The 288,358-nt window shown below is 47.2% G+C and overlaps 1 protein-coding gene across 5 annotated transcripts; it reads left to right on the forward strand.

Annotated features, from left to right (window-relative positions):
* Nucleotides 1-82,029: 82,029 nt before the first annotated feature.
* On the forward strand, nt 82,030-186,641 carry LOC144828279 (GTPase IMAP family member 9-like). Of its 5 annotated transcripts, XM_078686358.1 has the most exons (5): nt 82,067-82,102; nt 149,233-149,416; nt 158,156-158,237; nt 161,181-161,216; nt 183,662-186,641. In XM_078686358.1, exons 4-5 carry the CDS (start codon nt 161,207-161,209, stop codon nt 184,756-184,758), a joined length of 1,107 nt encoding a protein of 368 aa, XP_078542484.1. In that variant the 5' UTR covers nt 82,067-82,102; nt 149,233-149,416; nt 158,156-158,237; nt 161,181-161,206; the 3' UTR covers nt 184,759-186,641. The 5 variants fall into 5 exon arrangements, with proteins under 5 accessions (XP_078542486.1, XP_078542488.1, XP_078542485.1 ...); XM_078686362.1 differs by lacking the exon at nt 158,156-158,237 and having other exon boundaries at nt 82,060-82,102; XM_078686359.1 differs by lacking the exon at nt 149,233-149,416 and having other exon boundaries at nt 82,064-82,102.
* Nucleotides 186,642-288,358: the final 101,717 nt, after the last annotated feature.

Raw genomic sequence — 288,358 nt, forward strand, 5'->3', positions numbered from 1 at the left:
CGTACCAAGATCTACGTCACCACAGGAGACAGCAGGAGGCTCATAAGCTGACGAAGGGCGGAGCGCCTTTAGCTCATCGCTTTTGCCCTCAACATACACCAAGAAAGTGTGGATGACTTGATGGCTCAGTTCACACCATTGTTTGAAGGCATAGGCTGTCTTAAAAACCGTTTAATACGTCTGCATATCGACGACTCAATCCAACCTGTGGCCTTGAAGCATTGACGCTTAACGTTCCACCTAAGAACAAAGGTGGAAGAGGAATTCCTAAAACTGGAAAAGGTGGATATAATCGAAAAGGTGAGTGGCCCAACTCCATGGGTGTTCCCAATTGTTATGGCATGTAAGCCTTAGCAATCTGGGGAAGTTTGAATGTGTGGACATGCGCCTACCCAGCCTGGCTATCAAACGTGAATGGCACCTGACACCCACAGTCGGTGATATTGTAGCAGAAGTGGGTAGCTCCAGATGTTTTTCAAAAATGGACCAGCAAGCTGGCTATCACCAGCTGCTAATGGACCCCGAGTCCTGGGCCATCACTACCTTCTCCGCCCATGTGGGTCTGAGGAGGTATAAGCCGCTCAGCTTTGGCATCTCAAGCGCAGCCAAAGTGTTTCTGGACACCATCAGGAGTGTCCTTGATGGACTAAAGGGTGTCCTCAATGTTAGTGATGATATTCTGGTCCACACCCTCATGCTAGAAGACCATTTTGATCAGCTGAGGGCTGTGTTCTAACGCCTCCAAGAGAATGGACTGACACTTCACAGAGAAAAGTGTGCTGTTCTGCAAAAGGAGATAGCATTTTTTGGATATCTGTTTTCTCAAGAATGAGTTTCACTCAATCCTGTCAAGGTTCAAGACATCCAGGCTGCTTCTGCCCCCAACACAGTGTCTGGAGTGAGAAGCTTTCTTGGGATGGGGACCAAGTATGGCTGTTTCATCTGATATCCTACTGACCTTACTGCTCCCTCAGGGAGTTGACCAAAACCAACACTGATTGGAACTGGGGACCTGCCCAAGTGAAAGCTTTCCGAGCCACCAAACTGGCTTTGACGGCGGACACAACTTTGGTGTACTTTGATTCTGCAGAGGAATGAGAACTATCTGCTGATGCCAGCCCTACTGTTCTAGAGGCGGTGTTGTCTCAGAAACAGTGTAATGGTGAGTGGGCTCCAGTGGCTCACGCCAGCCATGCGCTGACAGAAATGGAGCAACGTTATTCCGACATTGAAAAGGAAGCCATTGCGGTGGATTGGGTGTACCAACATTTTCATCTCTATCTTTACAGTCAACCATTTGTGGCCCACACAGACCATAAGCCTATATCTTATTATTGGGGTCCTCCTCCAAGCGTTCACCCACATCGAAAGATGGATCCTCCAATTACAGGAATATCACGTTTCAGTGGTCTTCTGTCCAGGGACCCAGAATCCTGCTGACTATCTATCGAGGCATGCCCCCTGTTGGAAATGGCCCTTTTTGCAGGGTTATCCTCAAACCTTTTGCTTCTTCTTCCTATTTTATCCTGACTTGTTTGTGTTGGTTTAAGGACTCTGGGCACTTTACCACTGCTAATCAGTGCTAAAGTGCATATGCTCTCTGTGTAAATTGTGCTATGGATTGGTGTTTCAATGGTTGGATATTTGATTTACTTGTTAGTCCCTAGTAAAGTGCACTGAGTGTGCCAGGGCCTGTGAATCAAATGCTACTCATGGGCCTGCAGCAGAGATTGTGCCACCTACGTGAGTAACACGGAAAAGGTACCTCAGACCTGCCATTGCAAAGTCTTAGTGCAGTTTGTAACTGCCATGTCGACTCGGCCAGTGCAAACACTGGCCAGTCCCTAACCTTCCCTTTTGTTACATGCCAGGCACCCCTACGGTAGGCCCAAAGTACCCCTGTGGGCAGGGTGCAGTGTATGTGAAAGGTAGGACATGCCCTGGTGTGTGTGGCATTTCCTGATAGTGAATTACAGCCCATTTTGTTTTTCACTATTGCAAGGCTACCTGTTCCCCATAGGACAGAATGAGAAGTTTGTTTATAACATCTTATAAACATAACTGTCCCTGGGAACTAGGTGGGAAAATATAATGTAGTATGCCTGAACTCCAAATCTAACGATGCATCTTTTAAAAAAAGGTGGTGTTTACATTCTGTGTTTGAAAATACCACTTTTAGGAAGTAGGTATTTTCTTGCTCAGTCATCCCGTGTGCCTCTGGTGAAATGTGGATTGCCTGTCTGGGTTTTGGACGACAGATGGCTAGGAAGCAAGGGTGGCTCCCGATAGTCTAGGTAGGTCTGGAAAGGGCTGAATGGACCTGGGCTGTGATGGGGGAAGAGGGAGCAGACTTCCTTGCACCTCAAAGGGCCTGGTCTGCCTCTGACAATGCCGTCTCCAGCCCCTGCCGGGAAATCATACCAGAGACGGCAACACTGTTTCTGGCTGGGCACAGACACCCTCTGCCTAGAGGATCAAAATATTTTTGTGTACAAATATTGGGGCCCAGACCCCTAAACTTTAGAACTCTTTTGGATCAAGAAGACTGCCAAGAAGAAGAGCTGGAGAAGCTGTGAGGAGGGACTACCACTCTACTGTGTGCTTTGCTGTGTTGGGCTGGAGTGGCTGCTTCTGTCTTAGGCCGTGAAAGGACTGGACTGAACTTTCTGCAATCTACTTTTGTGAGTTTCTCCAAGGGCTTGCGGTAGAGCTTGACCCCTGTTCAAGAAGTCTCAGGAACAGCAAAGACTTCGAGCTCCTCTGTCCTCAGCACAGGGAACTGTGTGTTTGATGCTGCGACAGAAGAAAAGCAACTCAATGACATATATAACGCTGCTGTTGACTCTGTGTCCTGCAGGCACCGCAGAGGGCACTGCCGGAATGCCGCAACGCTACCCTGGTCTCATTGACAACACCTGCTGATGCCGCCACTGAGCCGCTGCTCGCACCGCGACCTGTTGGCACTGCACTCTGCACAGCCTCACTTTATGCCGAAGCCTGGGCACCGCAGAGAGCACCACTGCAGCGCCGCACCACGACCCTGGTCTCACAGACGAAGCCTGCTGACGCCGCCACCGAGCCGTTGCTCGCACCGCGACCTGTGGGCACTGCACTCTGCACCGCCTCGCTTCACAATGATGCTTTGGCCTCCCCGAGGCTGTCGCTCCACACCAAAATTGATGCCCCTGCTAGCACCATGGTTCGAGGGCACTGCTTGTAAAGTTACATGATGCATCACCCTCATCCCGCACCGCTGCCATGGCTACAGACGCCGGCACCATTGACTCCCATTTGTCAGCTGACAACAGCACTTCAGCAACACGACGCCACTGCTTACACAGTGACCTGCCAGCACCGTAACGAACACAGCATTCACCTCGCACCACAACCCTGGTCTCCCCGATGACGCTATCTGATGCCGCCACCAAGCTGTTGCTCACACCATGACCTGAGGGCACCGCACGCCGCACCTCTGCACTTTGCACCGCAGCACATGACGTCTGCCGACGCCAGCGCTCCTGACTCCAACAGAGAGGAGATCGACCTGCAACGCGTGTGACTTACAGGGCCCCGATGACTCCTGCAATGACCTCCGGAACCGACGCCTGCGGACGCCGTATTTTTGGAAGCTCAACGAGAGGTCGCCGATGCCCTGCATTCCAAAAGGTACTGTTAGCGAGTCTTCCTGACACCGTAGCTGGCCCGAATGCTGTGGCCTGCCAGAACTGATTGGATTTGTTTGCTCACGACGCCGTGATAGCCCGAGACAGAGCTATCGACATCAAGGAACTGTTTTTAAAGCATATTTTGATAACTGTGGATTTTTAAGTACTGTATTGTGGATTTATTTTTTATCATTTTTGTCTTAAGTATATAAAAATATTGGATATTTTTCTAAACTGGTGTTGTGTCCTTTTGTAGTGCTTACACTGTATTACTGTTGGTTATGTGGAAATGCTTTACACAATGCCTCTGAGATAAGCCTGACTGCTCGTGCCAAGCTACCAAGGGGTGAGCAAGGGTTATGTTAGGAATGCAACTCCCTTATACTGATGAGATTGGGGGTTTCTGCCTGGCTTTGGCACATGTCCTAGCCTGCCAAAAATCCAATTTCTAACACCCGTCCTGCCACAAAGGGCGAGGAGCTTGACGCAGAAAAAGTAGAGGAATATGTTTGATTAGTTGTTGAACGCTCCCGGCCACTCCCTATCTCGCTCGACGAGATCGTCGAAGCAACCGCCACGGATGAGTGCCTCCAGTTGAGCATCTCGGCTGTGTTGTCTGAAAAGTGGTGTAACCTGCTTGGCAAAGCCTCATATCACACAGACGATGCAGGCTGATGTTGGCTTCCCTGCACAATGCTTGTGATGAACTTGCTGTCTCCCCTGAAGGTTGTCTCCTGAGAGGATCACATCTGGTTGTTCCAGGAGTGTTGACGCTTGTTACAGCTGGTGGTTGATGTTGCCCATCTTGCTCATTTAGGGGTTGTCAAGACGAAGTCTCGATTGAGGTGCAAGGTATGGTTTACCCGTCTGGACACACTGGTAGAGCAGGCAGCTTGTCAAACAAAAAAGGTTTCTGTTTCCAGATACCCAAGAGCCTAGCTCAAAGAAGTAGTACAGTCAGCACACACTGGGGTTGACCGTGAGACATATGTTTTGTGCATGAAATCAACCACGGTCAATATGTCCGTTCTCTAGATCACAGAAAATCACCATATTTTCTGCCTGCCAACTATGTGTGACGACTTTTGGGGGGTACTCACCCCATGATTTTTTAAGATGTTTTTTATTTTACAGGAACCACGTGTTTTTCTGGAAACAAAATACGTAGGTATTGTTTGCATGAACTTAATATAGTTTGCTGCATTTAAAAAGTAATTCTGATAAATTCTAATTGGAGAGTTAAGGAGTGGCGAACACAGGGCTGGTCCCTGTGTAGTCCCGAAGAAGTGCTTGGGGTATGCACGAAACATGTCGACTAGGAGTTGATAGGAACATCTGAACACATTGAGTTTAGGGTAGCCTATCCCCCCACCCCGTTTTTAATATTACCACCTAGAGGCCAGAATAAAGTTTATTGAAAACCTACTGGGCAGGTATTTTTATCTTACAACACATAGTCCACTCCCCACAATAACACATGCACCACACAGTCCTTAAAAGTGCTCCTACGTAACTCCGCAAGTCGTAGCACGCCCCAGCCCGTAGAGGACTGGGATGGCCCCAATGATGAAGCATGTCACCGTGGGGCAACCCCGGTGAGTGAGGGGACACCTAAAAAAGGAGCATTTCTCCCTTTTTACACACATTAACATATGTCTCACGGTCAACCCCAGTGTGTGCTGACTGTACTACTTCTTTGAGCTAGGCTCTTGGGTATCTGGAAACAGAAACCTTTTTTGTTTGACTTACTGTTTGGAGGACGAACCTAGCTGACTATCCTCTAACTCCCCTTTCTATATGTAGAGCAGGCAGCTTGTCAGTGCTCCCTAGGTCAAGCTACCAGGCCTGCGGGTCCGGCTTCACCCATCATCCCTGAAGACATGCCGCCATTCCCTTGGCAGCGAGCCATTGCAGACTTTTGTAACCTCCAAGATGGCCAACACATGCTGGTGGTCATAGATGTGTTTGTGAAATCTATTGTTTTTAATATAAAGTTAAAATGGGCTTTACACCCTGCCCCCTCGCTTTCATGGCTTTTCATTGGCTCCAGTGCTTGCCACTTACTTTTTAATTTGTATTGACTGCACATATGTTCCTGCATTTACCAATGATTTTCTTCGTCTGCTTTTCTTATCAAGTAGAAGTAGCGTATTTGTCCATTTATGTTATGTCGTGAAGTGGGAATTATCAGCGAGTTCAGTTTTTCAGCCAGCACCGCTAAGCATGCTGGGACTTGTAGTTTTGAATATTTTGCTTCTATAACTAAAGGCTAACGAATCCAAGCATGCTTAAAAAACACAAACGTGACTGAATGTAAAAGAACAACCTACATAAATACTACGAAATGTGGCACTTCCTTCGGAACGTGTAATCTGTGTCCCGCCTCAGGAGCTGACACTAACTTTAAATGCTGTTAAAGGTTTGTGTGCCAATAAAGATACATATGGTGGAATTAATATACATATGGTTTAGTCAGGCCTGGTTCTAGAGCGGTGGGCCTTCCACAAATAGACGAGTGCCCATTTGTGTTATTTTTGCATGTTCATGTGCGTCAGTGTTTTCTCTCTAATCGCCTCACTTGCAGACACAGCAGTCACTTGGCACACTTTGTGCGGTTGGGTCTGTTATCTGTTGGAGCAGCTGCTGGTGTCACCCTGGCAGGCGACACTCAGGGCTTTCATTTGGACGGGCCCTGCCTGTGCTCAGACCGGCCAGTAATTATGGGTCCCTGCAGGGTCCAATATTCATGTCCTTCACTTAACACGCAAAATACAGCGCGGAGTCAGAGCGCTTTAATTGCACAGATATTGTACGAGTGCAGTGACTCACACAAGTTGTGTGTCAATGTGCAGGGAATGCTAAGTATGACGAGGAGGGTCAGAGGTGTAGCAGTCCAATCGCATTAGGCCCATTGGATTGATGAGAGTTTGCAGCAGGGACCTTTCCCTTCTTAATAAAGGATTTGCCACATTTGCCTCATAATTCAGCACCTGCTACATATCCTGCAGGTTTTACAAAAAAAAAAAGAAAATGTGCCTCTAGCTCATACCCATCAAAAGTACAAAAAATGCAGCAACACGAGCTGCTGGCAGTGGAAGAACCTTTGCAGGTTCGATGGTCTCCTTCCTGTTGCTTATTACTGTACTTTGGTGTTAAACTGGTACTAATGATGTGAAACCTTTAGTCAGACAGTGTTAAGCTGTGTTAAAATGGCATAATAAGGTTCTGGTGTTACCCTGGGCTTCTATAGGAATTCACAAGGGAGTATTATCAAGCCCATTATCGCCGCTTTAGCGGCAGTTTCCTGCCGATAAAAATGCGGATAATGTATCGCCCTTTCTTGATAATATGGCCCAGGGTTTGGGATTATCTTTGCTAGTATGCATTCATCACTGCCCAAAGAAGCCTTATAACAAAGAAATGATTGAAGAAAACAAGAATGTACTTATTCCAGTTTGCGTGCAGCTGTTTGAATCTGGGTTATGCCTCACTGTGCCGCTGTACAAGGATTGTACATTATCACCTGCGGGTAACACAAGCACCTCTGCGACAAAAGCCGTAACCCACTGAGCTACCTGGATAAAGCAGGAGTCATTGAGCTGCGCTTTAGGTGTGCTTTACAGCAGGGACATGAACCCTCTCTGCTGTTTTATGGTGACTCAGACCCGTGACGTGGCCTCCACCCAGATCTCTACAGCAAGTGCATTAAGCACCGGAAGGGCTTTAAGTGGAATGAAAAAACTATGGCGTCTTTCCCAGGGGGAGGGCTGCAATAATTAAGGGCGTGGCTTCAAACAAATACACAAAAAACAACAAGAGTGTGTCCCGTCATACACAAACCCCCACACCTCCCCCCCCTTATCAGGAGCTGCCAACCCGGCACTCCCGTGCTATCAGGAACGCACAGTCACCCAACACAGGGAAGCAATAGCATCGGAACCAAGAGCAGCTCCTTTCTTGTTTAAGGTTGACTCTGGTCTCCTTGGCTCCCCTACGCACAAAAAAGCACATGCAATGTCACAGCACCCCTTGAAAACCGCCTCATGCGCACAGCAGAAATACAGGCTCGGTTTATTGGCGCTCACTCATACCCTAGTATTATATAGTGCTAGGGCACAAGTCGTAAAAAAAGAAGTGGGGGGACACTGTCACCGGAAGTGATGTCACGACAGGCAGTGACGTCACAGAAAGGTGCCGAGCTACTCGTCCCAGAGAGGCCAAAGAGTGAAGTTAAGCTGTTTGGCAGGGGGGACGACGTCCCCTGGTAAAATAAGTGGAGGGACGCTGTCCACCCGCGGGGTACCCCGACTCCAGCCCTGTATAGTGCACTTATCCTGTTGTGAACCAACACCCCTCGGTACCACAGCCTAGGATTACAGGGTGACTTACCTGCCTTGTTTTTTTGTGTCGAGGTCATTGGTGGGGAGGACTCGAGAGCCATGAACCCAAAGGAATGAAATAAAGACTTTGAATACAGGTATGACTTATCTTTAGTTCCCACAAATAAACCACTGTAGATTACAAGCAAGTGCCAAGTTACCAAGGGCCAGATGTACCACCATTTGATTTTTCAGGTCTCTATTTGCGCTTTTTTACAACTCAAATGAGTCGCAAATGCACCCGCCTCATCAAAAGTCATGAGGCAGGTCACAGATTTACGACCCATTGTGATTGGCTACAGTCACAGGGATGGTGGCCTGCTTAGGTCAGGAGAACACCATGTCTCTTACTGCTTTTCAAATAAAGCAATTTTTTTTTTTTTTGTAAAGCAGTCCATTTTCCATAAAGTGCCTTCTAGTGCATAAGAGCATAAAGTACCAACTGGGGACATCTAGTCGCGCTTAACCAGCACCAACTAAAAGTGTAAGGCCGACCGCAATGGTCCACAGGTCAGATACACAAAAATAAAATTGAAAAGTTTTCTTTTCATTTATTAAGAACAGGCAGTACTCACCCACATTCACAAAGAAGAAGGGTCCCTTGGAAATGGGTTACCACCTCCTCTACGGAGTCGGTAAATTATGACTGTTTCGCAACAAATTCTAGTTGCAAAACATTCATACATACGAGTACAATTCGGTATTAGGAAGCAGTGCCATAAACGCACCTTCGTAATATTGAATTGCAAATGCAAAATTTGATTCGGTAACTCTTATATATTAATCTTTAACGCTTTAATGCGGGTGATTTATGGCGTGGGCGTGGTTCGGACGGCCCCCAGCCGTCCTCTGCACACGCCCACCGTGACGTCGGACGGCCACCGCCGTCCGACGCACGCAAGGGGTTAAGAGATCATATCTCTGGTTTCTTACTTTCGATTTTTTTTGTTTTGGTGTCATTGTAATCATAAAAATATTTTCTATTGTTCTGAATTAGTGTTGGATTTTTATTATGTGTTCTGTCTTACTTATTTACTGACTTTCATGTTTTTATATGCTTTACACACTTGACGCATAAGTTAAGCCTGACTGCTTGTGAGCCAGGCTGCCAAGGGTTAAGCAAGAATTAATTTATGGAGACTTGACTGAAATGTATTTGTTTGTTTAGGGTATTACTAAGTGTAGGCAGCTACCTGCCCTTACTAATAAACCACCTTCCAACAAGCTGCTCTTTGTTTCTTTATAAATCAAGATGGACTACATCTGAATTTCAATCTTCCGCAATCCGTAACCGCTAAAGTCCCAGAAAAAAACAGCCTTTGAGAGCCATTAAGTGCGAGAAAGCAAAAGACACCCAATTGATGGACGGAATGCAGCAGAAATCAAAACATGCCACCCCAGTTTAGACCTGGCCATATGCAAATCAGTCTTGACCCTGTGCCTCATGGGAAGAGTCCAGACAGAACTGCCAAGCCAGGTCCTTCCCGGACCGGAAACAAGCTTCCTTGGGACCGGTTTCATCCCTTATCAGCCGGGATGCTTGATTCCAGTTGCACAGTGAGCCCAAGACCCACGTCTAGGCATACCCGGCGCACTTAGGGCGAGAAAGCAAAAGACACACAATTGATGGACGGAATGCAGAACAAATCAAAACATTCACCCCCAGTCAAGAGATCTGGGGTTAATCCATCATTCTTTTGCTCACCATGCCACCCCAGTTTAGACCTGGCGATATGCAAATCAGTCTTGACCCTGTGCCTCATGGGAAGAGTCCAGACCAAACTGCCAAGCCAGGTCCTCAGAGCCATTCTTCATTAATGATTTATGATCTATTTTTTGTAAATTAAATAATTGTGGAGGTGCTGCCGCGCTGATCGTCGGGTGTCCCTGGCGCCGATGCTGATTGCAGCCCACCGGTGAGACCGGAGACCGGAGACCGAGGCCGGCCGAGGAGCGGAGAGAGAGCACTGCCAACGCGGCTGGGGGCTGAGGCGAGGAGCGGGAGCGGAGGAAGAACGACGACGAGATTAGGATACTGCGAGGACCCGCGGGTGAGAGTCATAGCGGGGTGGATCATGAAGGAAATGAATATAATTGAAATAAAGCTATCGAGGCAGCATTCGAAGCGGCGCGCCTGACTCTAAAATGGCGGCCGCTTGAGACACTTAGTCCATCTTCTACTGCCTGCAGAAAGTAAACAACTAAGAGGCAGGAAATGGAAAGGGGACAAACAGGTACTAAACAGAGAGAAAGGAGCCAACAACAGATTCTAATCTGAGGCAAGAAAGGGAAAATGGACTAATCGAATGAGTGGAAAGAGAGAAAGTCCTCTGTCCATAATATGATTACCAAAACGGCGGACATCTTGTAATATCCAGTTTTTAAACCATAAGAGCACAACAAGGGCCAGTATAATTACTGCTATCTGAAACCACAACTAACAAGGTCCAAAGAAATCAATTGGAAGAGAAACTGACATCTATCACTATCATAGAAGGAGATTACTTAACAGAGAAACTTGGATATATCACTACCATAGAAGAAAAAACTTAAAAAGATATCTATGCCTATCACTATTCAACTTTAATCCTTGGAACAATTAAGAGACAAACAGAGAAGAGTCTCCATAAGACCTATAATGCGAAGCAAACATGGGCGAAAGATACCTAGAGGCGGATGGCTCAAACGCCCAGGTCATAAAATATCCATCTAAGTTATCTAAAAACTGAGCCAAAAAGTTTAAACATAATACCGTGAAGAAAAACGCGGACACACTGTTCGCCGACCCATACTTTAATTCAGATAAAGGCACTATAACTAATGACCTGATATTTTATACTAATGAAACGGCTAAATGGCGCAATGCCTTCACAAGAATGCTAAACATAAAAGTTATGAAAAACATCCCACATGGCACAAAAATAATGACCACACCATCAAGAAGATGCAGAGCAGAATTATGCATCACCATATATAAAACTGGAATAGTGTTGATACAGGCAGCGAACAGTGAACTAATGAAGTTCGACAAGATATTCCCTACCATAAAAGAATCACTAGAGGGCTTAAGACACCAACTACACCTGACCCCACCAGAATTCACTCCTGAGAATATTACTATCAGAGACGCCAATCGAACTGGAGGCTGCCTGGAGCCAGCTACTAAATCCGGAGAGAAAACTGAAACAGGAACGACTATATCGGAAAATGAGACAGAATGGATAGAGAGGTCTACGAGTCATGAGAATAAAGAACAAGACCAGCTCCAAAGGGAAGAGTCGACACCGCTTCCAAACACCGAGCCTTCCCACGCAGAACGTACAGTGACGCCGAGTGAATCACTCAATGTAAATCAAGAAACAGATACGATAGGAGATATCAACCGTGCTCTACCTACCTCTAATACTATGCTAAAGCCAGGTAGAACCTCACCCACAAAAACACTCCTAGCTTCACAAAACTCAGATAACTCACACAACATCTCAAGAAGGAATGGAACAGACAACTAAACAGAGGATATAAAGAAAATGACTGAGGCACTAAGAAAAGATCAAAAACAGAGAAAAGCAATATACAACCCCCGGACACACAGGCTAACCATCCCTAAGAAATCACCCAGGAACCAGAAGGTTATTAACGATCTTCTGTCTCAGCGTCGGTTGAATAAGTACCCCTGGGGAGGGGTCAAGGGGCGTGTCTCGCTCTCTCCCCGGTCCGCCCTCCACTTAAGCAGCCCTGGGCTGTGGTGGAACGGGGTCGGAATGGGAGGCGTGCGGCGGAGGGGCTTGGTTCTGGGAGGTAAAGAGTTTTCTTTTAAAAGAGATCAAAGTGCAAAGTGCAATTTAAAAATGCGGAAAAGCACACACATGTCCGACACCAGGGTACAGCCACACGCTCAGCGCTCAAGTAATCTGTAGCGCGGCGCGAGGCTATGAGCCTTATGTGGGACAGCTGCGTCAGGGGGCGTGTCTCGCTCTTTCCCCGGTCTGCCCTCCACTCAAGCAGCCCTCGGCTGTGGTGGAACGGGGTCGGAACTGGAGGCGTGCGGCGGAGGGGTTTGGTTCTGGGAGGTAAAGAGTTTTCTTTTAAAAGAGATCAAAGTGCAAAGTGCAATTTAAAAATGCGGAAAAGCACACACATGTCCGACACCAGGGTACAGCCACACGCTCAGCGCTCAAGTAATCTGTAGCGCGGCGCGAGGCTATGAGCCTTATGTGGGACAGCTGCGTCAGGGGGCGTGTCTCGCTCTCTCCCCGGTCCGCCCTCCACTCAAGCAGCCCTCGGCTGTGGTGGAACGGGGTCGGAACTGGAGGCGTGCGGCGGAGGGGCTTGGTTCTGGGAGGTAAAGAGTTTTCTTTTAAAAGAGATCAAAGTGCAAAGTGCAATTTAAAAATGCAGAAAAGCACACACACGTCCGACACCAGGGTAAGGCCACACGCTCAGCGCTCAAGTAATCTGTAGCGCGGCGCGAGGGTATGAGCCTTATGTGGGACAGCTGCATCAGGGGGCTTGTCTCGCTCTCTCCCTGGTCCGCCCTCCACTCAAGCAGCCCTGGGCTGTAGTGGAACGGGGTCGGAACGGGAGGCGTGCGGCGGAGGGGCTTGGTTCTGGGAGGTAACGTTTTTTTTCTTTTAAAAGAGATCAAAGTGCAAAGTGCAATTTAAATATGCGGAAAAGCACACACACGTCTGACACCAGGGTATGGCCACACGCTCAGCGCTCAAGTAATCTGTAGCGCGGCGCGAGGCTATGAGCCTTATGTGGGACAGCTGCATCAGGGAGCGTGTCTCGCTCTCTCCCTGGTCCGCCCTCCACTCAAGCAGCCCTGGGCTGTGGTGGAACGGGGTCAGAACTGGAGGCGTGCGGCGGAGGGGCTTGGTTCTGGGAGGTAAAGAGTTTTCTTTTAAAAGAGATCAAAGTGCAAAGTGCAATTTAAAAATGCGGAAAAGCACACACACGTCCGACACCAGGGTACGGCCACACGCTCAGCGCTCAAGTAATCTGGGGTGTCCTTTCAGCCAGTGGAGTGCAGGGAGCTCAGAGTGAATTTCCCTAAATATCAATCTGGGTAGGGGATGATATGTGTTTTGTAATGCATATAGAAATTGGGCCGGAGAAATCATTTTATACTTGGCTCCACGTCCCAATATGGTAAGCGGTAGGACTCCCCACCAGTCGGCGTCTTGCTTAAAATTTGATAGTACCCGCTGTTTATTGTGTGTGGGACAGCTTGTGGGATTAGGGGTGATAAAGGTCCCAAGGTACAGGAATCCCTCTGTAGCAATTTGCAAGTCTCCGGGAAATGGAGGCCAGTCCATGTTTTGCATTGGGCTGTAAGTTTTGCCACCTTTGGTTTTTACCAACTTAACATAACTGTTTGTTGGTTGTTGTATATGATGTCTAGTTATTGGTTTTAGTAATGTATATGTACGCATTTTATGTATTGTTATATTGATTGTGTTGTCATTGTATTGTTTCGTCATCATGAATGATATCATCGAAACCTTTTTATTTAAAATAAATTTAGTATGAATAAAATTAATTTAGTAGTCCCATGGTAGTGCACTGAGCCTGTATCTATCATTGAGTATCTACAAGATCTGACTGTCGCCAGATCCTTAGTTGCCTAGGAATGTTACTAATATTAGACCTCTGTACCCTGAAACATTATAAAAGGTGTGGTATTTTGGAGATGAGCGAGTTGTTTTGGTCATTTAAGTGCTCAGACTATGTGTTAGTCTGTTTATTGATTTATACTTATATATTTAACACAGCCTTTTGTCCTCTCTTATGGAACAGACGCTATTACCCTCTGTTTACTGATTGTGTAATTAGTTGTTTCTTGGGTATTCGTCAAAGGCAGACTTTAAGTCATTCTTCGATTATGCTAATTTCCTATTTGACCAATTACTCTTTGCTTTCTGTAACTATCATTTTTCTTAATAAACACATGAGGTTTCAACCTGGAATCGTGTTCAGTGCAAGTTAGTTTCTTAGTCTGGGACTAAGTCTTCTAAAGACTCAGGGCTCTAATCACAGAACTAACTTAAAACAAAATCCTAAACGTACTACCATTTTGGTATTCACAGAAGGCACTTACTCATTTCGGTATTCACAGAAGTTAGTGAAGGAATTTTCTCAGTTTTGGAGTCCTAAAGTTAGGAGTCCTAACTTTACTACTCCTAAATTGAGAAAAATCCAATTTGTAAGACTTTCGGTATTCACAGAAGGCATTTAGGATTCCTAAAGTTAGGAGTCCTTGAGGGATAAAAATTAGGTTTTCTCATATGTACCGGAGTGTCAGAACATGTATATTGTGTTAGCATGATGTATCTATATCCTCTGTGCCTCATATGTATATAACATAACCCACATTTGATTTAGTTGGTAGGAAAAGGGTTATCCTTCTTCAATTTGTCCCATTAATGGAGTAGGCCGGGAACTAGACAGATGCCTTCTTGCTGTGATCACATGTTACTCTCCAGCAGCTGTCAGTTCCCAGTTCATCTGAGTTATAGAAAGCAGCTGAATGCACACTATTCTTTCCCTGTCCTTGGACCCAAGGTCGCCTCTGGCTTCAGAGATGATGAGCACATTCCTGAAGGCGCCGTGCCTGCACTCCCGGGTACCGAGACGAAAGGGAGTCACCCTTCCTTCCCTCCCCAGTAAGAGATAGCTATGTCCTTGTTCCTATCCAAGCTGTGCCATATATGGTCCTTTCCTGGAGCTAAGGGGCCAACTGGTGTTTTTCCATTTACGGTGACTTCATGTGTTGATCGGAAAGTATATCTGTTCTGTTGTGACTGTAAGTCTTCAGTCTTCTCCGCGCACCTGATGGGTGAGGACAGAGAGGCTCCTCTATAGAGTATTTTGCTTAATAAATGATTGAACTTTCTTCACTGCCAACTGACTGATTATTTAGAAATGGGATTTGGGCTGTTGGTAGGTAAAGCCCTTTATGTTCTTTTTGCAGTACTTCGGTCCTAACTTTACTACTCTTAAACTGAAAAAAATCCTAACTTTAAGACTTTCGGTATTCACAGAAGACATTTAGTAGTCCCAAAGTTAGGAGTCCTAACTTTTGTGAATACCGAAATCAGTAAGTGCCTTCTGTGAATACCAAATTGGTAGTAAGTTTAGCAATTTGTCTTAAGTTTGTTCTGTGAATCGGGCCCTCAGAGAGCCCCTCTCTTGGGCACTGACCCTCTTAAACTGCAATGTTCTAACTTGGTGTGACACACACACACACTGGTGCACTTGGGATGTTGATAAAGAACCCCAGCACTGCCTTTGCCGCTACTGCGTCTCAAATTCATGGCCTGGCTCAGCTTTAGGATGAAGAGTCCTCTTGCCCTGGAGCTGCCATGGTCAGCGTGAGCCATCGAGGGGACAGAGAGGTTTGTGTGCCTTTCCTCCTGGGAAAGACCATAAAGTGGATCAATATTGACGCTAATGTTATTTGAGGCCTTATACATGGAGGAAGTGGTTTGAAGGATTACTGGGGACTCGGAAGGGAGGGTGTGAGGTGAGCGAGGATTCACAGGGCATTAAACACAACTAAGATGGAGCAGAAAGGGATAGGGTTTGTGGTCCCAATGAGAAGGTCTGGAGAGGGTGGAATATGTTCGGTGAGGAGGAAGAAAGAGTCTCTGGCTTTGAGAGGTGGAGCCATGGGGAAGTCAGTTCTGCCAGCAGATTACTCCAAGGTTAGGAGTTACGAGGAAATGTTTGAAGATCAGGGGAAGGAAGTGGAGTGAGGTTGGAATGCGTTCCTTGAGAATAGGGCCAGCAAGAGGGGGAATGTGACTGGGTTCAAGTAAAGAGCTGCAGAGTAAGATGGGAGAGGGGCTCCATGTGGGGCAGTGTGAGGTACGCGTGTACCTGGTAGTAGACAGACTTAACAATAGAAAGAAACGCATTTAAAAATGAAAACAATCTGGTTATTCTGTTGTAAAATGGAATGTAAACCATGCAAGAAGACAGTACTTTGGACAGCAAGTGAGAATGGGTTTGGAGCAAGTGGTGGTATGTTGGTTTCACCCGGGTGGCATGTGTTGGGGTCAACTGACGCTCATATTATGGAAAATGAAGTTGAGGTTGACATGGCTGGAGGTGGTCGTGTTACATCCAGGGGAAAATTACCCTGTGCATGCAACAGGATTATAGTCAATCAGATTATATTAGATACATTAGATTAGAATTAATAAACATTATTCAAGATTTAGGACTTGGTTCTTAGTTTGGCCATGCGATGCTCTGTCAGAAACGTGAAAGATACCCCGTCCCACTTACAGCACGCGCTATAGCATATAATGCACCTGTAGTGCTGCAGAACGGATATCATGTTTGTGAGGGGGAATCCCACTGCCAAATCCTACATCAGGCCCTTAGATACTACAGCAGAGAGGTGGCAACTATATATTGGATGCCGCTCCAGCCACAGAGAGGGTGGGCGCGCCAGGGAGCCAGAGGGATAGATAGGGAATGAAAAGAGGTGAAGAGAGAGAGGTCAGGGTGCTGGAAATCAAAATTGATAAAACACAGAGACTGGGCATGCATGCCTAGTGCTTGGGTGTGACGGTGTGCACTTCTCAGTGCTGGACAACAGGGTGCACTTAGAGAAGTTGTTGACATGTGTGCAGGAATGGGACTGTTTGTAATGTGGGGGGACAAAAAGAACACCTTGGAGGTGTTTTCTGGTGGCAGAGTTAGGGTCACAAGAATGGGGAAATGGATCAGTGGGGGAAAACATCACAGAAGCAGTAGGGGTAGAGAGGGGCAGGGTGGTAGAGAGTGGTAGGAAGGACTATGGAGCGGTAGGGAGGGGTAGAGAAGAGTAGGGAGGGGTAGAGAGGTGAAGAGAGGGGCAGCTAAATGTAGAGAGAGGTAGGAAAGGGTATTGAGGGGCAGAGAGAGGTAGAGAGGGGTAGAATGGACAACCAAGAGCTAGGCCTACTCTAGGGGGGAGGAGGCTGGACAATCAAGTGTTGTGTCAAAGGACAGAAGTGAGAGCTCATGAGGTGGTGGGAAGTTACCATTTGGTCAGCTTTAGTTCTTGATGGGACTAAAGGGGGGGTGGAATGGGAAATAGTTAAGGCTGAGGGAAGGGTGAGAAGTGTTGGTGAGCGGGTTGTTTCGTTGATGGTTTCTTGTGTGTTTAGAAAGCTTTATTAAAATAGATAAAGAAAACATGGTACAGAAATATAATAGAGAACACGAAGTACAAATCCATATGATAACAAGAATAAAAAGTGAAAATCAGATGGTAAAAAAAAACCTAACATATCGTTCAATTGCGAGAATAAAAACCAATATTAAGAGGAAAATAAAAGTACCATAGCTAAAATAGCAGAACAAAATAGGAGAAGAGAAGGGGGAAGAAAGGAGGAAAGAAGAGAGAAAAGGGAGAGAAAAAGATAAGGAGATAAAAGAGAGAAGTATCAGCAAATATATCATATAAACAGGTAAAACTTTCCTATGACTAATAGTACAAGAACACAATTATTATCAAACAATTTTAGGCTATGAACATTATAAAAAGTAAAAAAAAGGAATAAGCGCAGCACTCACGGCAGCTGAAAAACAAAGTTACTGTCTTTGGCATGCAATGCAGAGGAAGAAATATAATTAGTGAGAGGAGGCCAAAAGGCCTCTTCACGAATAACCTGTTGAGAGGTGGTTACGAAAGCTCTATCTAGCCTGTGATGAGGACATAAAAGATTCCACCAGGTGGAAAAGGAGACTTTGGAGGCATCCTCCCAATTCGAAGTTTCCAACCTGAAAGGCAATTACGAGTTTACGAGCACCCAACCAGAGTGTTGAATTACTACCCAAAAATATTGAGTGAATATCAAAAGGGAAGTTAGTGGAGCAGATAGAGGCAAGTGACTTGCATACTTTCGTCTCAAAAATGGAAATGTTGGGGCAGAGAAAAAAGGAATGAAGATATGTGCCTGGAGTATTTGTACGGGACCAACAATTAGGAGATAGGGCAGGGCTGAATTTAGAAACAGCTATTGGGGTTCAAAATAGTCTCTGATCAAAAAAGTAAAGTGTTTGAGTGGTACTAGCATTGCATGCAGTCTGGTGTATCCAAGCCCAAATGGAGTTCCATGTGTGTATAGAAAAGTTATGTTGCAAGTCTGTTTCCCATAAAAGTTCAATCTTACTTTTTGGATTAATAGGTAGAGAAAAAAAGAGGTATTTGTAAATATGAGAGGCCCGGACAGAAAGGGAAGTAGGTAACGATTGAATAGAAGAGTCAAGTGAAGAGGAGGAGATATCAGAGAAAAGAGAAAGCTGTTGAGTTACGATCCATCTCAAAGAGTCAAAATTAGAAAGAGACGTGGCAGATAAATTATATTTAGATTGAACTTCCTGAAAAGATAAAAGCTGTGTCTTATGCATTAAGTGTTCAACCTGTGTAATCTCTTTGATAATCCAATCCTTCCAGAAGATAGTACATTTAGACATTTTAATAGATTTAATATGCCAAATAGAGGAATCTAAAAATAGCTGAAGTGGAGAACGTGATCTAGTAAGAATCGAGTAAAGAGTAGATATAAGATATGGGATAGTAGGAGATTTGAACGAGGGAGGAGGGTGAGCGAGGAGAAGGGGAATAGATGAATAACAGATTCTTCCAATTTATGCCATACTGATAAGGGAGGGTTTTATCAATGGTTTGACACAAGTGATTCTCCGCTTTCCAACTTTTTAGGTTGCGCCTAGCGAAGGCGGCATTGCGCAGTCTTGCTGGGAGAAAACGGATGTTTCAGAGAGTGGGGCTTGAACCCGCCCCTGTTCTCCATTGGCTGGCTCTCTAAAAGGAGGCCAGCCATTGGAGGAGAGGGGCTTCACTCCGTTCAAGCCCCGACTTTTTGAGATTCGGGGGTGCGTTTTTAACTTTCTTTCTCTTTTCTTTCTCTCCTCTTCCCATTGGCTGGAATTTTACCTTCCAGCCAATGGGAAGAGGAGAGAACGAAAAACACGCCCCTGAATCCCAAAATGACGCAGCCTTCCTCTGAGGCATTTATGCTTCACCTCGGAGGAAGATGGCAGTGATCAGCCGGAGCTCGCTTGTTTAGCATTACAGTTACTAGAGTGTCCTGTTGTTACAAGGTGCCGTCTTTTACAAACGTGCTATGCCAGTCTGTTTGTTTTACGATAGAACAGTTTATTTAGTCGCTGTTGCACAGTGGGTGGGAGAGGTAATTTGGTGGTGAGATGGAGGTGAGACGATCAAACAATGTAATTACTTCAAGGTGCTGGTTTGGAACTTAAAAGTAAGTCCCCAGAACTGTCAAGTGAAGGTCTGCATGCAGAGCGGTACCGGCTGCCTCGGTATTCATTGTAGCCGTCCTGCCAAGCCGAGAGGCATCATCCGCTGGGTGCCTTATGAAGCCGGGGCCTGACGGTAATGAGGAGACCTCCGCTTCCGGCCGGCTGAACTGGAGTTACCCCTCTCCCTCGGATGTAGGTGGGGGGGGGGTGTTGACGTAGTACTCCCTCGCTGATGCTGTGTCGCGAGCTCTCCGTCCGCGTCCCGAGCCCCCGGCCGGCATGTTGCAGTGCTGGGAGCAGTGCGGGCTTCTCATTGGACAGTGTGCCACGTACTTGATTGAGAATAGAATGAGGACGGGGCGGCGATGGGGTGGGATTAGAGCGCCCTCAAGGGGAGAGTGATGGTAATGCAGGCCCTGCCGTCAGAGGGCAGTGAACAGCGAGGGTGGTCCTTTCTGCTGCAGAGGGATGCATGCAGGCTCTGGTGTCGGAGGGAGGAGGATGCTACGGGCATATCATGCCTGTCCACGTGCCACACTGAGGACACCGACAACCCAGGAGGCTCCAGGGGTGCCCACACTGGCCACTGCCCCACAGATTGACTGCCCGGAAATGCCACCTCAGCTGGGTAAGCGACTGGAAGAACTCTCTCTGTCCTGCTTTTCTGACTTGTTTAATTAACTGTTAATGCTTTTTTTATTTCCCTAGCTTTTAAGTTGAGCCCTACGGTTACACAGATAGATTTTAAGTCCCAAAATCAAAAGCACGAGCTCTGACACCTGCCTCGTGCAGCAGGGGACTCCCACTCATTCTTCCGGCCTTAACACTTACACCCACCTTGCTGTGCAATGTGTTCAGTTCCCTGCCGTTCTGATACCATGGTGTGAGGGAGGGCATGGAAACCCCTGTAAACCGTGATACGAAGTTGTGAGTGACAAAGCAATCAAAGAGTGTATTTTAATATTTAACATGCGTGTGTGTTTATACTTTAACATGACTAGGGAGAATTGCAATCAAGCAAGCAAGCTGTATTGCGCACAGCAGGCCATAGCAATACATTTAAAAAATATAATTGTATTAGTGTATCGAGATTAAAAGAAAAACTTTAGACTCGCATTTTGTAGCCAGCACGTAAATGTGTAACGCGAATATTGTATGCCCTGGGAGACTCTAAAGATGCCAAAAGATTGTCCTAAAATACAAATGCAAGCTGTATACACTCATCCTAATCTCTATCGCCACAGAGTGGCCACTTTAGTACAAGAATGCCAGAATCACGAGGGCCCTGTACCTCTCTTGGCTGAATACGCCAGGCAGGCCATATTTCAATGAGCATCTGTTTTAATAAAAGGTTATAGCTTCAGTGTGAGTTTGTAAACAGAGAAAGGTAAATAACGGTATGAGATAATTAGCAGGAAGTGTCTGTAATCTCGTGAACGCATAAAGTGCAATATCGCATCTCTGCCTCCAACATCATAATGAGATACCTGTCCTATTTTGCCTGGTGAGCTCCAGATGGGAGGGCACTACACCTAAACTTTATATATCAGTGTACCGTGCTGGTTGTTGTATCCAATCACAATATGGCTTTTTTCTGGCCTCTGTTACCTGTGTGTGGCTCTGTGTTCTGTGTGTGTGGGGGGGGCTCTGTGTGTTTGTGGGGGGCTCTCTGTGTGTGTGTGGGGCTCTGTGTGTGGTGTGTGTGGGGAGCTCTGTGTGTGGGGGGCTCTGTGTGTGTGTGTGTGTGGAGGAGCTCTCTGTGTGTGTGTGGGGGGCTCTCTCTCTCTGTGTGGGGGGCTCTGTGTGTGTATTTGGGGCTCTGTGTGTGTGTGTGGGGCTCTGCGTGTGTGTGGGGGGCTCTCTGTGTGTGTGGGGGGCTCTTTGTGTGTGGGGGGGCTCTGTGTGTGTGGGGGGGGGCTCTGTGTGTGTGTGGGGGGCTCTGTGTGTGTATGTGGGGGGCTCTGTGTGTGGGGGGGCTCTGTGTGTGTGGGGGGCTGTGTGTGTGTGTGTGTGGATCTCTGTGTGTGTGTGTAGGAGGGCTCTCTGTGTGTGTGTGTGTGGATCTCTGTGTGTGTGTGTCGATCTCTGTGTGTTTGTGTAGGAGGGCTCTCTGTGTGTGTGGGGGGCTCTCTCTCTCTGTGTGGGGGGCTCTGTGTGTGTGTGGGGGGGGCTCTGTGTGTGTGTGGGGGGCTCTGTGTGTGTATGTGGGGGGCTCTGTGTGGGGGGGGGCTCTGTGTGTGTGGGGGGCTGTGTGTGTGTGTGTGGATCTCTGTGTGTGTGTGTAGGAGGGCTCTCTGTGTGTGTGTGTGTGTGGATCTCTGTGTGTGTGTGTAGGAGGGCTCTGTGTGTGTGTGTGTGTGGATCTCTGTGTGTGTGTGTCGATCTCTGTGTGTTTGTGTAGGAGGGCTCTCTGTGTGTGTGGGGGGCTCTCTCTCTCTGTGTGGGGGGCTCTGTGTGTGTGTGGGGGGGGGGCTCTGTGTGTGTGTGTGGGGGGCTCTGTGTGTGTATGTGGGGGGCTCTGTGTGTGGGGGGGCTCTGTGTGTGGGGGGGGCTGTGTGTGTGTGTGTGGATCTCTGTGTGTGTGTGTTGGAGGGCTCTCTGTGTGTGTGGGGGGCTCTCTCTCTCTGTGTGGGGGGCTCTCTGTGTGTGTGGGGGGGGCTCTGTGTGTGTGTGGGGAACTCTGTGTGTGTATGTGGGGGGCTCTGTGTGTGGGGGGCTCTGTGTGTGTGGGGGGCTGTGTGTGTGTGTGTAGGAGGGCTCTGTGTGTGTGTGTGTGGATCTCTGTGTGTGTGTGTAGGAGGGCTCTCTGTGTGTGTGTGTGGATCTCTGTGTGTGTGTGTGTGTTGGAGGGCTCTCTGTGTGTGTGGGGGCTCTCTCTCTCTGTGTGTGTGTGTAGGAGGGCTCTCTGTGTGTGTGGGGGGCTCTCTCTCTCTGTGTGGGGGGCTCTGTGTGTGTGTGGGGGGGCTCTGTGTGTGTGTGGGGAACTCTGTGTGTGTATGTGGGGGGCTCTGTGTGTGGGGGGCTCTGTGTGTGTGGGGGTCTGTGTGTGTGTGTGTAGGAGGGCTCTCTGTGTGTGTGTGTGTGGATCTCTGTGTGTGTGTGTGGGGGGCTCTGTGTGTGTGTGTGTGGATCTCTGTGTGTGTGTGTAGGAGGGCTCTCTGTGTGTGTGGGGGGCTCTGTGTGTGTGTGGGGGGGGCTCTGTGTGTGTGTGGGGGGCTCTGTGTGTGTATGTGGGGGGCTCTGTGTGTGGGGGGGCTCTGTGTGTGTGGGGGGCTGTGTGTGTGTGTGTGTGGATCTCTGTGTGTGTGTGTTGGAGGGCTCTCTGTGTGTGTGGGGGGCTCTCTCTCTCTGTGTGGGGGGCTCTCTCTCTCTGTGTGGGGGGCTCTGTGTGTGTGTGGGGAACTCTGTGTGTGTATGTGGGGGGCTCTGTGTGTGGGGGGCTCTGTGTGTGTGGGGGCTGTGTGTGTGTGTGTAGGAGGGCTCTGTGTGTGTGTGTGTGTGGATCTCTGTGTGTGTGTGTAGGAGGGCTCTCTGTGTGTGTGTGTAGGAGGGCTCTGTGTGTGTGTGTGTGGATCTCTGTGTGTGTGTGTAGGAGGGCTCTGTGTGTGTGTAGGAGGGCTCTGTGTGTGTGTGTGTGGATCTCTGTGTGTGTGTGTAGGAGGGCTCTGTGTGTGTGTGTGTGGATCTCTGTGTGTGTGTGTAGGAGGGCTCTCTGTGTGTGTGGGGGGCTCTCTCTCTGTGTGGGGGGCTCTGTGTGTGTGTGTGTGGCTGTGTGTGTGTCTGTAGCTCTCTGTGTGTGTGGGGGGGGGGCTCTCTGTGTGTGTGTGGGGGCTGCAAATGCAATAGGTCTCGCATTTGCTAGAGATTAAGCTATTGACATTGTAAATGACAATGCCATTTATTTATGTTTTCAAAGCCAAACACATAAATAAAAATGTTGTCATTTGCAATGCCAATAGCTCTAACTTTGGCAAAGGCGAGACCGTTGCATTGCAAATACTTGTTACTCTGTGTCTCGGTGCCCCAGGGGAGCAGAGACCTGTTCCAGGCAATGCAGTGAAAGGGTAAAGGAGTGTGTGCACAACCCAGCCTCAAACGGAGAGGTCACAGCTCTCCCCGCCTGAAAGCACACACAGAATGGAGACAAGAAACGAAACTCGAGAAAAGAAACGAAACTCCTGACCTCCAGCAGACAAAGAAGGAGAGTTATTTCAACAGCTCGGTGTCACACACCCTTTGTGATAAATGTTACGTTCACAGGTGGGGAACTGGATTATCCTGTTTCGTTTATAGGTTTAAAAGCACACACGTCAGTCCTCCACGCCCAGCCTCGAGTCCGTCCGCTCCTGGACGGCCTCTGCAGCTTTCGCATTCACCCACTGAGCCCTTTTATTGAGTATCTTAAAGGATCCCCCCTTTGTGACCTGCAGTTTGCGCACTCGTCTGCAGCAGTCACCCAACCCACGGAGCTAGCCTGCTGGCGTTGGGGGCAGGCAGACAAGCCTCTGCAGCTGTACAGCCTCGATCTCTCTCCCTCACAGGCACCCAACCCACGGAGCTGGCCTGCTGGCATTGGGGGCAGGCACCCAACCCACGGAGCTGGCCTGCTGGCATTGGGTGCAGGCTGAGCCTCTGCAGCTGTAAAGCCTGCAGCTCTCTCCCTCACAGGCGCCCCCTCCTGCTGCAGGTCAGTGGTGCCCACCAAAGGTCTATGAGCCTCAGTGTGTCCTGGTGCAGCCTCTGCAGCCTCAGGTTCATGATCAGAAGAACAAAAGAACCAGAAATCAAGGACAGCGGTGGGCAGATTTACAAGCATTCTACACTGGGGGCTTATTTACAAGGCCCTTGCGCCACCGGTGCGCCACTTTTCACAAATTAAGGGGCAGATTTACAAGAAAGAGAGTCAGCGCGTGCCCGCAGGCCCTTCGGCTGCGCAGCACTGCGTCACTTTCAGAGCACAGGGATGCGACATATTTACAGCAAATTGTCGCATCTCTGTGCTTCCCCCTGCGCTGGCGCACAAACTGCTACCGTGCACGGCGCAGGCGCCCTTGCACCGTGGAGCAAGGATGCCTGCTTCGTGGGAGATTGTTTTCTTCCGGTAGGGGCACCTTCCTGCACCAAAAAAATCCGGAAAATGTCTTTTTTCAACTTCTATGTGTGCTGCATTCGCGCACACAAAAGTTGAAAAACGGCATTCTTTCAATGATTGTTTATGTGCAGGAAGGGAACCCTTCCTGCACAAAAACAATCATTAGAGGTGATTTCAGAATGCAGCACGCATAGAAAGAAGAAAAGAAAACGAGGATAAATAAATACATTTCTCCTCGTTGCGCCTCCGTACGCTTCCCCTGGAGGCGCAGCCTTCACACGCATTTCTGTAGTGTAGTTCCTATTATCCCCATAGGCTCTGCGCATTGGAATAATATCTTCAATAGTATAGATCTAGGGCAGAGGTTAACTAGGTCTTCTACTGACGATATTAGACTTAAAGTTTTTGGTTTTGCCAGCTAGCTCAGAGGTCACTAGAAACTTTCTCGAATAGACAAGGAGGAGTTTAACTTCCCTGGATAGACAAGAAGGGATTTAGTTTCTGACAACCATAGAACATGACAACTTTGCTCTCCCCAATCAAGAGTGTATCTCTAGAGTCGTGTGAAAACAAAAGACAACTTATTTTACTCAGTCAGTACGTGCATTCTTAGTTTCACCAGTTTGTAGAGAAAAGGAAGAGACGGGCGTGTTCAATAAAAGATGTTATTTATTGATCAGTCTCTTTTCTCATACAAGAGAAATGAATCGATATTATTGTTATACTTATGGTTAAGTAAAGTGCATACAATAAAAGCAGAAGTATAAAATAATACTGCAGAAGCATTGATATGGTTTCTAAGCCATATGATATTTAAAATTGATAAAATAGATACATACATATATACATTTGACTAATCGTACTCAACTGGTGCTTCTAACCACGCCTACCCCAGTGTACCTGACCTAAGCCTAATACGTGGGCGGGAGTAGATAAGTAGCAGTTTAAGTTAAGTTTGTTTTGCCAAGTGACTGACTCAAGAATTCTCTGCAAGGGGTTGTTCAGTTCTGTACCTGAGATCTAGAATGGTTGAGGGCTGGTATCTCTCGTCTCTGGTCTTGATATTCCAGCTGCCTGCGAGGGCTGCTTGGAAGCGCCGGAGCTGGATTTCTCGGCAGGAGAAAACAGCGTCTCGTTCTCAGCGCGTCAGGAAGGCGGGGCAGCGCGTGTGGGCTTCGCTCTCTGCTGGGCTCCTCAGCACGTCTCGCTGCTCCGATCTCGTCACCACCGCGTGTGTTTGCTTAAGGCAATGTCGGTAATATTTATACCTGTAAGGTGTCGAGATTGACGTAAGGATGGACATGGATACGTCAATAAGGATGTCATACGAACGGGCTTGTTCGCACATTCTTTTGCTGAAGTTCTCGGTGAAATCAAAACAATGGCCGCAGGGATTTTCCCAGGTTGTCATAGATTTGATTTGTTTTGAGAACTCCGTATGCCTTATCAGGGGCTGGAGGAATAGTGCTTGTCTAATTAGATGGCATGCGTTATTACCTAATCAGATAACACGTTTCTGTGCCGTGGTGTGGCTTAATCAGATAACGGTTTTTTGCACCGTGGGTCGGCTGCTAGTTAAGTATTAACCAGAACAGGGCCGGGAATAGGGGAATCGATACAGAACCTATAGGAATACATCACACCCACTCCACGCTGACTATGTCCATATTTACAAGATCTAGGCATAGTAAATATACTAGTAGAGCATGTGTATACCGTACCACCCCAAAATACATCCATATGCATTTTGAAACATGAAATATACGAAAAGATATATATATACATTATATGCACTTAAGCAGTATATTAATGCTAAATAAATCACGCATATTCATACATCACTATTAATAAAATATGAAAATTAACACATGAAATGGCTCTTAATACAGAAGAAAAAAAATGCGAGACCATTTCATCACAAAATAAAATATTTATGAACAGGCCAGAGGGCAGCTAATGACTCTAAAGTTCCTAAAATAGAAATATAGTTCTCTAAGAATAGTTTCTACTTTAAGCAGAAGATAAGTGTCCCGAAAAATTGTAAAATATTTTTGGGGCCGCTGAAAAATTATGTTCCGCTGTCCGTAAACTGGAGAAAAATTTGTTCATTATACTTTATCATCAAAATTGAAGGCCAAATTCAGGGTGTTGGGAACGCCTTGTGCTAGCTTGTTCAAAAGTCATTATTTCTGCTCTGGTGAGAACATCATATCATTTAGACTCTCGAAAAAGCTGTCAACAGCTTCCTGTGAAAGTTCCATTAACTCGGAAAAAGATGTTACCATGCATTCGTGAGCATGATTGCCTTCATTGATGTTTGGATCAGCATAGCTGACAGAAGGTCGTACCTGATCGATGCTGCTTTCATCTTGAACCTCACTACCCCTTAATCGTAGTGGTGAAGTCTCCACGAATGCCGTCATCAGGATTGGTAGCCGCTGGGGACAGCACAATGCATGAGCCGTAACCGGACCCAACAAAGTTTCTGCATCCATTGGCGCATCCGATTGTAGCGTCAGACAGGTGTCTAACACGCATTCTTCTCCGCATAGCAAGCACCTTAATACAGGTAAAACACAGCTTTGCCACATAGGTCTAAATGAAAGAAACCAAGTCATGTTTAGGTCTCTAAGCCGGGACAGTCTAAGGATTTTAGATATCTGGTCCCGGTATCCAATGGCTAGGATTGTTTCTTCCCTTGTCGCAGGTGTTTTGTCTGTGACACGGTTTGCCATAGCGAAATAACAGGATCAAAAATAGGATTCCTGCCACTAGTCCCAAAAGGAGAGGAAGTCCACCAAAGACGGAATGGACAAAGTCTGGAAAAATACCCAGAATGGCTTTAAATGGTGTTAGAGCCCCTGAAAACACTGTCTTAAATACATTTGAGACTCCACTGGTATCAGAAATATTTAAGATTTCGTTCAGGATTTCTGCGAAATGTATGGGGGAATTAGTTGATAACAATGAATGAATCTCTGCCGTTGTCCTTGCAACTTGGAGATCATGCGTTTCTTTTGATGACGTGAGCCTGGTAGGCGTCTGAAGGAGCACAGTTTTCATTCTGCTTAAAGTATCAACTCTAATGGAAGAAATTTTCAAATTCGGCCATAACCTTGCCTCCCTGTCTGGCATTGCGCTGGGGAACAATACTCGTTAACAGCACATGACCTTCGCAGTCGTAGTTATGAGATAAGCTATTCCGGGCACCAAGCTACAACATCTGCGGTCTACGATTATAATGTAACTCCCGTTCGATAGTCTCCTAAAGAATGGTTCTATTTGTGTCGCAGGTGTGCCTAGCTGGTGACATGAAAGGTTATTTGAGGACCCTTCACAGGCTCCGTGTAAACTAATACCATTACACAGAAGTGTACCGCTTAGTGACATTGCACAATTATTGCCACTAAGAAACACTTTCCGGCCTTTATTACTGACACACGCGTGTGAATAGGGCAAGTTCCATGTTGACTTAATGTACCCTTTACCCAATTTTTCGTACATGCCAGCCTGTATATATTTTTGGCAGTATTGAAACCTGAAAGTAGATATTGGAATATTAATTATTCCATGTATTATCCACTCACTGACAGGTCATTCTGACATTGTCAATGGTAATCTCTCGAGTTTCTCAATGCTCAGGATTGTATAATCAGCACCCTTCTGTGCCATACTGATTTGTTTATCAGTAAGGTTAAAGATATTGAACAGTGACGTTGTGTTGATTAAACACCAAGGCACATAGCCTGAACGCAGATTTTGTAACGTCCAGCCAAGTTGTACAATAGAACGCAATTGGGACTGACCGTGTTGTAATAACAGTAAGTCTTGCGATATTATGTCGATTGCTGAAGACACAATGCTGTCCAAAGAGTATATTCTGGAGGACAGAGTCATTAACCCATTGTCCACCACAGAAAGTGATTTTTCCAAATGAATACGGTCAATTTCCCGTATTTTCTCTGATGTTTCAATCTGAGTTATTTTCCAGGCTTCGTTATAAGCTGCATATACAGAGGCTGCTATGAAGCGTTTTTGACGCTGTTTGCGTGGTCCCATAATGAAATCACGCAAGTCAGCACCATCAGTAAGTAAAGTTAGGTGTTGCTTAATTTCAGACAGTGTGGATGTTTGTAGCCATTGAAGGCAGAGTTTGCCCACACTGTACGTGGTAATTATCCCTGGGTGTTGTCTTTGGGAATATCTAGGGTCTGGCCTGGTCAATTTGAACCCCTGGATTTTGTTCAGGAATCTGTCTTGACAATTATTAGTATCTGTGGGCCAGATCAACCACTTTTTCCAATCTGGATGTGTTCTGTTTTGGCTTAATATATGGTTTACGTCTATCTCCTCATCTGTAGAGCTATTACTGTTCATTGTTGGCTTTGGAATAGACGGTTTGTTCAAATCTTTGATTTTGGCTAGGCCAAGACAGGTAGTTTGTTGAATAGTGTCATTCAAAAATATCATTTGTTCTGGGATCATGCAGGCTCTAAACAATGATTCTATACCTTGTACTTGCCATTCCTTTGTACCCCAAACACTTTTTACTTCAACATTTTTGTCCCAGTAATCAAAACCAAATGCACTCATTTGTTCAAAAAACGAGTCTGAATATATCAATTTAGTGTTTGTAAGCATGGTCTTTGTACCTGTCTTATTTGATAATTTGAAATAAAATGTTTCTGCATTACTTGTGTTGAACCCTGAAAAATATGAATATTTGTCATAAAAAGTTCTTGAGCTACCTTTTGGAGGGGTTGCACAGTGTTCCCATTGATTATAATTTAAAACATTTCTAGGTTGTGCAGATTTATGCAGATACTGATTACTATAGTGATTATAGCAGAACATTTTATCATAATTAGACGAACCCTGCAAATAATCATGTTTTGTAAATTTAGCAGATATCACTAGGTCAGACATCATATTATTAATGCTTTCAAAGTCCCAATCATCAGCAACTGAGCTTGGTTTTACAAAGTCACTCAATGAGATCTTGATTTGATGTGGATATTTCAGGATTTCAACCGGACCATAGATTTCATAATCAGTATTGTCCCATGCTACCCCACCGGGTATAGGATTGGCTGTGAAGTTGACTGAAGAAAGTTCCCTTTTCTCGATGTGTGAAGACGTGTGTGGTTTGAGGACCAAGTTGATTTTCTGGCTTGCTGTGTCCATTTTAGCATATTTTCCCTCAATGAAGTGTCCCAAACATAGTACCATGATGAGCCAAAGTATGAGGATAAGTGCACCTAAGGCCACCCAGAATTCAATCCATGGAGAAATCAGATAGGTTTCTTTCAGATGTTGAAAAAGTTCCTTAGCTTTATTTTTAAAGGTTTTTGTTGATTTTTGTTCCTTTGATTCACTCAGGTTTTCAGATGAATCGCTGAAGTTGATGAAGTAACCGGATGCCGTTCTGTCTATTGTTCCAATTGCTTCAGGATTGATATTTGCTTTATCAGTGTGTTTTGTTGCAGCAGCATAGTCATTTATTACTTCATTGTAGATTGGTGTGTCTCTGCTAAATGTTTTTATTTGGGTTTTTAGAGGTTTAAGTTCCATAGCATTGTTGCATAGTCCTTGTTGTTGTTCTTTTGGCATTTCAAATGTGAGTAGCCTCTTAGATTGAACCTCTGTGTTTGTAGCAAACCTTGGTGTTCTACTACTTATCGGGAGTCCACTTGGCCTACTGTTTGTTATCGGCCACATGATTGTGGTTTTATTAGGTCGATTGATACAACCCTATTCTCCTTTTTACCAGCAAGGGGCGGTAGTACTACTGATCTTGTCCCGTTGATAGACAAGACAGGAACTGCTTTTCTGTAAGAAGGCCCAAATTCCTCCTTTACCGCGATCTTTTCTCTGACTAGATCCCCGACTTTTGGAATCCAGACAGGTCTTGCTGGGACAGGTGGTTTTTCTTCAGTGGTCGTTGGCTGTTGTTTCAACTTTATGTTGCTCAGGTCTTTCCTTGTTTCGTTTAAGTCCTGTAAAATAGCCAAACGATCTTTGATATCAAAGCTTTTTTCTTTAACCACTGAAGTCTGACTGTCAAGATCTAAGACCATCATTCTAGTTCCAAACAATAGTTCGTACGGACTGAATCCCCTCAGAGAATTTCTTGGCAGGTTATTTAGACTACGTTGGACACTTATTAGATGTTTGACCCACCCAGCACCCGAACCTAATACCTTCGCTGTTATAGATTGCTTTATGTCACGGTTTTTTCTTTCTACGATTCCGTTTCCCTCGGGATGAAATGGACAAGAATACCGCAATGCAATGCCCATGCTGATCATGGCCTCCTTATAAGCTCGAGAGCTAAAAGCAGGACCCTGGTCAGAATGCAGCATGCCAATTGCGTATGTGCCGATAAAGACTCGCAAATCTTTTATAACAGTTCTGGCGTCAGCCGATCGCTGGGGCCACATCCAAATGAATCTCGTGCAGGAATCCACTGCGACCATGATATATTTATAGTTACCATCCCTTTGTAAGGGACCACAGTGGTCCAGGTAAACACAAGCTAATGGTTTATCCGAGATTAGAAGGGGCGTCTGAGCTGGTCGTCTCACTGTTGATACTTTCATTTTTTTACATATTTCACATTCTAGAACATAGTTCCGTGTTTGTCTTCTCATTTGTGGCCACCAGTATCTCTGTTTTAATAACGATACTGTGGCTGAGACGCCAGCATGTACAGAAGCAAGTCCTTCGTGTGCCGCTATGATAAGTCCTAACCTATGTTCCATGTTTGGAATTGCCCTATCCCCCACTCCAGGGATTCGAGCAAACGGAACATTGTTTGTATCAGTCATGTATGAGTATTTCACTGGAAAGCCTTTCGGGAGTGTTTCTATCGAATCTTTTCCTGTAGCGCTGACAGCTTGTAATATATCGCTGTTTATTTTTGGTTTTGACCGTGTGATGGCGGCTACGGAAGCCGTTTGCACCGCTGCCTTCGCTGCCCATCAGCCAATGAATTCCCTGCAACGTGAACGCCATCACGTTGATGACTCAGTGTATGTATCACGTGAGTCTTTGGTAATTCTTTTTGCAAATGAACTACTTGTTCCCAAAGCATTTTATGCTTGATTGTGCCTCCTTTTGCATCCTTAAAACCATTCTGAAGCCAGATCTGCAAGTATTCATTGTAAGACTGAACGCAATAATACGAATCGCACACTATGAGTGTGGGGAATTCTTGATCGGTATTTTCAAGCGCCATCTTGAATGCTAGTAGTTCAGCTCGCTGAGCTGTACAATCTCCTAGAGATTGTGTTTTAGTGACCGCTGGTTTAAATTTCCCTTCGTGCCAGCGACCTTTAACAATCGCGCACGCAGCACTGTAAGCTTGTTTACCCCCTACTGCGGGTTGTGCTGACCCGTCTGTATATATTATACAGCCGTAGTGTTCTAGAGGCAGAATTTCGATTGGCGGAGGACATTCAAATTCGTATTGGAGAAATTCTTGTGTTTTTAAGTTGGGATCAAATTCGTATACCACGTCTGTTGCAGCAAGAGAATTAGCCCACTGTATCCACCTTCGATGGAGTGCTTTAGCATTCAGAATGCTTGCTTTTGTTACCGCCTCCAGGGCTGGTATTGGTGTCACGATGATTATTCGTTTACCTTGTGCTAGGGCCCTTTCCTTTGCTACAGCAGTCTGTACCGCGGTCAGAATTTTTTCCGTTGGACTAAATTTCATTTCAGCCTTTGTGTACAAGTGTGATTTGTATGCAATTGGTACCTTTTCTCCCTCATTAGAGGTCAGGTATGTGAATCCGCATCTTCCTGGGATGACTCGAATCACAAGATTACGTGAGTTATCACGTGTTTCTAATTTTGTTTTAATTAGCATGTCTGTTTGTAAAGATCTCAAAATTTCTGTGTGTTTTTGAGTCCAATTGATTCTTTTAAAATCTGGTTTTATTAGATCATAAAGGGGTTTGACCCTTTCTGCATAATTTGCAATGTATGTTCTTCCGAAATTTAGGAAGCCTAGAATTGATTGTAAGTTTTTTAGTGTTCTAGGAGCTTGGAGTACAGCACATTTCTCTAGGAAATTGTCAGCCAGGCTTTTGCCTTCACTTGATAATTCATATCCTAAAAACAGGACTGTTAGATGGGCAATTCTTGATTTTTTAAAGTTGAATTTGTAACCCTCTGCTGCGAACCCAAGTATTATGGTGTTCACTCTCTTCAAGTGAGTATCCAAGTCATCATCTGTTAGGTAAATGTCGTCGACATATGATAATGCCTCGTCATCGTATGTTTGTAGTAATTCTGTTACTCTCTTTGAGAATAATCCTGGGCTATTCTTGTGCCCCTGGGGTAAACGGCAGAAACTTTTTTGCGAGCCATTTACCGAAAATGCAGTCAAATATCTGCTCTCTTGTGCTATATTTTGACAAAAGAAGCCATTAGAGATGTCTAATGTTGTTTTGTATTTTTTCCGTACTATGTTATTCATTAGTGCAGCACTATGTGAGTTTTGTACTGCAAAGGTTTTGCAACATGAGTTAAGATGTCTGTAATCCAAAACTAGACGATATGAGTTATCTGGTTTGGAGACAGGAAATAAAGGATTGTTCATTTGTGAGGTGCAAGTTTCATTCACCCCCTGGTATTCAAGTTGATCTAGGATCTCTTTTACCTGTTTTTTAGCTTCTTGCTTAATTGGGTACTGCCTCTGTGCAGTAGGTTGTGATTTTAACTGGATTTTGTGAGGAGGAGAGTCCTCATCCCATCCTACATGATTTTTATATAAAGCAGGAGCTTGAGCTACTGCCCACTTTCTAGCAAGTGTATATTTTTTATGAATTGGAATATGATTTGAGAAGGCAGGCATAATTATTTCTTCGCCATGAGGGCATTCTCTGACAAACTCGGGTGGCCAGTCTTGTTCAGCTAGAAGGATGTCATAGCCCTGGGAGAGATTATCCCAAAAAAGACCCCTTATTTTTCTAGTCTTATCCCCCTCTATACGTAATGTTATTTCATATATTTTGTGAGGTTTGCTAACTCTGGTGTCTGCAGTTTCCACTTGAATATATTCATTCGTGTCCACTGTCTCCAGATGATTCATAAGGACTTTGCGAGCTATGCTCACTTCTGCTGCACTGTCTAGCATTGTCTGAGCCCATTCTCCGTTTTCAGCTGTGTCCTCAGTATTCTCGGCATCTTTGACTACTTTAATACTGGCTACCTTCTTTTTTGGAAATTGTAACTTTTTATTTGGATGAGCAGGTTCCTTGTCTTTGGACTTGACGTGCTCTTCCCTGTGTTCTGATCGTCCTCTTCTTTCCGATTTCTGCGAGGAAGTCTGAAAAGATTGAGAGGGACGTGTATCATTATCTTGATATCTATCAGGTTTCTTTATATTATCCCTATTTCTAAGGTTGTATTTTTTCCCAGAGGGCTCACTTTGGGGAGACCTGCGTCCTTGGTTCAGAGATCTTTCTCTCCGCCGAGGAGACCTTCCTCTGGACTGGAATCTTTTTTCTTTAGGATTGGATTGTTTGTTTCCATCCCAGCTCTTTTTTTGAGTGTTTAAATTATTTTTAATAAATATCTTTTCAGGACTTTCAATCAGTTGAGGTTTTACCGGTATTCCACCCAGACTATCCCTTCCTAGTTCTTCATAGGATTTCTCTATGATTCTGGCAATTTCAGTTGGTTGGTCCGCTATGTCTGTCTCTTTTAACCTTTGGCGGATCGCCACGTTTGCTGCTTCTCCCTTTATGTTGGCTAATAATATAGCCGAGACCTGCTTGAAGTCTTTCAGTAATTTCATACCAAGAGTTAAAGCGGGTTCTGGACCATATTCATCTTGAATTTGTTTTAGCACATCTGGTATTACTGACATGGATGGTACAGCATGTGTTTTCGTGTATATGGAAGAAAAGACTGTACCCCAAGTGTCACAGTCCTCCACGTGTGGTGCGATTCCCATTGGAAGACAGATAGTCAGAATCCTGTGTTTATCTTCAGGGGTGGTGTCTGGAAACACCGCCTCTATTTGAGTGATTTTTTGTGCTAGCCAGAAAGGTATTTGTTCCCGTTTTGCGGGTACTTTACCTAGACAGGACTGTATGTTCTGTGGTGTAATTTTATTTGTGTTACCCTGATGAGGGGTCAGCTGTGGAATTTTACTTGCTGGTTGGATTGTTGAAGTCCGCATTACATATTGGACTAATTGTCTATGTATTTTGATTAGTTGTTTTAGCTGTATTCGAAGCTCTGCTGCAGACATTTCTTCAATGTCTGGATGTGGTGTATATCCGGCTTGGACCGGACACGTTGCTCCTGGTCTACCTAGTGGACCGAGCCTGGTGATGTGATTATTATGTTTTAGGGCGCCATCAAACAAGAGCAGGTGCTCTTGGAATTTGAGTGGTACTTCTACCTCCTCGAAAGGAGTGTAGGTATCCGGTGGTTCCTCTATTTTATAATAGTGGAACTCTTTTGTTACAGCGTTCGCTGCTGGAAAGTTCATCCATGAATAGAATACCTCTGTCTGCCGATATTCATGTGCCTCAATTACGAATATGACTGTACCACCTCTCGATGTCAGTCCATTTTCTATAAGTTTTAAAGTTATAGATTTTCTTATGTTGACCGGGATGAGTTTTGCATTTGGGTCATTTTGTAGCAGAGTATTATCAGCTGCTACGAGTTCAGCTGCTAGTCTAGCTGTCTCCCTTTCATCATCACTGTCTACCATTTTACTGACAGGGATGTTATTCTGTTTTGTTTGCAGATCAGGTTTCTATGGAAACAAAGATTAGATGCACAATATTTTGGAACAGTGTATCCTTCAACGTTGACTAAACCAAGAACCATACATAGGAGTCTCCTCCTGCGAGGTTTGGCGGATATGACCTTTCACCCACTCCAGACGTCTTTGGAGTATTATGGGAAAAAAGGGGTTCTGTGTGAAAAAGCACGACTGAGTTACTCTAATGTCTTGCGTTAGTTTTATCGCCTATCCAAACGATTGGGCGCCATGTAGTGTAGTTCCTATTATCCCAATAGGCTCTGCGCATTGGAATAATATCTTCAATAGTATAGATCTAGGGCAGAGGTTAACTAGGTCTTCTACTGACGATATTAGACTTAAAGTTTTTGGTTTTGCCAGCTAGCTCAGAGTTCACTAGAAACTTTCTCGAATAGACAAGGAGGAGTTTAACTTCCCTGGATAGACAAGAAGGGATTTAGTTTCTGACAACCATAGAACATGACAACTTTGCTCTCCCCCAATCAAGAGTGTATCTCTAGAGTCGTGTGAAAACAAAAGACAACTTATTTTACTCAGTCAGTACGTGCATTCTTAGTTTCACCAGTTTGTAGAGAAAAGGAAGAGACGGGCGTGTTCAATAAAAGATGGTATTTATTGATCAGTCTCTTTTCTCGTACAAGAGAAATGAATCGATATTATTGCGATACTTATGGTTAAGTAAAGTGCATACAATAAAAGCAGAAGTATAAAATAATACTGCAGAAGCATTGATATGGTTTCTAAGCCATATGATATTTAAAATTGATAAAATAGATACATACATATATACATTTGACTAATCGTACTCAACTGGTGCTTCTAACCACGCCTACCCCAGTGTACCTGAGCTAAGCCTAATACGTGGGCGGGAGTAGATAAGTAGCAGTTTAAGTTAAGTTTGTTTTGCCAAGTGACTGACTCAAGAATTCTCTGCAAGGGGTTGTTCAGTTCTGTACCTGAGGTCTAGAATGGTTGAGGGCTGGTATCTCTCGTCTCTGGTCTTGATATTCCAGCTGCCTGCGAGGGCTGCTTGGAAGTGCCGGAGCTGGATTTCTCGGCAGGAGAAAACAGCGTCTCGTTCTCAGCGCGTCAGGAAGGCGGGGCAGCGCGTGTGGGCTTCGCTCTCTGCTGGGCTCCTCAGCACGTCTCGCTGCTCCGATCTCGTCACCACCGCGTGTGTTTGCTTAAGGCAATGTCGGTAATATTTATACCTGTAAGGTGTCGAGATTGACGTAAGGATGGACATGGATACGTCAATAAGGATGTCATACGAACGGGCTTGTTCGCACATTCTTTTGCTGAAGTTCTCGGTGAAATCAAAACAATGGCCGCAGGGATTTTCCCAGGTTGTCATAGGTTTGATTTGTTTTGAGAACTCCGTATGCCTTATCAGGGGCTGGAGGAATAGTGCTTGTCTAATTAGATGGCATGCGTTATTACCTAATCAGATAACACGTTTCTGTGCCGTGGTGTGGCTTAATCAGATAACGGTTTTTTGCACCGTGGGTCGGCTGCTAGTTAAGTATTAACCAGAACAGGGCCGGGAATAGGGGAATCGATACAGAACCTATAGGAATACATCACATTTCCAGATTCATGATTCCTTGTAAATCTGGAAATGTGTCTGGTTCCACGTGTGTTCCGTGGGAACTCCCACAGCAACACCCATGGAATGCCCTTTTCACGCAAAGTGCTGGGTGTAAAGATCCATATTTACAAGGACAGGAAGAGTCAAGCAGGGTGGCTTTTCCTGTCCTTGTAAATATGGAGCAGTTAAATGCGTCATCGGTATGACACAAAAAGTGACGCAGCGGTTGTGCAAGGGGCTTGTAAATGAGCCACTGCGTTTGCATCATAAAAGTAATGCAAATTGTCACAAATTAGCATTTCAAGGCAGATAGTGATGAAATATAGGTAAAAACTGCACCTCATAGGGATAGATTTAAGGGGGCATATTTACAAGCCCCCATCGCCACAGGAACGTCACTTCTATCGAAGTTCCTGGGGTGACAGGGGTCTTGCCTTAATCACAAGGATGTGTTGGGTGTGTCGGTGTGCGTTCCGCCTCAACACCCATTGATTTTGACACTGCCCCCTATTTGTAAGGGCCGCGGCAACGCCAAAACTAAGACCACGGAAAACTGGTCCTATCAAGGGAAAACAGTTATATTTCATATTGGTACCCTAATATAGGTCCAGAGAACATCGTACTCTTTCCCTACATCATCTCCCCTTTATTTCATGTGACCGAGCCTTATAAGGTCATAACTACAAATAAGGACAGAATGCCCTACAGGGTCTGAACGCCTTATAAGGACTGACACCTTTTAAGGACTAAACCTTTCACCTAGTTCCATGCCGAGGATGGGTTTTTCCCAATCGATATTTCCAAGACGTAATCCTTAGCACATATGAATACGTCATGATAACACTCTCCAGGAGGTACACTTCACCTCTCCCATCGACGCACAAGGTTTAATCCCCAACGTCATCCTCATGCTGAGCAATGGGTAACACACGCACATGGACTGTATGAATAAAGCAGGAGGGAACCGAAACTTCAAGGCAGACCCACTGACCAGAGACGCTGCGGCCCGACATGCAATCGCTCCAGCTGACAGTGGTCTAACCATCCCTAGCGGGGTGTCCAGCTAAATTTCTGTACGAAGTCTCACACTCTCACTATTCAGGTAATGGCGTTCGACTAAATCCTAGCGGGATTCTTGGCTCTTAGGCTTAGGCTCTTTTGCACCTACTCACATGCTAGGTACACTTAGGTACATCTAGACAGGCATCGTAGGAGTATGCGCTTTATTTTATAAATGCATTTTGTATTCATGTATATGTTCATGACATTTGAAAAATGGTAGAACTGTACTATTCCTTTTTAATCTCTGTACTGTTGATCCTATATCTCTGCTACTGTGTCACAGTTGTAGCCGCGCATATGTTCTACATGAGAAGAACAACAGTGCAATAAATTCTTATTGTAAACACGCCCAACTGTTTCTTCTGTGTATCTCTCTGAGATAAATCGAGCAAGCATGAGTGGCTGGGTGAAAAGTAGCATATTGTTTCCACAAGTCTGAGGAATCAAGGTTTGTTGTGCTCTGATGTTGCCAAAAACGAATCTCTCTGATAAAAGGAGATTCTAGTGACATTGTGAGCTAGCTAATGCACAAATAGTCTTACATACTTGACGGGGATGTACAGAGTCAGTCTGCCACCAGACCCACAGTATATATTATCCACAAACAGCGCAGGTCCTGCATGAAGGGTACTATAGGAACGACACTACATGGTGCCCAATATTGTTTACTTATTTAACAATAGAATCTGAGTAGCTCAGTCGTGTTTATTCTCAGAGACCCTACTTACAAAACCCAGAGACGTCTGGAGTGGGTAGGCACAAAAAACTCTGCCACAGCTGAGTAGGCGAGACATCCTATTTATTGGCGGTTGGTTATTCAAGCTTGAAGGAATGATTCTCAAAGTTGTGCATAAAACCTTTTTCATAATTTCCTTGGACAAATAGTCTGTATCCTATTCACAATGGCTGACAAAGAGGAAGTCTTAAACCTAATAGACCATCTGGCCCAGGGACATAATCAGTCTGGTGAAGAAGATGACAACGCAATACAAATTGCAACCGAAGTAAGACACCAACTGGCAGTTATATTTGTCAAACATGGGCTATCACCCAGAGGAGGTGAAGTAATATTCGTGATAGAGAAGATTTCAAAACAGAGGTATTCTATTCCTGGGTTATATTCCCAGCAGCAGTTGCTGTAACAAAAACATCTCATTATTACACTCATGAAGAAGTTCCAACGGCAATGCATGGGGAAACCTATCCCTAAGGCACTGCGTCAGCCTTATGCCTGCCATGAGGCAGGCATAAGGTTTTGACACCGTGCAGTCCTAGAATTGACGCATTGAAATCTGATCTGATAGAGTTCACTGCACCACTCCTGCAATGCTTAATTGTGTGGGAACGTCCCCCCTGCGTAACTTTATAAATAAGGAGCAATGTGGTGCAAAATTCATGCTGCAAGTACGTCAAGTAAGTGATGCACCAGATGTGTTAAACTGTGGCAAGGAACACATGAATAAGCACCCTAGTCATTTTCCCCTACGTTGGTGGACAATGGCTGCCATGCACCAAGGTAGGCACCTTTGCACTATGGCGCAAGGGTAACTGTGTTGCAGAGTTGATTGATGTTGTGCAGGAAGGGACACCTACCTGCACAGGGTATTTCCTCTTTCTCTGTGTTCTGCAAAATGCTGCACACATGCAAAAAGTGAAAGTGAAAAAAAGAGGAGAAATAAAAACATTTATCTTCGCGGCGCCTCCTAAACTCCACCATTGGAGTGGTGTTAGATTCTATCTCATCCCAAAGATTTACGGTTTCTTGTGAACCTGGAAATGCTTTGGTTAATGCATGAAAGGGGCACATATTTTCAAGACCATGAAATGCTACGTAAAGTGGCTTCATGTGGCCTTGTAAACATGCTGTAGCACAATCCGCCACTGGAACATCAAACTAGTGATCTCACAGTGTTGCAAGAGTACCACTAGGATAATAGAAGAACTCCCACCGTTCATTCTTGGCAAGGTCAAGGACACCATGCACCTCCTACCATTGCAGCTAGGAGCACCAAGGAGAGCACCACCACCATCCCTGACATGCATCGCTCACCTGAACAACTACTCTGTTCCTTTTGGGTGATGACTGGACCTGATCCCCTCTAAGTGATGACCTCAGTAGACTGGAACTTCAGCAACAGGAAGCCAGAGACTCTACAGGTCTGTCTGTAACCGTGGAAGGAGAGACACACAACCAGTCAAAATTAAATTAGGATATCTGCCGTCTGAGTAGTCACATCAGGGGGCTGGACCGACTCTGCACTGGACGACCACATCGCAGTGGAGCCCACAACACTGGGGGAGCATTCAGGGGAAGTGCTGGGATCCTGTCTCTCAGTGCGATTGTGCATCGTCGCCACCTTATGCAGCGCCTTGCGCCTCGCTCGTATAGACTGCTGCAGATTGGGGGTTGCTTGTAGTTGTGGTGGGGATATCTGTTCCTTCTATGCCTCTCAGTATGACTGGCTTGAGGAAACACAGCTTGTTGCACAGACCTTCACTCCCTGTCCGCAGCACATGGCGACCAGTAGTATGCAGCCAGGTCCAGACCTGTTCAGCGACATCAAAGAATCATATGTCACTATCTGAGACCACTAGCAGCCTTGCTGGGAAGAGGAAGGAGTATTTGATGGCCAACTCTTGTAGGCATCACTTAACCACTAGACAAAAGCCCCTCTGCCTCTGCACCCCTGTGGCAAAGGTATGGTAGAAAAGGACTGTGGCGTTATTCACTTTCACCTTCCCCAGCTTGCGTATCTCCCTCAAAAAAGTGTCACGATCCCTGTAGGAGGCGGAAGAGAAAGGGTCTAGGACTAGTCCACAACAGCAGACGACTCACCAGCACTCAATGGGCCTGCTCCACAATAAATAATGTGGAGACTGCACCTTCTGGCAGTAGGTCACGCAACCATGTCTCTGTATATGACACTGCATCAGCCCCTTCAGATCCCTCAGGAAGACCCAACACCCTCACGTTATTTCGCTGGGAGTGGCCTCTGCTGTCCTTTCCAGTGACTTCACATGTGCCATTAGCCGCTGCATCACCAGTCCTGCTCTCAGGGTAATCGGGGGCACTTTGGCCAGTTCTTGCTCAATGTTGTGTACCTTATCAGTTAGCTTGCGATGATCAGAGTGCTCCAAGGTGAAGTTGACTGTGAGTTTGTCTATGTGGCCCTCAAAGGAAGTGCGTGTTTGTTTGAGGGAGGTACCCTCTGCGAGGACATAGTGTAGTTTTGAGTCCAGGGTGTCCTCTGTCACCTACCCCAATGGACAGCGAACCTCAGCCTCTCAGATCACTGTCACGGAGGAGCGGCCAGGTGTCAGTGCCGCCCCATCTGCAGGTGAGACATCGTTGTTCCAGATGCCCAGGCATTATGTATGACATAAGGTGCAGTGCAGTGTGGCCAGCCAGCCCATCTCCTCCAGTCAGGTGTATGCTAGCCAGGAATCTTCATTCAGGCGGCACCGTTGGAAAGCCCCCATACACCAAAAATCTCACTACCAGGGCGGCGAGGAAAGGCAGCACCACCCGATTGCCTCTTCCGAGCTAACAGTGGAAACTGGAATCCATGTTCACCAGTGCCCTAGTGAGTGAGGGCAGAGCAGGCAGAGTGCCCAAGAGCCTATGCCTGAATGACGCCTGTGGCACCCACCAGCGCCAATGTCCAATATCAGTGACTAGAGCCAGTTAGTGTAATCCCCCAGCAGTCTTGTGCGGTGCCCTTGGTGATGTTGGTCCGCCACATCCCAGGGATTGCTCAGGGCACATTGTGCACCACCCACAGGCGTTAGGCCTAATTACAAGTCGACCTCCTGGCTGCCTTCGCTCCCCATCACACCTTCTACTCACCTGGACATGGACACCATAGATCAATCTGCTGCACTCTCTTAAAAACTGTGACTCAGCCAGCAGAAGCCTCCGCCAGGCTGGATTTTACAATCCTGAGAACAGCAGTTGCCACCCGGTCCGCTGGGGAACCTCACAATGCAGGTGATGCAACAGGGTCCCCTTAGGCGTGAAGTTGCGGCTCTCCCGCCACACAAGTTTAGCATAGCTCAGGGGCCTCGCCCTCCACAGTGTCCTGCCAGTGCAACATCATCTGACCTGTGATGTAGAGAGGTGCCGCCCACCATTGCATTCTCCTCCTTGCATCCTGGTGTAGTGGTGGCACGTGTTATGCAATGCAGACCTCCCTACGTCAGTGCGCAGGCATACTGTACTGGCCACAGCTCTAAGGGGCACCAGCTGGTCTTTTCACACAGGTCAGCAATGTGCCTCGACACTAACTTCCAGACTACACCACTGGGTAAGGGTGATTGCCGATGCCTCAATATCTACTCCCACGGCCCCCAGGCTCACACCCAATGCTGACCGCCTCCACCGTAAGGCTGCAGAAACTACAGAGCACCAGCGCCTCCCACTCTGGGTCTCAGACATATCCAAAGCGGGGCCTTCAGCCATGGGGACTGTCTGTGCTGCCAGTCATCAACCGCCATTGAGTCACAAGGATGGTGCTATGAAAAGTGTTGCATCACTGTTTTTCCCCAGCGATGCACCAATTTTCAAATACGAGGTCCTTTTTCTGCATTTCCTCCTCCCTTGGAACTCGGGTTGGGCATCCTTGCTTTTGGGTGGGGCTTGTTGACCTGTGCTGTACTTGACCCTGGCTGCTTCATTCTGCATTCCATTGTTTTTCATTAGAGGCTGAAAAGTGGCGTTGGGCTGACTAACATAAAATCTTTTGCTGCTAATTAGCCTTTCGTCACTTTTCCCTCACTAACGTCAAATTCTTTATCACCTTGTCACTAGTGTGATCAGCAATTTTTGCTGCAGCTAGCTGATACTATTGTAAATACGTCCCTTACATAGTGATGAATTTTGGCGATAGTAAGTGGTAAAGAAATTGCCGCTGAGCAACGTCAAATTTGGTTAGCAGCAGTTCTTGTAAATATACGCCTTAGTCTTCGGGGTAATAATAGAGTACATATGTTGGGGTGTGAAGCAGATATTTTAGTCTCAGGGGCAGAAGGGGCCACTGTGAGTTGGTTTGTTCCAGTCTCCAGGACTAGCCTAGGAATTAATTGTTGTAAGGTGCAATCTTTCAAGTTATAGTCTGGCTGGCATGAATCTTTTATGGTTTCTGGGAGTTATTTACATTTCTATCTTCATCATCATTGTAATTATTTGTGTTTCGCAATCTTATTTTGCTACCTTATTTTAACACAATTTAAATGCATTTGTGATTTATTTCATTCTGTTACTTTCAAGTGAAATTTTAGATCTGGCTGTTGAGCACACAAGTGTAACCAACAAGGTATGTAGTTTCTAATGAGAAATGCAGGTAGAGGTCAGTGATTTTGCAAGTGCACCCTAGTGTGTGGGTATTCTCAAGGCCAGGAACCGGGATTACTCCTTGTTGGAAAGAGACCCTCACACACCCAACAAGCAGGTGTCTTGCTTCATCATTGGGTCTGCTCCGACTCGGGTTGGCGCTGCAATACCCGGTCAGGCGCCCGTAATGGGAACTACTTGGCGGAGATCTTTATTTCTCAAGCCGTTGGGTGCAGTGCGTGTGAGGGCCCTAATGTGTAATATGAGAGTAGGTGGTGACATAGTGTATGGTTGAATTAGAACAGGGAATAGTGGTCCACTCAGAACAATTTTAATCAGATGAATTCACTACCCTGGTTAAAACTGAAAAACGCACCCTCCCACTCTAAGGTATGTGGGAATGTGTGTTGGTGTAATCGGTCAACATGTTTCTTGCCTGTTATCTATTGATGGCAATTCTTCAGGACCAAACAAAGGGATCTACCTACACTTTTTGGTAGTGGTCAGGACTTTGTTAAAGTATAAGTATGACCATCTGTACAGCACCCTAAAAACTGTCACTGGTAGATCTGACCCCAACCTGCAAAAGAAAACATAATATGACAACGGTTAGATATCATATACGCTGCATAGTTGGATGTGATGTGCACCATCCAATGTATGCAGTGCAAAACACATGTGTAGAACACAGGTGAGCTGTGGTATGCGTCATCTGTGACCCGTGTGTATTCCTCTTCACATGGACAGCAATTAAAAACAATTTAAAAAGTAGAAGAGACTTGTCGTCTGTGGGGTAGCATCAGTAGTGCTACTCACTTAAACTCACCCTAGTTGAGTCAAGAGATTATGGCATCCTGTGCTAGTAGAGGCAGACACTAGTTGCAGTGTCCTATTAGATGGAAATAAAATAAACAACATGACATAACAACTCCGTGTGGCTAGAAATCTCGAGATGATACTCAGATGGTGTTGTAGTCGACACTACGTACCATTGGTGCCCAGGGACTCCCCCAGATGAGGGATCAAGTAGGTGTATACACAGCCTTTCACATTCAAAACAGAGCGTGGTCACATGTCGCAAGGATGGGGCGTCTGCCGCCTCAGTGTGGCGCTAGTGTGGGAAGGCACTGACCCAACTATGAAAGTACAAAGCCTCACTCTGATAAATGACTGAACGCGATGTTCACAACCAAAGCCAATACCAAAACAACCTGAACCGTCACATTATACTGAAGCAGCGACTCTGCATTAATGCAAAGTTATTTGGATGCCTGGGAAGTAGACACCGTCGGCTAAAATGCTCCCAGCGCTGCCCGTGTGATGGTAGTGATTGCCGGTAAAGTGCTACGGTCATGGGGACTCCATACCAGTCGTGGACTACCAAGAGACGTACTGCCAAGAAATACAGATACAAGTGCGTCATCCCCATACCCTGATCATAGGAGGGAATCCAGCAAGCAGATAGAGTCACGTGGGCCCTTCCTCCGCTCCAGAGAAACTTAGTGATTAGACTGTCCAGTTCCCAGAACCAAGTCCTGGGAAAACAGAAAGGGGTATTCTGTAGAACGTAAAGGAATCGGGCGAGGAACATCATTTTAAACAGGGCCATCCACCCCAGGTCATTCAAAGGCAGCGTTTTCCATTTATGTAGGTCTTTCTTAGCCTTCTTGACCAATGGGGCCATGTTGAGGGGCCAGCCCAGCTCAGAAAGGAGGGTAATCCATATCCTCAAGGATTTAAAGGAGTGTTGCCGAAGTGGTATGGTGGACTGCCAATCAAAGCACTTCCTAGAAAGATTATTAGAAAGATGCAGGGGACCAGAACTGATTTCCCGGGGTTTAGCCTTAGCCCTGAGGCCTTCTCGAAAGAGTGCAAGACCTGGAGGCAGTGTGGCCCGGAGGAGGCTGGGTCAGCCAGGCAGATCAGAACGTCGTCCGCGTATTGTGTGATCTTATCCATTTCAGTATTAGGCCAATCCCCCCTGCGGAGGCGATCCTCAGCCCACACCAGGGAAGCCGAGGGCTCCATCACCAGGGCAAATAGCAAAGGAGAAAGGGGACGCCTCTGCCTAATGCCCCTGGCAATGGGGAAGGCCTCTGACAGTACCCCGTTAACCAGCACTTGTGCTCTCGGGTGAGCGTACAGTACACGAACTAAGGAACGGAAGTGGGGCCCGAACTCCATCTCGGCCAGCACATCCTGTAGGTATGTCAAGTCCACCGAGTCAAACGCTTTTTTGAAATCTATGGGCAGGAGTGCTAAGTATGGGGTAAGCAGGTGCTGGTGGGCTAGAGCCAGCTGAAGCCTCCAGAGGCAGTGGCGGGTCTTTCGTTGAAGCATGGACCCACATTGGTCTGGGTGTACCAGTAAGGTTAAGTAGGGTTTCAATCATTGAGCCAGAATGGTGGCATATAGCTTTATTTCGGTATTGAGGAGGGAGATGGGATGATAATCTGTGCATCTACGGGAGGAAATCTAGGATTTCGAGAGAACCACGATTGTGGCGATGTCCTTTTCTGGCAAAAAGGAACCTCTCTCCACAGCTTCATGAAATAAGCCGGCCAGGTGGGGTGCTATGGTGTCTCGGCATGCCACATAGTATTCCTGAGAAAGGCCATCTGGGCCCGGGATCCTACCCGGGGAGGCCAGGGTGATCGCCTCTTCAATTTCTTTCAGTGAGATGGGGTGTTCTAGGTCTTTCTGAGCGGCCATTTCCAGCCTAGGGAGACGCACCCTACCCCGGTCAAGGAGAGCTCAGATGGACAGGTCAGGGTGAGCGCTGTGTACAGCCTCCGGTAGTAGGCAGCGAAGGTATTGGCCATTCGCATGGGTGCACGCTGCACCGCTCCAGCCTCCTCAACAACCTCTGGGAAAATACGATTCACCCTGGGATATGTGGCCAGCCTGTGCAGGATCGTGCCATTCTTGTCCCCCCAACCATAAACTCTTGCCACCGAGGACCTCCAGAGAAGCTTAGGCGCATCCAGGGATAGTTGTCCAAAGTCATCCCGAACGTGGGCAAGTTGTCGCGCCTGGGCGGCATCCTCTGATGAGGATAATAGCTGTTCCAAGTGGAACGCCTCTCGCCTCCTTGGAAGAGATCTCGCGCACTGTGATTTCCTCTGGACGTTAAGCTGCCCTTTAGTGACACCCCATATGGTCACCTTCCCCGCCTCCCATAGGGTGCCCGGGGAGGCTACAAAACCTTCGTTAGTAGCAAAGTATTGTTTAAGTTCTTTCCTCACCACCTTCTTAAATTCTTTATCTTGGAGAAACCAAGCGTTCATCCTCCATGTTTGGTGGGTCGAAGGAAGGGGCGCCCCTGTGCTAAGGAGTATTGGAGAGTGGTCGGAAATGCCTCTGAGAAAAATACAGACGTCTGGAATCACGGTACAGTCAGATGCAGGGCCAAAGATTGCATCTATGCACGCTTGGATGTGGTGAGCCGCAGAGGTGTGTGTGAATTGGGAGCTGCGGGGGTGCCATGTGCACCATGCACCTCCAAGTCCCAGGGATTCAGACCAGTTCGTCAGCTGTTTCACACTCTAATTCTAATTTAATTTCTAATTTAAAATATTTCTAGAGCGCAACGTACACCTTGCGGTTTCTTGGCGCTGGGGGGATTGGCTACTGCAGAAAAAAAAGACCAAAAGGAAGGATAAAGGAGGTATTAGAAGAATTTAAGAGGAAAAAGCCTGGCTGAAGAGGAATGTTTTGAGATCTCTACGAAAGGGAAGGTACTGAGTAGCAGAGCGGAGGTGATCAGGGAGTGAGTTCCAAAAGGTTGGAGCCAGGGTGGAAAAGCTGGCCCCGCCCCACTTTTTCCGTGTGAAGCGAGGAGTCTGAAGAAGGGACATGGAGGAAGACCGGAGTTCTCTTGCAGGTACATAGGGATGGATAAGTGAAGTGATAAACACGGGGGCAGTGCCCTGGCGGGCCTGAAAGGCCATGCAGCCGATCTTAAAAAGGGAACGTTCTTTTACAGGGAGCCAGTGAAGCTCCCTGAGAAGGGGGGTGGAATGGTGATAACGAGGAAGGCCGTACACCAGTCGCGCTGCCTGGTTTTGGATAATCTGGAGTCTACGCAAGCTGTATGCGGGAATACCATGATAGAGGGCGTTTGCGTAGTCCAGTCGCGATATCACAAGTGCAGCCACGATGATCTTAAGTGCCTGGGGGGAAAAGAAACGGGAAATAGAGCGGATAGTACGAAGAGTGAGAAAGCAAGAGGAAACCACAGAACTGATATGTGAATGGAGAGTGAGCTGATTATTTATTTTTACACCAAGAGTTTTGACTGTGGTGGAAGGGGTGGGTGAGGGACCGAGAGAGGGGGGCCAGAAAAAAGAGTTCCAGGGGCTGGATGAACCACCCGTGAGAACCAGCTCGGTTTTATCCGGGTTCAACTTAAGGTGGTTGTGGTTCATCCAGTCCCTGATGAAAGTCATAGTTGACTGGAAGTTAGAGACAGAGAGAGGAGAAGAGGATAGATCAAAGATGAGCTGGAGGTCATCCGCGTAGTTATAGACGGTGACCTCCAGCTGCTGAAGTGCGAAAATGAGAGGAAAGATATAGAGATTGAAAAGCAAGGGGGAAAGAGAGGAGCCCTGGGGAACACCGCACGTGACGGGGAGAGGAGTGGCCGTGAAGTTACCTAACCGAACCGCCTGAGTGCGGTCCCTCAGAAAGGAGGAGAGCTGATCCCCCCGATACCGGCCGCCTTGACACGGGTAAGTAAGATGGTGTGGTCCACCGTGTCAAAGGCGGCGGAGAGATCGAGGAGGACCCGTGCCTGGTGCTTGTTCTCATCCATGCCCTTTCTGAGATTGTCTAAGACTGCGACCACGACTGATTCGGTCGAGTGCCTAGGACGGAACCCGGCTTGGCAGGATGCCAATCCTCCGCTTGCCTCAACATGGGCGCTAAGTGCCGCAGTGACGTGGCGTTCCATCACCTTGCCCAGAAAGGGTAACAAGGAGATGGGGCGATAGTTGGCCGAGATGGAAGGTTCCGCGCCAGGTTTTTTCAATATGGGCACTATTGTTGCAGCCTTTAGCGCAGAGGGCACAACACCCTGTGCCAAGGAGCTGTTGAGGAAAGCGATGGGGAGGTCAGGGCAGCTGGAGTAAATTTGCTGCAGGACTCGCGCCGGGCAAACGTCCACAGGAGACCCTGACTTCACTTTGGGAAGTATCTCCAGAAAGGAGTCCTGGGTGAGAGGGGGAAAGGATGTAAATGGGACTAGAACGGACGGAGGGGAGGAATCGACGAAGGCAGACGAGGGTGGTGGAATGTTGGTCTTAATGGTGACAATTTTCTCTACGAAATAGGTGTTCAGTTGGTCACAGAGGAGCTGGGAAGGAGGAATTTGGGACGAGGTTCGGTCTGAGAATGCCAGGTCATTCACTATGCTGAAGATTTCCCTGGTTTTATTTTCTGCAGAGGTTATTTTTAAAGAAAAATAGGAAGTTTTTGCATCCAGGATTGCAGATTTATATTTGGCCAGTGCTGATAGAAAATGGATTTTTAATGAGGGGCTGTAATTTCTCCTCCATTGCCTCTCCGCCCGTCGGGCACTCAGTTTGAGATCCTTTAGGTGGTCATTAAACCATCTATTGGAGTCCTTGGGACGGCGGATGGAGATGCGGCGTAAAGGCGCCACTGAGTCGCAACCTCCAGCCAGCCAGACGTTGATGGCCTTAGCTTGAGAGGCAGATGATAAGCCCTCAATAATAGGAATGGAGTTGCGAAGTGAGGAGGTCAAGGAGGGATAATCCAGTCTGTTCCAGTTCCGCGCCCAGGTGTTTTTGGTATGCGGAGTTTTAGGCATCAGGTTTCGGAGAATGGAAAAGGAAATGAGGGTGTGGTCGGACGATGGGCACAGCGAAACTGCAGCCGAGGCCACAGGGAGGTTAAGGGACCAGACCTGGTCCAGTGTGTGCCCATGGGAGTGAATGGGAACGGATATGTGTGACACAAAGTTGAGGGATGAAAGATAGTCCGTGAATTCTTTAGAGGCTAAGCACTCATGTGGGTCTGAGGGCCAGTAATTGAAGTCCCCTAGGACCAAGACCGAGGCAAAGTTGACCACCAGGTTAGCCAACAGATCTTGAAATGCCGGCAAAAATGAGGGTAAGGACTGAGGTGGGCGGTACATAAGGAGACAAGTGATGGGGGGAGAAAATGAAAGAGAGCGAACTACCAGGAAATCAGCAGGGGGAAAAAGGGGAAAAGGAAGTTGTTGAAAGTTAAGCTCCGACCGAGCAATTAGGGCGACCCCACCACCAGCCTTGCCTGTCGGCCGACTCGCCTTTCGGACTGCAGATGGAGGACCCATTGTATCGAGTGGCAGGGCTAAAACTGCATTAAAGTTACCCGCATTAACCATGTTGCCAGTGGGCGTATTATTCAACAGGGCAGCAGTGTGTGCAAGTGTAGACACAACCATTGGGGGGGCATATACACACGTGAGAGTGAGGGGGGAGCCAGCCAGCGATCCTCAAACTGTCAAAGATGAACCCAGAGGATCATGAATCACTTGGGAGAGGACGAAGGGCAGGATGCACCTCAGGAGGAAGGCCACCCCTCATGAGCCCCTGGAGAAGCCACGGTGCCATGCTCTATCATAACCATAGTGGGCAAAGAAGGCCAGCATTTACCTAAGAGGTGCGTTTCCTGGAGCATGAGGATATCTATGTGGAGGCGCTGAAAATACCTTAGGACCGCCTTGCGTTTGTGCCGGTCCAACACTTCAGGAACAGATGCATCTGTCGACCCCCCATTAGAACAATACCCAAATTCACAAGTTGAACAACCAAACTAAAAAGCTTGGGAATGGGGAAATGTGGAGGACCCCTCCTCATGTTTGGATGCATGTTTATGAAACCATCTTGAAATTAGAAACTGTTCTGAGCTAGGGCGCTGTCTCCAGCGGCGGAGCAAGGCCCGTTTGGCAGAGACTGGCTCTGGCAGGGTCGTTTAAGAGCATTGGGCTACGTGAGGGGTCCGTATCTGGGAGGTGAATCACGGAAGACTGGGGTGAAGCGCCTCCGCCGTTCAGTCGGCCTGAGGAACCAGAGCGCCTCCTGGTAGATGCTCCCTCTTCAATCAAGATTGGCTGCTGTGAGTGGCCCGGCGGGGAATTCGAGCTGGCCCACCTCCGGTCACGGGCACCTGCGGGATCGATTACGTGGAGGCTGAAGAGCAGTGGGAGTGGGATGGCCAAGTCCGCCCTCTGCTCCCCGCGGTCCAGGGTGCTCCTCAGCCGGCAGAGGGCGTTCCTCCATTGCTCAGGTCCAAGCCTCCGTCGGGCTGTCGAAAAACAATGTCTTGTTTGCGAACACCACTCGCAGGTGAGCCAGGAAGAGGAGCCGATACTGAATGTTAAGTGCCCTCAATGTTTGCTTAACCTCTCTGTTGGACTTGGCCCTTTTCCAGGATTTTTTTTGCTTTTCGCTTCCCCTAATTCAGGATATCCCCCCATTGTAATAAAGTTGTATAGGCTCTGTGAGGTTGAAATGCCCTGTGTATTATTAAAATCAATGCTAGGTGCAGGTGCTCTCTACCTTCAACATGGCTGCCACAGACCCCTAGCTGCTGCAGCGTGGTCTTGTTAAGGCGCATTCTAGTTGCCAGGAGCTGCTGAGACCCCATACATTGTTGCCATTCCAGCCTGCCTTGACTGCCCACAGTTAGAGCAGGGAAGCTCCTGGCACCTTCTAGAATGGCGGCGGAGCCTAGTTTTGCCGCCTTAGAGGGTGGTTACCTGACCTGGGCCTATAAAAGGAAAGGGAGGGAAACTTTCCAGTCAGTTGGGGCATCACTGACCTGGGGAACCTATGCAGGAGATTTAGGCGGTAGGGCCTAGTCAGGGGCCTATGCCACTGGGAGTGACAGGGCTTAGGTGCTGCCTTCCAAGTAGCGTGAGGTACCCTGAACTACCCACTGATCTGGCCCGGCAGGAGGGGAACCCAGGGACCATCTGCAGTGACCAGCTGAGGAATCCTGACAGCAGCCCTCAATTCAACCCCCCTTCAAGTAACAAGAAACTGCTATCCACAAGGGCGCCAAATTCATCAAGCGCCAAGAAGAAGTCTAACTGTGCTAACCAGGACCACTGGGGATCCACCAGGTATCGGACCGTCCTGCCAAGCTCCCCCTGACTAAACTGCCTGTACTGCTAAGCGCTCCTCCTTCCTAGTGCTGGCATCCTGAACTGCCATCTGCTTGTCCTGCCTAATCTCCAGTGACAAGTGGCCTGGACTGGCTGAGTGGCCTGACCTGAGGAAAGTGCCCCCACTGAAGTGACTGCTAAGCGCTATCACTGGGCAGCGCTAGCCTCCAGAACTGTCTAAATTACCCCCGCTGTTTGGACTGCCTCAGGTGACTAAACTGCCTTTCTAGCGCTCTCCTATTGTGGCCCCTGAGGAGCACTACATCCCTCAGGTGCCAAGAACTGCTATGGTGCCTTCAGCGCTGTGCCCTGCGACCCCTGTGCCTGGAGGGTTTGTAATTCTTCAGCGCCCCCCCTGTCTGCTGACGTGCTGTGTGAGGGCCCTGAAGCACTGTCTCACGAGGCGCTACCTTAATCCCCACTCACCGCCACAGCCCTTGAGAAGCGCCGTTGTGGAGAGCTGTAATTTGCCCCCGGCGGCCCTCGGTGCCGCCTCCGCATTGCTGAGGGTCGTAATCACCGCCACGACCCGGAAGCCTTCTGAGGGCCTGCCAGCTCCGTCGCGGTCAGGCGCCGAGCTGCTGAGGCCCACACTGCTGCCCACATTGTCCCGGTGGCCCTCACAGCCCAGAGAGGGCCGCCGCATCCCGCATTAGGCCGCACTAGGCCCTAGGAGGCCTTGAAGCTGGCCTCTCAACCACGTGACAGAGGAGTGAGAGCCCCCTCCGCCCATCTACCCTCCTCGGGGCCAGCCCCACCATCGCTGTGGAGCCCCGTAGCCGGCCCCCAGCAGAGCGAGATACAGCGCAGGACCCTCCCCTCCTGACCAGGAATCTCCGGAAGGGCTCCCCGAGGAGCCGAAGACCACCGGAGGGTTCAAGAAGGAGAATAGGAGCCCTCCCCCTACCGAAAACCTCCACAAGGGCCCTGGAAATGCCGAAGAGAGAAGGTAACCCCGGGGAGGAGGGCGGAAGGCCCTGAGGAGGCCCTGAGTTCACCCCTTCCCTGGGGGTAACACTGTTGTTGGGCCCCGTTGGCCTGGAATGACGCTGAAGTCCCTCTGAACTGGGCAAGAGCCCTGTTAGCCATTTGGGGGCCCGAATTCTACGAAAGTTAACCCCACGTTGGGGGACTGGTTGTGCTAACCTGCCCCTAGGCAGGTCCTTGAAGAGTACCGCTGTTGTGCTGGTTTATTGGTCCCCTGGCCCAAAGTTTTACATGCTTAATGTGGCTAATGGAATAGTTACCCCCGCTGAATAAGCCAGGTAAGGCACTGTCTACACCTGATTAAGGAAATGTGCTTATTTCTGTCTGATTTTCTCTTTTAATGGCCTGTTTATTCTTGGGGGATGGAATGTTGGTTTACCCCTAATGAGATGGTTATCTTTGCATAAGGAAATGGTTTTCAGGTGCCCTGGAAGATTTTACTAAGGCTCAATGGAATTATCCAATCCTGTTTAAAGCAGTGTCTTCCAGAACGCCCACAGGTATATGATGAAATGTTACTGCTGAGCGATGAAGCCTTTATCCCCCAGGGGCAATGGTTATTAACAGTTATTGCTAGGCCCTGATCGATAACAAGTTTGTTCTGGCCTGATGAAAGGGTTATCCCTATTCATTGAAATAGTTATTCCAGACTAAGGAAATGTTAACTAACTGCCTACAGGTTTATAATGACGGGGTGCTTTACCTAATGTGATGTTGCCTGACCTCTAAGATCTTGAGTATTCCTGAGTGAATATAAAAAGGTTTATTCCTATGTAAGGAAGTGTTCACCTTACCCGGTGACAGGCTTAACCCCGTCTAATGACCTGGTTCTAGGACAGGGTTGTTTATCCCTGCCTAATGCCATGATTAGTGTGGTCTGATGTCATGTTTTCTTCGGCATAAAATGCTTAGTCCGGCTTAATGAAACGTTACACCTCCAATGAAATGTTTTACTCTTGTGTAGGGTAGGGGTTCCCGAATGCCTACAGTGGTATAAGGAAATGTTTTATTCCTGCTAACTGGACGGATAATTGAATGTCTTTGTAATAAATTCCTTGCAGGGGCGGGCTTCATGAAATGTTTATTCTGTTTAAGGAACTGTTGCCCAAATGCCTAAAGTGCTATACTGCATGGGTTGTTTATTAATGAAATATTTTACCCATGCTGGAGGCAATGTGTAAACTTACCTGATGACATGCTGGTTTATACCTAACAAAATGGTTATTCTTCCATAGGAACATGTGGAGTAATTACCTACCCGTAGAGGATAAAATGTTTATTCTTATGTGAGGAAATGTTGACTCTTAGCAGATGAAAGGTTTTATTCCTACTGGATGTAATGTTTATCTTTACCTCAGGAAATGTTTTGCTCCTGGTTATTAACGTGCTGATTCCTGACACGATGAAATGTTTAATCTTTTAATGAAATGCTCTCTTTCCTCCCTTAATGAAATGTGTTATTGAGATATGCTATTCTGACTCTTGGATTGCTCCCTTTACTCCCCTCTGATGAAATGCTGTGATGAAATGCTTTGAGTAACTGATACCGTGATTTTTGACTACCCTGACCCTTGATCTTATATAAAAGCATATTGTTTTAAATCAAACTCACGGGTGTGGTGTCAGTCATTGCGTGCGTTTTATCGTCTCAGTGGATGTGTGTGCTGTGTAGTCACTTAACACCTAAGCTTTCGGGTGCCTACCTGCTCGTGCCAGGCTACCCCCGGGGAACTGGTGACCCCAGTTCCTACATTGGTGGCAGCGGTGGGATTCAGGACCTGTGACTATACAGCACCCTCCAGTGAGACGGAGTGGGCCGCAATTAGACTGGCCACCAATCGTGCCAGAAAGCATAATTAATTGCCCCCATGGTCTAGTCTGTGTGTATAGAGACCTGTGTTGACCCAGTATTGTTACCTACGTCCTAGTGCTTTCCCTTTATTTTATCTGGGTCCCCACCTGGCAAAATGGAGTTCCAGCTGGCCAACCTGGAAGAGTACACAGGGGCACAGCCATGGGAATTTTGTTGGGGGATGGGAGTTCCGGTTGGGCGGAGAGCCGCAAAGGAGGAGCTCCGTACCGCTTTGAGGGCATGGGTAAGGGCCCACCCAGAGGGGAGAGGGGATGGGGAGATAGGGAACAGGAGGGGCAGGTCACACCAGGGGAGGCGGGCACTCCAGAAGGACTAGACCTACTGAACGCTGTGATGAGTGGAAATGTGTTGCCGGAAAGACGTTCCGGGACAGGCAGTAGTGTATCTAGGAGGAGTGCGTCGTCAAAGGTGTATGAGGACAGGAGGGAGGAGAGGCGATTGAGATTGGAGCTTGCTAAGTTAGAGCACGAGAGGGAGAGAGAAAGGGAAGATAGAGAGTTTGCAATGGAAAAAGAGAGATTAGCATTGGAAGGCAAGAAGTTGGCGCACGAGCTTCAACTTAAGGAGTTGGAGCTGAGGGCCTTACAATTAGGTGCACCAAGTAGTTCTAATGGTGGCAGCGTACCTGAGGTTCGAAGGAGTGATCCTGAAGGGAGTGGTGCAGGGATCTTCCGACCCAGTGAGGCAGGAGAGGTGAGGAGTAGCCCAGCTAGGTCTCAGGATAGTGAGAGGGTTGTAGGGCCTCACATCCCATCTATATGAGGGAGTGAGACGGGGAGGTGTCCCGAGGTGCCCCAACTGCAGTCACAGGGCCTGGAAAGTTCCATAAGGGGACCCCAGGTTGGGAGCCTAGGCTGTCCTGTTGTGCCTTCCAGTAAAAGGGATCCCCTCGTGTCAGGAGAACCTGGAGCTTCAGTAATCGGAGCTCCAGTGGTTCGGGGTTCTGACCAGTCGCAGGGTTTAGATCTTGGACTGGGGTTTCAGGTTCAGGAGTTGCCTGACCTGGAGGGTGGGGTACCTGTAACCCAGGTCCCTACCAGTTTGACTTCCAGGGGTACTTCTCCCGGTGGGAGGGTGCGGAACTCTGGGAGGGGCTGTGGAGGAAGGAAGGACTCTCCTCTGTCACCGGCTCAGCCACAGGGCGTAGATCCCGGGTTGGGTGGCCAGGTTGAGGGTTTGCCGGACCTGACAGGTGGGACATCTGTAATCAGAGTTCCCCCGTGTAGGAAGGGGGAGTCTCTAGTTGGCGCAGTGCAGCACTGGCGACAAGCAGGGACTCTCTCTTCCCCGTCAGGGCTGAGGGTTACCTTCAAGACAACCTCTGCTTACCCTCTAGGTAGTGTGGCTTAAGCAGTCTTAGGCTAATCTCTGGGGCACATAGGGTTAAACATTTGCAATATTACACCATCACCACCAACCCACCACACAATGACACCAAACTGTATTTTGTAAAAATATATTCTCTTTAAATAAATTTCAAGCAGGCTTGTAAATACAGTCTTGGTTCACTTTAAAACGGTTCCAGTGTACTTTAGATTAGGTTACCACAGTTCTTTCTAGCAATAAGCAATCCTTGTTCACTGTTTTCAAAAACAGTTCTTATTCGGCTTATTTCCCCCAAAAACGGGGATTCCAGGCTCCTCACGGTACTTTTCTCTGTCCTGATAGTCAACCAGGATTCCCCCAGCTGTCCGCGGCCTCTCTGTGCCCCTAGGTTACCCCGCGTTAGAAAAACGGTCCCGGTCTGCCCCCTCTCACGCTTCTGGCCGGAGCGGCGGCCGGGGAATCAGCGCCTGCCTCTCCGGGCGGGCTGCGCGGTTGTGCACGGCTGACAGGGGGAGAGAGCGGGGGCCCTGGGAGCGCTCCACACGCAGCTCCGAGGGCTGGGCGGGACAGAGGGAAAGGAACAGTACCTTGCTGGGGAGTTGGCTGGGCGCAGGTCAGCGCTGTAGTCCGCGTCGAGTTGTCTTCCGTCCGATGTCAGGAGCGAGCGGCGGCTCGGCTCTGGCTCGGGGTTGGCGGTGCGGCGCGGGCCGAGTTGCACTGGGCAAGCGCCTCGGGATTTCCTGACGGGAGAGCACACACAGAGGGCAGTGATCCTCGGCGCAGGCCTCTTTTGATCCAGGCGACGATCAGGCGCCCCACCCAACAGCTGTTTCAGCGGCGGCGCGTTCAGGGGCACAAGATTCGAAGGGGTGCAAGCAGGCACCGGGCGCCACCTTCTCTTCACGATGCGAGCTGCAGCTCGGGGCCAGTCACGGTGTTGGGATCAGCTGGGCTGGTCTTCACGTTGCTTCTGGGCCAGGCAGGCGGCAGTCACTTTGTTTAGAGCGAGGGCAGTTCCCAGAGTGGTGCTAGAAAGCGCGATTGTCAGAGCGCGCTCTGCTTTTCCTGGAGAGGCTCGCAAAAGGAAAACAGCGTCTTGCAGTGGTTCCTCTGTCAGGGGGTAGCGCCCACTGTTCCTGGGGCGCTGGTCAGGGGGCAAGTTCACAGGCAAGCCCTTGGAGATCTTTCAGCAGAGTTTGGCACAAAGTTCAAAATAAAAGCAAAAGTCTCTTGTAGTCTTTTCTCTTCCTCTCCTTTGGCAGCAAGGCACCAGACACAGGCCAGAGTCAGCACTCCTCCTTGTAGTCCTTCCAGGTCCTTCTCTTCGGGCAGAGTTTCTTCTGTAGCACAAACAGGATCTAATTTACAAGGAGCAGGGCTCCTTCTTTTATACCCAGTTTCTTTTGTTCTAGCAAGCCAGGGGGGCCTCTGCATAACTGCTCCAGTCTCTGAGCACTTGTTGTGGGTACTTCTGGCTTCTGCATTCAGTGTGAGGGCAGGCACATCAGCCGCCCCCCAGGGGGGCGTAGCCGGCATTGTGAAGACAGGGGCAGCTTGAGCACTTTGTTGACAAGCTTCGGTCTTTCCTGGGCCAGGTGCAGGCTGAGTCATCAGTCGCTCCCCAGGAGGGCGGAGCCAGCATTGTGGGGGCAGGGGCACAGCCTGATGCATCATTCAGGGGAAACTCCCACCACCCACTAAGGGGTCATCCTGCTAATCACTACCTGTCAACTCCCAGCCCTGTCACTCACACACACCAGACAGTCAGATCCACATCCAGGCAGAGGCGGGCTGAAATGGTTAGGCCAGCAAATGCTAACTTTCTAAAAGTAGCATTTGCAAACCCAGGATATTAAAATAAACTTTACTAAAAGAAGTATTTTATTATTCTGAGTTCAGGCATACTAAACATGAATTTCTACCATGTTCCCTGAGCCTGCAGGGATTATAGAGTGTAATAATTCCAGCAGCCCATCTGGCCTAGAAGGGAACTGGTAGCCTTACAATAGTGAAAAACGAATTTGGCAGTGATTTACTATTAGAACATGCCACACACATCAGGGCATGTTCTACCTTACACTTACAATGCACCCTGCCCTCAGGCCTACTATAGGGGTGACTAATATGAAGTTAAGGGAAGGTTTAGGGGCTGGCAAGTGTGTGCACTTGCCCAGCCAGCATGACAGTACCAGACTGCACGCAGGTTCTGCAGTGGCAGACCCTAGACACATTTTAAGGCTGCTTCTGTGGGTGGCGCAACCAGCGCTGCAGGCCCACTAGCAGTATTGGCATTCACAAGCCCTGGCACTCCTGGTGCACTTTACTAGGGACTAACAGTAAATCCAATGAACCAATCATGGACATCAATCACATGTACACTTTACAGTAGGGAGCACTTGCACTGCGGCACGGGTTGGCCGTGGCGCAGTGCCCTGAGTAGCAGACACCAGCAAAACATTTGAGGCACAACAGCAAAAAGTGGAAGGGAAACTCACGCCAAGGTGCCAGGTCTAACACCCCGGATTTGACTCTCAGGGGTACTTCTCCAGTTAGGAGGGTGCGGAACTCCGGGAGGAGGTGCAGGGGGAGGGAGGTCTCGCCCCTGTCATCAGTTCAACCTAAGGGTTTAGACTCTAGGTTGGGAAGAGAGTGGTGTTCTGAGGGTGTCCCGCTTAGGAGGAAAGGGCAGAACCCCAGAAGGAGAGGTAGGGGGAGGAGAGCCTCGCCCCTGGTGGCTGGTCAGCCTGAGGGTTCGGACTCCAGGTGGGAGGACCAGTGGCCGTTTGGAGCTGCAAGGAGGAGAAAAAAGGAGAGTGGTCAAATGGTACAACAGGCCTGGGGCTACTGCCCCCCACTCTGTGCAAGAGCTAGGGCCAGAGACTTTGGACTGTCTAGAGGCCAGTCCTAGCCACATCCCGCTAGGAAACACCAGTGGGGTGATTTGAATGGTGAAAAACTGGCAGATGCCATTGAAGTTACAGGCCTGCGTCCACCTTTTTCCGCCCCAAGCAGGGAAGCCCATCAAGGCGATGATTGGTCTACCCTGGCTCTTGGCTGGGGGGAAGTTGTGTTGGACTTGGCCCTTTTCCCGGAAATGTTTTGCTTTTCGCTTCCCCTAATTCAGGATGTCCCCCATTGTAATAAATGTGTATAGGCCCTGTGAGATTTAAATGCCCTGTGTATTATTAAAATCAATGCTAGGTGCAGGTGCTCTCTACCTTCAACATGGCTGCCATAGGCCCCTGCTACTGCAGCATGGTCTTGTTAAGGCACATTCTAGTTGCCAGGAGCTGGCTGAGACCCCATACATTGTTGCCATTCCAGCCTGCCTTGCCTGCCCACAGTTAGAGCAGGGAAGCTCCTGGCACCTTCTAGAATAGGGGCGGAGCCTAGTTTTGCCGCCTTAGAGGGTGGTCACCTGACCTGGGCCTAGAAAAGGAAAGGGAGGGAAACTTTCCAGTCAGTTGGGGCATCACTGACCTGGGGAACCTACGCAGGAGATTTAGGCGGTAGGGCCTAGTCAGGGGCCTATGCCACTGGGAGTGACAGGGCTTAGGTGCTGCCTTCCAAGTAGAGTGAGGTACCCAGATCTAGCCCACTGATTTGGCCCGGCGGGAGTGGAACCCAGAGACCATCTGCAGTGACCTGCTGAGGAATCCTGACAGCAGCCCTCAACTCAACCCCCCTTCAAGAAACAAGAAACTGCTATCCACAAGGGCGCCAAATTCATCAAGCGCCAAGAAGAAGTCTAACTGTGCTAACCAGGACCACTGGGGATCCACCAGGTATCGGACTGTCCTGCCAAGCTCCCCCTGACTAAACTGCCTGTACTGCTAAGCGCTCCTCCTTCCTAGTGCTGGCATCCTGAACTGCCATCTGCTTGTCCTGCCTCATCTTCAGTGACAAGTGGCCTGGACTGGCTGGGTGGCCTGACCTGAGGAAAGTGCCCCCACTGAAGTGACTGCTAAGCGCTATCACTGGGCAGCGCTAGCATCCAGAACTGTCTAAATTATCCCCGCTGTTTGGACTGCCTCAGGTGACTAAACTGCCTTTCTAGCGCTCTCCTATTGTGGCCCCTGAGGAGCACTACATCCCTCAGGTGCCAAGAACTGCTATGGTGCCTTCAGCGCTGTGCCCTGCGACCCCTGTGCCTGGAGGGTCTGTAATTCTTCAGCGCCCCCCCTGCCTGCTGACGCGCTCTATGAGGGCCCTGAAGCGCTGTCTCATATGGCGCTACCTTAATCCCCACTCACCGCCGCAGCCCTTGAGAAGAACCGTTGTGGAGAGCTGTAATTTGCCCCCGGCGGCCCTCGGTCTAGCCCCCCTGGAGCAATGCGGCGGCGGCCTGGAGAGGGCCGCCACCGCATTGCTGAGGGTTGTAATCACCGCCGCGACCCGGAAGCCTTCTGAGGGCCTGCCAGCTCCGTCGCGGTCATGCGCCGAGCTGCTGAGGCCCACACTGCTGCCCATATTGTCCCGGCGGCCCTCAGAGCCCAAAGAGGGCCGCCGCATTCCGCATTAGGCCGCACTAGGCTCTATGAGGCCTCGAAGCCGGCCTCTCAACCACGTGATGGGGGCGCCGTGTCATCGGCCGCGCTCCCCGCCCGTGCCACACAGCTATTGGCCATCTTGGCCGCACCCCCCTTGCCGGACGTGCTGTGATTGGCGGCCGGCTCTACCTTACTGCGGAGCCTCCCGGGGAAGTCTGAACTGGCGCGAGTATCTACCCGGAGGGGGCCCGGAGGAGTGAGAGCCCCTTCCGCCCATCTACCCCCCTCGGGGCTGGCCCCACCATCGCTGTGGAGCTCCGAAGCTGGCCCCCAGCAGAGCGGGATACAGCGGAGGGCCCTCCCCTCCAGACCAGGAATCTCCGCAAGGGCTCCCCGAGGAGCCGAAGACCACCGGAGGGTTCAAGAAGGAGAATAGGAGCCCTTCCCCTACCGAAAACCTCCGCAAGGGCCCTCGAAAGGCCGAAGAGAGAAGGTAACCCCAGGGAGGAGGGTGGAAGGCCCCGAGGAGGTCCTGAGTTCACCCCTTCCCTGGGGGGAACACTGTTGTTGGGCCCCGTTGGCCTGGAATGACGCTGAAGTCCCTCTGAACTGGGCAAGAGCCCTGTAAGCCATTTGGGGGCCCGAAGTCTACTAAAGTTAACCCCACGTTGGGGGACTGGTTGTGTTAACCTGCCCCTAGGCAGGTCCTCAGAGAGTACCGCTGTTGTGCTGGTTTATTGGTCCCCTGGCCCAAAGTTTTACATGCTTAATGTGGCTAATGGAATAGTTACCCCCGCTGAATAAGCCAGCTTAAGGCCCTGTCTACTCCTGATTAAGGAAATGTGCTTATTCCTGTCTGATTTTCTCTTTTAATGGCCTGTTTATTCTTGGGGGATGGAATGTTGGTTTACCCCTAATGAGATGTTTATCTTTGCATAAGGAAATGGTTTTCAGGTGCCCTGGAAGATTTTACTACGGCTCAATGGAATTATCCAATCCTGTTTAAAGCAGTGTCTTCCAGAACGCCCACAGCTATATGATGAAATGTTACTGCTGAGCGATGAAGCCTTTATCCCCCAGGGGCAATGGTTATTAACAGTTATTGCTAGGCCCTGATCGATAACAAGTTTGTTCTGGCCTGATGAAAGGGTTATCCCTATTCATTGAAATAGTTATTCCAGACTAAGGAATTGTTAACTAACTGCCTACAGGTTTATAATGACGGGGTGCTTTACCTAATGTGATGTTGCCTGACCTCTAAGGTCTTGAGTATTCCTGAGTGAATATCAAAAGGTTTATTCCTATGTAAGGAAGTGTTCACCTTACCCGGTGACAGGCTTAACCCCGCCTAATGACCTGGTTCTAGGACAGGGTTGTTTATCCCTGCCTAATGCCATGATTAGTGTGGCCTGATGTCATGTTTTCTTCGGCATAAAATGCTTAGTCCGGCTTAATGAAACGTTACACCTCCAATGAAATGTTTTACTCTTGTGTAGGGTAGGGGTTCCTGAATGCCTACAGTGGTATAAGGAAATGTTTTATTCCTGCTAACTGGACGGATAATTGAATGTCTTTGTAATGAATTCCTTGCAGGGGCGGGCTTCATGAAATGTTTATTCTATTTAAGGAACTGTTGCCCAAATGCCTAAAGTGCTATACTGCATGGGTTGTTTATTAATGAAATATTTTACCCATGCTGGAGGCAATGTGTAAACTTACCTGATGACATGCTGGTTTATACCTAATGAAATGGTTATTCTTCCATAGGAAAATGTGGAGTAATTACCTACCCGTAGAGGATGAAATGTTTATTCTTATGTGAGGAAATGTTGGCTCTTAGCAGATGAAAGGTTTTATTCCTACTGGATATAATGTTTATCTATACCTCAGGAAATGTTTTGCTCCTGGTTATTAACGTGCTGATTCCTGACACGATGAAATGTTTAATCTTTTAATGAAATGCTCTCTTTCCTCCCTTAATGAAATGTGTTAATGAGATATGTTATTCTGACTCTTGGATTACTCCCTTTACTCCCCTCTGATGAAATTCTGTGATGAAGTTCTTTGAGTAACTGATACCGTGATTTTTGACTACCCTGACACTTGATCTTATATAAAAGCATATTGTTTTAAATCAAGCTCACGGGTGTGGTGTCAGTCATTGCGTGCGTTTTATTGTCTCAGTGGATGTGTGTGCTGTGTAGCCACTTAACACCTAAGGTTTCGGGTGCCTACCTGCTCGTGCCAGGCTACCCCCGGGGAACTGGTGACCCCAGTTCCTACACTCTCCAAAAGAGCGACGCTGGCCCTGGACCTCACGGGTGTAGTCTGGGCAGATCATGATTTCACAATTTTCTTTACATAATACCTCAGTGTCTGCCGCTATGAGCAAATCATCAACGTACTGAAGTAATGCGGTGCCTTGGGATAGGGTCAGGGAATCAAGTTGGCCCTTGAGGGCCTGACTGTAAATCCAGAGGCTCTCTGTAATTCCTTGTGGAGCTCTGCAGAACCGAAAACTTCGTCCTGCCAATGAGAATCCAAAAAGATCTCTACTCTGTTCATCGACTGGTATACTGATAAAGGCGTTCTTTAGGGCAATGACAGAGAAGAAACATGCAGACGGGGGAACCATAGTAAGTAGGGTGGTGATATCTGGGACCACCGGGAACTGGGGAACTACTATTTTGTTTATCTCCCCTAAGTCGATGACGAAGCGATAAACAGGGGGCTTGGAAGGGTCTGAGCGTTTCAGGACAGGCAGAATTGGGCTATTGCATACATATCCTCTTGTTTCTTTGACCACAGCCTTGTTGACAAGCTCGGAAATGATCTGGAGCAATACCCTTTCTCCTTCTTTGGGTATTTTGTACTGGGGAAGTCGGGGAATGCGAGCATTTTCTTTCAGGGTAACTGAAAATGGGGGTATTGACAAAAGGCCAACATCAGTATCATCTTGGGCCCAAAGACTGGGAGGGACATGTTGGAGCTCTCGGCTATTTGATTCGGGGTGGCTAGATATGCTGGATGAGTGGACGGGGGACCCATAGTCATGTAAACCCCATCAGGAGAACAGTATATTGCCACATGCAATCTTTTTAGTAGATCTAAACCCAATACATTTTCACCACATGTGGAAGTCAAGACTAAAGGGGAATCAACTGTGTAGGGTCCTATTGTTAGTTCCAGTGGCTGTGAAACGGGGCTGAATACTGGGGTACCACAGAATCCCACAGAAATTTTATTTGTGCCAGACAAGGGGGCCCCAGGGACTTTAGACCTAGCAATAGAACTTTTTGTTGCACCAGTGTCGACCAAAAATTTCTCAGTGGAGCCCAATGTTGTAACATGGACATACAGTCCCTTCTGGTCAGCAGAAAGAGGCAACGGGTCCCTTCTCTTGTCTTTGGCAATCCTAGCGGGACAGAAATCCCGTTCCCTTTTCAGGCTCGTAATCCTCAGTAAAGTAATTACGGCTTCCATTGTTAGCGGTATCAAATCTATTCTCTCACATAAGGGTTTGCCTGTCTTGCATCTGTGGCCTAGGTCCGCCTCGCTCTCCACCTCTCTGGGGACTTTTGTCTGTGAAACGCTCTGCAGAGGCAGAGTTGTTTCGGGCCAACGAGGGACACTCATTGCACCAATGACCCTCCTGGCAACAATAAGCACACTGGTTAGGTCCCAGCGGAGGGCGAGGAGTCACATGGGCAGGTCTCTGAACTATTTGCTGAAGCTTGGGGTTATCTCGGTTTTGGGTCGGGGTCCGGGTCGGGTATGCTTGTTGTAGTAAAACCTTTGTTTTTAAGTCTTTAATCTTCTTATGTGTTCTGTCTCACTCTTCATTTCCCCTTTTCTCATAGTACTGAGTCATTGTCAAAATGCCGTACGGGGTGGAGATGGGCCATGCACTTTCTGACATTTTGAGTTTAGTCCCAAGTTCCGGTAACAGATTAGACACAAATTTATCTACAAACAGTCGCTGTCCCCCCTCCGAAGTCATGTCCAGTCCACTATAGTCTGTGAAGGTGCTCTCAAATCGTGTGAAAAAGTCAGATACACTTTTGTCTTTCTTTTGTTTGTAAGCTGCTAATCGGTCCCATTTAATATGGTGAGGTGTCAATATCTTTTTCATGGCAGTAAGTATCTGGACTGGAAGGGCTAGAATCATGGGGTCGGGCTTCCCCCCACCAGTACGAGCTCTGTCCGCTTCCTCAAGATCTTTCCATGTATGGCCAAATTCTGCCTGATCATTATGGCGTATTTTTGACCATACCTCAGTCGGTACTACTTGTCCCATTAACATGTCTATGTCTGCTAAGGTCATTACCCAAGATTGGAGTGTCTGAGTTAATTCTTTTTAGTAACCTGCGGGATTTTTACATGGCTCAGGCAATTGGCTTTTAGGTTGGAGGACGTCATATCTTTTCCAAGGGACATGGACCCACATTTGTCTAAAACCTGCCAGTATTTCAGGTTGGCAATCCGTTCCAACGCGGTCCCTCCAAACGGGCTGTACCCCCCCTCATGGGAAAACCTTTATTTAGCGCAACACCAGACAAGGAGTCTCCATAGGCCACCAGTGTGATTAGGTCACATAATAGTGCTGGGCCCTGTATGTCCCCCTTCTTAACCCTCTGGCGAAGCTCAGAAAGACCCAGGGGTGGACCTGACTCTACAAAATCTTCCCACATTTGGATTAGTATGTTACACATTTCACAAAAGTTATCAATCTGTTGGATGCGTGTCCACTGATCCATCGTCATCCATATATCCTGGGCAGTGTACATAGCATTATTCTCCATCCACCTATGGGCCTGTTGGCTCATAGCTAGTTGTTCTGGAGTATCCCCTTCCAGTCTGCGCAGAGTGCGTCGTCTGGGAGTGGGTGACCTAGGCGGAGTTACATAAGGGATATATTTTCAAAAAGGGGGGTGGTGATGGACAGAGTATCTGAGTTAATCAGAACACTCCTACCCAGTCAACAGATCAGGGCTTGATCCATCACCGTTTTTTAGCTCACTGCACCATCCCAGTTCAGAACCTGGCTATATGCAAATTAGTCTGTCCCTGGCCCAGTGCATCATGGGAACAGGGCAGACCAAACTACCAAGCCAATTCTTCACTGGAAAGGAAACAAGCTTCCGGGGACCGGTTTCTGGCATTACAGCCGTCTTCGGCCCGGCTTGCTTGAATCCTGATGGTGCAGTGAGCAAGGGACTCATGTCTGAGCATACCCTTCCACACTTGTGGTGGCCAAAATATTTTCAAAAAGGGGGGTGGTGATGGACAGAGTATCTGAGTTAATCAGAACACTCCTACCCAGTCAACAGATCAGGGCTTGATCCATCACCGTTTTTTAGCTCACTGCACCATCCCAGTTGAGAACCTGGCTATATGCAAATTAGTCTGTCCCTGGCCCAGTGCATCATGGGAACAGGGCAGACCAAACTACCAAGCCAATTCTGCACTGGAAAGGAAACAAGCTTCCGGGTAACGGTTTCTGGCATTACAGCCGTCTTCGGCCCGGCTTGCTTGAATCCTGATGGTGAAGTGAGCAAGGGACTCATGTCTGAGCATACCCTTCCACACTTGTGGTGGCCAAAATATTTTCAAAAAGGGGGGTGGTGATGGACAGAGTATCTGAGTTAATCAGAACACTCCTACCCAGTCAACAGATCAGGGCTTGATCCATACGGGATATAATCACGGACTACTGACCATGCATTCGCTAGCATCCCTGCACTAGGGGAAGGTGCCAGATGATTGCCAACAGGGAGAGGGTTAGTCGTGGCGGGAGTTGAAGGGGCAGACACGGAATTGGTGGAAGGTGCAACAGGGAGAAAGGAAGGGTGTACTTGCATAGATACAGTGTCTTGGATAGTCGGGGTGTCGGGAAAAGATAGCTGGGGATTCGGGCAAACCAGGGCATGGGCAGGGGCAACAACTGGAGCAGTGGCAGGAGGCAATTGTACAGGGTCAATGGCCGGGTATATGGCGGGCGGTATAGGGCGGAGGGATGTTCAACATAGAAGACATGAGAGGGTCATCTTCCTTGTCCCAGGCCTTTTCGGGAACCTTCTTTGTAATGTAACATCCATCTATCTGCATTCGGTGCAATCTGTCACGTATTACTATATCTTCTCCTATTTTCTGATAATCATGAGTCTGGGCTTTCTGGATCACATTCATACGCATTATTTTAACTTCATTCTTTTTGAGTTTGATTTCTTTCTGTTTGGACTCCTTCCGCCAAACCCGAAAAGAAACAAACATTGCAGGTCTAGCTTTTCTACAATTTTTCTTCTAAATTATCCAGCACAGAGGTTTCAAAACTACTGTATATGGGCCATTGTAACTCGGCATTACCCTTTTGTGAGCAAAAGTGAGCAAACCATAATCGGGCCTACACCATGTTTAGCATAAACTTCATGATTAGGGGTCCCCAAAGGAGGAATCGGACAAGATTCCTCCAATGCTGAGTCCTGCTAACAATAAAAACAACACAATTTCCGGGAACTTACTAAACCCAGGCATCTCTAGACGTGTATCCTGGTTTCAAAAGTCAAAGGGCGAAATCTAATTGTTACAGCCTAGAACTGTACTTACCCTTCGGCTTCGGCTTTTGCAAAAGTCGAATCAAAATACCAAAAACAAAGATACCAATTCACCAAAGAAGTGGGACACTCCCACTCTTACCTGACCATCAATCTTCCGTCGTATGGCAGTTGTCACAAGGATTGCGATCTCCAAAGACTAGGAACCAGAACTGGGGCGTCAGTCGGGGCCGCAGTCGGGTAGCCCACTGGAGGGAGGAATCACGCAATCGGAGACCTTGGGCCCACAGTGACAATTTTCAGCCAATGCAGTGGCGCGCCTCCCTTAGCGTTCGATCAAGGACTCCTCGCGACCACCAGGCTCGATGACGACCACCGAAGTTGCCTAACGTTGGGCGCCAAATTGTAGAACCGGCTCTTGGAGACCCCTCCACACTAGGAGAGTCAAAGCCAGTGGCGCAGGGAAACGCCTTGAATCTACGGGTCCTTCTTACATCAATCATACATTACCAAAGAGAACAGGACAACCAGCCGTGGAGGGAAGCAAGTAATTTATTAGCTCGAGCTAAGGACAGGGTCCCAGAATGGTACAAAGACAATTCTATGGAGACTGCTGTTTTACTCCACAGCATTACACATATTTATAGCGCTAGCCACGCCCATTTACACAAGACAAGTTCTGCTTTATTGTTTAAGTTCCTCTTTTGACAAATTCTTCGTCAGCCTCGCGTGGTGTGATCGGGCCGGGGAACATCTGTCCCTGTTTGCACAATGTCCCAGTCTCATGCTACCTTGCTTCATCCGGCGTGATCATGTGGCACGGCCTCATGCTACCTTGCTTCATCCGGCGTGATCATGTGGCACGGCCTCCTGCTACCTTACTTCATCCGGCGTGATCACGATGCATCGCTTCATGTTTCCCCTTTATCGTTGTGGTCACGGGGCAGTTGGTTCGTGACTGACCGGATTTACCAACAATGGTCAAGAAGCAGCCGAGTCTGTGGCACAGCTGGGGCGAGGCACACGGGTGATTTCTCGGAATCGGCCCGGCCACAAGGAGCAGGGGGTTCATGTAATTTCTTAGCAGAGACATGGCACTAGGTTGCCGAGAGCATGGCAACACAAAATGGAGTCATGTAGGTACTACGAAAATTCAGTTCAACAAGAGGGAGGGGAGGCAGAATAGGATCGACAGAGGGTAGGAGAGGATCCAGAAGGAGCATCTTAGAAGGAGCATCTTAGAACGAGCTCTGTAGCTTCGGCTACTTACCTATTCAAAGTGAGTGTACTTTTTAGAAAGTCTTCACTGCTGACACGTTTTCTCTGGCCTGGAAATGATGCTAAGTAGGGATACCACTTTAGTGTTAGTGTAGGGATAAATTATTAATCTTTATTTCTGTTGGTCTAATGGAGTCACCTCTTCAAGTAGGGACTGTAATCATTTGCCTGATGCTTTTAGAATTAACGCTCGTCATCATCTTGAGTCGGATAAGACTCCAGCGTAGGATTATGTTTGTATTAGTGCCAGTTTATTTTCATAACCGCTTGCTGAGGTGCTTGTACATTCAGTTGTTTTTGGTTTTGTAATAAACCTTTAAACTTTAATTGGTATTCCATAGTTACCTTGAAACAAATCGATTTGATTATTGATAAAATTGTGATTGACATAGTGTTTCTACCCTTTACAATTCTTTGCAGACAAAAAGATCGAGAACGGACGGAGAATTCTTAGGGTTGGTAGGATGAATTAAAATTTAGAAACCAGAATACGGCGGTAGCATCACCCAATACTCCGCAGGGAGTCTATATGGGCCCGGGGTTTTTTGAGTGGCAAGCACGGAGATTGCTTTGCCTACTTCTTCGGCAGTGATAGGTTTATCCATGGTTTCCTGCTCAATCTCTGATTGCTTTGGGAGAGGGAGATTTTGGAGGAAGGCTCAACCATCCATTGGTGTGTGCTTGGGATCTGAGTTCTGAGTCCCCACTCCCTGAGAAGCCCCTGGCAGCACTCATTCAGGTATGCACTGAGATGAGAATGAATGATTGAGTCTGTGGTTTGAGTGAGGTCTGAGTCCCCCCCTGACAGCACTCATCCAGGTAAGCACTGAGCTGAGAATGAATGATTGAGTCTGTGGTTTGACTGAGTTCTGAGTCCCTCCCCCCTGACAGCACTCATCCAGGTAAGCACTGAGGTGAGAATGAATGATTGAGTCTGTGGTTTGAGTGAGGTCTGAGTCCCCCCCTGACACCACTCATCCAGGTAAGCGCTGAGCATAGAATGAATGATTGAGTCTGTGGTTTGAGTGAGTACAGAGTCCCTCCCCTCCCCTGACAGCACTCATCCAGGTAAGCACTGAGCTGAGAATGAATGATTGAGTCTGTGGTTTGACTGAGTTCAGAGCCCCCCCTCCCCTATCCCTCACTCCGGCACCCACCCCACAGCTTTGCTCCCTGGTGCCAGGGAGTGTGCGTGAGTCTAGCACAGGTTTTGTACATAATACTATGCATTGACTAACTTCACATCTATTCCCACTTGTATGTGTGCTGAGCAGTGCAGCCCACATGCAAACCTGAAACTTTGTTGTTTGTGTGCTGTCCGAGGAGCCAACTCACCGCCTGTTCCCGAGTTGAGGGGAAAGACGCTGTAACTTGCCGGACCCGCTCTGCGGGTCCCGCTGCGCCAGGAGCACCCGAGGGAGTAGAGGAGAAGACCAATTGACCCCTCCCGCACCGGCAGGGCTGCGAGCAGCCTAGCAGGGACTCCGTTGACCAGGAGTCCCTGCGCGGATCACCTGTGGCCGCTCTCCCTGCCGGACACGCCCCTGACAGCTTAAAAACTGTTCTGTGCTCCAAGTCTGCGGGAAACCTTGTTGTTTGTGTGCTGTCCGAGGAGCCAACTCACCGCCTGTTCCCGAGTTGAGGGGAAAGACGCTGTAACTTGCCGGACCCGCTCCGCGGGTCCCGCTGCGCCAGGAGCACCCGAGGGAGTAGAGGAGAAGACCAATTGACCCCTCCCGCACCAGCAGGGCTGCGAGCAGCCTAGCAGGGACTCCGTTGACCAGGAGTCCCTGCGCGGATCACCTGTGGCCGCTCTCCCTGCCGGACACGCCCCCTGCCCTGTCAACATCTTACATAACTGGGCGGGGCCGCCGCTGCGCGGGAGCGCGCGGGAGCGACCGGGGCGAAGACCGGGCAAAGAGCGGGTCGTTTGAGGCCGTTCGAGTACGGCAGAGTCCGGCCTAGGCCCACCCCCCCTGGTCGATCGGAAGGCCATAAGGTAGGCGGCGGATTCCGCACTAAAATCTTCTGTTCCTTGGTGTTGCTAATACAGCCTGACATTATTGTAAAACTCTGCCATCTGTATCTACTGCAATGCCGCTACGGTCAGGCAAAGAACAATCTGTGCAAATCCACACTACCAAGGGAGTCGTATCCGGCCCCATTGATGCTTTTATTTCACGGGCTACTGGAATCTAATCCGGCTGAAACCTCCAACCACCCTGTACCAAATCCTGGTCCCAACATTAAAAAGAGAAAGTTGGACTCTAGATTGTCGGGGGAGAGAGATTTAAAAATTCCTAAAGTAAATGAAGCCCAAGACGATAAGAGACAGGGGTCTGAGCTTCCCCCAGACCCTCTAATCCCCTCTCTATTTACCAATATGCTATGCCCTTCCCTCTCGGCCTTGGGCTCCTCAAGTACCTGCCCCATGTGCCTTAATAGTGACGAAGTCTTGTTAGCAAAAATGGAGGCCATGTTTAAAACTTTACTTCTACCTGTCCTGGAGCGGACAAGGCTCATGACCTCAAAAATTGATAGTATGGAGGCTTTGATTAATTCAAACCATGCGATGCTACAAACATTAATTGGCACAAATCACACGGGTGCCAGCAAAACACTAACAGCTACTAAGGCCCCTGGTAACAACAATATGGCAAGAGGTAAACCACTTTGTAATAAAACTTCAGGGCCGAATACTACCTCGTTTAAAGGGGGTGAAAAATCTAACATTACACCTTCTAAACCAGGCACTAGCACCCATGTCCAGGTACCAAAGCCATATTCAAAAATAGTGGATAAACAAAATACTGGTGGGTGTCAAACTATGGGACCTCTCCCACAACCTACCCCAAACTCTGCCCCCCCTAGCACGCAAAGAGACCAACGCACTGCCCTCACCAACTATAGGGAGGGGGGACGCAAAAGACCAACTACTCCTTGTGTTGATTTACCACCTGAAGCTGCTCAACACACGATTGTCCTGACAGGTGTAGTACCGCTAAAACCAGGTACCAGGGAGTCTTATGGGGACCTTCGTAACAAAGTCATTTTCTGGCTAAATAAAAACCGCCCGCTACCTCCCTCCACTCCTACGGAGATATTATTCGTGAGGAGAGTAGATTGGGTGGGACATGGGACAAAAGACTTGGAGGGAGATTGTATTTTAATCTCGTTCAAAGATATGTGGGTGGTAGATGCCATCCGACGAGAACCGAGGTTTGCAAGACAGGGGGATGTACAAACCTTATCCTTATCGTATTTTTACCCACGTAGGCAAATACCACCCCAACCCTACCCCTTATTTCGCCAGGCCCCAGCCGTAAGACACCCTCTGGCATTAACCCCAATCGACTGTCAGCGTCCCTTTCTTTTTAATCACTTTGGTCCCCTCTCTGGCCTTGAGGCTATTGATTGACTCAATGATCCATCTAGTGAGCCTTTCCATGTTAAAGTAGCAGCCCTAGAGCCTATTGAGTACAGTGGGGGTCCAGTTTCTTTGCTACTTAATCCACCACCCAATATGGTTGTTCAAGAGATCCCGATTAAGGATAACTCCATAGTTCCAATAGACCATGTTAGGCACTTAGAGGTTAAAGATGATAAAGGGCGTCCACAGGGAGTTACACAGCCCTTACTCTTGCAACCTCCCTCCATGGTCCACTTGAATGACAATTTGAAAATCTTGTCTTGGAACATAGCGGGTATTAAGGCCCGCCTTGCCTCTACTGATTGGTCGAACTTTGTGGACAACTATGACATCATTCTGCTGCAGGAAACTTGGGCAACTGAGCCTGTCTTCAAGTTGGGTTACATTAACTTTTTTAAACCTGCAATTAAAGGGGGCAAAGGGCGGGCTTCAGGTGGCCTGACGATCTGGGTGAAACAGTCTCTGGGTTTTTATCCAACTGAACTCCCTGTTGAGCATCCGGATCTCCTCCTAATTAAACTAAGTAAAGGGAATCAGCATAATGTGAACATTCTTAATATCTATGCTAGAGGTCTGCCGGGTGGTCGAAGTCCGCCCTTGTTGAACATTATCGACCATATAATTTCGGAAATGGACAGCGGAAATGTCACTATCCTTGCTGGTGACTTAAATTGCACCATAGAACCACTGTTTGATATGGAAGACACTTGGAGCATGGCTGAGGACTCTGTTTGGGGCATCCCCGACTTAAAAGTGGCAAAGAGGGCAAAAGCAACAGAGGCGGCAGTGTCTTGGATGGCATTCTGCCTACAAAAGGGCTTTCGTGCATGTAATGGCCGCTCTACTTCGGACATTAAAGCAAATTGTACTTTTGACAACGGGCAGAGGCAGAGCCGCATAGACTACATCTTGTTGAATATGGAACATTGGCAGTTATTAATCGACATGGCAGTACTACAGCGCCCGGAAAGTGACCACAACCCGCTGTCATTGTCATTAAAGATACCAGGTCTAAAGAGACAGGAGGAGTCCACCGCCACTTACACAGGGGATGCCCAACTTACTAACGATAGGAGGAGATTGAAATGGTCCCGAGTCATGGAGGATAAGTGTCTATGGGACAATATTAATACTGTGGCAAAAAGTGCGTTTAATGAAATGTCGCAAATTGACTTGTTGGGGGCGGATTCTGGTTTGGCTAATAATGTGATGGGATTACATACTAAATGCTTTGATCAGTTAAAATCCCTTCTCTCCCTCCCGTGCCGAAACGCTCCTACTAAAACAAATCCCTTGCCCCAGAAATGGTACAATAGGAAATGTAGGGAGGCACATACAGCTCTCATTTCAGCCATCAAATCACGGGACATGGTCGCAGTGAAGGCTGCAAGGCTCATTTACAGGAAAACTCTTAGAGAAGCTAAGCGGGAGTGGGAAGATAAGTTCTGGTCAGATCTCCTGGAGGCATCTTCCTCAAACGACCAAAAAAGGTTTTGGGACTTAGTTAAATGGGGGAAAAACTCGGACTCTTCTACCCCGGGAAATAATGTGCCCCTTGAGGATTGGGTATCATTTTACTCTGCCCAATTCAGAGCCGATGACCCCGAAGCCATGAATCCTTCGGGCAATACACTTTCGATGACCCCCCATGGGGGAAAATTAACCTTCACAATTGCTGAGGCCGAGCTGGCCCTGGCCTTGACTCTCCGAGGGAAAGCTCCTGGCATGGATCTGATCCCGGTGGATTTATTTAAATCTAACCCCGCCTTTTGGCTCCCGTATATATCTATGATAGCCAACACCCTAGCCTATGGAGCCACAGTCCCGAAATCGTGGAAGGGAGCTGAAATAGTCCCGATCTACAAAAAGGGCGATAAGTCCATCCCAGGAAATTACCGCCCTATCAGTTTGATCGATTCGATTCAAAAGATAATAGCACGTATGGTCTTGGGACGGGTCCAGGGATGGATTGAAGCAGAGGGCATCCTTTCTCCTATGCAGGCGGGCTTCAGATCAGGAATGAGCACCATAGATCAGGTGTTTAGACTCTGCCTGATCTATTGGAAGGTGGTTTGGCTCGGCGGCGGTACCATCTTTGCTGCTTTCATTGATCTGAAGTCCGCCTTCGATCTGGTGCCAAGGGATAAACTGTGGGGTGTGCTGAAAAACTTGGGGTGCCCATCAGAACTGCTAGACCTCATTGTTAGACTCCATGAGGACAACTACGCTAGGGTAAGGTGGGGTGGCCAGGGACAAGTGACGGAGACATTTCCCGTAACTCGAGGTGTCCGCCAGGGGTGTGTCCTGGCCCCAACACTCTTCCTCCTTTTTATTGATCAAGTTGTCAAATTCTTCATGGACACCCCCACTGATGCCCCAATGCTGGCTGGGATGAGATTTCCACTTCTCATCTTCGCAGATGACACTTTAATTCTCTCAAAAACACGTAGCGGACTCCAGCGGGCTCTGGAACGCTTTGAGGAGTACTGTGCCATCAACAACTTGGTGGTAAACGTGGAGAAAACGAAGTTCATGGTTTTTACTAAAAATTATCCAGTTCGGAGTTCCGTGAGGTTGAATGGAGTAAACCTCGAGCAGGTCGATACCATGACCTACTTAGGGGTAACCCTTGATAGCCGTTTGAGATGGAAGGATCAAATTAACATTCAACATCTCAAACTTGCAAGGCTGACTATCCAGAGCACGGAGGCACTTTATTTGTTTATCTGACCTGAAGCGGCATTCTCAGGACACCAGCCCACACCTCGCCGCACCCGCTCTGCGGGTGCCGCCTCGAATCACCAGGCACCGGGGCATTGTTGACGGGCTGCAACCAGGGCACCGGGTGAGTGTGGTCAGCGGGGCTGCGAGCGTGCAGGGGACTCCAGTACCCAGGAGTCCCTGCAAGACCATTTTCGACCATCCGGTCCGCTCTCCCTGCTGCCACGCCCCCCGTCCCTTACGACTTCCTATTTACAGTCCTAGCTTTCCCGCAGGGCGGGACGCAGCCCGGGGCAAAGACCGGGCTAAGAGCGGGCCGTTTGAGGCCGTTCGAGGTCTGAGCGGTTTGGTCTGGGCCCTATCTCTTTCGTCCCTCCCTTGCTCCTTTGTATCCGTGTCTGCTCATTTCTGTTGTTCTGGCTGATAGCTTCTGTTTGCCTGTATGTGTACTCGTGTAACTCACAATAGGGCGGCCAAGGGGGGGCTGGTACACAATGGGCCTATGGACGATTTTATCACTCGCACGAATATCGCCATAGACCATGAAATTACAAAACTCCAAACCAGAGTGTCCCTTGACCTGGAAGCCGCCAGGAAGTTGTCACTCGAATTCGCTGCTTCTAAGAAATCCTCCCTTGGGCACATGCTATCACCCCAAAACGCGCACATACCCCACAGGGAGTATCAACGTTAGTTGATGTCCATGACATCCCAGTTTTGTTTATCCCCGCCACACCTCCGTGTTCATTAGCTTTGCATGAGGGTCCGACCATCCCTGTGGCTAGCCCTCCCCATCTCCTTATTTCTACTTCATATTCCTCAGACATTTCTGCTGCATCCACTTCTTATGGTGGATTAGATAGTATCCCGGCCAATCCGAATAAGAGAAAACGCTCCCTCAGCACAACTTCTCCACAGAAAAAGATTAAAAACCAGGGGGTTAACTTGTCTACTGCAGGTAACACATCAGCCGACGACAGTCCTAGAACGCTCCATACCTCCCCGCAGACTCCTTGTGGCAATAATAACGTGGGGTTAGCTCCAGTGGCACCGGAAAGAATACTATTAACTGAGAGAGCAGACCTTGCACTAACTGACCAGGAGGGGGGGATAGGGAATTTATAGGAGTGGTTTGGGACACCTTGAAAAGTCTCTTATCCCCCCTGGATTTAAGGCTTTCCCGAATTGAGAATAACCTCCTAGAGATGGACAAAAGTATCATTGCTCTGGCCACCCTTGGCCTGAGAGGTCTTGAACACCAGGGTCTGATAGATAATAGTATGGCTTCCCAGATCCCTACCCCTCCCTCCACAGCTTTGCTTGGCCCGCTACCCAACTCTATTGCGCCTTGTCCCACCCAGCCCGTCCCTAAACCTCGCACTAAGAGAGTTGTTTCCACAAACCCGGTACCCCAGCCTAGGGCTAACACCCTCCAACCACACACTCGCACTAAGTTGGCTGTCCCGAGGTTACAGAATTCCATTAGTCCTAGTCTTCGTCCCACCCAGGCCTCTCAGAATAAAACCTTTACTCGTTCTGCTGGGGGTCCCCACACTAAGAGTAACTTCCGAGGGGGATATATTGATCTCCCTCCTGAAGCTAATGATTATGTGGTGGTTTTGACGGGTGTTCCGGAAATTGAGAACGGCCATTATGAACATCAGCACTCCTTACATAATAAGGTCATGCATTGGCTCAACACCTACAGACCGATCCCTAGTGGTAGGAGGAGTAGAGTTACAATGGTACGCAGAGTACCGTGGGTGGGCACAACAAGGAAACATATCCCCGGCGACTGCATAGTTGTGACGTTTGACGATCTCTTCACGGCTAATCATATCTGCTCCTGGGTGAGCCAAGATGGGGGCTCCACCATTGCCCCGAGACCTCTGGCATTCTTTTACCCACCACGTGCTGTATATCCGCAGGGGGGCAATTGGTCTATGGTTCCCCAACAATCCAGCTGGGGGTACTCCTCTAGGGAACATAACCCAACTAGAGGCTGGCTCGGCATTACAACTTCTAACAGGTTTGGCAGCCTTGAGGATGTTGACTGACTCCCAATGTCTTCCCCTCCGGTACCTTCACTTCAACCTAATGCCTCTCCGCTGGCAGCCAAGACCTGCCCCTTGACGACTACCCTGGCTGTGATTAGTACTACCCCTTCGACCCAATTCATGTCCCAGGCTTCCTCCACACAGGGCCTGTTGCACCCTTCCAACTCTGACTGTATCACTAGCACTACCGTAGTCGAGAGCAAGATACCCCTTGACCCGTCGCCACCTATAGCTCCCTCCCAGTCCTCCTGGCCTGGCGGCCTCCATGCTGCTCCCCTAGCTCCTGCCCACTTGACCTGCAAAAGATCTGCAGGCAACTTCCAGCTCAAGATCTTAAGCTGGAATGTGGCAGGGCTTGCACGAAATTTTGACAAGCCAGACTGGAACTCCCTTGTGGAGCCTTTTGGGATTTGCCTCCTCCAAGAAACCTGGTGCCTGGAGCCCTTGCACAGGGTGGGTTTCACGACGTACTCTGTTCCAGCTTTTAGGTCTAAGGGCAACAAAGGCCGCCCATCGGGTGGCCTTCTTATCTGGGTCAGTATCTCTCTGGGGTTTACCATAAGACATATAAATACCCAATCCCCAGATCTTATGAGACTTACTATACAGTGCCCGGGGGGCAGGATCCTAGAAGTGTTCAACCTGTATCTCAGGGGGGCTAGGGGAGGGAACTCCTCCTCCCTAGCTTCTACCGGAGTCGAAGAGGAGCTTAGTGGTTGTAACATTGACTCCCTTATTGTCCTGGCAGGGGATTTCAATTGCTGTTTTGAACCGCTGGCCAGCGAAGACATTTTGGACACCTGGGAGGACGATGTTAAGAGAGGCATCCCTTTGCTCGCACTTGACCCCATCAAAAAATGGACTCAGAATGCCATTGAGATCAATTCTCTCTGCTTAGAATATGCCCTCAGAGCCGCAAATGGCCGTTCTAAATCAGATATTAGGGGTGCGCACACCTTTAATAGGGTGGGCCACACCTCGAGAATAGATTATATACTGTTAAGCCATAACCTCTGGGAGTACTTTGAGGACATGGACGTCCAACAAACATCGGACAGCGACCATAACCCGCTGGTCCTTTCACTCGCCCTCCCGTGGGAGACAGGGGACCTAGTATTGCCCGGGTTTAACTGGAAATCGTCCCACGATGTTGTTCCATCCAATTGTGGGAGGCGTTTAAAATGGGCTAGGGTCGCCTTGGACGAAACGAGAATGGCTCAAGTAGGGACCATAATGACGGATGCTAAGCGTCTCTTGGGGGCATTGGATTCCGACAATGCCGTTCTCACGACATTTACGGAGACCATTGCATCACTTAGTAATTTGTTCTTGGTTCCTCAGGGTGGGGCCAGGGCAAAGCGGAGAGCTGTGACCAGGGGTAGAGACCAATGGTACTCCCCCGCCTGCCGCATAGCTAAAAGCGAACTTATCCGGGCGGTGGGCAAGAAAGACCCCGCTCTGATTTCATTCGCTAGGAAAAACTATAAAAAAGCCCAAGCAGTGGTAAAGGAGACCCATGAAACAAACTTCTGGAGAGATCTAATGGACGCCTGCTCCAGCAAGGATTCAAGGGCCTTCTGGGCCCTGCTTAGAGGCAGGGACAGGCCGGTCGACTCCCTGCTGACATGTAACATCACAGGGGAGGCCTGGTTGGCCCATTTTTCCAAACTCTATTCTAATCCACTAGGGGCTTCGGCCCTGAATAGAGGTCCCAGCTACAGAGTGCCGGTCATTAGTCCACATCTAGACCCCATTTTCACATGTAAGGAGGTCGAGGTAGCGATCAAGTGTATTGTGCCCAATAAGGCGGCAGGCCCAGATGGCGTACCTGGTGATTTGCTCCGGATTAACATGGAGGTGTGGTGCTTATTCATCGCAAAACTCCTGAACGAGGCTATGAAGGGTGGAGGCTTCCCAGATTCATGGAGGGGGGCGGAAGTTGTTCCCATATTTAAAAAAGGGTGTAGGGAAGACCCTGCTAACTACCGACCTATAAGTCTGCTTGATTCCACCCAGAAGGTAGCAGGGAAGGTAGTTTTAGGGAGGATTTTGCAGTGGGCTGAGGAAATGCAGGTCTTGTCTGACTTTCAGGCTGGTTTCAGAACAGGAACTGGCACGATTGAGCAGACATTTCGCTTCCTAATGCTCTATTGGAAAGTGGTAAAACTGGGCAAAGGCAGTCTGTACCTCGCTTTTATAGATCTGCGGACTGCCTTTGACCTAGTTCCACGTAGCCAATTGTGGGCTGTCCTTGAGGGTTTGGGCATGCCCCCGTATCTGTTGGCATTGACCATTAAATTCCATGAAAGCAATTTTGCCCAAGTCAGATGGGGTGCGCAGGGACAAAAAACATCTCGTATCTCTGTAGACAGGGGTGTCCGCCAGGGGTGTGTGCTAGCCCCCACTCTGTTTTCATTATATCTAAACGGAGTGGTGGAGCATCTTCTCCAATTACCAGCAGACGCACCCTCCCTGGCGGGCAGGAAGATACCAACTCTCCTGTTTGCCGATGATACCCTGTTGATCTCGAAATCCCCGATGGGCCTCCAAACGCTGTTATCAGGGTTCCAGGGCTTTTGCGATGCCAGGGGCTTGGCTATTAACATCAGTAAAACCAAATTCCTGGTGTTGAATCCCCCGAGGAAGACAGTGCACCCCCCATCCCTTGATTCAGTTCCATTAGAAAGGGTAAGGGAATTCGACTATCTGGGCATTCGACTCTGTGACTCTATGAGTTGGAAGGCGCATCACCAAAAAATTATCCTGACTCATAGGAGGGTCACGGGCGCTTTATTAAAAGAACATCGTGCCTCTCCCCTTAAACCTATCGGGGCGATATTAGACATTTATAGGGCAAAAGCTGTAAGCGCGGCGCTGTACGGGGCAGAGTTGTGGGGTACCCAGAAATTTGACACTCTGTCCCACCTTGAGAACAAATTTCACAAAGATTTAATGATGCTCCCTCATAGCTCGCCCACCCTTCCTCTCCTACTTGACACAGGCACACGGTCCATAGCTGAGCAGGCTAAGTTACGCCCCCTTCTTCTATGGGCCCGTATGTGGAATGTCCCTGAACTCGCAAGCTATGCGGAAGCACTACGCGAACTCCTCTCAATCCCGGGTTGGTGTAAGATCGGTTGGCTCTCAGAAGTTAAGCGCCTCCTTTGTGAACTGGGCCTGGGAGACGCATGGGCCAATAGATCTTCACCACCTAAACAGTTGTTAAAGAAAATATTCTGGGCGTGGGTGGAAAATGAGAGAGTGAGACATGCTAATCTATGCAGATCTGCTGCTGAGTTCTTGGTTATTAAAGACCTCCCTTTTAGAGAACCCTACTTGGACGCGATCTCCAACCCAACTGATAGGGCATTGTATTTTAAATTTAGGGTTGGAGTTCTGCCTCTTGGCACATGGACAGCAAATTGGAAACCACCCTGGCAAACTATAGTAACCTGCCCTTTCTGTACTAATAGGGTCGAATCTATTTCCCATCTAATGTTTGAGTGTCCAGCATATGCTGCTCCTCGCCGTAGATGGCTGAAACCGCTCTGTTTGAGGCTGGGCACTCGGTCATACTTGGAGGCCATACGGCTGCTAAGATCAGATCCCCACCCCTTGTTTGCTTGTGGGTTGGCCAAATTCTTGGGGTGGGCTTGGAGGATAAGATCTGCGAGGAATATGATCCTCCAGTAAGGTTACCTATCCAGATTCCACTGGCCCCAGCCATCCATTGCTGTGTCCCTTTTCTTCTTTTAAGGATGATTTAATATGTGTGTATAAATGTATTTTAGACGGCTGATTCCCACAATTGTTGTATATTTTTACTGTCTTTTTTGATCTGCCTGTTTTGATGGTCAAACTGCACAATTGTTTCCATTTTTATATTTGTTTTTAAATTGTAATGCTTTTATGAAATGACAAATATTTCGAAATAAAGCTATACAAGCAAGGTACAAGCAAGGCTGACTGGTTGCCTTATCAAAGAGCAAAAGGAATCAACTACAAAGCGGGTCCTCCCGGCCCTCAAGATCTATGATGTTAAAATCTCTACCGCCATTTTATATGGCGCGGATCTTTGGGGCCATATGGACTTACTTAACTTGTTTAAAACCCAATGTAGATTCCTTCGTAACTTAGTAGGCCTCCCACAGTCGACCCCTTCGATCCCCCTCTGCTTGGATCTTGGTTCCCTTCCGATCAACGAGATGGCTAGATTTAGGCTGGTGGCTTTGTGGAGACGAATATGGACGTCCCCAGATCTATCTCTATTTGCAAGAGAACTTGCCGAAGTTAGGTCTATCACTGGTTCGGGGAAAATCCCATGGCTCTCTGCTGTCAAAACTATTCTTATTGAAATGGGCTTAGAACACCTTTGGTCATCCCCTCAATCCAACGTTTTCCCCTCTAAAGATGAGTTTAAATCCCTGTACTGGGCCACGATTCGCCTACAAAGAGTTTTACTCTCTAATAAAAATAGCCTCACAGGCAGGTTCCTAACATTCAAACTTGACCTATCGCGTGAGCCCTACTGGGACATAATAACTAGATCGCTAGACAAAAAGCTGTAGCATCAGTTTAGAGTGGGTTCTTTGCCTCTGAACCCTTTCTCAAACAAATGGTCTACAGGGTCATCGTCTAACTGTACATGTTGTCCAGGTCATATTGAATCTGTGGGACATTTTCTTTTTGCTTGCCCTAGATATGCTGCATCCCGGAAAAAATGGTTAAAACCCCTGTTCCAAAATGTACCTTTCAAAACATCGATGGAAGCAATTTGGGTGCTTAGGACCAATACCTCCGAACTTTTTGTCGTGAGTTTGGCAAAGTATCTGGGTTGGGCTTGGCTCCTAAGGCAAAAAAAAACATGCCATCGTTCCCAGGCCGATTAAAATGGCTCGTAACCTGTCATAACCTGTCTGATTATGTATGAGTTAAACGCTCTGTGATTATAATTAGCTTTTCCATCTGCATTCCTTGTAATTCGGCCAAGAAAGGGCCCATTGATAATGAATACGAATTGTAAGGTCTCTTTTTAATATATTTTATTATTTCAAAAATTATTCAGGTTCTTCATTAATTGACATTTAATATTTTTTTTTTTCTTTTTCTATCTATTTGTTTTAAATGCCTTTTTGTGCTTGCTTTTCGATGGTTGTTTATTTTTATATCTCTGAACAGTCTTCTTTTTTTTGTATTTTAATGTGTCTTTTATGATTTGTTAAAAATCGAAATAAAGACTTAAAAACCTGAAACCTGAAATACAATGACCTCTCCTCGTATTGTGTGCTTCGAAATTGCATCCAATGTTGGCGCAAAACCCTTTTGCGTCATAAAACATGGGTGTTAGCGCAGGAAGGTCAAAGTACCACCCACGTGAAGCCCCTTTGACGCTAAGTAGCAAAAAGCTGCACTTTGCGCTACTTTTCCTCACAAACCAAACTAAATAATGATTTGCGTTGGTTTTTAAATCCTGAAAAGCATCCTGTGTCAAACTCGAGGCAAAACCTTTGTAAATCTGGAACCCCCGTGTCTTCAACCAGCTCGGGAAGACATTAAGGGGCTTATTTACAAGCCCCTTGCGCCACCCGCATGTCACTTTTCCCATGTTAAAAATGACAAAAAAGTGGTGCAAGCGGCTTGTAAGTCTGCCCCACTGTCCCTTCTTTAAAGCACCACAAAGCCAAACATCAAATCATATGCATAACGTGCATAGTGTCTTGTTTCGGTGTGATGAAAGCGCTTCTCTTTTTATGAAAGGCACTGAGCTGGATATTGAATGACTGAGTTCAGAGTCCCCCCCCCCCCCGCTGCACTCGCCCAGGAGCGCACGGTGCTTCAGTCACCCCCAGGGCGGCGCCGGGATTGAGCCTCTCTGGGTCTGTGGCGCCCTCCTGTGGGCGTCATCAGCACTTCACACGCATTCTTAACATGAAGGAGGGGGGGGCGGGGTTACAAAGCCCGTCTCTGAAGGTTGCTCTCTCAGTCCTAAAGCGCCGAGAGGCAGAGACGGAGCCGCGGCCGAGGAGGTGAGTGTCCGTCCACGGATGTTTTATCTTTTAGATTTCTTCCGTGGGGGGTTTGATTTGTAAACTCCTGCATAGCAATGATGCCCATACATTGGGTGGCCTCTCGCGCTGCGATCGTTTGCCTGGATGTCCGTGAGCGAAGCTGCGGTGAGTGACCGCCCCCTCCCCCCCGGGGGGATCCGAGGGGGGGTCAGTATAGTCAGACGAGGGCTCAACATGGAGGCAGATGACCGTGGCCCCCAAGGACGGACCCGAGATCTAAAACTCCTGCCCAGATGTGCGCAAGGTTTGGGAGACCCCGTGCGGGCGAGCTTGCTGCGGGCAGCCGTCGGGCAGAAACATCAGGGATTGAACATTAAAACCCGGCTCCCCAGACCATAAAGCAGCCCCCAAGCGGTCCAAAAAGGCCCACGATCAAACCACCCTCTTTCTTTGTACGAATTATCAAATAGAAAGACATATGTGACGAGAGACGTATTTAAAACATCAGTGATTATTGGTTATTTAAATTAAGACTAAAAAATGCAGTTTCATTTGCTTGGCTCGAAAGGGGCATTTGAAGACAAACGTCTGGCCAGAGAGCGGTCCTTCTGCCAATAGTAACAGTGATAGTAACAGAGTGTAGGGGATACTTTCGTGAACGTCGATGAGGCTTCAATGTAAGGGCCATGGTGAGTTTTTTATTCACATTCATTTCACTGGTAGGAATGTTTTTTATTTTGTATTCACATTAATTTCATTCCATCAAGACGTCGCCCTCCACTGGGGCCCGGTGCATGCTGGGAGCTGTGCTGGGTTTGCACCTGCCAGAGCTGGAAAGCAGATAGTCTGAGGCCCTGAATAGCAGAATCCCAGCCAAATTAAGTCAAAAACCATCAAAACACCAGGAAAAAAAGTGGGGGAAACCATGCAGTGAGATTCTACCTTCCTACAATAGTCTCATTTTTAAAACTGGTCTGAATTTTTACCACAGATTGCATGTTTTACTAGAGGACAGCACATGTCATTATCTGTGCCACAGAGTGACAATTCAACCCTTAGTTAGCAGTTGGATGCTTAAAGGTGAGGTTTGTCACTTATATATTATTTACATGATGCTTTCATCCAAACCGTTTTACATCGAAAAACACCTACAAGTGTTATTTAAAAATGGGACTCCGCCCTCTTTACCGACCTCGGATGAATGAGAGGCCGAGCTGATCCTGGCAGGGTTTGGCCCTGCCAGGGCTCGATGGCACAGAGTTTACTAACGCGCGCTCAGATCGCTGGCACAGGGGCACGAGCGCGGTGTCAGATCAGACATTTTGCCTCACAGCAATGGTGGTTGGAGACGGGACTTAAGCCACACCTGGCCGCCACTCAGGGCCTCTCTGGGACCCTCCATTTCTATCTGCGCCGCCCATCTGATTTTGTTCTATATATTTGCTCCTGTATGTAATGTAGGGGGGGCAGAATTGGCGTAGTTGCGCTATGCAAAGCTCCGCAAAACAGTAAAAAATCTCTGCGAGCGCGCAAAAGTTCAGCGAACACGTGGAATTGCTTGTTCCGCCCGTTCACGATGCTTTTTTCCTGTTCGCGAACGCTGTTTGAGGGCTTGCGGAGAAATATCTTGCGAACACACATTTTGAAAATGTAAAGAAGCAAAAAATTGAACAAAGCCGCGGATCACGGAATTTTTGACAATTCCACGTTCTCCATGGAACATGAAATTACTCGCAACTAGAGTGAAATTTCGGGGGGAGGGATGGGGAAAATAAAAATTTCAGGGAGGGGGGGAGCTGATTCTTCCTGAAATCGGCAGAGTGAAGATGCAGAGCCTCTAAGAAGGGGTTAAAGAACAACAAAGCCAGAATTAACAAGTGCATGATCTTTTAAAGACCTGTGTAGCACTCAAGTGCGGCTGAGTGCGCCCGGGCTGACACACACAATGCGGGGTGGGGCGGGGGGGTTGAAGCCCTTTCAGCCCAATGGGCGTTGCGCACCTGATACTTACCACAGACAAGATCAAGACGAGTTGGTGTAGCGCATCGGAGTAGGTGAGCGCCCCCTCTCCTCCGCATCTTCTTTTCGTGCATCAGACACACAGAGGTGTCTGAGAGGGAGCAGCTGCTGTAAAGAGTTTAGGGCATTCTGGGCAAAACATCCAGCAGGTACTGCTCTAGGTCTGGCGGTGCCACGGCGTGCGCACATAAGAGCTGCATCTGAACATGTTGGCACCCTTAGGACCACCCCCAGCCCCTCGACAGACAGGACGTGGTTGTTTCCATCACAAGGCATCTGCCCAGGAAGGTGATTCAAATCAAATCAGGTGTTTGTTAAGCGCGACTACTCACCCGTAAGGGCCTCAAGGCGCTGAGGATTTGGGGGGTTCACAGGTTCGGGTCCATCAAGGAGGGGGTCTGTCGAAGAGCCAGGTTTTGAGGTTTCTTGCGAAGATGGGGAGCGATGTTATCTGTCGGAGGTGGAGCGTGAGGGCGTTCCGGGCACTGGCCGCCAGGAAGGAGAAGGAGCGGCCTCCCAATCTGGTCTTTCTGGGGCGGGGGACCGCGGCGTAGGAGAGCTGGGCTGATCGTAGGGTCCTGTGGGATGCAGGGAATTTGAGTCGGCTGTTCAGGTATGCTGGTCCGGTGTCGTAGGGGGCCTTGTGAGCGTGGGTGAGCATCTTGAAGGTTACTCTGGCTTTGAACAGGGAGCCAGTGGAGTCTGCACAGGTGCTGGGGGATGTGGCAGTGGCTTGGCAGGTTGAGGAACAGTCTTGAAGCTGCGTTTTGGAAGTTCTGTAGCTTGCATCTGAGGTTTTTGTTTATTCCGGCGTAGAGTGCGTTGCTGTAGTCGAGTCTGCTGGTGACCAGGGCGTGAGTGATGGTCTTTATGTGTTCGAGGGGATCCATTTGAAGGTCTTATGTAGGAGGCTGAGGGTGTGGAAGCAGGAGGACGAGATAGAGTTGATCTTGCAGTCCATTGTGAGCTCGGAGTCCAGGATGATTCCCAGGCTGCGTGCGTGGTCCGTGGGAGTGGACGGGCAACAGAGGGCGGGGGTCACCAGGTGTCATTCCAGGCATGTGGGTTTGGGCCCATGATGAGTACAGCCAGGCAACCAGGGGCTTGCGTGTAAAGCAGCTACTCAACACACGCATCCACTGAGACAATAAGTGGCGCAATAATGGAGACCACACCAGCACTTTGGATTAAAAATCAATATCTTTTATATAGGATCAAAATCATGGCAATTAATTCCTCAGCATTTCCTAGAGCATTTCATGGAAGCATTTTCAGTAAAACATTTAATTAAACTGATAACCAGCTCATTCAGGCCCTTCTTTACTTAAAGGCAATTCTTTTCATTAGGACCAATAACTCCCTTGTACAGGGTTAAACCACTTCGGGCCAATGCAAAAGGTTTCCAGGCCTAAACAGGCAACCAGGCCCTGGTCCACTTTAGGGACACGGCACAAACAGTTAGTGGGGCCTCGCAGTCTCTAGAGGCACATTAGGGGGGCCAGCAGGGCCCAGTCTCACTTTCCCAGGGGGAGGGGCGAACTCGGGGCCTCCTCCGGCCTTCCGCCCTCCTCCCCTGGGGTTACCTTGTGACTTCGGTCCTCCGGGGCCCTTGCGGTGGTTCGCTGCGGGATGGGGAGGGCTTCGGCCCCCTGGCAGGCTTAGCGTGCAAAGGGGGCACTCGCTGACACAAGGGAAGGCTCCCTCGACCCGCGGAGTCCTCCGGCGGTGTTCACAAGCCCCAGGGGGGTGGTAGGCCATAGGGGGAGACCCGCGCCACTCTTGCGCTCTTCCCGGGTCTCCCTCCGGCCCCCAGGGCAGTCCCGGCTTCCTTCCCGGTGATGACGAGGGCCCGGGACCAATCCGGTCGCGTTCTCGGGGGGCGGGAGAGTCAACCGCCAATCGTGGCACGGCCAGGGACCAGGGCGGGCCACAGGCTCAATAGCGGCCCTGGAAAGGCGGGGCAAAGATGTTCCCCCGTCACGTGGGGTGGAAGCCGGCTTCACTGCCTGGGAGGCCCAGCGCCCCCTCACAGGAATCCCGGCGCGGCCTGGCCGATAATCGCGGCGGCCTGCCCCCCAAGGCTCCTGGAGAACCGCACACAGTCGGGACGGTCGCGGCCCTCAGGGAACACAGCGGCGGCCCTCTCCTGGCATCGAGGGCCACCGGGGGCCAACAGCAGCGCCTCAAGGCCAGCGCTTACCACAGGTGGCGGTGGTGAGTACTTCAGTGAGCGCTGCGAAGGTGCAGCAGCGCTCCGGGGGCACAGCGCTTCACAGCAGTGGTGGGCAACAGCGCGACGATCATATAGCGCCTCGGGACAGCGCGTGGCAATAGCGCTCCAAGGCAGGTTACAGCGCTCAGGTGAGACGTGATGGGGGGCCCACCCAGCAGTTCTGACAGGAAAGACTGTCTAAGCCAGAGCGCGTATTAGACCAGCAGGTTACAGCGCTGATGAGGGGAGCAGGACAAGTATTTGATCAGTTCAGTCAGGGGGAGGCAGGGGGTGCGCAGGGCAGCACAGTCCAGTACCTGGTCGATCCCCCAGTAGTCTCTGGTTAAGGGCAAGTAGTCTACTCGGCGCTTGGAGGGTTCTGCGCCCTTTGATGATGGTTTCTTGAAGTGGGGGGGGGGGTGAGTTGGAGGCTGGCTGAGTTCTCTGAGGTCACTGCAGATGGACCCTGGGGTTCCCTACCGCTGGGCCAGATCAGGGGGCTTGCCTAGGATACCTCACTCAATTTAAGAGGCAGCACCTAAATCCTGTCACTCCCAGTGGCATAAGTTTCTGACTAGGCCCTCCCGCCTAAATCTCCTGGGTGGGTTCCCCAGGTCAGTGATGCCCCAACTGACTAGAAGTTTCCCTCCCTTTCCTTTTATAGCGACAGTTGGCAGAAGGCAGTGGCAGTTGGTGTCACCTCCCCTATTCTAGAAGGTTCCAGGAGCTTCCCTCATTCTAGCTATGGGCAGGCTGGCAGGCTGGCATTGCTACATTGTTTAAGGATTCCAGCCAGCTCCTGGCTACTAGAGTGCGCCTACAAAGACCACGCTGCAGTTGCAGGGGTCAGTGGCAGCCATGTTTGGGGTAGAGAGCACCTGCACCTTAACATGGATTGGCCATGGAAAGGTGCCCAGAGACCTACGGGCCAACAAAAAGAAGGTGGGAAAAATGAGGCAAGGGTGAAAAAAAACAGGGAAAGACACCGTAGGGCTGACAGGTCTAACATGCGTCCCCCCCAGCCGAAAGAGGGGAGAGCTACCCAACCTCTAGGGAGTTCTCATCACTAAGGCGGAAAAACCGGGAGAGACCGTCAGCATTGGCATGGTCAACTCCGAGCCGATGTTCCCCCCGAAAGTCCATCCCCTGTAGGGAAATGGACCACCTTAGCAACTTGGGATTTTCGCCTCTCATCTGCATGAGCCAGCGAAGGGGTCGGTGGTCGGTTTGAATTAGGAAGTGAGAGCCAAAAAGGTATGGCCTAAGCTTCTTCAAGGCCCAGACCACAGCGAAGGCTTCTCGCTCGATGGTACTCCATCGCCGTTCCCGAGGGAGGAGTCTTCTGGAGATGAAGGCCACAGGTTGGTCTTGGCCATCATCGTTGAGTTGCGATAGCACGGCACCTACGCCATGCTCTGAGGCATCTGCCTGCACGATGAATTCTTTTTGGAAGTCCGGAGTCGCCAACACCGGAGAGTGGCCAACACCGGAGCGGTGCACATCTCGCGCTTCAGTTTTTCAAATGCCTCCTGGCAAGCAGCTGTCCAGATCACCTTGCGTGGCTGCTTTTTGGACGCCAACTCGGTCAAGGGGGCCACGATGGTGCCATAACCCTTGAAGAACCTGCGGTAGTAGCCAGTGAGGCCGAGGAAAGCTCGGACCTCAGTCTGAGTTTTGGGGGCTCCCAGGCCATGATGGTCTCAATTTTGGCCTGGAGGGGTTGCACCTTACCTCCGCCCACCAGGTGTCCCAGGTACTCCACAGATCCCTGTCCAATCTGGCACTTGCTAGCCTTGATGGTCAGGCCAGCACGCTTTAAAGCCTGCAGCACCTTCTGGAGATGCTGCAGATGGTCCTCCCAGGTGCTACTGAAGGCAGCTATGTCATCCAGGTACGCCGCTGAGAAGGACTCCAGGCCAGATAGCACCTGGTTCACCAACCGCTGGAAGGTGGCCGGAGCATTCTTGAGCCCGAAGGGCATCACTCGAAATTGGAAGTGGCCCTCGGGGGTGGAGAACGCTGTTTTCTCATTTGCTCCATCGGCCAGGGCAATCTGCCAGTACCCTAATGTCAAGTCGATGGTGCTGAGGTACTTGGCTGCTCCCAGCCGGTGAATCAGCTCGTCTGCCCGTGGAATCGGGTGAGCATCTGTCTTGGTGACAGAGTTCAATCCCCGATAGTCCACACAGAACCGAAGTTCGGGTGTGGTGCCCGGTGGGGCCGCTTTTGGTACCAACACAACCGGACTGGCCCACGGGCTGCTGGAAGGTTCTATCACCCCCAGCTCCAACATTTTGGTCACCTCACCCTGGATGCTGTTCTTCACTTTATCGGACAGCCGGTAAGACTTGGTTTCTACTGGCGGACTGTCCCCTCTGTCCACATCATGGGTACACAGATGTGTAATTCCAGGCGTGAGGGAGAACAACGAGGCGTGCTGCGCCAATACCTGGCGGCAGTCCCTCTGTTGCTCTTGGGTCAAGGATGTGGAGAGGGCCACTCCCTCCACTGAACCATCCTAAAAGGTCAGGAAGAGGCTCACTCTCCTCCTCCTCGCTCCCATCCGTCACCATAAGGAGAGCAAGCTCTGATCGCTCATGGTGAGGCTTCAGGCGGTTGACGTGGAGCACCCGATGGGGCTGACGGGGGGTTTTAAAGTCAATGACATAGGTGGTCTGGCCTCGACGCTCCACAATCTTGTACGGACCAGTCCACCGGTCCTGGAGGGCGGTAAGCTCCCCAGGCTCCATGACCCACACCTTCTGTCCAGTGTCCAACTCCACCGTCCGAGCGTTGCGGTCATACCATTCCTTCATGACGGCTTGGCTAGCCTCTAAGTTGTTTGAGGCTTCTTTCCACAGCTTGGCCATCTGGCTGCGGAACGCCAGCATATAGCTGACAACATCACGGGGAAGCTTCTTTGAAGTCTTCTCCCATCCCTCTTTGACAAGGCTGAGGGGTCCCCTAACGGTATGGCCATAGAGCAATTCGAAGGGGCTGAACCCGACTCCCTTCTGGGGTACCTCGCGGTACGAGAACAGCAAGCAAGGGAGGAGGATGTCCCATTTCCGCCTCAAGTCTTCTGGCAGGCTCCGGATCATCCCCTTCAAGGTCTTATTGAAGCGCTCTACGAGCCCGTTAGTCTGGGGGTGGTAAGGAGTGGAGAACCGATAGGTCACTCCGCACTCCTTCCACATGGCCTGCATGAAGGCCAACATGAAATTTGTGCCCCTGTCCGACACCATGACCTTGGGGAATCCCACTCGGGTAAATATCCCCATCAGGGCCTGCGCCACCACAGGTGCAGTAACGGTCCTCAGAGGAATAGCCTCCGGGTACCGAGTGGCGTGGTCCACTAACACCAAGATGAACCGGTGTCCCGCAGAGGTCGGAGGGTCCAACGGCCCAACGATGTCGATTCCGACCCGCTCGAAAGGGGTCCCGACCACCGGGAGTGGTTCCAATGGGGCCTTCATTTTGGTCCCCGTCTTGCCACTGGCCTGGCAAGTCTTGCAGGTCTTGCAGTAGGTGTCAGAGGCAACCCTCATCCTGGGCCAATAAAAATGTGGGACTAGCCTTGCAAAGGTCTTGTCCTGGCCCAGGTGTCCGGCTAAGGGTATCTCATGCGCCAGGTTCAACAAAAAGGCCCGGTAGCACTGGGGGACCACTAAGGCCCTCGAGGATCCATGCACCGGAACCTTTGGCTCACTGTACAGGAGGCCATCCTCCCAATACACGTGATAACTGCCGGTCTCTTGGTTGACCGCTTGGGCTTCGGCCTGTCGCCGCATGCCTTCAAGCGTGGGGCACTCCTTCTGCGCCCGACAGAATTCCTCCCTGGTAGGCCCTCCTTCCACATGCTACTCGGCAAGGGTCGGCAAGTCCCCCACGGGAACGACATCCACCTCCACGGACTCCGGGGATGCCTCCGCAGGCTCCCCATCCATCACACGGGGTGTGTCCTCCACTCCACTCTCCTCTGGAACGGCATTGGGTTGGGCCGTTGTCTCAGGCTCCAACCCGGGTTGAGCTTCTTGCCAGGCAGTCATGGACCGCGTGACTACGCAAGTCCACCCTGGTAACCCCAGCATCTCAGTGTGGGCCTTAAACTCTACTTCCTTCCAGGCGATATGTTCCAGGTCATTATCGAGCAGACAGTCCACAGGCAAGGCAGGGCTTATCGCAACTCTCAACGGGCCTGACACTCCTCCCCACTCAAAGGGAACTTGAGCCATAGGATAGTAGCTCATACTGCCGTCAGCCAACACGGCCGGATGGAACACATCAGGTACTACCTGCTCAGGGGACACCAGCCGCCTCACTACGGTGGTCATGCTTGCTCCTGTGTCCCTCAGAGCATCCACCTCCTCCCCATTGACCTTCACCCTCTGCTGGTACTTAGCAGTATTCGATGGTAATGGCGTCACTGGGACCATCTCTCTATCCCCAAGGGAAACCAGGGTCAGGCCTGTCCACTCCCCTTCCCTATCTAGGGGCAGCTCCAACCCAAGCGCTACACTAGCTACCCCGGGACTCTTGCCACCAGTGGGGGCTGGGGGTCGTTTGCGACACTGGGCATCTCCCTTGTAGTGTCCGACCTCTCCGCACTCATAGCACCGGACCACCTTTGGCTGCTGACTCTTGTCAGGGTAAGTGGGTTTCGGGGAACGGGACTGAGGTGGGATACCTACTCCTCTCCCAAACTGTCTAGTTTGTGGGCCTCGTGAGAACTCCGTTCTTTTATCTCCACCCTCTTTCTTCTGGGGGGCGCCCTGTCCGCCTTTCGGGCCATCTCCCTCTGGGCCCTTGTGTGACACCCGGGTGCTAACCCAAGTATCCGCCTCCTCCGCAAGCTCACGGGGATCAGTAAGCTTGCGGTCCACCAGATGTTGGCGCAGTTCCGGAAAACACTTCTCCAGAAGGTGCTCTCTCAAAAAAAGGTTATACAGGCCCTCATAATCACGCACCTCGCTGCCACGCACCCAACCATCCAGAGCCTTACGGGCATACTCAAAAAAATTCACCCAATTCTGCGTGGACAGCTTATGGCTGCCACGGAACATATGGCGATACCTTTCGAGGTTGAGGCCAAAATGTTTAATGAGCGCCTCCTTCATGGGGGAATAACTGAACTGGTCTGCCTTATCCAAATACAGGAGGGTATCCCTGACGTAAGGGGGTATATACCGGTACAAACCACCTCCCCAGTGTTTCTCGGGCACCCCATGGGCAGTCAAGGCCACTTCATACGCCTCCAACCACCTCGCAATGTCATCCCCCTTGGTGTAGATCGCTATCACCTCCTTAGGTAACCAGAATCTGGGCTCCTGGTGAGCCCCTGGTACGCTGCCACCATTAGGACTTCCTGGCGCACCCAACCGCAATGCTTGCAGCTCCATTTCTTTCAGCTGGAGCTCGTGCGCCAATCTTTCTCTCTCCAAAGCAAACTGCCTATCTTCCCTCTCTCTCTCCCTCTCGTGCTCTAACTTGGCAAGCTCCCACTTCAATCGCCTCTCCTCCCTCCTGTCCTCGTATTCCTGCGACGATGTACTCCCCCTAGATACACTACTCCCTTCCCCGGAACGTCTTCCTGGCAATACATTGTCAGTCAGATCAATGCTGAGCAGGCCTGGGGGTTCTGGAGTGCCCGCATCACTTGGTGTGCCCTGTCCCTCCTGTTCCCCATCCTCTTCCTCCTCTGGGTGGGCCCTTACCCATGCCCTCAAGGCGGTGCGGAGCTCTTCTTTTACAGCTCTCTGCCCCACCGGCACCCCCATTCCCTGACAAAACTCCCTTAACTGCACTACCAAGTACTTATCAAGGTCAGCCAGCTGGAACTCCATTTTGTCAGGTGGGGACCCAGGTAACCTAGAAGAAAGATACTAGGACGTAGGCAACAATGCTGGGTCAACACAGGTCCCTACACACTTTGCAGGCTAGACAGTGGTGGGCAATTGAGTTAGCTTGTAGGCACAATAGGTGTACAATTAATTGCAGCGCACTCTGTCCCACTGGAGGGTGTTAGGTAGCTACAGGTCCTGAATTCCACCGCTCGCCAACAATGTAAGAACTGGGACCACCAGTTCTCCAGGGGGGTAGCTTGGCTTGAGCAGCCAGGCAACCAGGGGCTTACATGTAAAGCAGCTACTCAACACACGCATCCACTGAGACAATAAGTGGCGCAATAATGGAGACCACACCAGCACTTTGGATTAAAAATCAATATCTTTTATATAGGATCAAAATCATGGCAATTAATTCCTCAGCATTTCCTAGAGCATTTCAATAAAGCATTTTCAGTAAAACATTTCATTAAAGCCTCTTCAGTAAAACATTTCATTAAAGCCTCTTCAGTAAAACATTTAATTAAACTGATAACCAGCTCATTCAGGCCCTTCTTTACTTAAAGGCAATTCTTTTCATTAGGACCAATAACTCCCTTGTACAGGGTTAAACCACTTCGCGCCAATGCAAAAGGTTTCCAGGCCTAAACAGGCAACCAGGGCCTGTTCCACTTTAGGGACACGGCACAAACAGTTACTGGGGCCTCGCAGTCTCTAGAGGCACATTAGGGGGGCCAACAGGGCCCAGTCTCACTTTCCCCGGGGGAGGGGCGAACTCGGGGCCTCCTCCGGCCTTCCGCCCTCCTCCCCTGGGGTTACCTTGTGACTTCGGTCCTCCGGGGCCCTTGCGGTGGTTCGCTGCGGGATTGGGAGGGCTTCGGCCCCCTGACAGGCCTAGCGTGCGAAGGGGGCACTCGCTGACACAAGGGAAGGCTCCCTCGACCCACGGAGCCCTCCAGCGGTGTTCACAAGCCCCAGGGGGGTGGTAGGCCATAGGGGGAGACCCGCGCCACTCTTGCGCTCTTCCCGGGTCTCCCTCCGGCCCCCAGGGCAGTCCCGGCTTCCTTTCCGGTGATGACGAGGGCCCGGGACCAATCCGGTCGCGTTCTCGGGGGGCGGGAGAGTCAACCGCCAATCGCGGCGCGGCCAGGGACCAGGCCGGGCCACGGGCTCAATCGCGGCCCTTGAAAGGCGGGGCATAGATGTTCCCCCGTCACGTTGGGTGGAAGCCGGCTTCACGGCCTGGCAGGCCCAGCGCCGCCTGACAGGAATCCCGGCGCGGCCTGGCCGATAATCGCGGTGGCCTCCCCCCAAGGCTCTGGGAGCCGCCGCGGGGGACAGTCGGGACGGTCGCGGCCCTCAGGGAACACAGCGGCGGCCCTTTCCTGGCATCGAGGGCCGCCGGGGGCAAACAGCAGCGCCTCAAGGCCAGCGCTTACCACAGGTGGCGGTGGTGAGTACTTCAGTGAGCGCTGCGAAGGTGCAGCAGCGCTCCAGGGGCACAGCGCTTCACAGCAGTGGTGGGCAACAGTGCGACGATCATATAGCGCCTCGGGACAGCGCGTGGCAATAGCGCTCCAAGGCAGGTTACATCGCTCAGGTAACCCGCTATCGGGGGCCCACCCAGCAGTTCTGACAGGAAAGGCGCAGTTCTGACAGGGAAGACAGTCTAAGCCAGAGCGCTTATCAGATCAGCAGGTTACAGCGCTGATGAGGGGAGCAGGACAAGTATTTGATCAGTTCAGTCAGGGGGAGGCAGGGGGTGCGAAGGGCAGCACAGTCCAATACCTGGTCTATCCCCCAGTAGTCTCTGGTTAAGGGCAAGTAGTCTTCTCGGCGCTTGGATGGTTCTGCGCCCTTTGATGATGGTTTCTTGAAGTGGGGGGGGTTGAGTTGGAGGCTGGCTGAGTTCTCTCAGGTCACTGCAGATGGACCCTGGGGTTCCCTACCGCTGGGCCAGATCAGGGGCCTTGCCTAGGATACCTCACTCAAATTAAGAGGCAGCATCTAAATCCTGTCACTCCCAGTGGCATAAGTTCCTGACTAGGCCCTCCCGCCTAAATCTCCTGGGTGGGTTCCCCAGGTCAGTGATTCCCAACTGACTAGAAGTTTCCCCTCCCTTTCCTTTTATAGCGACAGTTGTCAGAAGGCAGTGGCAGTTGGTGTCACCTCCCCTATTCTAGAAGGTTCCAGGAGCTTCCCTCATTCTAGCTATGGGCAGGCTGGCAGGCTGGCATTGCTACATTGTTTAAGGGTTCCAGCCAGCTCCTGGCTACTAGAGTGCGCCTAAAAAGACCACGCTGCAGTAGCAGGGGTCAGTGGCAGGCATGTTTGGGGTAGAGAGCACCTGCACCTTAACATTGATTGGCCATGGAAAGGTGCCCAGAGACCTAAGGGCCAACAAAAAGAAGGTGGGAAAAATGAGGCAAAGGCGAAAAAAAACAGGGAAAGACCACCGTAGGGCTGACAGGTTTAACAGTGTTTAGTTGTAGGCAGCTGTTTTTCATCAATTTGACAATGTCTTCCATGCCTTCTGGAAAGTTGTGTCTGGCGGTATTGGGTTTGTTGAATAGGGAGAGGATGAGTTGGGTGTCGTCTGCGTATGACAGTATGTTGAGCCCTTAGGTTCTGATGATGGCGGCAAGCGGAGCCAACTAGATGCTGAGGGAGGACCCCTAGGGGATTCCGCAGGTGGTAGGTATAGGGTCTGAGAGGAAAGGGTGAGTCTGACCCGAAGGGTTCTGCCAGAGAGGAAGGAGTGGATCCAGTTGAGGGCCCTGTCTTGTATCCCTGCGTTGTGGAGTCTGCGTATTGGTACAGAGCGGGAATATCGTCGTAAAAATATCGACTAACATTAATATCGTCACAGAAATATCGACAAGAAGAAATATCGATGACAAAAATATAGTTTGACAAGAATATCGACATACAGGTAAGTAATATCGTTAACATTAATATAGTTGTAATAAATATCGTTAACAAAAACATTGTTTACAAAAATATCGTTTTTTAAATAATAATAAGTAATTAAGTGTTTTTAATGAGTATTGGTTGTCAAAGTAGTATTTTTTGTAGTATTTTATTAGTTAATACCGTATTTTATGTTGAATTTAGTGTTAATAGTTCCGTAGTGGGTTGTGGGTTTATAGGGGAGTAGGGTGGGAAGTAATTTAAATATAATAAAATAATTGATTAATGTGTTAATTGAATATAAATAGTGTAATAAATAATAGTTAATTAATTTCAATTAGTTAATTGATTAATAAGTATGTAAATTAATTATGTTAATTGTTTAATTAATTTTAGGTGTGTGTAGTTGAATTTTTAAGTGAAAAAGTAGTGAATTAATTACATTTTAATTGAATAAATATTTAATTAATGATTAATTAAATAAAAATAAAGATTTGTTAATTTTTAAACATTGTAAATATAATAAAATAATTGATTAATGAATGTGTTAATTGAATATAAATAGTGTAATGAATAATAGTTAATTAATTTCAATTATTAATTGATTAATAATTATGTAAATTAATTATGTTAATTGTTTAATTAATTTTAGGTGTGTGTAGTTGAATTTTTAAGTGAAAAAGTAGTGAATTAATTACATTTTAATTGAATAATTATTTAATTAATGATTAATTAAATAAAAATAAAGATTTGTTAATTTTTAAACATTGTAAATACATTTAGTAATTTTAACCCCTACACTATCCAACGCGTTCCCTACTGTTGCACCCTCTGGAGTGGGAATAGTAATTTTTACCCCTACGCTATCCAACGCTTTCCCTACTGTTGCACCCTCTGGAGTGGGAATAGTAATGTTTACCCCTACGCTATCCAACGCTTTCCCTACTGTTGCACCCTCTGGAGTGGGAATAGTAATTTTTACCAATACGCTATCCAACGCTTTCCCTACTGTTGCACCCTCTGGAGTGGGAATAGTAATTTTTACCCCTACGCTATCCAACGCTTTCCCTACTGTTGCACCCTCTGGAGTGGGAATAGTAATTTAAACCCCTACGCTATCCAACGCTTTCCCTCCTGTTGCACCCTCTGGAGTGGGAATAGTAATTTTTACCCCTACGCTATCCAACGCTTTCCCTACTGTTGCACCCTCTGGAGTGGGAATAGTATTTTTTACCCCTACGCTATCCAACGCTTTCCCTACTGTTGCACCCTCTGGAGTGGGAATAGTAATTTTTACCCCTACGCTATCCAACGATTTCCCTACTGTTGCACCCTCTGGAGTGGGAATAGTAATTTAAACCCCTACGCTATCAAACGCTTTCCCTACTGTTGCACCCTCAGGAGTGGGAATAGTAATTTAAACCCCTACGCTATCCAACGCTTTCCCTACTGTTGCACCCTCTGGAGTGGGAATAGTAATTTTTACCCCTACGCTATCCAACGCTTTTCCTACTGTTGCACCCTCTGGAGTGGGAATAGTAATTTTTACCCCTACGCTATCCAACGCTTTCCCTACTGTTGCACCCTCTGGAGTGGGAATAGTAATTTAAACCCCTACGCTATCCAACGCTTTCCCTACTGTTGCACCCTCTGGAGTGGGAATAGTAATTTTTACCCCTACGCTTTCCAACTCTTTCCCTACTGTTGCACCCTCTGGAGTGGGAATAGTATTTTTTACCCCTACGCTATCCAACGCTTTCCCTACTGTTGCACCCTCTGGAGTGGGAATAGTAATTTTTACCCCTACGCTATCCAACGCTTTCCCTACTGTTGCACCCTCTGGAGTGGGAATAGTAATTTAAACCCCTACGCTATCCAACGCTTTCCCTACTGTTGCACCCTCTGGAGTGGGAATAGTAATTTAAACCCCTACGCTATCCAACGCTTTCCCTACTGTTGCACCCTATGGAGTGGGAATAGTAATTTTGACCCCTACGCTATCCAACGCTTTCCCTACTGTTGCACCCTCTGGAGTGGGAATAGTAATTTAAACCCCTACGCTATCCAACGCTTTCCCTACTGTTGCACCCTCTGGAGTGGAAATAGTAATTTAAACCCCTACGCTATCCAACGCTTTCCCTACTGTTGCACCCTCTGGAGTGGGAATAGTAATTTAAACCCCTACGCTATCCAACGCTTTCCCTACTGTTGCACCCTCTGGAGTGGGAATAGTAATTTTTACCCCTTCACTATCAAATGTTTTAATTAATAATATATTTTATATTATAATTATATGTATGTATTATTGTTGTTATATAAAGTAATGTGTTAAATATATGTATATGTACACATTTATTAAGTTTATAATGAAAAAGTGTATTTAATTTGTTTTCAATAGTCAAAAAATAAAAGTAATGTAATTTATTTTGTTAATAGTACTTATATTTATTTAATATTGAATGTAATTTTAATTCATTTAAAAATTCAATATTTTTTACAACGATATTTATTACAACGATATTTTTGAGTCGATATTTATGTACTTACCTGTTTAGGTATAGGGTGTCGATATTTTTGTAAACGATATTTTTCCAACGATATTTTTGTCAACGATATTTTTGTAATCGATATTTCAACACCCTACCCTGCGTATTAGGGTGCGGTGAGAGACTGTGTTGAACGCTGCTGAGAGGTCGAGGAAGATGAGGGCTGCTGTTTCTCTTGTGTCCAGTAAGGTACAGATGTCATCTGTTGCGGCAAGGAGGGCGGTTTCCGTACTGTGGATTTTTCTGAAGCCAGATTGGGAGGAGTCGAGGATGTTGTGCTCTTCGATGAATGTGGCAAGTTGGCTGTTCATGACTTTCTCGATTACTTTTGCTGGGAACGGGAGCAGCGAGAGGGGTCTGTAGTTTTTGAGGTCGGTGGGGTCTGCCAAGGGTTTCTTCAGGAGGCGGTTGATCTCAGCTTGTTTCCAGTCATCAGGGAATGAGGCAGTTGCCAGGGAGCGGTTGATGGTGTGGCAGAGCATGGGTGCGATGGTGTTGGCGGCTCTGTTGGAAATGTGGTGGGGGCAAGATCCGGGGGGCCCCGGAGTGGATTGACTTCATTGTCTTCAGTGTGTCTTCAGTGATGAGGGCTGTCCAGTTGTCGATCGCTGGCTTCAGGGTGTCGGGGGTGGTTGGTGAGGGTTCAGTGTGTTGGTTGTCTTTTTCTAAGTTGTCGCAGATGCTCTTGATTTTGTGGTGGAAAAAGGTGCTGAGTTTGTTGCAGAGGTCTTGTGAGGGAGGGATGTCAGAAGACTCGCTGGTGGGTTGGGCGAACTCCTTGATGATGTTGAGGAGTTGTTTGGTGTTGTGTGCATAAGTGGAGATTCTGTCTTCAATTGCTTTTTCCTCGTTTTTCTGATGAGTTGGTGGTGGGCGTTAGAGGCGGCTCTAAAGTTGTTGTGAGCTTCTGTGGATTTGGTGTTCCTCCAGACCTTTTTGAGGCGGCGGCAAGTGCGTCTGGACTCTCGAAGTTCAGTGGTGAACCAACTAGCTTTCTTGGTGTGGGCAGCTGCCATCTCCTTGTTGATGGGGGCCGAGTGTGGTGATTCACAAGCCTAGCTGCGAGGCCTGTCACCTGCCGGGGAAGCAGGCTGTTGAGTAGGATAAAGAAGGGTGGGATTCCACCTAAACTCTCTCTAAGTAACCAGAGCTGGTTGCTCACCTGAGTGTGTGTGGGCTGCTTTTGAAGTGCCAGTTTGTCTCTTTTTCTCTGGGCCTGTGTGCGCTGGTGCCTGCAGTGGCGGTTGGTGTGAAACACTATCAGTGCTTTGAAAGGCCTGGTACTCACCGGTACAGAGTACCGGCACATGATCATTTTCTCCATTTGAATACCAGTATTCTCCTCTGCCGAGGAGAGTTCTGGTACTCATAGGAGCAGCTGGTTGGAGTTGGAGTGTTCAGTAGATGCGCCACTCCGCCCAGCTACCACTGATGCGCTTGACAGCGTGGAACATGCATGTTTGAGACGCTCAGAAAGAGCCGAGTGCAGTTACAGCCCTGTGGACTCTGCAAACATCTATTCTTCCACTCTCCGTCTAATGACGCCACCGGTACCCTACTCCGCACATCTGGTCATTAGTGGTGCCCAAAGTGCGAATTGCATTTCCTGAAGGCAGTGATACGGAAAGCATGACTGCTCAATAAAATGCACTACACACCTGTCCCTTATAGACCCAGCAGTGTATGTGCGTAGTGCTTTTTCTACTAAAACGGCCTACTATCTCTGTAATAACTCAGTCATGGTGCTCATATTGAAGCTGCAAACTTGCGTCGGCACCTCTTTCTTGATGTATTTAGTAAGCTCATTTGCACTTACCAGCGCATCTTGAACAAGTGTGTGAAGGTGACGCCATTATGGACCGATTGAAGGTGAAGTCGGCCCAGTACCGATAGTACCTCCATTATGAAGTCCACCCCCGTTTCTAAGACCGTTGTGTGTAGTACCACATAAGCCTCCGTGTGGTAAATGGCGTATTTTTGTTAACGATGTGGCAGCCGGTCCAAGTGGTTGGCTGAAGGCTGTTCGTGTAAGCTGCAGGTGAGGGAGAGAGGTGCCCCCCTCTGGGATTGGGGGCTTAGGCTTGGTCTATGCATCCGCTGATGATCTTTGTCCAACTATTCCTTACTTTAACATTCCGACCAGCTATGTGCCTGCCTGCGATGCACATGAAATTATGTGAGTGGAGTGCAAGAAGCACGCAAATTAAGTTGCAAGTTCAGCCGCTGTATCTGCCAGTGTCCTATCGCTGTTTGTGCACCTCTCGGCACCTTAGGAGGGGGGTGGTTTGTAAAACCAAGGAAACCTATACTGAAGATTTACAATTAAGGGCTGAAGAGCTGTGCATCCACAAAGCATTTGGTGTGTCAGGCTCTTGTTGTGAAATTCCAAATCCACTGGGGGGAGAGGTGAGTTGGCAGTACCCCACCTACTGAATTGGAAATAAAAATGCCATGCATGAGGCTCAGTACCCTCTCTCTCATTACCACAGCCCAGGGCAGTAGCAGGACAGTGTTTGGTAATCAGGCGGTGCTACAAGAGCTAGTATTTCAGGTCAGTGTGTGGACCATCTATTCGCTTTTCGTGGGCCTGCTTTAGAGTCTGGTGGGCCGGTTTTCACTGTTGGTTTCTTTGGAAGCAGACAATGCCTGCAGCAACCCCCAATGCATGCAGTCCACTACACCTTGCAAAACACCTGCACTTCACTGCTTGTCTGACGGTTCTTGTCCTGTAATGTATATAAATGGCACTATTTTCTTGGGAGAGGAAAGGTAGTTCAGACAGTTTGAGGCTCTCATTGCCTGTTGCCCTTTGCTTCTAATTGTAACATATTTTGAGTTATGTTTCTAGCATCCCCCGACGTAGGTAAGTGCTTTGTTTATTTTATTTATTCTCTAATTTGTATTAATGCAGAGTACAGAAATTAACAGGTGCACTATTTACCCCTAATTTCCATTAAGATACTTCAAATTGAGTACTAAAATGCCATTAAGATGTGTTATTCCCCGTTCTGATGTTGGTGAACAGCACATATTTGCTATTTGTTCCCACTGTTGGCACCAGGTTTTGCCTATTGTACATTTTGGTGCAAACACTAGCAATTTGTAATCCCATTTGCAGCCTGATTGTAATCGAGAAAGAACAATTGAAGTCCTGTATCACTACCTACCTTCAAAGAAAGGGTTGTAGTGAGGTCCTTGATGGGGATGAATCACATCAATGGGGCAGCACAGTTTAAGAAGGACCTCACTACAATCATGTCTTTGAATCCAACCTACGGTGGACCATACCCTGAAGACCTTTCTTTCTTTCTTTCTTCAACTCAGGCTGTCCTTGGTTTGCTCTGTCCTGAGGAAGACCCGCTGTGCCTACTAATCAATCACGCACTCCTCTGGGTCGAAACATCGACGTGCCTGTGATAATTCTGACCCTACTCTCTCCGCCCCACGTGAAATGGAGAGATTTATGTACCTAGGGATGGATGTTATTTGAATGACCAGTTTTTAACCAACCATACAGCACTGTATCTTGTTCACAATCATCACGTTCTTCGCATTTTTTTTCACCATATCACTTGCGCCGTTTGAAAAACTCATATGTTCATGAACTGTGACAGCTTTCTAATGTTATCTTGACGTCATAAAATGTAAAACAATATATTGAATTATCACTTAATACAACTTCAGATTCACACATTCTTTTGGTGTGTTGTTTGTGCTTCCTTCTCTTACATTTATTATTACTGAAGATTTTGAGTATTGTTTTTTATTGTTATAGTTCAGTAAACCTAGAATCAATTCTGTACCCAACAGAGCCAACATTTTCCACATTCTTGTACACCCAGGTTCAGCGGGGCACTGGGTCAGCCCATTATAGTAAAAGCAGACTCTACAGGCAAAAGCCATGATGAGGGGGTGACTAGAGATCAATGAATGGATTGACAATTGGCATAGAGCCAACAAACAGGCGTTCCTGGAATGAGATGTTTAAAAAATTGTCTAGAGACTGTCTCAGTAGACCATCATAGAACTCAGGCACCTACTTGGAAAGGCCAAACTGGAACCTACCATCCTATTCACCTCTAAAACTGAATATGTGTTAGTTAGGCTCAAGGCCAGACATTATGAACAGGATGAGAAGGCTATCAGACTCCTGGCCATATAACTACTGGAATGGAAAGAAGCAATGGCCATTCCGGCCATAAGGGGCCATAATGGCAGAAAACTCACAGATTCCTCAGACATTGTTGCACCATTTACAGACTATTACACAGTACAGCTGCAAATTGCAATATTATGAGGACAGGGAACACTGATTCTTTGAAGGCTTACAGCTTTCCTGACTAACTACAAGTTGGTGGTAAATAATGAAAACCTTTGAAAAAGCATTTTTTTGCTTTTCCAACAGTGCCATGTTACAGACATACATGCCCTTAGGGCATGTATGTCTGCAACATGTGCACCCATACACAATTGAGGGGTGCAACAGGATGTCAAAGTGACACCCTGCCACCCTTAAATGTTTACCCCAATTACCGAATCGGTATTTACCGATTAAGTAATTGCCATTCATTCCTATGGGCCTGGAGGCCTATAGGAATGAATGGCAATTACCAAATCGGTAAATACCGATTTAGTAATTACCGAAATTTACCGATTCAGTAATTTTTCAAGAAAAAATACCTACATCCCATTTGCCTGTTCTTAAATACCGAATCGGTATGATTCGGTATTTAAGAATCGATAATGTGGGATTACCTACATCAGGCCCTTATGATGAAGGCAGGGCACTATTGGAAGGGGAAGTAACGGAAGAGGGGCTCTTTCAGGCCATTATCTATCTTCAAAACAACACAGCACCTGGACAAGATGGCTTCCCAAAAGAATTGTGTAAATGCACACGGCACAAATCAATCAACCCTGCTCTGTGAGGCCTATAAAGTGGCAGAAGTGGGGAGCGTATCGTCCCTCTCTTACAGGGCGCTGAGTACAGTCCTCCCCAAGGCAGGGAAGAATCAACTACTTTGCAGTAGTTACCGTCAATATCTCTACTTAATATAAGTGTAAAGATCCTGGCTGGGATATTAACCCCACACTCAAAAAAGTAATCCCCACTTTTGTTCATAATACTAAGGTAGGGTTTGTGCCAGGCAGGACCTCCCAAAATCACCTCTGCGCTTTACAGCATGTATTATGTTTATCCAGGGATTCAGTAAACAAGATGGTAGCATGGTCCCTCGATGCTGAAAATGCATTTGGTAGCCTAGAATGGGCATATAAGTTCTGCACTCTCCGCAGATTTGGTTAGCCAACAAATGTATCACTAAGGTCAAATGGCTTTACAGAGCGCGGTTATTGCTGGTCAACTGTGGCGAGTTCCTGCACAACCTTTGTCAATGATGTGTGGCTCAACCTTGGGCTGCCCCTCTCACCCCTACTAGAACTGCAAGCTGAAACCATATGACAAAACAAGCAGACAGGGGGAATCCCCATACCAGCAGGACCTCTAAAATTCTCCTTATAACACAACATATGTATGTGTAAAGCACACGTTCACCCCTCACGGGGTATCTTGGCGTTGAATAACAGATGTTTACTGTTACCCAACTCAATGGTACTCATTTTATCGATCTCAGATGGATGAAAGGCTGAGTTGTGGTTCTGAAATTCTGGACCCTACTGTTGTCCCGGTATCGAGGTCCGATACCCGTGTCCCGAAACATCAACGTACCATGACGAATTTGGTGTCGACGAACCGATAATGATTAGGACATCATTCCTATGCATTTGCGTCATGATCGAGACATGCTAACACCCCTGAATCGTAGTTTCCGTCCCGACCCCTCAGACCCCATTTTGTAAACGGTATCCATTGTGCGTCTTGCCCTCATGATAAGTCAATTAAAGGTCGAGCTTGATCTCAAAGGACACGTCCACCTTCCTTGACTCCCCCCTGACCTGTCCCAACTGACTCCCTTGCCTCCAGCCAAACCTGTTTGGGCAGCTCCTCGCCCAGTGGCCAAACACGATAGCATCAGTGCACAACATACCACAAACCATTCATCGCGTACAGATCATGTTTTCTACACACATACACACCTGTCCACGCTCCCTGTTTATGGCCAGTTTTATGACTAGGAGGTGCCTTCTTTTATTGGGGCTTCACCGATATCTGATGGGAGTTCCGGGCTTGGCTGGGTAATCTATCACGAATTGGACATCTAAAATGCGGGCTTGCCTACATGACTTCGCTCTTTTGTATTATTATAGAAATATGTGTATAGCCATATCATAAACTCAAGAATTCTTGCTTGCTGCTATTATTTCTGTATATAAGGAGAAGGCTGGTTCTGTAAAAAGGAACAGTCTCCTGAGAACACATGACCCGTGTTTGTCGTGCTTCTAGGACTTCTGTTACTCGGTAGCTGCCAATAAAACTTGATCTCTGACTGCGACTAGAAGACTCCGTGTTTCTGTGGTCCGGGACAGGGAGAACTCAGAGGTCTTCGGGTGTTATCCCCTGGCACCAAACGGGTTCCTAAAAACCCGTTACCTCAGTTGGCGCCCAACTCGGGGCGGTATCAAGCGGCGACGGTCCAAGCCAGATGTTCGTGAGGAGCTTCGTGTGAAAATTCCAGAGGACGGCCAGCCACTTCAGCGACCCCTGTATGTCGACGTGGTTCCGAAGGTCTTTGCTGCGACGTTCCCCGCGTCCCGACGGCTACGAAGGACTGCTGCCCTGACTATCGCCTTGTTTTGGACCCAGTGATCCTTGGTAGAGCGAAACGATAGACGAGTCTTCTAGCGACGTCACCGATCTTCAAATACTTCAGTTAAGTATAAGTGGAGCGTCTCCCAGTCCTTAGTTTGTCCTTAGTTTTTGGTATCCTTGAGATACGCTTTGATTTGGTACTTGCAAGCCCCAAAGCCGAAGGACTTGTGTATTCACGAGAAATATCGTAACAGATAATCCTTTGAAGTTTGAAGCTAGACTAGTGAGCAAAGATGCCTAGTTTTAGCAGACTTGGAAACTTGTTTTGTCTTGGTTATAGTAAGGACTCCCGATTAGAGGATTCCTGTCCGGTTCCTCCGATTGGAACTCCAACATATGAGCTCTATCTAAAGCACGGCGTAGGTCCTATCACATATAATGAAGTGTGGATAAAATACACCCGCAAGGATGGTGTTTTAAAATGGCCCCAATATGGTAGTTTCGACTCAGAAATATTAGATAACCTAGAGGTCAAATTATTTAAGAGAAAAGCCCGGCCGGCGATGTTTGACTCTTTCCGCTTATGGCACAAAGAAGCCAAACAGAAAGAAATAAAATTAGCAAAAAGGAATAAAAGAGGTATGTCAATGGTACAAGCTGCCGTTGCATACAGGGATAACGAGGAAGAGCAAGAAAGCGAACAAATACTTAGGAGCAAGAAACTAGCAGTAGATAAATGCTACCCGATGTTACCAAATAAGGGACTAGATCAAGAGGAGAGATCCGAGAAAGATCCATTAATGTCCCACTTATTAAGCTCACCTCCACCGTATGCGTTAGACGCTACCGCACCTCCAAAGCATTTTACTATACCGCGCCCCGGCGCACGTAACCCAGCTCTTGCACAAACGCCAGCTCCTCTTCAGCTGGTTTCTACTTCTCCGGCGCAGCCTTCTCAAGGGCCGCCATCTTTGCTACCTACTCCATCTACTTCTACGACTTTGCCTACAGCTCCAGCTATTGTCTATGATACTACGTCTGCTACTACTCCAACTTCCTCTGCTATTGCCTCTACTTCTTCTTTGCCTCAGCCTGTTTTTTCCGATGCACTTGCTCCTCCGCAAGGTTCTCCTTCTATTAGACAAAGAGTGACAGGTACCGTCACTGGTCTGCTTTCACCTTTCTTCGGGTCGCCTAAAACGACCCCTAAAACAGAAGATAGACAGTTACGTAGTCAACTGCCTGATTACGAGGAAAGAAAAGTGCTGAATAAACTAGCCCGTAAATGGATTACGGATACTGTTAGATATGATGTTCAGTCTGTTATGGATGTTTTCCGTCAATGGAATGAACCGACTCAGAGATACGTATTCGAAGAAATGTGTGTATATCTGGGCGAAGATGTAAAGACAAATGATCCCAAATACACAATGAACGAACTATGGCGTACACGCTTTAAGTTCTATGAAGGTATGATTATAGGTGCAGATGTTGAGAAAGCGATAGAGTTATTGCTCTCTTACAGGAATAAGGGAAACGCCTCTAGATCATGTCACGAAGACGATACACCAGGTGGGAAAAGAGCGAGACAGTACCCCATGAGAGATGTTCCCCCGGTTTGGAGGGAAGGTGATGCGAATGCGAATCCACCAATTCTGCCTCATTTCCAGCGTGTATGGGTACATGTCCCCTGGAAAAGATCCGATGTCTTAACACTCAAGCAGACACTTCCTGATCCTCGTAAAAACCCGACTGGGTATTATAAGGAGTTATCACAAACTGCAAGCTCATGTATAATGAACTTAGCGGATATCGACATGTTGTTTGGGAACGTTGTTCCACACCCTCTATGGAGCAAAATACGTCATACGAACCATGACCAAGAACTAGGTGACTCATGGGCGAACATTGCCGCTATAGATGCTAGACAAATTGGTGGTTCTAAACCTGAGCCGTTAATAGCTGAACTTCCCGGTAGAATTATCGCATACATGAAGACGATAATGCCTGAAGTACGCGTAAACTGGGACAAGCTATCTGCGTGCAAGCAGAAGAAAGATGAGAATGTGTCTGACTTTTTCACAAGATTTGAGGAGACTTTCACCGATCATAGTGGTCAGGATATGGCTACCGAGGGTGGTCAAAGATTGTTTGTAGACAAATTCGTACATAATTTAATGCCTGAACTATGTAATAAACTGAAAGATTCAGAGAGTGCTTGGGCTGTCTCTACGTCAGCGCAAATTTTAGCAACAGCCCAGTACTATGAAAATAGGCGCAAAGACGAGCTAGATAAAGTCGACAAAAAGACAAAAGATTTAAAAACTAAAGTTCTTCTCCAGCAAGCCTATCCGCCTCGTACGGCTAGTCAGCCCAATTACCAACAACAACAGCAGTATTCGAGAAACGCGCAAGGAAACGAGTTTTCCCATCAGCGTATTGCTTATGGCCCGAATCAATGTGCGTATTGCAAAGAAGAGGGTCACTTTAAAGGTAATTGTCCGGCTCTTGCGCGACGTTCGAGCGGTGCTCCAGGTGTAAGGGGAAGAGGTGTTCAACATGCCCCTAGAGGTAGGGGCCGTGGAAATTTCACCCAGAATACAACTTCATTTCTGCCTCAGAATTCGATGAACAGCTTTGACCAACAGAATAATGCGTCGTCCAGGTCAGCTCAGTACTATGCTGACGACTATTACACCGAACACGAAAATGAGGGTAACGATTGCTAGGACAGCCATGGACAAAGAGAGGGAGTTGTTTCAGTTCCAGTAGATCAGAATGGACCTTATGTCAAGGTAATTACGTCAGGAGTGTCAGAGCAATTTCTGCTGGATACTGGTGCTACAAAAAGTTCTATCATGCACTCGAAACTTCCTGGCGCACCTTTGTCTGGCGAAATGAATGTTTCAGTAGGTTTCTCTGGCGCCCCTGTTAGAAACCCGATCTCCAGTCCTATATCTCTTTCTATTGGCCCGTGCGAATTAGAAGCACCCCTCATTCTTACAACAGGTTGCGGTGAAAATCTGTTAGGTTTGGATTTGCTAAAAAGGTTATATGCGACTTTGTACTGTTCCCCCTTGGGAGTACAACTAACTTTAGGTAAGAAAGTCATTTCTCCAATGTATTTGTCAAAGGACAATATTCCGACTGAATTGTCATCACTTCCTGATATACTTTGGGCTAATGGCTCTAATGATGTAGGTCGTTTGGAGATAGCACCGTATGTCATAACATTGAAAGCCAACGTTAGGTTGCCACGTATCCCCCAATACAAAACATCTAGCGAATGCGAGAATGCATTATTGACGATTGTTTATGACCTGATTGATAAAGACGTCATCGAAGAAACAACAGGAAATGTTTGTAACAGTCCAGTTCTGCCCGTTTTAAAGCGTACTGATCCTTTACAACAGCCTGTGTACAGGTTCGTGATCGACCTCAGAGAAGTGAACAAGATAGTTATCCCACAGTTTCCAGTTGTCCCCGACATTACTGCTTTATTGACGATGGTTCCAGCTTCAGCAAATTGGTTCTCGGTGATTTACCTGAAAAACGCTTTCTTCAGCATCCCGATTGCCGAGGAGAGTAGAGATATTTTGGGATTCAATTTAGGAGGACGAAGCTTCCGCTTCAAGTGCGCTCCTCAAGGCTACTGCGAAAGCCCATCAATATTCAGTCAGGCCCTGAAAACACAACTAGACACGATTATTCTACCGAATGGTTCAACTCTGATTCAGTACGTAGACGATCTGCTGATCGCTGCAGACACTGAAGAGATTTGCAAGAAAGCTACGTTATCATTATTACGTAACTTATGTGACATGAAGCACAAAGTCTCTCTTTCCAAACTACAATTTTGCCGACAAGAAGTAACCTACTTAGGTCACATCTTGTCGAAGGAGGGAAGGAGACTGACACCAGAAAGAATACAGGCAATTGCAGAACTGAGTGCCCCAAGGACACAGAGAGAGGTTCGAGCCTTCTTGGGCATTACATCGTACTGTAGACAATGGATACCGAATTTCTCACTACTAGCTAAACCCTTGCTGGCACTACTCTGCAAAGACACGCCAAATCCTATGCCTTGGTCTGAAGATTGCCAGACGAGTTTCCACAAGTTGCGTGATGCATTATGTTCGGCTCCTGTGTTGGGAAACCCCAACTACAGTAAGCCTTTTATATTATATGTCCATGAGAAGGAAGGTTGTGCATTATCAGTTTTAACACAACATTTTGGGGACAAACAGCGCCCATGCGCGTATTTTTCGGCAACTCTAGACCCTGTGGCTAAAGCCCTACCAAGTTGTCTGAGGGCTACCGCCGCAGCAGCTGTCTGCATTCGACAATCCGCTGGATTAGTCATGAACAATACTCTGATCGTTATGGTTCCGCATGCAGTAGACATTTTACTAAACAGGACGAAGACACAACACCTTACTAGCGCTCGACTATCCAGTTACGAACTTACACTGCTAGCAAGTCACATCCACATAAAGAGGTGCGATGTACTGAATCCCGCAACGTTATTACCCATTCCGACAGAAACAGACAAGATTGATAACCATGACTGCTGTTTTAGGACAGAAGAAGAGACAAAAGGGAGAGTAGACTTACAGGACACTCCCCTTCCTGAATGCAACGATACTTTATGGGTTGATGGTTCATGTTTCAAGCTGCCAAATGGTGATACGACTGTAGCATATGCCGTAACAACATTACACACCATTATAGAGACCGCGCGCATTTCCCATAATTCTGCACAAGCTGCAGAGCTAATTGCGCTTACCAGAGCATGTGGTTTAGTGAAAGGAAAGCGAGTGAATGTGTACACTGACAGCCAATACGCCTTTGGTGTGGCTCACAGTTTTGGGAGATTGTGGCGTGAACGTGGGTTTCTTACGTCACATGGTGCAAAGATACAACATGGTCAGTTAGTTAATGAACTCCTCGAGTCACTGACCTTGCCACTACAAGTTGCAATTATAAAATGCAGTGCACACAAAAAGATTCAGGATGATGTTGGCCGCGGGAATGCATTTGCAGACGAGGTTGCGAAAGAGACTGCAAGGAACACAATGAGTCGGATGTATGTTGTAGGTCCCGCTAGATGGATTACTGATGTGGGAATGTGTGAGGACACCATCGAAAGCGTGAAATCTATACAAGCCGAGGCAACTGAGAAAGAGGTGAATGAATGGAGAGAAAGTAAGGGTAGGTTAGATGCGAATGGTTGTTGGGTCGAATTGTCAGAACACCAGCGATGGCTATTACCTAACGCCTATGTACTTGCAGTAGTAACAATGGCTCATGGATTTGCGCACATCAGTTCGAGAGGAATCTGTAAAGTATTGGCCCCAGTATGGCAAAATAGCAATATCCCAAAATATGCAGAGAATGTGGTCAGAAACTGTATGGTGTGTTTGAAGTACAATCCCGGTAGGGGAACCCCAACTCCAGCTGGTCATTTTGCGCCTCCAACATATCCGTTCGAGGTTTTGCAGCTCGATTTCATTCACATGGAGAGATGCAACAATCTGAAGTATGTGCTCGTTGTTGTTTGCGCCTTCTCCAGGTGGGTGGAAGCATACCCCCTTAAGGACAATACTGCCTTGTCAACTGCCAAAGCCCTTGTCAAAGAGTTCTTCCCGAGATTCGGCATGCCTAGAATCGTCTGGAGTGATAATGGAAGTGAATTCGTAGGACGCGTGATGAAGAGTGTGTGTGAGTGTTTAGGCATAAAACAAAAATTCCACTCTGCGAATCACCCCCAATCAGCTGGATTAGTAGAATGCTACAATGGCACTTTAAAGCTCAAATTAGCCAGGATCCAAGCCTGTACAGGTCTTAAATGGCCTGACGCCTTGCCCCTAGCACTCTTGTCAACCAGAATGACCGTCCATTCCAGGTTAGGACTTAGCCCCCATGAGATAGTGTTTGGCCGCCCAGCCAACGTCTTGGGCGTGCCAAGGCCAAAGAAACTCAGTGAAATAGAGCACCCCGTACTGCTTGACTATTTGTGCGAATTAACAACTAAATTGCGTGTTTTACACCAACAGGTTCACAGTTCCTCTCCGCCAGCCTCTGACGATCCAGGTCACTCCATCGAACCCGGCACGTGGGTCCTGGTGCGGAATTTCCAGCGCACAAACAACGGACAGCCGAGGTGGACCGGACCGTACCTGGTACTTCTTTCAACGAGATCAGCTGTTCTGGTGGAAGGCAAAAAGAACTGGATGCACGGGACCCATTGTAAACGGGTCCCTCTGCCCCTTCCATACGACCGGTGGGTCAACGAAGGAATTGCCAACTCCGAGACAGAATCCGTACCTCGCTTCATCCCTTTCAGCGATGCACGTTTAAAAGAAACTAGTACCGAAAAGGAGAGTGATCATATTCTACAAAGATTTGTGCCACCGTCAATGCAGTTGGACACTACCGAACCTGAGACATTGTTTGAAGGCCACATCGTACCTGGGAAACAAACAATATAATCTAAGGTCGAGACAAAGAGACTAATAGAAAGCAGACTAATGTGATTTCCCTTCCCCCAAGAACTATTTTTGATTTTTTCAACTCTCTCACTCTCAGGAAACTTGCTCATTTTTGATTTTCGAACCGCCATCCGGTTCTGCTGCTAGGGTCGCGGTTGAAGTCTGGGGAGTGCAACTGGGGACGTCTAGGTCAACGGGTCTGGTTGGTCCAAGGGAGTTACCCCGGACTGAACAGAGCGCACTCCCTGGGAGAACCAACCTACCACCGCGGGCAGCAACTAGAGGATGGAGTTTCCTAGGGTAAAGAGACCTACCAGACTCACGAACTTTGAAAGACAATTATGCACTGCACTGGCCAAAAGAAGGTTTTTGATAACGTGTATTTTAATGTTGTGTAGCATAACGATGTTTTTGACTGGTTATACTCTATTCGTATTCCAAGTTACTTTTTCAAATGACACCCGGCCACCGCCTCCTCCCACTATCTCTCCACACTACTTTCACCCTCTACCTGAACACGAGTCTGCCAGAAGACTCGAATTTGTAAATAACTCATTCATTCAACTTCTACACCAACACCAGTCCATAATGAACACATCGAACTGTTGGGTATGTGGACTCATGCCGCACACGACTGATAAGGGTATCCCATACTTCATCCTGCCATTCAGTTATTATGGTTCTCTGTGGGCTTTCCAGACCATGTTCCTATTCGCCCTAGAACCATACCCGACCCGTTCTACTGAAAGTGATTCCAGTAACAAGGCACTAGTAGCAGGGATAAGAAATATGAGTAGAGAGTTCGACACCTATCTTACGATTCCCAAAGATAAACTCACTCCGTACACTCGTTGGAACGTAACTAAATATGGGGTTTACCTGAGTAAGAGCCAGATAGCAAAGAAATCCCGCCCAGTTTGGATAGTACCCAACCGAGGTCACTTATGTTTACAAGGTATCGGCAGGGATCCCAAAGCACAATTAGGAAAGAGTATATGTACGGAAACCTATGTGTTCGCTTCCCGAACTTCCCCTATACTATTAGCAGCCAAAGGCACGTATTTCGTCTGCCATGACCAAGCCTACACCTGGTTACCCCCTGACTTCTCAGGTACATGTTTTATCTCATTTCTGCTGCCTCCCACCTACACGGCCAGAGCAGATTACCATCGGACAAGGACAGCTAGAGGGGTCGTGAGTAAAGACGACACCGCGGGTCAGGAATTCGCTGACTTCGCAAAGGGTTTTCTGCCATTTTGGGGGCCTATGGTGAACAGCAGGAATATTCGCCAGTTATCGAGGATAGTTGAATCCGCCGTGATTACAACGGCCGGAGCCCTTGGCAATTTGACGACCGAACTTCAGTCGGATCGAATTATGACCCTTCTGAACCGAGTTGCCCTAGATATCATACTCGCCGATCGTGGTGGTGTGTGTAGAGTGATCCAATCCAGTTGTTGCATTTTCATCCCTGATAACGCACCGACAGTGTACCAGGCCATCTCTAAGCTACACGAGATATCTGGTTCCCTTCACGTAGAAAAAGGGGACTGGTCCTTACTAGGGTGGTTCTGGGAACTGATCGCTACCTGGGGATGGAAAACACTGATCTTCATTGGGATGATCTTAGCACTCCTATTTATGTTCTGCCTGTGTGTACAGTGCGCTCCTGCACTATGTGGCCTCTGTGCTACCTCATGTGTACGGAAGCCTGTGTCAAGGGACGAACTGAGCAACAGAATGATGCTACAGCAGCATCTCCACGAATTCCTTCATACAGACTTAGACTCGGATTAACATGAAGTATTGCCTTATATGAGGGCAAAAGGAGGGTCTGTGGTTCTGAAATTCTGGACCCTACTGTTGTCCCGGTATCGAGGTCCGATAACCGTGTCCCGAAACATCAACGTACCATTACGAATTTGGTGTCGACAAACCGATAATGATTAGGACATCATTCCTATGCATTTGCGTCATGATCGAGACATGCTAACACCCCTGAATCGTAGTTTCCGTCCCGACCCCTCAGACCCCATTTTGTAAACGGTATCCATTGTGCGTCTTGCCCTCATGATAAGTCAATTAAAGGTCGAGCTTGATCTCAAAGGACACGTCCACCTTCCTTGACTCCCCCCTGACCTGTCCCAACTGACTCCCTTGCCTCCAGCCAAACCTGTTTGGGCAGCTCCTCGCCCAGTGGCCAAACACGATAGCATCAGTGCACAACATACCACAAACCATTCATCGCGTACAGATCATGTTTTCTACACACATACACACCTGTCCACGCTCCCTGTTTATGGCCAGTTTTATGACTAGGAGGTGCCTTCTTTTATTGGGGCTTCACCGATATCTGATGGGAGTTCCGGGCTTGGCTGGGTAATCTATCACGAATTGGACATCTAAAATGCGGGCTTGCCTACATGACTTCGCTCTTTTGTATTATTATAGAAATATGTGTATAGCCATATCATAAACTCAAGAATTCTTGCTTGCAGCTATTATTTCTGTATATAAGGAGAAGGCTGGTTCTGTAAAAAGGAACAGTCTCCTGAGAACACATGACCCGTGTTTGTCGTGCTTCTAGGACTTCTGTTACTCGGTAGCTGCCAATAAAACTTGATCTCTGACTGCGACTAGAAGACTCTGTGTTTCTGTGGTCCGGAACAGGGAGAACTCAGAGGTCTTCGGGTGTTATCCCCTGGCACCAAACGGGTTCCTAAAAACCCGTTACCTCAGAGTGGGCCCGCCGGGACTTGAACCTGTGACCATGAGGGCGAATACAGGCACCTGCCGTGGATGCATTAGTCCACTGAGTAACCAGAGCTGCCTTATTGTATTGCTAATTACATTTTACTCCCTCTGACAGACGTGCCGACCTCCCTTCCCGCCCTCATGTCCATTATAGGAACATTTTCTGACTTATAAGGAGACAAGGTCAACAGGGACAAGAGTGAGGCACTACCTCTGTCATGAGTAATGAGGAAGGGAGCTGTCACGCACTACAAATTCCAGAGGCGGCACAAACGCCTTAAGTGTTTTTGGGTCTGAATCAATAGGGGCCTGGATGGAATGGTGTCTGACAACATAGAGCCACTTGAGGACAGCTAAAGCAGAATATACAAAATCATCACAGCTGAACTGGTCACTAAGGGCCAGGGTACAGGTGACAAAAATGGCAACAGCCCCTAGATTAAGCAACATATTGGCGGTGCTACTGCTTACTGTTAAACCTTCCATCTTGAGCGATATAGACAAGAGGATAAAGAATTGTGTGTTGGGACCTATGAAACCCAGACTGAAGGCATCCAAAATGATATCCACTAGACAATATAGTGGGATGAGTCTCTGAGTATGCAACACTGCTCCACAGCTCTTTGTTTACCTCAGCTGGTTTACTGTTGGCCAAAATGCACCAATCCCCCCCCCCCATCTCCCCTTGGGTAGCTATTGAACAGGATGTGATGTGCAGTGATCTAGGTGTGCAAATACTATATGGCTGGAATCCAACAACACTATAGGTCAAAAACTGTTCCTGCGTTTGCTGAACCAGACCTGGCTATAGTCTCACAAGCAGCACAAGACTGACACTCATGTACACACTAGGGCACCAATCTGAAATAACACATAGATACTAATAGGGAAATGGGCCACATCTTGAGAGACATGGTAGAAGCAGCAGATACAGAGGTTAGATCAGCTGTCATGGGAAGCCTTACATTCTTCATTGCATTACAAGAAGAGTTTCACCTCTCACAGACCCACAAACGGAGATTTCTACAACTGAAACATGCTTTCTGGAGTACATTGGGTAGACTGCCATTGGATGTAAAAGTTTCTTCCACACAGCAATATCTAAAACAATGGGGATAATTCAAAGGTACAGTCTCTGGTGTTTACAATCTGCACACACACACACACACCTACATGTATACACACACACACACAACCAACATCCATACAAACGCTCACAGTCCATACCCACGCACACAATAACCCTCCCAACTCACACAAACATACACACACACACACATTCATGCACACATACATACTCCTACACCTACACTAACATAACACCCATATATAGTAGAGGTTTGGCCACCTAATAGGATTAGTGTGTCTAGAGGTACTGAACTGCAATCTAATCATTTTTACATAAATGCAGGTGTGTATGTACCCATCTTGCCCCACCATATCATCTAGGGATATAATTGTGGATGCCTTCGGTCTGGGATAATGTGTACAAACTATGCTTACATGAATCAGACTCAGAATGCTTGTCACAGTGCCCACCCACTCTGCCGGACACTTGATCGCATCTTCTCCACAAGCCGCCATGTCACCTTCAGTCACACCACCGAACTCTACTGGACCGACCATCGCTGCATCCACTTCACCTTCTGGTAACCCACCACGCACCACGGCACTCAACAGATCCCCGGCACAGCTGGAGCAAAATCACCGAAGACCAGCTAAACACCACCCTTGCCCGAAGCCCACCTGCCCACCCCACCAAAGCCGACACCACCGCCCGCAATCTCTGGAGTTGGTTCACCGCCGACCTCCAGGCCTCCAAGCAAACCTGCCACACAGTAGAGAAGAAATGGCACCATGAACAGACACCACACAGCTACGCAGACCACAAGAATGCCATCCGTAAACACCATCACCTCATCAGTTCCACCAAAAGGGCCTCCTTCAAGGACTGACTCGACAACAACGTGCACCACAGCAAAGAGCTCTTCAACATCATGAAGGAACTCTCCAACCCCAGCTCCAACACCAACGACATCCCACCATAGCAACACCTGGGTGACTCCCTTGCCACCTTCTTCCATTGCAAGATGACAGACATCCACGGCAGCTTCAACGACTCGACCACCCCGACAACCACCCACATCGATCCCCTGCTCACCTGGACCAACATAAACAATGACAACACCATCAATATCATGAACTCAATCCACTCTGGCTCTCCATCAGGGCCATTCTCACACCAATTCTACAACAAAGCTAGCTCCACCATCGCGCCTGATCTCCGCAAGGCCATCAACATCTACTTTGAGACTGATACCTTCCCGGAGAGCTGGAAGCAGGCCGAGATCAACGCCTTACTCAAGAAACCCAAGGCAGTACCGAGGATATCAAGAACTTCCGGCCCATCTCCCTGCTCCCCTTCCTAGCGAAGGTCATCGAGAAGATTGTCAACAGACAGCTAACCCGCTACCTCTAGGAGAACAACATCCTGGACCCGTCCCAGTCCGGGTTCTGCAGCAACCACAGCATCAAGAATGCCCTCATCACCGCCACCGATGACATCTGGGCCTTACTGGACTGCGGCCCGCATCCTCCTGGACATATCTGCTGCCTTTGATACTGTCTGCCACCGCACCCTACGCACACACCTCCACAATGCAGGGATCCGAGACAAGGCTCTGGATTGGACCACCTCCTTCCTCTCCGGCAAAACCCATAGCGTCCGCCTCCCCTCTTTCCGTGCTGAAGTCTCCGAGATCATCTGCAGTGTACCCCAAGGATCATTCCTCAGCCGGACATTATTCAATGTCTACATGGCACCGCTCGCCCATGTCACCCAACTGCACGACCTCAACATCGTCTCCTAAGCCGATGACACCCAGCTGATCCTCTCCCTCTCCAAGGGCCCTCTCATCGCCAAAACTAACCTCCACGAAGGAATGAAAGCCATCGCTGAGTGGATGAAGAACAGCTGTCTGAAGCTGAACTCAGACAAGACAGCGGTCCTCATCATCGGATCCACTCCCTCAGCCTGGAATGACTCCTGGTGGCCGTTCCCTCTGGGATCAGCACCTACACCCACCGACCACGCACGCAACCTGGGATTTATCCTCGACTCAACGTTCTCCATGACCAAGCAAGTCAACGCCATCTCATCCTCCTGCTTCAACACTCTCCGCATGATCCACAAGATCTACAGGTGGTTCCCCACCGAAACAAGAAGAACGGTCACCCAGGCCCTTGTCAGCAGCAGGCTGGACTACGGAAACGCCCTCTACACAGGAGCCTTGGCCAAACTACTGAAACGACTACAACGCATTCAGAACGCCTCAGCACGCCTGATCCCTGACATCCCCCGGCAAGGCCACATTACACCACATCGGCGAGACCTGCACTGGCTTCCTGTCAACAAGAGGATCACCTTCAAGCTCCTAACTCATGCGCACAAGGCACTCCACAGCACCGTACCGGCATACCTAAACAGACGACTTACCTTCTACAACCCGAACCGACAGCTCTGCTCCACCGACCTTGCAATCGCCACCGTCCCCCGCATCCGATGAATGACCACCGGTGGCAGATCATTTTCCCACCTCGTTGCCAAGACCTGGAACATCCTCCCCATCCTCCTACAGCAGACCCAGGACCTAATAACCTTCAGGAGGCTCCTCAAGACCTGGCTATTCGATCAGTAGCAGCACCCCTCCCCCCCCAGCGCCTTGAGATCCTCACAGGTGAGTAGTGCGCTCTACAAATGTCTTGATTGATTGATGGATTGATTGATTGATTCTATGCAATTTAGTATGTATTTACATTTTCCAAAGGCCGTATTGGTTTGTACAGTAAATTGAACAGCGCTAGAATGGATGTCATGAGTGATGTTGTCAATAACGTCATTGAACATGTCATGAGTGATGTAAAATGTGAGTGAGATCATAAGCTGTGCATGGCAGGGAGTAAGTTAATCTAAATCACTGAATTTTAACCGGTGAATTTCAGTGTTTTTTTCAAGGTAAAAATGTCACATTAGACTAATATTGTCATTTAACAATAAGTCTCTTTAACCTTGTGTATTTTTAGTAAATTTCTATTTTTTTAAGTAAGTTATAGTCTGTGAATTTCTACGTTATTTTTTTAAAATGCAAGATAAAGTCTCTTTTATTTACCTAACTACAACCCCACTTTAACTTTGTTTTTTGTTTCTGTGAATTACTAAGATTTTTTTAACATAAAGTAAATTGCAATTATCAAAGTTAATCCTAATGTAAATTGCCTTTTTGTGTTTTATATATTTTTTTTGATAACCAACTTTATTGGCATTTTGTAAACAAAACTTGACAGTTATAAAAACACTTGAAGCAGAGTGAAATATATGACATTTCATTGTATATTCATTTATTATCTCCCCACCAATAAATTTAAGATTGAATAAGAAAGAGTCCACCCTTAGCACAAAGAGTAATCAGTCCAATATTATTATTATTATTATGCGTTTTTATATAGCGCTCGATTACCCATAGGCATCTCGGCGCTTGCCTTGGGAACCCGTCCTGGCTTTTTCCCTGTGAGATACCCGTACTGGGCATCCCCAAGGTGAAAGCCAGGCATCCCGCCACGGGGGGGCCGTAGTGGAGATTAAGCAAGCTAATGCCCAGAGCTGCAGAGTGTGAACCCGTGATTCGAGTAGGCACCGAAACGATAATTATCGAGTCCGTGGATATTTGGGCTCAAGACCCTGCCGCGTCAGGAATTGAACCCTGGTCCCGGGTCTGACCTCTGCTTCAGGGTCTGCCTCCTCTAACCAGTGAGCCACACTTCTCCATCCACTTACCCATTCATATTTATTTGCGTACCCTTTTGCCTCGTAAACCGCTTTTTCTTGGATAGCACACCAATCAATTCCCTTCCTCCATTTCGAAATAGAAGGAGACTTTGAATCTGGCTTCTAAGGGGCTGAACTCAGGAAATGATTCTTGGTTAGGGATGTGAGAGGCAAGAGAGTGACGTAACTGAAGATATTTAAAGAATTGTGTAGAGCGTAACAAATATTTGCGTTGTAAGTCATGGAAGGATGACAGATGTTCTCCTTTTCAGATATCACCAAACTGGGTAATGCCTATCAGGTCCCACGTTTGAAAACCCATCAGATTCCCCACCTCCGGCAGCCAGGAGCCGTGCCAGAATGGAGTTTGTAATGTGATCTTGGTGTCCCAGTGGATGTGTCTCAGTGCCGACTGCCATGCCAGGAAAGCCGAACGAGTAACTAGTGGTTGGGTCTGAGGGATTGGGGTTCCATATAGCATTGCATGGGCCTGAGAGAATCCAAGACATCCCAGTTCAAACCAGTATGCTGGATCCGACCATCCCCCGTTAAACCAATCATGGATTATCAGGAGGCGAGTTGCGAGATAATATTAAAAGAGATTTGTCAGGCCCAATCTGGAACCCCCCAAAGGAAGTTGGTAATCAATCCGTCCAGATCGCGAAACCAGCTGCGAGGGAGATGGATCAGGTGATTCTGGAGGACATACAAGAGACAGGGGAGGACCATCATTTTGAAGAGGGCCACTCTCCAGAGAGGGTTCAGAGGGAGTTTTTGTTATCTATGTAGGTCATCTTTAGTACATCAGAGAAGTGGACCAATGTTTAGGGACCAGGTCAGCCCTGGGAGAAGTGCAACCCAGATGCCAAGGTATTTAAAGGACAGTCGTCAAATAGGCATGGTTGTCTGCAAGTCGAAGCATTCCCTGGAGGCATGAAGGGGCACCACTGTGGATTAGAAGTGGTAAAGGCGCAATCCTGACACCCGCCTGAATGAGTGAAGGATCTGCAAGCATCCCGGCCTGGATCAGGCTGGATCAGTGAGGTACAACAGGACATCGTCCGCATATAAGTCAATTTGGTCCTCCTGAGATTTCTGCCAACACCTGCCCTGTATCTGGTCATCTATCCAAATGTAACAGGCTAGAGGCTCGATCTCAAGGGCGAAGTAGAGAGGGAACAGAGGAGATCCCTGTCTGGTCCCCCTCTTGATCAGGAAAGTCTCAACTGTATCAAAGGCCTTTTCAAAGTCAAGTAAAACTAAGGTAGGATATAGTAAGGAGGTCTCAGTGGGCAATGGCCACATTCAAGCGTCAAAGGCAATGGCGGGTGCTGCGGTGCAACATCAAGCCACATTGATCAGGGTTTATGAGGGTGTGAAGCACTCTTTTCAATCGAGTGGCTAAAATTGTTGCATATAACTTGACCTCGGTATTAATGAAGGAGATCAGGCAATACTGTGCACAGGAAACCGGGGGTGGGTGCGACTTAGGTATGACCACGACGGTGGAAGTGGCAGTGATGGAAGAGAATGATCCATCCTCAATAGCTTCCACGAATAGGGCTTGGAGTCGTGGGATCAGAGACTTACAGAACACCACCCACTACTCCGCAGGGAGTCCTTAGGAGCCCGAGGTTTTGTGAGTGGCAAGCACAGTGATTGCTTCGCCTACTTCTTCGGCAGTGATAGGTTTATCCATGGTTTCCTGCTCAATCTCTGATAGCTTTGGGAGAGGGAGATGTTGTAGGAAGGCTGAACTATCCTTTGGTGTGTGATTCGGATCTGCAGTGTATAGTGTCTTGTAGTTTGCAAATGTCTACACAATTGCTGCAGGTGTACAAGAAGTGTGACCATGTATGTCTCGATGTTAGAAATGGGTTAACATGGGGGACCGGGATGTTAGTCCCGGTCCCCCATCTCTGGACCGGGACTTAGGCTCCGAGGCAGCAGTCTCTTCTTCCGGCCGGGTGCCGGCCAATCCCAGCGCGGCAGCGGGCGGGACTTCCTTTGAAAACCGGAAGTCCTGCCCATCGTCAGGCACTACGGTGCCTGACTTCCTGTTTCGCCACGGGCCGTGGCGGTGAATCCCGGAGGCAGAATGTGGGGTAGGCACCCTCGAATTTAAAAATAAAACATAGAAGAGGGGTGGGCACCCACTCCAGAATTAATTAATTAAGCGGGGTGGGCACCCGCGATGGCCACCCAAAAGGGCAGGAGCGTTTCCCCCGGGGGAAAACGACATCGCTCTGCTCCTAAATAAAAGATAAAGCGCTCACAAGGTGCTGGGGGCACAGCAACCATGAAGCCCCCAAAGAAGGACCTCCTAGAGCAAAAGGGGTCCCAGTAGCAAGCAGGTACCTCCAGGAAAAGGTCTCTAGGGCTAGGAGAAAGTCTCCCAGCCATCCTCAGGCAAGGCAGAAGGGCATCCAGGGGCTGGACAGGGCCCAGGGAGGCAAGCCCTCCCCTGGGCCCCAGCAGCAGCACGCCCCTGGTAGATTCAAGTTGGAGAATAAGAACATTTTACAGGCGGTCACAGCCTCTTTTTATACACCAAATCCCTTTGTCTCTAGGGTGCAGGGTGGGGGAAAACCAGACGCAGCTGGTTCTGGAGCACTCTGTTATGCTCAGCACCTCTTCCCATTCAGAGGACAGGCTAGGGTCATCAGTCTGACCACAGGGGGCGGAGCCAGCATTGTGTAGGGAAGGGCCAGCCCTATTCAGGTCCCAGGTGCAGCTCCTCCCTGTCATCAACATGCAGAACTCCCCATTCACCACTGGGGAAGACCCATCCTGACTCACGGAGCCAGGCACACCAGCCAGCTCCAGCCAATCACAAGCCAGACAGTCAATTCTCAGTTATTACACAGACATGCCAACTTCTAGAAGTGGCACTTCCACACTAGACACATTAAAGCAGCACACATCATCGCGCAGCATTCACTCTCACAAGTTTGCACATACCAAACTCGAGCCTGCACTCCCCACACATCAGGAACTACCATGGACACATACATTCCCCATGCATTCCTATGTGAGGGCAGGCCAATCTCACAACATGCACTCAGGAAGCGCACACACTTTACACTGGAACACAGTGGTAAAGTGCGCAAAAGCCAAAAACAACCAACACCAGGTCACATATCAAAGCAAAAAGTTTAGGGGTGACCCTTCCGGAATGGCCAAGTCCAACACAACCCCCTTCCAGCCACAATGCAGGGTAGACCAATCACCACTGTGATGGGCTTCCCTGCTTTGGGCGATAGAACACGGACGCGGGCCCGCAATTGCAGGGACACCCTCCTGTTCTACGCCACGGTGAAACCATGTGATTCATTCTAAAAACACTGTCTGGAACAACTGGGCTACCCCACTGGTACTCCCAAGCTCTCCGCAGCCAGGACGAGGCCCTGGGCCACCCAGGTGCCACTGGTCCTTGCCTATTCGCAGAGCTGGGGGTAGTAACCCCTGGTACATAGTAGCCATTCTCCACTCTTCCTCTCCTCAGGACAGGGCTAGACTGCCACTAATTCTCCAGCCTAGGGTCTATATCCTCAGGTGGACCAGAGGTCACGGGAGAGGCTCTCCTCCCCCTACCTCTCCTTCTAGGATTCCTCCTCCCCCTGCGAGGTGTACCCATAGAACACCACTCTACCAACCTAGGGTTTAACCCCTCAGGTCCCACCCTCTGCACCCCATTCCAGAGTTCTGCACCCTCCCAACTTTAGTGGTACCCCTGGAAGATGAACCGGTCAGGAAGCTAATTACAGACGTCCTACCCTTCAGGTCAGGCAGATCCTGAACGTGGCCTTCCAACCCCTGGTATAAAACCTTTGGTGGAATAATTGTCTGGCACTCCAGGACTTCTGGGGACTTACACACCATCCCTCTGAGGCTAACATATGACTCATGTGTTGTGTGACTGTCTGTTTGGCACAGATCTCCCGTCCCCTGTCCATCTGACAGTGCGCGAAGACCCCCCAGAAGAGAAGTGGTGTCACCCGGGTCCCCCCAAGGGAACGTAACCCAACTGGCTAGTCCTTGGTTCACTGGTTCTTCCACTGGGGAACTCATCCCCCATTCACTCCTCACTTCGGACTCCTGTGCCCTCCCAACTGGCGTGGCACTACCGGACACCGGAACCACTGGAGCTCTATTTACAGATGCTCCAGGTTCCCTATACACTAGGTAATCCTCCTCAAATGGACTAACAGGACAGCCTAGGTCCCCAACCTGGTGTTCCCTGAAGAAACCATCCAGGCTCTGAGACAGGGCTTCGGGCGTCTGGGGACTCTCGGTCACACACTTACTCCCGCTCCACTGAGACAGGTCGTAAGCCCCTACACCCCCTCACTACACTGGGACCTAGTTGGGCTACTCTGAACCTCTTCCACCACGCTGGGCTGGAAGATACCTGAACCACTACTTTTGGAATCATTCTTCAATGACTCCTCAGAACCTCTGGCCCTTTCCAAGCGGTTTGCTTCCCTTGCAAGTGGCTCTGAATCAGTAGACCCATATTCCAACAGTTGTTGGCGCACCCCTGGCAAACAACAACTGAGCAGGTGCTCCCTGAGGACCCGATTGAACAGGATGTAAAAATCAGATTCCGTGTGAACCTCTACCCAATCAATCAGTGCTCCATGACATTTATCCACAAACTCCTCCCAAGACTGGTGAGACAGTTTCCTACTATCCCTGAACATTAACCTATACTCCTCTTCCTGGGAACCAGGTACCCTACTCTGGTAACTGGGGATGGGACTTCCTGCACTGAGGTCTATATCGCGGCCTCCACTGGACTCAACCCTCTCTGGGGAATCCAGAACACTTTAACTGCGCTCAGGGGATAATCTACCCTCCAGAGCTAAATTCTCCCTGGCGAAGGCCCTCTCAGTCTCTGCATCCTCTCCTGCACACCCAGCTGCACTATTTCCTTGGCATGCTCTAACCTGAGCTTCTCCAAAGCCAGCTGGTGCTCCCTTGCTTCCCTCCTATCTACCCACTCCTCTGGGGACAGGGACCAGGAAAGGGATGCCTCTGACACTGGACCCAGCAAGTGACTCCCTATCTATGGGGTCTTCGCTATCTACTGACGTCCATGTAGTGTCATTTTCTTCCTCCTCTTCAGATTCTTCAGGGCTCCCCACAGACCCACCACCTTCATGGTGTGCGGCCCGGGCCCTTTCCTTCTCACAGCGCTCAAGATCCCATTGATCCTTTTGCCATAGGATCAGGCTGCTCCTAAGTTCGGACTGGGTGTCTGACTCACCCACTTCTATGTCTCTATCTTCACAGAACCTTACCAGCTCTAACATACTGTATCTAAACAGATCACAGAAATCAAAAGCAGGCTCCATTTTGGCAGACATTCTCGAGAAAACTTTAACACAAGGAACCTAGGGGTCTGAACTGCAGTACACAATTCACAAAGTATTCAGCAAGCTCCCTATCCCAGAGAACTCACACTCATTTGTCCAGTGCAACACACCATTTATCCACACACACCCACCCAGACCGGTGAGACAGTATCTACTGTCCTTGAATCTCAACCTGCACCCCTCTTATTGAGCACCAGGTACCACACTCTGGTAACGGGACAGGGAACACATGCACTGGACACACTTAAGCTGCTTCCACTGGATCCCACCCTACTGATGTATCCAGAAAACCCACACTGCTCTTAGGCAGTCGCGGCCCGTGGAGGGAGTTACGGTGGGGCAGGGAGGTGGGGAGGGGGAGGGGCAGGGTGGAGGGTGCTAAAAACCAGCATATGGATAATTACACATAAGTAAACAATTTAATTAATTAAACGAATTTCGTAGCGTGCACTGCATCGCAAAATGCGATGCAGTGTGTGCTCCGAAATTCGTTTTATGAAGCAACAACATCCCAGGCCCCCCACAAAAAGAACTCCACACAAGGTTATATATAAAAATAGCCTTTGTATTATACCAAACACATTAGATAATGACCACACAATTTACACTGTGCCACTGGCACGGGCGGACTTTACAGGGGATTATATATACATAGGACAGGGCCACATGGACCACTGTCAGGAATAAGCACTTTTAGAACTCGCACTTTGAAAATGGGATAATTGTAGCACCAAATAGCAAATGTAGCACACAACCAGTAACCACTGGTAACAGGTAGGTACACTCTACGCAACCCTAACCACCTTAGGCATACTCAGGGACACCACCTCACTAGTATAACTATACTAGGAAACCCAACCTCCTAAGCATAAAAATACATTTAGAGGTATCAAGACAGGGTGCGCAAAACATACTACACACAGTACATTTCCTAACACCCAAAAGTAATACACAAATCACATTAGGGTCCAGGTTGCGCCACTGCGCCAAAACCTAAACGTAGCAGCTGCCCACTACTTGCTGGGCAGCTGGTGGACAAGCACAGGGCCTAAACGCTGCAGCTGGCAATAAGTGCTGCGCAGCTGGGGAAGGCCAAAGTAGAGGCGAAGGAGTGCAACTCACTCCTGAGTCCAGAGACATGTCCCTAGGAAGGAAAACCAAAACGGTGCAGCTGCCCACTATTTGTTGGGCAGCTATAGACTCAGAACTGCGACAGGGGCTCTCACTGGCCCTTAGGAGCAAAACTGTGCAAAGGGTTGGAGCCCTCTGGCCCGAGAAATAACTGTGCGCATGGGAGCCCTCTGGCTCTAGAAATAAACACCTGTCCATTGTTGGAGCCCTCTAGGCTCTAAAACAATGTGTCCCCAGGAGCCCTCTAGGCTCTCAAAAATAATGGGGCCTCGTGAGAGCCATCTGGGCTCGGAGAACGTGGGAGCGACCCGCTGCCAACCGGGGCCGCTCTACCCTCTGCAATGCCCCCCATGTGTGTAGAACTTCGTGGGCTCTAGATACAAACTGCCCACTTTGAGCCTCATGGGCTCGAGAAACAATGCTGCCCCTACAGAATCTGCCCCCAAAACGAAGCTAGCACCACTGGTGGGGGCGGGCACCAGCAATGTGCCCCGACACCCCCCCACAACGGAACACCAAGGGCCCCACTCACCAGACGGCTGGTTCTTGGTGAGGGCTCCTCCTCTTTGGGCAGCGGTAGCACGTGGTGGGCTCTCTCTCCTCATGGAAGCCCCGCCTTCTCAATGCGCCCCCTTCACCCGGTCTTCGCCCGGTCCCCCATCTCAGGACCGGGACTTAGGGTGTGGAGCCTTCGTTGCTCCGAGGCAGCAGTCTTTTCTTCCGGCCGGGCGCCGGCCAATCCCAGCGTGGCGGCGGGCGGGACTTCCTTTGAAAACCGGAAGTCCCGTCCATGGTCAGGCACTACGGTACCTGACTTCCTGTTTCGCCTCGGGCCACGGCGGTGAATCCCGGGGGCAGAATGAGGGGTAGGCACCCTCAAATTTAAAAATAAAATATAGAAGCGGGGTGGGCACCGGCTGAAGCACTCAAATAGGCGGGGTGGGCACCCGCTCCAGAATTAATTCGGTGGAGTGGGCACCCGCGATGGCCATCCAAAAGGGCAGGAGCGCTTCCCCCGGGGGAAAGCTACAGTGCTCTTGTGAGAAGTTGGCCTGGTATATGATGCTCACTAGTTCTAGTGATCACCTTGTACCATGCCAAGCAACCCTTATGGTGCAAGTTGTAAAGTCAACCTTATAGACAAGCTATCCTAGGGGTAGTATGGACTAAGCAGTCTTAGGCTAAACTCTGTAAAGGCATGTGAAGCAAGCTGTTTTACCATACACAATCCCTTGAATACCAAATGAAAGGACACCACACAGATATATATTGAAAATATATATAGATTTATTTCTACAAATAACCCTGATACTCTTTATGAGCACAGAAGCAAATGCGTTAAAACAAAACACAGTTTAAATACACAAAAGTTGCACAATTATGGATGAGCCCTAGGGGCCACCTAAACCATATACTAAAATAGTGGTATAAGAATCACTATGGGGAAAGTGAAGAGGCCTAGGGCCTGGGGAATCGCTGGAGCTGTTCGGGACTAGCAGTGAAGAAGTCGGGAAAGGCCCGCGGGACTCGCGTGCAGTGCGGAAAGTGCACGCTTTACCAATGCAATGTCAATGGTGCGTAAAAGTTACAAAGTTAGTTATTAAGGAACCTTCCGAGTGACCTAGAAGGATGAAACTTTAGACACAGACACTAGAGGTGTATACCAGTGTGGGAACACCGGCGTTGCTGAGTTACCTCACCCAAAGGAAGCGGGTCCACAGGGTCGAAGTAGTGTCGGGTTTTGTCACGCAGGTCGATGGTTCTTGGAGCTGAAGATGCTGCAGGCGGCTCGATGTGAAGAGTTCCGGTGGATCCAAGGGTGGATCTGAAGAGGTGAAGACCTGAAAGCAGAGGGGACAATGTTCAAAGTCACTAGCCAGTGACTACCGTGGAACCAGGAAGGAACCAGGCGATGTCGGGTGCAAACAGGTGATGTCGTGAAGATTGTCTCTGCAGCCACGTGGACACGGAGAGGTCAAGGACGTCCAGGAGTCGGTCACGAGCTGTCCCAGGTAGGCTCTCTCTGATGGCGGTGTTGGCAACTTGATTGGAGCAAACAGGCCTTGGCTAAAGCAAGCCACGCAGGAAGTGATTCAAGCTTCTCACTCGAACCAGCAAGATCAGAGCGGGTGCTCCTTTTCAGGGGAGCAAGGGCCAATCTGGAGCAACCAGACCAGTGGTGTAGGTTGTCGTTTTCTTCGCCAAGATGGCCGCTAGCCACGTGGCAAGTGGCCGGGATGGCATGTCGAATAGCACGGTGCAGAAGGGCCCCACGCAGATCGTGGAGAGGCTGGGGGGCTGATCTTTGGTGCAAGGGCTGCTCGAGGTTGGCGCTTCTCAAACCCCAAAGCACAGCATCAAGGGTGCCTCAGGTGCTGCGCAGTCAGCTTCTCGGGGGTCTTTCAAGAGGTCCGGTCCCACGTCTCTCGGTGCCTCCACGGGTCCCTTCTTTGCAGGGACTGTGGATCGGGCTGTGAGAAGTCTGGGAGTCTGGGTCTTCTCAGGCTCTGGGCTCCGGCGGGAGGCGGGAGGCGGCGGCAAAGCAGACGTCGAGTTGCTGGATGGTGCCTGTGTTCACAGGGTGGTCACTCCTTGGCCACAAGGGAGATTCTCTTCCGTCTTCTGTGCAGCAGAATGTCGAAGTCCAGTCTTCTTCTGTATTTCAAGTTGATTCAGGATGATCTGAAGTCTCAGGACACAGCTCCCACTCTTATTCGAATCTGGGGGGCCGGATCACCTACTAGGTCCCTCCTCTGGGTGGAACCAGGAAGGGGGGTGGTTACACCCCCTTTCCTTTGTCCAGTTTCGCGCCAGGACTGGGGCTGGGAAGCCCCAGCACCGGTTTGAACTGGCCTATGCACAGGGACACCTTGTGTGCCCCAGGCATGTCTGATTCTATTCAGCCCTGTCCTACCCAATACACAAAATCCTGTCTGGGGTGGTGCCAGCACCTCCCCAGGCAGGAAACCCTTTGTCCAAGCTGCCCTCGCTGGAAGGACTCCCAGCAGCAGGAGGTCAGACTTGTGTCTGTGGTGGCAGCATCCATTTCGTGTTGCTGAGGCTCTGTTTAACTTTAACCGGGGTTCAGGCTAGGTACATGTCGTGTCCCTCTAGAAGGGTGGATTGCTACTCCCCGCCACCAGAACTGGCGAGGGGGTAGTATTCCAATTTGTATGACACCTTACTCGACATGTTTTGATAAAGCCAAACCCAAGATAGCATTTAACCGCGAGGTTCATAATGCACTTAAGAGTATATGGTATGGCAGTATCATGAAACAGCTAAAGGACCTGGTTCCAAAAGCTGTAGACAGGCTCAGCTCATGCCACAGCACCATCTCACATATTTCCAAGCACTCTGCCTCCATGATTGATGAGGCCTTCCATAGGAGTGACTGATAGGAACATATGTGTCCATTTTAGGTTAGGTATAGGCATACTACACCTAAGTAAGGGGTGGTTACACCGACTTACCCCAGCTGAGTGATCAGCCAGTTGTGTCAAAATATGGAGGCCAGGCCAGGGGTGGCATAATACATGCTGCAGCCCCTGGTAGGCCTTGGAAGCACCTATGCCCTGGGTACCTGGGTACACTGTTACAGGGGCCAATAAGGTGAGCCAATTCCAATTGTGTATGTACCTAAGGTACATGGAGTCCATTTTAAGGAGAGAGCAATTAGCCTGGGGCCCTGAATAGCAGGATCCCAGGCCAACTATGTCAAAAACCAGCTAAACACCAGGCAAAAAGTTTGGGGGTAACCATAGTCAGATATCCACCTTCCTACAGCTCTGCTCCTAAATAAAAGATGAAGCGCTCACAATGGGCTGGGGGCACAGCAACCATGAAGCCCCCAAAGAAGGACCCCCTAGAGCAAAAGGGGTCCCAGTAGCAAGCAGGGACCTCCAGGAAAAGGACTCTAGGGCAAGGAAAAAGTCTCCCAGCCATCCTCAGGCCAGGCAGCCTCTTTTTATACACCAAATCCCTTTGTCTCTAGAGTGCAAGGGTGTAGGAAAACCAGACTCAGCTGGTTCTGGAGCACTCTGTTGTGCTCAGCCCCTCTCCCCATTCAGAGGACAGGCTAGGGACATCAGTCGCACAACAGTGGGCGGAGCCAGCATTGTGTAGGGAAGGCCCAGCCCTATTCAGGTCCCGAGTGCAGTTCCTCCCTGTCATCAACATGCAGATCTCCCCATTCACCACTGGGGCAGACCCATCCTGACTCATGGAGCCAGGCACACCAGCCAGCTCCAGCCAATCACAAGCCAGACAGTCAATTCTCAGTTATTACACAGACATGCCAACTTCTAGAATTGGCACTTCCACACTAGACACATTAAAGCCGCACATATCATTGCACAGCATTCACTCTCACGGGTTCGCACATACTAAACTCGAGCCTGCACTCCCCACACATCAGGAACTACCATGGACACATATATTCCCATTGCATTCCTATGGGAGGGCAGTCCAATCTCACAACATGCACTCAGGAAGCGCACGCACTTTACACTGGGACACAGTGGTAAAGTGCGCAAAAGCCAAAAACAACCAACACCAGGTCACATATCAAAGCAAAAAGTTTAGGGGTGAACCTGCCAGAAGAGCCAAATCCAACACTCGAATTTCGGGGATTATTCGACTGGCCATGGGATGAGTGGCAAGCCAATGTAGCAGTTTGCCGTTCTTGTCTCCCCACCCATGTACCCTAGCTACTGAAGATCTCCAGACCAATTTAGCTGGCTCAATGGAGATACTTCTGATTTCGTCGCGCACTAACTGTAGTTGTCAGCATTATGTTTCCTCTTCTGTAGTCGCTGCCATCATTCCCAAATGGAGCGCCCTATCTTCAAGTTGAGCGAGTTGGTGATCACGGGTCTGACGCCTGCATTTAAGGAATCCCCTAGCGTAGCCGCAAATTGTGGTTTTGCCCGCCTCCCAAAGTTTGCTCTGATGCTGCACTATGCCTTCGTTGGTACGAACTCAATTTTCGAGTTCATCCCCAATACTCTTTTTGTATTCTTGATCTTGGAGGAACCAAGCATTTAGTCGCCACAAGGGCCTTAGCGTTCTAGTGTGCTCGCCCACTGGTAACAGGAGTGGGGAATGGTCAGATACCTGTACTTTGGAGACAGCACAGAAATCTGAACCGGGCATAAACAGGAGATCTATGTGAGAGTAGTTGTGGTGCGCTGCAGAGGTGTGTGTATATTGTTGTCTCTTAGGGTGCAAATATGCCACACATCACAGAGACCCAGTGTAGCAATCCAGTATCCGAGACGTCTGGCCCCCAACTTTCTATGGGTGGATACAGGACCTGTGGCATCTTCCTGGGTTCCGGGACAGCATTAAAATCATCACCCACTATTGTCAAGTCCTTTGGATAAGCGGCAAGTATTGTCAGTGCATCTTGGAGCGTGGCCTCTAGATTTGCTTTAGGGACATATAGTATTTTCAGATTAATGGTGGAGTGGGTACCCGAGAAAGCTGTGAATCAGCCTGTCGGGTCATTAACCACTTGGGTCATTGAGAAAGGAAGGGAGCGGTGTAGAAGGATTGGTATTCCCCAAGATCCCCTAGAAACCCCAGAATGCCATACTCTGTCAAAGCCCTGACGGGCCAGGAAAGGGCAGTGGTTCTCCACAAAGGGTGTCTCTTGTAGTAATAAGAAATCTGGGTTAGTCCTTCGGTCATATCTTAAAACCTCAGTTCGTTTAATTTTATCTAAGAGGCCATTCACATTCCATGAGAGGATTCTCATGGGCCCGCTCCTGTATATGAGTCCGACATAAAGGTAATGTTGCCAAGTCTGGGGTCAACCATTCAGTGGGCTCCAATGAATCAGGTAGATGGGTTTCCGGGAGAGACAGAATGTATTCAAGGGCGCTAAGGGGATGTGGGAGTGCCTGGCATGTAATGTACAGTCCTTTTCATGAAATAAACCAATATAAAAAATGTCTAGGAAAACATTTCCAGTTGAGAATCCCAACCAACCCAATACTTCCCAAAATGAAGCATATGTCGCCCAATCAACAAAGGCTTAGAGTGTAAACAAATTAGTATGGGATCATGGTCAATGACAGCCTGTTACGCCCCTCCGAGCTTCAGGATACTTGTTCCTCTGGCATGGATTTGGACTAGCAGTATTTGAGTTCATATGCAGGGGCTGTGGGATAGGTCAGTGTCGTACGAGCCGGGTCCGGGCAAGTCCCCAGGGTTTGTCTCACTCTGCAGGGCATGATCGTTTGCGGTCGTTCTGATTTCAGACGATTTATCTCTGTTCTGGAATGAACCATTCGGTGATGAAGATTTTGTTCCTTGGGTCCCAGCGTCTTCTACGTAATCCTGCACGTAATCCACAGAGGGTTACAGGGTCTTTGCTAGCTGGACCTTTCTGATGGGTTGTTGTTGGCACACTTTTGGGCAGGTGGAGTTGACACTCCTCAGTCGCCCATGTCCAGGCTGCCTCGGGCATATAAAAAAATAGGATTTATTCTGAAAGATCACTTAGTTGCGGGCTGGGAAGAGGAAGCTGTACGACAGAATTAAGGCCTGCAACTTTTGTTTAACTTGGACGTAGCATCTTCTATGGGATTGCACCTCCTTGGTATCATCAAAGAAGATTATAATTCTGGATTCCTTAATGCTGAGTTCTGGCTGAGAGCAGGCTTCCTGCAGGATAGCATTGCAGTCTCTAAATTTAAGGATCTTCAAGATTATTGGTCGGTGCGGTGTTCCCGGCAGAGGTCAAGGGGCGAGAGAGCAGTGGGCCCTCTCCACCACAAACAAAGAAGACAAGACATCTGCAGACACCCATGATTGGGACCAATTTTCGATGAAGGTGGCAGCCTGATTGGGCCATCACCATTTGGGGATCAGGTTTGGAGACTATGTGGCGGATAGGGGATCCCTTAGTCTGAGTGTCCCGGGGGGTGCCTTACAGAGCACACCTCAGTCGTCCCTCTCAGCATTCAGTGGTTACTTTCAGGTCACTCCTCCAGGTAATTCCTACCATAAAGATAAGGCGATGGCTCCACCATGAATCAAGTCCCTTTCTCCCTCCCTTTGGGTATCCGTTATGATCGTTTCGTTCATCTACAATGTATTTTGAGCCGCATGGCCTGCCGATTGCTTCACTAAATCTCAGCCAGGGGGACGGAGGCCATACCCATCAGAAACAAAGCTCCCCAGCCGGCGAAGAGTCCAAGGGAAGCTTTTAGCACAGTCCTGTTCTTCCCACACTCGCCAATGTCACAGTCATCGCGGTGTCTCTGGTTTAGGATCCCTCACCCGCGTGCCTCAAGTGTTAATCCGCAGGTTGGCTCTGCCTTGGTACTTCCTCCAAAGGTGGCAGACCCTGTCCCACAATATTTCCTCAACTCTGGTACAAGCTACCCGCAAGTCTTCATAAAGAACCCGTCCTCCTCCCATTCAGGAAGAAATCAAAAACACTCCTATTTGTTGAAGCCTGGGGTACAACCCAAGCCAAGATTTTGAGGCACACTCCTGTAGATTTGCCAAGGTTGGGCTCTCTCTCACAGCGCATAGAGACCTGTCTGTAAAAAGGCACTTTAGAAATCCCAATTAACAAGAACAATAACAATCTGGTATGGGAAGGCAGATAAATCGCTCAGCAATAACGAAGACAAGCATTTGCAATGCAATAGGTTTCGCATTACCCAGAGGTTTAAGCTATTGGCATTGTAAATGACAATGCCTCTTATTTATAAAAAAAATAAAAATAAATAAAAGGCACTGTTATTTACAATACCAAAAGCTCAAACTCACATAAATGCGAGACCTATTGCATTGCAGATGCTTGTTTTTGTATTCCATTTTTGTGGGCTACAATGAAATGTCATGTAATTCGTGAGTGAGGCATGCCACACAGATGCACACCTGAATGAGTACATACCCATAGCTAAGTCCCCCCCCCCTTTAATGTGGTCTCTTTATAAATGTGTGCCAAGTCTGCTCAGTTCTTAGTTACGCTGGACATTTATGTTTGGGCTGCTCAATGCCTTATTTAAGGTTGTGTTTCTTTGCATCGCTAGGTACTTAAGGTAAACAGCAGTACAGCTGCCTTCGTGTGGGATTGTTTGTACAATACGCCTCATGCGGCCTTTGAAGTGACCAGAGTTTTATTATACCAAAGGTGTGCTGATAATTTGAAGCCACATAGGACTGAGCCATGTTGATGACTAAATCTCCATGGAATAGAATGCCTGCAGTTGCTATGACTTCCCTGCCCTCTAGTCAGCTCAACAGAGCAAAGAAACTGAGAACAGCAGATGAATAGCTCCTTTATATAAAGGTTTGCAACATTTTGTTGATTGTGCGAATTTGTTCCAAACTAAGAAAGGTGAACAAACATTGGCAAAACCACTAGTTCTGGCTTTAACATGCTAACAAATGCAAACACACTGTGCATAGATGTACACAAATGATGTGTGCCTGTAGTGTTTGTGTTCTATGTTTAGTTCCTCAGTGTTACAATTGCTGCATGGCACCAGCACCACAGGCTTAGGGAATCGGAAAGAACTGCAACAAGTCTTTTTCTGTACATTTTTGTCAAATGTTGATGATGGTACTCAGCTTGAGATAAAATGACTTTGCTCCATTTCCTAATGTAACCAGCATAAGTAGTCAAAAGTCAGCGGGCTAGAGATTTTCTACAAAGGTTGTTCATACACCAGGTTCTGCGGGATGGTGGCACTGATAGTTTGCAGACAACCGGAATAGAGGTTATGGACATCAGGGATGGGTCTCCAGGGGTAGCTAATTCAACACCCCGGCTACCCAAGTGCTATTCCTGCTACCCATAGTCTCACGTGTCATGAAGGCAGAAGCAGCACCAAAATGTAAGCCATCTTTGGAAGGAGGTGTTTACCTCCTGCTTCTACTTCCTCCAGCACTGTGCAGCCAATAGAAGGCTGCCCCTGGGGGGAAGTACAGGACATGAGACCCACCGTGTGATTATTAAACTCACAAAAAAGTAACGGGACATTTGAAAAATATACTACTGTGTAGGTGTAGGGAAACGGGTCATTCGTCTTATTAAGACGAGAACCCTCACTCACCCGCAGGTGACATGCTTCATCATTGGGTTCCCTCTTGCAGACTGTGACCACAAGTCACACAGTGTGGGCTACAACTCTCCCTCAGGAGAGGAGCGTGAGGTGTTTTCGATCATCCAATGGAATTCAGAGTCAGGGGCAGAGTTCAAATTAAATATAAAAAGTGATTTAAAACAAACTCATGGGAAACAAAATTAACTTTAATAGGTGTCCCCGATGGTTAGAGCTAAAAAAGCTACCTGAGAAATAGGGGTATAGATGTTCCCTAATAAGTTAACGTCGACATGTTTCACTCTCTGTGAACTACTGGTTCAAGGCTTTCTTCAGGACTCACTTGTAGTCACTCTGCCTTATTAATGCAAAAAAAGAATACAAAAATGTGAGAAATGCCATCTTCTAAAGTAATGGCATCAATCAATGTGGTACCAGCTGCAGTCCAGTCCACAATCACGTAGGTACTACAAATGTACCTCCACCTTCTAGGGGTACTTAACTGACGGATCTCAGGAGTCTCCCTCTCTGTGCTCTGCCTCATTTTAAGTAAAGACCACCGTGTGATGTCACTGATGGTCAGAGGCTGTGTGATATTTGTGTTGCTTCCCCTTTCATTTTGGTGACCAGATGTCCCTGGCAGAGGTGGACACCAACGTACAACCTTTTCAAAAAGCAACGGATTAGGGATATGGTACATTTTATTGGTGCCCATTGAGGTTTCTGTGACTTTCTGTAACCACAATGAATCCAGAGATGCACGGCTGCCGTGCTGTTATATTAAAGTTCAAGAGTGCGTAGGGCTGTGTTTTTCTGGTTAAAACTTGAAAACCATGTAACCCTGCGTTACAATATGTATGCACTAAAACATGTAGCAGGATAGCTTTCCTGCTCAGCTTCTAGCTGCTCACATTCATGCTGACATCTGACATGGGCTGTGTTCACATTCTCCACAGGCTTGCACGCCACACAAAAGACATGTGAAATGTATGCAAATCACAACATAACTACAACTCTTCTTTCAGTGGTCCTGCCAATCACAATACATCAGCCTTCAATATTTTAGGTACGTAGGGGAGTTTGTAAAATCTTTGTTACTGTTGTGCATGTTTTCCTTCCGCACCATCTTTTGCTCATCATATACACGCCGGTGCATTCCAAGATGGCCAGGGACTGCCGGAGGACCCCCATCCTTTCGTTAACCAACATTATCAACAAGACGTGGGAGGGTTTTCTTTGGAAGGCGGGGGATCTTTCCACCCCACGGACGTATTTATTAAAACATACAAAATAAATCATAAATTGAAATAAACAATATTTATACAATTACGCAGAAAATGTTACAATTGATATACACAGGTATTCATATGGCTGAACTTAACATATTTCTAGTACAAGGTATTTCCTATCCGAAACATATCAATCACATTATACAAAATTTTATTTTTCTGCTACCTATTTGGGCCTTCAGCAAGGTCAATAACTGGTATCAGATTCTTATCACTAAACCACGCCCTCTGGAAGGAGTGCGCATGCACAGAGGGCCAGTTTACCATGGGGTTACATGCCCTCCCCGGTTATCCCTGTACGCCCTATTAACCACGCCCTCTTGTCGGAGTGCGCGTGTACAGAGGGCTCGTTTACCGTGGTGGCACAACCCCTCCCAACATGGTCTCTCAGACCCGCTTCCATTATTGGGTCGTTTATACTGTTACACCTACTACTGGGATCACAGACCCTCTTCCATTACTGGGTCCAATGTCCAGTTTTAACTTCTTCCCCTATTGGAGGATCTACAGTGCTCTCATGAAAAACTTTGTCCCATTAAGTCTTCTTCCGGGTTCTTGAACTTAAAATACGTCCTGATTGCACAAACTCTGTACCCACTCCCGATATTCCTTAGGCAATAATCCAAACCATTGCGTGATTTGTGAGTGACAACCTTCAGCCAGAAGAAAACTTCACAGCAGTTCACTTTGAAAACTTCACAGAACATGTTTGCACATTTGTAATGTCCCTCCGTGGGCGAGACAGACATTCAACACTCTGTGGAAAAGTAAATTTTGCCATGTTCTGTGTCCCTACGTGTCATCCATCATATGTTATGTGTGCATGATTAAATATGCATATGCATTCCCTATGTTCGATTAATGACGCAATGTGGTAAGAAAGAGTACTCCCAATTAATTTCAGGTCCCGAGGGGGGAGAAACAAACCAAGCAGAGAAGTATACAACCTCAAATATGGACCTATATTTCTTTTAGCATTGAATAAATCTTAAAATATTAGAAGCGGATGCATCCGCTTCTAATATTTTAAGATTTATTCAATGCTAAAAGAAATATAGGTCCATATTTGAGGTTGTATACTTCTCTGCTCGATTAATGACGCAATTACAGTTGTGTCCACCTCTAGTATGCCAGTTTCCAGTTCTCGTGAATACTACGAATATCAGGCCTATGTAAAGCTACGTTGCCACGTTTCTCAGTGTGCACGTTATTCTATTGAAAAGTCCCCGTTTCTAGGCCTCAAAAGGGCCCGGACACCAGATTCAGCTCCTGTCTCCTGAAGCCTCGCGGAGGAGCGATACAGCCCCCACCTGTATCCTCGACCCTTCACTTACTTCCTGCCTCGCAGTGCCCGGCTCACCCTGGCTCTGCCTCTGAGTCTGCCAAGAATATGTTATGATTCCAGTTATCAGTTCAGTCCTCCTTCTCTGCATTCCTAAAGCTACTGAATCGCATCAATAGTTTCCGTCATTGTCTAGCCTTCACGTCTCCACGTTAGAGAAATACTGCATTTAATGGTCATTTAATATTCTTCATCACGCACTACATGTAGAATAATGCATGGTCCAGTCTTAGAATCAAGTTAGCCTTTCCCCTCCTGACTTCTAGTTTATATCAACATGTTCTCTAAACATCAGATACTAGATGCTGTTTAGGTACATGTCGCCCTGACTCTCCAGACTTCAGTCTCTGCTCCTAGCACAGAGTTCATAGCCCCCAGCTTCTCCTAGTAACACGTCATTGCTAGTTTGCGCACACCATCAGGTTAGAGGTCCCGGCTCCTCAGGTAGCCCCCTCCATGGTTTCCGCCCCATTCATGACATATTCTGTTACGTTTGCATCACATGTCTATGTATACGCCCTGTTACACCTCTTTTCACCCTTATCTTTCGCGACTGCTACGCGTCACGCCTTTTGCTCCACCCACTGCTACGCCTATTGCAATGTAATGCTATGTGTTTGCGTTATGTATATATGCTCATGCACTGTTATTAAAAAGTTATTCCCCTTGTCCCGATCCTGACCCCGGCAGCGCTGCTGGGCCTTGCCATCCTATTCCTGTATTTGCTGTATTAAACCTGCAAAACTCCTACTACCTCGAATCTTGACTCTTATTTATTGAGCTATCTGTTATTCATTTATTCATTCAAAAATAGGGTATTATTTATTTATTTACCACATAATGGCGCCCGAACAGGGACTTGCCCTTTCCCCACGCGTCGGTGAAGCCACGCCGACCCCCTGACCCTCTGCAGTCGTGACGGAACTCTTCTGCGCACCGGCAGATATTTCTGCTTCAAGTATCCCTCAGGCCCACGGAGGAGACGGAGGAGGCGGTCCAGCATCCAGACGAAACGGTGGAGGAACGCGGCGAGTCCCGACCAGAGCCCAAGCCGAGAGTCCAAGGTCCGAGGTATCCGGAGGCCCACCTGTAACAGAAGTCCGAAGTTCGTCCGTCCGGCGTCCAAGCAGTCCCGTCCAGTCTGAGGCCTTCCGTTCTTGCTGCCCGGTGAGTACCGTTACTGGGGTAGTATCTAGACAGGGTCAATTTAATTGACTCTGGTCCGTGGGTTGGTGGTACACAGACCCACAAACGAAGTGTCCACTTCGGTGGATACGGGTCCTGACGTGTCTCTTTATGAGACCGGTAAGTTTCGTACTGTTTCAGCAGTGCACCTAGTTTCTGTTCCAGTCAGTTCTGTTCTCGAGGAAATTCATGTATTCTGTGTTCCGTATTCCAGGTAGTATTCTGTTCGAACTGTTATTTTTAAATGTTCTTCATGTATTTTAATGTCGTGGTATGAATGGGGAATAAGTATCGTGTTCATTGTGTATTGTATTGTGTCTAGATTACAGTCCAGTCATGCCCTTGTTTTCTAAGTTACGTCAGTTAAAAACTAGAAAGGGTCTGCTGGAAGCAGCAGTTCCAGTTCCGCCTAGGGACAGTCCAGGTCATTTTATGTATCAGAAGCATGGCATAAGCGCCATTTTGTATCTAGACTTATGGGTAGATTATACCAAACAGTTAGAAGAAAAGTATAGATGGCCCGTATCGGGTACATGGGATGCCGAGTGCATCATGCGAGTAGAAGAGGCATTATGGAAAAAGAAAGCCAGACAGTCACAGAAAGATGCCATCGAGTTATGGCGCAAAGAAGCTCATAAAAGAACTGAAAAAGAAATCAGAAAGTCAGAATTAAGTAGAGAATCCTTAGAACAAGCACAAGAAAAAGAACTAATCGAGATAGGTGAACAAGTCAAAGCCGAACAGTCAGACAGACAGAGGCATGCCCTTATTAGGGGTATGTATCCTCTCCTTGCCGAGGGCTTGCCAAAAGCGACCCCAGAGGCATCCAGTAATTTCCCGCCACCATTAGTTCCGACCAAGCTACGTCACAAACAGACCGCAGCTGATATTTTTATTTCGTCCTATTTGGACGACACAGTCCCAGAATATGCAAATCCTGTTCGCGCTCCGCCAGTCCCTGTAAATCAGGCACTTCCCGCTCCTCCAGACACCGGAGTACCTGTTACGGTACCCCCGGTCCAGCCCGCCATACAAGTCCAGCCTACATTTCCATTTCCCACTCTGCCAGGACGAAGAGCCTCAGTAGACGACTCTAGTTTAGGGGCCGCAGGGGGAGGTACTCCTCAAACCCCGCCGCCACACAAGCGTTTAACGACAGCCGAATTACATATGCAAGCATCACAGCGTACGCCCAGACATCAGACTGTAGCAGAAATAAGAAAATCCCTTGCCGAATGCGGCTATGATCCAGTCCCAGGCGAGGATAATATGGTTTTATATTCATTCCGCGTAAGAAAGGTGACCGAGTATCTAGTCACCTTACCGAATATGAAAGAAGATCTAGACAGAATATATCGCTTCATCCGTACAGGGGATGATCCAGAAAGCATTGGCGAGGCCATGTCTCAAAGGAAAGCTGAGACCCAGCTCATGATATTAAAGTTTCTGATCAATTGTCTAATAAGAGAACAAGATTACCCGTCTAAAGATCCGGCTGAAATGAAAACCCTGACAAGGTGGAGTGATAATATAGCCGAGGGTAAGCACAAGACCGTCGGTGCTATGGAGAGTATGTACAAGAAAATCCGTAAAGAAATACTAAAGTTACACGAACAACGTAAAGCAGCACAAGTAAGCGAGAAAGAAAGTAACTCTGATCCTGAAGAGTTAGACGACGAGAATCCCGACAGAATAGCGTATGTAGGAAAATCTAGATTTCCAGATCGCCATTTACGCCTAGAACACAAGTCTATTTTTCATCATCCAGCACCAGAACAAGGTTCTCTAGAACAAGTGTTTCAAGCTACCGATCACATTCTGAAATCACGAATCGGTTACAGCGAGTTGAGTACCATGCATGAACAAGAACTAGCCCGATCAGCAGTCCGATGGATTACTGATTCTACCACTTTTCCAGACGAAATAGTGGCACAAATGTTTCTGAAAATGCCCCCAGCCGAACAACGACTGGCGGGTATGTATATGATTCAGCACCTCATTACATTGTATGAGGGTCAGCACTCTGATCCAGGCCCGTTACATGATATCCTGAACAAGTTACTCCAGTATAGATGGAAAGGTTTAGGTACCGACTTAATTAGTGTCATTCTAGAACAGCGTCACAAATATAGAACGTTTCTGAACCCGCATTTTGTTCATGTCTCACCCCCAGAAAGTAAACCATTTTACATAGAGAGACAGAATCCGTTACGAGAAGTCCACCCAGTTAGAGGAACGGGTGGCGAACTAGAACGAGTGTTTGTTTACACTCCGATTACAAAGATGGAACTCCTAGAGATGAAGAAATTAATTCCCTGTCATGATAAAGATCCAGCAGGGTTCCATAGAGAATTAAAAGACATGCTCCGTATGGGAGAATACACGTATCCAGATATAATTAAAATGTTAAAGGTTCTGCTGCCCGCAGGGGTGTATGAAAAGCTCAAGGAAAAAGAATGGGAGGTGGGAGAGAAAAAGATCGATTGGGCAGTTCTAGAAGCTGAAGACAAGGCACGAGTACCAGGTACCGGTCTTGGAGCGAAATGTAAAGAATTACCGGAATTATTAATACAAGTTTTACCTAGATTATTGACAACTAGAAAAGAAGACTGGGATGCAATCTCAGCCTGTAAACAGAAACAAGACGAAGATATTAGTGATTTTTATTCCAGATTTGAGAAATGTTTTAGCATCAACAGTGGCCTCAAGACAAGTAGTGAGTCATACCCTCACCTTTGTGTTACTAAATTAGTCGAGAATTCAAGTCCACAAATTAAAAATCGAGTTTTGAAAGTCGAAAGTACCTGGCAAGCTAATACCCCGTCCCAGATGTTGCAGATGCTCCAATACCACCAGAATAGGATCAGGGAAGAACAAGAACACGAGAGAAAACGTATGAAAGACACAAAAATGAAAGTACTAGTTGCACAATCTGTTCCTCAAGACAGTCAGAAGAGGGGTCCGAATCAAGCCAGTCATCCTGCAGCTCCCGTTAAAGGGAACTGCAATTATTGTAAACAGCCAGGTCATTTTATAAACGAGTGTGCAGTTCTGAAACACAACATAGCTACTGGTAAGACTAAAGAAAGACCACGTCCGCCTAGACAAGAACAAGTTTCACAGACTCCTCAGCCACAGAATGCACCACAGACAGTTACCGCACCGCAGCCTATTGCTGCAACACAGCACGTTACACAGCAGATGTACCAGTATGCACAGTCTGAGTATCCAGAGTACCAGCAGTATTCATGAAACAGCCTAGAGAGGGAGGTAGGCTTGCCTCTCATCGAGATACCTGTAGATCAAGAAGGTCCCTATGTTCATAGTCAAGTATTAGGGAAAGACAGAAAGTTTTTGATTGATACAGGGGCAAGTAGGACCACAATTAGTCACGCCGAAGTTCCAGGGGCTCCGCTCTCAGGCTCAAGAAATGTTTCCCTTGGATTTTCAGGAAAACCCATTGTAAATGAAATATCAAAGCCAGTTACTCTAGAAGTAGGTCCATTGTCCCGCACTACTGATCTGTTACTTACTAAGTCATGTCCAGAAAACCTATTAGGCATTAAAACACTGAAAGAGTTAGGTGCAGTTATATGCTGTTCCCCAGAGGGAATACGATTGTTCCTACGTGACTTTAAGGGTCACTATGTATTACGAGATTTTGATCCCAGATTGTCTAATGTTCCGCAGCATCTATGGGCGCAAGGTCCAACTGATGTTGGTTATATGCAAATCACACCCTATCGTGTGACTCTCAAGTCAGGTGTGGTGTTACCACGAATCAGACAGTACAGATTGCCACCTGAGGCTGTAGCAGCCTTATCCAAAATTATTGATGAGCTCATGGCTCAAGGAGTGGTTGTAGAAACTGACTCCAATGTATGCAATTCCCCGATCATTCCAGTCCTGAAACGTACTGATCCAAATGCACCCCCAGTATATCGATTAGTGATTGACCTACGAGAACTTAATAAATGTATTATTCCTCAGTACCCAGTCGTTCCAGATATCTCTTCCCTATTGACAGCCATTGATTCCGAAGCCACGTTCTTTACTGTAATCGACCTCAAGAACGCGTTTTTCAGTGTCCCTATTCATCCAGACAGCCAGTTCCTTTTCGGATTTTGTTTAAATGGAAGAAGCTATATGTTCACACGCGCTCCTCAAGGTTTCACAGAAAGCCCTAGCATTTACAGTCAAGCACTTAAAAGACAACTAGACAACATTCACATGCCAACTGACACTGCCCTGCTCCAGTATGTCGATGATCTCCTGATCACAGCCCGTTCTGAACGTGCTTGCGAGCGAGCATCCCTTACAGTCTTGTATTTCCTAGCCGAGATGGGGCACAAGGTGTCCCCTTCTAAGCTTCAATTCTGTGTCCAGCAAGTGGTCTACTTAGGACACTTACTGTCCAAGAGGGGTAGGCAGTTGACACCAGACCGTATCCAGTTAATAGCGAGTCTTCCTCAGCCCAAGACCCAGAAGGAGGTACGTGCTTTTATCGGCCTTACTTCTTACTGCAGACAATGGATTCCTCAGTATGCATTTCTAGCCAAGCCACTGATACAGTTAACGACACAGGAGGCAGCCGTATCGACTGTCCTCCCTTGGACATCTGAACATACACTTAGTTTCAATGAGTTAAAGAAAGCCCTATGCCAAGCTCCAGTTCTAGCGACACCGAACTACAGTAAGCCTTTTACACTTTTCGTCACTGAACGCGAAGGTACAGCATTATCTGTTCTCACACAAGATCAAGCAGGACAATACAAGCCCTGTGCTTATTTTTCGAGCACATTAGATCCTGTAGCCCAGGCTCTGCCTGCGTGCCTCAAGTCAGTTGCAGCCACAGCCCTAGCTATCAGACAAAGTGATTCCATAGTCTTAGGACACTCCTTGACAGTACAAGTTCCACATTCCGTGGAAGTTCTTTTAAACCGAACACAAACTCAGCACTTGACAATTGCACGTTTAACAGGTTATGAATTGACACTGTTCCAGCCACACATAGAAATCAGACGCTGCAACATCCTGAACCCTGCTACACTGTTACCATCAGTTACTCCGAATTCTGCCACACATGACTGCGTGGAAGTAGTTAACATTACGACAAAGCCAAGACAAGATCTGACAGATATTCCGTTACCAGATCCCGACCTGACACTTTATGTGGATGGTTCATGTATGAGAACAAGTACAGGAGAACTAGTCGCCGCGTATGCAGTGACTACTGACACTGAAGTTATTGAAACACACCGTATTGACACCCTGTCCGCTCAAGCAGCAGAGCTAGTTGCTCTGACACAAGCCTGCATACACGCCAAGAACTTGAAAGTTAATGTTTACACAGATTCACGCTACGCATTTGGAGTTGTACACGACTTCGGAGTGCTCTGGCAGGAGAGAGGTTTCATGACTTCTCATGGAACCAAGATTCAGCATGGTCTCCTTATTCAAGCTCTGTTAGATGCCATACATTTACCGACATCTATCGCTATCATGAAGTGCAAAGCACATACGAAAGTTACTGACACCATTTCTCAAGGTAACGATCTAGCAGATCGCACAGCCAAGCTTACAGCACAGACTCTAGACATTCCAGTTAACATGACACACACTCCAGATCCGATTACATGTATGACAGTTAAAGACCCTACACAAGATGTCATAGACATACAGTTACATGCTACTCCCGAAGAAATCAAGAAATGGTCCGAACAAGGAGGGGTCCAGACAGATCAAGGATGGTTAACGAAGGGTAGAGCCACATGGTTTCTCCCCGACTCTATGGTTCAAGTCATTATTAATACCGCACATAGTCCAGCACATTTAGGAGAAAAAGCTATGTTAGACAGTATCCAGAACATCTGGTTCAACAAGCATTTACGAGCTGCAGCCAAACAGAAAGTCCGTACCTGTATGATATGTTGCCAGTTTAATCCAGGTAAAAGTGTCCCGGTGGAACAAGGTGGATTCCAGCCCCCTGACCACCCTTTTGAAGTCCTCCAGATGGATTATATTCAGATGGAACGATGTCGAGGTTTCAAGTATGTCCTTGTAGTTGTATGCGCTTTGTCCAGGTGGACAGAAGCATATCCAGTCCCAGATTACACAGTCGCGACCACTGCCAAGCAGTTGGTTCGTGAGTTCTTCCCCCGTTATGGACTCCCTAGAGTCGTATATTCTGACAACGGCCAGCCATTCTCATCTGAGTTAATGAAGCATGTTTCTCTTTTGTTGGGGTACCAGTGGAAGTTTCATTGTGTACGCCATCCTGAAGCAGCCGGTCTCGTAGAGAGACATAACCAGACTCTGAAAATCCGTATTGCAAAAGTATGTAAAGAGAAAGGTGTGGACTGGCTAGTAGCTCTGCCAGTCGCTTTATTTTATATGCGCATGGTCGCACATTCCAGATCAGGTCCGTCCCCGTATGAGGTCGTTTTCGGCCGCCCCCCTAACATGTGGGGTACTCCTAGACCCCGAAGTATTACCGATGTTTCAAGTAATATGCTGACAGATTACCTAGCTTCCTTGATGTCTGCCCTCAACTCTTGTCGTTCACAGGTTGCCGCCGCATTTCCAGACAATACCGAGGTGGCACCGCATGAAATCGTTCCAGGATCCATGGTCTTGGTCCGCAATTTTGACCGCTCAAGTCCGCTGGAGCCACGCTGGAAGGAGCCCCGACAGGTCCTCCTCGCCACCAGTACAGCCGTGAAGTTGGAGGGTCGCAAAGGCTGGGTGCACCTTTCACATATAAAGAAGTTTTATGGACTGAAACCCGTCTCAAAGAACATTTCCCAGGATTTGAAGGATTGCCAAAATATTGTTCTCAAGGACTGTCCCGCAAAAGACATTGCTACAAACCCTCCCCTGTTAGAGAAAACTCCGCAACAGGAGTATAAGTTGAAACTCCGGTCTAGTAAAATAAGTCAGCCAGTTTGATTGTCTAAGTCCTCCCCTAGGTGAAACGGTTAGACTGTTTCTGACATGTATAAAATAGACCCCCATAGTGAGAGAGTTAGTCAAAACTCAATTCGATGTATCGTTTTTCTATGTTTCATATTGTTTCTCAGCATTATGATTTCCTGCACCAGTTATGCATTTTTCTTGTATTTCCCAGTTCTTCATGTAAATAAGTCTGCTAATGCTACAGTAGAGCACACGTTTAGTGATCTGCCTCCTCATGAACTCTCTTACCGCCTCGCTATGAAAAATAATTCTTTCATCCGCATGTTACATTACTCACATCAGACCAGCAATGCCACTAATTGTTGGGTGTGTGGTCGACTCCCCCCTTTCCAGATACCGAAGGGAGTTCTGCCACTTTTTCCTTATCCATTTTCACATAATGGTTCGTGTGGAGCATGGTCCACGTTAACGTCATCCTCAACAGATATGTCTTTTCTTAACAGTACATGTTTTCCAGACAAGCAAGGTCTCCCCCACAGAACCGGGTTAGATCTAGAAAATGAAGTGTATAATTTAGGTAACTATTCTTCGAATTTCATGGTCCTGAATGTTCAGTCTGATACTACTCCAGACTTACCTGCTATTTCAGTACTACCAGTTAAAGGCGAATTATGTGTCCGAAATAATGGTTCCGCACATGTAGGACATAGTGATTGTACTACTATTGTCAAGTATAGTGACAGTGGGAAATCCATTTTCAAAGCTTCACGTCATTCTTATTTTATTTGTGGTCAAACTGCATATGTTCGTCTGCCCCTCGATTGGGAGGGAACCTGTTACATTGCCTTCCTACTGCCACCAGTTTTCCTAGCCCCATCTGATTATCATAGAAATACACATCTAGTACACATTAGACATAGAAGGGAGTCCCCCATTGTCGATTATACTGAAACTGCTCTAGAACAGTATACAGATTTCAATAGAGGTTTCTTTTTCTTTATAGGACCTATCCAGAATAGTAAGCTAATCCGTAGGTTAACCAGAACCCTCGAAGCTGTAGTAAATGAGACTGCCTCTGCTCTAGGTAACTTAACTGAAGAGCAATCTGCTATGAGATTTGTCGTTTTACAGAATCGTCTCGTCCTTGACGTCATACTGGCCGATAGGGGCGGGGCCTGTAGAGTCATCGGATCTAGTTGCTGCATTTTCATTCCAAATAATGCGCCGTCTGTTTATTCAGCTATAACCAGACTCCATAAAATTGCCCATCTGTTACATCAAGATCCAGGCACCTGGACATGGTCCGGTTGGTTCTGGAATATAATTTCCGCCTGGGGATGGAAAGTCTTGTCCTTTCTAGGTATTGCAGTAGCGATCATATTCAGCTGCTGCCTCTGTATACAATGTGGCCCTGCGATTTGCGGCATCTGTGCTACCTCTTGTATTCCTAGTCCCAAGCCCCGTTCTAAATCCCGTTCCAGGATAATTCGAGACGAGCAAATGATACTGTATGAAATGATAGACGGTATCATGAATATTGATGTTTCCTGATGGAAACGTAGTGACAAGGAGGGAATGTGGAAAAGTAAATTTTGCCATGTTCTGTGTCCCTACGTGTCATCCATCATATGTTATGTGTGCATGATTAAATATGCATATGCATTCCCTATGTTCAATTAATGACGCAATTACAGTTGTGTCCACCTCTAGTATGCCAGTTTCCAGTTCTCGTGAATACTACGAATATCAGGCCTATGTAAAGCCACGTTGCCACGTTTCTCAGTGTGCACGTTATTCTATTGAAAAGTCCCCGTTTCTAGGCCTCAAAAGGGCCCGGACACCAGATTCAGCTCCTGTCTCCTGAAGCCTCGCGGAGGAGCGATACAGCCCCCACCTGTATCCTCGACCCTTCACTTACTTCCTGCCTCGCAGTGCCCGGCTCACCCTGGCTCTGCCTCTGAGTCTGCCAAGAATATGTTATGATTCCAGTTATCAGTTCAGTCCTCCTTCTCTGCATTCCTAAAGCTACTGAATCGCATCAATAGTTTCCGTCATTGTCTAGCCTTCACGTCTCCACGTTAGAGAAATACTGCATTTAATGGTCATTTAATATTCTTCATCACGCACTACATGTAGAATAATGCATGGTCCAGTCTTAGAATCAAGTTAGCCTTTCCCCTCCTGACTTCTAGTTTATATCAACATGTTCTCTAAACATCAGATACTAGATGCTGTTTAGGTACATGTCGCCCTGACTCTCCAGACTTCAGTCTCTGCTCCTAGCACAGAGTTCATAGCCCCCAGCTTCTCCTAGTAACACGTCATTGCTAGTTTGCGCACACCATCAGGTTAGAGGTCCCGGCTCCTCAGGTAGCCCCCTCCATGGTTTCCGCCCCATTCATGACATATTCTGTTACGTTTGCATCACATGTCTATGTATACGCCCTGTTACACCTCTTTTCACCCTTATCTTTCGCGACTGCTACGCGTCACACCTTTTGCTCCACCCACTGCTACGCCTATTGCAATGTAATGCTATGTGTTTGCGTTATGTATATATGCTCATGCACTGTTATTAAAAAGTTATTCCCCTTGTCCCGATCCTGACCCCGGCAGCGCTGCTGGGCCTTGCCATCCTATTCCTGTATTTGCTGTATTAAACCTGCAAAACTCCTACTACCTCGAATCTTGACTCTTATTTATTGAGCTATCTGTTATTCATTTATTCATTCAAAAATAGGGTATTATTTATTTATTTACCACAACTCGCTGTAAATTAAATCGATGTCGGAAGAAAACTTCACAGCAGTTCACTTTGAAAACTTCACAGAACATGTTCTTCCTGCTGCTAAGCTAGAATGCATGTGATGTGGAATGTTGAATGAATGGAATGTTAGTGGTTTGTGATTGTCAGTTGGGTGAGGGCTGAGCAGCAGGACAGCTGCTCCTGATGGGGTTATCATTATATCTTATTACTTAACATCGTAACTTAACCTTCTAGCGATTCCAAAGGTATCCAGGGGTTTGTGGATTACTCTTTAGGGGACCAAGAAAATAGTAAACATTTAGCTACATTTTTATATTTTTGGGGGGAAAACTGGTAAAAAGTGCTCCAGATGAAAATGTCAGTCTTATTCTTCATAAAAAAAACATCAATACATGGTTTGCTATGCTAAAGTTACAATCTTCCCACCTTTCAGGAACATGCTGAGCCAAATCAAAACCCCTAATTGTTTTACCACAGTTGTGGCACTTTTCAAAGAGATAATCAATTATGTTTCAATTTTTTTTGCTTTTGACCTATTTCCAGTTTGTGTTAAAAACCAGTATGAAACATATTGGTGATCCAAGTAAACTATAGATTTCTGAACCATAGACAACATTTTGAATTCAGCAAGGGTTCACATATGTAGGTTTCTCAAGGTTTTCCTAATAAAACTAACTGTTGAAATACCATTTGTGACAAAATTTTTATCTGTAACATGTTGTCATGACAGACGATTTATAATTACATCTGCTAGTCCCTTCTGGTTGAAGAGATATATAGGGTTTGTAGGGTCTCCACGAACCTGAGGTACTCAGAGCCAATAACTGAGCAGCACCGTACAATAGTTTTTAATGGTGTACTTAATATAGGCCAATACATATGGTGAATATGTAGATAGATAAGGGTATCAACGAGCCATATCTATTAATGAAATGGGCACAAGATATGGAGTTTAGAAGCAGTGAGTATTTGTACATCTCTGAATTTGTGGGCGCTTGTACTAGCATATGATTTATAGGATATTTTTCAAAATGCTTTCTTTCTTGCTACTATTCTATGCTCCCACATGTCTTACAATAAAATGGTACCTCACTTGTGTGGGTATGCCTAGTTTCCGCAACAGGAAACTGGGCCACATGCAACATGGATGTATCACATTTGTGCACTGAACATTAACCCTTTTTTGCAATGTGAGTAGCTGGGAATTGTTCAGCCCAACACCTAGGCAAACCAAGCAAACCTGCACATTTTTATAAGCTACACTACCAGAGAAGTCATGGGGTATGTGACTTGTGTGGTTCGCACCATGCAATTTTACCCAGAATCCTTTACAAACCTCAAAATGTGACTACAATCAAACGTTTTCCACACTTTCGAAGAGGAAACCTATTAGACTCTGTGGGGAACCACAAACTTCCACCTACACAACATGCCGCCAAATTCTCTCTCACTTGCGTGGGTTGGTCTAGTGCCCGCCACGGGAAAGGGCTCAAAGTGCAACATAGATGCATCACATTTTTGCACTGAAATTGGACCCTTTATTTGCTCTGTGCCTTTGTGAACAGGCTCTTATATATTATGAAAATAACGCTTTACCTGACGTACATAAACATGTCCCCAGGCACGGCATACTTACTCTGTATACGGGTCACCACTTTTTTTCATCCTCGGCCAACAGGCCCGTTATGCATGATCACATTGTTTTGATAACCATTCATGATTGTTTGGAAAACATTTCTGATTGTTTTCAAAACATATGTATTCTAGAAGAAACCCTGGAGTGACCAGTCTAATATATAAGACCCCTTTGCTCCCCTGCAAATCAGAGGAAAATTCCTTCCAAGCTGGCACGGGGACCTGCATGCTGAATCTTCGACACGCAGCAATCTGACATCCCTTGCAGGGCGTCATCCTCGGAGCTGAAACAGGGTCCTTCGTTCTCTACCATCAGGTGAGGGGGTTGGAGTTTCCCTAGGGCTTCCCTAGGGCATTCTTTGCTAGCTACATACATTCACATGCTACACCTACATATCTAGGCTAGGTACATTTATGCAAATTACTTGGGGTGCACATTTTAGGAGTTTGCAAGTGATACTGTCATATCTGAACTGTATATGTTCATCTTCTTAGCACTATGGTAGAAATGTATCTGCTGTTTACTATATTGGTACTTGCAATTTCTTTTGTATGCTTCTGTCTCCTGATTGTCGCAGAAAATATGTTTTGCGTTAGATTGACGCTTGACGAATACATTCATTCTGTGTATTTTCTGAGAATAAGTAAGCACGAGTGACTAAGCAAAAAGAACTGTACTGTTTTCCACGATCCCTGAGGAATCAGGTTGTCATGTTCAGTGGTTGCCAGAAACTACCTATACCACTATAGGATACAGGGGAGTGTTAGTGGCACTGTAGAGGTAGCAGTCTAACGGCTGACTTATTCTGTGGAGGTGTCCGGTGTCTGTTATTACACCAAGCCCTCATTTAAGGTCATCCAAAATGCACAGGTCCTGGGGATTCCTAGGAACTACACAACAATGGGTAGCGGTGGATTTTGGGTTGTAGCTCAGCCGGCACCCAGGCAAACATAGCAAACGTTTACTAACCATTTCTCAGCTGTGATCTACAGAGTGAGTTTAAACCACAGTATTCAGTTTTGCCACAGATATCTCACCCTTTTTTTAGTGCTTTTTAAGGGAGGGTGTGTGACAGAAAGAAACATACTTTGTTAGTAATTTCTGCAGGTGTTGTAGTAAATTCAGCAATTTAATTTCTGAAAGTGTTTAATAAATTTTTTCTGTCTTATTGCTAACCTCCACTGCCACTTCCTTTGTTCAGCCTCAGTTTCAGGCCCTAGGTATGTCATTTGTATATCATCTGTGAGATTCGTCACATCTGAGTGAGTCCATGTATGTTGGAAAGTCATCCTTTTCCCTTGACCAACCCGACGGTTTGACTAATACTCTGAAAGTGTCCTGGGCTCTGCTTACCAGGCCCAGGGTCAGTGCTCAGTCCTTAAAGGTATATGGTGCTTGGTATGAGTACAATTGGCCGAGACACCCTACTTTAAGTCCCTTGTATATAATAGGGCAGAGGGGTTTAGGGAGCCCAGTGGACTTAATGCTCTTAAGTGTGCACTGCTCTGGTGTCCGGTGTCATCTTGAATCCAGCCCTGCCTTGAAGGCTGCTTATGAAATAAAACTATGTCCAAATTTGACTTTGGAATAAAAAATAGTTCCAAAGTCTTAATATACTTTTTTATTACACATAAGTCACTCCTTTGGTCTGCCCTAGGTGCCCCAATAGTAGGGTGCCTTGTAATTTAAAGCAGGAATATTATAAAATATGTTTTATATGCCCTGGTGACAGGAAAACTGCACATTTTGTTTTTCCCCATTGTAGTGCTGCAATCTCTATAGGGTAACATGTGAAGGTATTTCACTTTTAGGCACTAAAAATCAAATTTTTGTATTTAATCTTTAAAGACTCATATCAATGGTTCCCTACATTGGATTTTTCTTGCATTGCTGTCATTTTAAAGATTCAAATGTTTTCTATTTTTATAAATTGGTGTTGGATTTTTAATGTGTGTTGTGTTTTACTTATTTACTGTTTTGGTGATATTAAAAAATGACACACCGGTCTCCTCAGGGAAGCCTGACTGCTCATCAGCCATGCTACAAAGGATAGAACTATGATTCATTTATTGAAACCTGACTGGACCTTATTTGTGATTGTGGTCTTATTACTAGCTGTAGGTACCTACCTGTACCCACTAATAAAACCCCTTCCAACATTTGGTACAAAGTGGTGGGGACCAGTTTAATAACACCATTCAGCATTTAAAAGAGGCAATCAAAAATCCTCTAAATTGCCCTAGTGGAAAGATTGTTTTTTTAATTTGGACTAATATTACTTAAATTGTTTTAGAGTTTTCTAAAATATTCGAATTTCAATTTTTGCAGCAGTTTTTTGTGTGTGGCCCAAAACATTGGGATACCTTGGTGCTTGATCTGGCTAGCTAACCCACACTTAGGTGGTTGTGTAGGGTTAGTGAGTTACCAGCTTCCACCAACCCTCACAGACAAAACACCCAGCACCTGGATCAAGTTCAATGCCTACATGGCTGAAATCAGCCAGTGGATGAAGATCAACTGTCTGCAGGTGATCACCAGCAAGAGTTTGTGACCTTTGGTAAGAGCACTTCACCATGGGACTCCATCTAGGTGTCGATTCCGATCTGGTAAAATTACCGTCCATAAGATTAGCATCCGGAGCCCACTCCGTACGACTCGTACACAAGGCGTACGTACCAACAAGTAAGTACGGGGGACGTTGCAGGGTACGATTCGTACGGAAAAAAATGTTTCGAACGGCTATTCGGAGCGCTTTTTACCGGATCGGAATCGACCCCCTGGTGTCCAACCGATATAGAAACAACACCAACCACTATTGCCAAGAACCTTGGGATCATCATCAATAAAAAACTCAACATGACCACTCAAGTCAACACTGTCCCCACCTTACGCTTCCATATCCTGAAGATGCTGAGGAAGATTTTAAAATGGTTCCCAATCAGCATCCAGAAAACCATCATGGAAGCCCTCATCACAAGCAAGCGGGACTACAGGACGACCCTCTGTGCCCGGATCAACAGAAAACTCATCAAAAGGGTACAAACCAGGCAGAACTCAGTTTCCAGACTCACTTTCAACCTCCCACTGCCTGTCACATCACACCACACCACACCTGAAGGAGCTCCACTAACTCCCCATACACAAATGTGTACATACCTCAACAGTTGTTTCTGTTTTCACAAACCTTTCAGACACCTCTGCTCATCCAGACTTCTACATGCACACACGCCACGCATGTAGAAAATCAAATTGATTACCATGACTTCTGCTACATTACTCCTAAAGCATGGCACAATCTGCCTCTACATATAAGAGCATCCTCTGCTGTTCTTGAAGTTGAAGACTTGGCTTTATGAGAAGTCCCACTAAGCCATAGATTCAGCTAGACTCACACCTGCCAGCCCCAGGACATCCTCCCGGGTGACAGCGGGCTCTACAGTTCTGCATTGCATAACATAACACCTTTCCTATTTCTAGGTACTAACTGTTCTTTTTTTGAGTGGTTTAACATGATATATTCGTGTGCATTTTTGACAACCACTAACACTTATTTGCTCTGTTGAAAATAACTCTCCTCATTTAAATAAGCTTCTGTACAGGACGTATGTTCGCAGTCTCCCTCAAATATGGTACACAAGTTGGGTTTGTTAATCTTCTTCTTTTTGCAGCACATCTTCATCAGGGAGGTTTTCACGCCTCGCTAATGTCCTCATTCTATCAAGGATAAGAATGAACAACTTCCTCTTTAAAACAAATGCTTTCTCTACAAAATTCTCTACAAACTCTTAAAGCCTATCTATCTTGATCTCATCATATTGTTGACTACCCTATTCTGAAAGAACTTCTTGCAATGTTATTTATATCTATATTATTATTTACCCAAGAGTCCTTATGCCTTTCCTTCAAATCGTTTTCTAGTCTCTGTGATGCACCTGCATATATTTTGGTTGCTGGTGCTCCCTTCTTGATAATAACAACTTAATTGATTATTGTAGTTAGCTTTACTAACTCTTTAATAAAAGCTTGACTACTCTTATCTCTATTCCATATTTTCTTTTCAATTGTTCCTGTTTGTTTCGGTTTTGTAGCTTCAGTTCCTACCTTATAGTATCTCTGTTTAACCTTCTTCTCTTCTGTTCTTTTGTTGACGTTTTGTCTGTAGAGCACGGGTGACACAATTGAAAAGTGTTTTTTAGTATGTATACCAATAAAAACTTTAAAGATTATGCTCATTTTAAATAACGACAATATACAGACTGTTTTGTAACTTTAAATATGTGTAATAGGGGCTTCATCTGTTCTTTGGATTACATTCTCGGAAAGGAGTGAACCGTCTCCCAAACGGTGTGCACAAGATCAGTTTTTGGAGTCAAATATTTGCACTTACTTGGAGTAGAGTACAAGGCGAAACCTGTGTGCAGTTGGGACTTCGTCACCTAATTTGACTTGGATGTGATGAATGACCAGCCAGTCCATGAAGTGCTCCTCAAAAGACAAAAGCTGGGTGGAGTTGAAGCTGGTGGACCTCATAAGGGCTTGCTCATGTCGTGAATGTTGGGTGTGGTGAGGGACTAGACTTTCTGGGAACAGTTCTCTACAGGGCAAAGACAGCGCATTAAGGGCTCAGCCAATTAAGGGGTGTATTTGTGCTTCAAAGACTCACGCCCCATTATCCTCATAACGGCCCCTTAAACCAACGCGCTCTTTGGGCCACGTTTAGACGGAATATTTTAAGGTGTTCTGCACATATGAACCAGCTTTAGCTATAAAGGTAACAGTTAATAATGCAATGCTCATTAACTTTGTTTAATGCCTCGCATCGCGAGCCGCATCACCTTTTAACGGCGCGGTCCCCACTCCGGCCCGGCCCCTTCGTCCTACCAAGACATTATTTATTCATATATATCGACACACACTCTATAGTTGAGTGCCGCTCTGAGAACGAGGCGCGTCCCCTGCCGATGGCAGCTGGATGCCTCGCCCTCCGCGCCGCATCTCTTCTGGCATGGCGCGGCCCCTTAAACTTAAAAAGACATTGTTCATTTATGTATACCAACACGAACTCCATAGGGGAGCGCTGCCCTGTGAACCAGGCGTGTCCCCAGCATATGACAGCGGGACGCCTCACACCGCGAGGTGCTCAATACAATGTTTGTAAAGTTACCTAATACTAAACGCCCTTATGAGGCGACGCGCTACGCCTAGGCCCCCTCAAACCTCCCGTGCCACACTCAGCACACTGCCGACTGGAAACCTCTCACCTCGTTAACGACACGCCTCCGCAGCTTGCTGGAGGTCTGAGGGGACAAAGAGGCCGAATACTCCAAGGCGCAGCTTTAAATAACTCTCCCAGAAATTCCTGCGCCCCCTCATGACATCACCATCCTTCCTCATTAATTCCACCCCTTTCTTAGCTGCCCCTGTGTTGAATAACTCCTCAAATTCAAGGTTTTTAATACTTCTTTATTAGCAGCAGGATGTCCACCTAGTCATCACGAAGTCCAGCATAAAAACAGTCAGCTTGGACCAAACCCCTAACAATGGAACCTGGAACACACTTAAAGAGAAACATGACGCATGCAATGGCATGTGACCATTACATACATTTCTTAAAGAGGTATAATGATAAAAGAGAATATAACACATCTCCTTTTTTAACAAAAGAAAACTTAAACAAAAAAAAAACATACTAAAATATAAAAAATAACTAAAACATCGCTCAAATCTAATTTGCATACCTCTTAGGTAAATTGATTATACGTTTAGCATCTTTGACCCTATAAGCCACAGAATCTCTTTCAAAAAAATGTCCTTTCTTATCAGAAACATCATTATTTACATTATCAAATCTGGAACATTTTGCCAATCTTTTCATATTACAAAACCTTCCATCCTGAGTCATAACACTGTTTGTAAAAACTTTTTCACTCATAATAGGATCACTAAACTTGTTAGAGCCTTTTGCTAAAAAACCTGGTTTAAGAATCCTAACCCATTCTCCCACTTGAAAATCTTGTGTTTTTGTTTTCCATTTATTATCATACCATATTTTAGTTTTTAACTGTTTGTTTTCAACCCGTCTGGCAATATCACTCACATTCTCTCTATTAATCAACAAACTGTTATAACATTTTTCCTTTAACCACCATGGTAAAACGTTAGATGCAGGATTGCGACCCTTAAAAAGTTTAAAAGGACTCACCTTTGTAGTGGAATGAGGCATAATACGATATGTCCATAAACGTTCTCTTACTGCATTCACCCAATTCGTTCCACTTTTAACAGATTCTACAATGACATTTTTCAACACCCGATTAAATCTCTCCCCCTGACCATTTTCATGAGGTTCATACAAAGAAGTCAACCTGTGAGAAATGTTACACTCTTTAAGAAAAACAGCCATTTCAGAAGACGTTAATTGAACACCATTATCAGTGACCATTACTGATGGACAACCTTCCCTAGTGATAATTTCCTTAAAAAACACAAATAACTGCTTCAGTGGTAGCCTTGGCAACAAACTTGACCTCTGGCCACTTGGAATGATAGTCAACAATAACTAAAGCAAAATGCGAAGACTCAGGTAACATATGGAAAGGTCCAGAAATATCAAAAGCGACTTTCTCCCACGGGTTCGATGACCACTTTACCAGTTTCAACGGTGGTGTAAAACCTTCAACATCCTCTCACTTGATACACATTCCTGACATTCTCTAACCAACCTATCAATGATTCTATCCATTCCAGGCCACCAAAAGTAAGATCTAACTAATCGTTTCATGGAAGAAATCCCTGGATGGGTTTTATGCGCAACCTGAAGTATGATCTCTTGCATCCCCTCTAGGGGAATACATTTCCCTGACTTGAACAGAAAACCACTTTCCAGCTCCAACTCCTCTCCTACATTATAGAATGGCAACAATTCAGACTTAATACTATCGTTGTTTGGCCATCCATTTTTTACAAAACTCACAAGCTCTTCCCATTTTACATCCTTTTGTACACATTCCATCCATTGCAACTCAGAAATATCTTGAAATTTGCCTTGTGACACATCCTGGACAGTCGCTATGAAATCACTTTCATATATTGTACAAACTTTACTTTGACTACAAGGTAGGTGTGATAAACAATCAGCGGTAACATTTTTCTTTCCAGGAACATATACTGTGGAAAAATTATACTCATGTAATCTTGAAGACAGTCTGGCAATTCTAGCTGTGGAATTCCATCCACCCCCCACAGACAAAATAATAATCAACGGCTTGTGGTCTGTCCTAAGAACAAATTTTGAACCCCACACATACAACCTAAAATGTTCAATTGCCCAAACACATGCAAGCAATTCCCTTTCTATTACTGCATATTTTCTCTCACATTCATTAAGTGTCCTAGACACAAATGCAACATTCCATTCTTCATTTCCTACCCTTTGTGAGAAAACAACCCCAAAGACCATATACACTTGCATCAACTGTGATTATACATTCCCTGTTTATGCTAAAAGGTTTAAGTGTGGGTGTATTTATGATATCATTTTTGATTACTTCAAATGCTTTTTGTTGTGAATCCGTCCATAAGTATTCTACACCATGCCTTAATAACTTTCTTAAAGGTTCCATTTTGGTGGCAAAGTTTATCACAAACTTGCTATAATATTCGCACATACCCGCAAAAGACAAAAGCTGATCTCTATTGACCGGAGCAGGAGCTTTAACAATAGCGTCCACATTTGACTTTTTTGGAACAACCCCTTCACCTGAAAGTGTGTGACCTAAATACTCTACTGACTCCTGAAAAAGTTTACATTTGTGTGCCTTTAATGTTAATCCACTACTCTCTAATCTTCTGCATACCTCTTGTAAATGTTTCTCATGTTCTACAGAATTCTTTGAACACACCAAAATATCGTCCTGAAAGCACTTGACATACGTGTAAAGGTCCCTGAAAATATGAAACATCGTTCTTTGAAAAACTGACGCCGCTGACGCTAAACCAAACGGCATGCGTATATACTGAAATAGTCCCTGTGGAGTTATAAATGCTGTAAGCTTTCTAGATGCCTCTGTCAATTCAATGTGATGGTACGCTGACCTGAGATCTAATGTAGAAAACATTTTTGCCCCATCTAAAAGTGAAACTAATTCATTAATGTTTGGCAAAGGGTGACAATCAATCACAATATTGGCATTTAAGGCCCTCAAATCAACACACAACCTTAATTTTTTATCTGGTTTTCTTACCAAAACTATGGGAGAAACCCACTCCGATGAATCTATCGGCTCAATAATGCCCTCATCCAATAATTCCTTCAGCATACCTTTGAGTTCCTCTCTGATGTTGATTGGAACACCCCTAAGTTTTTGAATCACTGGAATGTGGTTTCTCTTTAACACAATATTATGTGAATAATTCTTAAGTTTACCCAATTTTTCACTAAACACAGAGTTAAAACATTTGATAAGATTGTGTCCTTTCTCACAATTAGAAATATTATAGTCAATTACTGAAACTGTATCCATTAAATTATCATCATATAGTGATACAGGTTCTTTAGCACAAGGGTTTAACTGAATACCTAATTTCCATTGATCGAACCATCCTAAAACATTAACTCCTTTGACCGAAATGTACAGTTTAATGTCAGTTTTCCTGTTTTTGAAATGGATTTCCACCTGAAAGAAACCAAGCATATCAATTTTGTCACCAGAAAAATGCTTTGCAACAATATCAGACTTTTCCATATTATTCAACATTTTTGAATTAGCTAAAGTCTTGCTGAAATATTCTTGAGTTAAAATTGTCAATGGAGAACCTGAATCCACCATAAGTGATAGCTCACATTCGTATACTTTAAATATACAATTTGGTGATTTACAATGTGACATAGTTTGATCATTCACAATGGATGCTACAAAACCTCTTTCCCCATCATATTCAACTTCCTTAACATTGTTAACTGATTCATCTGATAATAATGAAACAGCACCCTTACTATGTACCTGAGGACGTTTGTCTCTACACATGTTACTAAAATGACCGATTCTTTTACAGAAATTAGATTCTCTTTTTAACGCTGGACAACCTGAAAAAGAAGCATAATGAGATCTATTTCCACATCTGAAACACATCCTCTGTGAGTTAAACACATCATTGTTTTTTTGTACAGATGTAAAAGAATTATATCTTGGAGTAGATTGAGAAAACTCATGTTTGATATTTTGTTTGTGTTTAACTCCACAAATTTTTTCTTCAGAATTTTTCTTTTCAGAATTGTTTCTAACGGTATTCATCCATAAGTCAGATTGTTCTTGAGATTTGGCTATCTCAATAGTTTCATTTAGGTTCGGATCTCCCATTAACCACAGTTTATCTTGAATTTTGTTACATTTTACATGCACAATAATCTGATCACGTATCATTTCATCTGTCATCATGCCAAAATTGCAATGTAAACTTAATGACCTTAATGAAGTTAAAAAGTCGTCAAAAGATTCATCTTCCTTTCGTTTTCTAGTGTAAAAGTTGAATCGTTTGAGAGCGATACTAACAGTAGGTTTGAACCTTTTCTCAAGTCTTGCTAAAGCTTCAGAATAAACATTTAAAGAGTCTCCTCCTCCTTCGGTTTGAGAGGTTATCTGGGGTAAAGATCTAAAAATAACCTGACCCTCCGAACCAAGGCAATGTAATAAAATACTTTTTTTCCTTTCTGAACCCATTCTTTCCCCATCAATAGCCTTCATGTAAGTCATAAATTCTTCTTCCCACCTTGTCCAAGGCATGGGTGGATCACCCTTAAGCTGAAGAAATTTGGCAGGTGGGTCAAATTGCATATTGATAGTCTAAATTGGCTTGTCAATAATGGGAACAGAACATGTATTATATTGTAAAATGAAATTATTAATGCTGTTATTCTTAAAAACAAAAGTTTTGCAAAAAAATAAAATGAAAACAATTTGTATTGTATTAAAATAATACTTGCTGCATGTTAAATACTTCCACTATTCGAAGAAAATTGCCAAGATTAAAATGTGTTTCCTTAAACTGACGAAACTGGATGTTGTACACGTTGAAGCATTAATTCAAGACTTACTTTTTGTTTCTGTTTTATTGTTGTTTCGAGCGAAGACTAAAGAGAAAATAAATTTAAAACATTAGAAAATAAATCGAGGCTTCCTTCCACAACGCGTTATCGTGTAGTAATGCTTGATTTCATCACCATGGAAACTGACATTAAAATGGCCGCTGTGTGTGTGTTGTAAGTGATGACAGTGTAGCGTTCCTTCGTCAATGCGCCTTTGTCAAAGCCGTCAGCACGCTTTCGTCACTGAGCAGACTAACGTCACTGTACAGGCACAGAGAAAGAAATGGCATGCGCGAAGAACGTTGCTGTGAGTAAATTTAAATGTCGCTTTGATGGATTCACTCTTTTCGATCCAATGAATGTCAAAAATTTAAAACTTGAAAGCGTAAATTTATTCCGCATTAAATTTATTCCGCATTAATGGCTCCACCAACGCACCTCCAAACATAAATGAATGCTCTTTTCTTATAAAACGCTCGAAACATTTAAAAATGAATAATAATAATCTGTTAAATAAAATTCAGCCGCAGGTGCAATCAGCACACAGTTTAGTTGCTTTCAGCCACAGGTACAATCAGAGTACTTTAAAATAAAATTGTACATACCAGTTTTGAGGACATGGAAATTTCAGAAAAATAAAAACTTGAAAATTGTAGAAAACGCTGGGTCCAATACCACAATAATTCCTGCTGCTTAGTGGTAGTTTCCTTCGTCGCCAAAATATGTTGAATAACTCCTCAAATTCAAGGTTTTAAATACTTCTTTATTAGCAGCAGGATGTCAACCTAGTCATCACGAAGTCCAGCATAAAACAGTCAGCTTGGACCAAACTCCTAACAATGGAACCTGGAACACAATTAAAGAGAAACATGTCGCATGCAATGGCATGCGACCATTACATACATTTCTTAAAGAGGTATAACGATAAAAGAGAATATAACACCCTGGAGGGGGCTCTGCCTTGTGGCGCAACTAAGGGCGCCCCTCCCCTAGGCGCGGGGGGCGCTTCTTCAATCTCACCAACATGCATTTCGTGAGGGGGAGTCAAATCTTAACTCCTGCATTCCTTCTTTTGTTATTTACTCTGACTGTCTTAATCCTACAGTGCTTGATGTAACTGACAGATTATGCACAGGGCTAAACAAGCATACATCATATCATATCAGCTATCATATCATATATCGTATCTCAGATCATATATATCAAATCATAGCACATTATATATCATATAATATATCATAGCATAACATATCATAAATCATATTATAGCATAGTACACCATAGCACATCATATATCATATCATATAACATACATCATATCCTATTTCATTTTGTATATGGTATCATATATTGTATATCATATTTATCATATCCCCTCATTTGGTAACTTGCCATGTCATGGAATTTATAGAGCATGTGATCACCAGAAAGTGAGCTGAGGATCTGCCAGTGAGCTGGAAGAGGACAACAGGAGGGAGTCAAAAGGAATCAGCCGTGGTTTCAATGACTTTTTAAAGTTTTTAAAGTTAAAGTAGTTATCGATAAAGGAAAGCCATTCTGCTAAGTAAGTGAAGGAGCGCTCCCCTGTCATAGGTCAGTGGATGTGGGAGGGACTAGGAGTTCGGAGGTTCCTGGTTTTGTTGTGGAAGTGAATGTATGCCCGGCCAGGGTGATGACCTTTGAAGAGTACACCGGAGAAGGAATAATCTGTGGCTAACTGTTCCAACACCCATTGTTGGAAGTAGTAATGCTTCAAGTACACACACTCATAGTTGATTTGTAGAAACCAGCACCATTGTCAACAGACCAGTTGTGAACAGCATTTTATTAATTGTTGTTCAATCAAATAAAAAATTGCATGTGGGTGTCCATTGTCTGCGTGTGCCAAAGATCTGTATGCCTTCTCTTTACCGTGCAATTTTCATATATTTAATCAGAATACTGATCCAGCAGTGAGTGGGTTTTTTCTAATTGTAATTATGTTTTTTCATTCAGATCCTGTTTCTCCAAAGGAAGGCGCCATGGCTCAGAGTGAGTAAATATGAAAGCAAGTTGTTTAGAAAATGCAACCAATGAGTCAACAGTGTCTGCAGTAGTGAGCCATCTGCTAAAGTGTTCCTCACAGCAATGCCAGGAGACTCCCTGAGTAATAGGGCACTGTAGAGCAACCCACTGACATAACACAGAATCTGTTTGTGACATACAGAATAGCACTGCGTGATAGCAGAGTGTGAGAATTTGTGGTAAAGGCATAGTGAGCAAAATGGATGAAAAGAGCACTGGCAAATCATGAAAGGAGAGGGTACAATTAGGGGTAATGTTAGGGTGAAGAAGAAATGTACAGTGGGAGGATGGAGACAGGAAGAGTGGGTAGCCCTGCCTGATTTATCCACCAATCAAAACCTGTCTATAGGTGAAATAGTGATATGTACCTACTGTGACACTCAGGTGCTTTAAACCTGCTATAGGTTTACAGTGTATTATAAGGCCTACTGTGGAACCTTTTCAGACCTATTTCTTACAACATATATGAGTGTTTCATGTTCTATTGTCTCGCCGCGCAGCTCTACAAATATCATCTGCCTCATGCAAGTTAAGCTGAAACTAGACTTCATGGAATTCACTATGAAATGTGTCAAACTTCCCCATCTCTGTCTATCTGTCTATGTCAGCACCCACCTCAATTCCTGTTTCAATCTGTCTATACTGCAACAAAGTCATTCAAGAACATACTCAAACAATTTACCACCCTCAGTATCTCCAGCATCACCAAAAAAGAAGATGCCATCCAATTTATGAACAATTCCTTCACCCACTGCTGGTCTGGATGCTGCTAACCAGTTACTTAGTGACTATATATAAAATGGATTCACACTTACCTGTAAAATACATACATTTGCAAGCTAAATGCATGCATGGTAAAAGTATATGCATGGTAAAAATATTATAGGACTAGTACTATAGTTATGTCATTTGAGATGTCATGAGTGATGTTAGCAATGATGTTACTGACCAGGTCATGAGTGAAGTAATATGTGAGGTTATAAACAGTGCATTGCGGGGCACAAGTTATAGTTAGATCAGGTATCTATAACTGCTGAATTTCAGTGGTTTTACATGACTGAAATGTCAGCCTAACTATAACGTTAGTTTTTTTCAGTGAATTTCTAAGGATTTTTAAATTCTATTTCCTAACTATAACATCCCTGTAAACTTTTTTTGGTGTCAATTTCTATTTTTGTTTTAGGTAGTAATGGCATTTGCAGAGTGGTGGAGAAAGAGGTTGGGGCCTCCGACCAGCTCTCAGATATTCTGCTGTGTAGTACTTACAGAAGATACCAAGGGGGTTTCTTGGCCCCCAAGGTCCCTGTGGAGTAAAGTAGACTTCATTTCCCTACTAGTAGTGTTCCAGGAGCCGTGTTTGCAGAGTTGTGGAGAAAGGGGGTGTGGCCTCTGAATAACTCTTACCAATTTATTTATTATTTATTTATTTATTTCAAAAGTTTTATATAGCGCTGGCTAGACCCGGAGGTATCGGAGCGCTTTACATGAGCATCAGATCATAGTTACAGGTTACATCGTTACAAAGGTTACATAGTCCGTACAGCATGACCACATAGTAACTTGTAAGGTCGAGATAAATAATAAGCACAAATATGAAAGGGTTCGAGCAGTAGCATACCCCTCCCCCCAAGCGCCTTGAGACCCTCCCGGGTGAGTAGTGCGCTATGCAAATGGCATGATTGATTGATTGATTGATTGAAGGGGAAAAGCAGGCAAGGTGAGAGATTCAGGGGAGGGGTGGTTGGAGCAGGGGAAGTAGAAAGATAATGAAGGCGGGAAAGAGGAGGGGAGGGTGAGAGACACAGCATGGGAAGAGGAGGGGAAGGGTGACGGGGACACAAACCGGTAGACGAGTCAAGGCAACGTCCAAAGTCCAGTAAGCTGTGATCCCAGGGGAAGTAGTATCACTTCCCTATCTCTGTTGCGAGAGGCTCCCTTTGCACAGTGGACTCTCTCAGAGGGGTCTCTGAGACTCCAAGGCCTACATACTGGATCCTTCCCCCAGAAAGGGGAGAGGGAGTGCTTTGGCAAGGGGTGCCATACCAAACCTCAAGTGTGAGTGGCTCCCTTGGCGCAGTGGACTCACTCAGCGGGTTCGCTGAGACTCCAGGGTGTAAATATTGGATCTTTCCCCAACAAGGGGAGAAGGAGTGCTTAGTCAAAGGGCAAAAAGGACACGGGGGTAGGCAGAGTAGCAGGCAGGGTGAGAGATTCGGGGGAGAGGGGATAGTATCTCGGGACAAGACGATAAGGAGAGACGAAAAGAAGTCTGTCTAAAGACCGACTGGGTAGGTGACGACCAAGGAGGGAATCCACGGCCCATCTCCCCTATAGCTAAACCAAGTAGCTCCATCGGGCATCAGACAAAATAGTTCAGTCTCAATACATTGAGAGAGGAGGGAAAGATAGACATAAATAGAGGGCGGATGCGGTAGGAGACTGCCGGAGAGACGAAAGGAAGTGCAACAATGTGGTTCAACAATATATCAGGAAAAGATCAAACAAGTAAACAATATATCAAACAATCAGCAATACATTAGGGGAGGAGAGAGAGGAGTGAAAAAGTAGGGTGGGGTGGGGGAGGAGGGAAAGTGAGGATAAGGGAAGAAACAACCGTAGAGACGAAAGCAAGTCTGTCTAAAGATAGACTGGGTAGGTGACGACCAAGGAGGGAATCCACGGCACATCTCCCCTATAGCTAAACCAAGTAGCTCCATCGGGCATCAGACAAATTAGTTCAGGCTCAGGTGGCGAGGGAAGAGGTTCACAGAAAAACAGGGTGGAGACAAAGGGCAAGGGCATGTGAGGGCAGAGGACAAAATCTGGAAAGAGTAGGAGCGGAGAGGGGGCAGTGTTGGGGGAAGGAAGAGGGGGAAGGTAAGGTCAGGAGAGACGCGGGAGCGTTAGCCCGAAGTCCGGCTCTGTAGGTGAATAGTCAAAGGAGGGATCCCAAAGTCAATCTCCCCCATAGCTAGCGAGGTAGCTCCACCGGGCATCATACAGAGGTAGCTGGGTCTCAGCTTTTCTCCACGGGGCTGTCAAAGTCGCCATCATGGGATGTTTCAGCCTAGATGAGTTTGCAGCATTGGATCTCCCAGCAGGGGTGGTGTACGCGCAGGAGCAAATCAAAGCTGAAATGCGCAGGAGGGTCTCAGGAAATCATAAGTATGCTAATCTACCCTCGTAGTACTGTGTTGCTTCGCTGAACCTTGGCTAATCGGTGGCGTCTGCCAACAGCTCACAACTCTCCACTTGGGCCGCCCACTCACTCATGTGGTGTTCGCCAGGGATTACCTGGTACTAAGTCTCGTTCTTAACTTTCGTGGGGGAGGGGTTGCGTGACTTCTTTGCCTGTGCTGGTAGTCCGCTGCTCACTATTCTGCCCCTGATGTATTGTGTTGTCTCACAGAGCCTTGACTACTCAGCGATGGCTGCAAACATCTTGTGATGCTACCTCGCACTCGTGGTGTTGACCCTGGGGGGAGGAGCTTGTGCTTGTGGCCTCCGCTTTATACATCGCTCACTTCCGTCTTCATTGTTGCGAAAACTTTCCCACACAAAAATGGCGGCTGCCCGGTGTTCAGTTTCGTTTTTTCTTCTTTTTTTTTCTTTTTTTTCTTTTCTTTTTCGGGGGTGTCTAGGTTCTGTATTTCCCCGCTACTACCCCCTTACTGAACCCACCGGGGGATTCATCAGGGCAGAAGGAGGTGGTGGTGCGTAAGAGTCGCCTCACTGACCTTGAAACTGCCGCACTCACAGCGCTCTCGGCTTCGCAGTCGGGTGTGGTATCGGGGGGATCCCCCCGTGTTCGCAACGCAATCATTGGGCTTGGCAGGTTTGCAGTGCACCCCACATTGGTTTTGGCTGTGTCGGCTGTCTCAGGAGTGGTTAGTGGGTGGGCGCCATCTTGGACCCACGGATCGTCTAGCCACCGAGGGTTGAAAGTGGATTCTTGATGTTCTTAGCAGAGTGACGGGTTGCTACCCGGTTCTTCGGCTTCCTCGTCCTTTCCGATTTCAGAATCTACAGTTAATTCCTACTTATGTTAGGCGAATGGTTCATTAAAATGTCGCCATCTTAGGGTCAGACATGGTGTGCGTAACTGCCAGTTACACAGTCGTCGTGTTACTGATAGTCTGTTGGGTGTATATTCTACAGAGCCAGATGCTGTGTACCATTGAGGCATCCGGAGTCATGCCTTCGCCAGTTCTGCCGTATCTGCATTGCATTTCACTGGCCGTTCGTTCCAAAGCCTCCTGCCATTTTGCGCTGTGGTCCGATGAACTTCATCGTTGTAGCGCATCTCCTCACTCCAATATCGCCTACGCTACTATGCCACACTTCGCTAATTCTGTAAACACGTATGCATGCCAGGCACTGTGCATCTGTACCTGTATACGTCACTGTCGTTATTCACTCATCACGCTGGGTCCGATGCTTTTACACCGCAGGGCGCCGCCATCTAAGCCCGCACAGAGCTTTTCATATCCCCAGGTCTCGTTTACGAATTGCGACTCTTCGCTCTGGTTTTTCAGTCTATTTCTGTTGTTTCCATGCTCCGGACACCTTCCGATTCACAGCACTGGTGTTTTTGGTCAATTATTCGTCCGCTCGACGCTGGAAATTGCCAAATCTTGTCCCCGACTGGCGGAGGTCGCTTCCATCCCTGCTAGAGACTGCTGTGTGGAACTTACTGGAGCTAACATGAGGGGTAGTTGGCCCCCAAAGATTTCCTTGAGGGACAACTACTCCTCCTGTTACCTCCAGTAAGTCCCACGCCCCCTTTCTCCACCACTCTGCAATGGCGCCTCCTGGTGCATTACTAGTTGGGGGATTAGGTCCCCTTGGCTGTTGAGGGTCCTTAGAGTCCAATTAGCTCTCTTGATACCTCCAGTAAGACCCACTCAGCTGATTTGCTGAGAGGTTGTCAGAGGACATGCCCCCTGTCTCCACCACTCTGCAAACACATCCCCCAAACAATACACCAGGAGGCATGGTTGCAGAGTGGTGGAGAAAGGGGGTGGGTCCTCCAGCAAGTTGCTGGCTTTTTTCCCTATTTTCTTCTGTGTTGTTCCTGGGGAAGAGTGGGGGGCTTGACCCCTCATGCATTCTTATTTATTTTAGCCCCAGGGAGGTGGTGGCGGTCCCCAGGGCTGCGAGGGAGGCATAGGGCCTCCCCCACATTGTTTAAAAGAAAAGGAATGTATGCATGTGCCCTTGGGGCATTTACATTACATCACTGATGACAACATCCAGTGAGTGTAAGTGATCTCTAAGAGATTATGAGTGTTAAACGTATATGCTAACCTACTAGAAAAGTTAGATTAATATAGTAGGTCCACCCCTAATGAGTGATACTACTTCTAACATATAGAATGTGAGTGTCAGTGTGACTGTGTGTATCCGGGTGTGAGTGCATGTCTGAGTGGCTGTATGGGTGTATAAGTGGGTGTGTGAATAGCTGCATGGGTGAGTGAGTGCTGCGTTGGTGGGTGTGTGAGTGGCTTTATGGATGAGTGATTGGCTGTGTGAGTGGTTGTATGGGTGGGTGAGTGGTTGCATGAGTGACTGTATGGGTGAGTGGGTGGTTGTCTAAATGGCTGTTTGAGTTAGTGTTTGGTTCAATGAGTGGGTGTGTGAATGGCTGTATTGGAGAGTCAGTGTCTGTGTGAAAGGCTGTATGGGAGAGTGAGTAGATGTAAAAGTGCTTGTATGGATGTGTAAATGGGTATGTAAGTGGTTGTGTGAGTGAGTGTGAGAGTGCTTCTATGGGTGAGTGAGTGGCTGTGTTGAGAGACTGTATGAGTGAGTGATTGGGTGTGAGTGGCTATAAAAGTGGCTATATGGGTGAATCTGTGGGTGTGTGAGTAGCTGTATGGGTGAGTGTGTGGCTGTGTGAGTGGCTCTAAGGGTAAGTGACTGGTTGTATGAGTAGCTGTATGAGTGAGTGAGTCGTTGTGTGAGCGGCTATATGAATGAGTGAGTGGGCATGTGAGTGGCTCTATGGATGAATGAGTAGTTGTGTGGGTACGTGTATGGGTCTGCAAATGGGTATGTGAGAGGTTGTATGGGTGGGTATATAAGAGGTTTTATAGGTGTGTGAGTGCTTCTGTTGTCATGTGCCCAAGTTAGACCCGGTAGGAATAAGTGCAATTCTGGCATGTACATGCTACCTTTTCTTAGCATTGCCTTCTCTTTGCCACTTTAACGTTTGAAACACATTTTGCATTTGCGACACTTGGACTGGTTTCACTGAAACACCAACCTTGCTGACACGGAACACTTGAGGAGAATACTATCACACTGCATTGGCACTGGTGCAAGGCCTTTCACGTGCGTAATACAAAGTGTTTTATTATTCGATCCATATGGTGACATCACTATCTGTAGAACACAAACAATGGTTGCCTGATCACAAGCTCGGTCGGAGGCAAGGATGCCATTTTCTGTATGTAGCCTTTTGTTTCCTAACGTAATTTGAGGAGATACTCCTGCTGACTTTGAGGGGTCCCTGCATGCATGATGCTTTCACCTAGCAGCTGACTGACATCTCTGCGAGTGGTGTCTAGCTTATGACCAAGACAAAGTGGTTAGACCATCCAGGCTGGGGTTTTATTGGCAGATTTTGCATTCACACTCCTGAAACGTAAGTTAGGGGTACACTCATAGGACAGAGTACACTACATTGTTTTAATATTTGTTATGTATGCGTATATAACCTGTCTCAACAAGATGGTGAAACTATTTCTTTATTCACTTTGTTAACACTTATTATAACTTTTTTCTGCTCTTGTCTATTAATCATCGCAGCTCATATTTTCTATTCATGAATCACTAGGGTCCAATAAATATTGAAAATGCTTCTTCGCGTATTCTTCGTTTATTTCTCTGGGCACAAGAAAACATGAGTGACTGAGCGCAAGTTTGAAGTCTGTGACCACAGTTCCTGAGGGAACAGAGTTGACATGTTCAGGGGTTGCCAGAACTGCTCGCTCTCTGTTCAGGTTTACGGGGGCAAATGGTGGCACTGTGAGCTACATGGTCTAAGGGACAACATATCCTGCGTGGGTGCATGGAATCAGTCTGGCACCATCCTAAGTTCATAATGTCTGCAAACGTGCAGTTCCTATTCATTTGCGGAAACCACATGACCTGGCGCCGCCGACATTAGTTGGTTTCGTATTTTCGTTAACTGAGTAGTTCAATCATGCTTCCTGAGAGATCCCTACCCAACTTTTAAACAGGAAACGCCTGTGGTGTAAGGGAACATCCTCCTTGGCTGAGTAGGTATATCTTATGTATTGGCCATCGGTACATTTAAGCTTGAAAGGATATCGTTCCCACTGTGTGAGCCAAAGTCTTTAATACTTTTCTTACAAAACATGGCACATAATATTTCTAAGAACCGCAGACATGCAGTCACTCAAAAATTACTTCAACATGGCCTCACACCAGACAGTGGGAATATTACCTCTGTGGCAGAGGCACACAAAGCATTTAGAACTGAGGTATTTTACTCATGGGTTAAATTCCCTGCTGTAGATGATGATACTTGGCTATTTCACGAATTGCAAGTAGATGAACCACCAGACAAATACACTCCTTACAAGAAGGTAGCACAAAAAGAGAAACATCTTGAAGCAGTATTTTCTCAAGCAGGCCTGCAGAAAAAATGCATAATACTGACAATTTGCTTGCCAATAGGGATGACTCCCCCAATAGAAGATTGTGCTACTTGGGTACAGTCTTTGCTGCAGTATATACCAGAACACATGGTACCCCTTCTTTGGCTGTTCTACCTGAGGTATTGAAACAGGTACAAAATGAGCATGAGGCTGCACCTGCCCTGGACTTAGGGAATAAACTGATGGGCATTGTTGTCACAGTATTAAGTAACATAAAAAGGGAAGCAGCTGCATTAGCTATACCCCAGCGCTTGAGTGATTTACATCACGCACAACAGGAGCATGAATTGCTTGAAATTATTGAAGAAACCAATTCTACGTTGGATTGAGATAATTTGGGAGCAAGATCAGGGACCACACAGGTAAAGAGTAATTCTGAAAAGGATAACTCTAAGCAAGCACCCGACTCTTCCACAAAGGTGAAATGGGACAACAACAAAATAAAGAAAAAACTTTAACATAGCACCCATTAATCCGTAGGACCTGCATGTATGTTGGACAACATAAAGTCTGGGTTAGGTGTCTATTCTAACTTAGGCACCCCCCCAAGATATGTTGGCCTAGAGACCAGGTAGCTCACAGTGCCACTGTAAGCCCCCCTAACCTTACCAGCGAGGGAATGGTTTCTGGCAACCACTGAACATGACAACCCTGAACCCTCAGGGATCATAGAAACAGATCTGAACCTTTTGCTCAGTTACTTGTGCTTACGTGTGCTTAGACAATACACACTGGGACGTTCTTCAATGTATTTATTGAACCAGCGTTATTCTTGTATAGAATACAAGTGCTGTGATAATTAGCAGACAGAAACAGATGAAAGTGACTGCAAGCACAAATTGTAGATACAGTTCAACCATGGTGCTAAAACAGTGCATTAATGCAGCAATCAGACATACTCCTACTAAGCAAAACCTGCTCTGAGTGTGCCTAGAGTGTGTATAGATGTAAAGCGAAGAAACCCTCCAAGGAACGATCCAACCCCATTACCTGGTGAGAGAGAATATAGGACCCCATCTTATTCAAGAACTGGACACCCCTCACGGAGATGTCGGACCGCTGCGTGTTGAATTCTCAGCAAGCAGGAACCCGCAATGTCAGCAGAAGTGCCTCCTCTGCTAATCTATTGGGATGCTCTTTCGATGAGTATATGGATTATTGATGTTAGGGATATGTAGATAGCCCTGTCGACTATTGGATAAAGCTAGAACTACATTTGTACATAATGCGAAAGAGACCATGTCCATAATGTCTGAGGCATAGTGATAATGTTACTCAAAGCTAGATGTGTAAAGAAAGTAGTTTCAGAGAAATTAATCCAGCACAGTCATGCACCCACATATGTGCAAAAGGTCACAGCAGAAATGTTATTGTGAAAAAAAGGACAGTGTAAGAAATGAGCCGCTTCACTACATGGACCTAACTCGGGCAAATAGCAACTCCTCATACTAAGAGGTGATATAGAAAAGCTATCTAAAATCCAGCAGGTCATAATGAAGCAAAGTTAAAAAGTTTAAAACTACTCTTAAAATCATCGAAAAGCAAGCTTGCCTTTAAAATATTCATATAAAAGGCATGATGTCATTATACTGTTTGAAATCCCAAGCACTCAGAAAGCCTTGGTGCCTAGAAAAATAAAGGAAAAAGCTATTTGATTCATTTTGTCTAAAAAGAAAACTGGCCAAATCATTACCACCACCCAGAAAAGCCAATTGTTGACATGTTCTGAGTGGTGGATGCAATTGCTGTTGTCCACAACCGCAGATGACGTTCCCAGAGGTGCACCTTAATGCAGGTTTATGGAGCAAAGGTGAATCCTTCCAGTTCCCACACAAACCGCTGAGGGAGGGACTGCAACCTTTAAACATATTATAGAGCTGGTGTGCTTTTCACTGAGAGCCAAAGCATTTGAGGGTGCCTCGAATAATGCATTCATCAGCAATGGAATATGCTGGGGACAACAATACCCATGGGCCTTTAAGGAGTCCATCAGTACCTCAACATCCAGTGGTGCAACTGATTGTGATCCTAGGCATACAACCAATATGGATCCATAGCTGCAAAGCAGGCAGTGGAATACAGGTTGTACGCAATGAAGCCAAACAGGCCTGAAGGACAAGAACCAGCGCTTATTTCATTCTCAAAGCAGAGGTGTGCTGAAATAGTGTACCATGAGCTCAAGGCATTGCAGCCCAAGCAGTGCTGTCTCCATTCTCAATGGAAGTGGGATGTCCATTGCAGAGCAGAAAAATTGAAATCAAGATTCCCACCACAAGTAGCAGGACAAGCAGGAGCCCTCCAAAAACGCTCCTCAACACAGAGTGTATGAAAGATGGTATAACTTCAAAAACTGTCTGACAGATGCTAACCAGAGGAGAGCCGATATATTTTTTAAAAGTGCACTAGTCCCTTTGTAACAAACATCTGAAAGATATGGTAGACCAGCCCCCCAAAATTCAGCTATAAGTTAGTATGGAGGAGTGACTGTATCTCAGACAAAGACCTTTCAACCTGGCGATCAAACGTCTCTCTGGCTGAATTTAAGGCTGCATCTTTTGAAAAAGCATGGGTTTGATTTTGCTCAGCGAATCAAAGCATATGTTTGAAACTTTTATTGAAGGCCATAGTGTTGCCTCCATGACTGTGTGGGCAGAATGAAACAGTACTTGTGTGCACCAAATGAATGTGCAATTAACCATTACCAGATAAGCAATGCCTGGTTCCATTCCACAACAATCATGATCATGCAACATCAAAGAGCTACCATTCAAGAGCTATTTGATAGCCAGATGAATCACAGCAGCTGAAGAAATCGTCAGATGACAGGATAAGTTTGCAGCTGAAGCACTGCATTCCCAATGAAGAGAAATGTCCTTACAAACCAAGACCCGCTAAGAGCAACCTCACCATCGGAACCACTCAGGTAAACTTCTGTGTCCCCATTCCTGCATCTAAACTTGAATGGTAAATCCCATTACTCATGTACATAGCCTTTCCCTAGCTCTTTGCATCTGCCTACATGTTGGTATTGTGCAAAATATTGGAATTGGAAGGTCATGACCGATGGAGTGATATAACCATGGATTATCCAGTCTGTGGCTGGTGCCTCAGCCATAGTGAATGGTAATTGGTCTAATCGTTCAATGTGCAACATGGTATATTCACATGTCTACTTACCATCACTGTCAGATCAGATGCAGAAAACAAACTTGTGATGTAATGCCATGGCACGTGGCCAGAACGTAATGTTTGTAGTATCCAGCTTAGTAATTCAATGGACTGTAGCTGTGACTGACTCTGCTGTAAAATAGACATATCTTGCTGTATTATGTCACTTGCAAAATACACTAGGTTGCCCAGTTAATATGGATGATCATATGGAAATACAATTGTCAATGACAATCAAAGCCTTTTCTAAGTAAACTCTGTCAATCTCGCGCAATCTAGCAGCAGCTTTGAGTTGAGAAATTTCCACAGCTCGTTGTATATTCTATACAAGAGGTGCTTTTGACATGAGTTTCCAAAGATCTAATAGAAAATCTCTGAGATCCATGTCATCAGAAGAAGGGACAAGTGTTGCTTCACCTGGGAAAATGTTGAGGTTTTTAGCCAATCGAGGCACTTCCCAAATCTATATGACATCACCACCTATTGATCCTAAAACCTTGCAGTTTTAATCAGTAATCTATATTGACACCTAATAGTGTCTGTCAGCCAAATGAACCATCCCTTCTAATTGGGGTCTGATGAATTGAAAGAACCATTAGGTATCATGGTATCTAGTGTATTCTCACTGAAGTGTGTTAAATGCTGCCAGTTCTCAAAGCGTGTGAATGCGGGAATATGAATTGTGTTCAGATCCTCAATTTTGGCTATTCCAAGACAGGAAGTTTGTGGCACTGTTTTGTTCAGAATTTTTTTTTTACGAGTCATGCTCTGAATAAGGCCTCAGTTTCCTGAACCTGCCAATCTATGGTGTCTTTCCAAAGTCGAAACCTTGTACAGACAGTTGGGAAAGCAGAATATATTAGCTTGCTGTTTTTTAGCATATTTTTCTTTGCAGGTGTAGGTGTAAGCCTATAATAATGAGAGGTTTGGGGATGGAGTCCCTTTAGATACTAATGGTCTTTGGGGGCAAATAACCCCTCCTGTTACCTCTGATAAGTCCCACAAAGAGGGATTGCTGAAAGCTGATTTGAGGGCTGCTCCCTTTCTTTACTACTTCAAATGCGCCTCCCGGCACACTACTGCTTGGGGGATGAAGCCCCCTTGTCTGCTGAGGGTCCTTTGAGCCACAAAGCCATCCTGTTAACTCCAATAAGTCCAACACAGAGGGACAGTTTGTTGAAGGCCTCGTCCCCTTTCTCCCCCACTCTGCGAACAGAACTGCTAGTTAAAAAAGCCCATAGGAATTCACTTAAAAAAACAAATGTTACAGAGACGTTATCATTAAGAAATAGAATGTAAAAAAACATAGAAATTGTCTGAAAACACCAAAGGTTACAGGTATGTTATAGTTCATATTTTACTCGTACAAAACCAATGAAATTCAGCAGTTATAGTTACCTGGACTTACTGTAACCTACACCCCTGCAATGCACTGCTTATGACCTCACATATTACATAACTCATGGCATTGTCAGTGACATTACTGAATACATCATCCACAGAACCACTCATACCCCATACAACCTCTAGTACGCCCACTCACAAACCAACACAACTGTTGTGTAGTTTCCACCAATCAGTAGGAACTGTGCATTTTTGAAAGAAATAAACTTAGAATGGTGCCAGACTAATTATATGCACTCCCGTCAAATATATTGTCCCTTGGGCCACATAACTCGCAGTGCCACTGTTAGGCCACCTAATGTAAACGGGGAGCAAACAGTTGTACCAACTACTGAACATGACAACTTTGTTCGCTCAGGAACCATGGTGACAGACTACAAACATTTGCTCTGTCACTTGTGCTTTCTTTTGCTCAGAGAAATAGACAAAGAATATAAACAGGGGCTTGTATAAAATATGGGAGCTGCGATGTATAATGGGCAGAAGCAGATAAAAGTTACAATTAGTGTGAACACAGAAAATAAAACAAAGAGCTCCACCACCTTGTTGAGACAGGTTGTATATTAATACATACAAGAGATTGTAGCTATCGAGCATACCCCTACAATACTAACTCTAACATATATGTCCAAGGTGTGAATATATGATTTGCCAAGAAAACCCCGTCTGGATGATCCATTCTATCCCTTTTACCTGATGGGTAAGAGTTAAGCCTGGGCGTAGTTTGCGTAGTTTTGCTACACGGAACTCTGCAGAGTTTCAAAAAACTCTGCGAAGATTTGCAAGTGACAGATTGTAGTGCAAACTGTTGTTCACGCTGGTCTTCTTGCCGCTCCGGTAGAAATTCTACCCGAGTGGCAGCTTGCGCTCGTAAACTAACTGTTTGCGTGCGCAAGCAGGGAACATACTCTGCTGCACTACGTAAAGTGGAGTTTTCTGCACTCCGCAAACTCCGTGCAGCGCGGAGTGCAGAAAAATCCGCAAAGTCTGCAAACAAAGCAGAGTTCACTGCCCAGGCCTAGTAAGAGTGTATCACCATGTCTTGGTCACAAACTGGACACCCCTCATGGAGATGTAAGTCAGCTGCAAGGTGAAAGTTACAACTTGCAGGGACCCCATGAGGTCAGCAGAAGTGTCTTCTCTGATTTTGTTAGGAAACAAACTACTAAATATAGATAATGGCCTGCTTGCCTCGGGTGGATATTGTAATCGGGTAGTCATTGTTTGTGTTCTACAGATAGCTGTGATGCCATATGAATGTAATAATAAAACACATTTGTATTACACATGTGAGAGGCCTTGCACCACATGCCAAGTCGTTGTGCTAGTATTCTCACGAAGTGTTCTGTCTCAGCAAGGTCGGTGTTTCTGTGAATTCAATCCAACAGTCACAAATGCAAAATGTTCAGCTATAAGAAGAAGATTTGCATATGTGCAAGAATGATACAAATTTCCTACCGGCCCTAACTCGAGCACATGACTCCCACTCCTCATACATATGTTGGTGAAAAGCTACTAAAAGCAAGGGAATCACATGTAAGTATAAAATGAAATGCTAGAAACTGTGCATATTAAAATAGCTTGAAATCATTTTAAAATATAGGCACTCATGCTATTTGGAGGCCCAAAGCACAATGAAAGCCAAACCTATATATAATATATAAAAACTGTTAAATGAATGCAATTTCAAAACAAATTTGAAAGTAAGAACAGGCCAAATAAAACGTTCTCACCACATTGAAAGTCAGATATTCACATGCTCAAAGTGGTAGACAAAACATTGCTGTTACCAGCATTCGCATACAACGTTCCCAGGGGCAAACCTCAGAGCAAATTAATAGAGCGAATATCTTCCCATCCAGCACCCACAGCAGCCACTGAGGGAGGAAACAGAGCCACCTGCCGTTCCATTGAAACAGGGCTCGGATCACAACCCTTAGGTGCAGAGGCAACCCAGGAAAGCTCATAGAACCTGGCTAGGAGCAGAGGTATTGGTAGGGGACAGCTGTTCATAAGGGCCTTTAACGGGTCCCCCATCATGTGTATGTTCCAAGGTTCAACCAACTGCAAACCCAAGGACAGGATCAGGACAAACTCGTAAGTGTACGAGGCAGCAGAACACAGGCTGTATGCAAGGAAGCCATACAGGCCGGAAGGACAGAAACCAATGCTCATTGTTTTCGTGAAGCAGAGGTATGCCAAAGAAATTCACCATGCCTTCACAGCACAACAGGGCAGGAGGCAGTGCCAGCTCCATTTGTTCCTGAACTGTACATCCATTGCAGAGAAATAATAAAATCAGTAGCTCTGCAACTAGGATCAGTACCATCGGAAGACCTCCAAAAATGTTTCTGAGGACAGAGTGGATGAAGGATGGAATAATTCCGAACACCGTATGGAAAGTGATGACCAACCAGGAGACTACGCTCTTACAAAACCCTACAATTCCAGTTGTATCAGACATATTAAAAATATGATGGACCAGCTCCTCAAAATGTTGTGGGAAGTTAGTACTGAGAAACGCCTTTATCTCTGAAGAAGAACGATCCATCTGAAGATCAAACGTCTCTTTGACCGAAGTTAAGGACACATCTTTCTGAAACAATAAGGCTTCCAGTTTGCGCAGGGTGTCAAAGCACACAGTGGTTAGATTAATTGAAGGCCACAGTGTGTTCTTCCTGACTGCATGGGTAGGAGGAAACAGGACTTGTGTGCGACATGTTTCAAGTAAGCAATCCCTGGCTTCATTCCACAACAACCTTGATCGTTCTAGATCATGTAACTTCCATTAAGAGCAATCTGAAAATCAAACATATCATGGCTGCCAGAGACTCATTTAAGTGACAAGTAAGATTTGCCAAAGATGCATTGCAAGCCCTGTGCAAAAAAATGTCAGTGTGACAGAATTCTCACGAAGTGTTCTGTGTCAGCAAGGTTGGTGTTTATGCGAAACAAATCCAAACGTCACAAATGCCAAATGTGTGTCAAACCTAAATGTGGCAAAGAAAAGGCAACTTTAGGAAGAAGGTTTCCTGTATATGCAAGAATGGTACTAATTTCCTACTGGGCCAAACTCAGGCACATAACACAGCCAGTCAAACACCCGTTTGCCGATCCATGCCAGTACTCACACACCCACTCACTGCTATATCCTAGCACACTTATTACCTCCAATAAGCCCCACACAGTAGGATTGCTGAGAGGGAGTAGGCGGCCACACCCCTTTTTAAACCACTCTGCAAACGTGCCTCTTGGCGCACTGCTGATGGGACTATAGGGTCCCCTTGTGCCTTGAGGACCTCAGGACTAAAGTTGTCTTCATCCTCCAAGCAGCAGTGCATCAGGAGGAGCGTTTGCAGAGTGGTGTAAAAAGGGGGCGTGGCCTCTGGCCACCTCTCAGCAATCTAGCTGTTTGGGGCTTACTAGAGGTAACAGGAGGGCTAGTTGGCCCCCAGGGAACCTCAAGAGACAATGGGACTTCATCCCCCAAACAAGAGTGAGCCAGGAGGTACATTTGTGGAGTTGTGGAGAAAGGGGGCATGGCCTACCACCACATCTGTGCAGCCCCACTGCGTGGAGCTTACTGGAGAATAAAGGTAGACAAGTTGGCCCCTAAGGACTCCTAGCAGCGAAGGGGACTTCATCCCCCAACCAAGAATGCGCCAAGGTGCAGTTCAAATCTATGGCAAACAGATCACAGGACTAACCCAGGGCGTAGTACTACGCTACGCTCCACGAGCGTGCGTAGTTTGCGCTACTACGCACTACGCAAATTGCACATAGGACAGTGCAAAAACGCGTTGCGTCGCAGGCAGTTTTTTGCTTGCATGCAAAATCAACATCCCGGCGAGACTTTTTCCTCGTTCTCGATCAGCAACATCAAGTTGCCGATCAGGAGCGTGGAAAATAAACCTCCCGGTGAGATTCTCAAAGAGGGGAGGTCAGGTTTCTCATTGCGAGTGATCGAGTATGCTCTCGATGAGAAACTACCAGTCCGTGTTGAGAAAGCTGCCTCTCTAGTACAAATCTACTCGGGCTGCAGACAACTACTGCTTGCACTGTGCAAGATGCTGTTTGCAATGATTGCACAGTGCAGAAAAGCATCCGGCACTGTGCAATCAGTGCGAACAGCATTTTCCCTACCTCACTACGGAGTTCGCGTAGCTATGCATAGCGTGCGTAGTGCGAAGTGCACTTCGCGTAGCTGTGCGTAGCACTACTACGCAAACTATGTCCGGGGTTACACAGGACCAATGTGTAGGGGAGAGGGATCTGCTTAATAGGGTTACCCCAACTTTTTGCTGGTGTTTAATTGTTTTTAGACTTTAGTCTGGCTGGGGCCCTGCTAACCAGGACCCCAGCCTAGCTGCTTCCTCTCTAAAATGATTGCATGTACTTTAGGTACACTCCAGATTGGTTACTGGGTTACCCTTGTGAGTCCCTAGTATACTGTACCTTGGGTGGTATACAACCTTTACCACGCAACTTTTACAACGACCTACCATTACCACGCAATTTTTACAACGCAGGATCCATTACAACGAAGTACCATTACAACGCATGTATTTACAACGCAGGTACCTTTACAACGCATACCATTACAACGTAAGTATTGGTAAGTATATCATTTTATCAAAAATATTATAAGTTTGGGTTTTTGGGTAAAGGGGTATTTTTAGGGTTCAGGGTCAGTTTTGGGTTTTTGGGTAAAGGGTATTTTTAGGGTTCAGGGTCAGTTTTGGGTTTTTGGGTAAAGGGGTATTTTTAGGGTTCAGGGTCAGTTTTGGGTTTTTGGGCAAAGGGGTATTTTTAGGGTTCAGGGTCAGTTTTGGGTTTTTGGGTAAAGGGGTATTTTTAGGGTTTAGGGTCAGTTTTGGGTTTTTGGGTAAAGGGGTATTTTTAGGGTTCAGGGTCAGTTTTGGGTTTTTGGGTAAAGGGGTATTTTTAGGGTTTAGGGTCAGTTTTGGGTTTTTGGGTAAAGGGGTATTTTTAGGGTTCAGGGTCAGTTTTGGGTTTTGGGGTAAAGGGGTATTTTTAGGGTTCAGGGTCAGTTTTGGGTTTTTGGGTAAAGGGGTATTTTTAGGGTTCAGGGTCAGTTTTGGGTTTTTGGGTAAAGGGGTATTTTTAGGGTTCAGGGTCAGTTTTGGGTTTTTGGGTAAAGGGGTATTTTTAGGGTTCAGGGTCAGTTTTCAGTTTTTGGGTAAAGGGGTATTTTTAGGGTTCAGGGTCAGTTTTGGGTTTTTGGGTAAAGGGGGTATTTTTAGGGTTCAGGGTCAGTTTTGGGTTTTGGGTAAAGGGTTATTTTTAGGGTTCAGGGTCAGTTTTGGGTTTTTGGGTAAAGGGGTATTTTTAGGGTTTAGGGTCAGTTTTGGGTTTTTAGGTAAAGGGGTACAGGGTAAAAATTAAGTACAATTAAATTGAAATTACATTAAATTAAATTGATTAAATTAAATTAAATTAAATAAATTAAATTAAATTAAATAACATTAATTAAATTAATTTAAATTATATTAATTTTAATTAATTTACTTTAAAAAAAATATTATAAACTTACCAATACTTACGTTGTAATGGTATGCGTTGTAAAGGTACCTGCGTTGTAAATACATGCGTTGTAATGGTACTTCGTTGTAATGGATCCTGCGTTGTAAAAATTGCATGGTAATGGTAGGTCGTTGTAAAAGTATGACCTGGACAATAGGTTCCCTGTTTCAAAGAGGTGTAACCACCTCCCAGACAGGATTTAGTGCATTGGGGCTGGGTGGGAGCACTCTGAGAGTGCCTTTCAGTCGGCACTGGGGGCACTTTTGGTGTCCCTCTGCATAATCCAGTTCGAACCGGTTGCAGGGGCATTCATCCCCTGCTCTGGCATGAAACTGGACAAAGGAAATGCATGTAACCACCCCTCTTTTTTCAAACCCTCCCAAAGGTGGGTCCCCAGAGAATGTCCAACCCCTTTTCCTAGTATGAGTAAGAGACCCCTGGCAACAGGAATTTAGATTACACCTGGATGAAAATCTGAAACAGAACCCTGGAACTTCGATGCTCTACTAACGATTAGAGGATGAGAGAATCTCCCGTGGGGTCAAGGAGTGACTCCCCTGTTCAAACAGGCACCAACGAAGCATTTGCCAGTCTGCACCTTTGAAGCTCCCGCTGGACTTTGAAGTACCTGAAGCCCAGGTGGAGGATTTCTAGACTTCTCTAAGGCTGTCCCTAGTCCCCAACAAAGCTGAGACCTGCAGCCCTCACAAGTGACTTGGAACCGGAACCCTGGACACCATGCACATTTGCTAAGTGCATTTACTTCCCGATCTTTCCTGAAATTGTGCTTTGGGTTATTCGTAGCCCAAGCCCTGAGCACCATCTGCACGGACGATTTTGGGCCTATACTCGACGAGTGTTCCGTAAGCCCTCTTCTTGCATTTCCACTTGCGGCTCCTTCGCGATCCCTGGTCCATTGACTGGTGGGTCTCCTCAAAGGTAAATCTACTTTTCCTGGTGCTTCCCTAGTTGTGCCAGATGTGCCTTGACTCCCTACCTAGTGGTGAGTCACCCTGACCTTGCTGGTCTGCAACAAAGCCTTTCTCTGTTTTCTGCGTGGGTTGCTGTTGCCAAGGCGTGTTGGGTCCAATCTGGGCACCGACACCGCAGCACTCAACATCCGTTGTGGGACAGCTCGAATCCAGCTCCTGGTTGTCATCGATGTCTCTGGAACCTCTTGGCTGAAGAGTACATCTTCACCTTCTTCACCTAAAATCTCCCAACATCGGTGGGCATCCACCTATCGTCCTCCTGGTCACTGGCAAGTGACCCAGACTCTCTCCCCTCTGCTTTCAGATTCTTCCCATCTCTGATCCAGGCTTGGATCCACCCGGACACTTTCCACTTGGATGCCAGCAGCACTTTGCAGCAGATTGCCATTGAAAACAACTACAAAACCTGACACGAAAAGACACCTTTGCACCCGGCTTCCCTGGGTGAGGTAACTTGAGAACTCCAGTGCTCCCGTGGGTGTTTACTGTAGAACCACCTTGATCTGAAGGGGTTTGCTCCAAGTCCTCTTCTAAGTGTCCTTTATCTTTAAAATTCCAACCGCGACTTTCCCATCAGACCTTAATGGTGATTCGCAGCTGTGTTCACACACTGTACGTGTTCCCCGTGGGGCCCCTGTGTCACTACCATGGGTGGTCGCTGGTGACCCCAGCAGTTCTAAAGGCTCTAGGTCTTGTGTCTATGCAAGTCATGGTTCTTATACCACATTCTTAATATATGGTTTGGCACGCCTTTAGGGCTCAACGAATATTGTGATAATTTACCATGTTTTGTTAGGCTTACTGAATGTACTTTTGCCTCTAGCCTCATAAAGGGACTAGAGGGTTGTGTTTAGAATAAATACATATATTTTATATATATACCTGGTGTGGTTCTCCTTTCATTTGGTCATTCACAAGATTATAGACTGGTAAAACAAGCTGCTTTACATTCCTCTAAGACTTAGCCTGAAGGCTGCTCTCCACAGCTACCACTAGAATAGCTTTCTATAAGGTTGTCTTAAACCAACCATCAATAAGGGTCGTTCGGACTGGTGCAAAGTGCCCACTAGAATAGTGGACATCATGTGCCAGGCCAACTTCTCACACCTTGTCTGAAAATAAACCTCGGACAAGTTTATCAAATGTAGCAACAAGGTGATCGATGGAATGCTTGAATTATTCACTGCAAATACCAATCCCCTGGTTCCATATTCCATTCCATCATTTTCCACTCAGCATGCCACCCTAGGCAATGGGCCACTTCTTGCAAATCAGTTTTGATGGGAACAATCTGTCCTAAACTGCCAGATGAGGCCTCCTCAAAAGTGACTTCAAGCAACCCCTAAAAGATCTCTCTACTCGTTGCTCATCAGTAGAGTCCAATGGCACTGAGCACGATACCCACGTCTGATCAGCCACTTAAACTTAGCGCACCAACTGCTATAACAATAGGTGATAGGTGGAATGGTTAAATGCTTGAATTAATCTCATCACTGGCAAGCCCTCTGTCTGCTTTCCAGTCCAACTTTTTTCAGCCATCATTCCACGCAAGCGACACAACGCCTTATGCAAATTAATTTTCACCCTGTTCCTAAAGGAATAATCTGTCTAAACTGCCAAGTAAGGCCTCCTCCGTTAGGGACTACAAGCAATTGCAGACCTATTTCGCACTACCTCGGACAAATCAGAAGTACCATGACACAGAAAGCAAAGATCCCACATCTTGATTACACATTGCACTTGTGCATCACTGCAACAACAAGAAGGCAATAGATGAAATGCATGAATTAATTTCAACAATTGGCAATCCCTCGGGAATGCATTCTAGTCCATCATTTATCACCAACCACACCGCTCAACACAAATGCTGTCCTTATGCAATTAGTTTCAAGGAGAGAGTCTGTCACAAACTGCCTTGTGAGACCATCTCCAGAAGGGACCTCTAGCATCCCCAAACCAGTTTTTCCATACTAAGCCCTTGTCAGTGGGGTGTGGCTTAAATTCTAGGGCAGAGTGAGACTGGATTCCATGTCTGGGTTTACTCTTCTCACTTAACACATGGACTGGAATAACAAGGTGATGGGTTGAATGCTTGAATTAATGTCATCCACTGGTAAGACCTCTGATCACCTTCTAGTTCATAACATTTTTCCACCATTCCACTCTATACAAACGCCCATCTTATCCAAATCAACACAAATCCTGCTCCTCATGGGAACAGTCCATCCTAACTTGTCTGATGAGGCGTTCTTCAGAAGGAACTTCAAGCAACCCCAGGCCAGTTTCGCCCTACTTGGAGCTCTTGATTAGGAAGTCAGTTGAGTTCTGTTGCACAGTGAACATTTGACCCATGTCTGGGCATACCTGACGCACTTCGGACATCAACGGAAACAACAGCGAGGTGATAGATGGAATGCCCGAATTCATCTCAGCCACTGTGCCGAAACTCCCCTCCAAATAACGCCGCCAAGACTCCAGGGTGAAGGTAAATGGAAATAAATGAATCCAAATGGTGATATGAGATGAAGACGAGCCACCTTAGTCACTCTCCATTCATTGAAGTAAATTGTCCCCACTTACCACACCCTGGAGCTTTGGTGTCATTATTTGGAGTGAAGTTTCAACATTGACAATCCCTCAGAACCATATTCAAGTCCAATGTATTATGCCATCCATGCCACTCTAGATAAAGACCCACTTTATGGACATCAGTACTGCTCCTCAACAAACCAGTCCATCTCCAACTTCCAGGCAAGGACTGCTCCAGAAGGAACCACAACTACCCCCAGGCTGGGTTTGCTCTACCTGGGGCTTGTCAATATTAACCCTGGGCGAAGCACTACGCTACGCTCGCGGAGTTTGCGAAGTTTTCGTAACCTCGCACTACGCGAGCTGCACGTAGCACAGTGCGAACATGCGTAGTGCAGCGTAGCGTAGTGCAGCGGTCATTTTTTGCTTGTTCGCGGTCCTGAACGTCATGTTCGCGACCGCGAGCAAGCAAAATGACATCCCGGCGAGATTCTCAACGCGAGGAGGTCAGGTTTCTCATTGTGAGTGGTTGCGCATGCTCGCGACCGCTCTCAATGAGAAACTACCTGTTCGCATTGAGGAAGCTGCCGCTCGAGTAATAATGTACTCGAGCAGCAGAAAACTACAGCTCGCACTGTGCAAGATGCCGTTTTCAATGCTTGCACAGTGCCAGATGCTTGTCCGCACTGTGCAATCATTGAAAATGCATCTTGCACAGTGCGAACATGCTACTACGCAGCTTGCGTAGTGCTATGTGAAGTTTGCGTAGTGCGAAGTGCACTTCGCGTAGCTTCACGTAGCGCTACTTCGCGAACTACGCCCACCCTTAGTCAATATGGTGTACCCAGGTCCCTTCAGACTGTTCCACAACATTCTAGTAGTTGTGAGTGGCCTGGATGGCTCTGAATTACACACTTTTAGGAGTGTGATGGTTAGTAACTCTGCTTGCACTGTCATTGTTGACATGATCAGGGGCAATGGGTGGAGCAAACTGCAGTGGCCTCCTGACAATACTTGCCTTTCTAGAAGTTAATTATTGTTTGAAATAGCTCACCCTTTTTTTCTCTTACAATGTCTCCCTATTTTACAGATTGTGGTAAAAGTAATCAATGGCAAGACGAGAAAGAGCTGAGAATAATCCTTGTCGGAAAAACTGGAAGTGGGAAAAGCTCCACCGGTAACACCATCCTGGGGAAGAAAGAATTTTACTCCAAAGCCTCGTTAAATTCAGTAACCAAGGAGTGTAAGAAGGGCAGCTGTGAGTACGAGGGCTCACAGATCACAGTCATTGACTCCCCTGGGCTCCTTGACTCAGCAACCTGTAACAAGGAGATTTTGAAAGAGGTGGCCATAAGCGTGGTCCTGAGTGCCCCCGGACCCCATGCAATCATCGTGGTCCTGCAGCTGGGGCGCTTCACTGAGGAGGAGAGCAAGGCGGTCAAACTAATACAGGATCTGTTTGGGCCGGGGGCGCAGAAGCACCTGATGGTCCTGTTTACCCGGAAAGAGGACCTGGAAGAAGAAGAGACAATAGAAAACTTCATATCCAAACCTGGTGCAATATTTGAAGAGCTAATAAATACAGCTGGAAACCGTGTGTACGCTGTAAACAACAGGGAAACTGGAGAAGAGATGGAAAAACAGAGACTGGAACTGTTTCACACCATTAGACGCATGGTGGCAGAGAATGGTGGAAAGTTCTACAGTCACCAGATGTATGAGAAGATTATGAAACTACTGCAGCAGGAAGAGGAAAAGATTAGGAAAAGAATCCAAGAAGACAGAGAAAGAGAGAAAAATAAAATACTGCTTGACCGCGAAAACTCTATGGAAAGGATAAAGGAAATGAGCAAAGGTCAAATAACATATCAGCAGTTAAAGGAAATTGAAGATGAAACTACAAGGAAGTTAGCCGAAAACGAGCGAATGTATCAAGTAAAACTTGAAACTGTTCGCAAGGAGGCGGAGTCTGTTGTTATAAAACGCCTAACCGGCTGGGCTGTAGGTGGAGCCATGATAGGGGGGGCAGCGGGACTGGGAGCTGGGATGTTAGGGGCAGTAGAGATAGGCCTTCTTTCTGGGGCTGCGTTAGGTCCTGCTGGAATGCTAGCAGGAGCGTTGCTAGGGGCGGGCGTCGGGCTGGTGGCAAACACCCTCACTACATTCCTGAAGAAACTGCCCGACTAGACCTCTTACCATCTGGCGTATGTCACCATACATTGAATCATGGAGGCGTTCCATGGCTGGTGTGTGGGCATTCCTAAGCATCCATCGACGGATTTTGACGCAAACCCATACCTAGTTTGTTTGCAAAAAAGGGGATCCCTATATATTGAATAGACTTACTATACATAGGGAAACAAACTAGTTTAGGAAAAGGTCTATAGTTGATGAAGGCCTACAAGACGAAACGCGCATAGTGTTTATTTTACCGCCTTGCCTCTATCAATACTTGTTTACTGTGTCTGATTGTTTTTAATGAATTTTTGATATATATATATATATGAATATTTGGATCACACCCTGTCTTGATATGAAATCTGTACATTTATATAATTGAAGATGAAATCATGTCATTGACCAATCAAGTATATCAGAAAAATTTACCTTTTTTTACTATACTAAAAATAATTAATAACATGGAATTATATCTTTTTCTACCGTTTCTGTGTCACTAGTTATATCTATTTGGGATATAATAATTTAGAACTTTGTTGTCACATAGTTTATGTGTTTTTGTCCAATTGTTGGACTGACTTAGCTATAGACCTTTTCTTAAACTAGCAAACCCATACCTACAAAGCATTGTAAACATTGGCTTAGTCCAAAATAGTGCATCTACCTGAGGTTGGCATAACGAGGACAAAATGCCTTTATTTATCCTTGTTACTTGCTCTTTGCATGTGTGCACACACAGAAAGAAGAACATGTCTCTAAAGATTGTTTTTGTGCAGTAAGGTGTTCCTTCCTACATGACCCCTATCCTATACAACGTAGGCATCCGTGCACCATGATGCACGTGTGCCTGCTTTGGTCGTAGACAGGCAAAAGCTTGCAGAGCTAAGGGAGAACTGAATGTGCCATAGTTCTGGTCTTTCCTATTCACATAACACAGTTCAGCAACTTCGCTTCCTGCAACGCGCGACATGAATTCTTAGTAAATACGCCCCTTAGGCCACATTTACAGGGAAATCACATCAGGCAGCGAGTAAAGTTGCTGTGCTGCATTGCATAAATGGGAGGCAGATATACCCCATACAATCTAAGCAATGGCACAGTTCTGCTCTCTTCCTGCACTGGTAAACTTTCTGCATGGGTGCACCAACAAACACACATCCTTACGCTATAGTGCAAAGGTGTTTCCATCATGTAAAGCATTGCTTTTGTACATGACAGGCACCCGTCCAGCGCAATGACTATGCTTTAAAGCATTACCCACCTTCTATGTGTGCTGTACAACGCAGCACACAAACAAAAGTCCGAAAAACAAGGCAAAATAAAAACTGTCTCCGCATTACACCTGCCTTGCGGAGGCGCAGAAGTTTGGCGCAAATCCTCGTCTAAAATTCTTTGCAGATTATAGTTCGCATGGGAACACCCATGCACCTCCCATGTAAGCCCATTGACATAAAGTGAGGCTCAGGCAGCATATTAAGCAGCGTTGCTTTCTTTTGGATTACTGTTCAACAAAAGTTGTGATTTGCATTAGGGTTTAAACTTCACCACAACAGTTTGCATCGCCTTTGTATTAAAAAAGTGACACAAATTCAACAAAAACTCTATCTAAATCTGGGACATAGTGAGTAGAAGGGAAAAGCAGACTAGGACTCATTTTACTTTCCACTATACCATTTACGCTATATACATGATTCTCCATCTCCATCTTTCCCAAGACATCAGGTCTTTGAATGTTAAATTCATTTTTAAATACTTTTAATGGCTGTAACAGCACCACGCTTATTGGAAAACAAGTTCAGACCATCACCACTATCCTGCATAAGTATGCTTTCCCATGCTGTTAGCAACATTTACACTGCTGTTTAAATAAATTATTGTTTAATACTTGGCAATGGTGTCAAAACCCACCTTTTCTCTTCTTCCTGATTGCTGTGGTCTTCTGAGCCTGGAGGTGTCTTTGCGAACGCTGATTGGAATCCTCAATGCTAGTAAGATCTTCCTAAATCTCCCTCAATGGCTTCAGTTCTGGTGCAGTGTTTCTTGTTATTTGCAGAGCTGCATATATTCTCTTTAAGGTCCTTGCATCACTACTCTCAATAATACACTCAGTAGGGTGTATACTACTCACCAGCACCAACTCCCCCTTTCACCTACCATATTCACAGCCAGTGTCATCCTATTGGCTATGTACTAATGCAAACGTGTTCCTGCTTTTTGCCCCATACAGCAGGATGTCGGCTACAAACATTGTTTACCCTACCGCCCACCTCTCGCCCACAGACCTCTAATCCGTCAACAAGCTTGATGTTTGGTTTGACCTCCAGACCACAAATCACATTATAAATTAGCATACTACAACCACCAAAAAGAGCCTTTGTGATCAGAAAATCAGAGGTTGCAACCGGCTCTTTCTGCCTCCTGGACTGCAGTTGTCAAAATTTAGTAGAACAATCGATGAGTAATTATTATGTTAGTCTGTTATGAGGACCTGTGAAGCGCTCTATCCTTGCACTGACGTAGGAGCCGTCCTAGGGCCTTAGGTCTGGGTAAGCAGAGTCCTAGTCGAAGAACCACGTCTTCAGTTTCTTGCAAAATGAAAGAATTGAAAGGCAGCTCTGATGTGCAGCAGCAGGTCATTCCAAGAGAAGGGACAAGCTCCAGGTCTGGTTCTGCGTATGCGAGGAATGTGCGGCAGCAGAAGTCAGGCTGAGTGGAGGTGGTTTTGGAATGTGTTGAAACTGTGAAGGTAAGCTGGGCCTGTTTTGTGTAGGGCTTTGAAGGTGTGCATGAGGAGTTTGAGCAGTGAACATTTATGTATCAAAAGCGGTTGGAGCTCCCAGAGGTGCCATGTGATGAGCATGCAGCGTTCTAGATTGAGTTTGATACTGGCTGCTGAGTTCTTTCTGATCTGGAGTCATCTGCTCAGTTGCCTGCTGATTCCAGCATGGAGGGTGTTCCCATAGTCTAGTTTGCTTGTGATGAGGGCTTGTGTGACAGCTCTGTGGGTGCTCATCAAGAGCATTTTAAAACCTTCAGCATCTTCAAGATGTGAAAGCAGGGCGTAGTGACGACGCTGACCCCGGCGGTCGTGGTGAATTGATTGTTGATGAGGATGCTGAGGTTCTTAGTGTTAGAGGTAGAGTTGGGTGTCGTTCCGAGCTCTGCCACCCAACATGAGGAGTCATGTGATCTGGCAAAGATCACACTTCTGTCTTGTTGGTGTTCAGTTTGAGACAGCTAGTGACTTCTGTCATGCAGGCAGCAAGCGTACTCTGTGTTTTAGATGTTTTTTCTGAAACGGAGAGAATGAGCTCAGCATCATCGGCATAGGAAAGGATATTGATTTAATGTTTGCAGATTATGCTGGAAAATAGGATCATGTATATATTGAAGACAGCTAGGTTAAGTAATGAGCTTTTTGGTACTTCACTGATGAGGTTGCAGGCCTCCAATCAGTAGGGGACTAGATGACTGATTGGGTATTTGTGGTCAAGAAGGAGCAAAACCAGCGGATCCTTGGATGCTGGCTTCGTTCAGTCGTTTGATGAGGATGGTGTGGGATAGAGTTGAAAGCTTCTGAGAGGTCCCTGAGGATGAGAGCAGCAGTGTCTCCTCTGTCTATGATCATATTAATTTCATCTGTTGCAATGATGAATGCTGTTTCTGTGCTGTGGTATGATCTGACAACCAAATTGAGAAGTGGTAAGGTGATGGTTCTCGTTGACATGGTCTGCGAGTGATTTTTTGTTGAGCTTCTCCAGAATATCACTGAGATGGGAGATTGGTCTGTAAGTGGCCATCATTGTCGGGTCTGCGGAGTGCTTTTTGATGAGGAGGAGTTCTGTGGCATCTTTCCAGGCATCTGAGTTCCTGGCTGTTGTGATTGAGGCATTCAGAAGTATGCTGAGTTAATGGGCAGGGGTTTGATTGGGCTCTTGAGTTGATAGACTGCATTGTGATAGAGCTTTTGTTTGTAGTGATTGTGGGCCCAGCCATCAGTGTGGTCTCTTTGGTTGAGATGGGGAAGTGTGTAGCAAGGTCTGAAGGGTCAAGTTGGGAGTGAATGTGTTGTGTATGTGGGTTATCTTTTTGCAGAAGAAGTGGGAGAGCTTGGTGCAGAGGTCATATGAGGGGTCATGTTGGTGGAGCTTGCTGACAAAGATGTGCAGTCTTTTAAGATGCTGAAGATCCCCTTGTACTTGGGACTGCACCCTACTTGCTGTGCTTGGTCAGATTCCATAACTGTTTTGCTCACTGTACAATTAAAAAAAAAGAGTTTATCGATCCTATGCATTTCAGATTTAGCCATGTATAAAAAGGGCCAATTACTCCTGAACTGCAGGATCATGTCCTATCTGGATGGAAACTCAAATAACCATGGACCAGTTTTGACTGAGTCTCTGGGCATGTGTTGGGGGTGAGGATGCAGCAACCTTAATATCATGCCAAGGTAAATTGGCATTCCAAATTCATGAGTAGTATTGAAGGTACAGTTTATATAAGGCACAGTTGAAGAACACTAGAACATTCAGGTAGTCACAAGGGTTTCTCCAATGTTTTAGTCACAAAGCAGGATTTGGCTCGTGTTATTTTTATCTTAATGTCCGGGACAATCAATTGGCTATGTTATCAGCATTTTTATACAATTCACCTTTAGTGCACACTCTTTTGCTTTTTTAATTTGGGTAACATTTTTTTATAGTTTACCTATCATTTGTATAGGGTCATTTGCATGTACTCAAATTTGGTTAGTAGGGACTTTTTAAGTCTTATTTGGTAATTGTTGCACTAGCTAATGTGAAATCAAATTGAGTTTGATCATCCTGCTGAAGAAATGTGCGGTTTTTTATGTACATGGATGCTTGTACTGAAGGACTTTGCCTTCCAGTTACCTATGTATTTTGATAATGCTTTGCTCTGCACCAAAGAGAATAGAACGTTGAGGTACCAAAGTAGACCTTCAAAAAAAGACCACTTCAGCTGTGGTAACCTAGATTCAGACTTCATATAAAGTCATCAAAATGGTATGTAATAATTTAGATGAGTCCTCCTTAACTAGTCAATGATGACGGGGTGTTCCTCAAGAGTTTGTGCAGCACAACAGAAAAATGCTCAAGAATTGCACTCAGCACAATGCTCACCAGTGCACCATAATGTGTGTGTGTGGTTGTGTGTGTAGTTGTGGTTGTGGCTGTGTGTGTGGTTGTGTGTGTGTGGGGTTGTGTGTGTGGGGGGTTGTGTGTGTGGGGGGTTGTGTGTGTGTGGTTGTGTGTGTGTGGTTGTGTGTGTGTGGTTGTGTGTGAGTAGTTGTGTGTGTGGTTTTGTGTGTGGTTGTGTATGTGGTTGTTTGTGTGTGGTTGTGTGTGTGGTTGTGTGTGTGTGTGTGTGGTTGTGTGTGTGATTGTGCGTGTGGTTGTGTGTGTGTGGTTGTGTGGGGTTGTGGTTGTGTGTATGTGTGTGTGTTGTGTTTGTGGTTGTGTGTGTGTAAATGTGTGGTTGTGTGTATGTGTATGGTTGTGTGTGTGGTTGTGGTTGTGTGTGGTTGTGTGTGTGTGGTTGCGTAGGTGGTTGTGTGTGTTTTTGTGTGTGTTTGCATGTGTGGTTGTTGTGTGTGTGGTTGTGGATGTGGTTGTGGGTGTGGTTGTGTGGTTGGGTGGTTGGATGTGGTTGTGTGTGTGTGGTTGTGGTTGTACGTGTGGTTGTGCATGTGGTTGAGGTTGTGTGTGTGGTTGTGTGTGTGTTTGTGTGTGGTTGTGTGTGTGTGGTTGTGGTTTTGTGTGGTTGTATTTGTGGTTGTGTGTGTGGTAGTGTGGTTGTGGGTGGGTGTGGTTGTGTGTGGTTGTGTGTGTGTGGTTGGGTGTGTGTGTGTGTGGTTGTGTGTGTGGTTGTGGTTGTGTGTTTCGTTGTGTGTGGTTGTATGTGTGGTTGTGTGTGAGTGTGTGTGGTTGTGTGTGTGTGGTTATGGTTTTGTGTGGTTGTATTTGTGGTTGTATGTGTGGTAGTGTGGTTGTGGGTGTGTGTGGTTGTGTGGGTGTGGTTGGGTGTGTGTGTGTGTTGTTGTGTGTGTGGATGTGTGTGGTTGTGTGCTTGTGTGGTTGTATGTGTGGTTGTGTGTGTGTGTGTTGTTGTGTGTGTGTGGATGTGTGTGGCTGTGTGTATGGTTGGGTGGTTGTTTGTGTGTGTGGTTGTGTGTGTGGTTATGTGTGTGGTTGTGTGTGTGGTTGTGTGGTTGTATGTGTGGTTGTGTGTGGTTGTGTGTGTGTGGTTGTGTGTGTGTAGCTGTGTGTGTGTGGTTGTGTTTGGTTGTGTGTGGTTGTGTGTGTGGTAGGGTTTGGTTGTGTGTGTGGTTGTGTGTGTAGTTGTGTGTGTTGTTCTGGTTGTGTGTGTGGTTGTGTGGTTGTGTGTGTGGTTGTGTGTGTGTGGTTGTGTGTGTGGTTGTGTGTGTGGTTTTGTGGTTGTGTGGGTGGTTGTGTGTGGTTTTGTGTGTGTCCATCTGTGTGGTTGTGTGTGTGGTTATGTGTGTGTAGTTGTGTGTGTGGTTGTGTGTGTGGTTGTGTGTGTTTGTGTGTGTATGTGCTTGTGTGTGTGGTTGTGTGTGGTTGTGTGTTTGTGGTTGTGTGTGTGTGTGGTTGTGTGTGTGTGTTTGGTAGTATGTGTGGTTGTGGTTGTATGTGTGGTTGTGTGTGTGGTTGTGTTTGTGGTTGTATGTGTGTGGTTGCGTGTGCATGTGTCTGGTTCCATGTGTGGTTGTGGTTATGTTTTTGGTTGTGTGTGGTTGTGTGTGTGGTTGTGGTTGTGTGTTTCATTGTGTGTGGTTGTATGTGTGGTTGTGTGTGGTTGTGTGTGGTTGTGTGTGTGTATGGTTGTTTGTGTGTGTGTGGTTGTGTGTGTTTCTATGTGTGTGTTTGTGTGGTTGTGGTTGTGTGTGTGGTTGTGTGTGTGGTTGTGGTTGTGTGTGTGGTTGTGGTTGTGTGTGGCTGTGGTTGTGGTTGTGTGTGTGTGTGTGGTTATGTGTGTTTGTGTGTGTATGTGTGTGGTTGTGGTTGTGTGTGGTTGTGGTTTTGCGTGTCGTTGTGCATGTGGTTGAGGTTGTGTGTGTGGTTGTATGTGTGGTTGTGGTTGTATGTGGTTGTGTGTGTGGTTGTGTGTGTGTGTGTGGTTGTGTGTGTTTGTGTGTGTATGTGTGTGGTTGTTTGTGTGTGTGTGTAGTTGTGTATGTGTGTTTTTGTGTGTGTGTGTGTGTGGTTGTGTGTGGGGTTGTGTGTGCGGTTGTGTGTGTGGTTGTGTGTGTGGTTGTGTGTGTGGTTGAATATGTGTTTGTGTGTGTGGTTGTGTGTGTGTGGTTGTGTGTGTGTGGTTGTGTGTATGTGTGTGGTTGTGTGAGTGTATGTGGTTGTGTGTCTTTGTGGTTGTGTGTGTGTGTTTGTGGTTGTATGTGTGGTTGTGTGTGTGGTTGTGGTTGTGTGTGTGTGGGTGTGTGTGTGGTTGTGGTTGTGTGTGTGTGGGTGTCTGTGTGTGGTTGTGCATGTGGTTGTGTGCGTGGTTGTGGTTGTGTGTGGTTGTGTGTGTGGTTGTGGTTGTGTGTGTGACAGTAATACTAAAAGCATCTCAAAATAAAGGAACATAAACATCGAGTTTGGGGAAAGAGAAAGCACATTGTAAGTCAAACGGGTGCAGCAAAGCATTGACACAACAACAAAAATAGATCACTTAGCGAAGACTGAGTGGTGATAATGGATACACATCGCCCATCATCTTAAGAGTTTGATTGTAACCAATGTGCATTGAAACCTGCCCCCTGCTTGTGAGTTGCACCTCATATTTTATGAGTTATAACTGCTGCACCCACCATAGCATTTTGAGATCTAAAGCTCTACATAGGTGTAATCGACTAACCAGTCGCCACCATGCTGTGCTTTTAAAGAGAATGGGCTAAAAGTTTCCAGCTTCCTCATCATGTCCTCATTATGTTTCATGGTAACATTTCCTTAATGTTCCTTAAGTCACAAAACAGTAATACTAAAAGCATCTCAATATAAAGGAACACAAAGATCGAGTTTGTAGTAAGAGAAATGGGCGCAGCAAAACATTAACACAACAACAAAACAAGATCACTTAGCAGGAGCGCTCATTCTACATATAACAAGCCAGATGACATGAAAGGGTGCCGGAGAGAGGCCCTTAATTACCCATGACAACAAAGGAAAGGCAGATGGCGGCTGGCTGCGCGCGTGCACGCGCACGTGCACTCAAGCTTGTGGCCAGCCAGCAAACACCTGGGTAGCATTTTGAAAATCCCCTTTACTAAAAGTCGAGCAATGCGCCGTTCTAGACTCGACCTGAAAACTGAACAAAATATGCCAAAGGCGGTCTACATGAATGGTCCCGCGACTCCGCATAAGTACTTAAGAACTGTCCACCCCTCCCCATGTGGCACTAAATGCTGTACAATTCTTTACATAAAGCCTCTAGAACTGGTTTCCACACTCCAGAGAAGGTCCCCAGATTTACACAACACATCAATGAGATTCCCATAGCTAAACACAGATCTCCAGGTATCGCCGTTAGATGTGTACACAATAGAAGAGGGGTGGATGGCTTATAAATGAGCGTCTCTCTAATTGTGAACTTCAGAGCCCTATTCTTCACAGGTCAGGCCTTCATGACTGGTCATAGTAGGACAGACTTTGCATGCAGTTGAGGCCTCTAGAGCTGGACTCCACATGGAGACCTTATAGTTCTATTGGGTTCTTTTGATGTGGGTCGTCCCTAATGATTGGGCACTGGACAGAGAAAGTTAGAGGTGATGGGAAGAAAGTTGTGGGTCCAGTGGATAGCTTATAGAATATATTACATTAGACAGAAGTTGTGGAAGATACGAAGGGGTCAGTCCCCTCTGTGCTTGGTATGTCAAGAGGAAGTGGTTGCCGGGTGCTTCAAAGAGACTGGAAACAAGTGTGCTGAGCCCTTTTGGACATTGTGAAAACACCACTGCTCTCAGCTTTTATTATAAAGAAGACTGATTTCAATAGACATCAAAAGGCACTTGAGGGTTTGGGGCTAGAGTTCACTCAAAAATCCGACTCTCAGACCTGAGTGAAGAGCTGTAAACTGCAACTACCTTCTGGTGTTTGCCAAGATGAGGGGCTGATTACTTATCTAAAATTGATTAATATTTGTAGCCAATTGTAATTGTTATTTTGGATGGTTGCTAACAAGGCCAATACAATTTGCTTTCAAGCAAAAAGAGTTCTGTGACCTCATTATTGAGAAATGGTGGGGCCAGGAGGTCAGGATGATGGACACACTGGCCAGATTGACGAAGGTGACACAAAACTCAGTGCGGCACCTAAAGTAACTGCGATGCGTTGCTTGACAGGGAGCAGGAGAGCGCCATATTTACAGAGATATATCTCCCTCCTCCCTTCTGCCTAGCGCTGGCATCACACACACACCTTTGAGGCATATTGCAAGGGTGTGTTGTTGAGTCTAGAATAGGTTTGGCACTGGAAGGGTCACTTCCAGTACAAAATACTATGCCTAGACACCTTTTAAACCTTTTCTTACTTTGTATATATGCTGTTCTATTCAGCACGCACGCAAAGTCTGAAAGGAAAGGAGACAATAATACTCCTTTTAAAGCCTGCTTTCAAGCAGTATTACATTTTGGTCTAATAATGTTAGTAGACAGGGGTTTGGGACAAAAAGCATGGCTGGTTGCAAGGGAACGCCCATATTCCACCCATGTAACGCCCCTTCACGCTAAGTAACACAAAGGAGAGCTCTGCACTGGTGTGCTTTCATTTTCCTTCCAAATTAATGAAAATGCCAATTTGCATTGGTTTGCAAATCCCCAAAAAGGTTTTTCAACAGATTTGCATACAAAAAGTATCACAATCCAGGTGCAAAATCTTTGTAAATCTTGCCCTATGATGGTTTACCATGACGCATGATACAGATGGATGGGCAGGATCACAGAGGAGCTAAGAGTTTGTAACAATGTTTAGGAGAACGGACAAAAAGTTGTAGTGACCTTGGGAGGGATAGTAGTTTGATGCAAATAGAAGAAGGATGAATTCACCAACACCTATCTATTGAATTTCGAATGGAGTTACATAGCAGTAGGAGCAGATCAACGATTGATTAATGTAAAGTTACATTCAATAGTGGTAGGTAATATGGCTAAGAGATTTGTGGAGTACATGTTCAGGTCCTGGTCTTGGAAAGAATTGTGTCTCATGTGTTTAGGGACCCCTGTGACTGCTTTCTAAGGAGGTAAATGCAGATGAGAGAGTTGAGTTCATGTATTTGCCTTACCAGTGAGTTTATTTTCAGCATTTGTTTTCATGCCTCTTCAATCTGACCTGTGAACCCTACGGTGAGTCTTTGGCAAGGAGATGATTTGTGGCCAATCATGGGCATTGTGAGCAGCATGAACAGCATGGGCATTGTGAGAATCAGAAGTCTGGAGTATTTTGGCGGTGTGCGGCATTCAGGGGCATATTTACAAAAGAAGTGATGGAGCGTGGGGCTAGCCTTGTTGGCTTAACACCTCCCTCCGCCACTTCTGAAACACAGGGCTGCACCAGATATACAAGAATACTGTGCAGCCCTGTATTTCTCCCTGCTTTGGTCCCAAATTTAGCAGTCTAGCACCAATGCAGTCACCCTCGCACAATAGTGCAAGGGTGCCTGCGTTGGGGGAAGTGTTGTTTATGTGCAGGAAGGTGACCCTTCCTGCACATAAACAATATTAAATGGCATTTTTTAACTTCTATGTGTGCTGCTTTGTGCAGCACTCGTAGAAGTTGCAACTCGTCATTTTGTTTATGGAAAATGGTGAATGTGCATTCAGGCTCACCTTCCTGCACAGAAACAAACAATGTTGTTTTGCTGTTTCTATGTGTGCTGCACAAGGCAGCACACATAGAAACAGCAAAGAGGAGAAATAAAGCATTTCTCCTCGTTACACGAGAATAAGACCAGGTTTTCCCTGGTCTTAATTTTGGTGCTGCCCCATTTTTACGCTACCCTTGTAAATATGGGTCAGCATCAAAATCAGTGGGTGTTGTGGTGGAACACCCGCAGCAACACTCATTGCCTTCCTCTTTTACACTACGTATAGCAAGAAAGGGTGTCTTATTTACAGTGCAGCGTTAAGACATGTTAAATAGCTTAAGGCTGCCTTGAAATTAAGAGCAAGCCCATACAGCCCATACCGCCACAGGCACGAGGTTTATAAATAACGCCCTCAGATTTTTGGGCCAGGCTCTCCTACTGCAGAAGCGGAAAGCTGTTTTTTGGTCTGCTCAAATAATGTTGATTGCAGCGTGATCTCCTACAACTAACTCTAGTCTCCTTTTTATGGTATGGCTTGAGCAGGGTCTGAGCAGGGACTGAGCGGGATCTGAGCAGAGTCTGAACAGGGCCTGAGCATGGTCTGAGCAGGGTCTGAGTAGGGTCAGAGTAAGGTGTGAGCAGGGCCTGAGTAGGGTCTGAGCAGGGTCTGAGCAGGGTTTGAGCAGGGTCTGAGCAGGGTCTGAGCAGGGTCTGAGCTGGGCCTGAGTAGGGTCAGAGTAAGGTGTGAGCAGGGCCTGAGTAGGGTCAGAGTAAGGTGTGAGCAGGGCCTGAGCAGGGTCTGAGCAGGGTCTGAGCAGGGTCTGAGCTGGGCCTGAGTAGGGTCTCTGAGCAGGGTCTGAACCAGGCTTGCGTGCGGTCTGAGCAGGGTCTGAGCAGGGACTGAGAAGGATCTGAGCAGTCTAAGCAGGGTCGGAGCAGGGTCTGAGCAGGGCCTGATCAGGGTCTGAGCTGGGTCTGAGCAGGGTCTGAGCTGGGTCTGAGCAGGGTCTGAGCAGGGTCTGAGCAGGGTCTGAGCAGGGTCTGAGCAGGGTCTGAGCAGGGCCTGAGTGCAGTCTGAGCAGGGCTTGAGTAGAGTCTGAGCAGGGTCTTGCAGTGTAGTTCCTATATTTCCAATAGGCTCTGTGCATTGGAATAATATATCCTATAGATTAGACGTAGGACTGAGGTCGACTAGGTCTCTATCAAATATATTTAACTTAATAGTGAGGGCCAGCTAGCTCAGAGGTCACTAGAAACTTTCTTGAATTCACAAGAAGGGATTCGTTTTTGACAACCGCATAAACATGACAACTTTGTTTCCCAAGAATAAAAAATATATCTCTAGAGTCGCGGAAACAATAGATAAGTATTTCACTCAGTCATTCGTGCATGCTTCGTTTCAACAGAGTTGCAGAGAAATAAAGAGACGGGCTTTTTCAATAAAAAGGGTTTATTGAACAGTCTTCTTTCTCATGCAAGAGAAGGGAACTGCTACAATCGTAAGGCAGACTGCAAAGTATAATGCGTACAATGAGAACAATATTATAAAATAATACTGTAATAGCATTGTATGGTTTCTAAGCCGTATAAAAATACATACATAAATAACAATTACTAAAATACTCAACTGGTGCTTCTAAAATAGGCCAACCCCTGTGTACCTAACCTAAGTCTAGTACGAGGGAAGACGTAAGTTTTGTGTAGCGTAGGTTTAGTTTTCTTTGCCAAGAATCTATCCAAGATTTCTGTAGGTTCTAATCAGCTCCATACCTTAGTTAGAATGAAGGAGGTCTGGTATCTCTGTAGCGGGACTCGATTTTCCAACACCCTGCAAGGGGAGCTTGGAAACACTCGACCTGGATTTTCTTCAGGAAAAGGGACAGTTTCCTGGTCAGTGCATCAGCTGGAGAGTCAGCTTCTTTTGGCACTTGCTGTTGCGAGCTGCGTCGGGCAAGTAGATAGTCAAACTGCTCCAAAACACTGTGTCTTGCTAGAGCAAGTGAAGGTATATTTATACCTTGAAGGTGTCTAGGAATGCCATTGCTTGAGGTAAAGTCAGGCATAATGACGTCAGGAAAGAACCCCTAGGGAATAGTTGTTCTTTACAAAGTACATGAGTTCTTGGACAGATCAATATTCAAGCAAGGGGAAGTTCCCTAACAGCTTAAGGTGATTTTCCAAGAAATCGTTGTGACGTTTGCTACGCGTGCAAGTAGCCATGCCTGTATTTGGTCTGCATGGGCTATGCCTAAATAAGGGTTTGATTTCTATGCCTATGTGAGGGCAACGTGATTTGTACCTATATAGGGGCAGGAATGGGGAAAATTCACTCGGAGCCCAAAAACGCCACACAACACCCACTCCACTTTATTATGTACGACATTACTAAGTTCTAAACACATTAAACATATCTAAACATGATGTGTTAACAACCCACCCAAAATACATAAAAATGCATTGGTATCGGTTGTACACGAAAAGAGCAATTTGTGCTGTACGCATTGAAAAGCAATGTTTCATTCAAAGCATATAGATGACATTTGGAAATGCTATCTGAATGAATCACGAAAATACGTTTATGAAATGCCTCTTAATTACAGAAAAAAAGTCAAGATCATTCCATGGCAGAGTATTTAAAAATGTTTGAGTGTGGATAAGGTCAAATATTGTCTCTAGAAAGTTTTCAAAGAATTCTAGTTCGCTATGAATAGTTCTACTTTAAGCAGATTACTTTGTGCCAAAAAAGAAATTTGGAGAAACAAAAGTGTGATCATAGAAAAAAATAGAGTTCCAAAGTTAGAAACTTGTTTTAAAAAACTGAAGGTCGAATATTGAGTCTCTCAGAACACTGTGTGCCAACTTCAAAAGTCACTGTTATTGTTTGGTGAAAACATCAATCTTCTAAGTCTGTAAAGAAGTCGTCTACCGTTGTAGGTGAAGGTTGGATTACCTCGTTAAGAGGATTAATCACATATAGATGTGATGCATCGCCGTCAGCGTTGGTCGCCTGAGCAATGTTCGAATTGGGTACCTGTGTGCCGCTTTCCTCTCGTCTGTGCATCTGTGAGATCTCAACGAATGCCATCATCAGAATTGGTAGCCGCTGGGGACAACACAGTGCATGAGCCGTAACTGGTCCAAGCAAAGTATCAACTTCCATTGGCATGACTGATGGGAGTGTCAGACAGATGTCTAGCATGCATTCTTCTCCACATAGCAGGCATCGTAGAACAGGTAAGATGCAATCTTGCCAAATTGGTCTGAATGATTGAAACCATGTGGTATTCAATTCTCCTAAACAAGTTAATCCCAGTATTTGGATTATGCGCTCACGACACTTCATCGCCAGTAGAGTGTTTTCCAAAGTGATCTGGGTGTCGATGGTGAGTTGGCTTGCCATATCGGAACAGAAGGATCAAAAATAGTATCCCTGCTACGAATCCCAAAATGAGAGGCCGTCCACCAAACACAGAGTGCACAAAGTTTGGAAATATTCTTAGGACTGCTTCAAAGGGTGCTAGGAGTCCCGAGTCTTAAATACATGTACAATACCACTTGTATCAGACATGTTTAAGATATGACCTAACATTTTTGAGAAATGTATAGGGCAGTTTGTGAATAAAAGGGCATGTATCACTGCAGAATTCCTTGCGAATTGCAGATCATACGTCTCTTTGGCCGAGGTCTTTGGCACAGTTTTCTGTAAAAAAAAATGGCTTTCAGTCTGCTTAAAGTATCAATTCATATAGAAGAGATGTTCAGTGAAGGCCATAACGGCGACTCCGGGTCTGTCTTGGTTTTAGGAAACAATACTTGCATACAGCAAGTGACCCTGGCTGACACAGTTACGAGATAGGGGATTCCTAGCAACATGCCACAGCAGCTGTGATAATTCAACATAACATAACTTCCATTAGAAAGTTACCTGAAAATTGGAATAATCACTGCAGCTGGTGAACCTTGCAGGTGTCTGGATAAGTTGTTCCAGGAACCATCGCAGGCCCCATGCAAAATAATACCCTGACATAGGAGAGAACCGCTTAGTGCATCTTCACAATTTGTACCACTAAGAAACACTTCTTTCCCCCCACTCCAACATCTGTGTGTATACGGTAAATCCCAGGATGTCTTAATGTATTCTTTATCCAACGTTTCATACACGCCTGCTGGTACGTGTCTTAAGCAATACTGAATATTGAAAATTGTAACAGGCAGAGTGATTGTACCGTGTATTATCCATTCTGTTGCTGGTTTCTCAGAAACAGTTAATGGCAATCTTTCCAGTTTTTCAATGCTCAGCACCGCATAGTCTGATCCCCTCTGTGCCAGTGTGACCTGTTTATCTGTGAGATTAAATTCAGAAAACAGTGACATTGTGTTGGTTATACGCCAAGGCACATAGCCTGAACGTACGTTTTGTAACGTCCAGCCCAATAGCATGATAGAACGCAATTGCGACTGACAATGTTGCAACACGACCAAGTCCTGTTCCATTATGTCTATGGCAGAGGATACTATGCTGTCCAAAAGTTAGGGAGACAAAATATCGAAATTAAAATATCGATATACAATATTATCGATGTTTTAATATCGATGGTATAGAATATCGATGTGCAATAATATCGATGGACAGAATATCGATTTTAAGGTATCTATGTTACTAATATCGACATTTTGTTTAGTGTCATGTATTTTATTATGTTTTTAAATGTTTTTTAAACATGTTTTTTAATGTATGTTTAAAAATTTGTAATTTTGTTTACATTTTGCGTTTTAGTATCAGAGCGGGTTGTGGGTTTATAGGGGAATAGGGTGGGAAGTAATTAATTATAATTAATTAATTATTTAAAATATGTATATGTGTATTAATAATTAATTAATAATTAATAATTAATTGGTAATTAATTATTATTAATTAGTTAATTAAATTAATTAGAGTTAATTTAGTATTATTTTTTTGTTATTGTTAATTAATAATTAATTGGTAATTAATTATTATTAATTAGTTAATTAAATTAATTAGAGTTAATGTAGTAATATTTTATATTTTTTGTTTTTGTTAATTAATATTTAATTGGTAATTAATTATTATTAAGTGATTAAATGATAATTACATTTTTTATGTGATTTATTTATATGTAGTGGGTTGTGTGATTATAGGGGAATAGGGTGTGACATAATAAAATTACATTAATTAAAAAGATTGTATTTATTAATTGGTATTTATTATTAATTAATTGTTAATTAATTAAGTGGAAATTAGTTTTTTGAAATTATTTTAGAATATTAATTATAAATAATTAATTAAAAAATATTGTTTATTATTGTAAATATCTTGTTAATTAATGATTAATTGGTAATGAATTATTAATTGGTAATTATTATGTGTCAATTACTTAATTTATAGTTACATCAATTTAATAATATTAATTGTTTTTAATTGATTAATTGATATTTAAATTAATTGTGTTTTTTTGTATGTGTAGTGTGTTGTGTGTTAAAGGGGGAGTAGCGTGGGAAGTAATTTTTACCCCTATGCTATCCAACGCTTTCCCTACTGTTGCATCCTCTGGAGTGGGAATAGTACTTTTTACCCCTACGCTATCCAACGCTTTCCCTACTGTTGCACCCTCTGGAGTGGGAATAGTAATTTTTACCCCTAGGTTATCCAACGCTTTCCCTACTGTTGCACCCTCTGGAGTGGGAATAGCAATTTTTACCCCTAGGTTATCCAACGCTTTCCCTACTGTTGCACCCTTTGGAGTGGGAATAGTAATCTTTACCTCTACGCTATCCAATGCTTTCCCTGCTGTTGCACCCTCTGGAGTGGGAATAGTAATTTTTACCCCTACGCTAGCCAATGCTTTCCCTACTGTTGCACCCTCTGGCGTGGGAATAGTAATTTTTACCCCTACGCTATCCAACGCTTTCCCTACTGTTGCACCCTCTGGAGTTGGAATAGTAATTTTTACCCCTACGCTATCCAACGCTTTCCCTACTGTTGCACCCTTTGGAGTGGGAATAGTAATTTTTACCCCTACGCAATCCAACGCTTTCCCTACTGTTGCACCCTTTGGAGTGGGAAGAGTAATTTTTACCCCTATGCTATCCAACGCTTTCCCTACTGTTGCATCCTCTGGAGTGGGAATAGTACTTTTTACCCCTACGCTATCCAACGCTTTCCCTACTGTTGCACCCTCTGGAGTGGGAATAGTAATTTTTACCCCTAGGTTATCCAACGCTTTCCCTACTGTTGCACCCTCTGGAGTGGGAATAGCAATTTTTACCCCTAGGTTATCCAACGCTTTCCCTACTGTTGCACCCTTTGGAGTGGGAATAGTAATCTTTACCTCTACGCTATCCAATGCTTTCCCTGCTGTTGCACCCTCTGGAGTGGGAATAGTAATTTTTACCCCTACGCTAGCCAATGCTTTCCCTACTGTTGCACCCTCTGGCGTGGGAATAGTAATTTTTACCCCTACGCTATCCAACGCTTTCCCTACTGTTGCACCCTCTGGAGTTGGAATAGTAATTTTTACCCCTACGCTATCCAACGCTTTCCCTACTGTTGCACCCTTTGGAGTGGGAATAGTAATTTTTACCCCTACGCAATCCAACGCTTTCCCTACTGTTGCACCCTTTGGAGTGGGAAGAGTAATTTTTACCCCTACGCTATCCAACGCTTTCCCTACTGTTGCACCCTTTGGAGCGGGAATAATAATTTTTACCCCTACTCTATCCAGCACTTTCCCTATTGTTGCACCCTCTGGAGTGGGACTAGTCATTTTTTCCCCTATGCTATCCAACGCTTTCCCTACTGTTGCATCCTCTGAAGTGTGAATAGTAATTTTTACCCATATGCTATCCAACGCTTCCCTACTGTTGCACCCTCTGGAGTGGGAATAGTAATTTTTACCCCTACGCTATCCAACACTTTCCCAACTGAGTAAGTATATATATTTTTATTTATATGTAGAGTTTTTAATTTATTTTAAATGTATATGTATTAGTTATTATTTTTTTAAGTATGTTTTAATGTTCATATCTATAATTTGTTAATTTATATGTATTTTTAAATTATTTTTACATTAATATTTATACATTTAAAAAAACGATATTTTTAACTTCGATATTTTTGTACTACGATATTTTTTTTCGATATTTTTGTACTTACCTTTATGTAGATGGAACTCTGATATTTTTGATGTCGATATTTTTGTGTCGATATTTCTGTATGTCTATATTCTGTCTGTCGATATTATGTCATAGATCCGTCCAAAGAATATATTCTGGATGACAGAGTTGTTAACCCATTGTCAACTACAGAGAGAGATTTTTTTAAATTAATACGATCAATTCCTCGTATTCATTCTGCAGTCTCTGCTTGCGTAATATTCCACGCTTCACTATATAGAGCATAGATACCGGCATATATAAAACGTTTATGACGAGGTCTGAGCAGGGTCTGAGCAGGGTCTGAGCAGGGTCTGAGCAGGGTCTGAGCAGGGCCGGAGGAGGGCCTGAGCAGGGTCTGAGCAGGGTCTGAGCAGGGTCTGAGCAGGTTCTGAGCAGGGTCTGAGCAGAGACTGAGCAGGGTCTGAGCAGGGTCTGAGTACCGTCGGAGCAGGGTCTGAGCAGGGTCTGAGCAGGGTCTGAGCAGGGTCTGAGCAGGGTCTGAGTACGGTCTGAGCTGGGTCGGAGCAGGGTCGGAGCAGGGTCGGAGCAGGGTCTGAGCAGGGTCTGAGCAGGGCCTGAGTACGGTCTGAGCAGGGTCTGAGTACGGTCCGAGCAGGGTCTGAGCAGGGACTGAGCAGGGTCTGAGCTGGGTCGGAGCAGGGTCTGAGCAGGGTCGGAGGATGGTCTGAGTACGGTCTGAGCAGGGTCTGAGCAGGGTCTGAGCAGGGTTGGAGGAGGGTCGGAGCAGGGTCTGAGCAGGGTCTGAGTACAGTCTGAGCAGGGTCTGAGCAGGGTCTGAGCAGGGTCTGAGAAGGATCTGAGCAGGGTCGGAGCAGGGTCTGAGCACGGTCTGAGTACGGTCTGAGCAGGGTCTGAGCAGGGTCTGAGCAGGGTCTGAGCAGGGTCGGAGCAGGGTCTGAGCATGTTCTGAGCAGGGTCTGAGCAGGGTCTGAGCAGGGTCGGAGCAGGGTCTGAGTACGGTCTGAGCAGGGTCTGAGCAGGGTCTGAGCAGGGTCGGAGCAGGGTCTGAGCAGGGTCGGAGCAGGGTCTGAGTACGGTCTGAGTATGGTCTGAGCAGGGTCTGAGCAGGGTCGGAGCAGGGTCTGAGTACGGTCTGAGCAGGGTCTGAGCAGGGTCTGAGCAGGGTCGGAGCAGGGTCTGAGCAGGGTCTGAGCAGGGTCGGAGCAGGGTCTGAGTACGGTCTGAGTATGGTCTGAGCAGGGTCTGAGCAGGGTCTGAGCAGGGTCTGAGCAGGGTCTGAGCAGGGTCTGAGGCGGGTCTGAGCATGGTCTGAGCAGGGTCGGAGCAGCGTCTTAGCAGGGTCTTAGTACTGTCTGAGCAGGGCCTGAGCAGGGTCTGAGCAGGGTCTGAGCAGGGTCTGAGCAGGGTCTGAGCATGGTCTGAGCAGGGTCTGAGCACGGTCTGAGCAGGGTCTGAGCACGGTCTGAGCAGGGTCGGAGCAGGGTCTGAGCAGGGTCTGAGAAGGGCCTGAGCAGGGTCTGAGCAGGGTCTGAGAAGGGCCTGAGCAGGGCCTTAGCAGGGTCTGAGCAGGGTCTGAGCAGGGTCTGAGCAGGGTCTGAGCAGGGTCTGAGTAGGGCCTGAGCAGGGAGTGAGCAGGGTCGGAGCAGGGTCGGAGCAGGGTCGGAGCAGGGTCGGAGCTGGGTCGGAGCAGGGTCGGAGCAGGGTCGGAGCTGGGTCTGAGCAGGGGCTGAGCAGGGTCTGAGCAGGGCCTGAGCAGGGTCTGAGCAGGGCCTGAGGCGGGTCTGAGCAGGGTCTGAGCAGGGTCGGAGCAGCGTCTTAGCAGGGTCTGAGTACTGTCTGAGCAGGGCCTGAGCAGGGTCTGAGCAGGGTCTGAGCAGGGTCTGAGCAGGGTCTGAGCATGGTCTGAGCAGGGTCTGAGCACGGTCTGAGCAGGGTCGGAGCAGGGTCTGAGCAGGGTCTGAGAAGGGCCTGAGCAGGGTCTGAGAAGGGCCTGAGCAGGGTCTGAGCAGGGTCTGAGAAGGGCCTGAGCAGGGCCTTAGCATGGTCTGAGCAGGGTCTGAGCAGGGTCTGAGCAGGGTCTGAGCAGGGTCTGAGTAGGGCCTGAGCAGGGAGTGAGCAGGGTCGGAGCAGGGTCGGAGCAGGGTCGGAGCAGGGTCGGAGCTGGGTCGGAGCAGGGTCGGAGCAGGGTCGGAGCTGGGTCTGAGCAGGGTCTGAGCAGGGTCTGAGCAGGGCCTGAGCAGGGCCTGAGCAGGGTCTGAGCAGGGTCTGAGCAGGGTCTGAGCTGGGTCTGAGCAGGGTCTGAGCAGGGTCAGAGCAGGGTCAGAGCAGGGTCTGAGCAGGGTCTGAGCAGGGTCTGAGCAGGGTCTGAGCTGGGTCAGAGCAGGGTCTGAGCAGGGTCTGAGCAGGGTCTGAGCAGGGTCTGAGCAGGGTCTGAGCAGGGGCTGTGCAGGGTCGGAGCAGGGTCTGAGAAGGGTCTGAGCAGGGTCTGAGTACGGTCTGAGCAGGGTCTGAGCAGGGTCTGAGCTGGGTCTGAGCTGGGTCTGAGCAGGGTCTGAGCAGGGTCGGAGGAGGGTCTGAGCAGGGTCTGAGCAGGGTCTGAGCAGGGTCTGAGCAGGGTCTGGGCAGGGTCTAAGCAGGGTCTGAGCAGGGTCTGAGCAGGGTCTGAGCAGGGTCTGAACAGGGTCTGAGTACGGTCTGAGAAGGGCCTGAGCAGGGTCTGAGCAGGGTCTGAGCAGGGTCTGAGCAGGGTCTGAGCAGGGTCTGAGCAGGGTCTGAGAAGGGCCTGAGCAGGGTCTGAGCAGGGTCTGAGCAGGGTCTGAGCAGGGCCTGAGCAGAGTCTGAGCAGGGTCAGAGCAGGGTCTGAGCAGGGTCTGAGCATGTTCTGAGCAGGGTCTGAGCAGGGTCTGAGCAGGGTCTGAGCAGGGTCTGAGCAGGGTCTGAGTACGGTTGGAGCAGGGTCTGAGCAGGGTCTGAGCAGGGTCTGAGCAGGGTCTGAGTACGGTCTGAGCAGGGTCTGAGCAGGGCCTGAGCAGGGTCTGAGTACGGTCTGAGCAGGGTCTGAGCAGGGTCTGAGTACGGTCTGAGCAGGGTCTGAGCAGGGTCTGAGCAGGGTCTGAGCAGGGTCTGAGTACGGTCTGAGCAGGGCCTGAGCAGGGTCTGAGCAGGGTCTGAGCAGGGTCTGAGCAGGGTCTGAGTACGGTCAGAGCAGGGTCTGAGCAGGGTCTGAGCTGGGTCTCAGCAGGGTCTGAGCAGGGTCTGAGCAGGGTCTGAGCAGGGTCTGAGCAGGGTCTGAGCAGGTTCGGAGGAGGGTCGGAGCAGGGTCTGAGCAGGGTCTGAGTACGGTCTGAGCAGGGTCTGAGCAGGGTCTGAGCAGGGTCTGAGTATGGTCTGAGCAGGGACTGAGCAGGGTCTGAGCAGGGTCTGAGCAGGGTCTGAGCAGGGTCTGAGCAGGGTCTGAGCAGGGTCTGAGCAGGGTCTGAGCAGGGTCTGAGCAGGGTCTGAGCAGGGTCTGAGCAGGGCCTGAGTACGGTCTGAGCAGGGTCGGAGCAGGGTCTGAGCAGGGTCTGAGCAGGGCCTGAGCAGGGTCTGATAAGGGTCTGAGCAGGGTCTGAGCAGGGCCTGAGGCGGGGCTGAGCAGGGTCTGAGCAGGGTCTAAGCTGGGTCGGAGCAGGGTCTGAACAGGGTCTGAGCAGGGTCTGAGCAGGGTCTGAGCATGGTCTGAGCAGGGTCTGAGCAGGGCCTGAGCAGGGCCTGAGCAGGGTCTGAGCAGGGTCTGAGCAGGGTCTGAGCAGGGTCTGAGCAGGGTCTGAGCAGGGTTGGAGGAGATGGCGTCCCCCCCAGCCTTCAGCTGGGGGGGACGCGTGTTGGACCCGGCCTCGTGGCGTGGTTCGCCTCTGTCCCTCCACACCCTCTGAGCGTAGGCCTGTACCCCGAGTTCCCTGCGCAGCCTCCCCGTTAATGTGGCCTGGCCCCCCCGAGCCTGGTCGCCCTTCCCCAGCGAAGCCTAGATCCCCCTGGAACCTCGACCAGGCCTGCCTTCCCCGCTCCACTCCCAGCTCCGAGCGCCTAACCTTGCATGCCCCACAAGGCCCGGACGCCATCTTTCCTTCCCGACATCCCTGTGTCCCTGGGCCTAGCGTGACCCCGGCCCCAGCAAAACCCAGACTCCAAAGGCGCGCCAGTCCCGGACTGGGGGGTAACGGGCTCCCGAGTGAGATAAGCCAGGGAGTTCCGATGGCACCTCCGGCCTCCCCTGAGGGGCTGGTTTCTGTCACACCTTTGGCCCTCCCCTGTGGGCCAGTTTCGATCACCCTTCTGGCCTCCCCGAGGGCTGGCTCCAGACCTGCTGGGCGTCTGGGAATTCCCGGACCCATCTTTCAAAGGGATCAAAGAGCCAACCGCCGGACCTCGCCAACGACCAGCCCCCAGGGCATGAGACCTCCGCCTGCGAGGGTCCGGAGATCAAAGAGCAGAAGGACTATAACTGGGCCCGCCCGACAACTAGCGGGCAGTTGTATCTTGGACCTGAAGCCCTGCTGATCTGATCGTGGCTGACCCTAAGAAGACTCATCCTGAACCTCTGAGCCCTGCTGACGCTGTCGCGGCTCAAGCTGAACTTGTAACCATCGGAGCCCTGCTGACGCTGTCGTGGCTCGACCTCTAAGACCATCGGAGCCCTGCTGACGCTGTCGCGGCTCGAGCTGAACTTGCACCATGGGAGCCCTGCTGACGCTGTCGCGGCTCGACCTCTAAGACCATCCGAGCCCAGCTGACCTCGTCGCGGCTCGAGGAGTACTCTGGTCCGGCTGGACCATCGAGACCACCATCACGACCGAGCCAACTCGACGGAGGTGAGGCAGTCAGTACAACCATCATCCCGTACCCCCCGGCTCGAGGATTGAGAGCTGTGCGCAGGGTACGCCTCGTACTGACCCAGAAACTAAAAGACTGTCCCGCTTCCCCCTTCCCGAATCCTCGAAGACTTTGTGGTCCCTTGATCCCTGTGTATATAAGAGTGGTTCCTTCGTTATTTGCTTATATAAAGATCTTGTTACTAAAACTCACCGGTGTGGTGTCTGTTCGTAGTGTGGTGTGAGCTCAGTGTGTACGATCCTAGACCCGAAGTCCTCCCCGGTGAGGACCTCACAATCAAGACTCGGCAAGTTCTGTGGGAGAGGTGGGTCCTGGGGTGCCCGGGTGAGCACAACCTGACCCTCTGAGATCGCCCCTTCTAACAGAGCAGGGTCTGATAAGGGTCTGAGCAGGGTCTGAGCAGGGTCTGAGCAGGGTCTGAGCAGGGTCTGAGCAGGGTCTGAGCAGGGTCTGAGCCGGGTCTGAGCAGGGTCTGAGCAGGGTCGGAGCAGGGTCGGAGGAGGGTCTGAGCAGGGTCTGAGCAGGGTCTGAGCAGGGTCTGAGCAGGGTCGGAGGAGGGTCTGAGCAGGGTCTGAGCAGGGTCTGAGGAGGGTCTGAGCAGGGTCTGAGCAGGGTCTGAGGAGGGTCTGAGCAGTGTATGAGCACGGTCGGAGCAGGGTCTGAGCAGGGTCTGAGCAGGATATGAGCAGGGCCAGAGCAGGGTCGGTGGAGGGTCTGAGCAGGGTCTGAGCAGGGCCAGAGCAGGGTCGGAGGAGGGTCTGAGCAGGGTCTGAGCAGGGTCTGAGTAGGGTCTGAGCAGGGTCTGAGCAGGGTCTGAGCAGGGTCTGAGGAGGGTCTGAGCAGGGTCTGAGCAGGGCCTGAGTACGGTCTGAGCAGGGTCGGAGCAGGGTCGCAGCAGGGTCTGAGGAGGGTCTGAGCAGGGTCTGAGCAGGGTCTGAGCAGGGCCTGAGTACGGTCTGAGCAGGGTCGGAGCAGGGTCGGAGGAGGGCCTGAGCAGGGTCTGAGCAGGGTCGGAGCAGGGTCTGAGGAGGGTCTGAGCAGGGTCGGAGCAGGGTCTGGGGAGGGTCTGAGCAGGGTCTGAGCAGGGTCGGAGCAGGGTCTGAGCAGGGTCTGAGCAGGGTCTGAGCAGGGTCGGAGCAGGGTCGCAGCAGGGTCTGAGCGGGGACTGAGCAGGGTCTGAGCAGGGTCTGAGCAGGGTCTGAGCAGGGTCTGAGCAGGGTCTGAGCAGTGTCTGAGTACGGTCTGAGCAGGGTCTGAGCTGGGTCTGAGCAGGGTCTGAGCACGGTCTGAGCCGGGTCTGAGCAGGGTCTGAGTACGGTCTGAGTACGGTCTGAGTACGGTCTGAGCAGGGCCTGAGTACGGTCTGAGCAGGGTCGGAGCAGGGTCGCAGCAGGGTCTGAGGAGGGTCTGAGCAGGGTCTGAGCAGGGTCTGAGCAGGGCCTGAGTACAGTCTGAGTACGGTCTGAGCAGGGTTGGAGCAGGGTCGCAGCAGGGTCTGAGGAGGGTCTGAGCAGGGTCTGAGCAGGGTCTGAGCAGGGCCTGAGTACGGTCCGAGCAGGGTCGGAGCAGGGTCGGAGCAGGGTCGGAGGAGGGCCTGAGCAGGGTCTGAGCAGGGTCGGAGCAGGGTCTGAGGAGGGTCTGAGCAGGGTCTGAGGAGGGTCTGAGCAGGGTCTGAGCAGGGTCTGAGCAGGGCCTGAGTACGGTCTGAGCAGGGTCGGAGCAGGGTCGGAGCAGGGTCGGAGGAGGGCCTGAGCAGGGTCTGAGCAGGGTCTGAGCAGGGTCGGAGCAGGGTCTGAGGAGGGTCTGAGCAGGGTCTGAGCAGGGTCTGAGCAGGGTCTGAGCAGTGTCTGAGTACGGTCTGAGCAGGGTCTGAGCAGGGTCTGAGCAGGGTCTGAGCAGGGTCTGAGCAGTGTCTGAGTACGGTCTGAGCAGGGTCTGAGCAGTGTCTGAGTACGGTCTGAGCAGGGTCTGAGCAGGGTCTGAGCAGGGTCTGAGCAGGGTCTGAGCAGTGTCTGAGTACGGTCTGAGCAGGGTCTGAGCAGGGCCTGAGCAGGGCCTGAGCAGGGCCTGAGTACGGTTGGAGCAGGGTCGGAGCAGGGTCTGAGCAGGGTCTGAGCAGGGTTGGAGCAGGGTCTGAGCAGGGTCTGAGCAGGGTCTGAGCAGGGTCTGAGCAGGGTCTGAGCAGGGTTGGAGCAGGGTCTGAGCAGGGTCTGAGCAGGGTTGGAGGAGGGTCTGAGCAGGGTCTGAGTACCGTCGGAGCAGGGTCTGAGCAGGGTCTGAGCAGGGCGTGAGCAGGGTCTGAGCAGGGTCTGAGCAGGGTCTGAGCAGGGTCTGAGCAGGGTCGGAGCAGGGTCTGAGCAGGGTCTGAGCAGGGTCGGAGCAGGGTCTGTGCAGGGTCTGAGCAGGGTCTGAGCAGGGTCTGAGCAGGGTCTGAGCAGGGTCTGAGCAGAGTCTGAGCACGGTCTGAGCAGGGCCTGAGCAGGGTCTGAGCAGGGTCTGAGCAGAGTCTGAGCACGGTCTGAACAGGGTATGAGCAGGGTCTGAGCAGGGTCTGAGCAGGGTCTGAGCAGGGTCTGAGCAGAGTCTGAGCACGGTCTGAGCAGGGCCTGAGCAGGGTCTGATAAGGGTCTGAGCAGGGTCTGATAAGGGTCTGAGCAGGGTCTGAGCAGGGTCTGAGCAGGGTCTGAGCAGGGTCTGGGCAGGGTCTGAGCAGGGTCTGAGCAGGGTCTGAGCAGGGTCTGAGCAGGGTCTGAGCAGGGTCGGAGCAGGGTCTGTGCAGGGTCTGAGCAGGGTCGGAGGAGGGTCTGAGTATGGTCTGAGCAGGGTCTGAGCAGGGTCTGAGCAGGGTCTGAGCAGGGAGTGAGCAGGGTCTGAGCAGGGACTGAGCAGGGTCTGAGCAGGGTCTGAGCAGGGTCTGAGCAGGGTCTGAGCAGGGTCTGAGCAGGGTCGGAGCAGGGTCTGAGCAGGGTCTGGGCAGGGTCTGAGCAGTGTCTGAGAACGGTCTGAGCAGGGTCTGAGCAGGGTCTGAGCAGGGTCTGAGCAGGGTCTGAGCAGGGTCTGAGCAGGGTCGGAGCAGGGTCTGAGCAGGGTCTGAGTACGGTCTGAGCAGGGTCTGAGCAGGGTCTGAGCAGGGTCTGAGCAGGGCCTGAGCAGGGTCTGAGCAGGGTCTGAGCAGGGTCTGAGCAGGGTCTGAGCAGGGTCTGAGCAGGTTCTAAGCAGGGTCTGAGCAGGGTCGGAGAAGGGTCGGAGCAGGGTCTGAGCAGGGTCTGAGCAGGGCCTGAGTACGGTCTGAGCAGGGTCGGAGCAGGGTCTGAGCAGGGTCGGAGGAGGGTCTGAGTAATGTCTGAGCAGGGTCTGAGCAGGGTCTGAGCAGGGTCTGAGCAGGGAGTGAGCAGGGTCTGAGCAGGGTCGGAGCAGGGTCGGAGCAGGGTCTGAGCAGGGTCTGAGCAGGGCCTGAGTACGGTCTGAGCAGGGTCGGAGCAGGGTCTGAGCAGGGCCTGAGCAGGGTCTGAGCAGGGTCGGAGCAGGGTCTGAGCAGGGTCTGAGCAGGGCCTGAGCAGGGTCGGAGCAGGGTCTGAGCAGGGTCTGAGCAGGGCCTGAGTACGGTCTGAGCAGGGTCGGAGCAGGGTCTGAGCAGGGTCGGAGGAGGGTCTGAGTACGGTCTGAGCCAGGTCTGAGCAGGGTCTCAGCAGGGTCTGAGCAGGGAGTGAGCAGGGTCTGAGCAGGGACTGAGCAGGGTCTGAGCAGGGTCTGAGCAGGGTCTGAGCAGGGTCTGAGCAGGGTCTGAGCAGGGTCGGAGCAGGGTCTGAGCAGGGTCTGGGCAGGGTCTGAGCAGTGTCTGAGTACGGTCTGAGCAGGGTCTGAGCAGGGTCTGAGCAGGGTCTGAGCAGGGTCTGAGCAGGGTCGGAGCAGGGTCTGAGCAGGGTCTGAGTACGGTCTGAGCAGGGTCTGAGCAGGGTCTGAGCAGGGCCTGAGCAGGGTCTGAGCAGGGCCTGAGCAGGGTCTGAGCAGGGTCTGAGCAGGGTCTGAGCAGGGTCTGAGCAGGTTCTGAGCAGGGTCTGAGCAGGGTCTGAGCAGGGTCTGAGCAAGGTCTGAGTACGGTCTGAGTACGATCGGAGCAGGGTCTGAGCAGGGCCTTAGCAGGGCCTGAGCAGTGTCTGAGCAGTGTCTGAGCAGGGTCTGAGCAGGGTCTGAGCAGTGTCTGAGTACGGTCTGGGCAGGGTCTGAGCAGGGTCTGAGCAGGGTCTGAGCAGGGTCTGATAAGGGTCTGAGCAGGGTCTGAGCAGGGTCTGAGCAGGGTCTGAGCAGGGTCTGAGCAGGGCCTGAGCAGGGCCTGAGCAGGGTCTGAGCAGGGTCTGAGCAGGGTCTGAGCAGGGTCTGAGCAGGGTCGGAGGAGGGTCGGAGCAGGGTCTAAGCTGGGTCTGGGCAGGGTCTGAGCCGGGTCTGAGCAGGGTCTGAGCAGGGCCTGAGCAGGGTCTGAGCAGGGTCTGAGCAGGGCCTGTGCAGGGTCGGAGCAGGGTCTGAGAAGGGTCTGAGCAGGGTCTGAGCAGGGTCTGAGCAGGGTCTGAGCAGGGTCTGAGCAGGGTCTGAGCAGGGTCTGAGCAGGGTCTGAGCAGGGCCTGTGCAGGGTCGGAGCAGGGTCTGAGAAGGGTCTGAGCAGGGTCTGAGCAGGGTCTGAGCTGGGTCTGAGCTGGGTCTGAGCAGGGTCTGAGCAGGGTTGGAGGAGGGTCTGAGCAGGGTCTGAGCAGGGTCTGAGCAGGGTCTGAGCAGGGTCTGGGCAGGGTCTAAGCAGGGTCTGAGCAGGGTCTGAGCAGGGTCTGAGCAGGGTCTGAGTACGGTCTGAGAAGGGCCTGAGCAGGGTCTGAGCAGGGTCTGAGCAGGTTCTGAGCAGGGTCTGAGCAGGGTCTGAGCAGGGTCTGAGCAGGGTCTGAGAAGGGCCTGAGCAGGGTCTGAGCAGGGTCTGAGCAGGGTCTGAGCAGGGCCTGAGCAGAGTCTGAGCAGGGTCTGAGCAGGGTCTGAGCATGTTCTGAGCAGGGTCTGAGCAGGGTCTGAGCAGGGTCTGAGCAGGGTCTGAGCAGGGTCTGAGCAGGGTCTGAGCAGGGTCTGAGTACGGTTGGAGCAGGGTCTGAGCAGGGTCTGAGCAGGGTCTGAGCAGGGTCTGAGTACGGTCTGAGCAGGGTCTGAGCAGGGCCTGAGCAGGGTCTGAGTACGGTCTGAGCAGGGTCTGAGCAGGGTCTGAGCAGGGTCTGAGTACGGTCTGAGCAGGGTCTGAGCAGGGTCTGAGCAGGGTCTGAGTACGGTCTGAGCAGGGCCTGAGCAGGGTCTGAGCAGGGTCTGAGCAGGGTCTGAGTACGGTCAGAGCAGGGTCTGAGCAGGGTCTGAGCAGGGTCTGAGCAGGTTCGGAGGAGGGTCTGAGCAGGGTCTGAGCAGGGTCTGAGCAGGGTCTGAGCAGGGTCTGAGCCGGGTCTGAGCAGGGTCTGAGCAGGGTCGGAGCAGGGTCGGAGGAGGGTCTGAGCAGGGTCTGAGCAGGGTCTGAGCAGGGTCTGAGCAGGGTCGGAGGAGGGTCTGAGCAGGGTCTGAGCAGGGTCTGAGGAGGGTCTGAGCAGGGTCTGAGCAGGGTCTGAGGAGGGTCTGAGCAGTGTATGAGCACGGTCGGAGCAGGGTCTGAGCAGGGTCTGAGCAGGGTCTGAGCAGGATATGAGCAGGGCCAGAGCAGGGTCGGTGGAGGGTCTGAGCAGGGTCTGAGCAGGGCCAGAGCAGGGTCGGAGGAGGGTCTGAGCAGGGTCTGAGCAGGGTCTGAGTAGGGTCTGAGCAGGGTCTGAGCAGGGTCTGAGCAGGGTCTGAGGAGGGTCTGAGCAGGGTCTGAGCAGGGCCTGAGTACGGTCTGAGCAGGGTCGGAGCAGGGTCGCAGCAGGGTCTGAGGAGGGTCTGAGCAGGGTCTGAGCAGGGTCTGAGCAGGGCCTGAGTACGGTCTGAGCAGGGTCGGAGCAGGGTCGGAGGAGGGCCTGAGCAGGGTCTGAGCAGGGTCGGAGCAGGGTCTGAGGAGGGTCTGAGCAGGGTCGGAGCAGGGTCTGGGGAGGGTCTGAGCAGGGTCTGAGGAGGGTCGGAGCAGGGTCTGAGCAGGGTCTGAGCAGGGTCTGAGCAGGGTCGGAGCAGGGTCGGAGCAGGGTCTGAGCGGGGACTGAGCAGGGTCTGAGCAGGGTCTGAGCAGGGTCTGAGCAGGGTCTGAGCAGGGTCTGAGCAGGGTCTGAGCAGTGTCTGAGTACGGTCTGAGCAGGGTCTGAGCTGGGTCTGAGCAGGGTCTGAGCACGGTCTGAGCCGGGTCTGAGCAGGGTCTGAGTACAGTCTGAGTACGGTCTGAGTACGGTCTGAGCAGGGTCTGAGCAGGGTCTGAGCAGGGTCTGAGCAGTGTCTGAGTACGGTCTGAGTACGGTCTGAGCAGGGTCTGAGCAGGGTCTGAGCAGGGTCTGAGCAGGGTCTGAGCAGGGTCTGAGCAGTGTCTGAGTACGGTCTGAGCAGGGTCTGAGCAGGGTCTGAGCAGGGTCTGAGCAGGGTCTGAGCAGTGTCTGAGTACGGTCTGAGCAGGGTCTGAGCAGGGCCTGAGCAGGGCCTGAGCAGGGCCTGAGTACGGTCGGAGCAGGGTCTGATAAGGGTCTGAGCAGGGTCTGAGCAGGGTCTGAGCAGGGTCTGGGCAGGGTCTGAGCAGGGTCTGAGCAGGGTCTGAGCAGGGTTTGAGCAGGGTCTGAGCAGGGTCTGAGCAGGGTCTGAGCAGGGTCTGAGCAGGGTCTGAGCAGGGTCGGAGCAGGGTCTGTGCAGGGTCTGAGCAGGGTCGGAGGAGGGTCTGAGTATGGTCTGAGCAGGGTCTGAGCAGGGTCTGAGCAGGGTCTGAGCAGGGAGTGAGCAGGGTCTGAGCAGGGACTGAGCAGGGTCTGAGCAGGGTCTGAGCAGGGTCTGAGCAGGGTCTGAGCAGGGTCTGAGCAGGGTCGGAGCAGGGTCTGAGCAGGGTCTGGGCAGGGTCTGAGCAGTGTCTGAGTACGGTCTGAGCAGGGTCTGAGCAGGGTCTGAGCAGGGTCTGAGCAGGGTCTGAGCAGGGTCTGAGCAGGGTCGGAGCAGGGTCTGAGCAGGGTCTGAGTACGGTCTGAGCAGGGTCTGAGCAGGGTCTGAGCAGGGTCTGAGCAGGGCCTGAGCAGGGTCTGAGCAGGGTCTGAGCAGGGTCTGAGCAGGGTCTGAGCAGGGTCTGAGCAGGTTCTAAGCAGGGTCTGAGCAGGGTCGGAGCAGGGTCGGAGCAGGGTCTGAGCAGGGTCTGAGCAGGGCCTGAGTACGGTCTGAGCAGGGTCGGAGCAGGGTCTGAGCAGGGTCGGAGGAGGGTCTGAGTAATGTCTGAGCAGGGTCTGAGCAGGGTCTGAGCAGGGTCTGAGCAGGGTCTGAGCAGGGAGTGAGCAGGGTCTGAGCAGGGTCGGAGCAGGGTCGGAGCAGGGTCTGAGCAGGGCCTGAGCAGGGTCTGAGCAGGGTCGGAGCAGGGTCTGAGCAGGGTCTGAGCAGGGCCTGAGCAGGGTCGGAGCAGGGTCTGAGCAGGGTCTGAGCAGGGCCTGAGTACGGTCGGAGCAGGGTCTGAGCAGGGTCGGAGGAGGGTCTGAGTACGGTCTGAGCAGGGTCTGAGCAGGGTCTCAGCAGGGTCTGAGCAGGGAGTGAGCAGGGTCTGAGCAGGGACTGAGCAGGGTCTGAGCAGGGTCTGAGCAGGGTCTGAGCAGGGTCTGAGCAGGGTCTGAGCAGGGTCGGAGCAGGGTCTGAGCAGGGTCTGGGCAGGGTCTGAGCAGTGTCTGAGTACGGTCTGAGCAGGGTCTGAGAAGGGTCTGAGCAGGGTCTGAGCAGGGTCTGAGCAGGGTCTGAGCAGGGTCGGAGCAGGGTCTGAGCAGGGTCTGAGTACGGTCTGAGCAGGGTCTGAGCAGGGTCTGAGCAGGGTCTGAGCAGGGCCTGAGCAGGGTCTGAGTACGGTCAGAGCAGGGTCTGAGCAGGGCCTGAGCAGGGCCTGAGCAGTGTCTGAGCAGTGTCTGAGCAGGGTCTGAGCAGGGTCTGAGCAGTGTCTGAGTACGGTCTGGGCAGGGTCTGAGCAGGGTCTGAGCAGGGTCTGATAAGGGTCTGAGCAGGGTCTGAGCACGGTCTGAGCAGGGTCTGAGCAGGGTCTGAGCAGGGCCTGAGCAGGGCCTGAGCAGGGTCTGAGCAGGGTCTGAGCAGGGTCTGAGCAGGGTCTGAGCAGGGTCTGAGCAGGGTTGGAGGAGGGTCGGAGCAGGGTCTAAGCTGGGTCTGGGCAGGGTCTGAGCCGGGTCTGAGCAGGGTCTGAGCAGGGCCTGAGCAGGGTCTGAGCAGGGCCTGAGTACGGTCTGAGCAGGGTCGGAGGAGGGTCTGAGCAGGGTCTGAGCAGGGTATGATAAGGGTCTGAGCAGGGTCTGAGCAGGGTCTGAGCAGGGTCTGAGCAGGGTCTGAGCAGGGTCTGAGCAGGGTCTGAGCAGGGTCTGAGCAGGGTCTGAGCAGAGTCTGAGCAGGGTCTGAGCAGGGTCTGAGCAGGGTCTGAGCAGGGTTGGAGGAGGGTCGGAGGAGGGTCTGAGCAGGGTCTAAGCTGGGTCTGGGCAGGGTCTGAGCAGGGTCTGAGCAGGGTCTGAGCAGGGTCTGAGCAGGGTCGGAGGAGGGTCGGAGCAGGGCCTGAGTACGGTCTAAGCAGGGTCTGAGCAGGGTCTGAGCAGGGCGTGAGCAGGGTCTGAGCAATGTCTGAGCAGGGTCTGAGCAGGGTCTGAGCAGGGTCGGAGGAGGGTCTGAGCAGGGTCTGAGCAGGGTCGGAGCAGGGTCTGTGCAGGGTCTGAGCAGGGTCTGAGCAGGGTCTGAGCAGGGTCTGAGCAGGGTCTGAGCAGAGTCTGAGAACTGTCTGAGCAGGGCCTGAGCAGGGTCTGAGCAGGGTCTGAGCAGAGTCTGAGCACGGTCTGAACAGGGTATGAGCAGGGGCTGAGCAGGGTCTGAGCAGGGTCTGATAAGGGTCTGAGCAGGGTCTGATAAGGGTCTGAGCAGGGTCTGAGCAGGGCCTGAGCAGGGTCTGATAAGGGTCTGAGCAGGGTCTGATAAGGGTCTGAGCAGGGTCTGAGCAGGGTCTGGGCAGGGTCTGAGCAGGGTCTGAGCAGGGTCTGAGCAGGGTCTGAGCAGGGCCTGAGCAGGGTCTGAGCAGGGTCTGAGCAGGGTCTGAGCAGGGTCTGAGCAGGGTCTGAGCAGGGTTGAAGGAGGGTCGGAGCAGGGTCTGAGCAGGGTCGGAGGAGGGTCTGAGTACGGTCTGAGCAGGGTCTGAGCAGGGTCTGAGCAGGGTCTGGGCAGGGTCGGAGCAGGGTCGGAGCAGGGTCTGAGCAGGGTCTGAGCAGGGCCTGAGTACGGTCTGAGCAGGGTCGGAGCAGGGTCTGAGCAGGGTCGGAGGAGGGTCTGAGTACGGTCTGAGCAGGGTCTGAGCAGGGTCTGAGCAGGGTCTGAGCAGGGAGTGAGCAGGGTCTGAGCATGGTCGGAGCAGGGTCGGAGCAGGGTCTGAGCAGGGTCTGGGCAGGGTCTGAGCAGTGTCTGAGTACGGTCTGAGCAGGGTCTGAGCAGGGTCTGAGCAGAGTCTGAGCAGGGTCTGAGCAGGGTCTGAGCAGGGTCTGAGCAGGGTCGGAGCAGGGTCTGAGCAGGGTCTGAGTACAGTCTGAGCAGGGTCTGAGCAGGGTCTGAGCAGGGTCTGAGCAGGGCCTGAGCAGGGTCTGAGCAGGGTCTGAGCAGGGTCTGAGAAGGGTCTGAGCAGGGTCTGAGCAGGTTCTAAGCAGGGTCTGAGCAGGGTCGGAGCAGGGTCGGAGCAGGGTCTGAGCAGGGTCTGAGCAGGGCCTGAGTACGGTCTGAGCAGGGTCGGAGCAGGGTCTGAGCAGGGTCGGAGGAGGGTCTGAGTAATGTCTGAGCAGGATCTGAGCAGGGTCTGAGCAGGGAGTGAGCAGGGTCTGAGCAGGGTCGGAGCAGGGTCGGAGCAGGGTCTGAGCAGGGCCTGAGCAGGGTCTGAGCAGGGTCGGAGCAGGGTCTGAGCAGGGTCTGAGCAGGGCCTGAGCAGGGTCGGAGCAGGGTCTGAGCAGGGTCTGAGCAGGGCCTGAGTACGGTCTGAGCAGGGTCGGAGCAGGGTCTGAGCAGGGTCGGAGGAGGGTCTGAGTACGGTCAGAGCAGGGTCTGAGCAGGGTCTCAGCAGGGTCTGAGCAGGGAGTGAGCAGGGTCTGAGCAGGGACTGAGCAGGGTCTGAGCAGGGTCTGAGCAGGGTCTGAGCAGGGTCTGAGCAGGGTCGGAGCAGGGTCGGAGCAGGGTCTGAGCAGGGTCTGGGCAGGGTCTGAGCAGTGTCTGAGTACGGTCTGAGCAGGGTCTGAGAAGGGTCTGAGCAGGGTCTGAGCAGGGTCTGAGCAGGGTCTGAGCAGGGTCGGAGCAGGGTCTGAGCAGGGTCTGAGTACGGTCTGAGCAGGGTCTGAGCAGGGTCTGAGCAGGGTCTGAGCAGGGCCTGAGCAGGGTCTGAGCAGGGCCTGAGCAGGGTCTGAGCAGGGTCTGAGCAGGGTCTGAGCAGGTTCTGAGCAGGGTCTGAGCAGGGTCTGAGCAGGGTCTGAGCAAGGTCTGAGTACGGTCTGAGTACGGTCAGAGCAGGGTCTGAGCAGGGCCTGAGCAGGGCCTGAGCAGTGTCTGAGCAGTGTCTGAGCAGGGTCTGAGCAGGGTCTGAGCAGTGTCTGAGTACGGTCTGGGCAGGGTCTGAGCAGGGTCTGATAAGGGTCTGAGCAGGGTCTGAGCACGGTCTGAGCAGGGTCTGAGCAGGGTCTGAGCAGGGCCTGAGCAGGGCCTGAGCAGGGTCTGAGCAGGGTCTGAGCAGGGTCTGAGCAGGGTCTGAGCAGGGTTGGAGGAGGGTCGGAGCAGGGTCTAAGCTGGGTCTGGGCAGGGTCTGAGCCGGGTCTGAGCAGGGTCTGAGCAGGGCCTGAGCAGGGTCTGAGCAGGGCCTGAGTACGGTCTGAGCAGGGTCGGAGGAGGGTCTGAGCAGGGTCTGAGCAGGGTATGATAAGGGTCTGAGCAGGGTCTGAGCAGGGTCTGAGCAGGGTCTGAGCAGGGTCTGAGCAGGGTCTGAGCAGGGTCTGAGCAGGGCCTGAGCAGGGTCTGAGCAGGGTCTGAGCAGAGTCTGAGCAGGGTCTGAGCAGGGTCTGAGCAGGGTCTGAGCAGGGTTGGAGGAGGGTCGGAGGAGGGTCTGAGCAGGGTCTAAGCTGGGTCTGGGCAGGGTCTGAGCAGGGTCTGAGCAGGGTCTGAGCAGGGTCTGAGCAGGGTCTGAGCAGGGTCGGAGGAGGGTCGGAGCAGGGCCTGAGTACGGTCTAAGCAGGGTCTGAGCAGGGTCTGAGCAGGGCGTGAGCAGGGTCTGAGCAATGTCTGAGCAGGGTCTGAGCAGGGTCTGAGCAGGGTCGGAGGAGGGTCTGAGCAGGGTCTGAGCAGGGTCGGAGCAGGGTCTGTGCAGGGTCTGAGCAGGGTCTGAGCAGGGTCTGAGCAGGGTCTGAGCAGGGTCTGAGCAGAGTCTGAGCACTGTCTGAGCAGGGCCTGAGCAGGGTCTGAGCAGGGTCTGAGCAGAGTCTGAGCACGGTCTGAACAGGGTATGAGCAGGGGCTGAGCAGGGTCTGAGCAGGGTCTGATAAGGGTCTGAGCAGGGTCTGATAAGGGTCTGAGCAGGGTCTGAGCAGGGCCTGAGCAGGGTCTGATAAGGGTCTGAGCAGGGTCTGATAAGGGTCTGAGCAGGGTCTGAGCAGGGTCTGGGCAGGGTCTGAGCAGGGTCTGAGCAGGGTCTGAGCAGGGTCTGAGCAGGGCCTGAGCAGGGTCTGAGCAGGGTCTGAGCAGGGTCTGAGCAGGGTCTGAGCAGGGTCTGAGCAGGGTTGAAGGAGGGTCGGAGCAGGGTCTGAGCAGGGTCGGAGGAGGGTCTGAGTACGGTCTGAGGAGGGTCTGAGCAGGGTCTGAGCAGGGTCTGGGCAGGGTCGGAGCAGGGTCGGAGCAGGGTCTGAGTAGGGTCTGAGCAGGGCCTGAGTACGGTCTGAGCAGGGTCGGAGCAGGGTCTGAGCAGGGTCGGAGGAGGGTCTGAGTACGGTCTGAGCAGGGTCTGAGCAGGGTCTGAGCAGGGTCTGAGCAGGGAGTGAGCAGGGTCTGAGCATGGTCGGAGCAGGGTCGGAGCAGGGTCTGAGCAGGGTCTGAGCAGGGCCTGAGTACGGTCTGAGCAGGGTCGGAGCAGGGTCTGAGCAGGGCCTGAGCAGGGTCTGAGCAGGGTCGGAGCAGGGTCTGAGCAGGGTCTGAGAAGGGCCTGAGTACGGTCTGAGCAGGGTCGGAGCAGGGTCTGAGCAGGGTCTGAGCAGGGCCTGAGTACGGCCTGAGCAGGGTCGGAGCAGGGTCTGAGCAGGGTTGGAGGAGGGTCTGAGTACGGTCTGAGCAGGGTCTGAGCAGGGTCTGAGCAGGGTCTGAGCAGGGAGTGAGCAGGGTCTGAGCAGGGTCTGAGCAGGGACTGAGCAGGGTCTGAGCAGGGTCTGAGCAGGGTCTGAGCAGGGTCTGAGCAGGGTCTGAGCAGGGTCGGAGCAGGGTCTGAGCAGGGTCTGAGCAGGGTCTGAGTACGGTCTGAGCAGGGTCTGAGCAGGGTCTGAGCAGGGTCTGAGCAGGGCCTGAGCAGGGTCTGAGCAGGGTCTGAGCAGGGTCTGAGCAGGGTCTGAGCAGGGTCTGAGCAGGGTCTGAGCAGGGTCTGAGCAAGGTCTGAGTACGGTCTGAGCAGGGTCGGAGCAGGGTCTGAGCAGGGTCGGAGGAGGGTCTGAGCAGGGTCTGAGCAGGGTCTGTGCAGGGTCTGAGCAGGGTCTGAGCAGGGTCTGAGCAGTGTCTGAGTACGGTCTGAGCAGGGTCTGAGCAGGGTCTGAGCAGGGTCTGAGTACGGTCTGAGCAGGGTCTGAGCAGGGTCTGAGCAGGGTCTGAGCAGGGTCGGAGCAGGGTCTGAGCAGGGTCTGAGCAGGGCCTGAGCAGGGTCTGAGCTGGGTCTGGGCAGTGTCTGAGTACGGTCTGAGCAGGGTCTGAGCAGGGTCTGTGCAGGGTCTGAGCAGGGTCTGAGCAGGGTCTGAGCAGTGTCTGAGTACGGTCTGAGCAGGGTCTGAGCAGGGTCTGAGCAGGGTCTGAGCAGGGTCTGAGCAGGGTCTGAGCAGGGTCTGAGCAGGGTCTGAGCAGGGTCGGAGCAGGGTCTGAGCAGGGTCTGAGCAGGGCCTGAGCAGGGTCTGAGCTGGGTCTGGGCAGTGTCTGAGCACGGTCTGAACAGGGTCTGAGCAGGGTCTGAGCAGGGTCTGAGCAGGGTATGAGCAGGGTCTGAGCAGGGTCTGAGTACGGTCTGAGCAGGGTCGGAGCAGGGTCGGAGCAGGGTCTGAGCACGGTCTGAGCAGGGTCGGAGCAGGGTCGGAGCAGGGTCTGAGCAGGGTCTGAGCAGGGCCTGAGCAGGGTCTGAGCAGGGTCGGAGCAGGGTCTGAGCAGGGTCTGAGCAGGGCCTGAGTACGGTCTTAGCAGGGTCGGAGCAGGGTCTGAGCAGGGTCTGAGCAGGGCCTGAGTACGGTCTGAGCAGGGTCGGAGCAGGGTCTGAGCAGGGTCGGAGGAGGGTCTGAGTACGGTCTGAGCAGGGTCTGAGCAGGGTCTGAGCAGGGTCTGAGCAGGGAGTGAGCAGGGTCTGAGCAGGGACTGAGCAGGGTCTGAGCAGGGTCTGAGCAGGGTCTGAGCAGGGTCGGAGCAGGGTCTGTGCAGGGTCTGGGCAGGGTCTGAGCTGGGTCTGGGCAGTGTCTGAGTACGGTCTGAGCAGGGTCTGAGCAGGGTCTGTGCAGGGTCTGAGCAGGGTCTGAGCAGGGTCTGAGCAGTGTCTGAGTACGGTCTGAGCAGGGTCTGAGCAGGGTCTGAGCAGGGTCTGAGCAGGGTCTGAGCAGGGTCTGAGCAGGGTCTGAGCAGGGTCTGAGCAGGGTCGGAGCAGGGTCGGAGCAGGGTCTGAGCAGGGTCTGAGCTGGGTCTGAGCAGGGCCTGAGCAGGGTCTGAGCAGGGCCTGAGTACGGTCTGAGAAGGGTCTGAGTACGGTCTGAGCAGGGTCTGAGTACGGTCTGAGCAGGGTCTGAGCAGGTTCTGAGCAGGATCTGAGCAGGGTCTGAGCAGGGTCTGAGGAGGGTCTGAGCAGGGTCTGAGTACGGTCTGAGTAGGGTCTGAGCAGGGTCTGAGCAGGGTCTGAGCAGGGTCTGTGCAGGGTCTGAGCAGGGTTGGAGGAGGGTCTGAGCAGGGTCTGAGCAGGGTCTGAGCAGGGTCTGAGCAAAGCTCACACAGAATGGAGACAAGAAACGAAACTCAAGAAAAGAAACGAAACTCAAGGCAGGAAACACAACTCCTGACCTCCAGCAGACAAAGAAGGAGAGTTATTTAAATGCCTCTGTGTCACACACCCTTTGTGGAGAAATGTTATGTTCACAGGTGGGGAACTGGTTTATCCTGTTTGTTTATTGACTTTAAAAGCACATACGTCAGTCCTCCACGCCCAGACTCGAGTCCGTCCGCACCTGGAAGATCTCTGCAGCTTCAGCATTAACCCACTGAGCCCTTTTACTGATGTTTTTATAGGATCCCCGCTTTGTGACCTGCAGTTTGCGCACTTGTCTGCAGCAGTCACCCAACCCACGGAGCTAGCCTGCTGGCGTTGGGGGCAGGCAGACAAGCCTCTGCAGCCTGACACCTCAGCCTCAGGTTTATGATCAGAAAAACAAAAGAACCAGAAATCAAAGACATTGGTGGGCAGATGTACTAGCATTCTACACTGGGGGCTTATTTACAAGACCCTTGCGCCACTGGTGCGCCACTAATTCCCACATTAACACCTTGGCTGCTAAGGCTTTTCCCCTCCTGTGCTGCAGATTTATATTTCCCATTATACATGATGAGTTGACCTTGTCATGAGCACAGCTCCAGTATGCCTCATGACGAGTTCACCTTGTCATTAGCATGGAAAAGGTTAAGGGGCAGATTTACAAGCATTCTACACTGGCTTTGCATCACAAAAGTGACGCAAATCGGCACAAAGGTGGATTAGCATTTCAAAGCAAATCGTAATGAAATATGGGAAACAATGGCATAAATTCAAAGGGGGCATGTTTACGAGTCCCTATCACCACAGCGACCTCGCTTTAATCGACGTTCCTGTGGCGACTGGGGCTTTGCCATAATCACAAGGAGGAGTTGAGCCACTTAACGTGTCTTAATGCTGCCTTGTAAATAAGGCTCCTTTTCACGCTGCACTCAGTGTGAAAGGGGGTGGGCAATGGGCATTGTGGTGGGCGTTGCACTGCAACACCCATTGATTTTGACGCTGCCCCCATTCACAAGAGAGGCGCAAATAGGAGGCAGCGTCGATATTTAGACCAGGCAAAACCTGATCTAAAACAGGCGAAACGAGGAAAAATGTTTAGCACACATAGAAAGAGCAAATTGCCATTGATTCGCAACTTCTATGTGTGCTGCACAGTGCGACACACATAGGAGTTTTAAATCGGTATTCTGGATTGTTTATGCAGGAAGGGTCAACTACCTTGCTGCTCAGTCACCCTTACACTATGGTGCAAGGGTGCCTGCGTTGGTGTTACTCTTATGATCTGTTAGACGGACCGGGAGGGTCGGCCGAGGATACGGGGAGAGGTCTCCGGGGAGAGCCGTCTCCAGTGAATCGTACAGACAAGTAACTTCCCCCCCACAGACGGACACCACACACTGATAAAGTTCAACGATACTTTATAGACAATTCTTCAAGTACGGTAGAATGGTACAAGGAGGTCTGGACTCAGGGGTCCCCTCTATTCTGGTCTCTGTTTGGGAAAAGGGTAGCGGGACAGTCTTGTTACCAAAAAGGTGGAAAATAGCTCTCAATCCTCGAGCTCGGTGGTGTAGATGAACGGGCCGCGGCGGAGCCAGCAGGTCCCGAGATGGATGAAGGAAGACGACGGTCCGCGGCAGAGCCAGCAGGTCCCGATGAAGGTGGTGGTTACAAACGGTCCGCGGCCACGCCAGCAGGTCCCGACGATGATGAAGGATAGGGTGGTTCCCAAAGCCGCGGCAGCGCCAGCAGGCAAGACGAGGGTGCACAAGACAGAGCTACGGCAGCGCCAGTAGTCCGTCAAGGAGGAGTTCTTCTTTGCGTCTCTCGACTCCAAGATACAACTGCCCTCCTGCTCTGGAGCTGCCCCAGTTATAGGGCTGGTGTGCTTTGATGTCCGGACCCTCGCACTTGGAGGTCGGGAGGTCCGGGATGAGGGGGTTCAGACACCCAGCAGGGGGGTGGAGCCAGCGCCCGGGGAGGCGATGGGCGAGCGGCACTTGGCGGGGGAGAGCCATCGACACCTCCTGCTCCCATTGACTGACCAAGTAGCCCGCTCACCTCCTGGGTGGATGTTGGTGCCGGAATGTCTGAGGCCTGGCCAGGCCCGGGGTGGAGGTCGATCGGGGGCCAGGCGGCCTCGTGGTGGAGTGTCCAAGATGGCGCCCAGTATGGGCGCGCAGGCCGGTAGTGGGTCGGCCTACGCGGTCAACAGGTTCGAGTGTAGGGGTCCCTGCGGGGACGGTGGACGTGCAATGGTGGTGTGTGGTACTTGCGTGGCTGGTTCGGGCCTGGTTGGGCCGGGGGAGAGCGGCCCTTCATGTGGCCTGTCCAACATGCGTCCCCCCCAGCTGAAGGCGGGGAGAGTTACCCATTCTCTTGGGGACTCTTCTCGTCGAGGCGGAAGAACCGGGACAGGCCATCTGCGTTGGCGTGATCGGGCCCAGGCCGATGCTCAACTGTGAAGTCCATCCCTTGTAGGGAGATGGACCAGCGCAGTAACTTCGGGTTTTCCCCCCGCATCTGCATCAGCCACTGCAGGGGTCGGTGGTCGGTCTGTACTCGAAAGGGTGTGCCAAAGAGGTAGGGCCGGAGCTTCTTGAGGGCCCATACCACCGCGAAGGCCTCCCTCTCTATGGTGCTCCAGCGTTGTTCCCGTGGTAGGAGTCGCCGGCTGATGAAGGCCACCGGCTGGTCATGGCCTTCGGTGTTCACTTGGGACAGGACTGCCCCAATGCCATGGTCGGAGGCATCCGTCTGGACGATGAACTCCCGGCTGTAGTCGGGGGCCTGGAGCACAGGGGCGGAGCACATGGCGGCTTTCAATTGTTCAAATGCAGCTTGACACTCTGGGGTCCAGTTGACTTTCTGGGGCTGATTTTTTGACGTGAGCTCTGTGAGGGGCCTCACGATAGTACCATAGTCTTTCACGAACCTTCGGTAATAGCCCGTGAGGCCCAGGAAGGCTTGTACCTCGGTCTGGGTAGTGGGGGGCTGCCAGGACTGGATGGCGGCAATTTTTAGCTGCAGAGGGGCCACCAGGCCGCTTCCCACCTGGTGCCCGAGGTAGGTTACAGACCCTTGCCCAATTTGACATTTGCTGGCCTTGATCGTGAGGCCAGCTTGCTGAAGGGCGTGCAGTACTGCTCGGAGGTGGTGGAGGTGCTCGGACCACTGGTTGCTGTATACAGCGATGTCGTCTAAGTAGGCGGCGCTGAATCCTTCGAGCCCCGCCAGGACCTGATTGACGAGCCGTTGGAACGTTGCTGGGGCATTCTTCATGCCGAAGGGCATGACTGTGAAATGGTAATGGCCATCGGGCGTGGAAAAGGCAGAACGTTCTTGTGCCCGGGGTGTGAGGCCGATTTGCCAGTAGCCCGCCGTCAGGTCGAAGATACTGAGGTAGCGGGCAGCTCCCATGCGGTCGATTAGTTCATCTGCCCGGGGGATGGGATGTGCGTCTGTCCTGGTGACCGCATTCAAGCCCCGGTAGTCGACGCAGAACCGGAGTTCTGGTGTGGTGCCGGGGGCAGCTGCTTTGGGGACCAGTACTACAGGGCTGGCCCAGGGGCTGTCTGAGGGCTCGATGACCCCGAGCGTGAGCATTTTGGCTACTTCCTCCTGGATGCAGGCCCGTACCCGATCTGGCACGCGGTAGGCCCGGTGGCAGATAGGGGGGCTGTCCCCCGTGTCCACATCGTGCGTACACCAGGAAGTGACACCTGGGGTGAGGGAGAACAGGCTGGCGAATTGTGACAGGAGAACTTGGCACTCCTGGTGTTGCTCTCGGGTGAGGGCCTCTGAGAGTCGGACCCCATCTACGGAACCGTCTTTCTCCCGCGTTCGTAGGAGGTCCGGGAGGGGCTCGGAGTCCTCTTCAGCCCCATTGTCTGTGGCCATCAGGAGGCTGAGTTCTGTCCGTACAAAGTGCGGTTTCAGTCTGTTAGCGTGGAGGACCCGGAGGGGGTTCCGGGAAGATTCCAAGTCGATGAGATAGGTAGCCGGACCCTTGCGCTCGACCACTTTGAAGGGCCCTGTCCACTTGTCTTGTAGGGCGCAGGGTTCGGTGGGGGACATCACCCATACCTGTTGCCCAGGTTCAAATTCAATGGAGGAGGCATTCCGGTCATACCACCTTTTCATGTCCTCCTGACTGGCCTCTAGGTTGGCTTTTGCTAGTTCTCGGAATCGCCGGGTCTGGTTGCGGAGTGTTAGGAGGTAGCGGAAAACCTCTGGTGGGTTCTTTAGAGGGGGCATCTCCCAGCCTTCCTTAACTAGGCTGAGCGGCCCGCGCACGGGGTGTCCATATAGCAGTTCAAATGGGCTGAAGCCCAGGGACTTCTGGGGAACCTCTCGATATGCGAAGAGAAGGCACGGCAACAGTACATCCCACTGGCGACGGAGGGGCTCTTCCAACCCCCCGATCATCCCTTTGAGCGTGCGGTTGAACCGCTCCACGAGTCCGTTTCCTTGAGGGTGATAGGGGGTCGTGAACCGGTAGGTAACCCCGCACTGTTGCCAGAGAGATTTCATATATTTCGAAATAAAGTTCGTGCCTCTGTCACTGACGACCTCCCGGGGGAAGCCCACCCGGGAGAAGATCCCCATCAGAGCCCGGCCGACTACCGGGGCTGTCACAGTCCGCAGGGGAACAGCCTCCGGGTAGCGGGTGGCGTGGTCCACTAGCACCAGGATGAATCGATGGCCTTGTTTTGTGCGCGGGTCCAGGGGCCCTACGATATCGATTCCGACCCTCTCGAACGGGGTGGTGACCACGGGAAAAGGTTGCAGGGGGGCTTTCAGTTTGCGGCCGCTCTTCCCACTGGCTTGGCACGTGGGGCAAGATCGGCAATGCTGGTGTACATTGTCCCTCATTTTGGGCCAGAAGAAGTGGGTCACCAGGCGGCTATAGGTTTTGTCTTGACCCAAGGGTCCTGCCAGGGGGACATCGTGGGCCAGGTTTAGCAGAAAGTCTCTAAAACGGAGGGGTACCACTAGGACTCGGCTGGCCCCCAGCTCCGCGATTCTTTGCTCACTGTACAGCAGATCATTGTCCCAGTAGACCCAGTGAGTTCCGGAGGTATCCCCTGCGCTTTGGGCTAGCGCTTGCTGGCGGAGTCCCTCGAGGGAGGGACAGGTCTTTTGTTCTTGGCGAAATTGTTCTTGCGTGGGCCCCCCCTCTTGAGGCCACTGGTCGAGGTTAGCGAGGTCTGGAGGTTGAGCTGGTTCGGGGGGGACGTCACGGTCGGTGGTTTCGGCGGGGGCGACCGGAGGCGGTGGCGCCGGCCATTCGAGTTCCTCTGGGCGGGTGTTGGCACGGGCGGTCATGGACCGGGTGGTGACGCACGCCCAGTCCGGGACGCCCAGCATCCCCAGGTGCTCTTTTCGTTCGACTGCTGCCCATGGAGAGCTTTCCAGGTCATTACCCAGGAGGCAGTCTACGGGGGCATCATCTCGGACCGTCACCTTCAACATGCCGGAGACCCCTCCCCATTCGAAGGGGACGCAGGCCATCCGACACAGACTCTCTGAGTTATCGGCTGAACGTACAGGGCAGAGAATGTTCGGTAAGTATTGTTCGGGGGTCACCAGGTGACAGCGGACGGCTGTTACACTGGCCCCAGTGTCACGAAGGGCTTCAGCCCGGCGTCCATTGATGCCCACCCATTGGCTGTACTTCTGGGTATTAGCGGGTAGGGGGACCCGCGGGACCATGTCTCTCCCCCCTAGGCAGGCGAGAGCCATGGCGGCTGGCTCCCATTCTTGGTGTTCCTGTTCATATTCTTCTTGTTCCTCTGAGATCCGTTCCTCCCCCAGAGCAGCAGCGGCTACTTGGCGGGGTCTTGGGCTCTGGTACTGAGGGCAGTTTGGGTCGTTTGCATAGTGTCCGACTCGTTGACATCGATGGCAGGTAATATTGGCTCGATGTCCCGGTCGCGCTGGGGTGCTGCCCCGGTTGGCCGGGGGGGTGGGGCTGGTAGTGGGGGTGACCGGAGCGTTGCTTCTTCCGCGTCCTTGGCCTCCACCTCCTCGGGGACGGTGCTGACCATTGTTGTTCCGGTTCTGTTCGGAGGACCCATTTCGACTCACTCTGGTGATCTCCCACCGGTCTGCTTCGGCTGCGAGCTGCCGGGGATCCGTTAACTTGCTGTCGAGGAGGTGCTGGCGAAGTTCAATGAAGCAATTGTTCGACAGATGCTCCCATACCATAAGATTGAACAGTTGTTCGTAGGTTGTGACCTTGCTTCCTTTGATCCAGCCCTCGAAGGCTCGGCTAAAGTAATTGACATAGTCCACCCAAGTTGTACCTGGGATGCGGGTGCAGTCTCGGAACCTCTGACGGTACATCTCGGGTGTGAGGCCATAGCGGGTGAGGAGTGCAGCTTTCATATGGTCATAGGAGGTCATCTGCTGGTCCGGGAGTTGCAGCAGGGCGTCGCGGCCCTCATTGAGGAATCTCCCCCACAGACCGGCCCCCCAATCGCTTCTATCGATCCGGTGTGCAGTCATAGCGATTTCATAGGCCTTAAACCATTGCTGGATGTCGTCCTCTCGGAAGTACTCTCGAACGACATCCTTGGGGATGTGTACCTTCTTCTCTGTTGCCCCTGGAGTGTGGGGTTGCTCGGGCACCCCTGTTTCTTTATTCTGTTTGCGTAGGTCGATTTCAGCTAATTTCCGCTCATGTTCATATGCCAGTTTCTTTTCCTCGAGCTCCCTTTGTCTCTGTTTCTCCTCTCTTTCTTCTCGGAGACGCAGGTGCTCTAAGTTGATTTTCTGTTCGGCCAACTTTAGTTCAACGTCCATTTTGAGCCGGGCCATTTCCAGCTCGTGTAGTCGGGTTCTTTCTCGTTCCTGGATCTCGTCTGGCGAGAGACCCGTTCTTCGTTCTTCAGGGGCCATGGGGGTTTGTGCTGCGATGTCTTGATCGGGGGTTCCGGCAGCCCCGGTTTCTGCCCAAGATTCCAGGGCCTGCTTAAAGTCATCTTTGGTATTTAGTCCGGTGGTAGCGATACCTAATTCGATACAGAACTGTTTAAGTTCACGATGGCTGTACTCGCCCAATTTCTCCATCTGGAATTTCTCCGTTGATCCGCTGTCTTTAGTTGACATCGTGATTCGCCGTGGGGTGAGCTACTCTCTGTACGGTTTATGCGGTGATTCGGATCCCACCGCTGCCACCAATGTTAGACGGACCGGGAGGGTCGGCCGAGGATACGGGGAGAGGTCTCCGGGGAGAGCCGTCTCCAGTGAATCGTACAGACAAGTAACTTCCCCCCCACAGACGGACACCACACACTGATAAAGTTCAACGATACTTTATAGACAATTCTTCAAGTACGGTAGAATGGTACAAGGAGGTCTGGACTCAGGGGTCCCCTCTATTCTGGTCTCTGTTTGGGAAAAGGGTAGCGGGACAGTCTTGTTACCAAAAAGGTGGAAAATAGCTCTCAATCCTCGAGCTCGGTGGTGTAGATGAACGGGCCGCGGCGGAGCCAGCAGGTCCCGAGATGGATGAAGGAAGACGACGGTCCGCGGCCACGCCAGCAGGTCCCGACGATGATGAAGGATAGGGTGGTTCCCAAAGCCGCGGCAGCGCCAGCAGGCAAGACGAGGGTGCACAAGACAGAGCTACGGCAGCGCCAGTAGTCCGTCAAGGAGGAGTTCTTCTTTGCGTCTCTCGACTCCAAGATACAACTGCCCTCCTGCTCTGGAGCTGCCCCAGTTATAGGGCTGGTGTGCTTTGATGTCCGGACCCTCGCACTTGGAGGTCGGGAGGTCCGGGATGAGGGGGTTCAGACACCCAGCAGGGGGGTGGAGCCAGCGCCCGGGGAGGCGATGGGCGAGCGGCACTTGGCGGGGGAGAGCCATCGACACCTCCTGCTCCCATTGACTGACCAAGTAGCCCGCTCACCTCCTGGGTGGATGTTGGTGCCGGAATGTCTGAGGCCTGGCCAGGCCCGGGGTGGAGGTCGATCGGGGGCCAGGCGGCCTCGTGGTGGAGTGTCCAAGATGGCGCCCAGTATGGGCGCGCAGGCCGGTAGTGGGTCGGCCTACGCGGTCAACAGGTTCGAGTGTAGGGGTCCCTGCGGGGACGGTGGACGTGCAATGGTGGTGTGTGGTACTTGCGTGGCTGGTTCGGGCCTGGTTGGGCCGGGGGAGAGCGGCCCTTCATGTGGCCTGTCCAACATGATCACTGTGTGAAATGCTACCTTTCTGTGGCTATAAATATTGTTTTACTTGTTTTCATAATAAAGAGTGTCGCAAAGTGACAGCAGCCGCAAGAGACGCGTTGATGGAGAAGACCTCCAAATGACATTGAATTTAGTTATATATATATATTCACTGAATAAACCATAGGTTTCAGGCCCATAATGGTTATAGTTAGCTGGACATTTCACTCGTACTAAACCATAGAAGTTCCACCATTATAGTTAGTTCAGCTAACTATAACTCTCGCGCCCGCAATGCACTGCTGATGACGTCACATATTACATCATTCATGGCATGGTCAGAGACATCACTCATGAATTCACTGATGACATCTCAAATGACATCACTGATGACATTACTGATGACATCTTTTACAACGACAGACCTATTGGCCTGGTACTCATCATTGACAGCATTTAGAATCACTCAAAAGAATAACCCAATTTCCGTATTTTTCCACATTTTAAATGAATACAGAGGAAAATAAATACTTTTTTGTCTGTATTTATCAGTAAAAACAGAAAACAAGGAACCCTACTTATAATTTAACAATGTTTTAACTTAATTAGCGGTAATTAACATATAATTGTGGTAAAAGTTTGACGCAGCACCTATAATACCTGACTTCGAACAACAGCATTCACAGTTCGATTCCCGACTCCAGCAGCATCTTAGCCCACCACTATCTCACTGTGGGTAACACCTTGCTTAATCTTCCCAATGATTCGGCAAGCAGGGGCTGAGAAACAAGGGGGTCCCAAAACGTGTTTTCCCAATTCAATTTTCCATAGGAAACTTTAGCCGCGGCTAAAGACCGAACTGCTGAACGGAATTACTCCAAATTTGGCAAAGAGGTAGCCCTTGGTTCAGAAAGGTGCCTTTTTGTTAAATGGTGTAAATCTCCTCAGTAGTTGCTGGGAAAATCAAAAGTAAAAACACATGTATATCTATGGTCATGGTGGATCCGTGCACCCTGCGCGCACCCTCCCGATCACAAGCTGCATGCTAATTGGCTGTCAACACTCCAAACCAGGAAGTGTTGGAAGCCATTTTGTGCATCCGTAGAACCTAGCACAAGCAATCAGAGCACCACGCGAACAATACATAAAAAGGGGGCAGGGTAGAAACACCCAGACCCCCCTAGACCTGCTTAGGGGGTCCAACAAAGATTATTTTTTTTAAAGTGGTAAAAATCCACGCAGGGTGCGCAGATTCGGCCGAGAAAAAAAAACGAAGCACGGGCTCCCGAACTTTGTTATTAGTTAGCCCCCGGGTGGGCAAAATCCCGGGGGCAATGTTTTTATTATAATAGGCCCCGGGGACTGCCACCCCTTGGGGCATTTAAAAAAATATGTGGTGAGGCTCACAACCCCCACAGCCCCGGGAACCACCACCCCCCCAAGGCTTCACAAATAAATGGATGGGGGCTCAAAGGCCCCCCCAGCCATGGGGACCGTCCCCCTGGGGCTTTACAAATAAATGTGTGGGGGGGGCTCAAAGGCCCCCCAAGCCCTGGGGACCACCACCCCCGGGGCTTTGTACATTGTGGGAAGAGGGCCACGCAGCCCGCCTCCTGTAGCCCTCGATGGCCCTGGGGACCGCCACCTCCCAGGGCTGGTTCCTGCAGAGTTTTGTGGGTGCCCACCCCCGGGACACTGCTGTTTGCTATGGCAGGGTGGGAGCCTTGTGGCTCCCACCCTGCCATAGTAAACTTGGTTTGGATTTTGAAAGAGAGAGCAGGGAAACCTGCTCTCTCTTTCAAAATGCAAACCAGATTGCTTTTCCGCGGATCACTGACAAAATATCGAATTCAAAAATATAGACTCACCAAAATTTCGATGCCAAAATATAGAATGCAAAAATAGCGAATTCCTATCTACAAACAGGTAGGTACAAAAATATCGAATCACAAATATTGTTGTAAAAAATATAGTTAGTCAAAATATAATTTTTATTTAAATGTCTTAAAAGGAATTTCAAATTAATGAAATAATAAATATAATGAACTAAAACATACTTAAAAATACTTAAATAACCTTAAAATTATTAAAACATTAATTTAAATTATAAAAACACATACAAAATATTTTAATACAAATATATTAATGTAATATTAATAAAAAATACACAATATTTTTACCGTAGGATAGCGGGAGGGTAACATTTACTATTACAACTTCAGTGAGTACAACAGTAGGTAAAACGTTGGACAGCGTAGGGGTAAGAAATACTGTTCCGACTCCAGTGTTTGCAACAGTAGGGAAAGCGTTGGATAGCGTAAGGGCAAAAATTACATTTCCCACTCCAGAGAGTGCAACAGTAGGGAAAGTTTTGGATAGCGTAGGGGTAAAATTTACTATTCCCACTCCAGAGAGTGCAACAGTAGGGAAAGCGTTGGATAGCGTAGGGGTAAAAATTACTATTCCCACTCCAGAGAGTGCAACAGTAGGGAAAGCGTTGGATAGCGTAGGGGTAAAAATTACTATTCCTACTCCAGAGAGTGCAACAGTAGGGAAATAATGATTTAATATATTAATAAAAATAAATTAAATATCAATACCAATAAAAAATGTATTAAAATTATTTACCAATTTAATATTATGTAATATTTAATCAATTAAAAATATAAGTACATATTAGTTATTAAAATCAATTACCTATTCATAATTATTTAACAATGAATTAATTTTCAATAACAAAAACTAATTAATAATAAAAAATTAATACCAATTAATAATTAATTAACAGTAAATTATCAATACACAAAAGTATATTTAATATGTAATTAATTACAATTAAATTACTTCCCACCCTATTCCCCTAGAAACACACAATTCGCTACAGAAAAATAAATTAAGACAATTATCATAATTATCAATTAATCAATTAATAACAATTAATTACCAATTAACAATGAATTACCAATAAATTAAAAATAAATACCAATAATTAAATACAAATATTGAATTAATAACCATTAAATTACTTCCCACCCAATTCCCCTATAAACCCACAACCCGCTGCAGAACTAAAACACAAAATTAAATAAAAAATAATTATTAATTTCTAAATATTAATATTTAATTTAATATAATTAAATTACTACCCACCCTATCCCCTATAAACCCACAAACCGCTACAGAATTAAATTACGCAAAAATTAAATAACATAAAATTAATTACTTAAAATAAATTAAAAAAATAATATGCACTTTTCACAGATATACTAACATACAAAACACTTTAAAAAATGTTATATAATTATTTTGACTTAGTATATTTTAAAAATCGATATTAATTTACTTACCTTCAATTCGATATTGCTCACCACTATATTCTGTCCATTTGATATTTTGTCCATTCTATATTTTGACTTCGATATTTTGTCCATTTGATATTCTGAATTCAATATTTTGTGTAGTTACCCTTTTCCACATGGGGAGCTGCATGTTAGCAGCTTCCCATGTGGATAAGCAATGCCGGCTCCCAAAGGACGCGGGGAGCCAGCAGGACCGTAGGGGCATTGGGGCTCCCACCACGGTCTCTAACTTGTAAATAGGCCCTGGAGGATGGGGTCCACGGGGAGAATAGAAATTAGTGGTAGGTGCTAAAATAAAATGTGCGGTAAAATTAGGAGTCGCGCACCCAGCGCAGCGCTCAGCGCGGCCCACTGGTGCGAATGCGTTGGGTGCGCCACTCCCAGCGTGGCCCCCTGCTGTGAACGCGTTGGGTGCACGACTCCAAACAAAAAAAATGTAATATATTTTAAATATACATCAAGCTTATGTGTTTAGATCTTGGGTGGCTCTAAAATGAGCCCTTGTGTTTATTGAGAGATTTTGGTACCTCTAAGTAAGTACCTACGCAGAGTCTAAAGTTGTTGAGGAAGACTCTGTTACCCTCATCTGTAAAATGTACATCATCTCTCCTATAGATGCCATCCATATTAAAACACAGATTGTTTTTGTAAATGGACCCCATCCTATAATCTCTGAGATAAGCAGAAACAGCTTTATTGACATGTTTCCTAGGTTTCTCAATCTGTGGACAAAATTGATTGGACCAGTGGTAGTTCTGTCTTTGGCATATGCTAGAATAGAGAAAGGCAGTCTGGGGGAAAAGTGACCTCAATTCTCCAAAGGAGTCCTTCATAAGCATTTCCAGACCTATCCCAGACAAAGTGCCTAGGTCATTGCCACCACTGTGCACAATTATGAAGTCAGGGTGTTGGAGATGCAAAAAGGATTTAACCAATGGCATCAATTGGTGCCACTTTAATCCTCTCTGTCCAATCCATTTAATGTCTACATTTGACAAAGCTAGGTCTTTGTCAATACCTCTGTTTTCAGCATACCTTTGGCTCCAGAAAATATAGTTGTGTCCCACAATCCAATCTCTTAGCATCTTGAAGGGAAATCTGGATTCACTCAGAAGGTGTCTGAATGTGAAGTTGGCAGTTGGTATATTAATATCTTTCTAAAATGGAGGAAAAGACACAGTTTTAAAAAAAGAAGAGAAATTATTGGCTGTTTGAGAACATTAAACAGTGAAAAATAGGGTGCATGTTTCTGGTTTTAAAAGCGCATGCAGTCCTCTAACCACTTACACACTTGTCTTTCACACCTTCAAATCCCCAGGCAGTATCCATACACTCCAGCAAATACCCTGTCACTCCCCTTGAACTCCTCCAGTGACCCATTCAGCACCATGTACTAATCCATTCACCGCGCCAAAACCCAAATACTTATGAATTCACTTAGACACTCTACTTTCAGTATTCTAATAATTCAGTCATGTTGGACTTGACCCTTTTTGCAGGGTCATCCCTGAACTTTTTGCCGTCCTCCTATATTTTTTCTGACCTGTTGTTGGCTATTTTATGACGCTGGGCACTTTACCACTGCTGATCAGTGCTAAAGTGCATATGCTCTCCCTATTGTAAATTGATGTATTAATCAGTGGTTCCATGTTTGGCTATTTGGTTTACTTGTCAGACCCTAGTCTAGTGCACTGAGTTTGCCCAGGGCGTGTAAATCCAAATGTTTGCCCAGGGCGTGTAAATCCAAATGCTGGTGGGGCTGCAGCACTGGTTGTGCCACCCACAGAAGTGGCCTAGTAAAATGTGTCTGCCATTGCAGAGCCTGCTTGCAGCCTGGTACAGTCATGCTTACTGGGCAAGTGCACCCACTTGCCAGCCCCTAAACCTTCCCTTTTCTTCATATCAGACACCCCTATGGTAGGCCCAAGGGCAGGGTGCATTGTAAGTATAAGGTAGGACAAGCCCTGATGTGTTTGGCATGTCCTAATAGTGAATTACAGCCATGTTCATTTTTCACTATTGCAAGGCTAACTGTTCTCCATAGGCCAGAATGGGTTGTTAGATTATTACATTCTTATAATCCTAACAGACTCAGAGAACATTTTAGAAATTCGAGTTTAGTATGCTTGAACAATAAAATAAATATTTTAGTAAACTTTATTTTAATATTCTTTGTTTGCAAATACCACTTTTAGAAAGTAGGTATTTGCTTGTCTAACCATTCAAACCTGCATCTGCTAGGTTGTGTATTCCTTTGTCAGGGCTGGGGGATTCCAGGAGACAGGCTGAGTCACCCAGTGGTTAATAGAGAGATCTGCATCGAGATGGGAGGGAGGAGTTGCACCTGAACCTTGAATATGGCTGTGCCTGCCTTCCACAATGCTGGCTCCACCCTCTGGGGAACGGCTGATGTCTCTGCCCTGCACACTGAAAGAAGAGAAAGAGTCCTGTAAACAAAGTGCTCCAGGACTGTACTTGCCTTCCACAATGCTGGCTCCACCTCCTGTGGGGCGTCTGATGTTTCTGCCCTTCACTGTGAAAGGAAAGGAGAAGTCTGGTAAACAGAGTACTTCAGAACTGGTTTGGACTGGGCAAAGGCCCCTCTCCCCTCAGAGAACAAAGGATTTTGGGGTATAAATATTGGGACCTTGATCCCATGAAATTAGATCACTTATGGACTACAAGAAGAATCCTTTACTGAGGAGAGGAACCTGAAGAAACTGAGGAGAGACTATTCCCAAACTGAAGTGCTGCTTGGGGGATTGGCCTGCAGTGGTTGCCTTACTGCCAATAGAAAGGAGAAAGGAACTTTGTGTACTTTGCTTTCAACTTGTGAAGGATCTCCAAGGGCTTGGACAAGAGCTTGCCTCCTGCTGAAGTCTCAGGGACAACACACCTCAACCCCCAGCTCCCCAGTTCTTTTGGAAGTGCCTGCTGCTGTTTTGGGCCTTCTGAGGAACTGCGTGTCGCAAGGAGCTGGATGCGTGACTCAATGAGAAGAAGCGTGTCGCTGGGCCTGCCGTCGCAACTCTGAAGGAGGGTGTCGCCGCTGGAGGTGTTGCACTGCACCGCATCGGAGAGAAGCGTGCCGGAACGAAGAGGAAGCGTGTTGCCATCGCTGCTGCTGCCGTCACAACTCCGAAGGAGGGTGTCCCCGCTTGAGCTGTCGCACTGCACCGCATCAGGAGAAGAATCTCACTATGAGGTCGGAGCGTGTCGCCGTCTCTGTGCCTGTCGTCGCAAATCCGATGAATTGTGTCCCCGCTGGGACTGTCGCACTGCACCGCATCGACCAAGAGCACCTCGCATCCACGAGAAGCGTGCCACCGTCGGAGCTGCTGCCGTTGCATATTGGATGTCGCAGCTGTAGTTGTCGCATCGAGCGGAAGCTTCACGCATCGTGGGAGAAGAGGGTCGCCACTGGAGCTGCTGCTGTCGCATCGTAGATGTCGCCGCTGTAGTCCACGCATAAAACCGAGAACTGCCCCCGTCCCCGAGAAGCGTGTCGCATCTGGAAGATCTTCACGTCTTTATTTCTTTGTATCTGAACTTTGCTGCATTTCCCATCTCTGCGACATTGCTTGTCACTGAAGCGCATCGCAACCTAAGGTACATTGACGCAGAGTGTCGCATCTAAGAACTGAACTGAACTAAGCTTAAATTTACCATCTCAAAGTAATAGTAGTGTGTATTTTTGTTGTTTATGGTCTTGTGGTAACTCTATATAAAGTCTACTTATTTTTTATGTAAAGCCTGTGTGGTGTCCATCTGTAGTGTTGTCACAGGGTTACTTTATCTGGTCACAACTGCTTAACTTACAACGCCTCTGAGATAAGCCTTAACTGCTCGTGCCAAGCTACCAAGGGGGTGAAGAGGGTTTATTTTAGGAGTATAATCCCCCTTATCCTGACTAGAGGAGAGGGTCCCTATTTGTCACAAGTACCTACCTGTGCCAACTAGAGACCGTCAAATCTATCAAGTCAGTACCCAAGTACTCATGTAGTGAGCCAGCCTTAGCACATGGACTGCTTCAAACCCCTATCCACTATGCATGCAGTCCTCTAACGACCTACACACTTGTCTTTCACACCTTCAATTCTCTAATCAGTTTCCATACACTTCCAGCAAACACCCTGTCACTCCTCTAGCACTCCTCTAGTGACCCATTCAGCACCATGTACTAATCCATTTACTGCGCCAAAACCCAACCACTTATAAATTCACCAAGGCACTCTCTTTGCAGTACTCTAATCCTCCTGACAGAACTATGTCCTTTTCTAATCACTGTGCCAGAACTGAAGCACATATAAACTCACCCTACTGTCCATGTACTTCTACAATGACTCAGGCATTAACACATGCAGTGCTACAATCAAATGTGTATAAACTATGCAGTCTCATAACCCCCTTTACACTACTGATTCACTCCTGCAATTACACAGGTACTAACCATGCAATTCAGCAATCGCACTGTCACTCTCCGTCTAGTCCTCTAATCACCCTAACAGAACCATGTCCTTATCTAATCACTGTGCCATAACCCAAGCACTTATAAACTCACCCTGCTGTCAATTCGCAGCACTCTAACTATCCAGTCACTGTCCATGTACTTCTACAATGACTCTGGCATTAACACATGCAGTGCTACAATCAAATGTGCACAATCTACCCCTTGTACTCTACTGATTCACTCGTTCAATTACACAGGTAGTACTCATGCAGTCCAACAATCACACTGTCACTCTCCATCCACTCTTCCAATCATCCATCATCATGTGTCACAAATACACTTGTTCAATAATGCATATTCTACTAATACACTCATATAATCACCATGCAACACTAATGCATTATTTCAATTAATCATGCTCCATACATATACTCATGCAATCTTTCAGACATTCCCATGCAATTATTTTCATTTTTTAACCAGATAAGTTAGTTCTGAAAGTAACTTTTTTGTTGTTGTAATTTTTGTATATTTTTTTTAACTATTTTGAGATTTTTTGGGGTGTTTATTTTTAAAAACAAACATCTACAAAATAAACTGTAGAACTTTGCAATTAAAGTGTCATTGCAACAAATAAGCAAAAAAAAATTAACAGTAATGGTGTCTCGCAGCTCCACAAATAGCGTCAATAGACTGTTCGCCACAGCATATTATTCTTTTGCACTTGATGCCGTGCTGCTCTAAATTTCGAAATTTTGGACGAATGTCTGGTGCATTGTTTGCTCCAGAGGTGCTTGGTCCACCAGCCTGCTCTATTTGTCTTCCTGCTTTTTGCGCTTCACATAGCTCTTCACATGCCAGTTGACGAGGACTGATGGTTCTCATGTGCTTCCGAATGCTGGCAGTCCCGCAAGAATATTTTTGGGTTTCGTCACCCCGTGAAAGCACTCCAGGACACAAAGTGCAGCTCACCTTTGTCGCATTTACTTTTTTCCCCCTCTGGTATAGTAAAACATTTCCAAATCAGAGACTCCTTCTTCTCCTTGACCTCCTCCTGTATCTCTTCATCTTCATCTTCCTCCAAGTTCTGATGTGGATTAGATGAAGCTATTTTTTTTTATTTGCCCTAAACACCCAAAAACAGGTGTGTCTTCAAAGATGTCCTAAAAGCAATAGAAGACAGGAAGTTGAGTTGAGTTGAGTTGAGTTGGGATTTATAAAGCGCATAGCTACCCTAGGGCATCCCAGCGCTGAAGGAAGGGACTCTTTCACATACTAGAAGGACAAGTTTGTTAACCAATCAAATGCTTTTTTCTGAAGTCACATGGGATCCATGCACCCTACGCGACTTCCCGAAATTGCATTTCAAAGTAATATAAGTTTATTACAAGTAAAAATATATAAATTTTATGAATACCTTAAATAATGTCTTGCTATAATATGTATATTAAAGACATATATATCATTTTAGACATAAGAGAAATACGCGATAGTCGCGCACCCACCGTGTCCAACACACATATTACATCATGCGAAAGCACGCGAGCGTCACGTACATTAATGCGCATGTGTCGCGAATGTGCGGGAGCTGGAGTCGCGTACCGGTCGCATAGCAGTCGTGCAGGAAAATACGCACCCGTCGCACACCCTACGCGGATCCTTCACAACATTCCGAAAATGGAGGCTAGGTTCCACGCAGCAATCGAAAAAGGTACGCTTTGGGTGCGCGACTCCCCGAAAAAAGTTGGAAAAAAATAATATAAATTTATTAAAATAAAAATATAAAAACAAAAAAAACAATATATTTCAGTTTCAACATTTTTTTCCATTTCTATTAAAAATATATAATGTAAAAACAAAAATAAAATATGTACAAATAAATATGACTATAATTTCATTTAAAATTATCATTTAAAATACCTTTGAAATTCACCGAAAAAACCATAGGTTTCAGGGCTTTTATAGTTAGCTGGACATATCGCTCGTACAAAAACCATTGAAATTCCTCCATTTTAGTTAGTTCTACTAACTATTACTCGCGCATCCGCAATCCACTGCTGATGATGTCACATATTACATCATTCATGACATGGTCAGTGAATTCACTGATGACATCTCAAATGACATCACTAATGACATCATCCACGTGACAATCTGATACACCTCATCATACACTAGTATAACCTTTCATCACTCAGTGTAAAATACAGAGTACCATATTTGAAACCATAGATACACCAATACAAGTTGCTAAAAACACACTCAGTGATTCCTAGTTCTACACACACATTTAATCACTTACCTATATATTCACTCATACATGCTGTCAATGATCAATAAAACACTATCAAATGCACTAATACACCTATATCGACATTACACACCAGCACACATCCTATTCACTTATGCAGTCATCCGACTCACTTATGCAAACAATCGATCATACTTACATTTTTCTCAGCTACACACTTATACAAACACCACTTCATTTATTCATATAGAGAGTAACTCATACTTAGGCCCCCATTAGAATGGCGGGCGGACTTTGCCCGCCCGCCACCCTTGCGGAAAACGGGACCGCCCGCCTTAAGGGCGGGGGTTCCGATGTTTGCATTAGGATGTGCCTGCCACATTGGCGGGCGCATCCCCCATTTTTAACATTGCGGCGGGTGGTGCTCACTGCATGTAAAAAATGTATGCGTGCATTTGCAATTCAAAGCGGCAGGCACCGCGCGGTGCCTGCCGCTTTGTTTATGCAAATGCTAGGAGGTATCACAGGTAACCCCCGTGTGCACCCCCCACTCCTCCTTTACTCTTGGGGCCTGCAGGGGGCCCCCAGAGTGAAGACCACATGCCTTTCTAAAAGGCATCAGATTTGGCCCATCATAATATGGCTGGCGGTGTCTATTAGACACCGCCACCATATTAATTGGCGGACGGTCTTTCCGTCTGCCGCGGTCCCCCCGCCATACTAATATGGCAGGGGGGCATTTGGGAGAGGATGTCGGGCGGATTGCCCCCGCCAGGCCGGCGGGGGCAATCCGCCCAACATCCTAATGGGCCCCTTAGTGTATAAAATCACTATTATAAGTATTCAGTTATCCATACAGTCACTCACACAATCACTGAGCCATATGTATAGTTATTTATATACACCAACTATCACATACACTGCCTTTTATTTTTCTACTTTGTTGGACATGTACCATTGAGAGATATATTTGCTGATCACCACACCCATAAAGACATTCACTCACCCAAATAACTGTTTCCACATGCAGTCTTAACCTCATATACCTACTGAATCAACTATTCGCACATCTTTGCACATTCACACACATCCCACCCAATCACACACACATTCACTCTCCCATATAAATACTCAGCTAACTAATCAATAACTAATATAGACTTTCAAGTAGCTAGTAACCAACTGATGCAGCAGTTTACACAAAAACAGACAGAGTGATACAGATATTCATACAGTTTAGTCAATAACCCATATATTTAGTGAGACACTTTAAATTAAATCACTTAAACAGTCAATCACACTGCTACTAAATCCTCCATCCAGACACTTATACATCCACTCATGGTTCAATGTACATTGCTATATAAATATAATACATATTTAAATATCGAACCAAACCACATTCACTGGCTGATGTCCTCAGTGATGTCATCAGTAATGTCATTTGAGATGTCATCAGTGATGTCATCAGTGATGTCACTGACCAGTTATCCATCCAGTCACTCATACAATCACTGAGTCTTATTGTATACTTATTTATATACAACAACTGACACATACACTGGCTTTTATTTTTCTAGTTTGTTGGACATGTTCCATTGAGACATATATTTGCTCATCACCACACCCATAAAGATATTCACTCACCCAAACAACTGTTATAACATGTAGTTTTAGCTTCATATACCTACTGAATCAACTGTTCACACATCTTTGGGCAGTCACACACGCCCCACCGAACCACACACACATTCACTCTCCCATACAAATACTCAGTTAACTAATCAATAACTAATATAGACATTCACATAGCTAGTAACCAACTGGAGAAGCAGTTTACACAACTGACAAAGTGATAAAGATATTCACACAGTTTAGTCACTATCTGTGAGAAGTTGGCCTGATATATAATGTTCACTATTCTAGTGAGCACTTTGTATCAGTCCAAACAACCCTTATTGATGATTGGTTGTAAGTCAACCTTATAGACCAGCTATCCTAGTAGCATGGATACGAGCAGTCTAAGGCTAAGACTCTAGAGGGCGTGTTAAGCAAGCTGTTTTACCATCACATGACCCCTTGAACACCAAGTGAAAGGACACCACACAAGTTGTTATGAAAATAAACAGATATTTATTTATAACAAGACTACCCTGAGCTCTTTATGAGTCAGGGAGCTAAGCACACAACAAAACTCTTACGAAAATACTTTAAGTCGCACAATTTACACAAATGCCCGAGGGGCACGAAAAACCATATATTACAAAAGTGGAATGCGAATTACTAGCAGGTAAGTAACTATTGTCATAGACTTAGGAATCGCTTGGCCTACAATTCTAAACACTTGGATTAGATGCAGGGGGCCTGTGGACGCCGTGTGCAATGTGGGAACTCTCACGCGTAAGGCGGGAAAAAGTCTATGGAGGCTAGTAAAGACAAAGTTACTGTTCTCGGGCGAACCCAACTAGGTGGGTCGAAAACAAGAGTGGATCCGAACACTTGGAGTGTTGGACTATGCTGGAGCACCGGAGTACTTGGTTTACCTAGCCCAGGGGCTGCGGCTGCATAGGGTTGAAGTTACGTCGGAAACCCTCGTTGAAGAACCAGGAGCCTGAAGAAAGAAGTTGCTGGCAGGCGGCCAGTGAAGAGAGTTCGTGGTGATCCAAGCCTGGATCAGGGAAGAAGAAGACCTGAAAGCAGAGGGGACCAAGTTCTGAATCACTAGCCAGTGATTTAGGTGGGCACCAGAGTGGCACCGGGCGAAGTCACCTCAACCAGGTGAGTGGGCGCTGCTGGGCTCTGCAGTCTCTCGGACCAGGAGACGTTGTCGGCGACCAGGATGGAGGTGCGAGCTGTCCCACGAAGATATCTGCTGTCGACGTCGCTGGACCCAGGATTGGGCAACAAGTCTTGGCAAATGCAAGGCCCACGCAGTGGACCTAAAATGGCGTCTTGAGTGGACCAGGAGGGTCCAGGGTGCTTCTCTGATGGAGGGAAGCAAGGGCCAGTCTGGAGCAACCAGACCAGCGGTGTTGTCGTCGAAGTTCGTCGTCAGGAGGGCCACTAGCCAACGGGCAAGTGACCTGGACAACGCGGTGAGCAGCAGAGAGCAGAAGGGCCCCACGCAGATCTCGTGGATGCAAGGGGGCTGGACTTCGGTGCTGGAGCTGCTCAGGGTTGGGGCTTCTCTTACCCCAAAGCACTCGGTCGAGGGTCACTCGGGAGTCGTGCTGGTCAAGCGTTGTGCAGTCTTGGAAGATGGCCGGTCCCTCGAGGTCTCGTCACACCCACGAATCACAGCTGGGCTGATGATGCAGGTAGAGGTCAGAGGTGCCAGGGAAGCCGGTTCTCGTCGAGCTGGGCAGTCTTGATCCGGGGAGGAGACTTACAGCAGACCGCGATGCTTGGATAGTGCCTGCTGCTGCAGGGTGACTACTCCTTAGCCACAAGGGAGAAATCTTGAGAAGAGTCTTGAGTTCCTTTCGTGGAAAGTTGGTTCAGGATTCAAAGATGATCTCATTTGGAAGGGGGCCAGTTCCTACCTTTATCCTGAAAAAGGGGGCTGGCACGCGACTAAGTCCTGCCCTATGGGCGGGACTAGGAGGGGGGTGGTTACACCCCTCTCCTTTGGCGGGCTTTGCCCAGATCAGGGGCTGGAGTGCCCCTGGAACTGGTTCAAGCCGGCCTATGCACAGTGAGCACCGGGGTGCCACTTGCAGTCACCTTCCTCTAAAAGCCCTGCCTACCTAGGATACACAAAATCCTGTCTGGGACGGTGCTGGCACCGCCCCTGGCAGGAAACCCTTTGTCCTTGCCTCCTGTGCTGGGAGGACTCCCAGCAGCAGGAGGGCAGACTTGTGTCTCGGTGGCAGCATCCATCTTGTGGAGCTGAGGCTATGTCTGACTTTAACCGGGGTTACAGGTTACATACATGTCGTGTCCCTCTAGAAGGGTGGAATGCTAACCCCGTCGCCAGAATTGGCGAGGGGTTAGTATTCCAATTCGTATGACACCTTACTCGACATGTTTTGATAAAGCGATACCAGAGTTGTTATATAACCGCGAGGATTATAATGCACTTAAGAGTATATGGTATGCGTTATCATGGAACAGCTATTAGGACTTGGTTCCGCAAGCTTCAAACGGGCTCAGCTCATGCCAGAGCACCATTTCACATTATTCCAAGCACTCCGCCTTCAGGATTGATAAGGCCTGCCATAGGAGTGACTGATAGGAATATATGTGTCCATTTTTAGGGTTAGATATAGGAATACTATATCTAAAGCAAGGGGTGTTTACACCACCTTGCCCCAGCTGTCGTGCAGCCAGTTGTGTAAGATTTGGATGGCCAGCCAGGGGTGGCATAATACATGCTGCAGCCCCTGGTAGGCCCTGGGTACACCTATGCCCTGGGTACCTAAGGTACACTGTACAGGGACTGATAAGGTGACTCAGTATCCAATTAGGTATGTACCTAAGGTACATGGAATCCATTTTACAGAAAGAGCAGTAGGCCTGGGGTCCTGAATAGCAGGGCCCCAGGTCAACTAAGTCAGAAAACCAGCAAAACACCAGGCAAAAAGTTGGGGGCAACCATAGTCAGGGATCTACCTTCCTACATAACCCCCCCCCCCCAAACGAAAGGAGATAAGGCTATCCTTGACAGGTAAGCCTATATTGCCTAAGTGGCCATATAAGGAAGTACCAGCACTGGCATGGTTACCCCTATCTCATGGTCCACTAAGCAATCCCTCACCCTAAGGGTGTCTGAGGGTCTCCACCATAGGGTTTCTTGCTCTACCTCAGCCCAGGCTGAGAGTTCTAAATCATTCCCCAGTAGGCAATCTACAGACCTGTGGTGTGTTTTGGCAAAGTACAAGGCTGGTGCTGAGATGGAGTACTGAAGTGAGGCTCCACTAATTTTGGGCTCAGCTTCCTCCAATCATTATCCACCATAGGGGCCTTTCTTTCCAAGACTGAGTTGTGTTGAGCTCTCAGGGTCAACCTCTGGCTACCTACAGCTGGAGGTTGGGTCCCTCTGTTTGGCTTACTGGAGGGACAGGTCAGGTTTGGGGCCCTCAGGTCCCAGGTTTGGCTGTGCCCAACAGTGTCCATCTGTGGGAGTTCCCTAACTAGGTTTAAGGGGGATCCCTCAGGAGTCTGTTTTAGTTTCACTTGGCTAGGATTACTAGCTTCAGTGCCCTTAATCTGCTGATTGGGGGATTCTTTTGGACAGGGGGCCCTTTGGGGTCCAACACTGGCCTCCCTGACCTCTACAGCCCCGGGCTGACTGAGGCAGGGTAGAGAGGGGCAGGTTACCTGCCCCAGACTGGGTCCCACCTTGGAAGGGTCCACTGACATCAGGGGCTCTGCCAGGCTAGGCCTGACTACCTCTGGGGCAGTTCCTTCACAAAAGGGGTCAGATCAGTTCCCTGAGGAGGCTGATCCTTTCCTAGAGTCTGGGGGGAGGGAGATTTCTCTTCCTCCTCAATGCTCTCTGTCTGAGTGGAGTGGTCCATAGTTTCAGGCTTCACAACACTATTATCTGTCTGAGTTTGAGCTGTGGCCATCACAACTCTACCAACCTTTTCAGGAAGGGACTCAGTTTGGGTATGGGCTGTGACCATCACAGCCCTGCTAACCTTTTCTGGGAAGGAAGCTGTCTGAGATTGGGCTGTGACTGGCACAGCCCTCCTGACCTGTTCAGGGAGGACATCTTGGACTGGGGCTGTGGCTATCACTGCCCCACTAACCTTACCATGGAGGTTCACCATTTTAAAATGGGTTTCTTGCTCTACCTCAGCCCAGGCTGAGAGTTCTAAATCATTCCCCAGTAGGCAATCTACAGGCAAGTTTGGTGACACTGCCACTCTCTTGTGGCCAGTGACACCTCCCCAGCTGAGATTTACCACTGCCATGGGATGATTACTCTGTACTCCATCAATATTGGTCACCTGGTATGTGGCACCAGGTAAAAGTTGCCTTGAGGGGACTAGACTCTCAGTCACCATGGTGATGCTAGCCCCTGTATCTCTTTAGGCCTCAACTTTTATACCATTGATGAGGGGCTCCTGTCTGTACTTGCTCAAAGTGTTGGGACAAGTTGTGAAGTTGGCAAACCCCATGCCAGTCTCACAGACAAGAGTATCTAAGTTTGGGGACCTGGTTAGGCCAGAGTCCCCAGGAACTCCCAAAGTAAATGCACCCACATTCTTGGGGGCACTCCCACCACCTGGGGGATTACTACTAGTAGTAACAGGAGGTTTGGGAATGTCACTTGGGGGTATGTTCTCCTTATTGTTGTTCTTTGGGCAACTGCTGTCAGTTTTTAAATGACCCACCTGTTTACAGGGATAACAATAAGGTTTCTTCTGGGTAGAGGAAGTGTCTTGGGACCCATCCCCATTCTTGGAGTTTTGGGGCCCTAGGGAAGTTTTCTCTGTAGATTTATCCCCACCCTTCTCTTGAGGCTTGGTTGATTCCTTTTTCTGGTCACCACCTTGGTTCTTAGGTCTAATCCTGGTTCTGACCCATTTGTCTGCCCTCTTACCCAATTCTTGTGGAGAGGTCAGATCAGAGTCTACCAGGTGCTGGTGTAATAACTGGTTCTGACAATTATTTAAGACTTGCTCTCTCATAATAAGATTATACAATCCTGTGAAGTCAGTAACCTTGCTACCCAGTAGCCAGCCTTCCAAAGCCTTAGTGGCACAATCAACAAAGTCAGCCCAATCCTGAGACTGAGTTTTCTGGGTGTCCCTGAACAGCAACCTGTACTGCTCAGTGGTTAAGCCAAACCCATCAACCAGTGTATTTTTCAGGACTTGGTAATTGTTAGCATCCTCAACTCTAGTAGTGAGGAGCTTATCGCTACCTTTGCCATCAAAGGAGAGCCACAGTATAGCTGCCCACTGACTTTGGGGGATGCACTGTACAGTGCAGGCCCTCTCCAAAGCAGCCATCCATTTCTGGATGTCATCCCCTTGTTTAAAGGGGGGCACTATCTTTGTCAGGTGTTTAGTATCTAAACCCCTTTCCTTATCTCTTGGGAGATTGCTGCCACCAGTGGGAACGGTCCCACTCATCTGCTGTTCTCTAGCAAAGGCAAGCTTTTCTTTGGCCAGGGCAAGTTCTTCCCTTTCAATCCTCAGATTAGCCTGCTTCATCCTTGCCTCATGCTCTCTTCTCTGAGGGGAAGTCAATCTCCTCTGGGGAGAAATCCTTCTCCTCTGAGAAGAGGCATTAGAGTGCCGAGATATACTGGAGTCCCTAGAAGGAGATCTACCTCTTCTAACTCCAAGGTTAGGCCTCATTAGGGTCAGTACTGGGGGTCCCCCAGATCCTTGCCCAAGTAGGTCTAAGTTGGCCCTAGTGAGTCTGCTGACTAACTCAGGACCCTTGTTTGCCTCACCTTCAGAGAGTTCCTCTAGATCCTCCTCCTCCACTGCTTTGTCAGTGTCAAGGAGGTCTGGATCCCCAGTGGTACCCTCTAAGGCTGGCATATTCCCATCTAACTGAGAAACCTTTCTAGCATCATAAGTCACTAAGAGACCTATCAGAAAGGGAATGGTGGGGTTAGACCCCTGTTTCAGTTTCCTGGAGGTACACACTTGTCTCATCTCCTGGAAACTGAGAGCTGCATATCTTGAAGTGACCTGTGGAGGGTCAATGCTCACTAGGGGAGTCTCAGTGGACTCTCCATGGTTAGACATGCTTTTCTAGTGAGGTGTAAGTGGTGCACTTACCTACACTATTTGTTTGCCTACTGATCCCTTGCTAGAGTTGTAGTTTAGGGTGTGCTAGGCCCTAGGAGCTACAACAGCTGGTTCAGTAGAACTCAGAGTATTCTAAGCAAAGTTATATGTACCTTTAGTACTTATGTGATCTTTCAAATGATATTCTTAGGATACGTGTGGTAAAACAACAGCAAGCTCAAATCCCAACCGCTGCTCACCAATGTGAGAAGTTGGCCTGATATATAATGTTCACTATTCTAGTGAGCACTTTGTATCAGTCCAAACAACCCTTATTGATGATTGGTTGTAAGTCAACCTTAAAGACCAGCTATCCTAGTAGCATGGATACGAGCAGTCTAAGGCCAAGACTCTAGAGGGCGTGTTAAGCCAGCTGTTTTACCATCACATTACCCCTTGTACACCAAGTGAAAGGACACCACACAAGTTGTTATGAAAATAAACAGATATTTATTTATAACAAGACTACCCTGAGCTCTTTATGAGTCAGGGAGCTAAGCACACAACAAAACTCTTACGAAAATACTTTAAGTCGCACAATTTACACAAATGCCCGAGGGGCACGAAAAACCATATATTACAAAAGTGGAATGCGAATTACTAGCAGGTAAGTAACTATTGTCATAGACTTAGGAATCGCTTGGCCTACAATTCTAAACACTTGGATTAGATGCAGGGGGCCTGTGGATGCCGTGTGCAGAGTGGGAACTCTCACGCGTAAGGCGGGAAAAAGTCTATGGAGGCTAGTAAAGACAAAGTTACTGTTCTCGGACGAACCCAACTAGGTGGGTCGAAAACAAGAGTGGATCCGAACACTTGGAGTGTTGGACTATGCTGGAGCACCGGAGTACTCGGTTTACCTAGCCCAGGGGCTGCGGCTGCATAGGGTTGAAGTTACGTCGGAAACCCTCGTTGAAGAACCAGGAGCCTGAAGAAAGAAGTTGCTGGCAGGCGGCCAGTGAAGAGAGTTTGTGGTGATCCAAGCCTGGATCAGGGAAGAAGAAGACCTGAAAGCAGAGGGGACCAAGTTCTGAATCACTAGCCAGTGATTTAGGTGGGCACCAGAGTGGCACCGGGCGAAGTCACCTCAACCAGGTGAGTGGGCGCTGCTGGGCTCTGCAGTCTCTCGGACCAGGAGGCGTTGTCGGCGACCAGGATGGAGGTGCGAGCTGTCCCACGAAGATATCTGCTGTCGACGTCGCTGGACCCAGGATTGGGCAACAAGTCTTGGCAAATGCAAGGCCCAGGCGGTGGACCTAAAATGGCGTCTTGAGTGGAACAGGAGGGTCCAGGGTGCTTCTCTGATGGACGGAAGCAAGGGCCAGTCTGGAGCAACCAGACCAGCGGTGTTGTCGTCGAAGTTCGTCGTCAGGAGGGCCACTAGCCAACGGGCAAGTGACCTGGACAACGCGGTGAGCAGCAGAGAGCAGAAGGGCCCCACGCAGATCTCGTGGATGCAAGGGGGCTGGACTTTGGTGCTGGAGCTGCTCAGGGTTGGGGCTTCTCTTACCCCAAAGCACTCGGTCGAGGGTCACTCGGGAGTCGTGCTGGTCAAGCGTCGTGCAGTCTTGGAAGATGGCTGGTCCCTCGAGGTCTCGTCACACCCACGAATCACAGCTGGGCTGATGATGCAGGTAGAGGTCAGAGGTGCCAGGGAAGCCGGTTCTCGTCGAGCTGGGCAGTCTTGATCCGGGGAGGAGACTTACAGCAGACCGCGATGCTTGGATGGTGCCTGCTGCTGCAGGGTGACTACTCCTTAGCCACAAGGGAGAAATCTTGAGAAGAGTCTTGAGTTCCTTTCGTGGAAAGTTGGTTCAGGATTCAAAGATGATCTCATTTGGAAGGGGGCCAGTTCCTACCTTTATCCTGAAAAAGGGTGCTGGCACGCAACTAAGTCCTGCCCTATGGGCGGGACTAGGAGGGGGGTGGTTACACCCCTCTCCTTTGGCGGGCTTTCCCCAGATCAGGGGCTGGAGTGCCCCTGGAACTGGTTCAAGCCGGCCTATGCACAGTGAGCACCGGGGTGCCACTTGCAGTCACCTTCCTCTAAAGCCCTTCCTACCTAGGATACACAAAATCCTGTCTGGGACGGTGCTGGCACCGCCCCTGGCAGGAAACCCTTTGTCCTTGCCTCCTGTGCTGGGAGGACTCCCAGCAGCAGGAGGGCAGACTTGTGTCTCGGTGGCAGCATCCATCTTGTGGAGCTGAGGCTATGTCTGACTTTAACCGGGGTTACAGGTTACATACATGTCGTGTCCCTCTAGAAGGGTGGAATGCTAACCCCGTCGCCAGAATTGGCGAGGGGTTAGTATTCCAATTCGTATGACACCTTACTCGACATGTTTTGATAAAGCGATACCAGAGTTGGCATATAACCGCGAGGATTATAATGCACTTAAGAGTATATGTTATGCGTTATCATGGGACAGCTATTAGGACTTGGTTCCGCAAGCTGCAAACGGGCTCAGCTCGTGCCAGAGCACCATTTCACATTATTCCAAGCACTCTGCCTTCAGGATTGATAAGGCCTGCCATAGGAGTGACTGATAGGAATATATGTGTCCATTTTTAGGGTTAGATATAGGAATACTATATCTAAAGCAAGGGGTGTTTACACCACCTTGCCCCAGCTGTCGTGCAGCCAGTTGTGTCAGATTTGGATGGCCAGCCAGGGGTGGCATAATACATGCTGCAGCCCCTGGTAGGCCCTGGGTACACCTATGCCCTGGGTACCTAAGGTACACTGTACAGGGACTTATAAGGTGACTCAGTATCCAATTAGGTATGTACCTAAGGTACCTGGAATCCATTTTACAGAGAGAGCAGTAGGCCTGGGGTCCTGAATAGCAGGGCCCCAGGTCAACTAAGTCAGAAAACCAGCAAAACTCCAGGCAAAAAGTTGGGGGCAACCACAGTCAGGGATCTACCTTCCTACACTATCCAATATATTTAGTGAGACACTATAAATTAGTCAAGTAAACAGTCAATCACACTGCTACTAAATCCTCCATCTAGATATTTATATTTACATATCCACTCATTCTTCAATGCATATTGCTATATGTATAATATATATTTAATTAACAAAGCTTACCACATTCACTGGATGATGTCATCAGTGATGTCATTTGAGATGTCATCAGTGATGTCACTGACCATGTCATGAATGATGTAATATGTGACATCATCACCAGTGGATTGCGGGCGCGAGAGTTACAGTTAGTACAACTTACTATAACGGAGGAATTTCAATGGTTTTGCATGAGTGAAATGTCCAGCTAACTATAACACCCCTGAAACCTATGTTTTTTTCCGTGAATTTCTAAGGTTTTTTAAATGATAATTCCTAACTCTAACCTGCCTGAAACCTATGGTTTTTTCAGTGAATTTCAAAGGTTTTTTAAATGATAATTCCTAACTATAACCTGCCAGAAACCTATGGTTTTTTCAGTGAATTTCAAAGGTTTTTTAAATGATGATTCCTAAATATAATGTTCATTAAGCATATCTGTTTTTTTCTATCTTTTTTAATTATCATCCCGTTTTCAACGTAGTAAAAACTGCAAATATTCAATTTATTCCTTCATCCAAGAAATTCGCTACAAACCAGAACCACAACTAACATTAATAATATACAAACTAGGCGTTCCCATAGAAAAAAAACAAAAAACATCACTTCCCATACTTTCAACAACAAACCAAATCTTCAATGCTACCTAAAAAAACAGGTGATAGTTCAATTTACCACTAACAAATTAATATCAACATTTAACTAGTGTAAGGACGTTGACTATGTACTGTGTGAATTACATCCAACTCACACCAATATCTAAAGACAAATATGTAATAGAGGTACTAATTATGCACTTCCAACTTCCAACAAAATCACAACACCTAGTGCCACCGCCACTACAACCACCCCTCCTGACCTCTCCCCCTCTACTACCTCAGAGTCAGTGCAAAACAGGACAATGGACCTTCCCAAAATAATATATCCCCTCAACAGCACAATAGCTCAATGTTCAGAGAGGTGGCAATCAACTATGTATAAGGGAAGGAACTCGCACATCAACAATAATGTACACAATGCTAACACTACCGGTGATATGCTATATATAACTTACTAGACAAACCAAAAACTTTTCCATGTGTAGGTATACTATTGATACGTGTATTGTACTGCACAGTGGATACAACCATATTATCTCAGACTCTGGGGAATATCTCGGTCATATAGCTGTGTTGTCTCGCCCCCCCCTTGAAGCAGAAGCGGAGTGGACTGGTCCAACATACGCAACTCCAGCGTAAGAGTAGAAATAATTAGCCTATGCCTTGGGCGTGGTTCACTTCTGCAAAGAGAAAAGTCTCTGCCACAGCGAAGGTCCTCACTCTGCCATGTGGCTGCCGCCATGATCACGTGCCTCACGATACAGGCCCATTGCAAACTCAGCGCCACAGCACCGCAGACTTATGTCAGTATCGACTACTGCCTTCGATCTATACTGCGGAGAGCAGGGTTCACAACTTGAATTCAGCTTTAGATCTACACTACAGACATCATTGAAGTTAGCCTTGATTTATGTAAGCAGAGACAATTGTACTCTATGTCCTCAGATTTTGTTAAAATAAGTGACAAAAATTCTTCGTTGATATCTGTGCTGACTACTGCCTTCGATATACAGTGCGGACAGCAGGGTTCACAACTTGAATTCAGCTTTGGATCTACACTACGGATGGCATGAATTTAGCTTTGATTTATTTAAGGCAGAGACAATTTTACTCTATGTCCTCAGATTTTGTTAAAGGATGCGACAAAAAAATTTCCTCAATGTCTGTACTGAGTGCTGCCTTTGTTCTACATTGTGACGGCTCACTATTCACGTGGAATGGCAATTGCACATGACGCTTCCAGTAAGAAAGAGACATTGCACCAGTGCAACTCACCCAAACCACGAATCATCGCAGGGTGCGCACACGCTGAGTTCTTCAGCTACCACTAACTCACTGTACCTCAAGTATTCTCCCCACAGTAGGTAGTTATAGTTAGGACCTATTATCCATAAGAAATCCGCAACATTCTATTGCCAATAACTTTGGCGCCGATTGATTATTATTTGCGTGATTTTCTAAACTTTTGGCCAGCTCTGGTCTGCTCCTATACTGAAAGTGTTGTGATGATTCATAAAGCGGGGGCCGAGAAAAAAGGGGGGTCCCAAAACATGTTTTCCCCATGCAATTTCCCATAGGACCTTTAGCCACAGCTACAGCCCGAACTGCTGAACTGAATTATGCCAAATTTGGCAAAGAGGTAGTCCTCAGTTCAGACTTGTGCCTTTTGCTTAAATGGTGTCAATCTGTTCAGTAGTTCCTGAGAAAATTACAGTTAAAACCATTTATATATCTATGGGCGCGGTAGATCCGTGGATTCTGCGCGCATTGTCATCACACCATAAGCGCACCCTTCTGATCCTGCGCTGAATGTTAATTGGCTGTCAAGTGGTTGTCAACATTCGAAACCAGGAACTGTTGGCAGCCATTTTGTGCCTTGGTAGAAGCGAGGCTGAGGAAGTCAGAGAAATATGTGTGAAAAATGTAGAAAGGGGGCAGGGTAGAAATACGTTTACCATCTAGACTTGCTACGGGGGTCCCAGAAGGACCCACAGGGCCTACAGGTTTTTTTAATAGACCCTGCAGGTAGGTGTAGGGTGCGTGGACTCTCCCGTTACAAAAATAAATAAAATAAAACGGAGCTTTTTTATATTTAGCCCCGGGGAAGGCTAAATACCAGGGGCAAAATTATTAAATTTAATGGGAGGCCCAGAGGGGCCCCCCAGCCCCAGGATTGTCACTCCCATGGGTTACGAGAAAATAAAATGGTGGGGGGAGGGGTCCAAGGTTCCCAAAGCCGCGGGGACCATCACACCCCGGGGCTTTATGTATTGTGGAAGGGGTACTGCATTCTGTTATTGAAGATAAATGATGTAATCTACGCGTGCCTGAAAATGTACAGTAAATAAGGTGCTCATGTAAATATAGTTTTGGGTCGACTAGGCGCTATATAAATATGCACACACTCCCTTTTTTCTTCGTAAACACTATTTTCTATTCAAATCTTTTTTAAACTGTTGCCCAAATTCTTAATAATATAAGGGGGGATGATTTACTTTTAGATAAAGTAGAATAGAAGTGCAACTTCTAACACTCCCTCACTACTTCATCTTTCTTGTTTGTATATTTCTTTTCAATAACTTTTTATGAAAACATTGTGACTGTTAAAAAGCATTTTTGTATTATTTGATAATTGACATTACTATTTTATTCACGTTACTGCTTTCAACGATAAACCCCCAGTTCTTGATGAGTGAAAATACGTCACAGTACTACACAATATACATACTGATAAACACATTTTCACTGTAGAAGAAAATGAGAATTACTTGATCTTTTTTTATTGTACATATTTCAAACCTTTTTTTGTGCGTCTTCGTAATATTTTCAATTCACGATGATAATACATGAACTGTTGTTACGTAATTTACTTTCTAAAGTATAATTACACTTTTACATACTACATCTAGAAATCATAATAATATACTTGCGATAGAAAAATATATAAAGCATAAACTTATAATATTATTTTACCTGTCTTTAAAATGATTTCCTCCTTCCGTGGACATACATCCAACTCCTCTGGAGGGGACATAATGTTTTATATATTACAATATATACATTAACTTTATGTTCCCTCTGAGGAAATGGACGATAACCTAAAGATGAATCCGATGATTGTAAACTGTATCTTGCTCGTACTTTAGCCCTCTGTAATTAAATCACAAAAATGAAAGTAATCATCCTACGGGTGTGGTTTATATATGTTTTGGTTATTGAGGTCTCTATGGAACCAATTTAGTGCTCGTCCCATTTTATTCTCACGTTTTTCAGTTGACACGTGCTTACATTTCTTCTGTTTAACGTGCACATGTGTTTTTGTAAAAGTGAAACTTGTTCAAGAGTTTTAGTTTTGTTTTATATCCTCATACGTATTCGCTTTCTTTACTCTTAATTCTTTCTCTCTCTTTTATTATATGAGTATTAAAAAAAAATCCCCAACTTAAAATGTGCCATAGGGCGTGTTTGCACAGTGGTGAAGGGAGGGTATGGTGTAGGAAAGTGGCTCTATATATAGTGGACCGAAGTAAAATCAGCCAAACTACGAATTCCGATTTACTCACTAGTTATCAGGAGACACACATATATATATATATATTACCTACTGGCGGTCGCCAGTAGGTATATATAGTTAGGATTTTTTCTCTATGGGATTTTTGAAAATTCTATGTCTAATAACTTTGGCGTTTGTGGACGGAATTGGCTGAAATTTTCAGGAAAATGGCACATTTTGTTTCTGAGCAGCCCTTGAAAATTTGGGGGAGGTTCATCAAGGGGGGGCCGAGAAAAAAGGGGGGTCCCAAAACGTGTTTTTAACATTGAGTTTTCCATAGGGCGGTTGGCCTCACTTTTAGCCCGAACGGCTGAATGGATTTGCACGAAACTTGGCAAAATTGTAGGGACTGGTAGCCCGATGTGCCTTTTGTAGGTCTCAATATATGTGCTACAGTGGATTTTGAGAATTTAACGTTTAAAAAAAGATATATATCTGTAACAGCGGACCGGGCAGCGCTCCAGGACGCGTACTTTTCGCGCAACGGAGCTTTGTGAAGCGAAGCTGATTGGTTCTCCGGCGTCTGTCAACATTCCAAACAGTCCGTAGCGGCCGCCACCTTGTCTCTCGGTAGGATCGAGAGACAAGAGGAGGCGAAAGCGAAGGGGCAAATGACCATAAGGGGGAATAGTAGATCCTCGCTGACCCCCTAGGTTTGATGTGGAGGTTTTAAAAGGGCCCCGCGGGGCCCAAAAAAATAATAATAATAATAATCGAACGGCTGAATGGATTTGCACGAAACTTGGTAAAATATTAGGGACTGGTAGCCCGATGTGCCTTTGCTAGGTCTCAATATATGTGCTCCAGTGGATTTTGAGAAATTAACGTTCAAAAAAAGATATATATCTGTAACAGCGCTCCGCTTCGCGTAACGGAGGTTTGCGAAGCTGATTGGTCATTCTGTCACTGGGCTATAGTTGGGCTACATCTGGCTGATATTTGGGCTACATTTGTTTTTTTTCGTCTCTGGCGGCCATCTTTGGGCTACATTGGGCTACATTGGGCTACATTGGGCTACATTTGGGCTCCAACATATATATAGGCCAATGTAGCCCAATATATATGTTTTCAAAGTTAATTTTCGTAAAAACCACTGGAGCATATATCTTGAGACATAGCAAAGGCACATCGGGCTACCAGTCCCTACAATTTTGCCAAGTTTCGTGGAAATCCATTCAGCCGTTCGAGCTAAAAGTGAGTCCAACCGCCCTATGGAAATGAAGGAAATGAATGGGTAATTTGTAATTAGCAAATAGCTCATCGCAAACTAGGAATGGTAAAGAATCGCTATTTATTCCTTAAAGTTCGCTATTTAGGAAATGCAAAAAACTTTGATGATACATATGGCGGTTCATCTCTAACAAGATAAGAAGCATAGGGATAGATTTATGATGACTGGCGCATCACCAGGGATGTGTTAGTCATTCTGTGCCGCTGTTCCGTCACCTATGGTGTGCTGCATTTACAATGCGGCGCATCATGGGGCAAAAACAGCACAGATGCGTGATGTATCTGTGCCGTAAAGGTGGCGCATTGCTGGAGTTGTATCGCAAGTGTGATGAAGCTCCAGCAAGGGTCGGGGGTGCCCCTGTCGCAGGGTTTCTGTTCTCACACAGAACTGTGGACAGAGGATTGGAACCTCGGCGAATTAGGGTGTCCCAAAACTCACCTTAGTAATCAAAAACCCCTTAGCAAGCTAGGTACAGTGTCACATTGGATATAACAAACTCTCAATGTTTAGACAATCCAGAATATGAACTTATAGTACCTCAGGATACGTGGAACTCATGAACAGTCGGTCGTTATATATTTCTTAGAAACCAGAACATGGAGTTAAGAAGAACACATGTGTATTTGAAATGTTTATTTACTAATGCCGTCTTCTCAGGCGTAGTATCTTAGATAATACAAGTACACATATTATCAGTAGCAAAATTACCAGCATAGTTACTAGTACATAAAAAGCGAATGGTGACAGTATGTTAACATGCTGTAAATGAATAAGAGTTAGCAACACTTATAAGCAGCCGCGGGCCGTGGAGGGAGTTACGGTGGGGCAGGGAGGCGGGGAGGGGGAGGGGCAGGGTGGAGAGGGCTCCACCCTGCTGCTCCCCCTCCCCGCCTCCCTGCCTCACCGTAACTCCCTCCACGGCCCGCGGCTGCTTATATCTCACCCTCCCTAATACACATATTATATTATTTGCTAAGAAGGTCTCTTTGTGTTGGTTTAGGGCGTGCCCATACTTTAGTGTCTTAGATTTGAAGGAATCACATCAGCATACACCAGCTCTCTCTTCATGTGAACCGCATCAAGTGTTGTGTATGTGTGTTCGGCAAAGCAATATAAAACCCGCCTCATGCCCAGAATTGGCAGAAGTTGCACTTATGTTATGAGTATGAAGTCGTGGAGATCAGACCTCATAACAATTCTGTATCGTGTTGTTCTTGAAACTTTAGCACTCGCTGTACAGATATAGTTTAACAAGCAAAGCAGATAGTAGAGCAATAACATATTATTCTCATGTAAACCACGATGAACTACTAGGTTGAAAGCTAAAGCAACAACTAAGTGTCGTGTGCAGAAGTTGCAAAAAAGGAAAAATGGCGTTTAAACCGGTAATGAGCCCATGCTAACTTAACACGGTGTAAAGATATCCAGGACCTAGATGACACCTCCCCATGATCCGGAAACGAACTGAATAAGATAATAGAAGTGCCATCTCATGAGAGCAGATTGCAAGTTTATATGTGGACGGTCCGCAAGGTAAAGCATTAAAAACTAGGAAAATGTAATGCTAAAGAAAAATAAAACAGCCAAGTACTTTATCGAGTCTTAAGCCAATAGGCAAGGTAAATAATAAAAACTTGACAAATAAGTCAATGAATTGTCAATGAAATGCTAGTACTCAGCATATCAAACATGAAAAAGGTCTATGACATAACTGTGTATGCAAAATAAGCTGCAACAGCCTCCAATAGGAAGTCACCGTCTTCATCCGAAAACAGTTCAGCCATCCAATTTAAAAGCGGAAAAGAACATACGTGCTCTCCCAGCACCGGATCCTCTATCACCATCAGAGGACAGCTCGGTGGGTTTTCAAGAAAGCTCTGTTCCAAGAAAGACTGTGTTGCCGCTAGTAAATTCCAGGGACCAATTAGTCAATGCATCAATGCCACAGCCATAATCCTTTCGCCAGGACAAACCAACTCGTGAGTAATGATAGGAGTCATCAGCTGATTAAAGTCGACGTCAGGAGAAACCGGTCCGCAGAGACACAAATCAATGGCCCAATCGAAATCACAGGTCAGGCAGTGAAATACAGGCTGGACACAGGTGAAGTAGGAGAATCGAAAAGATAATCCATATGCCGTGCTTAATATCGCCAACGGCATTGTGCCATAATATTCTAGCATGCGATTGCGGAACAGTGTCAGCAGCTGCAGGGCGGGAGGTTGCATAGGAGGGACATCCATATTTAAAAATGTAAAAAAGCACAAGAGCGTCCGCTGGTAATGCAAGTAAAAATGGCAATCCACGAAGCAGAGTGGAAAAAATAGAATGAAAGAAAGCAGGGATGACTCCAAAGATTTTCTCAAATGAAGTCACGAGACCACTGGTAACAACTTTAAAAAAGTGCGCCAGGGCCTTTGTGGAGGATGCGTTAAAGATAGTCCGAACCATCTTGCTGAAATGGAAAGGCAAATCTGAATTAAAAAGGGTCTGCACCTCTGTACGGGTGTTCGCTATGTGAAGCACGAAAGTTTCACGGGCCGAACTCAAGGCCACCTCTCTCTGAGACAAAAGAGCTCTTATTCTTGCCATGCCGTTGAAATCTGCTCCCAAGGTTGGTATTTGTGGCGAGATTGAAAACTCCCTATGTTCATGTGTGGGAGGAAATAGAACATTTCTGCAGCAAATAACCCGTTCACTTACTGTTACGATAAAAGGAATACTTTTAATTAACCCAGAACAATCTTCATTATTGAGCATCAAATAACTACCATTTTCGAACAACTTGAACGTGGGGATGATAGCAGGAACTGGCGTGCCTTGCAACACGCAAGCCATATTTGGTCGGTGTTTGTTGCATGAACCGTGTAACTGTATGTGCCTACACATTAGTGAATGATCTGGCGTCTCAGTGCATTCCTCTCCATTCAGATAAACTTCTTGATCATCTTTGAAACATCTGTATGTGTATGGAAGCGACCAGACCTCATGAAGAAAAGCACTACCTAAAGGTTCATAACGACCTATTGGTATATATTTCATACAATTTGAAAACTTATATAAAGCAAAAGGCAGCGTTATTAAACCGTGGATAAGGCACGTTGTCAAAAAACCCGCAATCCTCTGCTGATGATGTCACTGAGCATGTCATGAATGATGTAATATGTGACATCATCAGCAGTGGATTACGGGTAATAGTATCTCTAGTTTACTCCCCTATAGCTGTCTTTCTTTTAACATAAGTGTCTGTTTCCTTCCCTTATACTTACTGTTTTTGGTTCGCTTCCGGTTCGCGTACCGGCGAGCGAACTGGGAAGCGAACTAAGAGAAATAGAGGTTGGCACAGTTCCAAATATTGTACCAATTTTTTAATAACGGGGAGGTAGTTCTGAAAATAACTTTTTTTTTTATTGTTTTTGTTGTTTTATATTTTTTTTATTATTTTTCGGAACATTTTTTTACTTTTTTTGAATTTTTCTGAACAGTTTTATATTTTTTGGGGTTTTTCTTGGAGGGGGCAATGAAAACGATTCATTGTAAAGGGCTCAACAGGAGCAACAAAACAAAAAAAAAGTATTTATTATTTTGGGCGTTTCGTACAAACTTGCATATGATAGTCAATAGCTCTGTTGATCAGAGTAATGCTTTTTTCTCCGTAGCAAATGAATCCATCGCAAAATACGCAGATGTGTTTTACTTCACCAAATCTCATTTGTATATTTGGCACCATCTCCCTGCCCTCTGGTCCCGTTACTTCCGGTACAACAGATCTTCTGGCCATAATAGGGAGATTATCTAGGTCGTTCCGAAACTGTGCAGCACTGTAGTTGTTAGGATGCCACCTAGTCATATGGCGATGCATTGTGTAGTTTCCGAAACTGTATTTTTTCTCGGTTCCTCTGGACAGTCTATCTTGACATATAAGGCAAGTTACGTATCTTGCATTTACTTTTTTCTGACCTTTGGGAATTTAAAAAAATTGCCAAATGAAGTTTTCTTTCCGGTGAGACGTCCTGGGCTCCTCAGGCAAAAACTGCCTCTCTTCGTGCTCGTCGTTCTGTTCCTCTTCTTCCTCTTCTTGTTGAATTATAACTTGAGCAGGTGGTCCACTCTTCCTTGGATGTGGTGGAGGTGGTGGGGAAGCACCAGCTGAAGCTACTAAAGAAGCCATTGCTCAGTGATCACAAAGGGTCTTTCTCTCACAATGATGAAAGTCAGAGTGAGGAAAGAAGGAGGGATTTTCATCATTTGGGAAAAACAAGAGTTCTCAAACAATGAAAAGTGTTCATTTTAGATTATATGACCTAGTCTTACATCATTAGGAAACCAAAAGTGAAATGAACCAATTAAAAGTGTTATTACCAAGTCACATGACCTGCTGTGTTTACGTTAAGCGCTTTGCAGGGCCTCCCGGTTTGCTTCCAGAAACCTGCGCTTTGCGACTCGCTTCGCGTACCAGTTCGCTAACGTAGCACGTCATATGACGTATCACGCGACAACGTGAAACGTCATGCGGATGGGAGGCGTCACGATGTTGTTTTCTAACGCGGCAGTTGCGGTAAAGAAACGTTTACCGGCTCGCGGTCTATTTCGCGGCATCAAGGTCAGCTAACGGGAAGCTTCCCGATTCGCGAAGCGGGAACGAAGAAAAAAAAATATTTAAAAAAAAAATTATTCATAAACATATAAAATATATTTTTGGATTTAAAGAAGAATACATTTTACAGCTACAGATATTAGCTGTTAAAAAACCAATGAAATTCACTGAAAAAACCATAGGTTATAGACCATATATAGTTAGGAATTAGCATTTACAAAACCTTGAAAATTCACTGAAAAAACCATAGGTTATAGACCATATATAGTTAGGAATTAGCATTTAGAAAACCTTATTTTACTCACACAAAACCATTGAAATTCCATATATAGTTAGTTGCACTAACTATATATCGCGCACCCGCAATCCACTGCTGATGATGTCACATATTACATCATTCATGACATGGTCAGTGACATCACTGATGACATCACTGATGACATCTCAAATGACATCACTGATGACATCATGACACACCAATACCAGTTACTACATATGCACTCACTGATTCCTACGTCTACACACACATTCACTCATTCACCCATACAATCACTCATACATACAGTCACTCATTATTACAACACTATCATATGCACTCATACACCTATGCAGACACTCACATACTGCCACTCATCCATGGAGTTACTCACACACCTAGTCAGTCCTGTAAAGAATCAATCACACTTCCATTTCCTCATCTATACAGTTAAACACAGAACACCATACTTCAGTGACATCACTGATGACATCACTGATGACACCTCAAATGACATCACTGATGACATCTCAAATGACATCACTGATGACATCATGACACACCAATACCAGTTACTACATACGCACTCACTGATTCCTACGTCTACACACACATTCACTCATTCACCCATACAATCACTCATACATACAGTCACTCATTATTACAACACTATCATATGCACTCATACACCTAGTCAGTCCTGTGAAGAATCAATCACACTTCGATTTCCTCATCTATACAGTTAAACACAGAACACCATACTTTTTCACACATATACTAACACATACTTACTCTCTTATACAATCACTGATACAAGTACACATTGATATGCACAGTCACACACCTCCCAGCCAGCCACACACACACTCAGTCTTCCATACATCCACTCATTCTTCAATATGTAAAACATATTTAAACTTTACAAAAACACACAGACACTAGATGATGTCATCAGTGATGTCATCAGTGATGTCATCAGTGATGTCATTTGAGATGTCATCAGTGATGTCATCAGTGATGTCACTGACCATGTCATGAATGATGTAATATGTGACATCATCAGAAGTGGATTGCGGGTGCGCGATATATAGTTAGTGCAACTAACTATATATGGAATTTCAATGGTTTTGTGTGAGTAAAATAAGGTTTTCTAAATGCTAATTCCTAACTATATATGGTCTATAACCTATGGTTTTTTCAGTGAATATATATATATATATATATATATATATATATATATATATATATATATATATATATTACCTACTGGCTGTCGCCAGTAGGTATATATAGTTAGGATTTTTTTGAATAGGGATTTCTGAAAATTCTATGTTGAATAACTTTGGCGCTGATGGACGGAATTGGCTGAAACTTTCAGGAAAATGGCACATGTTGTTTCTGAGCATCCCCTGAAAGTTTGGGGGGGTTTTGTCAAGCGGGGGCCGAGAAAAAAGGGGGGTCCCAAAACGTGTTTTTAACATTGAGTTGGTTGGACTCACTTTTAGCTCGAACGGCTGAATGGATTTCTATGATACTTGGCAAAATTGTAGAGACTGTTTGCCCGATGTGCCTTTGCTAGGTCTCAAGATATGTGCTCCAGTGGATTTTGAGAAATTAACGTTCAAAAAAATATATATATCTGTGACAGCGTCCCGGTTAGCGCCCCGGTTCGCGTACCAGACGCGTAGCGGAACTTCGCGAGGAGAAGCGGATTGGCTCTCCGGTGACTGTCAACATTCTAAACAGTCCGGAGCGGCCGCCATCTTGTCTCTCGGTAGGATCGAGAGACAAAAGGTGGAAATAAACGAAGGGGGAAATGAATGAAAGGGGGCAAGGTAGACCCCTCCTGACCCCCTAGGATTGATGTAGGGGCTATTAAAGGGCCCCGCGGGGCAAAAAACGAAACATTTTTTTTTCGATTTTTCGCGGTGGAAGCAACATTCCAGTCGGTCGAAATCTGGAAGTGTTAGCCGCCATTTTGTGTCCGAGGCAGAAGAAAGCGTGAAAAGGGGGCTGAGTAGAGACTCCCTGACCCTCTAGGTCTTCTCAGGTGGTCCCTGAAGGACCCTTGAAGGCCCCAAAAGAATGATTATGTTTTTTTTTTAAATCGCAAGGTGCGCGCACGGTGCGCGCACCCGCGAGGCACAAGAGTGTGATAAACAATAGTGGAGAACGTGGAAAAGGAGGCAGTGAAGAGACTCCCTGACCCCCTAGGCCTTCTCATGGGGACCCTGAAGGGCAAAAAAAAAAAAACAACAATTGCGAGGTGCGCGCAGGTTGCGCGCAACCTTATGCCGCCATTTTGTGTAGTTTCAGAAGAGAGTGAAAAACGAAAGTAGAGAACGTGAAAAGGGGGAGGGTAGAGTCTCCCTGACCCCCTAGGTCTTCTCAGGGGGTCCCTGAAGGACCCGAAGAGCAAAAGAAACATTTTAAAAAATAAAAAAAAATTGCGAGGTGAGCGCACGTTGCTCGCACCCTTCAGCCGCCATTTTGTGTAGTTTCAGAAGAGAGTGAAAACGAAAGTGGAGAACGTGAAAAGGGGGAAGGGTAGAGTCTCCCTGACCCCCTAGGCCTTCTCAGGGGGTCCCTGAAGGACCCCAAAGGGCAGAAAAAACAATAATCGCGAGGTGCGCGCACGGTGAGCGCACATAAAAAAAAAATACATTTAAATAACAAGTTTGTTTGTTTAGATGTTGGGTGGCTCTAAAAAGAGCCGTTGTGTTCATTGAGTGTTTTCTGTACCTACAAGTAAGAATTGATGCAGAGTCTAACGTTTAAAAGGAAGACTCTGTTCCCCTCATCTGTGGATGAGATTCAGTGCACTTGAAAAACAAAGAAATGATTGGTGTTTTCTGATAATTTAACATTGAAAACTAGGGTGCATACTACTGGTTTTTAAAAGGAATAATACTATTGGTTTAGAAAAAGTCATTGAAAAGAACATTGCACTGGATAAGCTGGAATATTGAGAAGTCAAACACACTTGCTGCTTTGCTTTGCAACATTGAGTGATGAACTTTTCACCTTTTGAGTTGAGTTAGGTGTTGTATGGAGAGTTACCATGGTAACAGGCAGAGAAAGCAGTGGGGGAAGGTTGAACATTATGTGAGTTTGAAAGTGTTGAAATGTACAACCAATTAAAATGTTAGTTTGGTTTTGAATTCGTGAGGGAAGAAATTTCATTGGTTATGTACAGGGATATGTGTGAAAAATGAGACGGAATCAGGGCCATTTTGTGGTTGCAGTGTCTGAGGTATATTTCAGAGATTCTGCTTAAGAAAATCTGGTGTGTGATTGACATTGTTCTATTTTTTTTATAATGGATTTTATGGCAGTGGATGATTACTGGATACACAGAAAAGAAAAAGAGTCACAATTACATCACCATTGAGTAGTTCATCACATAATCGGCATTATCACAGTAGCAGTATGTGCGAGGTAATACAACAAAAACAAACAGGTATACATTATTTTAAGATAAAATTTAGATCCATGCTAAGCAATTATATCCAGTTACTTATAGGTGCCCATAACTTTTGTCCAAACATCTTCTTTTTCCGACCCTTTAGTCTATACACCGCAATTTCAAGCTGGTAAACATTTAATAATTTAGACTGTCAGTGAGAGAAAGCCGGAGGATCAGCTTCTAGCCAGCGAGATGTTATGCAATATCTGTATACAGACATGGCTATAAATATGAAGCCTTCCTCTTCCATCGTTATAATACCTGTTTGCTCAGATTGAACTCCTAATATCACTAATTATGACTCCATAATGTTGTTTAAAAAACCTTGCACTTCTAATATAAACTGAGCTAATTTCGGACAGTGAAAAAGCATGTGAGCTAAATCGGCAGCCTTATATCCACAGCGACTTTAATTAGTACATTTTAATGCTTTCCATTTCGCCAGTTTAGATGGTGTATAATACAAATCAAAAACGGACATAAAGTGCTGGCTTTTAAATGACCCATTAAACAAAACAATACTAGCCATTTTTAGAGATCTGGGTATGTCCAATTGTTCTATTCCAAGATATATTCGCCATTTATCAGTATAGACCTCTATATTGTCTTTACTTCTGTTTAGCATCAGTTGATATATCGTGCCAATTCTGCTTTTTCTCCTGCAACTTTCCAACACCTCCATTTTACACATAAAGCTGGTATTTTGCACGTTTTTTTACTCTAGGAAGCTACGGATTTGAAAGTATTTAAAGAAATCCCCTCTTGTAAGATTATAGCTATTTTATAAATAAGAGTATGATGCCAATTGCCCATTCTGACATAGATCACTGAATGAACAAATTTTGAAATCGTGCCACCTCTGCATAACAGAGTCTCTAATTTCAGGAAGTCGAGGGTTCTCCAAAAAAGGCGTGTAATAATTCCATTTTATACAAAAACAAAACCTTTTATTAAATTGTTTCCAAATTTCCCACGCCGAGATCAAAACTTTAAACTTTGTTTTTTTATAGTAACTCAGTTCTATAAACCAGAGCAATCATAGTCAAGCTTCAGCTCCAGGTAGCATTTCATAAATTGATGGTGCCATAGCTTCATCCAGCTTAAAATCTGGAAAAATTAAGATTCCCATAGTTTTTAGAAAAATTGCCCAGTTATATAAGCGAAAATTCTGAAACCCTAACCCTCCTTTAGTTTTTGGCATTACACACCATCTAAGAGATCTTCAAGTTCTCCGGAAGCCCCATAAGAACCTAGAAACAGTTCTATCTAATTTATTAAAAAAAGCAGAGAGGAACAAAAGTGGTATGTTGCGAAATAAATACAAAAACTTAGGAAATATAATCATTTTGACAGCATTTGTACGGCCAAATAAAGATAAATGTAAATTATTCAGCCTCTCAAGAGTTCAGTTAACAGAGAGCAGTAATGGATCTGTATTAAGCCTAACAATGTCTTCCACTTTAACTGAAATTGTCACGCCAAGATGAGAGGCTGTAGAAGCAAATACTATACTATCCGGTCTGCCTGCATCCGAATGAATTACCTGAGATTTCGTAATGTTTAATTTGTATCCAGATAGTTCCCCGAATTCTTGAGCAAGTTCGCTAATTTTAGGTAGGGCAGATACAACATCTGTCGTGATAATGGCAACGTCATCCGCATAGGCAAAAATCTTATAATCTATTTGATGTAATACAACCGGGGGGATCCCACTTTCTTTTGTTAATCTATTTAAATAAGGTTCGATGTATAACGCAAACAACAAGGGGGAACAAGGACAACCCTTGCCTTGTCCCCCTTGTGATCGGAAAAGGGTCAGACATATTAGTAGCTATCCGAATTACTGCTTGAGGATTATTCTACAATGCCTGCACAGCACAGATAAATTCTCTTGGGAGCCCTTTCCAGACCAAAACAGACCACAGAAACCCCCAGTCGAAAGCTTTTTCAGCGTCCATCAGAACTAAGCCGACTGGGGATCCCGTGGCCTGCGCCCAATCTAATAGAGTAATAATCCGCTTAACGTGAGCAGTAGTATCCCGTTTTTTTATAAAGCCGTGCTGGATCTTGGAAACTACCATTGTCATTATATCTTCCAGTCTATTAGCTAATATTTTGGAGAAAATGTTTCTGTCTGATGTTATAAGGGATATCGGCCTGTAAGACCCTAGTTCCTCTCCATCTTTCCCTTTCTTCTTAAAAATCACTATGGCAGCCAGAGACCAAGATATTGGTGAATATCCTTGAAAAGCTTGTTGAAAGATTTTGAGTAACTCGGGCTTGAGCGTTTTTCGAAAGACACGGTAAAATTCCAGGGGATCATATCTGGCCCCATCGCTTTACCTGGAGCTAACCCCAGAATAGCAGCTTCAATTTCATCCCAGGTAATTGGGGCCCCCAAGAATATATTATCTGCATCGGCAATTGGGGAATTATCAATATTCATCAAATAATCCAATGGATCCCTGTTTTCGGTACCAGCATTATCCGATTTATTGTATAATAGTTTATGAAAAACACTGAACGCTTTTAATATCCCGGCTTGGGTTTCTTGAACTGCACCATCTAAATCGACTATTTTTGTTATATCGTTCATAACAGTTTTTTGTCTTAGCCTTTGAGCTAAGATTTTACCAGTCTTCTCATTAAATTCATAACATTCTGCCTTGTGTTGTTTATATTTAATAGCAACCTGATCAGCTAAGTAGGCATATAAAACAGCCCGTTCGATGGTTAAGAGACGTTGAGCTTCCTCAATTCCCTGACCACATCTAATATTAGTAACTAGTTTCAGTTCGGCCTGCCTAACTTTATCGGTTTTGTGAGTAAATTCCTCCTCGGTTTTCCTACGCCGAAAATTAGAATAGCTAATGGTTTCCTCCCTTATGACTGTTTTAAAAGTATCCCACATGGTTTGAATTGAGGCTGTACCATTATTACGGGAAAAAAAATCCTGAATAATTTTAGACATGTGTGACAAATAGTTTGCATCTAAAAGCAGACTCCTTTGAAACGGCCATTGACAATTTGAATTAAAGCTCTGAGAGGGCAGCGATACTTCTAATATAACAGGATTGTGATCGGAAACTACTTGGGGCATAATATCAATATTAAACTTCTCCAGAAAAAAGGAAGAAATAAAAAAATTATCTAATCGCAGAAATTTCCGATGTAGTGATGAGAAAAAAGTGTAACCAGGGTCAGTAGGTTGACATTTATTCCAAGCATCAAATAACCCATTACCTAATACTAGAGCTCGCAGAGCTCTATACGTCCTGACCTTACGACCTTTATATCTCCCTGTCGTAATTTGGCAGCACTTAAATTAGCTCTTAGCTCAGCTACACAAACTTTTTATCGCTAACTTGACCAAACGTGCAGGGGCCATTTTGTATTCTCTAGCTTCCATTTTGTATGAACATGCTGCCTTGTGGTCAGCATGCCCTTTTGTCCTTTCTCTGCTCCAATGACCATTTACCCTGCCCAGCAACAGGCTATTTTTAGTACTGGTCAAGCACACGCATGCGCATTTGCATACTAACTGGTCATCTCTCAGGAATGTCTTCCAAAAACTGACCAGTGGTACTAAACTCCTCCCACATGCTGGCCGTGTTCCAAAAATGTCCTTAGATGTACCTAAAACTGTGAAAGAATGTAACACCTATCTTTTTATTACTGTTAAACTGTATAAAAGAGGTCGCGCACCGATGTTCGGTGTGATACTTCTTGCATTGCCGAAGGGTGCTGTAGGAATGTACCACCACCCCATGGGGTCTTAATAAACTTGTCTTTTGCATTTTCCAGTGTCCGTGCCAACTTCTGTTTAAGGTGTTCGAGAGTTTTAGCAGAGTATGTAGACCTGATTGAACCCGAAACCAGAATTGGCGACCACGAAGGGACTCATCGGCGACTCGGATGCCCGAAGGAGAGGTCGTGAAGAAGGATTGGAAACTCGCCATGGACGCGTACGCTGCCGCTGAGTGACCCGAGTCTTGGCACCCACGGTGTTTTTTCCTTTTCTTCTGATCTGACCTTCCAGGTGGCGCCGGTCCTCGACTGAGATTCCGATCGATTGGATTGTCGTATAGTGCCGTTTGGCTGATTCGATTAAAGAACTTGGCAGTTGGAACCTGGACGCTTTGAGGATACTTGGTAAGCTTATGATTGGTAAGGTAGTCTACTGACACTTACTGTGGCTTTTTGAATTTGTTTGAGTTAGCTAACGTTTGACCTATCAATTTGACTTATATGTGGAGTGCACCTCACATAGGCAGGCATGTAGAGATATTTCTCTGACTTTGTATTTGTTTGAACGGCACATTTTATGTAGTATCACGTTTTCGTGATCTTTTAACATGCCTGTTCTCAGCACACTTCGAGGAATGTGCTGCTTTGGAAATGGTACCAATTATCGATTAAATGAATCACAGCCAGCTCCCCCAGAGGGAACCCCGAATCACGATATGTATGTAAAATTTGGCCTTCCACCTATAATGTATAGCACATTATGGCACAAATACACTAAAGCCGATCGTGAATTGCAATGGCCACTACATGGGTCATTCGATTTGTGAAAGGTTCAATATGTAGAGCAGTGTTTGTTTCAGCGCAGGTCTAGACAGGATATGTTTGATTGTGTGCGTATGTGGGAGAAAGCGGTGCGTGAGCGAATGAAGCGAGAGGAAGCCTTGGCGGATAAGGTGCAGTGAAAGGCTGCGCGTGACAAAGCTTTACAGCTGCAGGAGATGGAATTGCAGGAACAGAAAGAGAGGGAGACTCAAGAACGTAATTTACAGGTTAATGGTCAATTCCCTATTCGACGTCCTCTTTATCCTGTCCTTAATGATGAATTTGATAATTTTGCATTACTAGATCGTTGCCCGCCTTCGTACGTCTCAGCTACGGCTACGGATGAAGACTCGGATGAGGACAATCAGGATAAGCAACGTACCAGGTTGACTTCTGATCGAGCTACGGAACTGCGCGGGTTTGCTCGTAAACTTAACAAAAATGCTATAACTGTTTCAGAGATTAGTGATAGTATGGATAACTGGTCTGATAAAGAACGATTGTATTTTCTGGATTATTTTGGAGCTGAAGTTGTCGAACGATTTAGGAGGTATTCCTCTGACTTGGAACCTAAGGATATATCAGTTGGTCGTGATAACTTTCGTAAAGGTCTTTTTGTTCTTACAGATGCGGATACGTTTTTCCAACATTTGGTTCAGCTACGGGATGAAGCATCACGACTACGGGCGTTGCAAAAGGAATCGGGTTCGTCTGTGTCCGGATCAGCGGGAGTATCTAAGAGTGTCCTGTCTCTGAAACAGATAAGAGCGCTGCGGTTAATGTTAAGCCTATGCGAGAAGCTGCGCCTTTGTATGTTCCTCCTAAAGGACATAGCACAGATGACGATAAAACGTCAAAAGATGCGAAGGGATATTTTGTATATAACTGGGTTTATACGCCTTGGAATAGAACTGATGTTATGGTGCTTAAGAATGCTTTGCCTGACCCCCGTAAAAACTCAGCAGCTTTTTATGAAGCTGTTGAAGGTGCTCTTTCTTCGTGTGTTATGACATTGGTTGATATTGATTTGTTTTTTGGGTTGATCTTGCCTCCGGATATGTGGAGGGTGATTCGTAAGTTTGACAATCAAACGAATTTTGGTGCAGATTGGAAGGACATAGCTCAAGCTGATTTAGACAGGGAGCCCGCGTGTAAACCATGTCTATTAATTCTAGACCTCCCAGGAGCTATTTTGACTAAATTAAAAACGCTTGTTCCCCCAAAGAAAATTGATTGGACAATGTTGGCTTCTTATAAACAGAAGCCGGACGTATTGGTCTATGACTTCTTTTCCCGTTTCGAGGAAGCTTTTCATGACTACAGTGGTCAATTATTAACAGAAGATACAGGCAGACATTTGTTCGTTGATAAGTATGTGGCTAATCTCTTACCGGAGATTGCAAAACGATTAAAGGCGAGTGAAAGTTCATGGACCACGGCAACCCCTGCTTCTTTATTGACTATGGCTCAATACTATGAACGACAGGAATTGGAGGCTAAAGAAAGTAGTGATAAGAAAGCAAAGGATTTGAAGACGAAGGTGATGTTGGCTCAGGTTTATGCTACGAGAGGGAACGATAGAGGTAGACGAGGATCGTATAATGCGTCTTCTCCCCGTTCCGACATTTCTGAGGATCAGTGTGTATACTGCAAACTGTTTGGACACTGGGTTTCGGATTGTCCGGTGCTTCGAGAACAGCGTAATCAGCGTGGTCGAGGAAGTGGAAGGGCGCGGAGTAGTTATTCAGGACCGAGGGGTGGAGCGAATGATCGTCGAAGGTTTGAAGCAAAGGGTCGTGGACTGACTGACTATAATACTTTTGATCGATGCAATCAGTCTCAGATAGCTGAGGGTGAATCCTCTGAGTTTCAGGATAATCGTTATGCATAGGATTGCGTAGGATGGGGTGTGGAATCGGTTGAAGTACCAGTTGATCAAAGGGGTCCATATATATCAGCACATGTTTTGGATTCTACTGATCAGTTTCTGGTCGATACAGGAGCTACTCGTAGCGCTTTGTCCAAACACTTGGTTCCAAGGGCTCCCCTGTCTGGCGAAACGATTACAGCAATAGGGTTCGATGGAACACCTTCTCTTAGCCCACTGTCTCAACCTGTTACACTTTACATTGATAAATTTGCTGCACCATGTCCGTTTTTGTTGTCCCCAAACACACCAGATAATATCGTGGGACTTGATATGTTAAAACATTTTCGAGCAACAATACGCTGTGCCCCTGAAGGGGTTCGGGTTATTCTAAATGAAAATTATCCAGAACTTGAGAGAGTGTGCCTCCTTCAAGAGGCCGATGTGTTAGCTTTCCTTCCGAAAACGTTGTGGGCCACTTCTGACACTGATGTGGGACAAATGATTATTCCTCCAGTGCGTATTACTGTAAAGGAGGGCATATCTCTGCCTCGTGTCCCACAGTATAAAATATCTAGAGAAGGTGAAATTGCATGGACACATATTGTGAATGATTTGATTACGGCAGGGGTGGTTGAGGAAGTCCCCTATAATGTTTGTAACAGCCAGATTCTTCCGATCCTTAAGAAAGACACAGACACCAAGGTCTATCGTTTTATCATTGATTTGAGGGAAATCAATAAGATAGTAGTGCCCCAGTACCCGGTGGTGTCTGATATCACCACCTTACTTACTCTGGTTCCACCTACGGCAACTACCTTTACAGTCATTGACCTAAAGAATGCCTTTTTCTCGATTCCCATACATCCTGATAGCCGATATCTTTTTGGCTTTACCTTAAATAACAAATCTTATAGATTTTGTCGAGTTCCTCAAGGTTACACAGAAAGTCCTAGCATCTACAGTCAGGCTTTAAAAAGACAGCTTGATTCTTTTGAATGACAGTCTGGGGTGGCTCTTATTCAATATGTGGATGACATTTTGCTTGCAGCAGACACACAGGAACAATGTGAGGAGAGTACTTTTTCTTTGCTTTCCTTTCTTGCTAAGCATAATCATAAGGTTTCAAAGAAAAAGCTGCAATATTGTAGACCAAAGGTGACCTACCTCGGTCATCTTTTGTCTAAGGAGGGGCGTGCATTGACATCAGATCGAATTCAAGCAGTTTTAGATACACCAGTCCCCCGCACTCAGAAAGATGTACGTGCTTTCATAGGATTGACGTCTTTTTGTAGGCAATGGAAATTAGGATTTTCACACATTGTTAAGCCTTTGTTAGCATTGTTGTCCAAAACTACACCAATTCCCATTGAATGGACAGATGAATGTCAGAAAGCTTTTGAACAATTGAGACAAGCTCTTTGTTCTGCACCAGTGTTAGGTACACCTGATTACACGAAGATCTTTACATTGTACGTACACGAGAAAGATGGGTACGCATTGTCAGTCTTAGTGCAGGCACACGGAGACAAACGGATGTATGACGTTACAACGCATACTTTTACAACGCATACCGCTACAACGAATTTTTTACAACGCAAAAACTTTTACAACGCATACCATTACAACGCATGTTTTTACAACGCAAATACCTTTACAACGCATACCATTACAACGTAAGTATTGGTAAGTATATAATATTTTTTTTATTTTAAATTAATTGTAATTAATATAATTTAATTTAATTTAATGTAATTAATTTAAATTTTTTTTTACCCTGTACCCCAAAAAAAACCAAATTAACCCAGAACCCTAAAAATACCCCTGTACCCCAAAAACCCAAAACTGTCTCTGAACCCTAAAAATACCCCTGTACCCCAAAAACCCAAAACTGACCCTGAACCCTAAAAATACCCCTTTACCCAAAAACTGAAAACTGACCCTGAACCCTAAAAATACCCCTTTACCCAAAAACTGAAAACTGACCCTGAACCCTAAAAATACCCCTTTACCCAAAAACTGAAAACTGACCCTGAACCCTAAAAATACCCCTTTACCCAAAAACTGAAAACTGACCCTGAACCCTAAAAATACCCCTTTACCCAAAAACTGAAAACTTAAAAAAAAAAAAAACATATAAAATATTAAATATAATTATATACTTACCAATACTTACGTTGTAATGGCATGCGTTGTAAAAGTACTTGCGTTGTAAGAACATGCGTTGTAATGGTATGCGTTGTAAAAGTTTTTGCGTTGTAAAAGTTTCGTTGTAATGGTAGTGCGTTGTAAAAGTTGCGTTGTAAAGGTTGTTTCCCAGACAAACAGAGACCTTGTGCGTACTTCTCGGCAGTACTCGACCCTGTGGCTCGAGGACTGCCTGGATGTTTTCGAGCAGTTGCAGCAACAGCAGTAGCTATACGGCAGAGTGAGGGAATAGTTTTGTCACACAAATTGTTGGTGTTAGTTCCCCATGCGGTAGATGCTTTACTGAATCAAACGAAAACACAGCATCTAACTAGTGCCCGTTTAACAGGATACGAGCTAACACTGTTGGCGCCGCACATTACACTAAAGAGATGTGCTACTTTGAACCCTGCTACTTTATTGCCATGTCCTGTTGCTGAAACCCAGAAGGAAGAACAACATGACTGTGTTTTTCTGACTGAGGAACAAACAAAGGGCCGTATCGATTTACAGGATACGCCACTTTCAGATGTAGACAGGGAACTGTGGGTTGATGGATCGTGTGTGAAGCTGCTAGATGATACGACTTCCGCAGCCTATGCGATCACAACACTCAAGACAGTGGTAGAAGCAGCACGAATACCGCAGAAATCAGCCCAAGCAGCTGAATTAATAGCCTTAACGAAAGCATGCGAGTTAAGTGCTGGATTATGTGTGAACATCTACACTGATAGCCGTTACGCTTTTGGAGTAGTGCACAATTTTGGCCTACTCTGGAAGGAACAAGGGTTCCTGACCTCACATGGAATGCACATTATGCATGGAGAACTGGTACGTGATCTCCTGAATGCATTATTATGTCCAAAGAAAATGGCAATAATCAAATGTAGTGCGCATAAGAAGGTGACAGACAAAATAGGACAAGGAAATGCTTTTGCAGATCGCATAGCGAGAGAGACTGCCATGTTACAAAATGACTCTCCCATGTATATGGTGAAATCACAGGCTGAGCGATGGCACGATGCTAGAGAAGAAATACTAGACATACAGAAATCAGCATCTGTAGCAGAACTTGCAACATGGGCAACAGAGGGAGTGTTGGACGATGAGGGTTGCTGGCGTAGCAAAGATATGGAGAGATGGAAATTGCCTGCCGCTTATTTGCAAGCAATGGTTCAAATGACACATGGGCTGGCACATGTTGGAGCTCTTGCAATTACTAAATTGCTTTCACGAGTCTGGGAACATCCTGAGATTGCTAGTACAGCTAAGAGAGTAGTACAAACCTGTCTGATTTGCTTACAGCACAATCCTGCTAAAGGGACTTATACTCCTAAAGGAGGGTTTGTTCCACCTACTGCACCATTCGAAGTACTGCAAATGGATTACATCCAGCTGGAGCGCTGTAATAACTTCAAGTATGTCTTAGTGGTGGTGTGTGCCTTCAGCAAATGGATTGAGGCTTATCCTACTAAAGACAATACAGCATTGCCAACAGCTAAGGTATTACTCAAAGAGTACTTCCCACGATATGGTGTTTGTAAGTTTTTGTGGAATGATAATGGTCCTCACTTTATTGGAAAAGTAGTGGAGTATGTCCTGAAAGGATTAGGTATCAAACAAAAGTTCCATGCTGTATTTCATCCACAGTCAGCAGGTTTGGTAGAAAGGTATAATGCAACCTTGAAGCTGAAGCTAGCAAAGATCGTGGCATCCACATCTTTGAAATGGCCAGACGCTTTGCCTTTGGCGTTACTGTCTATCAGATATGTGCCACATTCCCGATCTGGCCTCACACCTTATGAAGTGGTGTTTGGAAGGCCCATGAATATTTGGGGAGTTCCTAAGCCTCGTTTGATACATGATGTGCCTTGTATAATGATGAACGATTATTTGGCACGATTAACAAATGATTTACTTTCTATTCATCAACAGGTTCGAGAAGCGCTCCCCGATAATTCCAGTGGAGAGGCTCACGATCTCCGCCCTGGAGATTATGTAATGGTAAGGGCATTCGAGAGAGCCAGCAGTTTGGAACCGAGATGGCGTGGCCCTGAACAAGTGCTACTTGCAACTCGGACTGCAGTGAGAGTCACGAATAAGAAGCGGTGGATCCATTCTACCCACTGTCGTCGTGTTTCTCCAGATTTGGTGAATACTGAAGTGCTGTCTGACTATCGAGACATCTTGGATGCAGAGAAGAGCCCAGCTGCTACGCCTAATGAATCGGAGGGAGCCTTCCCGGACCACACTGTTTCTGATGGAGTGAAGTATAATCTACGTTTGAGGAAATCATTTTTTGTTCAAGACTGGTTTGTAACCGTTCTGAGGTTTGTGAAAACGGAAGCCGGGAATATCAAGGGGGGGGATCAGTTCTGTGCAGTGTAGCGACACCCGTCCTGAATCTCGGAGAAGACACAAGCGGCAGCCTCAGTTCTCAGCACTACCATTTTTATTTTTTAGTTTTGCTTTTGAAGAACTTTATTTTGTGAACTATGGCACCTGCTCCAACACGAAATAAGAGAATTCTTGGTGCTGTGCTTTTTGTTATGACAATAGTGGTAATAGCAGTGATAGCTTGGACTATAGAACGATTGTTTCCTGCACGAGACTATTTACTGCCTACCACTCCAAGCCCATCTGAACATATCCACTTTGCTTTGCCTTATCATGAAGAGAGACATAGACAGACTTATTTGAATAACAGTTTCATTCAGATTCTGCACCACACTCACAATATGACCAATACCACGAATTGTTGGGTATGTGGAATGTTGCCTGGACATCAAAAGAAAGGAGGAACTCCACTTATTCCTCTCCCGTTTTCTCATAATGGTTCCTGTAATGCTTGGTACACTCTTCTTTTCACTCTACGATGGCCAACGAAAGGTGGACTACTCTTTCGATTGAACAGAATCTGTTTTAATGATAAAGATGGTTATCCACAAGCTGAAGGAACTAAATTTGAGTGGGAAGAATATAGTCCGGACAATTTATCTACACCTCGTATTTTCTCCAATCAAAGACTTGTAAATATGTCTAGTTTGCATGTGATAACTGTTATTGATACGAAAGCAGATCTCTGTATTCGAAATAAAGGAACAATCCATTTAGGCCGAAGTTAATGTAATACCACTCTTACCTTCGATACACCAAATGGCATCACATTTGTAGCCTCACGTAATACATATTTTATTTGTGGAAATAAGGGATACCATCGTCTTCCTATTGGATGGTTAGGAACTTGTTATATATCTTTTGTATTGCCACCTGTGTTTATTGCCCCGCCTATGTATCATAATGACTATGTATTATATCACGATTTTATACTGAATAGAGTCAAGAGGACATTAGAAATCGAAAATGTAGACCAAACTGACACCTCTTTACAGCAATATGTAGATTTTAATTTAGGTCTGTTTTCTTTTGTTGGTGCTGCATTAAACAGTAGGAAGATAAGACGGCTAACACGTGTTGTGGAAGCAGTTGCTAATGAAACTGCCTCTGCTTTGGGAAACATAACTGAAGAACTTCAGATTACTTGAATTGTGATGCTCCAGAACCGGATGGTTCTAGACGTAGTGTTAGCTGACCGTGGGGGTGCATGCCGCATCATCGGCAGTAGTTGTTGTGTGTACGTGCCAGACAACTCACCATCTGTGTACGATGCTATTTCAAAATTGCATAAAATTGCTGCTGAAATTCACCCAGGGAATGGTACATGGACATTTTCCAATTGGTTCTGGACTCTACTTAGCACATGGGATTGGAAATTATTAACTATTCTATGTATAATTATTGGAATACTCTTTTTCCTTTGTTTGTGTATTCAATGTGGCCCTACCTTATGTTCTGTATGCATTACAGCCTGTATCCCATCCAAACGAGCTATTTCTAAGCATGAGCAAATGATTAATGCCGAAATGATGCAGATCATGACCATTAACATAGACGATGAACATCCTGATTACTTCCATTATGAGGTAGCTCTAGCTAAACGCTAAAAGGGCCGTCTGTCGTAATTTGGCAGCACTTAAATTAGCATTTAGCTCAGCTACACGAACTTTTTATCGCTAACTTGACCAAACGTGCAGGGGCCATTTTGTATTCTCTAGCTTCCATTTTGTATGAACATGCTGCCTCGTGGTCAGCATGCCCTTTTGTCCTTTCTCTGCTCCAATGACCATTTACCCTGCCCAGCAACAGGCTATTTTTAGTACAGGTCAAGCACACGCATGCGCATTTGCATACTAACTGGTCATCTCTCAGGAATGTCTTCCAAAAACTGACCAGTGGTACTAAACTCCTCCCACATGCTGGCTGTGTTCCAAAAATGTCCTTATATGTACCTAAAACTGTAAAAGAATTTAACGCCTATCTTTTTATTACTGTTAAACTATATAAAAGAGGTCGCGTACCGATGTTCGGTGTGATACTTCTTGCATTGCCGAAGGGTGCTGTAGGAATGTACCACCACCCCATGGGGTCTTAATAAACTTGTCTTTTGCATTTTCCAGTGTCCGTGCCAACTTCTGTTTAAGGTGTTCGAGAGTTTTAGCATAGTATGTAGACCTGATTGAACCCGAAACCACATCCCTAGTGACCTGATGTTGCACTCAGATTCCACATGAATATTTAAATCTCCGCAGAGAATAAGGAGTTCGGACCGAGAGGCAAGTTCTAAATTAACTGTGTCAAACAGCTCATTATCGTCCAGATTTGGACCGTATAAACAACATAACGAGAATTTATTACCTGCTATAATCATTTCCACTAGTCCCCACCGCCCCATTTGTCAGCTGAAGTTCTAAAACATTTTCCAACCCCTTGTCTCATAAGTATCGCAATACCCCTTTTTACCACTGTCTGTTTTGAGCAGACTCAAGCCCCAAATTATGCAATATATTTCGTTTACCCCAAGAGATGTGTTTCTCTTGTAAACACAAGATATCAATCCATAGAAGCTGAATTAATTTACGCAAGATCCCTATCTTCTTTGGATCGTTAAGGCCATTAATATTTAGTGTACATATTTTAATTTTTTTATTCATGATGACATAGAGTTAGCACCACGCCTGGCATCATTAATCCTTCTCCACCAGCACTCGAACCAAAAACACATACTATATTAATCTGTCTGACTGTGTACACCTTGAAATCTACCACTGCCTTACACCCCCGTCACCACCCCCCCTTACCACCACACCCCCTCCCAAAGAACCCCTCCCCCACCTCCCCAACATATGAGGCTCAGGAACCGTCAGTTCCTGTAGAGTATGGATTGCCGTGTCCCCCCCACCCCGAGAACACCAGGAAGAAGAAAAAAAGGAAGAACCATATAGTAGTCAGAGAGCAGCATAATAAATAATAGCACCATGATAGATATATATGTCATGTATCAACTCTACCATTGTTCATCTAGTTGTAACAATACAATAACAAAACAGGTCAAAGTTTTTAGTCAATGAGCTTCTTACTCAATCAAACCCTTGATTTAAACCTCATAAAGAATCTAAGTATTCCTTAGCTTTGATTTCGGAAAGGAAAAATGTTGTCTGCCCTTTAACCACAGTTTTTGTTTTAGCTGGGTTCTGCAAAAATACAGTAGCCCCCTTTTTTTGAAATTCTGGAATTAGCTGCCTTAACCCCTTCCATGCTGGGCTGCTTCCGCCGCTGTGCGGTAAACAAAAGAACAGGGTGGGGCCGTGACAAACCCCAGCCATCATCAGCACACGAGCGCCGCAGAGCGTGATGGCTGGGGTTCGTCACCAGCATGGAAGGGGTTAAATGCCAGCGCTGGGAAACTGTGGCCTGACAGAAATCAGGTCGTACAAAAAAAATTTAATTCTTGGCCGCGGCTTTTTTATCGGGACGGGCTAAACTATAGATTTCTTCCCTGGCGAGAAAATTATTAAAACAAACTAGTATAGCCCTAGGATATTCCTCCTCACCGGGCCTAGGCTTTCTTGGATTAAACGGGAATCTATGGGCTCTTTGCACTTCTTTTGGCCAGGTCCATGATGAAAGGTCGGGAAATGCTTCGGTCAAGATTTCGATGATAAATCGTCTTACGTCGACCCCTTCCTTTTTCTCAGGTATTCAGAGAAAGCGTAAGTTGTTCCGGAGCGCCTGATTCTCCAGCCCAGACAATTTGTATGAAATATCATCTTTGTGCGTTTTAACATTCTCAAGTTCACGTTTTTGTGACATAGCTTCTTCCTCCAGCGCGAAGATTCTTGCCTCAGCATCTGATACTCTGCTAGCCGTGTCAGTACAAAGTTTAATGGCTCGTCGTACAGCGTTTTTGACTTTTGAGCAGGTTGCCTGAGTGCGCTGATTTTCTGACTTACTTTCGGCACGATGACTCATCATGGTGTCATAGATAGTAGTTAGAGTTATTTCTTTAGGGTTCATTGGAGCATCCTCATTCCCAGATTCTTCTCCAGTTTTGGATCCGGTTTTTAGTCCCGCTTCTTCCACTGAATCCACAATGGCTGTTTCAAGCCCTTCGCATGTTTCAGCGCGCACCTCACTGACCGTACCGGTCGTGCGTTGCAAGCCTCTATTCTTTCGGCTTCTAACAGTGGACGCATTCGAATGTGGAGAAATTACATTATGTCTTGACTCCTCCAATTCCGCTTCGACAGAGCTACTATCTTCACTGTAGTCTGCCCAGTCTTTACTATGATTCATAGTCTCATCTGAGGAGGGGTCAGATAATGAAAAAAAGTTCTCTATTGATTCTTGTGGTACAGGCACCTCCAATACCTGAGGCCAAGTCCCTTAAACCTAGACGTATTAATCTGCCGTCTATAGTATTAGCGCTAATGATTTGTGCCACCTCGTCAGGATTCTGGAGCGTTTCATCAATATCACTCACATTGCGGTTTCTAGCTGCCTGCTTCTCGAACAACGCCGGTAAAGTTAGGGCCCTACCTTTCCCCGAGGTAGATACACCCGTGTCCGCTTCAGTACTTGCCAACATTTTCTTACCGCCCAAATACGCCGTACCTGCACTGTTTCCTTCTATGGCAGCTTTTGACGCGGTGCTCCTAGTGACAGCTTTAGTTTGCTCCTTAGACTCATTAGGCTCTTTAGGCGGCATTTTCTTCTTGCGGGTCCCTCCACGGCCACTGACCATGAAGCTTCGGAAACCAAATGTCAAGACGGGGAAACGCCACAGCGGAGCACACCGCCGAGAAAGAAGCAGGCCAGCCAACATCGGCATAGCCATCCCGGACGGCTACAAGATCACCCGCAAACACTAATGGAGTAGGAGGTGGAATCGCCATCATCCACAAGAACACCCTCAGGGTCTCAATTAGCACCAACGACACCCTCAACACCGCCGAACACCTGCACTTCCAGATCCACACTGATTCCAAAACCACCCTCAGAGGAACTCTCATCTACAGACCCCCCGGACCACGGCCTCAGTTCAGCGAATCCATCGCCGACTTCGTCAGCACGCACGCCCTCGCCTCCACAGACTACATCCTCCACGGAGACCAGAACTTCCACCTCGAGAACAACGACACCAACTCCACCACCCTGATTGACAACTTCGCCAACCTGGGACTCAGACACCTCGTCACAATGCGCACCCACTCCTCTGGCCACACGCTTGACCCCATCTTCTCCGCCAGCTCCCACTTCTCATGGTGCTTGCAGACAATTCCACTACCTGGATTCTATCTCGTTTCATTTAGAGAACAGCCATGTTTTTTTTTATGTTCAAAATATTTTATTGACATTTTACATCATAAGAAACAATAAGCAAGACATACAGAAAAATACGAACTTCGCAATTCAATATATGAAGATATAGTTGTGCAAAGAAAACTTAAAAAGGGAAGGGAAGGAAAGGGAAACATAGAATATTACATACTTAATAGATAATAAATCGAGCTAATATAGAATAACAATATATATAATAATATAACATCAAGGAAAGAAGCAATGACTATTATTAATTTGATAAATAGATATCAATAGGAGTCCAAAATAAATGATAAGAGATAGAATTCTGACAAACCCCAGACAAAGATAATTGTGCACCTCTTCTTGTAAAAATAACCCAGGACCACCAAGCATGAACTGATAACTTTGAAACATCTTTCCAACAAAAGGTAATTGATTTAAATTAAGAAGTTAAAAAGTTTACATTCAATTGCATTTAAATCTTGCGACAAGGTTACAGATTTGCATATTAAAATGTTATATGATACATCTTCCTGAATATTAAGAATCTTTTTAATAATGTCCCATACTTCAGTCCAGAATTTAGTTATTAAAGGACAAGAAAAAAGCATATGTTGTAATGAACCAGGGTGCAATTACAATGCCAACATGTATCAGATTGAAGAAGTTTAGCTTGAAATAACCGTGATGGTGTCCACAAGCAATTAAATAAAATATAAGAATTAGTTTGAAAAAGTGAAAGAGGTAACCATCCAGATATATTAGAAATCCATATATTTTCCCACATATCAATGGATAATGAAAGCGACAATTCATTGTTCCAAAACTCTGCGATCATATTTATGTTAGAACCTAGATTGTTAGACGATTTTTTATATAAAATAGAAACACCATGAGGATTAGATAATATAGTGTGAATATAAGTAGATAAATCAGCAAGAATATTAGAAGGAATAGCTTGTGAAAATGAAACAAAAAAGACTATCTGACCTCTCGAATCAACAAAGCCAGGCATAGCTCCCGGGAGATTTTCATCATTGTCAGATCCTTTACGGATCCCCACGCACTGACCCGGAGCCAGCCCGCCACCCAGTCTTTTTGCGACAAATTATCGGAATTTTTTGAGGATAAAATCGAGAGCATATATTCCTCCTTCCCTACTTCTAACGATATTGAACAGGAGAAAGAGCACACCCTTCAGAATACACGGTCCCCTGACCTCTTAGAATTCACAGCAATCCCTGAAGCTGATACCATTGTAGAATTACTTAATTGTAAATCTGGATCACCAAATGATCCCTGGCCGGCAAAGCAATACAAGAGATTGGCAGTGTTTCCTAATCCCTTCCTCAACCTTATTTGGAACGACTCGTTGAGAACGGGTAGGTTCCCTGCCAAATGGAAGCATGCTTCCTTAGACCCCATCCTGAAAAAGCCCAACTCGGATCCAGACAATCCGAGTAATTACAGGCCAATATCTCTTTTGCCTGCGCCTGCAAAAATCCTGGAAAAATTGGCTCATTCCCAGCTTGCCAATTATATTGAATCTCTTGGCCTGCTACATGACTCTCAGCATGGCTTCAGGTCTGGCCACAGCATGGAGTCAGCCCTTATTGAAATGGCTGACTCAGTGAGATGGACGCTAGACCGGGGGTCGAGGGCGGTGTTAGTACTGCTGGATCTTTCAGCAGCATTTGACACCGTCTCTCACAAGACTCTGCTGAGGAGACTGGAGGATCAGGGTATAGGTGGCACTGTGCTGAAATGGATCTCTTCCTATCTAACGGACCGCACACAGCAGGTATTCACCCCTCCTTTCACTTCCCCCGTTAGACCACTTAAATGGGGAGTTCCTCAGGGCTCTTCTCTGAGCTCGCTCCTATTTAATGTCTATTTCACCCCCCTGGCCGAGATGATTGCACGAACTGGGATCAAAACCACCTCCTAAGCTGATGACATCCGGCTTCTTTTTACCTTTGATGAGCCTTCTGCCTCTGCATTTGACCCTCTGAAATCCTGCCTTAGGGATATCTCCAAGTGGATGGACTCTAATTCCTTAAAATTGAATGCAGGTAAAACGGAGATCCTGTTTTTTAATACCCCGTCGCCTCTTGATTCCAGCCTCTGGTGGCCTGGAGACTTAAGTCAAGCCCCCATCCCCAAAGACTCTGTAAAGAACCTGGTGGTTCGTTGGGATAACCATCTCACTTTGAACACCCAGGTCCAATCAGTAGCAGCCTCTTGTTTCGCCAAGATTAAAACAGTAAACAGGCTCATCAACTACCTGCCTTCTGACTGCCGTAAGACTGTCGTTCACGCATTGATAACTTCCCACCTCGACTACGCCAATGCGCTGTACCTGGGCATAACAGCAGGCTTGTTGTAAAAAACTCCAGACTGTTCAAAACGCTACAGCACGTCTGGTGGAGAGAATTCCTCCCAGACAACATATCTCTCCGCTTCTCCGTAGATTACACTGGCTACCCATTGCCAAACGATGTATATACAAGGCCATGACTCTAGCATTTACAGCCTCCAAGAGCAAAAGACCAGCTCACTTGAGAAGTAGCTTACGTCTATATCAAAACGCCAGAACCTTGCGCTCCAACTCCCAAATTCTCCTTGCTACTCCTAGATTCAAAAGGACATGTGCAGGAGGGAAGACCTTTGAAGTCTGTGCCAGTCAGTACTGGAACAAACTCCCGATTGACCTTCGTGCCTGCCAGACAGAAGCCGCATTTCGAAAATCCCTTAAGACCCATCTTTTCTGCCTATAATTTTCCTCCCTTTCCTATAACATCCCTGCTACCAATTTCACTAGCGCTGGGACGCCCCGTTGGGGCAGCTGAGCGCTCTATAAATGACACAAATAAATAAATAATAAATAATCCAAAATAGAATTACTTAAATATTCATATTTTATAAGGTCCGAATCAGCTACACCAAATGAAGTTTGTAACATTTGACATGAAATAAAAGTATTATTAGAATAAATATCCTTAAAATAAAAAAAATACCAGCTTTAATCCATGACGACCAAAAACTAACATGTCTATTTAATTTAATAGAGAAAAACCTTTGTTTTTATTTAATTTAATAACATTGCTATACCATAGTGATAAGTCAACAGTATTGGACACAGGGTGTTCAAAAACAGAATCCATATCATTAAAAATTAGTTTGGTGGTTTTGATGATAAGAGATTTATGAAGAAATTATGATTTATTCAACATTGTTAACAATGTGGGAAGTGGAAAGGGATTCACAATGGATTTTTCAATAAGGAATCAGGTAGGAGGATTATGTACACAGGAATAAGTAAACCAAAGAGCACTTTGTTTTAGAATAAACGCTTTATGATAAAGAAGAAAATCCGGAATACCAAAACCAGCATTACCTTTAGAATTTTTTTATTTTTTATAACTAATATGTTTTGCTTTATTATTCCAAAGAAATTTGGAAAGAAGTTTATCAATATCTTTATAACATTTTAATGGAAATTGAATATTTTAGGAGCAATATACATTTTAATGCATTCCATTCGTCCCCACCATGAAAGATGAAATGAAGACCATTTAGACGTTTTATCTTTGATAGAGTTTAAAACAAAATCACTGTTAAAAGTTAATGTTGATTTTACAGAAGTAGAAAATAAAGTACCCAAATATTTAAACTTATTCTTTTGCCAAATAATTTCACGCATGGGAATCATATCAGGAGTATAATAAACATGTAAAGGAAAAAAATCTGTTTTATTAGTATTCAATTTATACCCAGATACCAAAGAATATTTTGTGATTATGTCTGTAAAGGAAGGAAACGAGGATATAGGGTCATTGATAAGCAAAAGCACATCATCAACATATGCTAATGTTTTAGCAATGACATCCTTAACCGTAATTCCTTTCATAGTATCACATCGTCTCACAGAAGCAAGAAAAAAAAAGTGGAGAAAGGGGACATCCTTGACGTGTACCCCTGTAAAGGGAAAATTGAGTGGAAACTTGGCCGTTAATAAATAGTCTAGCAGTAGGAGCAGAATATAAGGCTGAAATCATATGGATATAATGACCACCAAAATTAAAAGATGGCAAAGTACGAAATACAAATTGCCAAATAAGTTTGTCAAAGGATTTTTCAGCATCTAAAGCCAAGACTCCTGAAGGGCTAATTAATGTCTTTTCTTGTTCAATGACATGCAACTAAGTTCTTGTATTATTAGCTGAGTATCTATTTGTCATAAACCCTGATTGATCAGAATGTATAATAGAATCTAATATTGGGGGTAAACTAAGCATGGGCAGATTTTGCGAATTGGCAATCCGCAAAATTGCGTATTTATGGATTCGCAATCCGCAAAATTCGCGAACTCTCGCGAATTTGCGGATTTTTTATTTTTTTTGTGTTCGCAAGGATTTCTGCCAGTTCGCGAGGATTTTGTACCAGTTCGCAAACGCGAACTTACTTTCGGGTAGCAACGGTCGCGAACATGTTGTTTCTACATCTGGTTCATCACAGCACCCTCTGTTTCACCACTGCCACCCTCTGTTTCACCACTGCCACCCTCTGGCTCACCCATGCCACCCTCTGGCTCACCCATGCCACCCTCTAGTTCATCACTGTAGATCATGGGTGGAAAAGCACACCTGCCCTGCCTCAACTGACATAAATGAATTAGGGGCTGATTAATGTGTTACTGAATTTGAACTTCCTGGCTGCAACCTGCTTCCTTATCTGTAATTGCTTTCTCTGAGCCTGCTGTGAGGGTCAGAGCAGAGTCATAGAATAGTTGCAAGTAGGCAACTGAACTCTGAAGGAGCCCCTCAGGAAGCACTACAGGGAATGGTTACTAATGATAAGATTGAACTTTTGCACCTGCTGAGTGCTTTCAGTTTTGCTAAAATCCAAATATCCAGCAGCATCCACAAAACGTAATCCTTCCAGGCAGTACAGGGAATGGTTACTAATGATAAGATTGAACTTTTGCACTTGCTGAGTGCTTCCAGGTCAAGATCCAAATCAAAGTGACCAGCACATGAAGAAAGCACTGAGAGGAGCCTGCTGGACAGGAACAGGAATTTGGAGACTGTGGGGCACTTCCTTCCCCCCCCCCCAAAATGGACTCCTTGCAAAAAAAAGTGCAGGCAAATGTCAACCTGAGGAGTTATTCTGATAAAAATCATAATTTTCAAGGTTTATGCTGCCTGCTGGTGGATTTCTTGTGCGAAATTGCAAATTTTGCAATCTCGCAATTGCGAGATTGTCGCTGCCCGCCGCATCTACGTTTTCGCAAGTGTTTACTCCCGCGAAATTGTATAGTATTCTAGTTGGCAAGTGCGACCAAGCAAAAAAATCCGCTTCGCACGGATTTACGAATTTTCGGTAAGTTCGCGAGAGTTCGCGGATTGCGAATTTACCGAAAATCCGCAAAATCCGCTAGCGGAACGGATTTTACGCCCATGCTTAGGGTAAATGTGTGGCCAATATTTTAGCATATAATTTACAATCTTGATTTATTAAAGAAATAGGACATTAATTAGAAACAAGAGTGGGGTCTTTGTCCTGTTTAGGAAGAACAATAATTAAGGCTTCCAAAAAAGAACCCGACATACTTCCTGAAGACGTAAATGATGTAAATAGTTGAAGTAAAAGGGTGAATGTTGGGATTGGAATTCTTTATAAACTCTGCCGGTAAACCATAAGGACCCGGAGATTTATTTTGTTTGAGGGATTTTATAGCAGATAACATTTCGTCCGAATTAATGGGTAGGTCTAATCCAAGTTTATCTGATTGAGAAATTTTAGGCAAATCACAGGAAGATAGGAAAGAGTCTACCAACGAATCATCATTAAATTCAGGTTTATTATATAATTTAGAGTAAGAGTCTAGAAATTCATTAACAATATCCCTATGGGATATGGCAATTTTACCAGTAGAGCTATGAATGGAGGTGATTTGGGTTGTGTCTTTTTTTAATACAAAGGTAATTCGCTAAAAGTCTACCAGATTTATTTGCATTGAAACTAAATTTAGCTTTAGCTGTAGAAAGTTGGATACCAGCTCTTTTACCAAGAATAGTATTAAACTCATAGCGTAACTTTTTCAACTTATCCCTATATTTCAGATCATTAGAAGTGATAAAGAGACATTCATATTTCGCTATTTGTTTTTCCAAACATTTAATATTTGCATTAAAGGTTTTATTTTCCTGGGCCACAATCAAAATAGTAGCTCCTCTAATATATGTTTAAAAGCATCCCAACGATTAATCAAAGAATTAGATCCTTCAGGATTCAATTGAAAGTAATCAGTAATGGCAGTTAAAAGTTTTGGTTTATTATGTTCGTTGAGAGCAATGCCAGAATTCATTCTCCATCTAGATTGTTTAGGAGATGTTGTCTGGAGATTTAACATACAAGAGATCATAGCATGATGGGAAACATCAATATATCCAATCATAGGGGTTTTAATAGAAGTAATAAGTTGTCGCATTACTAAAATATAATCAATTCTAGAGTGAGAATTGTGTGGATTTGAAAAGAAAAGTAAAAATGTTATCCGTAGGGAAATGGAGGTGCCATATATCAACTAACTTAGTAGTTTGAAGAAATGTTTTAAAAACAAAATAAACCTTGGAGGGGTGAAATTTCGTTTGAGACAATCTATCCAATAAAGGATCAGAGATAACGTTAAAATCACCAGCTACATTCAAGGGAACATTTCCAAGTTTGAGGCCCTCTGTAGTAAGATTAGACCAAAAATTAGGGTTATCCGCAGTAGGCCGATAAACATTTATTAAAAAAATTATAGTATCATAAACTTTAACTTTAACAATTAAGTACCTTCCTTCTTTATCAGTAAATTTACTCAATATTTGGCAATGAGACTTTTTTGCAATTAATATCACTACACCATTTTTTTTGCCAATAGCAGGAGAAGAAACTATACTGTCAACCCACTTCTTTCTCATATAATCTAATATTTTATCATGAACATGAGTTTCCTGTAAAAAACAAAAATCGGCTTCGGAACTGCCTAAATAATCTAAAATCTTAGTACGCTTAACTGGATGGCGCAAACCTTTAACATTTAACAAAATTACTTAAATGTTAGCCATAATGAAAGAGGAAAGAAGAAAAAGAAAAGAAGAGGATGATAGAGGAAAGGGCATATACGAAGGTGTGAGTAGCTCTAGAAAGTATAAAAGGTAAAGGAGAGGGTAAGACACAGAAAAAAAGACAAACAACA

This window comes from Lissotriton helveticus, chromosome 4_1, assembly GCF_964261635.1.
Source record: "Lissotriton helveticus chromosome 4_1, aLisHel1.1, whole genome shotgun sequence".
Taxonomy (NCBI): domain Eukaryota; kingdom Metazoa; phylum Chordata; class Amphibia; order Caudata; family Salamandridae; genus Lissotriton; species Lissotriton helveticus.